The 263,423-nt window shown below is 41.4% G+C and overlaps 9 protein-coding genes across 12 annotated transcripts in view; 4 read left to right on the top strand and 5 right to left on the bottom strand.

The window, feature by feature from the left end:
• Positions 1–375, top strand: part of LOC133272400 (beta-microseminoprotein-like) — an 8,966-nt gene extending 8,591 nt beyond the window's left edge. The window contains exon 5 of the mRNA XM_061459563.1: positions 94–375. Coding sequence (XP_061315547.1) covers positions 94–223 — 130 coding nt within the window. The 3' untranslated portion in view covers positions 224–375. The remainder of the gene's footprint in view (positions 1–93) is intronic.
• Positions 376–12,184: 11,809 nt separating this feature from the next.
• LOC133272399 (beta-microseminoprotein-like) lies at positions 12,185–14,628 on the top strand. The gene is made up of 4 exons (XM_061459562.1): positions 12,185–12,202; positions 12,371–12,458; positions 13,159–13,261; positions 14,388–14,628. The coding sequence occupies exons 1-4, from the start codon at positions 12,185–12,187 to the stop codon at positions 14,515–14,517; spliced, it is 339 nt and encodes a 112-aa protein (XP_061315546.1). The 3' UTR covers positions 14,518–14,628.
• A 5,266-nt stretch (positions 14,629–19,894) lies between these two features.
• Positions 19,895–27,808, top strand: LOC133272277 (neuropeptide Y receptor type 4-2-like). Its single transcript, XM_061459275.1, has 2 exons — positions 19,895–20,045; positions 25,579–27,808. Exon 2 carries the CDS (start codon positions 25,697–25,699, stop codon positions 26,828–26,830), a length of 1,134 nt encoding a protein of 377 aa, XP_061315259.1. The 5' UTR covers positions 19,895–20,045; positions 25,579–25,696; the 3' UTR covers positions 26,831–27,808.
• Positions 27,809–51,654: 23,846 nt separating this feature from the next.
• On the bottom strand, positions 51,655–65,797 carry ANXA8L1 (annexin A8 like 1). 3 transcript variants are annotated; one of them, XM_061459272.1, is made up of 13 exons: positions 65,380–65,797; positions 65,236–65,268; positions 61,099–61,189; positions 60,740–60,834; positions 59,488–59,601; positions 58,580–58,670; positions 57,892–57,971; positions 57,219–57,278; positions 56,587–56,680; positions 54,685–54,780; positions 54,378–54,436; positions 53,397–53,519; positions 51,655–52,040 (listed from the first exon to the last, which is right to left on the bottom strand). In XM_061459272.1, exons 2-13 carry the CDS (start codon positions 65,254–65,256, stop codon positions 51,984–51,986), a joined length of 981 nt encoding a protein of 326 aa, XP_061315256.1. In that variant the 5' UTR covers positions 65,257–65,268; positions 65,380–65,797; the 3' UTR covers positions 51,655–51,983. The 3 variants fall into 3 exon arrangements, with proteins under 3 accessions (XP_061315256.1, XP_061315258.1, XP_061315255.1); XM_061459274.1 differs by having other exon boundaries at positions 65,236–65,277; positions 65,389–65,797; XM_061459271.1 differs by having other exon boundaries at positions 65,236–65,277; positions 65,386–65,793.
• A 12,077-nt stretch (positions 65,798–77,874) lies between these two features.
• On the bottom strand, positions 77,875–135,160 carry ANTXRL (ANTXR like). The gene is made up of 18 exons (XM_061459270.1): positions 134,900–135,160; positions 122,971–123,042; positions 122,774–122,845; positions 120,774–120,855; positions 120,637–120,670; positions 118,772–118,851; positions 118,586–118,654; positions 118,303–118,383; positions 118,137–118,197; positions 112,325–112,423; positions 109,974–110,043; positions 108,721–108,799; positions 104,794–104,889; positions 104,220–104,258; positions 101,032–101,130; positions 99,070–99,237; positions 97,786–97,866; positions 77,875–82,480 (listed from the first exon to the last, which is right to left on the bottom strand). Exons 1-18 carry the CDS (start codon positions 135,058–135,060, stop codon positions 82,250–82,252), a joined length of 1,674 nt encoding a protein of 557 aa, XP_061315254.1. The 5' UTR covers positions 135,061–135,160; the 3' UTR covers positions 77,875–82,249.
• A 4,279-nt stretch (positions 135,161–139,439) lies between these two features.
• ZNF488 (zinc finger protein 488) lies at positions 139,440–158,151 on the top strand. Of its 2 annotated transcripts, none has more exons than XM_061459598.1 (4): positions 139,440–139,634; positions 151,742–151,964; positions 156,106–156,334; positions 156,795–158,151. In XM_061459598.1, the coding sequence occupies exons 2-4, from the start codon at positions 151,746–151,748 to the stop codon at positions 157,958–157,960; spliced, it is 1,614 nt and encodes a 537-aa protein (XP_061315582.1). In that variant the 5' UTR covers positions 139,440–139,634; positions 151,742–151,745; the 3' UTR covers positions 157,961–158,151. The 2 variants fall into 2 exon arrangements, with proteins under 2 accessions (XP_061315582.1, XP_061315583.1); XM_061459599.1 differs by lacking the exon at positions 139,440–139,634 and adding an exon at positions 140,096–140,181.
• Positions 158,152–164,672: 6,521 nt separating this feature from the next.
• Positions 164,673–186,358, bottom strand: RBP3 (retinol binding protein 3). Its single transcript, XM_061459597.1, has 5 exons — positions 186,251–186,358; positions 177,185–180,237; positions 169,802–169,992; positions 166,898–167,040; positions 164,673–165,064 (listed from the first exon to the last, which is right to left on the bottom strand). Exons 1-5 carry the CDS (start codon positions 186,321–186,323, stop codon positions 164,736–164,738), a joined length of 3,789 nt encoding a protein of 1,262 aa, XP_061315581.1. The 5' UTR covers positions 186,324–186,358; the 3' UTR covers positions 164,673–164,735.
• A 4,900-nt stretch (positions 186,359–191,258) lies between these two features.
• On the bottom strand, positions 191,259–194,805 carry GDF2 (growth differentiation factor 2). The gene is made up of 2 exons (XM_061459596.1): positions 194,206–194,805; positions 191,259–192,518 (listed from the first exon to the last, which is right to left on the bottom strand). Exons 1-2 carry the CDS (start codon positions 194,549–194,551, stop codon positions 191,587–191,589), a joined length of 1,278 nt encoding a protein of 425 aa, XP_061315580.1. The 5' UTR covers positions 194,552–194,805; the 3' UTR covers positions 191,259–191,586.
• A 4,783-nt stretch (positions 194,806–199,588) lies between these two features.
• On the bottom strand, positions 199,589–212,950 carry GDF10 (growth differentiation factor 10). Its single transcript, XM_061459269.1, has 3 exons — positions 212,282–212,950; positions 205,886–206,793; positions 199,589–200,617 (listed from the first exon to the last, which is right to left on the bottom strand). The coding sequence occupies exons 1-3, from the start codon at positions 212,577–212,579 to the stop codon at positions 200,426–200,428; spliced, it is 1,398 nt and encodes a 465-aa protein (XP_061315253.1). The 5' UTR covers positions 212,580–212,950; the 3' UTR covers positions 199,589–200,425.
• Between the last annotated feature and the right edge of the window lie 50,473 nt (positions 212,951–263,423).

Genomic DNA, 263,423 nt, shown 5'->3' with positions numbered 1-263,423 from the left:
ACTCCTCCTACTAAAAGTGTAGATATCACCTGAAATGGAAGCTGTTTACTTCTTGGTCTCATCATCTCTTTGTCTTTCTTTTCCTGACCGCAGCTTCTCAACACCATCTGACTATGATGAAGAGAATTGTGTAAGCATTTTCAACAAGGAGACCTGCACTTATAAAGTAGTGGAGAAAGATGATCACTCAAAAGAATGCCCAGTACATGAGTGGGTGGGCTAATAAAGAAGGATTGTGGATTTGGGAATTATTTCCTTTTTTGTTTGTTTTAAGAGTTCTTTATCACAAATGAAAACAACCTGAAAAATGCAGCTGTAAAGTGAAATCTACTCATAAATCCTAATGCACAATAAAACTGAGTATCCACTCACAAAGGAGTCCCTTGCTTTCTCTGCCTTCTGCTTCCCCATGAAGAAAGAACTGACTTGTTCCTTCCTTAAGACCATAAATTAAACATTTTAAATTTTAAAGCATCCTCAGTAGATGTTAATTATAATTCTTCTGAATTCATAACTCAGTGCTAGGGAGTATATTCTGCTATCTCTGCACAGCTAAAAGAAAAACAGAGGAAGCATCAGAAATTCATGTGACATTTGCTTGTTTGAGGACAGAAACCTAAAGAATTAATATTAAAAAAAAAGAAAAGAAATGGAACATGGAACTGTTGGAACAAGTCCAGAGGAGGGCCACAAGGATGATCAGGGGACTGGAGCACTTTCCCGTAGGAAGATAGGCTGAGAAAGTTGGGGCTGTTCAGCCCCCAGAACAGAAGGCTGCGTGGAGACCTCATAGCAGCCTTCCAGTATCTGAAGGGGGCCTATAGGGATGCTGGGGAGGGACTCTTCATTAGGGACTGCAGTGATAGGACAAGGGGTAACGGGTTAAAACGTAAACAGGGGAAGTTTAGATTGGATATAAGGAGGAAATTCTTTCCTGTTAGGGTGGTGAGGCACTGGAATGGGTTGCCCAGGGAGGTTGTGAATGCTCCATCCCTGGCAGTGTTCAAGACCAGGTTGGACGAAGCCTTGGGTGAGATGGTTTAGTGTGAGGTGTCCCTGCCCACGGCAGGGGGGTTGGAACTAGATGATCTTAAGGTCCTTTCCAATCCTAACCATTCTATGATTCTATGATTCTATAAATGAAAAGCAGCTTAAGCCTTCTGAATACTCTCTTTTCTAAGAAAGTGTCTTATATGATCTTTTATCTTATATGGCTCCCTGGAGCCTGCCCAGCTTAAGGACTGAAAAAGCCACCAGCTACCTTGTCTAACCCAGCACTTTACTTACATAGCATCCACAGCACAGCAAACCGAGTCCTCAACCTGGGGTTTGAGTAAAAGAAAAGGTCCTTTATTCAGATCAGCCCTTAAGAAATTCAAGTTCTTAAATTGGCCAATAGGCAGGATTGCAGCTAGATGGAGATACTTCAAACAGGGAAGACACTAGATGATTCCACAAACAATAACTGAGATGGATACATTTTCCAGTATAAGCTCTCCAGCTCTCCCTCACAGTACTGCTTCATAATCTTTATGGGTACATTTGCTCAGTTGCACCAAGGTGCTTGGGAATTGTAGGGTTGCTATGTCTGGTTTCCACCAAAGGAGGTAACACAGGAAAGGTAGCAGCATGGATGGAGAGAGTTTTTTTACAAGAGCATGTAAGGATAGGGCAAAGGGTAAAGGTTTTAAACTAAAACATTCAGATTATATACAAGAAAGAAATTATTTACAGTGAGGGTGGTGAGGCACTGGAACAGTTGTGGCTGCTCCATCCCTGGCAGTGTTTAAGACCAGTTTGGACAGGGCTTTGAGCAACCAGATCTAATGGAAGGTGTACCTGCCTGTGGCAGGGGGCAGAGCTAGATGATCTTCAAAAAGGTCCCTTCCAACCTAAACCATTCTATAGATGTCTTTCTGTCTGCAAGAGACTTCCAGGTTCAGTTTTATGGCATGTCCATTGAGAAGGGCAAGTCTCAAGTAAGTCATAACCAAAGATTTATATTTTTTAAGGCCTACTAGATGTTTGCATCCAAAGTCCAGAAAAGCCAGCCTGTACCAGCATTCCTATATGACCCAGATCTATTTAACTACATTTTAAATCCACCCAAGCAGCTTTCTCTACCATCTGCTAGGTCTTGTTGCAATATGCGTATCTATCATGTCAGCTATGCAGAAGTAGGTAATTTCATGTCTAAACCAAAGAACCTCCAGGGAACAGTCTGCTCTCCTCTTGTCTGCTCCAAGTTTCAACATGGAAACAAATTATGTTACCTGTTGCATCTAGTTTTGGAACACCAGAAGCGCAGCAAGGACTTGGCTCTCTTCTGTCTGTAGGACTCTAGCTGTGGGAGGGTGACAAAACTCCTGAAAAATCAAGAAAGCAGAGACAGAGCATGTAAAGTTCTGCTTGTCAAAAGGAGGAAGAGTAAAGCAATGTTTTGTTTTGGCATTTCACTGCTTCAACACACACAGCTACAGTCTTACACAGAGAATACATTCCTCCACACTCGAAGCTTTAGATCATAACATTGCTTGCACGATGTAGTGGAAATGAAACACTCACAGAAGAGTTTCCTCAATTAACCTAACGTGTAAAAGGTTTAGGAGACTCTGCAGAGCCTTGGGAGACACCACAGCTCAGGCAAAGCAGAAGAGGTTGTGGGCTCTCTTCCTTCCAGTTTCCCTCTCCTTACCTGGTAGCCCACTGCTCTCCTGCTACCAAGAGAGGCAGTTTCAGATAGCTGGTCCTCTACTCACAGTGAGTACTGGAAAGGTGTTCTTGGCCTAAAAATGAAATCTAGTACTTAGCCTACCAAGGCTTTAAACCAAACACCAGAACACGCATAAATCTGATGGAAGTTTTCCTATTAAACAGTGCTCATCACCTAAAACTGAATGGTTTTGTAGCCATTCAATGTTCCATGAAGATTTTTTGCTCCAGTCTTAAAAATAAAATTCAATTTAACTATAAACAAGGAAAGTGCATTTCTCATTTACATTATGTATACCAAAGAAGCTAGAGGCTTGCAGTTCACATTCTGCTTCATGCCATTTAAAAAACCCACAAACTCTGATAAATTCGATTCATGACAATTTTTCTTGTTTGCTTTGCTCTTAGCTCTTCTATTGGTATGCAGAGAAGTTTGCATTGGTACCTTTTGAAAGCCTGAAAGTTTGTTCAAATCTATTGCTGCTCACATGTTTCCCTGGGCCAAGCTGTGGATTATTTTAGGGCAAACTGATTGGCTTTATAACAGGTATTTACATGGAACTCCAAAACACATAATTCACACAACCAGTTTAAAACACTCAGCAAGAGCTGTTACTTTAACCTTCCTCCCCACATCCCAGAATTCTGTTTTCACATTAACTACTTTCAGAATGTTTCAACCATTGGTCCATGATTTTTACAGTTCTTCAGAGCTTCAGCGCTTTTGCAGAATCAATACTTCAAGTAGATCTGCATTAAAAAGCAGTGATAAACTGCAGTCCTCTGCCACCACAAGATAACTTCTTTCAAAATAACGAGGCATGTTCTCCATTAATTCCAGAGACTTCTCCCATTACTGCCCTGGCCTGCCAAAGATGGGGCAAACCTACAGAGACCGAAACAAGCAGTTTTGTTTAACAGCTAACTATAATGACTCAGAGACTGTGAAAGAATTCATTCCCTAAGCTGTATAATACAGAAGTCATTCCAGTTTGCTCTATGAAAGACAGGGTAGCTGTACTGGGCTGAAATACCAGCTTGGAACCATCCCTGATGTGCTATCCTGAGCCAAGCCAAAGTCTAATGGCACAACAGCTTCCCAAAGAGCTTTGCCTCCACTTTTCAGTTCCTAGTTTGGGACTTGCTTGATCTCTCCTAACAGCAATATCCCATGTCCTGTGCATAGAGCAGGCTTCCCAGGGGTTGCAAGAGCTTATTTTATTTTGGTGCTCTCCTGCTTTCACCCTGCTCCTGAACAAAAAGGGCTGCTGTTCTGCACACCAGAGGTGATGGTCAAGCAGAGGCAAGCAAGGTTCTGGCTTGGTGTGGTATTCATTCAAAATTCTTTATACCCCTGAAGTCATAAACTGAATTATTTAACAATGTCTTTTTCCAGGTCAGTTGTTCGTTCCTGTTTGTAGGATTTGGCTGTTTAAGGCAGACTATTAATCAAGCTCGTTCAAAGCATAGAGCATTGTCTTCTAATATTAACAGCAAATTATACAAATGGGTTAGGTAAGAGATCAGCTCTGTAACATTATTATGAATCCTGTAGAGACATTTGAGAGCACCCTTAAGTTTGACATCTGGTTTAGCTACATGACTGGGCTAGGTTTTTCATATGTAACTGCTATTGAAGAGTTAGTATCCCTCATTAACATCTCCATCACTTTCTTTCGAGTCTCTCTTAAATGGGGGTACTCTCCCTTTTTTCTTCAGTAAGGAGGGGTTCAAAAGTTAGAATGACCAAAATTGTATCAGAAATGGAGAGTGGCAAACCAGTATTCTTTGCTTGGTGCTCACTGCCAAAGAATTTCAGAAAGGACCAGAGTTTTTCAGCAAGCCTAGTAGGAAAGTAACAGAAGCTTGATCAGGCATATTGCTGTAACTACAGCCCAGCTACTAAACAGTACAGTTTATTTATGTACAGATATGACATCTCTAGAACTTTATTTTTCTGGTGTTGTTGAGGTTTTTTTTGGTTCTCTTTTCTGTCCTATAAATCCACTAGTCACTAGATGACATCCTAGCTCTGTCACAAATCAGAACTGCAGGGAACACAAAACCTAGATCCTGATTCAGTTGGCAAATGAGCTCAATTTCTGTTTACTCCAGTAAGGTTTGAGAATGCAAGTGGCTTTTTAGGAGTGTCTTTGGTCTATATATTTAGCCTGTATCCAAAGAGGTATCATGGATGGGACTGAGTATTTCCAAGAGAGTTTTTGAACTTGAACGTAGAGTGGCCTGCCTGAATTACCCTTGATACAGGAGAAGTTTTACGACAGAAGAATTATGACAGTAATTTAGGAGAACAAAACACTTAGCAATAACACTACTTCAAAGTTTCATTCAGGGAATAGATGCATTAGCACCTCTGACTGTTAATAGAGGAAAAAGAGGAGTTTCTCCTTTCAACACAGCAGTGCAAGTTGAATCAAATGTGATAGCTTGTGAAAACATCACTAGGGATAAAATGGAAAGTCTAATATTAAATTCTGAAATAGGCTGGTTCATAGAAAAAATAGAGCTGGGATCAATTCTGTTTGGGAAGAGAAGCAACTTCATAAGCTTTGTTAACAGTGGAAGCATTGATAGGACCAATCATGCTTTAAGGATTTTGGTAACCAATTTCTTACAGAACTCTCAAACTGCAGTTTTATTATATCAGCGCCCCATTCCCTAAGATTTCCAGCCAAAACTTCCTCAAAGGTGCTACTGTCAGAACGTAAGAAGACAACAGAAAAACAAATGCCTGTATACCAAGTTAGTCTGTGCAACACTGCTTCCCTTCCCAAAGACCCCAGCAAATGAGAGCTGATAAGACTACAGGTATTAGCTGGAAGAAACAAGCAGCACAGTATTCCATGTACGGTTCAGGAAGTGCACATGTAACCAGCTGCTGCCACTCATCTCCTCCAGTACTAATTTGGGATAAGTATCCCAGGAAAGTTCCATTGTTTGCCTGGACCTTACAGCACAACTGACATCATGTAATTGAATTTCAGTGTTTTACTGGACAGATAGACATTTGGAAGGGTGTAGATGGACACAGGTTAGATAGGCAAGACCAGCACCCTGTCTGCAAGAAGCAAAACAGGACATGTTGGTTTAAACACAAGGCTTCCTCACTAGAGCTGCTACCAGACTCCTATAACTGCATAACAAGAAGTATCTCTGGGGTGTTTGAGAAGAGGTCAATATGCAATTGTTCAAAAGTGTCATTGCCAGGATTGAATAGAGCCAAGCTCACCACAGCAGGAACATGAGGATGGCAGCTTTGGCTGCTTAAGCTGCAGTCTAGCAAAGTCCTATAATCATCATCTAGAAGCTGGGCATCTTTGTAGAGCCACTGCTCCTTTGGTGGCTTCTTCAGTATTCCCTCTGCCACCTTTTTCAACTCATATACAGTTGTATCTTTAGCCACAGTAAAGACTGTTCTTGTGACAGCAAATCAACAAGCAGACATCCATCATCTGGTGCGAGACCATCTTAAGAACCTGAACGTGCACAAGTCCATGGGACCTGATGAAATCCATCTGCGGGTCCTGAAGGAGCTGGCGAATGAAGTTGCTCAGCCACTGTCCATCATATTTGAAAAATCATGGCAGTCAGGTGAAGTTCCCCAAAACTGGAAAATGGGTAATATAACCCCCATTTTCAAGAAGGGGAAAATGGATGACCCAGGGAACTACAGACCAGTCAGTCTCACCTCTGTGCCTGGAAACTCTTGGAGCAGATTCTCCTGGAAGGCATCTAAAGGCACATGAAAAACAACAAGGTGCTTGGTGACAGCCAGCATGGCTTCACTAAGGGGAAATCCTGCCTGACCAATTTGGTGCCCTTCTATGATGAGGCTACAGAGCTGATGGACAGGGGTAGAGCAGTTGATGTCATCTACCCGGACTTGTGCAAAGCGACTGACACTGTCCTGCATGACATCCTTGTCTCCAAATTGGAGAGACATCAATTTGATAGGTGGACCAGTCGGTGGATAAAGAACTGGCTGGATGGCCTCATGCAAAGAGTTGTGGTCAATGGCTCAATGTCCAGTTGGAGACCAGTAATGAGTGGTGTCCCTCAGGGATCAGTGTTGGGACCGGTCTTGTTCAACATCTTTGTTGCTGACATGGACAGTGGGATTGAGTGCACCCTCAGCAAGTTTGCCAATGACACCAAGCTGTGTGGTTCGGTTGATACACTGGAGGGAAGGAATGCCATCCAGAGGGACCTCAACACGCTTGTGAGGTGGGCTGATGCCAACCTTGTGAAGTTTAACCATGCCAAGTGCAAGGTCCTACAGCTGGGTTGGAGCAATCCCAGGCACAGCTACAGGTTGGGCAGAGAAGAGATTCAGAGCAGCCCTGCGAAGGAAGACTTGGGGATGTCAGTGGATGAGAAACTTAACATGAGCTGGCTTCTGTGTGCGCTCACAGCCCAGAAAGCCAACCGTATTCTGTGCTGCATCAAAAGGAGCGTGACCAACAGGTTGAAGGAGGTGATCCTGCCCCCATACCCTGCTCTCATGAGACCTCACTTGGAGTATTGTGTACAGTTTTGGAGTCCTCAACATAAAAAGGACATGGAACTGTTGGAACAAGTCCAGAGGAGGGCCACGAGGATGATCAGGGGACTGGAGCACTTCCCGTATGAAGATAGGCTGAGAAAGTTTGGGCTGTTCAGCCCCCAGAACAGAAGGCTGCGTGGAGACCTCATAGCAGCCTTCCAGTATCTGAAGATGACCTATAAGGATGCTTGGGAGGGACTCTTCATTAGGGACTGCAGTGACAGGACAAGGGGTAATGGGTTAAAACTTGAACAGGGGAAGTTTAGATTGGTTATAAGGAAGAAGTTCTTTACTGTTAGGGTGGTGAGGCACTGGAATGGGTTGCCCAAGGAAGTTGTGAATGCTTGCAGTGTTCAAGACCTGGTTGGACAGAGCCTTGAGTGATGTGGTTTAGTGTGAGGTGTCCCTGCCCACGGCAGGGGGGTTGGAACTAGATGATCTAAAGGTCCTTTCCAACCCTAACTATTCTGTGATTCTATGATGACTACCCTAAGGCTTCTTCCAGTCCTCTGTCGCTGGGAAACAAGTTTAAGTCTTAGTGAAAAACCTGTATTTTCAGGAACAGCTTAAATCAAGACAGAACTATCATCAGATGAATGGATCCAGTGGATGCATTGGAGGGGACAAGAAGGTGAAAAAAACTGAGAAACCTACTGGAAGATGCTCTACTACACAGACGAATAATCTCAAGTTCTACACAAGCAGAGCTATTAAGTACTTAATGACTTTTGCTTTCCTAGCTAGATATCCTCTAGAAGAGAGATTTTATCACTGTTACTGAGGATCTTTGTTATTTTAGCTTCTTACCCAAAAGTATTTCATTGTCAGTTTGCTTTGGGCCATGGTCCAAGGAGGAGCCAAGCATGCAACTCTGACTGCAGTCAGTACAGGAAAACATAGCACACAGAATGGTTGTGCTTTGTTGGTTTCTAGTCAGGCAAGAGACAAGGACTTCCCCAGCTCCTTCACATGTTCAGTAAAGATAGGAAAGTTGATAAATACAGAAGTGTTGAGAGTTGTCAATAGAGAGTGTTATGATATTTTAGCCATCTACTGAAGTTCTAGGAAGTTGTCAAAATAGCTCATTGCCTACAACCAACGCTGATAGTGGAAACTCAGCTTAGGAGTAACCCTTCTCCTTCAGAGTTTGGCTAGGATGGAAGAGACTAACACAAGAGCAGAGCAGGAGGCAAAATTAGGACTGGTAGGATTAACTTAACAGGGAGCTCTTCCAAGCCCAGCCAATTTAGGAATATCTAATGGTAGCACCAGTGTAGTCGCTTGTCACATGAGGAGCACGTCGCACCCAAGAAGCTAAAGGCTCATTTCAGCTCTGTAATGCTTAAGAGGGTCAAGGACATCTTCCCAGAGCTGCTATTACTAGCTCCCACAGAGAAGTTCAGGACCAGCATGGGGCTGACTCCATCTGCACCCACAGACATTAAGCCCGACTCCCAGCCCTCTGGAAGAATAGCTGCACTTTAGGAATTTGGGCTACTCTTGTCTTTGGGATGAGAAGGGTAAGGTCCAGATGTTCATGAGAAGTTATTGCTCCTCCCACCCCCTCAGCTGGACTCCCTCAAGAAGTAAAGCATTCTCTGGATGAAGGCAAGCAATGGCAGTGGTAAGCCATCTGCAGGCCTGCACTGCTGAAAGAAGTCAGAACTTTCACTGAGTAGGTCAAAGAGAGGAGGGGTGGCAGGGGAAGAAAAAAAATAGTAACCTTGTTTTTTTCTGCCATCTCTACTTTGCTATCACTGGCACATGCAACCTCTCCATGATAAGTGTAGGCTAGGTTTAATAATCCCTTGGATGGTTATTCAAGCTAGATTACACCAAAGATAGTAATGGATGCAATAGCGCTGCTATTCCAGTATTTATTTTTTTTACCGCATAACTGGAAAAAAGTCATTGCTATTCCAGCCTGGCAGAGCCCAGTTTGTCCATCATTGAGCAGCGACCCAGGGGCACTGTCATCCAAGTATGGCCATTACCTATCTCTTCATGTTATGCCAACTCAGACATGCACATGTGCCTGTTCCAGCTGAGGTTCCTTGTGCTTTGCAGTGTGTTCTCCAGGAGAGGGGAAGAAAGGAGCAGAGAGCTGTCACAAGTGCAGCACAGCCAACAAAACAAGAGGGAGCTGCTCTGAACTCACTTATGGTTTATACAGGGGTTAATTCCTGCTGGAGATAAGTGGGACCTTGGGACCTAAATAACTTTGCGGATTGACACCAAAATTGCCACCTCCATAATCCTACTACTGAAGAACAGAAAAAGCAACTTTTACCACTCTTCAAGGTAGTGGCGATGTTACACTGCCTTTATGTTATGTCATTTTGTTGAACAGTTTAAACAAAGAAGTCAAGCCTTCTGTACACGAGTAGCAGCTAGAGAACTCAATTTTTGCTTCAAAGGGAGAGTGTTCAGAAACACACCAACCTGGACAAAGGAGAGCATGCGCATAGGAGAAACAACTTGAAGTAATTAAACTTTAAAATAAACAAATGCACACACATGCAAAAAAAGACCGAACAGCAATCTGTCCCAGACTAGTAAAGGTGGGAACTGATGGGTAAGGAAAGGGAGAGTTAATAGAGAAATGCCTTTTTAAAACTTCCATTAGTGAGAAGATTCGGGCAGGGTGCATTTACATAACCTAAAAACATCAGGAAGTCGATCTTGAATCCTTCCTGCCAGAGGGAAGACAGTACCAGGGAAAACAGCAAGCTGCCATAGTCTCCATGTCTCAGAGCTATTCAACCTTCTCACCCATCACAGTCATCAGCTAGGCAAGCTAGGCTGGGAGAACTTAACCTTCCCAGAACTCCCAGAGGACACCTGCTTAATACTGTAGCCCCAAAAGATAACTTCAGTTACATCTGCTTTAATATAAACTTCAGGTTAAGAAGGTAGGGTTGTCAGGCATTTATGGCAGTAATAGCTTTGGTTTCACTACATTTCAGTTTCCTATTTTATACATTTTTCTATCTATCTGAGAATAAGCAAGTATTCTAAGAAAGTTATTAATACAGTTATTTTCTCCAAGGAAAAGAATTATAATTAACTAATTAATTAAAATAATCACCTTTAATAAAATAATAATTTAGAATCCATTGTGTTCTTCAAGACAGAAATTACTTGTTACATTTCCTTGAAACTACACCCTTATTAGAGAGATTATACGCTGTAACACCTTTCCTCAAGAAACAGCACAAGATTTGTCCAGAAGGGACATGGCAGAAGTAAATCTGGCCTCTAGTTACACCAGACTCTAATCAAATGGTTTCAATTAAAATAAAACCAAATTCATATTACATACTTTAAGGCTTAGTAGTGAAAAATCTATGCAACATTTTCATCTTGCTGCCTCTAATTGCTAACAAAGTAATTTTTAGCAACTCATTCCCTTCAAGTAGAAATCAATTCATTTAAGGGTTACCAGAAGAAGAGTATTTTCTCAAGGAACTTCATCAGATACCACAACTGTTTCCTGCAGCAGAGCCACACACAGAGAGCATGATCTAGTAAAATCGCAAGGTTAACACAAAATATGACAGATGCACTGCAAAGCTAAAAGCAAAGTACAACAGAAGCTCTAAAACCTCTTGCTAAGCACACAGAAATTAATAAACTAAAAGAACATACATAAATCAGATCTTCTGCCACAACAAAGAGCAGCTGCCTCCTCCACAACTGTCCCTTTACTCCAGATACCTCAAGAGACTATACTTATCCTGCCACTGCCCCTTTTATTCCAAAACCCCACTTCCAGTGCAGCTTTGCTTCCTTCAGTGGAAGCTAGCAAGTTCAGCCATACCAATCAAGGTGTCTAATTAAACTCAGGTGTGCTGAAAGAGCCAAATTAATGCAACTCATTATTCTGGGAATACTTTGGTAACTTCTAAAACTTGTTATGCCTGTGCTCCAATTCAGGCAAGCGTTGAATCCCTACAGCCCTTGATATACCCACTGGGATCTGTGCTAGTTTTCCTGGCTGGTTTTGAGTTGCAGCCTCACATACTGTGTGCTGCAGCAGTCTAATACCTGAACACCTATGGCAAGATTTGTATTGAAAGAAATGTCCTCATTTCAGCATTGCACGAAGAGCACTGCTATTTGTGTCAGAAGCTGCGTTAGAGGCAGGGCAAGCATACACTGAAAGAAAACTAGAACTTTTTCTTTCTTTGCCTCCCTCAACCCTTAGCATTACTGATGTTGCTTTCAGGAAAGGAGCCATGAGTCACAATCATCATGACTTTTATGTTCATTTCTGGGCTGAGACAATACACAGCTCATCTCACTTTTGCTGCCGAAAAAGTACTATCTGGTTGTGGTGATCTGCCTCTGTTTCCTGGGCGTGGGCCTTCAGCAACTGGAAGATACAAATTAACAACTAGTCCCTGCAGGTCACTAAATATGGACAAAGTAATATGTCTTATATAAAATAATTGAAATTAAAATAAATCAGACTGAGAACAGTGGACTTTCCACACTACTGCCCTGTATGAATAGCCTGCCCTATACCTGGGGGCGATCTCCCTGTAGCAGGTCAGCTGAACAATAGTGTCCTGCTGCCTTGCATAGCAGGTGCCCTTTCCCCATGTTCCTTGGTGGCCTGCCAGTTCTGGAGGCTTAGCTTTCTGGGAATCAGCCCCTTCCACTGACACCAATGCTGATGTGGAGTAACTAGTCTGTCTACTGGAGTTTTTTCAGATTTACACCAGCACAATGGAGATCAAGATGCCAATGCAAGACTTTTTTGAGGTGCCACCTTCTGATTGATGATTGGAACAGGTTAAAGTGTCCATTGGCACCCAGGGTGCTCACATTTACGTCACCTCCCTTTGCACCGATCATTGTTTCCTCACTGTATATAAAAGCACTACTCTTTGTTATGAAGAGTGAATGACCCATGCAAGTATGGTAAGTTAGCAGCTTATAGTGTGTGTTTGTGTATGTACCCTGGAAGTATTTTATATTCTCAGTTTCTTGGGAACAGTAGGATTCATCCTTAATTCTGTGCAAGCTAGTCTGCTAGACCTTTGAAAAAAGATATCTAATTTTAAAGAAAGATACTTGTTTCTCTTTTAGAAATTCTTGCTGCTTTTTTGCTCGATCCTTCTCTTCTCAGGGACTCTGTGTGATGCTCGCTGTTACTTCAGACCAGCCAGCAAATATGGTAAGAATAGCAAATCTACTAGACATCCTAAAAGCATTAATTCAGAGATTCAAAGCCCCCCCCCCCCCCTTTTTTTTCTTAGAAATGTTGGAATAGTATGATACAATCTTTGCTGAGAAATGTTCCAAACAGCTGCATACTCAGGAATCAACCTGGAAGCATCTCTGGACACACAGAAGCTTTATCTCAGTTCCTCTAGGCTGATGTGTAAATGAAATCGCCCATGTGGCAAAAACCATGTACTTTTGAGCAGCCTTGACTAACCTGAGGGGGGTACTTGACATTAAAATTAAATCAAAGACAACACAGCTGGTGTTTAAGTTCAGTTTAGAAGACCAAGTTGAAGTCTAATAAGAGGGAGAAGGGAGAAACTGAAGTCTAGACCTATGTGATCAGTGTGAGAAAGGGCAGAAAGATCCTACCATAGTCATAATCTAAGGCATTTGTCGTATCCATTGAAAGAGCAGAGCAATACTCTGTGGTATCTGGTTGCTACCACTTTATTATGCCATGCCATGCACTCATGCACGCTAGATATGGTATCTTTTCTGCAGAGTACTGGGTTAGATTCTTCCTTGGTGTGACTCTATGAAAATTAATGCTCTGATTGCTAGTCCACAAACATAAGACTGTGGTCTATGTCTACTGATAACTGTTCACATTGATCTACTGACTATAATTTTCTGGTGTGTACATGCAGGGTGCCTTTCAAACAGAAACCTCTATGTTTTTGGTGCGGTATGGAAGACTGATGATTGTTACCAATGCAAGTGTAAGATGACTGCAATGATTTGCTGCAGCTTGTAAGTTCACCCAAATTATTGTTTGCTTATTCAGGAACTGGTTGAAATGTTCAGACTTAAAAAGCCTCACAGAAAATGTGCATTGGAATTTCATACTTACATGAGCAAAATTCCTTTTCCTGTTTTCCAGTTAGCTCTGATCAGGACCAAGCAGAATAATCTGGCAAACTCATAGACTTCTTTGGGAAGAAACAAAATGAAACACAGTAAAGATCTTTCCAGCACACAGCTCTTCCTCATCACCTAGTCCTTCTTTTGATTCTGGTACAAACTGGGTGTATGTTTCCCTTTAGCCTCTGTTTTCTTCCTCCTATTCAGCAGATTGTCTCCAGATATCTAAAAATCCCGCAACATTCATACCTGTGGGATTCTGCTGCTCTGCACCAGCCCAGTGGCCTGCCTGCAAGCATCTAGTCAGGCCAGAGCTGATCCAAATTCTACCCATGCTGCCAAGAACCCACTCTTCATCAGGACACACATGCCCTGCTCTGATAATTTGCTTTCTAAATCTTCTCATGTGTTCCTGCCTGATGAATGGCAGGTGACACATCAAGGAGAGCTGTGTCTTCCTGACTATAGTGGTATGACCTGATTATACACCCAGAAGGCTGGAAAAATTCTTCGAGTGAGGGAGAAAGAGTTCTGTAAATGATCTGTGCGGAAGGGTACAATCCAAGGACCCCTTGGTGGGAAATAGTCCTGGCTGTCCTCAGCATAGGAGGGAGGGAGCTGTCCTGTGCTGAGAAGAGGCTTGGCTGGGAGGTATTCATGCTGGGGTGATTCAGCAGTCTTTAAATGGTTTGTTATTATCAGGAAAATTTTAGTTTGAATGAGGAAGACAGAATCAATTCCTATTTTGTCACTGCACGGACATCTAAACAGATCTCTAACAGACTGACCAGTGAGAACTGCATTTGAACCAGAACAAGCATTGGGAAATCATTTCATCTGTAAACAATTATGATCAGGGCTCTGTATTCCTCCTATGATAATCCATAGTGCTTGTATTAATGAAATCCATGAACCAAATCAAACCATGATTGCTTCAGGATGGCTGTGGCTCAGAGAACATCCTCCTCAGTCCATGTCTTGGCTGCTGATTTCTCTTTGCCTTTCTCAATTACAGGGTTTTAATCCCCAAGAACTATGACAGGGTGAACTGTATTGGCCTATTCCACAAGAAAAGCTGTTCCATTCGAGTGGTGAAGAAGACTAATCCTGACATAAGCTGCAAAGTCTATAATGGAATTGGTTAAGACCACGATGTGTTTTTCCTCTTCTGCACCTACCCCAGAAGTTGAATGTGCTCTGGATCTCTCCTTCAGAGGAAAGCAGCAAAGCAACATGACTTCAGGAGTTTGCCTTGTGCCTTTCACAGCTCTAATTGTGCCACATCTGTCTCATTTCTGACACTAGATGGTTTGTCTTATAACATACACATTTCTAACCAAGCTTTACCACAGATAACTTTATGACTTTTTTCCTATTGGGATCCAGAGTTAAATAAATTTTCACATATATCAAATCACTGCTTTTCCTTCTATGGAGTCACTGTTTGGTCTTCTTGAAAACAGAATAATTCATGGTGTCTGTAAATGTTTGTAAGTGTAATTATTGATTTAGAAATTATCTAGCTTTTAGAGTATATGTAAATTTTTGCCAGACAAACTGATTCATTATGCTATTACGCTCATTGACATTCCCCCACAGATGTGTATACTAGTAGAATAGGATAAAACAGAGCAGAAAACAGCCCTTTGAAAGCTCCCTCCTCCTCTGGTGCCTTGTGTAGATCAATCTATTAGTGCAAACAAGGGAACATTTTCTCCAGGAGATGACTGGTATATTACAAAAAACGTAAGCCCATGCCTGAGAGTCCAACCTACTGCAAAGTAATGCTATATAAATAGCTCTGTAGTCTTCCATATCGGGGTAGAGTTTCCTGTAATAATCTTATTTGGATCGAAGTCCACTGACAAACAACCCCATGAAAGCTGTTTGTACAGAAAACCTAGACTATTAAACATGTTTAGCCAATAGACCTTGGGTACTATACTGTGCCTGGTGCAAAGTCCATGAAAATGGTTTATATGAGAAATATCCTATAAACATATTTAGACAATATTAAGAGCAATTATAACAAGAGTACAGTACAGCTTAAAAGGCCCAAATAAATCATTTGAGTGCATTCAGTTTATTCAGCACTGGAATCACAGGTGTTCTCTTCTGTCTTTCCTCTATCTTGCTGAAGTGTATTACAACAAAATATTTCAGCTGATGGTAACAACTTTTCTTTAATATCTATTTTAGAAAAACCCAGTCAAATGGTCTATTTTCCAGTGTAGTGCTGAGAGTATACAAGTAGAAAACCTGCACATACTAGGGAAAACAGCTTACCAGTGGTTAAGGAAAAAGCATCCACAGCTCCAGGCACTACCAGAAAGTCATTAAGGTGATTCCAGGAAGCAGGTGAAGTTAGAAATACAGCTGTGGTTTCTTAAATTTTGGCCCTCAGGATTAGTTAGAACTAACTAACAGCAGCTCACTTTGACAATATTCCCCTGTAACTTCTTAAAAGTAATGGAGTGGGCATCACTGCAGTTGACTATAGCCCTTCCCACCTGTGAGTAGCAGACACTGGAGGGGCCCTCACTTTTCTGCTTGTTGAGGGTGGATCAGATGATTTCACCCAGTTATATGTATATATGAGGAGATTGATACAGATTAGATGTAGATATAGATATAAGGGATCATACTATCAGCTTCCTAGGTGCCAGAGGCATTTATAATGGCCTGCCTAGGGGACCCTGAGTATCACGGCTACTTTTCTGAAGGCTTGAACACCATTTAAGCAGTTCAGAAAAATCCCTGGGAAGATACCTCCATTTCATAGCTCACTCCATGGAAACAGGGTAATGAGAAAATTGGAGAAGGCTGAAAATGATTAAAATACTTATTGTAATTCAGAGAGAGTTAGAGATTCTCACAAAATAAAACCAAATCAAACTTGTGCAAAATGCTTACAGGGATGCCATGTAGACCTGATAAGCTTAGCACACACTTGGACTATGTACTCTTCCATGGTACATTTTATCCGTATGCTTTCAGCATTAAGTACCTAGTACTATTCTTTGTGGATGCTGTTTACTCACTGTTTAACGGTACCAGACAGAGCAGGACTCCAGATGCTAGAACACAATTAGATTTGCTAAGTGTACTGTAGGAGATCTGGCCCCTGAAATTCCATGTTCAAAGGAAAGAAGGAGACAGAGTGTCAAGGCTCCATCTGTGAAGGCTGATATGGTTGAAGTCTTGACAAGACACTGGAGGAGCCCCTCAAAGCATCCAGAGTGCAACTGTAATCCCACTGCTGTGACAATTCTGTCACTCCCAAGGAAATGCTTAATTGCCCCCAATGAATGTTTGTTAGTAGAGGCCTTACTGTCACCATAACAACTTGCAGGAAGGAGTTATTTGCCCAGAGCAGGGAAGACTATTTCCCCGTGCACCTGTGCCCCCTTGAAACACAGTCTCCATGGAGTCCACCTGTAATAAACATAGACATGCAATATGTAATAAATAGGTAATAAAAATAAAGACAGTTCCACTCTGCCTTCCCGTAAGAGTAGCACATGTTGCAGACAGAGTGGGAGCAAGTCTTCTCACTGCTCTGTGCATAGTAGGACAGCCGCATGTCAGCTACAGTTTCTTTACTTCATTCCGTATCAACAGCACACAGGAGATGGTTCTTTGGTTGGTAGAATCAATGCAAGACTACTGATATGAACAGAAACAGCATCTCCCTTATGAGGAAAGACTGAGGGAGCTGGGTCTCTATAGTTTGGAGAAGAGGAGACTGAGGGGTGACCTTATAAGTGTCTATAAATATATAAAGGGGGAGTGTCACGAGGATGGAGCCAGGCTCTACTCAGTGGCAAACAATGATAGGACAAGGGGTAATGGGTACAAACTGGAACACAAGAGGTTCCACTTAAACTTGAGAAGAAACTTCTTCTCAGTGAGGGTGACGGAACACTGGAACAGGCTGCCCAGGGAGGTTGTGGAGTCTCCTTCACTGGAGACATTCAAAACCCGCCTGGACACATTCCTGTGTAACATTATCTAGGTGTTCCTGCTCCGGCAGGGGGATTGGACTAGATGATCTTTCGAGGTCCCTTCCAATCTCTAACATACTGTGATACTGTGATACATACTGTGATACTGCTTGTGCGTTTTGCATGAGCCTTAATGGGTCAGGATCCTCACAGCTACTCTCCACAGATACATGCTCAGTACTCTCCATTGTATAGTGAAATTAAACATGGCCAGATTCAAACCAACCAGCTTGGTTGCCAGCATCCTTTTCAGCAAGGTGCTGCGCCAAGCCTAGAAGACCCACCTCTATGAGGAAACAGCATCTACATCTTTGTCTTGGTGCTGTTCTCACTCCAAACTAGCTACAGTTTTTTTCCCTCTATGCTACAGTCTAGACAACTACTGCATGGCAGCTCCAGCTCTGCAACATCTCCTAGCTTACACTCAGTGACTGCTGTGTGCATGCAAGTCCCAGGTACACCAACTAGGGAAGGGTTGGAATGACCCAGGTACTGTTCCCACGTTATCTTTTAATAGTGAGCATTTTCACCCTGCAGTTTGGACACGATGTGGAAAGAATTTGTGTGTAATAGGACTCTAATGCAGCCCCATTCACCTCATCAAAAAGTGGCCAGAACCTTACTACAGTTGCTCATCCTAAAAATCTGTCAAGAAGAAAGTCCCAGATGCCATAGCAAAATATTGGTGGTTAGGGATCATTTCTTCATCCGTGGGCAGCAGAGCCTTGAGCAGTCTTTCAGGAACAGTGCTACACCTATTCTCTGTTGACTTTAAGAAGAGAGCAGATGCTAATTTCCTAGTTTGCAGTCTCTGCTCACATGTCTGTATTGTCACAATAAAAGTGACATGGCGTATCTTTAGATGTTTGGAAGGTGTGGAGATAAGACTAGCTAAGGAATACTGCAAGCTGAGAGGGTCGAGAACAGCTTCACAAATCAAAATAGCCCTCAGTAAAAGAACTTTCTGTTTCCTAGCGGTCTTCCTCCCATTTCTTTAATGCTTTGAACAGCAGAACAAATAAACGTATGATAAATAAATTAAGGAAGAAACAGAAATGAACAGGCCAGCTAAGTAAATAATTTTAGCATTTCTGGCTCCAATAAGATAGGAAGTTTCTACTTCCTAAGGAACTGGCAAGAGTCTAAATACCTATGTGGGCTGATGCTTTCTCAGCTGGAGCACAAACTTCATGTTCTCTTCCCTAACCAGATCAGAAAAGTCATCTCCTTCTGAGTCGCCTGGCTGAAAGGGAAATGCTGGGATATGGGGTGCTGGTTCAAACCAGCTGGTAAATAAAGCTCGTGAAAAGGAGGCTGCAAAAAATAAGTAATACAAAATAAGAAGCAGCTCAAGCATTCCTGAAGAAAGAATCAGTCACTAAGGACAACACTCCAGCTTATACCATTCATTACACAGATTCTGTTTTATGCTTCTTGGCATCTTGAGACATAAAAAAATGCTAAAATAGGCTAGAAAGACCTTAAATAATCCTGCTTCTGCTTTGCTTATTTCTCTAATGACGAAAGATGTCAACTGAGATCTTGAAGTAGATGAGCAGAAAAAGAGCTGGTATCAGAAAAAATAAAAGAAAGAAAGAATACAGTACAAATGAAAAATTATTCCCACAGTTAGTTTAGTCGATAAGAGCTGGTAAGTTTAATTGATAAGAGCTAGTACTTATTTTGATATTGAAATGTTTGATTTCTGTTGACATACTACATGCCTACAAATGAAAACACCCATTTACTACAACTACTCATCATACCTTTAGAAGGGCCCCATAATAGCATTAGCCACTGGGCTAGATAAGCAGACCGCAGCTTAAACGCCACTTTAAGTAAAAACTGAAATTAGGTTATTCTATTACAGCCTTTGGAAATAGTCTGTTTGCGTATTTTCCCAATTCTTGAGAAAAATTTGCAATTCTGATTTCTGCCTTGTTTTTTTTTTTCACGAGGAAGACCTGGGAAAAAAGAAAGGCAAACTGGCATTTCTACAGTTCTTTCTTTTCCTCTTGCCTCAGTGCTCTTGCATTTCTGAGTTATTTGCCTGGATAACAGTGTACCTCTTCCACTTCACAATTTCAGGAATTGCAGCCTGGATCATTCTAAAATAAAACTTCAGTATCAGTCTGTGATGGAATGGAAAAATTGAGAAAACCAATACTGGCAACCTTTTCATACTTATGAGGCAAAATTCTCTTTGAGCCCTACAGAAATCTTGGCTCAGCATGGAGAACAGGATTAGGCTCTGTTCCTGTATGATGTCCCTTTGGTTCACAAGCTTCCAATCGAGTGCACACTTGTGTGCAGCACAAGTGCATGACGCGCTTCAGATAACTTCATAGATCTTTGCTGAAATCGCTATTCCTCTCAAGTGTCTGTAGAATTTCTACATTTATGTAACAGCAGAGGGAGCCAGAACTTCAAAGTCAGACCGTAATCATAAAGCAGAATTCATTGGCTAAACTGAAGGGAGGGAAGGAAGGAGGGCTGGAGAGAGAGGGAGGGAGAGAGATGCCATCCAAATTACCTACAGAAACAGTGAGGAGAGCTCTTCTGGATTGATAGGATACAGAAGATCTTACTTTGCTGCTACAACGCTCCTTCTTTCTTCCAAGATAGAAATATGCAGCAGCAGCAGCAGTGATTTTCTCAGTCAATAACAGGTAAGGATTCTCTAAATTGTCTACTTCAGACTGATAAATGTTCTGGTAACTTTACCAAAGTCATCACTTTTGATTGTAAAAAAAAAAAGCAGGAGACTATGTTTGACAAATGGATCCAGTCTGACTTGTTATGAAAGGTCCAACTCTTGTATCTACTAAGCTGAGCTTTGCAACCTTTCAGGGTGCAAGGAGGAGCTTCTTGGGGATCTTTGGGGTTCAGGTGTGCTCCTTGCCACCTTTCAGTGTGACAGAAAGCCTTCCTGGTTACCATGGGTCACTGGGAAACACTTCTTATCTCCTAGTTCCTGAGACTTCTTGTTCCTCACACAACCCATACAGTTTCTGGCAGTACACGCCATGTTGCTCTCTAGATATCCTAACTGGCTGTCTCCTAAGGCGCCCTTTACAATGATTTAAGGATTCACCACCTCCTTAATAAGGTCACCTTTATAAAAAGAATGTTTTTCTTTTGGGTACAGGATAAGTCATAATGGCCTTTACTCTTAAGGAATAAGGGACTAACTGCCATTCTCTAGTCTGCTGACCATTTTACCTTTGCCAGTCACATTTTACCCTTCTTAACTGGCTCTGTATCTTTAGTATGGTTATTAGGAATTTGACCAAGAAATAAAAAGTTGGAGTAGGTGCTCTTGTAAAGTTTCCCTGATTTCTGCAGTATCAAATCTGATAAGTTCATAACCTCTAAAAGGTTTCATTCTGAAAATATGAAGCTGTGAGAGGGTGGGAAAATATTCCCTTTCCTAGGCATATATACCATCTCCCAATATTATAGACTTGTAACATGTTAATACACACAAGTCATTCTATACCCTAAATTATGCAGGGTTTAGAAATTTTTAACATATATAGCTTTTTCAGTGACCTAAGGTAGCTGCTTACAATATTTTTGTAACACAGAGTTAAACAAAGATGGAGAGTCCACCATTAAACTTCATTGTACAAAATCCCTTACGCATTTTAAATTGTTGTAGGATGCCTGTGCATACTTGGTGGCAGGATTCCTCTTCTAGTTCAGTGTTGCCTTCCTGGAAACCTGTGATGATAGCCAGATGATTTATAACCTTTCTGTAGGATACAAGGCTAAACAGGGCAAATCTATTTTACTGACAGACCATCACTGCCAGTGAAAAGGGGATACCACTGTTATCACCATTTCCTCAATTAACACCTGCAATATGAATTTCAGAGTTCTGTTAAATCTTTCCACTGCTACTTTGTTTCTAGTTTCTAAGAGGAAGACAACAGCTGCTGTACTCCAGATAATTGCTATAACTGTTTAAATAAGTAACACAATCACTTCATGTCTTTAGGAATTACTTCTCTCAGGAATTCTTATGGTCTGAGGGCAGCAAACATGACTTGAGCGAACAGTCAAGTTCTAAGCCAGTTAAACAACTGCTTCTAAGTACCAGATAATGAAGCCAAAAATTGTGAACTTTTTTTTCTTAGACTTATATCTGATGTCGAAATTGATACATATTGACCACCACAGACAGGTGTGGAGACTGGTTTTGTTACAGGGAGGGGTTGATCGTGATTAGCTTTGCAAGAATGATACACCCTTTCCCAGTGAGTACATAGAGCACAGCATCAGTAGTAGTCTCTTGCTTTATCCTGCATTTTTATACAGAGGTTTTCGTAGGATGTCTTGAATCCAGAGGTCTTTCAAAAGGGCAGTCATGCATTAACTGCTTGGGGCTACATTGTTTAGAAATCTCTTTGAAACCCACTGGGTGTTTCATTTTCTTCACAGATCCATCTCTTCAAATTCCCTTTACTTCGAAGAATTTTCCTAGGAAATGCAGGATAAGCCCCTGGAACAAGGCTTTCAGGCTGCCTAGTGATTGTCCGTTTCCTTCTTTTTCAGACAACCTGTGTTATATTTGTTAGTTCAGAAGGCTGTGTTCTTCAGTAAGACGAACCCTTCACACCTTGCCTACTCTTCTTCCTTGTTTTTAACACAGACAGCAGAGTTATAAATGTGTATAAAGATGTGAGTGGGGAATTTAACTTACACTAAAAAGAAATCTGAAAGTTCCTTCCTTTTTACTTCTGTATCCTGTTAATTTGCTTCAGACTTTTGTGACACTTGCTTTTTAGATAAATGATCTCATCCTGCATCAGAGAAAAACACCCTTGTATTTTGATCATCTTAGCTTTTGTTACTGATCTCTTCCCTAAAGTTCATCAGGGGTTCTGAACAGGAGTACACTTTCCTCTTTAAAAAATAAACAAGCAATATCAAAAATAATCCAGCCTTTCCCTGCACTCAGCAAACTGATTTGGAAAGCATGCTTGTTACTCTTACAGGCCAAGAAAGTATTGCTTCACTTTCTGGACACAAAAGTCTGGGGTTTTTTAGCCAATAAAAGTTCTGCTATATTTTACTGGGTAATTGACAAGCCTTTGATACAGTGAGGTGACTAACACTTTTGTTCCCAGTGCATTGGTGATTCAGTATACAAGTTAACATTTGATTCAGATATCTAACCAGAGTATGTTTACACACTGCTTATTACTGGCTCTTAATTTAGACCAAACTGAATGGCCTCAAATACCTGGGGATAACACAGCTTTTGGCAGCGACTAACCTTGAGAATCTACAATCTGAGGAGACCATAGTAGGGTGCATAAGGTCATTGCAGCATTTATTTTTCTATAGCTACTTTTTATATTATGGTTGCTGGAATAAGAGACACAGAGAACTATGGACCTAAGTGACCTAGGCTCTGACTTTTCCCAAGACATCAAGTTGGCAGGCAGTTTTATGTACTGCATAGTGCACCACAGGTTCCCTTGAAACACTGGAAAACTCATACCTCACCTCTCTCTGTTCTCTTATTTGTGATAAGAGGGTGATCCTTACTTGCCTTAGGGCAGTACCAGCAGCATGAATGTCCAGGAAGTGCTTGACAGTTACCTCTTGGAGGACACCATGGAATGCAAGGTGCTAAAAGAGTGAGCTCTTAACCCAACAAAATGCATTGCTGAGCCTTCAGAGATGCTTTTTACCCCCACAGTGTTTGCCATTTCCCACAAACACATAGACATGCTCTGCCTTTGGCATTCTTCTTGGGAATGTGCCCCTTAATGCTCTGGGATCTGGATTCTGCTTTTCTGGTGGCTCCACTTCTTTTCTGTGTTGCTACAACTTTATAGTTCACCTCACCTCACTGACACCTCAGCATGTTCAAAAGTGACTGGGACCCTTGACAGGGTTTACTTTGTGTGGCACAGATGTTTGTAATAACTCAGCACACATTTTTCAAGCAACAAAGAGAACCATGTGTTTGTTGTTGAGGATACTGTAGCTAAGGACACCAGGATTAGACTGTAGTAAAAAGCTGGTGCGTTTATTTACAGTGGAGTCTGTTTGTCCTGTCCAAATGCCAAGACAGAGCTCCTTTGACTAGTACCAAACAATACTGGGGGATACGTATCCCTTTGCTCTGTTTTGTTTCCAGCATCTCCACTGGCCAGCAATCACTAAAAGCTAAGGGGCTGGCTGATGGTTTTTTATTCTATACCAATTTTCAAACCAAAACAGACCAACATACCCTCCTCATATGTAACAATGCAATCTATACATCATCGTTGTTGCTTCTTTTAGTTACATTAAAAAAATCAATCTGTTCACACAGTTTGAATAACAAGACAAAAGAGAGTGGACAGATTCATATCTACATCTACAATTTGGAAGTTTTCCTTTGCCTTCTTTAATTAAGATTTAAACTACCGAGGAAAGAAAAGACCGAGAGGAAGAAAGTTTATTATATTTTCCTCATGTGACTATCCTGACTGTCTCAGATAGAGGGATAGAGATAGATAAATCAAGAGGTCTAACAAACAACAAAAGAATTCACTGTTCTAATTTTTTGCTAATCAAGCAAGAACAGGAATCCCAAAATATCTTTTTATTTACTGTATACTATTGCCTTTGTTAGTCTCTAAGATGCAACACCTCTAGAAGCATACAGTAAAATTCATAACAAGAAAGTCGAACAAACAAAAAAGTGTAGGATGAGGGATGCTTTTTTGTACAGTACTGGTTACCTTTACACATGCAGTTGCTCAGCAATAAATGGTACTAAAACAAAGTGATAAGCTCACTATAGCATTTTATTTATGCATTCATATCTTGACCACTTGTTTTTATGAAGCTCAGAAGTTTTTCACAACCCCACAAACTTATTTGAGTGGCATTTTATTGCTGAGGAAAGAGTCATGCCATGGGTAAATCGTGTTGTGCCCAAAGTATTTATTTACTTTTCACATTACAAACCTTTGTACAGCACAAAACTGCCTCTGGTCTGAGGAGAACTCCCAGCAGAGTCAGACTGTTTTTTTCCCTTTGATTCCTGGAAATAGACCATTTGGACTTCAGGGTCAGGATTATAAAGCAGTCTATGGCAGATAATGAGAGCAGCCCAGGAGCTATTTGGCAGAGTCCAGCCATTCCTGTGGCTGAGGTTCTTAAAGTGTGCAGCCTCTGTTAACTCTATAGGTTTAGCTCCTTGACACCTCATTGAAAGTCCCAGCTCAGGGCTTGCAACAGTGGTTAAGAAGCAGACCCATCCACCTGCGCAAGAACAGGAGATGGCACATACTGTTACAACACATGAATTCTATTGGTTAAAAAAAAAAAACAAAACTATGCTGAGGGAGAATCAATAAGAAGCTTCTCACAAGGAACTAAGAGATGTTGTCAAAATCATCCACTCTTAGAGCCAAAATCAGGAAGCTGGATTATATTTCTGACAAACCTTGTGATGGCCATATTAGACACCCAGAGGGAGACATTAGTGCTTCATGGGCACTGGAGTTCATCCAGGATTAGAAAGCAGGAAATTTGGACTGCAGTTCCCATGACCTATCACAGCTGTGCAGAAGCTGAAGAATGCTGAAATGATTCTGAATTATTTTAGACTTCATCAAATTGTCCCACATTATCCTTCCTGAGGATATGAGCCTGAATTTTTGCATGGTGATTGTCTCAAGGAAATGTGTGTTCTGACTGCAGTCACAAATGCATTTTACAGATTAACTCACATAAGACGTTTTAGTGTTGGCTTTATGCACCTAATATGCCTTTTAACATTGATGTTTAACTCAGCTGAAGGTAAATGCAGCCCCACAATGTGTCTTCTGCTCAGTTCTGAATTGCCAACACCAGTTGCAATCACCAATTTTTTCCCCTAAATGTGTTTTAATCCAGGTTTCCTGAATCACCACTCTACTGCATGTAGATGTTCAAGGGACTGCACTGAATTAAATGATGAATTTAAGGTGTTTTTAAATCCATGGAACATCCTTACAAAGAGTAAAACCAGTCATAATCCAGTAGAGTTGCACTGAAGCAAAGGCTTCCATTTTATGATCTAATGAACTATATAAATGGAAGTAGCAGAATATACACAGAATCCCTGGTGTGTGTTTCCCTGTCTCCCCCCCGCTCCCTTTTAACTCGTGTCTAATTGCATAACTAAGCAATCTTTTTTCTTTTCCTTTGCAGATAAACCCAGATTTTCCACAGCTGAACAGAACACAGAAAACACTTTTTGGACTGGCTAGAGAAGACCCAGATTCTTTTTGATTATCATTTTTTTTGGATAAATATTTTGGGGTTCAAGATGAATAAGACAAAGGCTGTTAATGAGGGCTTTCCTTTCCTGAGCAGTAAGAACTCGAGCTCAAATCGAAGCTTCCCTGTGCACATTTCTAATCAGTGCAGGAACATCACTGACCTTACTGTCTTTCTGGCCACCTCTTACAGCCTGGAGACCGTCCTAGGCATTGTGGGAAACATCTGTCTGATTGCTGTCATTGCCAGACAGAAGGAAAAGGCCAATGTCACCAATATCCTAATTTCCAACTTAATAATTTCAGACTTGTTTATGTGTCTTGTCTGTCTGCCTTTCACCGTTGTTTACACCATGATGGACTATTGGATATTTGGGGAAGTCATGTGCAAAATGACCTCTTTCATTCAGTGCACATCTGTGACAGTGTCAATCCTTTCCCTTGTCCTTATTGCTCTGGAAAGGCACCAGCTCATCATAAACCCAACTGGCTGGAGGCCAAGTATCTCCCAAGCTTATTTAGGAATTGGAGTAATTTGGACTTTGGCATGTCTCATGTCTCTGCCCTTTCTGACCACGTCCATCTTGTCTAATGATTTGTATGAGCAGCTCTCACACATCCTGAATTTTTCCACTGACAAGGCTATCTGCATTGACTCGTGGCCTTCTGAGCAACAGAGACTTATCTATACTACCACTTTACTGCTCTTGCAATACTGCATACCACTGTTCTTCATTATACTTTGCTACCTGCGCATCTACTTACGTCTACAGAAGAGAAAGGACATGTTTGAGAAAAGTGAATATAGCAACCGAGCAGTTCAGCTGAGAAGGATAAATATTTTGTTAGGATCCATGGTTGCTGCATTTGCTGTTTGCTGGCTACCACTGCATGTTTTCAACACCATCATGGACTGGAATTACAAAATCATTTCACCTTGCCACCACAATCTGATTTTCTCATTGTGCCACCTGGTAGCTATGGCTTCCACCTGTGTCAACCCTGTTATCTATGGTTTCCTAAATAGCAACTTCAAAAAAGAAGTGAAGTCATTGATTTTGAGCTGCCAGCATAATTCAGTAACTGCATCAATAGAAGAATATGATCATTTACCTTTATCCACCATGCAGACTGAAATTTCCAAGGGCTCACTGACATTAAACTGCAGGCATAATTCTATCTAGCTACTAGTAAACATTTCAGAGGGGTGCCCTGATGCTACATACCAATTATTACCTGCAGGTATAAAAAGCAACTCGTGATACCATAGCTGAGATGTGAAGTGGAACCCATTACTGCCTGATTTTTGGAAGAACAGGCAAAGGAAGGTCATGAATGTATACAGTAGCTCCTATGGTACACAAGTTTTCATGTTGTTAAGATGGTAAAGACATTGAGGAGACTGGTCTGATGTATATGTGACTGCTCTAAGAGATCAGTGACTAAGCTGTGGCTGCATATAGTCTGACATGGGCTTCACCAGCTAAGATCACATCTCCACCATGGTTGCAGTAGAATTCCAGACTTCCAGTTTCAGCATTGCAGGCAGCCAAAAGCTGTATTAGAGAAGACTCTTCTGGTTTTTCAGTGTTAGATTTTTATGCACAGCTGACACCAGTGGAACAGAGACTTGTAAATATATGGATTTTTGTTCTTTACCAATTCTCACAGCCCATTCGTTAGGTAACAGTAATCTTTCAGCAGATCTAGTTCACATCAAACAACTAGATGTTCATAAGAAACTTCTCTCTCTGTCAAACTGGCTAGATAATACCCGTTTCCTTTTCAAGTAGGGGCACAGAACAATGACCCTGGTATGTAAAGACAACTTATTTTTTGAGGGATGATGAAAAATGAAAATGTTACTCAGTGGATTAAACTCTTAAAATGCATTTAGATGATGCTGAGTGCTATATTTAAGCAAATGAAAAACAGTTGTAAAACTACATAGAAATGAGTCTGCTTGACTTTGCAATTTCTGCTTCTTGTCAGTCACAAAACTCTGCTAAAACTGCGTATCATGACTGTGCAAGGCAGTTGGATTACTGGAGTTGTTCCAGGTCTTGGTAGCAAGATGTCACTTCTGCTTCAGTAGCTCTTTGATACCTTAATTGCAAAGTATCTCATTCACAAGGTGAAGATGGACATGAAAACATGTTTGTAGAAGCAGGTACACTTCCACAGAAATATGCATATGCCTGGAGGCTTTCGATTTCCTGTTGAAATAAAGCCAGATGTCAGATACCAGTCCCACTTGCTGGCATTGGCAATAGAGACGGAACTGAAATTCCAACTAATCAGTAGGAGATCAATGAAAATACACAAGTGGAATCCAGGTCAGGTTGAAGCCAAGCTACATGTAAATAGGTAGTATTGTCAGTTATTGTCACTAAAGTGAGAGTCATGTTTCTTCACGTGTGGTATTTTTACTCTTTGTCCACAAAACCTACAAACCATAAACTCAGTTTAACCTCTGGAGCCAGAGACTTTGCTCAGTGACTATTAAGAAACCAGGATGTTATGATAAGCAGTTGTTACTCCTTGTAATCAATAGGTCTGCATTGATTTGAAACTCTCCAATGTATAGTTATGCAGACAGATAGAAATCCCTTAGCTGAATGTTCTCCAATTAAACAAATCAGTAAATAGGAGAGGAAAAACTTCTTCCCATGCAATATGGGTGCAGGACAGAGTATCTGAAAACAAGCGCGTTACCTTGTGCTACAAGGTAGCAAGAGCTATCAACAGGTATGAGACCATACCCTCAGCTGGCAGAAACAGGACTTAATCCATTGCCACAAACCGAGTGCACAGGAATCAGTGGCAAAACTTCAAGTTTGGACTTGAATTCTTGTGTGCAGAGTTTTAAGGCAGAAGTGGTTTTGATTCAGCCGCCTTTCTAATTCTGTGCAGAACCTGTATCTCTCAGTAAGAGAATTCACATATGATTACATTTTGTATCTTCCTCAAACACCTGGCAAAATATTTCTGCTTCTTTCAAATGGACTTCTGCTTTCTTTTTTTCTTTGTTACTTGCAGAATGATGATAAGTAATTTCTTTTGATGTGTTGTTATGCAATGTTATTTCAAGGCTGGACATTAAGTCTTAGAAACAGAACAAAAGGACTCTTATTTTATATGCAGCTTGAAATTTGCTACTGTAGCTGAAATCAGAGCTGATACAAACCCGCAATGCTGAGTAGTACAGTAACTCCTCCTCATCAGCTTGATTTATACCAAAACTGTGTTGTATTATTTGAGGGCTCAAATACTGCTTAAACTTTGTACTGGTTTTGTATTTAAGATCTATTTCATGCAATCAGGCTTTAGTAATTCTGCCTATTTCCTGCATGTGTTACAATTCCAACATTTAAGATGTGTGGCAAGCTATTGTAAGAATGCTCTGCTAAACATGAACACAGAAGAGTATCTGATTGATGGTCTTAAATATATAGATTTTCAAGCACCAGTGTCTTAACTATAAACACAATAACCTTTGGAATCTGTACTTCACTTTCTAAGTGAAACCTTTTTGACAGAGCACTTACAGCATCTCAGAGACCTGCCACTAGAGCTATGTATTGGCATTGGTCCCAGTTCTTCCTGCAAAGTGTAGGAATATCAGAGGGATCTGACCTTATTTAACTGTAATTCATATGGCTATTTGTATCCATGATCACAAGTAAATATGTAAAGCAAGCAGATCCAACTTCACAGTACTTTAGGCAGACAGAAATGAATGTATCTTTCTCTAGTTATTAAGGGAAGTATCAGGTTTGGAGTCAAGTACTGTTTATTGGTAACAGACTTTGGACTGGATAAACTAAAGGATTTAAACAATAAAAGCCACCAAATCACACTCATACATCTAACTGCAAGAAAGCAGATTTTCAGAACTCCCAATCAGTTGCTGCCTAACCATCTGCTTATATACCATCCTGAGGTACCTCATTTTCAACCTCTAGAATTTCGTAGGTAACTAAATAAACTCTAGAGTAAACCCTGAATATATATATATATATATATATATATATATATAAAACTTCCAAAGGACTAAGTATCTGCCATGTGTAAACCCTATCTTTACACACTAAGCACCAGGCTGGCGTAAACAGCCGTAAAGGAAAGGTGCTTTACCACTTTTTCATTCTGTGTGGACATCAAGTCTTATGGAGCTGTGCAGAAATGCAGTAGAGGATGTTATGCTGCTAGCTTTTAAGGACTACTGTAGCAAAAGTTCCCTGTTCTCTTTGAAGGCAAAAGCATAAGGCTGGATGTAATTGTGCCTCCATGGTTGAAAGAGCCATTTTATTTGTCACTTTGAGGCTTAAATGCCACCAAGGGGAGCTATGTCTTTGGTCCCAGCAGGGAGAAACAGAACAGAAATAGCTTACATACATCTTATCAATTTGCAAATAACAAATAAGGCTTGTATTTAGGAAGGATCAAGCATTTTTTGTGTTTATTGTATGCAGTGATGCTTTTGAGTATGCTTTTTATGAAGGTCTGCTACAGAGTTAGAAAAGCAATATTGGGCAAATACACAGAAGTTGTGCAAATCATGAGTTTATACAAATCTAAGACTTTACCCTGACTTTTTTTTTTTTTAAAGCTTTTTATAATCCTGCTTCTTGCAACATGTTGCAAGACGACAACAAATTTTTCAGAGCAAGAAAATTTCTGATTGTTGTGGTAAGTGGAATGCTATAGAGAGTCTAACAATAAAATTATATATTACCTCTGTTACTTCATTTCTCTCTGCCCACTTCTCTAAAACAGCATAACACTTTTCACAGTATGAAGTACATAAGATTTATCACTCAACTAGTATTTGTCAAGAGAAAACAAGTTATACAGTATAAGAGCCATTGATATATCAAGGATTAATAGCTTGATGCATTGTTCCTAAGAACAGACAGAGGTGCAGCATAGCCAATCAAGGAGGAAAGGACAGGGTAAGTATCAAAAATTCAACATGGGATATTGGAATATTCTGATGCTAGGACCCAGCTCATCTTCACAGACTTTCCAGATACACAGCAAACGGGGTCCTACAAGGCATATTGTCCTGGAATCCCAACCAGAACATAACAGACACTACAGAGATGAAAACTGAAAATTAAAATTTTATTGAACCTCAGAAATACTTTGACTGAGTTAAAAGAATTGGTAAGTTTCTCTGACCTGGGTTACCTGCTTTGGCAAAAAGTAAACCAAGGTAGGAGAGATGACCACAGATTGTGCTATAAGAAGGTTATGTTTATTACATTTACATGCACAAGGAAGGAGTGCAATAGTGGTATCTGCTACCTGTCTGCCATGTTGTTGCATGTCATAAATGTGATTTAACCATCAACAGTGGTTCGTAATGATGTTGTGACAGCAGTCAGTCAGTGTCTGCAATACACTTTTGCTATTTGCAAATGCAGCATACACACATATATGAAGCATGACAGTCTAAGAGCTTATTGTAACTTAAAACATCATAAGCTAAGGACCTTTTAAGAAATTCTTTTACTTTGACCTGGGTGTCTTCTCACAAGAGCACCTGACATTGCTTTGTACAGGCCATTATCTTCAAATTTCTAAATTCATTCTGATTTTCAGACCAGTATTGAGTTTAAGCAGAAACTGTTGTTGCTTAGCACCCATGGGTGATCTGGGTTTGCATTTTGTGAGCTTCAACGTCCAAGTAGCTTTTATGACCTTCCCTCACTTTCTGAGTTTGCTTTACAAAGTCACTCCTTTGAACTCAGGAAGTCATAAGCAGACTAAGCCAGAGATTTATACTTTTGAATAATGCCTTTTCCTGCCAGCCAATGCTTGTTAGACCTAAGTCAGAATTGTTTTGTTGTCCTTCGAAGAAATGCTTAGTAAACATGAAGCCCAGTAGCAGCACAGAGATTATATGATAGAAATCTGGGATTAAATTAAATTCCAGAGAGGTTTGGGTTTTAATTTATAACTTAAACATACAAGACCCTACCACCCATTCAGTTAAATAGTTCTATAATATTCATCCCATATGCTAGAAATACGTTGTTTAGTAGCAACTATTATACAGATTATCAACCATATTACTAAAAGAACATTTAGCCATGGTACACAAAATATAACATTGCACATTTTTTTTCGTACTTACTGGCAAAATATGAATGGTTATGTTAAACATGGTGGCATCATAACATAAGTATTTTTTGTAGAGTATCACAAACACAGATGCAACTTGATTTTATTAGGCTCAAGATGCAACTTCTGACAATAGAAAGACAGATTTCATGAGTCAAAAGCTATGATGACATACAGAACATGAAACTTGTCCTTTAACTCTCAAAAATAGGGCTAAATTTTGTACTTAGAGTCCCAGATAAAAACAAACCAAACAAAACCAACAACAACTCTGTCCTTTGACAGAGGATAAAATAACAATTTTAGCTAACAATATTGAGACCATTATCCAGACTATAGGAATGCAAAATCTCCCTTTTGGCAGCTAGTGGGCAAATAGTACTTCATCATTCATAAATCTTTGTCTTGGTTCCATTTTATTACAAAGTGACAGCATGAAGAATGCACATGTCCCACTCTCTGCCTTTAATAAGGTAATGAGCATTGATTCCTATAGCTGATAGGCTGACTTAATGGCTAAAAGTAATTACATGTACCGTGCATTCCTCAAATTTCAAGACAGAATGTAGAAAACTTCCTGATGTTCTAAGGACCAACATGACTACTTTCTGAAACACACTGCATTCACAGCAGAGAGACAGCTGAAAAATACTGAGAAGTTCTGATCTTCTCAGCATATATATTAAGCTCATAGGAATTAATACAGTCAGAGAGTTTTGTTTAAACTAATGGCAAATATACAGACTGATTCAGGAACATTATGTACTTGTACCACCAGGCCTGAGTTTTAGGAAAACTCACAGGATTCAAAGAAAAGCAGAAGCTGGCTAGCACAGTGGTTAAGATTTTTAAAGCTGAAGTCATCTAACAACATCAGTTCCATTTAAAATTCAGTCTTTTCTCAAGTCCGTTAATCAGAAATACAGTCATACTCTTGCAAGTCGTGAAGTGTCCTTTCTTAATAACCCACATTTCCACAGCCAGTCATGGAAGTCCCACATGGCATAACACACAGGCATGCAACTTCACACCAAGCAAGCTCACCTTCACTAGCAGACCTAACAAAAGGTCTAATATTAAACCTACAAACTGCTAATATAGTTTATTTCCCTCAGAAATAGTCTATGAAACATAGGTCTTAGTAGAATTAATGTATTTCTCATGCACTGCAAGGGAGCTTTGTGCCAGTGTAGTTGCATTCTGTGTCTGGGTGAGCTGCTTACATATTTCCATCTGTAAGGACAGGGCAGAGAGGTCTTAAATCAGGAGTATCTTACTATTTGCAGTAAGGAAGCAGGGAATTATGAGCCTGAGACAAAAGAACCTGTTCTACCTGTACTCAGAGCAACAGGCAATATATTTTCAAACAAAACCCTGATCCAGCACATGCTCAGTTCTTTGCACTGCAAAATGAATGTATTGCATTCCAGATTTGCAAAGTTTAAGTGAGGACAGCATGAGGCTTTATTCTTCAAACATTTTCACTTACCAGTTTTCCACAAACCAAAATCAAGAAAACAATATGCAAAGTATACCAGAATTAAAATCACACACACACACATATATATGATGAATCATAAGGCTATATAATTTCCCAGGATTTGGGCCATGGAACAGTTGTACACTACAAATTTAAAAAAAAAAAATCATTAAGAAAATCCATTTTTTTTATTTTGGTAATTTCCAAGCAGCAACTTACAAGGATGAAAAACAACTCCTCATTCTGCAAATAGGCTGAATGCAGTAAAAAATCTGTTTACTTGAAACCATGTCAGCAATAGAAGTAGCTTGGTTTTGATCAGTACTTCCTAGGTTAACACATTAGCTTCACTAGAAAGAACATAAGGAAACAATACATTGATGGTAGAACTTGATAGCACACAAATGCACTGTTGTGACTGGACTGTAAGTAAATGGTATGATTTGATGCTGTACAGAACAGCTAATAGCTTCTCTTAAGTATAATAAGGAATGTGCCTTTATTTTAACCAGCTTAACTCAGTATCACTTTTTACAAATAGAATTCCCATGAAAGTAGTGTAGTAGCAGGCATCTGGGCATGCAGAGAGTGTATATGATCATAAGGAACAGATTTAAGACATTAACCTTAATCCTCTTGTATCCCAGAGACTGTGTAAAGTCTTTATTAGTTTCTTTTAGACCTGGAACTAAATCAATTAATGCTGTTCCTATGATTCAGCCATCAGCCAGACTGGCTGCATAAATATTTTGTCTCCATAGATTGTTACTAAAGTTAGGTAATGAAAATAACCACTGTGGTGCCTATTATAAAGTGTGCTTATCAATGGCAATCTCCCATTTTGTACTAAGAACAAAGACATTTAATATTTCCTTTCAGAACTAAATACAAGTTAATAAGAGGTAAGGGGCCAAAAAGTAGTACCAACTTCCAGAAATATCCATTCTTTATCAACTTATTTTTTTTTTTTTAATAATGTCTATAATATCTATTCAGGAAAATGCTGTCATGTATTTTGATAGAGGTTTACAAACCACTATAATGTCCAGAAACAACATTTTGTTGCAACCTGTGTTAACATGCATTAACTGTAACTACCAGCAGCATCTCCTACAATGATTTCCAGGCCTCCCAGTGCTATTGTGGTACACAGAAATTAAGTGTAGGCAGCTACAGAGAACTCAGCTACAGAGAACTTCAGGAACACTTTGACTTGGACGCCACTGGCTGTTTTCCTATATGCCATAAACACAGATACGCACATACAGTCAAGGCTACAGTCACACAGCCACAGAGCACCATGAGACAGCAATGGTGTGCATGAAATTAACTCCCAGAAAAAAGAATACACTAACAAATTAAAGAGGTTTATACCTTACCTTTCTCTTTTCAGGGGCCTGAAGACACAGGTAGATTATTCAGTTTCTCTAGCTGTGCTATAAATTAGGCTCCCCTCTACAGCAGAGGCTGTGCACAAAAGCAAGAAAGGGTCTCACACACATTGCACATACACATCAGTTACTCAGTAGTCACACAAGAGCAACGGGAAGGGTATTGCCTTGCCCAAGCTACTGATGTACATCTAACTGAGCAAGCCTTTGTGGAAGCACAGGCTGGGCAGCACCTGCTCTGCAGACAGAATCAGGGACTGGGAAGGTGACCTGCTCAGCATTGATGACAAGACCAAGGGGATTCTGGAGATGGCCACAGCAGGATTTCAGATGGACCAGGGAGGTGGCAAAAAGCAGAGGTCTAAGGTTAGGAAGCACTTTGAGGGTTCTGTTTTGGAGCAGAGGTACCTAAAATCCATCTAAACTTAGTAACACTTCAGAAATCTGAATTCATCTGTAAAGTGACATGTCAAAGTTACACAAGGAGTTTGAGCCCACTCCTTCACCAGCATACTAGTCAATAATGCACTTCAATCTTAACTAAATCTCCAAACTGCAGCCCCAGCATCTTCAATTCAGAAGAAACCCAGAGAGTAAGAACACTGAAAAGGAGATGGGGCTGTACAAGGTCACCTGAATAAGGACAGGCAGTCACACAATTAGAACAATTCCTCTTCTTGGGGAGTCACTTGATTTTATAATTAAGTTAGCTTGAATAGTTCATTTCTTGCGAGCTCTGTAGTACTAATGAACTCCCCATTCCCTGAGGAACATGTACCCATGCAAAACTTGCTGCGCGCACTTTCACGCAGTTTTAATTCTTATTTGGCTAACCATTAGACCTTCTCAACTGCACTTCAGGAAAGCATACTCCTTTTTTCATGTTCTGCCTATCCCCTTAAGAAGAGTACCCAAGAGATTCAGTTATCTGAAAAGAGATGCCTAATTTTTTTAATTAATTAACATCAGATAAAAGATACTCCTGCTTTCATCAAGAGACATTGTATAATTGCAAACTGACTTACACTATGTTGGATCCAGGCATACTGGTCTCTTTCCAGCTTTCTCCCCACCCACTTGCTCATCAACCCATGTGCTATGACAGTACATGCCAGCAGAGCTGGGAACTGCATAGCTGAACTGACATGCATTTAAAAATAACACTCAAAAAATAAACATTCTTAAAAAACAAGAGAAAACTTGTTATTTTTAACCTTGTCTTGTCATTGATCCAGTTAATGTTGTGCCCTATTAATAGTTGTATCACTGCCAGTAAAGAGAGAGTGACCTTGCAGTATGGAAAAAAGCAGAGGAGGAGGAACGTTGGGGATGGGATTTCTTAAGTCTGCTTCAGCAAAGTCAAGATTAATCCTAACTAAACCCTCAGTCTCTGGGATTATTCTTTACCCATATTCAGGGCAGTGAGGTCAGAACCCTGACAGAATGGCCAAGTGTGAAAGGGACCTCCTGAAGTCATCTTGTCCAAACCCTGAGCTCAAGCAGGGTCACCATGTCCAGATGGATTTTGAATATCTCCGTAGATGGAAATTCCACAGCCTCTCTGGGCAACTTTGTACCAGTGCTGCACAAGTAGATGTATCAATGCTTCATTTTTCTGTCTTAAGGTATAATCTTCTGCACCAACTGCAATGGGATGTCAAGGATTTACATCAACTGGGTTTCCATTCCCTACATCGTTTGCTTTCACTCCAAGTCTGCCACTATATTTGAAATTGCTAATTCAGCCCTAGTTCAGCTGCAGGTTCATATTGCCTGTGGTGATACAAGTTCACAGGCCAAGATAGAGTCTTGAGCTTTAGCAGAGAAGGTAGCGCCTTTGAAGTTCTTATTGAAGTTCAGGCCTAACTTGCAGGATTCCATGTCACCTAATAACAGCAGTTCTTGTTTGGTGGTGGTATCTCATTGGGCAGGGCTGAATATATAACCGCAATGACATTAACTTTAAAACCTAAGACAGAACAAATAAGTCATGAGCCTTAAGGTCCCTTTCAACCCAAACCATTCTATGATCCTATGAACTCCCCTTTTAAGACTTGTTACTTGTTCCTTTATTCCATATTTTTTTCAAATAGCTTTAAAACATGGTAGTATTTTTTGCTTTGCCATCTGTAATTTTGCGACTTTTTCCTGTAGGACACGGTATGAAGTTCACAGGTCTCATTTGCCAGGGTATTCTGGTTTAAGGACATGGCACCCAACAGCAGGAGCAAAGGTCATGTCTAGTACTTTCACAATAGAAGGATCATGCTTGTCTTCTGTTACTGTAAGGAAATCATCAATGCAGCTGCTTGAGCAGTGCTGCAGTCCAAACCTTTGGGGAATGTACTGGATGCATCAGACCAGCAAAATGTCAGCTTACCTTTTCCTCTGCTGGGGTCTTATTTTTTAAAAGCAATGTTTTTCCTAAGCTGCCCTGATTAGGTAGTACTAATAACATTAAATTAAATCAGTTCCTTGGGAGATGTCCCAATTAAATGGCTATCCTAATTAAGCACATCCTGATTAAGAAGAAGATCCTATAATTATTATAATAGCATGTAATAAAAACTGGCCCATAGTTTTGTTCAGACAGAAAGCATTTTGAAAACCTTATTTACAGGAACCACTTTATCCAGAATTGAAACACAACCAACTGTTGGGTGAAATGCTACATCTGTCTAACTAGTATTTGGTAGAACTAAACAGTCTTTCAGAGCAGGAAATGAAAAAATCCTGCACCATACTGACAGTGCAGATAATGTCACGATAAGGTAGAATGTACTTAACATGTAATTTGAAAGAAATATTTTGACTGCTCTTAGCAGAATTGCTGCAGTATTTATAATTGCTGCAAATGACCACAAGTGCACCCAAAAGGACTTTTAATAGAAGCTACTAACAGGAAGGTTCCATACTAAATGGAGAAAAAGTACCACATGTTGAACTTTTGCATTCCAAGTTCTGAAAAAATAACTCATTCCTTTATTAACACCATAGACTTTCCTCAGTTTACAATACTAAAGAGAGTGTAGCACAAGAAGCTGGGTACAGACTGGTAGAAGTACTAATGAGAATAAACCTGCGAGGCCACTTTCTCCAGTGAGCTGTAAAGCTGAGATCCTGACCCTTTGTAGTTATTGCAAATGTATGGCATGCATTTTTGAGTGCTACTGTGCCAGAGGGAATTCCTACTGTGTGTTCTGGATGCTGTTCATGCTCCAGCTTGCATAATTGTATTTGGCTGGCTCAGTTCCTCTCTGGATCACAGTGAAGTATGACAGCCTCTGTTTTTTAGTTTGTCCTACACTGTAGCAAAGATCTTAAGTAACTCTCAATAAGTAATGGATAAACAACTTGGATAAACAAATCTGAACAAACATTTAGTTATTAAAATTACTTTCCTTTTTTTTTTTTGTTTCTTAGTGACAAAAATCAACATGAAGTTCAAATGCTCAGAGTTGTCAGCTGATACTAAGGGAATACATATGTAAGCAGCCATCGAAGAGTTGTTAAAATCCACCATAAATCATTACTCCCAGGAGTATGTGTAATAACTCTCTACATCCCTTCTAATTGTCCTGTCATTGCAGTGTTTGAGCACCTGAGTGCTACAGAGATACTGAAATATCTGTTTATTCAACATTAGGTCAATACTGCGTGGATATGGCAGCTATGGGAAATGAAATTGCAACCTGAGAATGCAAAGGGCAGCATAATTGCAATACCTGACTAAAGTGTTGTTGTGCGAGGACCTCGTGCAGAACACATGGATCCACACTGAGGAAAGATCTACAGAAGCTAGGACAAGCTGCAAAGTAAAATTATTAGGATTAGAGAAACAGCCCATCTATATATAAAAATAATTAAAACAGCTTTGCTGTTCAGGCTGCAGTTGCCATTTGTACCTGCATCAGGCAAATTAAATCAGAGAAAAAGAAAAGGCAGTTCAGATAAAGGGTCAATGTTATTATGAAAGCAAATTCATGTAGGGCTTGAAACTGAAGAGGCTTTCATTGAGGTACCTCCTAACCATATTAGCCTTAAGGATAAAGCACAGTTAGTCAGTAAACAAGCTTGCCTGGTGCTGTAGCAGATGACAGCTGTGGACCAGCTCTTACAATCTTGTGCTCTGTTGCTAGGTAGTTGTGACATCAGACTGACCACTACAATCTCAGTGACATCTTTTCTTGAAGTTTCCTTCCTTTATCACAGACTGCTAAGTCACTAAAATCTCTGTACCTTAATATATCTCTCTGTGATGCAGAGGAAAAAACTAACAACTTTACACAGGCTACCTGTTGAGCAAACTTCTCAAAGATAACATTAGCTTAGATTACTTTCCTTTTTAAGTAACTAGCGTAAATCTTCTAGCAGTTCATAGCTGCACAACAATCACTCCCTGTTCCCTTCAGGAAGGGCAGGAAATACTTTTCTTTTTATAGAAATACACCTTGAAGTTCCTGATCACTAGAAGAACATTTCTGTAAGTAACAAGTATCTCAGAAGACACTTAATACCCCTCCCACAAACGTAAACCAACCAAAACAATAGAAAGCTGTTGGTTAGATCTCCATCAATACACTGTGCTGTAGTAGTAAAGGCTATACTAATTTCCTGCCTTTTTTCAGACTCAACTTCCCCATCAACTCACCTGACAGCCTGCTCTCCAGCCCCTTAAACAGCATAAATGAAGGGCAAGTCTTCTGGACCCCTCCCTAGCAACCCTCAATCAATTATCTTAGATTGGAATTACATGAAGTTTGATTTTCTCACCTCTTCATGCCCTGGTGTCTCTGGTGGTGCTTTCATACCCAGGTGTACATATTATAAAAAAAAAAAAAAAGCTAAAATAAAAAAGCTACTTCCTGCAGAACATGGGGCAATTCAATCTTTTTGCAAGCATTAATGAAGATTTTGAACAAGCTTTAAAGTAGAGTGAAGGTTATGATAGATGAAGTGGCAGTTACCCAAGTAGCGAAGGCTGGAAGAGTGTTTTAAACCAAAAAGACTATTTCCAGGCAGTCAGGAGTTTCCCAGCCTTTGGGAATTAACATCTGGTTGAATTAAAATCGGATTTTCAGCTGCCATAAAGCAGCAGGGCACCATTTGAGTTAGTGAAATAGGCTTCATTTGTGCAAATGCAAATGGCTTCTGCAACTCTACAAAATCATTATCATGGGGAGAGCTGGGCCAAAGCTCAGTCCCCATCCAGGTCTAGCCATTTTTGGATCATCCAGAAGTACACTAAGCTAGCAGGTTACTTCATTCTTTGTTTCGCTGAGGCGTCCTGAATTGGGAGCTCAGGCATGAACATGTTATTTTTTCTATATATGCATCATTAAGTGCACCTGTGTTACTGATTATCTTTGTTTTGTCAAAATAGTGACCCTTTCCCCCTACTTTAAGTTAAGATGTGCTCAGATTTCCATTCTTCGGTGATTCTATGACTGCTGACAATCTTGAGAAGACATTAACTGGACACCCCAGCAATCCAAGAGAAGTTCAACAAAATCCATGGTGCTCAGACCTAATGTTGATTCTGTCCAGACAAATCAGCTACCAGGATTGGAGTCCACACAAGCTGGCATGTTAATAAATCCTTTTAAAGTGAATTATTCCTAGGGTAAGGTTTCAATTTCCTTTGCACACAATATCGAGGTCTCACTGATAGCCGCATGATAAAACTAACAAGAAACATCAGTATGTTTTTTTAGTTGATTTATTCTAGAGGGAAATGGGAAATATTTTAAGAGCTATGTTGCAAGTTTAGTCTGAATATCTTGACCCCTGGGATTCTTTAGCCTTAAGCCTGAATGTAATAACTTCACTCTGCCCTCAAGACAGAAATGTTGTGCTTCGTAGGATGTCCATCTCAGCACAAACTTTTGAGGCTTCAGGCTATGTTTTCACTGATCATGAGGTAAGGGAAGTGTCAGAGCATATGTTATAACAATGATTAGTGGGACAACCTCCTTCATTAAACTGACTCACAAACAAGTATTTTCTTAGACAATTTTGACTCTTCCTTGCAAGAGTCAGACTGCTGCCTCTTGCAGAGTAGGACCTGTGGTGGTGTTAAACTCTCAAAGTTCCTTGGCTGGCAACACACACAATCTACAGCCTATATGCAGACATTCAGCTATTTAACTTGTGTGTGGGAGGGACATTTTGCAGGTTGTTACATTGCTACCACATCACGTAGCTTCACATGTCAAGCCCTTACAGGTCACCTTTGCACAGGAGGAAAAAGATAAGCATAATTAACTTTATTTATACATTATACACAAGTCCTTTAAAAGGGTTGGTTACAAGCACAGATAATTTGAGAGTTCCGTGAGACAGTCCAAGCATCAAAACTTGGTTCCCAGGGAGCACCAAGCCTCAAAAGCTGGTTCCAAGTAGACAGAAGGGCAAACTGTGCCACAGCTTTATAGGGTGACAGGTTCCTTTAGAGCTCAAACTCCATCACCTGATTCAGGGAGCATCAAAAACCAAAGCTGTACCACGTGATGAATCCTGCCCTGTAGGTTTTATCAAAATTACTTGCCTTTCAGCAGACTTGGTGACTGTCAAGACCTCCAATTCTAGGAAGCAAGGATTTCAGTGTATCCAGAATACAGAGAGGACTCAGATAATGACATACAAACCTCAGCTTCCCTGACATTGCTGCTGCTCTTACTGTGGGAGTGGGACACAGACCTACCTTTTATTGGTCCCTTTGACAGTCATGCCACCTTAGGATTGATACTGATGGAAGTTTTTTAGAGTCTGTAAATATTTACCTGGATGTACAAAAAAAAAGAGGGAGATGCAGTTCACAGAGTACCAACACTGGACTCAGGAAGATGCGATTTTGTTCCTTGCAGCATCATAGGTTTCCTGTATGACAAGCACAGCCAAGCCCTACTGTAAGGATTAGCAACAGTCCCATATTCATTCAGTTGTACACCCTAAAACAGAAGTTAAATGTAACAGGACTTTATACACAAAAAGAAGTATTCAGATACCAAAATATAGGTGTTGGGTAAATACCTCTGAGTAACAGCAAGATTCTGCATAATTATCATCATGACATCCAAAACTCACTATGCCAGATTTATTTATCAGCAAAATACAATCATAAATAGATGATGCTTTTCAAGCACTGTGACATTCCCTTCCTGCAGATGGCTGGAAATGTTCTTAGATACAGTATTTGCAATTAGCTTGCTGATGAAATTAGTGTTCTGAAATGGCTACTTTTAAGGATGTCCATGTTGCTCCCTCTGTAGCTATTACTGCTTTAACCTTTTTGAGACCTTACCTGAAAGCACTTTCTTAGGACTGCAATACTGAGAGTGCAAGACAGAAAGAAACAGCCCAGCAGAAGCAGAGAGAACAGGTGGAGTCCACAGGTGGGTGGTTTGCCTTGGGCTCTGACAAACTGTGTCCTAATCCCTGCTCCACTGCTGACCCCAGACTGGTCACTTACCTCTGCCTCAGCAAAATTAGGGCAGTGCTACCTACTGTCTTCCAGCCCTCCTGCCCCTTCAGAGGACATGACATGGGAGAGTTTAGAGCCATCAACATTCCCCTGGGGCAGTTCTGCCACCTTCTTTTTGCATGAGTAATCATAATTTCTGACATGTGCTGCTCTGCCCCTCTCATTTACCCAGCAGAAGGTTTTGGGACATGTGTTCAAAACATTCAGGAAAAATCCCTCCAACTACTGCTACTGACTTCCCCTGGGAGAATTTTCCTGGTGCACACGCTGCTGAGGACTCCTTGCCTGCAGGCTGGAAGCACATCAGTGATGGAATGCATCCATTAGGAATAGAAGGACTTCATAGGTTACATCAGGGATCTCGGGGGGGGGGGGGGGTCCAATACAGGCCACATTTGCTTCAACCTACTTTGCCACTGTCCACTGCTTTGTGCCACTGGGATGTGCAAGAGCAGAGTCTCTTCCACAGGAAGCAATCAGGAAACTGAGAGTTTAAGCTTGGATTCTTACTCTCTTTGCACCTAAGCCTGACAATGTCTTGGGCTGGTTTTCACCTTTCACTGACGCTAATTTGCTCACAACAAACAGCTTCTCATCTGAAAGAGGACTGGCATGAGTCATAGCAGAAGCATGAATCAAAGCGGACTGGCATGAAAAGCTCATGCTTATTTTTGAACACTGCATTATGCCCTGATTAACTGGAAGTGGCTAATGGCTCTATCAGCAGGACACACTCCCTGGAAGAATGACACATTTCTGAGAAATCCTCCACCGACCTAAGCATGCATTATTGATGAGCTAGGAGAAAATCATCATTTAAACCCAAAGTTTAAATCAGTTTCGCTGCAAGGTCTGCCAGTCTTTTTGATTATGGCTCTGAAATACACTAAATTTCCCCTGAAGCAAAGGATTTAATTATGGCACTAACCTACAGCTCGGGAGATCTGTACTCTCTCCTTGGTTCTGCTTCAGACACCATGGGTAATGCTGGACAAGACATCTTGAAAAGGTTTTCTATGCCTGCTGATCTGGAGTCCCTTTTTTAAAAGCACCTACATAGGTGCAGTGTCAAAATCTCATGAAGGCAGCCAGTGGGCTGACTGGCATGGCCCTACCCTCCGCTCTGTCCACTCCACTATCTCCCCTGTGGTGGTACCATCAGTCTGATGATCCAACCAGGACAGGACTCTGAGCCAATAGGAAAGGAAGAAGGCAGGTTTGTTATTACTGACCTGAAGTAAGAGCCTGCTGAAGGGGGTTTCTTCCTTGCCTTGGCTATGATCTCAGTCTAAACTGATGCAACTCCCTTCCTAGGTAAAGAAGCGCCAAGGTATTTTTTTGCTGGTAGGGCTGGCATGTGATCAGATAAAGCCTGCAAGCAGCAACAGGCAAGGGTACATGGTTGGGAGTGGAGCAGCTTGCTTGCACCATCAGTGAGCTGTTCAGTTGGTGCAGGCAAACCCTTGAAACAAATTTACAGCCTCAGGCTACAGATACTGATGTACGTTGTCTACTGCTAGGGCAGCAGGTAGCTAGTGCAGCAGCTAACCTGTATTATTAGACCACATCCTAAACCAGCTATTTTTCCTGGGGCTAGATCTACCACCTGTCCCATACACTGCATGGTTTTTTAAGTCTTGGAGCAGGAGCTTCTCCTTCACATGGGCTTGTGCAATGCCTATGACCATGGGGATCTGATCTCAGTTGTATGCTTACGGATCATAACTACTCTTTAGGAAGTCTCACAAAAGATGAAGAACATTCAAGTGCTGCCAACAAACCTGGCTATTCAGTAGCGCTCCCTCTTCACTGCAGTATTTGCAGACCTACTCTGGAGAGCTTTTCCATTCTCTCCTGTTTCCTGCAGGGATATTATCTGTGTTTGTGAGGATTCAATTAATGCCATTGATATGGAATGTTGTTCCATTCATCACTAGCCACTGCATCTAATGAATAGAGAAATCTAATTCTCTCTAAATAAATATGACACCAAATTAAAAGAGTTCATAAACAGCTTCCAAAATGGAGTGAGTTTGTTTCAATTTATTGCCTTTTAAATTGCACTGGATCCCTCAAGTACCAATCTAGCTATAAACAAGTCAGTGACTGAGTTTGAAAGTTTATTATCACTAATGTTTGCCTTTATTTGTACTAGAATTGAGTATTAGTATTTGCTGGAAGAACAGCAAAAGGAAGGTCATCCAAATGTCACAGTTTTTAACCACAATTTTCCTAAACTAGTGAGAGAGCTTTAAGCTACAATGTATTCCAGATTATTATTTTCTCTGTGTTTACTGTCACTGAAACATTTAACAAAGTGGTTATGGCCTATCATTAAAACCATGTGAAAAGTTCACCAGAAAAACAGAAAAAAGTACCAGAAAAAAAGCAGTACTGCCAACTGGGTACTTGGCTAGTTCAAGAAGAGACTTCTCTCCCTGTCTTCCACCAAAACCCAAAACAACAGTTAGCTTTTTGCCTGGTATCATTTTATTTGGGAATCAGCTGCCAGACAACTGATTATGTACATATAGACAGAAGATCCTGTCAAGCTCTTCTTTGAATTTAGTCTGGTTGTCAGAATCCTGTGTTGTTTAACCAGCCATTCCAAAATACTTGACAGGAAAAGAAAGAATTAGCATGGCTGTGGATTTCTTACAGGATGATCTAGATGAAAGAGGAAGAGAAAGGAAGTATAGACCTAGGGTGGTGCTTACAAACTACATCATATGAGTTTTCTGGTGCTTCAGCAGAAACTAATCTTGTGCTTTACTGCTTGAAAATCCTATTTATCTATCATGGAACCTGAACACTTTCCTGAAATTAAACATTTTAACCTCATTATAGACAGCCCCAGGAAGTAAAGATCTTTTACCTGGCTTTTATAGTTAGCACATTACATATGGTAACACAGCTCTGGCTTAGAAATTTAGAGCAGCCATGTCTGCAGAGCAGAAAACTCCCTTGTGTGGGGATTTTCTTTCAGTCCCAGAAGCATCACAAGCAGCGAGAAATAAGTGAATTTTTCATAGAATTATAGAATAGTTTGGAGTCTGGGTTGGAAAGGACCTTTAAAGGTTATCTAGTCCAATCCCCAGCAATAAACAGGGACATCTTCTTCTGGATCAGGTTGCTCAGAGCCCCATTCAGCATGGCCTTAAATGTTTCCAGGGATGGAGCATCTACCACCTCTTTGGGCAAACTGTTCCAATGTATCCCCACTTCTCAATAGCTAGTCTGAATCTCCCCTCTTTAGTTTAAAACCATTACCCCTTATCCTATCACAACAGGCCCTCTAAAGAAGGTCCCTTCCAACCCAAACTGTTCTATGATTCTATGATCCTCATTAGCCCCCCTGATTATCCTGGAGCCTTCTCATTTATATAATGATTTTGAAAGAATTCAGGACATTTTGTATTTCAGCCCTAGACTCAGCCTGAACTCTGAAACCTCTTTCTGCCTTGTGTGCGGGGAGAGAGCTAAGGCTGAGATGGTGACTGATGGGGATAATCATGAGATCTGTTACATTTAAGCAGTAATTTCTTGAACTAATATAAATGATTGACATGATCTTAAGAAAAGCAGTAGTTCTGTTTATTAGTAAGTCATCTTTTTATCTTTTTTTTTTTTTTTTTTAGTCTAGATACCAGAGTATTAAATGAATATTCTAGTATTTTAGTTTAGGGAAAAAGTGTTCTAAATAGCTAATAAACTTCAGAACAATAAGCTGTGTTTGAAATTGTTCAGCACAGAGTGTGAATTTATTTCTGCACTTTCCTTTTGCTCCTTTTCTGCTGCAAACTAGAAAGCTGACCATGTCTTAGCACTTGTTACAAAAATATTTCATATTCATGTATCATAGTTGCTTCCTAACAAAGTAATGAAGTGAAGGTGAAACCTAGGAAACTGTGGACAGGCAAGGCTAAGTGACTAACACAGGAAAGTAGGAAAGCTGTAGGATGATTCTGATGTGCTTTATAAGCTTTGATCAGGAAGTCCTGGCAAGGCTGGAAGTTGACATCAGCTATAAATATTCCTATTTTTTCTTGTCTAGACTTTTTGGGATGTTTCAACTCAGAACTTAGCCCCCTCAACACTGATCTTTTCTGTTGGAGAAAATTGCTAGTGACATTTAAAGCAATGACTCTTCCCTTGGTTTTGAAGAACATAAGTCTTTATTTTAAAATAAAAAGTGATTTTTCAGCTCAGTGGCTAACACAAGGAATTGACAGGGAATTCTTTGGCTTAAACTAAAATAGAAATTTAGGAGATACTTTGGAAAGTAAAACAAAAGTATTCTGAAGCAAACTGAAATGATAACTTTCTCTCCTCCAAAATGTCATGTTTCAGCTTCAGATTAAGAAAACCTTTTTAATAATTGTTTTTCAGCTTGAAACAGTTTTCAAAATGAAGTTGCCATTTTAAAATCAATACATGGAAAAGCTGACTTTCATATTTTTCCTATTCTTCTGCCTGACATTCTTTTATAAGCCCAGTTAAATTGCATTTCTGTCCACAAAATGTCATTTTTCAGTGAATATACCATTGTCAATAACATTTTGCCCAGTGTTGACTGTGATTCTATGCTTTCCTAGAACATTGCTACGCATGACTCAGTCCCTGCTTGGACTGCAACTCAATTTCAGACCTTGCTGTCATCTATAACTCCAAAGAGCAATTTCAGCTGAAATTCTAAATTGAATTGCAAATTTGTACTGCATTGCTCACTATTTATTAATAATATTGTGCCTACGACATATCCTGTTCCTCATTACCACAGAGAGAACAGTACTAGTTCTTCTGTGTAATCCAGAGCTATTTATTTCTCCAAATGTTAGATCCCTGAATGTACATAACCTACAGACAACTGCATTTCCTTTGTAATAAGTACTTTTATCCAGCCAGTAATGCAGAAAAAGTTTCTCGGGACTGTAAAACCACTTGGATATATCAATATGATCTATATGTCACAGAAAAATATCACCATATGCATTCTTCTGGTTTCAAAGAAATACTAAATATTATGGGATAAAGCCCCTGCAAGCTTTGAACTCTCATGCCAATAACACCCTTAACTGTCAGGTGTATGACTTTTGGTAAGAAATGTCAGTTCTAAGCCTCCAACAGACATGAGCAGTCCAAGGCATGATGCTGACACATCATGGTTAATTGAGATTTGGAACAGGAAAGGACATTGGGAAACCAGCAGCACAGCTTGAACAAATCACACTTTCCTCCAGACAGGAGCCCAGGTCCCCAGGGCTGACCGTTTCTGTCATATTCTGGGAGGACAGTCAAATATAAAATTTAAAGTACAAATTTTTCTTTTCCTGCACCCTAACATACGATTTTTAGTAAACAACAAATTCTGTACTGATAACTTCTTGGAAACTCAAGGATGAGCCTTTTGAGTTCAAATGGATGACACCAGAAGACTGAATGACTACTTAGAAGGCCAGTATTGTTTGCAGCTATGGGAGTGATGAAGAATTGGAGTGACCTTGTTTACATGTGGTCTGAGGAGGACAGCTCACTACAGTGCATCAAACAAAACATATCTCTGTTGCTGTGGTGTCCCAGGCACAGGGGTCTGTTGCATTTATTGACCCCAACCATGAAGGAAGTGAATAGTCTTTGGAGTCAGTTTGGGCATTCGGGTTCAAGGTAGAAGTTGAAGGAAAGTGTAACATAATGTCTTTGGCTCAGTCCCATCTTAGCATCTTACAGCCTGGTACCATGTTCCCTGCAAAATAGATACCATCCAATGGTCCCAAGGAAGGTCTACAATTGACCCCCTTGTCAGCAAAAAGGCTCCTTCAAGAAAGCTGCACAACACTAGGAGACTCCATTATTCAATCTGGATGCCTGTGAGAGGCAGTATTTCCTCTCCACAGCACATTACATTTATTAATCAACACTAATTTATCATTAATTTACTGATTGTTGATCACCTAAATATATTTTATAAATATAAAATATCTTTATTTTATCTAAAAATTACTCCAAAATGTTGCAGAATAGAAATGCAAGTGAAGCCAGACCCATCCGATCTTTTCTTCTCCCCAAAAGTCACAGTGATGAGATACCTCTTAAGCAGAGCCTTTGCTTGCTTGTGGCTGGTCACTGTCTGCAGTTCCTTTGGTCAGCCTTCTGTGTTTCAGGCCACATCTGCTCTGGGATGCTTGGAGAATTAAGCAACACTATAAGAAGTCACCTTTCTCTGGAATGGAAGCCTTGAAGAGTTAAACATGATTGTCCTGGGTTCAGCAGTAGCAGTCATGTTTCTCCTTTGTGGTAGCTGGTGCAGTGCTGTGTTTTGACTTCCAGCCTGAGAACAGTGTTGGTGAAGCCGATGTTTTCGGTTGTTGCCAAGTGATGTTTACCCTGACCAAGGACTTTGTGAGGCTCATGCTCTGCCAGGGAGGAGGGGAAGCTGTGAGGAAGCAGAGATGGGGCGCCTGACCTGGGCTAGCCAGGGAGGTATTCCATACCACAGCACGTCATGCCCGGGGTGGGGGGTAACTGGGAGTTACCCGGAAGGACAAGGGCTTCCGGGTGGGGCTCGTTTCTTGGCCAGTGGTATCGTATTCTCTTCCCTTGTTATTTTCCCTTATCATTGTTGTAGTTGGTAGTAGCGTTGGTGATTTGTGTTGTACATTGGCTGCTGGACTGTTCTTGTCTCAACCCGTAGGAGTTGCACTCTCTTGATCCTCATCCCCGTTCCTCCGGGAGCGGGGAAGGGGAGAGCCCGGGGTGGGGGGGGGGGGGCTCGACTGTTGTCAGCCCGGCACCACTCACTGGGAGTGAGTGAACAAGTTGCCTGACTGGGTTTAAACCATGACAATGATTTATGCACATTGGCATAATATCTGGAACAGCTTTTCATTAGCTTTCCCGGGCGTCAGGAACAGAGCTAATAGTTGCAGTCAGCTTTTCCTATGTACACCTGGGTGTGAGTTGAGCGGAACACTGAAGCACCTACACCCACCATGTTGCTAGTTCGCACAGCTCCTGCGGTGTGTGCTGCATCCGAGGACATGGGGCATCATACATCCCACCCAGGGGGGCACAGCAAGGTGGTATTAGTGCAGCCACTGGAGACTCCCCACACACAGGTCTTCCTGCAGCACAGGAAGTGAACCAGTCCTGGGCTCTGTTACCTTTTCTTTGCTGCGCTTTTATCTTTATTTTTGTGCAATAAAATCATGTTAATTTAACTGTGAATTAATAGAAAGGCCCTAAGTCAATATTTGCATTTGGATAAAAAATGGTTAGAATGGCTTAAGAATTGATTCTGCTTTATTAAGGCACCTGTTCACCCTGGGAACATTTTAGCAGCAAACAATATGTAACCAAATCTTTATTGATGTTTTACAATTGTTTTGTTTCCCAGCAATTATGGTGATAGAATCAGCTTCTCTTGACTGTTCCTCCTTCCCAGCTTTGCTATACTGATCTCCTGAGAGCCTATTGGCAACTCATCTTGCATCTCCCAAGTTGCTGTTAGTAAAATAGGACCACAGTGACACTGAAACAGCTGTAATCCTAACCCACAGTGCTAAGCACAGGCCACCAAGATAAATCAACCTCTGACCTGAATAACCTAACAACAACAAGAACTCTGAGATAAGTGCAAAAGTTTCAGTGAAATAAGCAGACAAGTCTGAACTAAAATATTTTGAAGAGCTGAGATTTCAGTAGATTTTTCTAGTTAGATTTTAAGTCCCTCAAAGCTGGGATTGCTTCTCGCACATTGCCTGTCCAACCTGGGGAAACACAAATGTCATGGGCACAACTGTATAAACCATCCACGCTCCCTGCGTAGGGCAGTTATATGTTCCCATTTGGCCTTTCTGAAGTAATACCCCAAACACAGAGGAAATGGCTCAGTCTTACTAAAACTTCATCACACAGATGTGGTCAGAGGAGTGCATTTCTGCAGAGCATCTTAGCTGTACCAGAGTTAAGGAGCTGCAGAGTGAGAGCCCCTAAGCAGGAGTCACGAAGGCAATAGCTGTCAGCAAATGCATCCCTCCATTGCAGACTTTAAAACGGCTGGGAGGGAAAGCATGTGCTGCTTGAAGAGGAGCAAACCTCACACACCCCTCCCCAGAGGTCGGTTCTGCACCTCTCCCGGGGGAGCCCCTCTCTGTGACCGAGGAGACCGGGCACTGCGCTGGGAGGCGAGGGGTTATGTGATGCTCCCTCACCCGCCCCCTCCAGCGGCTGGATCCCGGTGTCCCGCGGGCCCCCGCCGCGGCGCCGCAGGCGGGCTGCGCGTAGCCCGTCGCCCACGAGGTGGCGGTGTAAGCACGGGTTTCTCCGCAGCAGGCATCCTGCCCGCGGTCTGCTTCCTCTCGCTAGAAATCAACGCCTGAGCCTGCTCTTAGGAAAACAAGAGGAGAAGGCGGGTCATCAGTGACTATGGGAACAAGTGGCTCTCCGAAAAATGAAGTGGGCCCTCTGGCCAGCAGAATGGACGTGTAGATCTCTGTCCTTTGATGTCTGGAGCTGCCCCACATACCCCCAAAAAACTGAGCGAAAAACCTCCCCATGGTGATCAGTCTTGAGACACACCTATCTCCAGCTCATCCTCATCCAGGTGAGAAACTGGGATATCACTGAAAACACAAGCACTTAAAGAGCCAGAGATTGAAACCTCCTCCTCTTCATGTTCATCTGGGGAATGAAGATACCCTGACCTCAGGAATGGGTCCTGGAATCCCCGAGACTTTTTGAACCCTCCACTTGCCCTGCACTGGTTCCTGCTCATTTCAGCAGTAAAAGGAAGGAACCATCCCCACTGCCAGAAAATTAATTCACTTGATCAGAAAAGCTATTTCTCTGAACACAATGGCTTTGGGTAAATATGCATTTAAATGAGTTGCTTTAAATGTGGAGAATCACTGTCAAGGCAGACCTGAGCTTCTCAAAGCATTTCAAGCTGTTCTCTCTGTATCACTGTGCAAGTCTGGGCCCTTGATCAGCTACTGGTAGGTGCAGTCATGGAGGTGTGGGGAACAACCAAGCGAGTCCACTGACTTCCGTGAAGTTCCTGTGAAACCAGGAGCAGAAACAGGTCTGCTTCCAAGAGCAGGATATCCTATATTCACCAAAAACAAATTGTCTGCCCCAGTTTTGATTTTCCTATGGTCTGACATTGATGTCACACCCTGGACTTGTCAGTCTTGCCCTACAGATATTCACACAAAGATAGAGGAAATCAGTCACATAGTTTTTAGCTTTCAGCTTTCACATGCTTATGGTCAGTTTGGCTCTGCCATTCCCAGCTCCTGGGAAGCCCTCACTCAAGTTATGCAGATAAGACTGCTAAAACAGCCCCTGAGGACGGATTTCTCTACTCTGACCCGTGTCCTAAAGCCTCATTAATATCTGGCATTCCTTCCAGACCTGCCCTGCTAGCATCAAATGATCACTGCTCTAAGAGCTTGTCCTAGTGAAGTTATCAAGGCTACGGGGCAGCCCAAGCTTTGTAGGGTTGTTAAGACCTGCAGAATACCTACAGAGGTTTTAAAAAAGCCTTTAATTTTACATCCAAGTAGCAGCCTTTACAGTGTGCTAAAAGAGAAGGGAAATTGCATAGAACAAAATGGAAGCAAAAAAGAAACATTCCCACTTGGGTTTGAAAAATTGTTGGGGTAGCGAATAGCATTTAGTGTCTAATGAGCACCCACATCCTCCAGAGCCCTATGGAAACCTTGACAGTTTATTTGATCTTCTTTTTTTGCCCAGTTGGATGAATGGAAAGATTTTCTACAATGTACATTTTCAGATCCTTGTTCGCTGTTAATTTTCTCTCTGTATCCATTTCAGCATCTTCCTCCTAGATGTTGTCAGTCAGTGCCACAGAGATTCAGCAAGGCTGTCTTGTAATCGCCACTGGTGTCATCCTGACAGGAGAAAAAAAAAATGAAAAAAGGTGAGCATGGAAGTTCCTCTGCATGCTCCGAGTGCTGACTTTGTCAGTCCATGGAATATGCTGCACAGGAAAAGGATTTGGAAAGAGCAAGCCAGACTTCAGCAGTGTTTCTGCCAACTGACACACCATCAAAAGCAAATGGAGAAATGAGGCTTGTAGCTGCCACCTGAAATAACATTTATCAAATCCAATTCATTTCTTTGGAATCCAGGTGAGCAATTTATCAGGGCTACATCCTACAGAGCAGCACAGACAAAGCACAGACAAAGTCAGCATGAACAAGAGCAACCAAGTCTGCTGTGTTCAGATTTCATGTCCCCAAGTATTTGTGCAGCATCTCTCCCCTACAGGAAGGGAAAGGGCAATATCGCTAGCCCTGACACATGACATGTTATAAAAAGCCACAGTTGTGGTCATTTTGGTCTAGAGGAGCACTACAGAGAATATCGCAAGGTAAAAATTTACTCCCTTTGACTGTTTTGTGATGACAGGTGTAAAGCCCATTTCACTTCTCAGAAGGAATGAATATTCCATGCAGACCCTTGAAGACTGATCATTAATCAACATGACAGACACTGACAGTGTCAATTAGAAGAAAGGTCCTTCATTATAGAACCAGACTTCCCATGGGGACTGCTAAGGATAGGGCTTCTGTGCCATTTGCACTGAGGGAAAGGAATGCCCCTGAGTCCTTAGGACAAATGGTAAAACCCAACATTACAGCCCCAGTAGGGGAGGGACATTCACTCAGAGCTGAGACCCTAACCTCAAAAGCTACAATAAGCTTTGACAAGGTTCAGTTTCTAAACCTATCATCTCACCACAGTATAGACCAGGCCTTCGCCTAGGATAAGTCAGCTAAAGGATAAGTCAAACCAACCAATCAACACCAAAAAGAAAACAAAACAAAGAAAGAAAAACAGCACTGTTTTGATTTATATGGGACTGGCTTGAGGTAGTTAAGGACAGCACAGAGAGAGGACAAAATGACACAACAGTGTGGGAAAGGTGTAACAGAGAGAATTAAATGAATCTAGGTTCATCTAGAAAATCACAAAGTGCATGGATACAGAGTACAGTCCATGAAAAACCTGGAGCATCTCTCCATGGGTTTGGCTTTGCCCATGTCACTTCCAGAGCATACAATCTGACTCACCTTTCAGGTGTGTATGTCTCTCAAGGAAAAGATTGTTAATAGGCCTAATGAAGGAGAGCTTAGCAGAAAATGATATTTTTATAAAAAAAAACTGTGGAAGCATCCCACAGTGTTGGACAGGTTAGGAATGTGTATGATGCTTAAGAACCACCGTATCAAGATGCTGCTTACCATAATCATACTGGAGAGAGTCTTTCCTGCAATATGCTTGAATTCAGCCTTTATAAGATTTAAATCAACTTCACTTCGAGAAACGATCACCCTTATAAGAGTCCCATCATTGGTGCCAGCCCCCTGGAATAACAGATACATCAGTCTATGATGTCAGTGGATGTTCAAGGGATAAGCTGTGGCAAACTGGTCCAAGACAGGAGGAGTCATGTTTCAAACATTGGTTGGCGCATGTTCTGCAGCACGTCTGCTGCTCTTTCTGGAGGACCAATCCCTGGGGGACATTGTCAGTACCACAAGCCCATCGTGGAAGTGTGCTAATAAGTTTCTGCACACATCAAATTCAAAACCAAGCATGTTACAGAGTTGGATGTTAGCATTGAATACATATTGTACTTCTGCAGCATCACCCATGGGACACTTGGCTTCAACAAGTATTGATTAATCACTCACAGGAAATTAAGATCATGTTGATAACTAATATCAGTCATCTCAGCTTTCACAAGTTTGGGAGAGCTGTTGTCTTTTACACATCTGTTAAGAGTTACAGGGCCACAATCTGTAGATGCCTTGTGTGTCCCCATTTGGGACTCTTTCATTTTATACTGCCATTGAGAGAATTGTTTCCTAGAAAGAGAATATTGTGGTCCAGTCTATTATATTAACATTATGGACAAAAATTCCACCATGAACAACCTCCTAGAAAAGCCTCTTCCAGAAATTTTGTCCACGTTTCAAAAAGTGGGACTGGACTCCTTGCAGACTCCTAAATCAGAGAAGCTAGACTCCCTTGGGTATCTCACTTTTAAGAGGTATTTTTCTGCCTAAGGTAGATGAAGAGATCCTGCTATTACCTGCAACAATAGCCCTAAACTTGCTGGATTTCACCAAAACCTTGCCTCTTCTAACTTGACTTGGTGGAAGCCAGGTTACAAATTCAGTCCAGTATGAAAACAAGTATGTTACACTGAAGAGTCTTACCTTTAAAGCATGGTACAGCCTCTCTGCAAAGTAGCAATGGACACTCCTGGTACATTTCACTAGACATACAAAATGGCTGAGTAAGAATCAACTGCAATTCCAGTTCAGAGCAGCAGGTAACAAGAGATTCAACATGGTTTCCAATAATTCAATGTACCCCTGGGATCTGAGTTTATCCTACTTAAGAAGAACCCTTTAATTACCACCAGATACCCTTATAAAGTAGCTCCATCCCATAACAGTTACCTGCTGCAGGAGAAAATGTAGCAGACTCAGACAAAAGAAAGGGAAACATAGCCACTCTTACCAATAGCTAGCATGGCATCCTCAAGTGAACCACAAGTTTCACTCTTGATAGAATCTTCTATGTTCTTACCAGCCAGTTTCTGGTATTCTTCAAACACTGTTGGAAACAAAGAACTTCAATTTTTACCAAGCAACTGCTCAAGCTTTTTGTGCCCAATATTTACAGGTATTGCTTGTGTACTGACATGGAAACATAGATCCCACTGAAGGAATGGCCACATTTTCACCAACTTCAGAAAGCTTTAGTCAAGCCCAGAAATCAGCTACAAAAAAAAAAAGATGGCAACGTTCACAGAAACGCAACCCATCCAGGGTTCTTAATTCGATGCCTTAATTTGAACATGTGAGTTCAGTCACTTCATGTTAATTTGGAAATCTGCCCCTTCATCACTGTATTTAACCACAGAAATGAAGCAGACAGCAGAAGGTTAGGCACAACTCTACCATGTGGCCTTGTATTTGTTGATGCCACAAGCTTCAGGAACCAAAACAAAATCAAATTAAATCTAGGACTATGCTGCTCATGGCCCTTTTGAATGATGACAACGATTTGGGAAAACTTACTATTTCAAGCAGAAGGAAAAAACAAAATTCTCAGAAAAGATGAGCAAAACACAGTTGTAGATTCCAAGGTATTTGAGCTCCCACATTAACAAAAGCTCAGCAACAGAGCTGTTGTTCACCTTATACACTCTAGGTACTCCAGGGTTCAGATCTCAGTTTTGATTCCTAGCTTTCAGACTAACGAAGAAGGAAAACTACTATGTAATGCAGTGGGCATCTTTAAGAAGTTTGCTTGGCATTCAAGATCAGATACCTAAACACTAACACTAAGATAACTCTGGGGAAAGGTAATACCGCATAACAGATAGATGGATACAACGTCCCCAACTCAGACCTACTTTCCATAATTTTTATATATATATATACACACACATATATATATATATATATATATATATCTATCTCTGCAACAATCGCACTTAAGTCTCAAGTTTTAAAGACGAAGAGTTACAGGTTGCCTTAGCACAAAGGAAATTACTTGCTTGGTGATATGGCAGGTTCCACAGACTGATTTCATCCTGACAACTAGTTGAAACTCAGATCTAAAAGGCAAAGCCGAAGACAAGAGATCATTTTTTTTTTGGTTTTGTTTTCAAATTTAATCTCCCAGCAGCACTTAGAAACACAAGGGGGAGCTGGCCTCAGGGCCTAGAAAACAGTCTCAGAAGACCTCAGCTTGAAAAAGCTCAGACATAATTTATTTATCACTGGCTAAATTTATCACTTTAAGTTCACATAAAGTAACACATATGGATTTACACACTACATAACAGCTTATATTCAACCAATATAACAACATCTATCAAGCGGTTTTGGACTGCCTCAAAATTCTTGAGATGACAAGGCCAGGTCTCTGTTGCACTGGGCAGTGGGGAGCTGAAGGCTCCCTTACCTGGATCTGGGTTAGCATGTTTGCTTCCAGGAGCCTCTGATGCCCTCAGAAGAACCTGAAGCAGAAGTGCAGGGTGCACCCTGGGATTCTCCATCACTGAATAAACAGTTATGTTTCCAGTGATTTTTTTGCCACAGAGGAACCCATAACCCAGAGGTCATGGGTCTGTCCACTGCATGCTCCTACCTGGTTAGAAAGAGACTGTCTCTCTCCTTGGGTTTATGAAAAAAGCTATACCATCCAGCCACCACCATTGTATAAGGACTCTCAAGTAAGCCACTTGATTTTCAGCAGTCATAAGCCTTCGTAAGTTTTCCTGAAAGCTGCTGGCAGCTTTTGGTCACTAAGTGACCAAGAATAAGGAGACAGAATCAGGTACTTACTTCTGATGACCCATCTCTCCCACCTATATTCCTGACTCTGGCTAATGAGGCGAGTCCTCCATACCTTTCAGCAAGTGTATGGCGCTCCTCTTGCACAAGATGGTGACAAACTGTATCTCATCGGTGCCCCGTATCTTCTCTCCAGCAGCATAGAGAGCCTGTAATTTAACACACAATTTTTAGAGATGTTCTCTGCGTGTAGCTGGTAAAGAAACAGAGTTTGATTTAAGTTGAAGTTAGGGTGATTTTAAGTAACCTAAAACACTGTGTGAACTAGACTCTCATAGAATTAGTGATTATGAAACCTCTTGACTGTGTCTTCTAGTCAAACTGGAGCAAACAGTATCTCCAACCTTTCCATTCCTCCTCCAGCAGCTGGAGCAGCCAACAATACTCTTAGGTTTTCTTCTCTATTCTTTGCTGTTCCACTCCACCATACATATACTTTTGCATATTTAAAGCAGCTGAGCCCGAGCCCAAGCCCAGCTATCATCACTCTTTTTTGGAACAGCAAGGCTCAGCAATGCAGGCAAAATTGAAGAACCCCAAGTTGCTTCCGCTTGAAGACCACCCCTTCCCAAGCTATTGTGGCCACAAACCCTCTGCTGATCAGGACTCTGCTGCCTACTGAAGCACTTTGAAGCTCAAGACAGATGGGATGCAGGCATATCATCAATTACAAGCATTTGGTAGTACCTCTGCATCTTGGAGAGCCAGTGCTGGGTCCACATAGAAAGTAGCATTGTCCCTCTCACCCTATGAGAAGAAAAAGAAAGGTAACCATTTTATTTCACGAAGAATCTTCCATACATAAGGATCAAAGCATACATTCTGGGTGAAGATCAATTATCCTGATGAGCTATTCATTTCTGCAGAGTACTCAAGTAGTAATGTTTCAGACAGCATAAATACTATCTCCTTCACTGAAAGGCACTGAAATCAGCCATAGGAAGCAGAGTCAAAAACTTGCTAAGTTATTCTGCTGCTAGGCAGGAAAATTTGGAAAATGTGGCAAGATAAATGCATCCAAATGCACTCAGCATTGAGAACACAGCCCCTGGAAGGCTGGTGAATTAGAGCTGAGGAGCATTGTTTTCAAAGGCCCTTGTAGAGCGCAATAGCTTTATGTGTATGTAAAAGTGAGGTGTCTCCCTGCGGCAGAGCTATGTTCCCAGCTGCTAAGGGAGGAAGGAATCCCTGTTTCAGTCACATTGAAGTTGAAACACAGATCCGGTCCAAGTCACACATTTGTCTCCGCAGTTTATCTGGTGGTCATGACTGTATTGCCTCTTCTACTGCATGTCTTCTCAAAAGAAAAAAAAAAGAGAAAAATGTGAATAACTTCATACTGTCATTTCTCTAGCGTTACCTGAAGAAGGCAAACCAGAATCTGTTCCAAGTAGCCACTTGTTTCTGATTTTATGTCTTCTTCCAGGTCAGAACCGTATTCTACTCAAGGAAAAGAGGACAAGAGAAGGATTTGTTATTTGGATCACATAGTTGGGATATTGCCAGTCACTCAAGACGTACAAGACCTGACACTAGTCAAGAAGGTTGCTAGGGAAAAAGGACAGGACTGAGATCAACTCATACCCTTAGTGACACCCAGGTCAGCATTTGCAGCTGAATCAGTAGCTCCACTGATATCCAAGGCATAAACATAGATTTAACATTACAGATAGCAAAGAAATATAAAATATTTACAATACATATTTGATATACTGTAGATGGAAGTTTATTTGAAGGGGAGAAGCAGCCAAGTATATAGCTACAATTTTGTTTGCATTCTGACAGTAGCATGTGACCAAGTTGAACCAAACTTGTGATTTGCTGACCTTTTCCTTTAGCTGAGTGTAAATCTGGAAAGGGATTTTCAAATTCTGTCAGCATAGCCATGCTCTGTTTTGCTAGGCTGAAAGCAGAGTTAGGCTGCACCTCCCTGCTTTTAAAAACACCATCTACCTGCTGACAGTGCTAGTTGGTAACACCATTCCTGCTGTGCAATTAGGCAGCCATACATTGCTCTGACCACACAGATCAGGCCCCAGGCACTTTACCTTCTTTGTACGCCTTGATTATCTCTCTGATCTGTGCTTTTGTTCGGGATGCCAGGATCTCTATGATAACATCTTCACTTGTTCCCACACCCTTTAATATAAAACATAGGGGATAAATAAAAGTGGAGAAAGGCATCTAGTCATGGAGTGAAATTTATTGCTAAAGAAGTATGGTCAAGTGAGGAGTCAAAGCACATAGCCTAATGCAGCAGTGTTAGGCTGCGTCATGAGCTGTGAGAAACCATCATGATGAAAGCTGGAGACACAAAGCACGTTTGGTCTGAACATGGTTTCGTCTACTGATGTGCCTAACTCAGGAAGGATGATTTTATCTAACCTTTCACAATGCATTTCTGCAATGCATTTCTGGATTTGGATATTTGATGACAGTGTTAGAGGGATGCAGGGAGACAGACCAATACTTGTCTAGTTAGTCCATCTTTCTACCATTTTAATAGACCTCTCTGCATCTGAAACTTGAACTGTATTGGTAGGTAGGATCTCAGCCAAACCCAGCCTTGCCCTCACACCACCACTCCTTGATTTCTTAAGGGTTTCGTGGCTCAGTTGGGACATCAGGGCAATAGCTTTGTGTCACTGAGCTCTGTTCAGGAGAAGCACAGCACAGAGCAGCAAAGAAATGTTTAAATAAAGAAACAATCTGTGGAAGTTCATTCCTTGCCAAAACCGAGTTTAGTTTGCTTTTGCCTTCCCCAGGCTCTATGAGAAATGTATGTACAGAAACTCATTCAGCCCAGATATTAAAGCAGAATTTCCCCTCACAATATGCATTGACAGTATAATTATTTCTCAAAGGCTACTGCTAATAACAAACTTAGTCATGTAGCAGTCCAGTTATTGCACTGCTTCCATGCTACTACTGAAATATCAGCATGCAATTCACTTACTTTCATGGCATCATAGAGCTCCTTGGCATCGTACTTGAATGGGGAGTACATGAGAGCTACAATGAGCCGCTCAAAGTTGCCACTCAGTTCACACTTCAGGCTATCAATCAGATCCTGTTAAATATGCATCACACAGTTACACAAAAAGCCTCATGGGATCTTTTTACCACCTAATGCTGTTTCCATCCCCATGGCCTACAGTAATGAAGCTGAATGACAGTATTGTGTTGATAGTTTATTAGAAAAGGTCCTGGGACTGGAAAAGGTACCCATCTCGAAAATGAGATTTGTCTACATACATCCACATTCCCTGTTGTCCCACTACTTAAGCACCTCCCAAGCATTAATTAATTTTGCAGCAGGGTAGGGAAGAATAAAGTCTTCTTCCACCCTGTTTTACTCAGGGAACAAAACCAGGCAGCTGAAGGCCTTTAACTGAGTAAAGGATGTAGCTTCACACAGGGCTGGTTCCCAAAGCCTGCATGAACCGAGGGCTTCCACAGAATCAGGCATGCAGTCTTTCTGAAGATAAAATTCAAACTTTCTATCCCCACAATGCATTTTTGTTATGGTATGACTCACACTGTTTCAGTGGGATGTGAGCACTCTCTATTCATTGTCCTATACTTGCCACCCCCACGTTTTCTTCCCTTTCTGAGGCCCTTTCATGGCAGTCCCCTTTCCAGCAAGGGTCATTGGAGACTCCAGAGTAGGGCTGGTGGCAGAGCTTGCTGATGGAAAAGTTTTCCCAAATGACAGTAAGATTTTACCAAAGACAGAAAGATAATCACAGGAAAACATGGTTGTCAATAACTGCAGTTGGATTCCATTTTCAGAATTTCCAAAGAAATGTAATTAAATAAGTCTTTAAATTGAGCTTTCTCTGGCATTTAAAAGGACCCCAAACTAAACCAATATTTCACTCAAAATGCCACTTAGAAAAGTATCCATTTTTGTTACAGCTTCAAAAAGAAGTTAGACTTTAAGTTAAAATAGCAAATAAAAAAATAATTTTTAAGAAATATTTTTAGTAAAAAAATCTACAAACTTTGGGGGAAAACCAGGTTTTCCAACCAAAAATTAATTTCACACATTTATCCCAAACCTTATAAATAAATATCCATCCACTTATTTGCAGAAGACCTGCATATCATTTGCATCATGCTTCCAGGATGAATTGTATACCCATTTACCACATCCATTTATTGTATGCCGTGAAACAGTGACTGAATATGGTTTTGGTTTGGATAACCTTTCCAAACTGTGCTTTGAAGGATTTGGCAATCTCTTGACGCTGCGCATTACTCCTCTTGGTGAGGACATCAATTATAGCCTGTTCATCAGTCCCTGCAGAGAGCAACAATAAGCCATAAGTCACAGTGCACAGAATAAATTGAGACTAGCCCAAAAAATCTCAATTCAAATATTCAGACAACCTTTCCTACTCCATTGTCTTCATGGAGAATTTTAAGTGTGTACTGAAGAAAATTTAATTTTTAATTTTCCACATTAAAAGTGATATGTCTGGCTGCAATTTTCTTAAGGAATAGCTTTCAACTTGGCAATTAAAGGAGAACATAGAATTTACACACAAATTTGGAGTCAACTCACCAAGCCCTTTCATGGCCTTGTACAGAGTCTGAGCATCAGGTGTGGGGTCAAAGTTTAAAGCACCTGCCACAGACTTGCCCTCTGCTTCACTCTGAAAGAAGAAGAAAAACGTAGCACTTTTCACCACTGCTTTTCATCAGCTGAAGAAAAAGTATTTTGAACGTATGTTAATAATATTCATTGCTTGTGCAGGGCGAGGGGACAGTAAAGTAGAGGGATTGGTTCAAAATCTCTCAGCAGAGCAGAACTCCAAAAAGAACAAGTTTCCTTCCTCCATCTGCCTGTACCAGCCTTTGGCTCCTGGCAGAAACATGAAGCGCAAACCATTAATAGTGACACTGCTGTTACAGTCATTATGTGCAGGCAGTCTGCTGCTCACACACCATTTTCTAAGTAGCAGCTTTATTCTGCTGCACCTGCACAGCTGGTTTCAAGAAAGAAGCATTTCCTCTGAAAATATTTGGGCCAAGAGATTACTTTGAAGGAGAGATCCAACAGCAGGAGTGCAGGTTTTATGTTCTCACCTGAACCAAGGGCCAGCTACACAGGAATCCTCCAGACACTTAAGGTTCTGCCAGTGCCAGACTTCCAGGGCAGAAAGACCAGCTGAGACTTATTCCAGTCATTACAAGGTAGCAGGACCATCAAACAGAACTCAAGTTTAAGAGCTTTAATTTAACATCAGCTGTTAGTCAAGGGCCTGGCTTGAATATATTTACACATTTCTAACTGTATGGTCCTATCAACAGGGGAGTACGTGTGTGGTTAGATATAGAGTCATCACCACTTTATTCCAATAATGGACATGATTTTCTCTTTTTTAGCAGCAGATTTAAGTTGCTCTAGGAAACAACTGTATTCTCACAACCTTAGTTGCAGAGATAGGGTTAGTACTGTACTACTGATATCAGTATGACCTGATGGATTTTTTAGTCAGTGAAGTACCTTCAAATCGGAGCTTACAGACCAGAAGGAATCACTGTGGTTGTCCCATCTGACTTGCATAACACAAACCACCAAATGCCACCCAGCAGCCACCTGCTATGATGCAAATCCCTTCTGCTCTTATTTCCTGTGTGAAAGAGGGCTTTATTCCTATCTCCCAGAGCCCTTCCAGGTCATCCAAGCCCTCTCCAGAGATAAAAAGCCTCCCCAGGAGAAAAAGCCTTCAAGTAATCCTTGACAGAAATGCTTGCAGAAATTTCCTTCAGGACCTGCAGTTCTGGCTTTTAATGAGAGGCTGGAAGATTAATGGCTGTGTGCTCAGGAGTGTCTGTCAACAACTTCCAGGTTTAGCCTAGCTCTCAGCTGAAGCATGCCCACATTGTGCTGCACAGATGGTCAGGCTGGCTGAGGGCAAATTAGCTCAGGTGTCCTTGTCCAGTGCTTTGCCAGTAGATGTAGCTGGCACATGTTTGCATGCCGGTCTCTTTGCTGGCCAAGCTCTGGAGGCAGTGACGAAAAACCAAAGGGCAATGATGGTTGTTGAGACAGGCAGTATATTCATCAATCAGCAAGATAGGGAGAAGTTTGCTTTACAGCCAGCACATAGACAGACTCCTGTGCTACCATATCTTGCTCCCAGCTGAAAGAGCAACTGCGGAGGGTGTCAACAGAAAACTTTTCAATAGATGCAGCTTTGAATCCCAGTGATGACTGAGCAGCAAGTTTAAGGCTGTGATGAAGCTGTCACTGCAAAAGGGCGGTGACTAAAGCATTGCCACCCCCAACAGTTTGTCATCAGCCTGGAACAGAGTTTGGCTGAGCTAGCAAGTTCTCCTTCTCTAGTGCTCTGTGAAGTCAGCCAGCACCATCGCAACTACCCTCAAAAGCAGGTTGCGCTCATCCATGTGATTTTGTTCTGAAAGAGGTGGACAATCGTCTGTAGCTGCCTGTAAGGACCGTGTGAGAGAAACACTCTGGACACAACTCAGTGAAAGACGAGGTGCAAAGCTGAGCTTTCATTTGAAGGCAGCAGAACAAGCTGAACAATAGTCATCTTTGACACTAAGTCAAATAAACATTGACAGCCCATCAAGGCTCAAGTGGCACACTCACGATTCAATCATAAGACCTCATCCTCTGTCTACATAATTGTTTCAGCACAGGCTCAATCACAAAAGGTTTCCAGAGAAACCCTGTTCAGTTTGGTCTTGTTTCCCAGATGAACTGAACCTACAATTACCCAACTGAAATTACTCAAGCCATCTGTGCAACTCTCATGTGAAGATGAATAATTCACGTGAAAGCAATGGAATCACTGTACTTCAGACATGATGCCCTGAAATGTTTTACCTATAAATGAAGGAAAGAGGAATTAAGTTTTCCTACCAAAATATTTTCAAAACTAAACAGCAGTTTGTTGAAAAGCTGCAATTTGGGGACAAGTGGGGGCACTGTTGTTTGGGTTGTGTTTTTTTTTTTTTTCAGTAGAAAGCTTCTGAAAAAGTTTCACAGTTCTTCATTCTTTTTGCTTTTGAACAGTATTTTTTATGAAGGGGTTAGAAAATCAAAACAATTTAACATCCTTCCTTTGCCCTCTTATCTTTCTCTAATGCTTCTACCCCCTGCAACACTGAAAGGTAAGAGATCATTGGAACTTTCAAGAGCTTTTCTCCTTTTCTTACTCTGAGTTTTCAAATGATTTGCAGCTTTGGGCATAGTGGAGAACAGATCAGCAGAAAGGGGAAAATTGAAATGAGAGCTACTCCAAACTTTGGAATAAAGAGAGTACTACTATACTGAACTTCCAAAAGGAAATACGGAGGCAGAGGGAAATGAGCAGAAAGGAAGATTACAATTTTAATCTTTTTTTTTTTTTGGGGGGGGGGGGGGAAGGATGTTGAAAAATCAACATGTTTTGAGAGCAGGAAAGTTTCTCATCTGGAGCCTACTGTAGAAAAGTAGGAATTAGTTTGGTATTCCCCACCCCACAAGGTGTTTTGGTGTTGGATTAGTTTTTTCTTGAGTTCCCACCCCCTAGTTGCAAAAATTGTAACTGAGAAGATGAAAACGGTCATGCCCATGCAAAGTGGTTTCTCTCTCCTTGATGATGTACTGCACCTGAGGCAATACAATACACTGCAATGCAGCTCTCCTACACTTCATGGGTACCTTTGCTGGCAAGTGACAGCAGAGGCCCCTTGCCCCCTTCTCAAACACCAGTGCCAGGACTGGGAGAGGAGCAGTAGCACTGGAACCTCCGTGCAGGCTCACCCCTTGCACAGGCTTGTATTTTTGAATACAAAACCGTCTTCACAAGAAGCCAGGGGACTCTTGGACAAATCTTTCCACAAACAAGACAAAAACAGTCCAGAGAAAGCCTGTGCGCTACTGGCAGTGGTGCTGCACAGTATTCTTCCACTGCCTGTCTCCAGCAGATGTCTTCTAGGCTTTAGCTTATAGTTATCTGACAATAAAATCTGGGGGTAAACCTGGCCTTCCATGGGGGCTAATGGGAAAGCTGCCATAGCTGGGAGCAGAGCTGTGCACATCACCAGAGCTGCCTGGCACCTGGCCTGAGCTGTACCCTAGAAGTTGCCTCAGCATCCCCCATGAGCATCCCCCTGTCCTGCCACATTCCTCCCAAAGCCACAGGGGTTTAGAAGAGAACATACACAGCATTTCTGGCTCCTTGCAGACTGACAGGGTGTTCAAGTCCACATTGTCATTACAATATAAAAATCCTACCAAGGAAAAAGACACTGGCTTGACCACATCTCCTTCTGTGGCTACAGCCTGCCAGTGCAGCTGGGGGCAGGCCAGTGCCCTGATCTCGCTACCGCATGAGACAAGAAGCTTGCAACTTGCAGACCTCAGCTGTGAAACTTTGTTGTTTCCCAGTATCATCTCCCTATATACGCAGGCACACAAACACCCCCCTGCACCGCTCTTAGCCGAAGGATCACAGAGAGTCTGCTCCTCTTCTTAAGGCCACCCATCATGTTAACATCTTCCTTAATCAAGATTTTTGAAATGCTGAATACTATTTTATAGTCAGAAGCCCAGCAAATAGATCTTGCTGGGTTTTAAAGAGAAACATTTAAATCCCACACAGTGCCTGATACAACTTACAAGTTACCTTATTATGGTGCAAAAAAAATCAGGGTGTCTTACTTCAATATTTCCTCTACTTACCCAGGCCTTCCACCATGCCATTGCAGTCTAAGTCTGGGTTTGCTGATGAAGAAAAAACACACATATCACACCTCACAGTTAGGGAATCTGAGATTTGAAGGGGGTGGAGGGGGAAGAGGAAGAAACAAAAGCTCTTTTCTATACACTTACCACAAGCAAACTGGAATAACTGTACTCCTCAAGAGGCTTATTTCCTCTGGAAGCTGCAGAATGTAACTGGCCTCTCTGTGCTGGGAACACACAGGTATAAACCATCCTTATCTACAAATTCCATAAGGCAACGCCCTCAGACATGGCTCAACCTGTTTTTCACAGGGAGAGATCAAGTTGCTTAATATATGAGCCTTCCCTTGTGAGGAGCCAGCCCTATGTTCACCCAGTTGACTAAAACTCTTTGTAATTTTTCCACTGATCCCTATACACACCCTTCCCTCCTAACATTTTGGCCTCTGGCACAGATACAAGATGCAAATTACAACCAGGTAATTTCTCAGTATAAAACCCCACTGGGACCTGGTGAGTTCTGCTACAACAGACTAAGCCGCTTACTCATTATTATCAATCCTTGCTATCTCTACCAATCTGGAAAACCAAACCAGGATTCTAAGACTTAACAAGCCATCCTCTACCTTCCTTCCATCGAAAGAGCTTATTAAACACCCCCCTGCCCCCAAAACAAACCCCACACACCACAGACAGCCACGCCACACCCCACACCATACCATGTCCTTCCTACCTACACCTTACAGTAAAGCTCAGTAAAGCAGCAGACTATACAGAGATTGGGAGGTTCCCCCATCCCACACCTAGACTTGCGTGGCATGAGTCAAGAAGCATCTCTAGGCTAGTACAGGCCCAGCACATTTAAGGGTAATTTTCAGTAATGCCAACCCCAGCAAAGTTGTCATAGAGCTTGCTCTAGCTGCTGTGACATGTTCAGGCTCAGAAATGGAGTGTGAAATGTTTGGGTTTCTTTTCCCCCTTTTCGTGTTTGTTTTAAAGAGAGAGGGACAGCTCTCAATGCTTTAATTTGGAGAAATGTGTCTGTGAAAACAGCTGAAATACCTTATGGTTGTAGCCATATTTTCCTATCTAGACTTTTGTCAGAATCCACCCATGACAGCATTTATTTATTTATTTATTTTAAGTGGAAAGCTGCCCTGATAGAAATGTTCCCACCAACTTAACCCTTGCTATATAGGAGCCTTGTCCCCTCTCACATTTACAGACCCACATGGGATGCTGGGTAAACACCAAACTATGGACCTCTCTCATTCCTTCCCACACACTGCTATTTCACTTTACCAAGCAGGGTCCCTGATGGCCTGGGAAGCTGCCCTGGCTGTTCCCAAGAGAATGAGCTGTGTCAGCTGCTTCTGCCTCAAACACATCCATCATATGGTGAGGGCACATTGTGAAGGAGGAGGCCTTGCTTTTGGCATAATAAGCATGCTGCTAGGGTCTGCGCTAGTTTGGTTTCTAGCCACTTTTGAGAGGCAGGTTCAGCAGCAGCACACAGCAAGGAGAGCTCATGAGTGGTCCTTCATTCCTCCTCCTCCTCCTCGGGGTAAGGTGGATTCATAAGCAAGGTGGATTCATAAGCAGGGTGGATTGGCTTTTGCTAGATCCAAGGCTGTGTCTGGCTGACTATCCCTGTGCTGGGATTTAATTGGGTCAGCTTGCCATAGGGGTCAGCTTTCTTAAGGCCTCCAAGGACAAACAAGCCCTTCTAGACAGAAAATCAGAGTTACAGCAAACAGCTGTAGGTCACAGAGGGGAGCAAAGATCCGACCAGACAGAAAATGGGAAAAAAGCAATCATTCTTATCAGCATGAACTAAAAAGGCTGTGAAGGGGCACAACAGGGAATTTCAGTGCAGGAAAACGCTGGCCAGATTTTAATAAACCAGTATGTATGGGCTAGGAAAGGTCTAGAGAACCTGAACCCTGCAGCAAATCTCAGGCAGCGCTGTGGAGCCTTCATACATACCAGAGCAGTTGACACTTGCAGGCCAGTGGAGCAGGAGGCAGACACTACAGTTCAATATCTCTTTTTTTTTTTGTGGGATGCTGTTAAACTGAGCAGCTTTAAACATGAACAGATTCACTTTCACTACATTTCTTGTCACCCCCTTAATATACATGCTACTTATGTGAGTAAGCTTATCTGTGATTCATGCACTTTACTACTCTATACCAGAGACACACACATCTTTGACAGCACCAGTAAGCTCTGCGAGGCACAACCTCACATATAGCTCAGTGATACCCTCAAGAACATGTAAAACTTCATAAAAGGGGCAAAAGATGCTGCATGGGTTTCTCCCAAGCCTCACTGTCTCAAACCCCTGCCCCTCAAGAGGCCATTTTTGTATCTCAGGGAATACTTCTTTTTGGAAAGTAAACTCCAAATGCACAAAGACTGTCAATAGAAACTCCACCCATCATCATATTAAGGTGGCTAGTATTGGATATGGACCCTGATCCTGTTTGCTTGTATTGTAGGTACTGTGGTACCTCACAAAATACAGTCATCTCTCAGGCATCTCCAGGAGGAACACTGGGGCAGTGAGTCAGTCATGCTATGGGTACAGACATCTCCAGTGTCTGCACAGTGGACCTTTCTCGAGCCTCATTCATAGGCCTCGTCTAAGCTTCCGGAGAGTCCCTGTTCCCAATGATATGGCTGGCACAGCCATCATCCAGCAAGAGTGGGCAGAAATCTCTAGCAGAATACCATGTACTGTAATCAGGTTTGGTCTGTGCATTTCTAATCCATTTGGTCCAAATCAATTTTCAGCTAAGGCAAAATGAAGACACTATCAGCATACTCAGCTTTTTTGACTCTGCCTTTGGGACTTTCTAAGCTTGAATCCGTGACCTTGATACATACTCAACCAGTGTAAGGAAAGTTAGGGAAGAAATCACAAGCAGGTTTCTTTCTCAACCTTTTTCAAACTCCCAAAATACTTAATGCATGACAAAGAGCTGCTGGTAGCCTTAGACATACTTCAAGAAGCTTTTACCACCCATTAAGCTCTGGCAGTTCTGTCTTAGGCTGAATGAAGGCAGTCTAAACGATGCCTTAATTTAGATTGAGACTGACTCAAGTATTCCAGGGTACAGAGGCAGCCTCCTTTCCCATCTGTAGATTTGTAGTCTGGCCTTATGCCTGGAAAATATCAGACTGTGAACTGACTGCTTTGGAGAATGAAGGTTTATAGAATTCAGGCTCTCAACTGCTCAGCAATTTCACTTACTCCATGGCTTTTGCTCCTAATATAACTTTTCAAGCCTATAAAGAACAGCATAGCCCATTGGGAATTTTGCCCCAAAGTTTGTATTTGTTTTGTTGGGTTTTTTTTTTCCAGCCAGGAACTTGGACATCAAGTGGAATCATTGTGGAAACAACAGATCAAACATAGAGAGATACTTCTGTACACAGCGATAATCTGATAAATGTATGGTATAACTACTAAAATTTGGGGAAATTAGAGCATACCCTTAAGGCCAAACAGGAGAGAGGTGTTCTGCTATGAGGCTAAAAAATGGATAACTTTCTCCAATCTAGTCTGTAAGCAATACCATGTAGAGCTTTACCTTTGACAAGGACCCAGTTAAGCAAACTGCATTATTCTTTGTCTTTTTTTCAGTGCATAAAGGAAGCCATCAAACTCATGCAGCACTATGCAGACATTACCCCTTTACTTACAAGTCTTTTAGCTTTACGCTCGTTATTAACACTTTGCCCTGCTTTCCAGTGTCTTATACCAGTCTTTTGTCCCAGCATCTGCTATGTTTGCAGACAGGCTTTGCAAACTCATTGTGCAAACTACACTAGTTTCATCCTGAAGATTTTAAGCCACTATGCAAACAAGTCCAGAGACCAAACACTACCTCATGCTGCTGCTCCCTTTTCTTTTTCTTTCTCTTTGTCACTACTTACATGGATAGGAGCAGCTGAATGCCCTCACAATCTATTAAGCAAACACCCTTACATATACTAATCAACTCACCATCACCTGAAATCAGGTCATTATATGAGAGAGCTGTGTAAATTTGACAATAAGCCAAACCAAACAAAAGGTTATTGTCTGTTTGTGAAAGGGGGGGGGGGGAAGAGCAGACAAGGAAAGCAGAAGTCTGAGCAAACAGAGCATCTGTAATGCAAAAATGAAGTCACTAAAGCCTAAAAAACTTGTATCCATCTACCTAGCAGCTCACTGCTCACCCTGCCCTTTCTTCTTGTGCTTTTGAACCATGTTTGACAGTGAAAGCTATCTCAAAATAGGATTATTTCCATTTGAAAATCACTAGTTCAGCTCAATTTTCCATTTTTCCTTCATTACTGCAATGTATTTCTCCTGCAATGCTGTGCCAAGTATTAGAAAATTCCTGTCTATGTGTTTTGAGGAGTGTTCAATCACAGAAGCAACAACAGAGTAAAAACTCAGATCTTGAGTCCTCTGAGAACCTTTGTAGCTCAGCAGGATGAGCCCCAGGGATAGCCAGTGCTGCAGGGGACTGCACAGAGGTGTGCAGAGGTTGGTGAAGGGTGTGTGGGCTTCACCTTTCCAGAGCACTTCTGCTGCCCCGTGGGAGAGCCAGGGTGAGGAGCTAGCACAAGCACAGCAGCTCTGGCTGAGCATTTTTCTGCTCATTCCTTTCTTGTGCTAGTGCTGGTGCCAAGGAATTCCTCCCAGTCACCCTAACAACCGTTCCCCACACAAAGGAGGCAATCACTGCTCTTGTTTAACCCCAAAGGCTAACAAAGAAAGCACCCTCTGAATCAAAACGGGTGAAGGCAGCTCACTTGGGTCTGATGGGGACATGACAGATGCCAGGAGTTCACATGCCATCAGCCGGTGGTAGGCAGCTTTCAGGAAGCCTTTGGATGACAGTGTGTGAAGTATTTTGTGCATGTCCCTATCCACCTCTATGGGAATTGATTTTTTGTGTAGTCCTTGATGGAATGTACAGGTTTCTGCACGCAATTAAAGACAGTACTGTTGCTTGAAATGACTGTGTAATAGAGACAGATTTATACAAAGCAGCCTAAGGGAGAAGAGAAAAAGCCCAACATAGTGAAGTGCAAGGTCCTGCACCTAGGTCGAAGCAATGGCAGGCACAGAAACAGGTTGGGCAGAGAAGAGATTCAGAGCAGCCCTGCAGGGAAGGACTTGGGGGTGCTGGTTGATGGGAAAATGAACATGGGCCGGCTTCCTTGTGCACTCGCAGCCCAGAAAGCAAACCGTATCCTGGTCTGCATCAAAAGGAACATGACCAGCAGGTTGAAGGAGGTGATCCTGCCCCTTTACTCTGCTCTTGTGAGACCTCACTTGGAGTATTGTGTGCAGTTCTGGTGTCCTCAACATCAAAAGGACATGGAACTGTTGGAACAAGTCCAGAGGAGGGCCACGAGGATGATCAGGGGACTGGAGCACCTCCCGTATGAAGATAGGCTGAGAAAGTTGGGGCTGTTCAGCCTGGAGAAGAGAAGGCTGCGTGGAGACCTCATTGCAGCCTTCCAGTATCTGAAGGGGGCCTATAGGGATGCTGGGGAGGGACTCTTCATTTGGGACTGTAACAATAGGACAAGGGGTAACGGGTTAAAACTTGAACAGGGGAAGTTCAGGTTAGATATAAGGAAGAAGTTCTTTACTGTGAGGGTGGTGAGGCACTGGAATGGGTTGCCCAAAGAAGTGGTAAATGCTCCACACAATGGACGTTCACAACACACAGTGCAGTGTTCAAGGCCAGGTTGGATGACATGGTTTAGTGTGTGGTGTCCCTGCCCATAGCAAGTGGGTTGGAACTAGAGATTTTAAGGTCCTTTCCAACCCTGACCATTCTGTGTTTCTATGATTCTAAATACATAATCACTCTTTGCTGAAAGGCTCACTACTGGACTCAGCAGATCAGACTTCTCATGACATTATCATCAAAAGAAACAGGTATAGGATTATACACAAGGAAGAACGCTTTTCATCAGGTGCAGATGTTTCTTTGTGTTCCTTTTTCACTTGTAAAATTAGTGGAAAATTTCCAGTGATTTCAGTGAGTGCTGAGCCAGACACATGGCTTTCTGTTTGATTTTGGTTACCCTCCCACTGCTGCAGAATTACAGTGACACTACTGAAGTCAGTGTGGCCATGCTAATCACATTGGTAACACTGGAGCTGGTATCCAGACCTCCATATTTGTACATTCAGATGTCTTGGTGGACATAGCAAAGACATTTGAATGTCAAAACCTTGACAATGGGGAACACAGAAAAGGAGACATAAAGTATTGCTTTTCTTTCTTGGGGACATGGCATTAAGTCTTTACTCAGGTACCTATGATCTTCATCACCTAAGCAGATCACTGGAGACACTTTACATGAGCAGTTGCTTGAGCTCTCGGGCAGGAGCAAGGCTTTGACAAATGGACCTGCCTGCGTCAATTTGTCATTCAAGGTATAGACAGGTTACTGAGCCATATCTCACAACAATGTGGACACTTACACATCCTCCCCCTCACCTGGATGCCAGTTTCTAGGACCTGATGAAGAATTGATAGCTACTGGGAATGTGTGAGAGTGAATGGTTTGTTTTTTTTGTATTTTATTGTATGCTTACGCAATGGCTGTTTCTTCCTAAGAGAAACCAACATATTTCACAAATTGTTGTAAGAAAAACAGAAAACAGGGCAAGTAATCTTATATCAGAGAAGACTTTTGCATTACAGGCACTAAAAATAGCAATAGTGCTGCTAAAACAGCCAGCTCTCCTTAAGCTGAAGGCTGTGGTCTAGCTGTGTTGAAAATCTTCCAAGTATTTTCTTGGAGACCTCTGCCAGATATTGGTGGGTGATCTAAGACCAGACCCTCTATGACACTGAGGTGATTAGATTCCGCTGGGTCAAACCAGAAAGGATGTGTTCAGGGTCATGGAGAGAACAAGAAATCAAAACAACTTCTCTCAAGAGTCAGTCTCATAGCGCCACAGTGACTCAGTTGCAGAATGTCACGAAGTATTCATTCATGCCACAACAGACTACCTTGTGTCTCAACCTGTGCGTTATTTTCAGCACCAATTTTTGTCACAAAGCTGATAAATGATGGCTGTACATTTCAGACATGGAATCATTGCCATCAGTTCATAGATAAGCTCAGTTAAGTGCAAGAACAGAAGAGGAGTGATGGACAGCTTGTTCGCCTGAAGAATTTTACTCAGCCCATGTTTGCGGATTGATCTGTGTCTCTTTTCAGTGATGTAAAAATCAGGTCACAGCTCACCAGTGAGTGTGCCTGTATGAAATGCAGTGTAGAAAACACAGCACAGGCTTGTGCATACTGACGAATTACCGGCTTGGCTCTGAAGAGGCTGCAAGAGGCAGGGACATGGCCAAGGAAGTAGTAACTCTGAGGAGGGTGAAGGAAAGAGCCTGGGAAGGGAGACTGGTCATGGAAGGAGCTGAGGAGGGCCTGATTGTGGCACAGAACCTTAGTGGGAGCCTTTAGCCATCAGATCATTTTTATTTGCAGAGAGCTACAAGACGTATAATAATAGATGCTGTTGGCTTAGGAGACAATCATCTCCAGTGCTGGGGAGTAGGGAAAGCATCACGTTGCTGGAGAAGCTGTGTGATGTCTGGAGGATTGCTTTCATTAGGTCAGCATGTCTGGTTCTGGTCCTACGAGCTTTTGGGAATCTTAGCAGAAATTTGGGTAATACCTATATGAGCAGCAAAATGACTGCATTGCCTTCCAAGTCAATAGTTATCTAGGAAACAAGTGTAAACTCTTATCCCAGAGGATTTTACAATTCCTATTTCCATTTCCATAAAAAGTCAGTTCTCTCTTCTGATGTGAGTGTGCATGTATATGTGACTCGATGAAGTAGTTCAATCACATAGATACACATCTGCATAAACTCCCTTCTAAGACTACAGGCACACAGCACTATGGACAAAAGTAATCTGATCTACCAGGGCATTCCCAGCAGGAAGTTACTCCCTGCTTAGTGCAAATCCCAGCCGAGCATGTAGACCTCACGCTTGCAATGTCTCAGACCAATGCTTTTCAGTGGTGAAGATGAGGAAAACCAGAGAGACTGGTAGTGATGTGGCCTACAAATTATACAGCCAGGAGTTTCTCCTTGGCAGAGCAAACAGAAGGGCACCTGGAGAGCACGTGCAGTCTGTGTGCAGTAGAGAAGGGTGTTGCTGGAACTGCTGGTTTAAGCAGGGTTTCACAGCAAAATCAGCTTGAAATAAGTATTTATTTATTTTTTTTCTTTAAAGCAATGCCAGTTTCGCAGTCTGCTCTGCAGAATTCCAAGCAAGCTGCTCCACTGTGGGAAATAGGCTATCAAGTCCTGCCCTCTAGCTGGGCCTGCCTCCCCGACCACCATGGCTGTCATCCACTCCTCTGCCATGGTGAGCGCTGCCCTTACCAGAGCATGGAGTGCTGTCAGCGGCTGTAGTCCAAATGGCCACTCTGAGTCGGTACCATGTGCCATAATGTGCCTGTGCCTGTGTGCAGTGGCCTCCATTATGCAGGTGACAGCCCTGCCAAGGAAAATCTAGCTGGCGTTGATTCAGGTCTCACAGCATCCATGCAGGAAAAGGCGCTATCAGCTCTCACTGGACAAACCCTACAACAACAGGCTCTGGGGCTGACACTTGCCCTTAGCCAGCTGTCTGAGCAGCAGCAGGCTTGCAGAGGCAAGTGCTTCTCCACAGCTCATTCTCTATGTGCAGCTCTTCAAAAGCCAACTAGAAAAGGGGCTGCTGGGGCCAGATCTTGGCAGAGACATTGTTCAGTTTGCTTCACAGCAAACACACTGACAAGTTATTTTCATACTTATTTCCTGCTGTTGAGTTGGGGCTGCTCCTGAACTACCAAAAATAACAGAATGCCAGACATGAGTCATGTGCGTGGCCAGCACAAGGAGCCTCTCCTGCCTCTTCCCTCTGCCCTAGAGGGATCTGCAAAGGTACCCAGAGAGGAAAGCCTGGCGAGTAGAGCTGAGCTGTACAGTTCATACAGCCAGAGCTGGGCTCTGTCTTCACAGCAAAGGAAGCTGAGTCATAACAAAGGGCAGAGAAACAGCCATAGCCTCATTTGCCTGCAGTAGCATCACAAGAGGGAAGGAAAGGATTAATGCTGGCTGTGCCACCCCACAGAAACAAGTTTGCAGAGTCGGTGAACTCAGGGGTGCTCTGTCAACTCCTCAGTGCCCCTGTTAGCACCAGCAGCCTCCAGCTCAGGGCCCTGGCAGGCAGACAATCATCACCTATGCACAACTCAGGAAAATAACAGGATTCAGGAAGAACACTCACCCTCCTTATCTCCCTTTCAGGAGATCATGGTAGAGCTGCTGACTGGGGCCACCTGAGAAGCATCCTGCCTTTTCTTCTGGGGACAGTGCTGGGTTCAGATGGTTTGGGTTAGAGGCAGACTTGCTCCTTTGCTCCTGCATGTGGCTGGGAGGGAAATGAGCTATTTCCTATTTTGACCTGTGAGTCACTTCAGTGATGGAGACCATTAGTACTGGCAAAAATAGACATAGGACTGGGAAACTCAAGAGCCTGCAGAGTTACAGTCTTTCCCTGCTTACTTTTTCCCCTAGAGAGTGACAAGTGCTGCAAGGCACTGATAGTACCTGACTGAATCTGTTAGCCTTGGAGGCGACAGACCCCACCAGGGTCTCTATGACTGTCCTGGTGGACAGGCTGTCACTTGTGGTGTCTCAGATATGGGCTGTGTGCATTCCTGGAGCAGAAGACTCCTGGTGACACTCAGTAGACCCAAATCTACCGTCATGATGACTATAGCTTGTAAGAGCTATTAACTGCCTTCTAAAGGCACCTGCCTGCTGAGGACATGTCAGGATTTCCCAGTTGGAACCAGGCTTAACAGTCTCACTACTGCATTGGCATCCCCTTATCACCAAAGTACACAACAGACCTTACACAGGAGGACCAGAGATCCAGAAAACAATAGGAAAAAAAACCTAAAGATGACCAGGATTAACCCCTACCTCTAGGCATGTTCACTTTTAACTAAGCTGTTATTAATGCACAAGGGAAGAGAGGCACAAAGCAGCCACAGTTGTGTTTTTGAAGAGGTTGGGCTGCCACATATGCTTGCCATATTTTCCCACTGGCTTTGGTTGTCCAAATGTGCTTTTGATGACGAAAGGGTATCTTGGGACTCCTGTTTTCAGCTCAAAACATCTTCCTGTGTACCAAAAAACTAGAAACTAGAAAACATTTTAGGGCTTTTAGTATTTTAACCTGACAGTACATAAGCCATGATCAGTGAGGAAGGAGTAGCTTTATTCAGTCAAATGCATGCTTGTTTATTACATGTGGCTATGTCCTGGCTGCTATGTTTCCCTGCGCCCTCTGGGAAGACTCATGCTTTAAATCCCTATCCCTCTGCCACCGCAGGGAAAAGTGTTTATCTCCAATATGAGGTGTTCTAGGTCACAGACCCTAAGACATTTCTAAAGGACCCCTATTTCTATCATGAAGAAACAGACAGTCTGAACCCAAGAATCACGGACCAGAGGCAGGATGCAGGAGGACACCGGCACGGTGCTACATGGCAGTTGACAGGCTGGCATGAAGAGAGTTTACAACATTGAACTCTGTGGCAGACACAGATGGGGTTTTCTGAGGACCTGCAATGAAGTTTTATCCACGAACAACAATCCTGCACCTCTGAAAGCTTAAAAGGAAACATTTCTCTATCTATGTCACAAGCAAAACCACTCAGCAGGATGTTCCATTTCTGTCAGGGAATTCTTTCATCTCAATCTCATCATCTCACTATTCTCCTGGGCTGCAGTCAAGCAGGAATCAAAGTGATACTTAGCTAGGAAACTTCATGTAGCCTCCCTTGCAGTAGAAAGTGGGGTCCTCAATGTGCACGAGGGGGGGAACTTTGAGGCAGAACCCTGACATGAGTACTAAACCAAAGGGCAAAGCACATTCAGAGAGTAAAGATGAGACAACTTCCAGCACAGGCAACATGCTCTGCCTGTGGTTTCCTAAGGAATGGGAGGATAGGGGTAAAAGACATTTTTTCAGTTCCTAGCTCAGATTGCTGCAGCCAGTAATATTCTTGCTGCTGAGTTCCATGTAGCCAAATAGGGTATGCTGGTGTATGTCCACATGTAAATGCCACTCCTGAGACTGTAAAGTATGTTTGATGAAAAGATGCTACATCAGCGCTAGAGGTTATTTATAGACAAATCCGAAACCAAAATCCTGGATCTGCACATTCCCAATCTCCGGGGAAGTTCAGGTCAAATCTTAACTTTGTTGTCTTAGGCATGCATAAACCTAACCAACCACATCTGCAGCCAGTGTCAGGTTTTTGTTAATGCAGAACAAAAATGCCCAGAGCCTTGGCTCCAGGACCGCTTTTGTTTATCTGATCTCCTTCGAGAGCCTGGCCCTGCTTTTTGCGTAAGAAGCAGATGGAGGAACAAAAAAGAGCAAAGGCCACAAAACCATTTTGTGTGAGTATTGTCTTGCCAGTCTGGGGAGTAGAGTGAGAGAAAGGCAGGCTCTTTGTCTGAGCCCCTGACTCCACAAGGGAGGAGCACATCTCAAAGCAAAGGATTTTAGCTCCCATTAGCAGCACAGTCAGAGTTGGAGCTCCCAAGAAGGGAGGGCGATGCCTGCTTCAGCCACCATGCAGCTCCTACCTGACTTCATGTGGCTACCATACCCCCAAAAACCAGTGCCTGCCATTTTTGGAGATGAGGTTCACACGGGTTCAGAGGACTGCATGTGTGCAAGGACAAGCCTCCTTTCCGATTGCACGCAGGGCTGTGGCTGCCATGCTGGGCAGACTGAGTGCATAGCACAGCTCAGCAGCTCTGCAGCAGCCTTGATTACCCATAATTGCAGCCTGATAGGGTTGGAGATTTTTGTGGCCTACCACTGTTGATCTTCTTGCCTGTCTTATGTTTCCATGAGCCCCACTCCCCCCCCAGCCCCAATCTTCAATGGGGTTCAAAGAGATACAGAGGAAGCATTAGAAGCACAGAGGGAAGAGAAAACTAGTTTCAGAGGTAGTGAGGGAGAAGGTGATCTTAAGATCCAGTCCTGCATCCTTCGGGCAAGACTCCTAAAACAGTAGTTGTGTTTGATACCTGTTGACTCCAGGCTCCATAGGTATAGGATTTGCCATAGTATTTCTCTTTGCTAAAGTCTTAAGCTCTAACATCTTGTCTTGGGTGGCTTCTACTTTGCATTAGACAACTTTTCAAGACAGTCGCTGTAAATTCATACCCCGCCCCATGTGCTAATCTATGTTTGAGGACTGACTCCAGTAAAATTTACTCAGCATTTCTACCCTGCTTACCTGAGATCTGAAAGGGTTTCCAACAAACAATGGCTTACCTTTGAATTAATTAAGCAAACACTGAAATTCTCAGGCTAGAAACTGGAAACTGAAACACAGAACATAGCCTTGTCTCCAGTCAAATAATGAATGGGTAGCAACTTGACCATAGGAATTCTGACAGCCCAACCCTGCTTTCTCCACCTGACCATTAGGTGGCTGAGCTGATCACAAACGAAGTACAGACAAAGCTTGTCCCTTCTTAAAATAATCCTGCAATGGAATTCTCTGTAGTGTTTAACCAGTAAGCACTTTTATTGTTGATTTTGAATCCATTAAGACTACATTATGTTGGATTATAACATTTTGGCTACATCTCCCACATTTGCATGCAGGCATTACATTTGCAAAGTTTTCTCAGAAAAATGGAGCAGGTGCATAAAATCTATAAAGATTATAGGATTATGATGTGGAAGCAGCATGTCAGTTACAGAACTTTGTACCACATGTAACAGGAACAAACCCACACACCCATGTAAAACTTCTCTGTCCCCCCAAAATCCAACTGCTTCCTCTGTCCCTCACCTCCATGCCCCAGCTATCAGCCCACATCCCCACTGTTTCTGAAAACACTTATGTTCTTCTAAAAAAAGTTTAGTACAGTACATTTTTTTCCCCTTAAAAACTAGAACATTTTTCCTTCTCTACCCCCTCCCCCCAAAAACCCATAAAATCTATCATAATCTACACATCTGTTCAAGCACTGTTATATGTTAGGAGTCTATTGCATTATTCAAAAGTATCAGATTAGTAACAAACTTCTAAACAAACTAGGATGACCCAAAAATTCCCCTTCCCTAAAAACTACAGAGAACTGAAAATGCTATACTGCATTATCACACTTGCATGCATGTATCCTGAGCCACCTGTATTTATTCACCTTAACCCCTTTTAATAAATAACTGTCCAGCAGTAACATCCTGAAGTGTGCTGTCTCCTCCAAATTAAACTCTATATTTACAGAAGTAGGGCTGTTTTCTCAGTGAAATGTGTTTTTCTAAAAAAAAAAACCCAAAATGAAATAACAACAATAAAACCAACATACAAATAAAGAGAGAAAGCATATTACTGATCATGTTGTCTAAAGACCAACAGGAGTAAAAAGCATCAGGAGCACCAGGTGCACATGCATCTGAACTGGTACAGTTCAGGAAATATGTCATTCATTGTTATGCTCACTCATTCAGACGAGGAGCTGATTCTTTTCCTTTCTCCCCCCCCCCCCCCCCCTTTACATTTAGGACCGTCTGCTCTGCAGTCTACTCTCACAGATGGCAATACACGCACTGAGGTTGAAAGATGGCCATAAACACGCTTTGATCAACATGGTTCTGTATCAGCTTTAAACACATGGGGTTTCCATCACTGCTGCTTTGCGCTTTCTGCCATGTCACATCTGTGCTGTTAGCCAAAGATCCTCCTAATCCACATTTTTCTCTTGGATTTGGGGAAGCATTAGATATCCACTTTTTGCAAGTTTTGGTTGATGCTATATGCTGGAAAATACAGGACGATCATCCCACATGAGAACATTTCTTAGCATTTCTTAACATTTACTATAATCAAAACTGACATACAAGCATACTATAACAAATCTTGAAATATCAAGCCAGTTGGAGGGATTTTGTCCATTTATTTTGAGCCAGGTCTCAGCTGGTAGACACCAGTATTACTGCCTTGATTTCAGTTGGCTTATTCTGATTTGATTTGCCCCAAGTAAGTTTCAAGCTCAACAGACAATAAAGTAGCAACCATTCTCTCCTACTGCATTGTTATAGTGTCTGAGATCACTGCAAATGGGCACATTCCTAGACAACTAACAGGCCCTTCTGTAGCCAGTGTAGCGTATTCACTGCCCCCCACCTTTGCAAAGGCAATTCAGTTCAAGTTCACTTTTTCTTCTTCCCACTTCACTGGCAAACTAAACCTGCAGCGCTCCTATTGCAGAAGCTGCAGCCAAAACACAAGTTACACACCAAATGCTTGATTTTATACAGTGAAAATGCTGGAAACTCCATTTATGCTGAATCTAATTTTCAAATTGATGGTGCTTTATCATACAGAGATCTCATCACTGGAAGTGCAAACCACTCCTATTCTCGCTGCACTTGATAGGGATGCAGAAACTGTTAATATCTGTTATCTCTGCAAGACTGGCTATACCAGCAAAGAATATTACTCCTTTCACCTGCAAAAACCAGGCATGTTGGATATGTTACTGTGAGAAGCCCTCCCTAAGCCAACACCTCCATTCTTACTGGAAGTAAGTCAAGTTCTACCAACATTAACAAATACAAATCAGTACAAATCTGAAACAACTCTACTGACTGCCCTCAAGATCTGTACAGGTGCAAGACAATACAAAATCTGGCTTCCAGGCTTTTTCATTAGCTAAAGCTTACTCCTGTGACTGTGTGTCACGCTGGCTGCAAAAGGCCTTTCCATTCATAGCAGTGCTACTCTGAGCAATTTTTGTAAAGGAAGAAAAACCAAACAAAACCCAACACAGCTCCCCCACACAAACACAGACACACACACACACACTTCTTTCTCCTCCAAACAGAAATCCATTCTTATGAAACAAATTATGCAGACCCTATTCAAGTGACTAAAATGAATGAGGAGAAGGTTGAGTACCCCCCAGTTCTCCTTTCTGATTACAATGAAGTCACAGGTCAGCAAAGTACTGGGCATAAGGATGTTCCTCTCGACCTGCAGGACATTTTAATGCATGCAGAAATGCTTTGCTGGCTTAGACCTAAATTAGGAACAGCTCCAAGGCCAGCAGGCACCTATGACTATGATGCCACTACTTGCACCAATATATATGAGGTAAGAGTATAACTCAAGAGCAGAGCAGTGCAAGAGGAGAAAGAGGCTCTGTGGTTCTTCTGAGTTTATCTTTGACAGCCTCAGCTGCATACACACGGCATGTCACAGTGATCAGCATAGACTGATGAGAGCTTGGTATGGTGTTCTGCAAGTGGAACTTCCACTGGAAACAGTAAGCCTGATCTCTGTACCAGCGCAATTTTATATGTCTGTAACAACTGCATGAAGAGGCCTGAAATCTGGAGTAACTGCATGATACTGTCAGTGTTTTATCTTAGACTTATGTGCCAGTAACTACTGTGATGTGCTACACACCCCCACCTACACACAGATGGAGAGATAGGTATATGCTGTGTCATAATGCAACATAAACATTATTTCTACAACTATCCTAATAACACAGGCAGTGCCAAAGCAAACCAGCATGGGAATTGGCAGCCACCCTCTCCAATACCATAGGTAGTGGCAAAGAAAAAGCAAGCTCAGGTGTTATTTTGATTCACTAGGGAACGATCTGGGCACAACCCATTCACGTATTGCTCAGTGAACACTATTCATGGGCTGTCCCACAATCCCGCGTCATAAATTCCCACCTCTGTGTGGGTGCTCCCATCACTTTCTGGTGACACACAGAATGAAGGTCAGAGGTGAGCAGTCACACTGTTTTGGAAGTACTCTAGCCAAACAATATATAAAACAGGGACAAAAGCTCATGCTGACACTTCATGCCATGCCTCTCGACCACAGGTAGACTGCAAGGTTACATTTAGTGGGATCTGGGCTGTCTAAAGAAAGAGCTACTTATAGAGGAATACATATTTTAATCACAAGAGGATCTAGTTCCGCTTGGCAGTAAAATCAAAAGAAAATTTATCTAATTAAACAGTACTGGAATCCCTCAATGCTGCTGATAAAAATAATACATGCTGTTTGCATATTACAGCATTCATACTCAAATCGCATGAATGTTTGCTCCATTTTAGAACTTGTTTTCTGTAAATAAAAACTAAACACCTGGCCAAAATGTTGGGGTATTTTTTTCAATGTTCCTCTGAACTTTGGACAAATCTGAACCCTGGCCATCAGTGGCTATCCTATGCAACCGAGTCTAAACATATGCAGAGATGGCAGGTTCAAACCCAATTTTCTCAGCAAAAAAAGATACCCCTCTTCCACGCTACATTACTGTTGCTTGATTATTGGCACATAGTCTCATTTTACCTCATTATTGTTATAGCCTTCTTGTAAACTTCCATGGAAATTCCACCTGCAGAACCAAAGGCAGAAAGTTATCTTTGCAATTATTGTTCCATATTATCACCTGGATGCAGTACTGTTGGGGAAAAGAAAGCAAATTTCTCAATGAACTATGTTTAACCAACTTGCAGGTGGCAGCTATCAAAACAGCTGATGCACATGTACTGGCTAAAGTTATTAATAAATGATTTGACATACCAAGCCAGACAAATGTCATATGTAAATAGATCTTCAACTGTGTACATATAAAGCTGCTACTGTATCTAGATGATTCACTTTGGTTTGTTTCTATATCCCATAGCTCTGAATCTATCCACTGAATGTTTACTCAGCACGTGTGGTATAAATATATTCATACACTAAAATTGACACTTGGCAATTTTTCCTTTTTTTTTCATTTTTTCTTCTTTTTTTTTGCTGACCAGCAACAAATTCTGATATCTTTAACTGTAAACCGATACTCAATAAATATGCTGTGTTCAGCAGAGACATGTTTTGTCGATCAGGGTTTTGCTGCACTCTAAGCCATGGGCTGTGGTGGTGGGCGTGAAGGAGGAGGTCCAGGAGGCACTCGGGATGGGGGTGGTCCAGGAGGTGGCTGCCTGGAGGGAGGCTGCAGAGACACAGGAGAAGAATGATTCCTTGGAGCGTTGTTGAGAGGAACCTCCTCACGCCGCGGCAGCTTTGGTGGTGGGCTGTAAGGGGCAGAGGTTCCATCCGATTTCACTCGAGTGAAGTTCATGCATCTTCCCTGGAGGTAAAGAAAAATTCATTATTCATAAAACGCAGGTGTTTTGACTCAGCAGAAGCTAGCCAAAGGGACTACAAGCAGAGGGGCCAGGCTGCACATAGAGATCTTCATCCAGTTATCATTCACTGTGTCCTAAACATGACATTCAGACCATATTGTAATAAAGATCAGCACTAGAAACTAATGCTTCCAGGAACTGTGGTGGAACTGTGTATGACAATAGTCATACCTGCCTTGGTGAGATCTCTGACCAGCAAAGCTGTGCTTGACAATAACCTCATAGTAGACACAGGATTATACCAGAGGAACAACCTTAGCAAAGACACCATCTGTAGCTTTGCTTTTCACAGTGATGCTAGCCTAGCTGCTGTCTGTGCTTTGAACAGTGCACTGGGATAGTACATCTGTTTTCTGTGCTCCAGTGTAGATTTGGCTTCCCTCACTAAAACCAACAAGGTGTGGGACTTGCACAAACAGTTTTCCAACGAGTATGTTTTCAGAATATATGTGGAATGCAGGCAGGCAGAACGTGATGGGAGAACTGTGGATGGAGATTTTAAAACAGGAGTAGCTTGGGTTTGAAAAAACACCAAGAACTGGGAATGTTCTAGTCAACTAGCGGGTAAATGCAAACATGTCAGGGTTTCCTTTAGCCAAAGGAAAGCTTTGCATAGGAAAGCTTTGCATAGGTTACAACTAACTAAGTTCCAGACAGGAAGAAAGACGGATCCAAAAGACCACCTAAGCTTTTGCTGTGGCGAGCAGCCAAAGGCTCCCAGGCACTTCAAAACTTACATGGCAACCTCAGACACCAAGATCTCTACTGTCTGCTCTACTTACTCATCCCCATGACCCCTGACTTTTGTTACAAACTGCCCCACTATTTTTGTGGAGGCCACATGAAATCCTGCAGACAACCTTGTGTGAGGAAATGCAGCACTTGGCACCACTGTCTCCACCTCCTCACCTATGGAGGTGGGAGGAGATGCTTGTGCAAGAACCCAGCTGTCACAAGCTTGGCAGAAGCCTGCACCTTGAAGTCAAAAGGCCTCTCATTGTCATGTACAAAGACTGAAGATGAAAACTGCCTGAAATGCAGGAGTGACACAGCCAAAACCCCATTTACAGGAGCTGGGATGTGGTTTCCAAATAAGAACTGCGGGCTGGAAAGTACCCATCCCATCAGTGATGAACTCCATCTGCTAGCACCTTCTCCTTTGCGCAGCAAGCCCGTTTTGGTCCATGTAGCAATCATCTTAATGATGACAACCTCTACAGCTTAGCATAGAGGGGAATGTTACCTCTTTCTTTCATTTCAAGACAAACATTAACTGAGGGAAAAGGAGAAAAACTGGTTTGTTTAGAAAATATCTGTCCCAGAAGGCATCTTCCCTCCGTTGTTTTGAAAGACCTGCAGAGCCATGATGCGATGACACCAGAGGTTTAGGTTGCACACTGGAATAAACAAACCAAGTTCAGCTCAAGGTTATGCCAACATCTCCCAAGCAAAATTCAGGAGAAAGACTCCAGGTTTAGAAGAGCTTATCTAAGAGCTAAGCATCTGTAGATCAGGATCCCCAGAGCTACCAACGGCTGTGATAACAGGGGAGTACATCAGTGACAGATGGCTGCTAAATCAGTGCTGCCTGGCATGACAAAACTCTGAAAATGCTTAGGGAATAGGATGAGTTTCTGTGGCAACCCCACAAATCACAATTTCCCCTGGAATCCAGGCATAAGGCATCACAGGCGAACCACAACTATGTTTTGTTAAATGACTTGTTCATGAAAACTATTTCTTTAAAAAGAAGGGGATTGCTTAAGTTTGTGGCTTCTCTGAAGAAAGCCAAGTAGTGTATCAGGAGAAGCTTAAATAAGCTCCAGAGAGCTCAGAAAATGATTCAACAAATGTACTAATCTCCAAAGGGTACCACTGTCCCACTTACTTGGATCGGATGGCTCAGGGCTGCAAAAGCCCAGCTGCAGCCAAGAGTTGTTTAAATGGGCATCTTGTTGCCTGTATGTGAGACCTACTCAGTAGTTCTCCATCCTAGCTTTCACCATCACAATTCACCACTGCACTTAAACAACAGTATCAATAAGTAGGATAAAATCCTCTTTCTAAAAATCCAGGCTTGTTACAGTACATTTTAGTTATGAACCAGGTGCAAGACAACACTACACTGGGGCCAGAGCCTTGCATGGAAGCAAAAGGCAAGAAGTCAAGGTCTTGGTCACTTCTGTAACAAAGATAAACCATTGGATCAATAAAACCAAGTCAATACTTTGCTCCATCACATAACTTCAGTCCTCACCAGCACTGGAGTGAGCAGCCACCCTTGTTAGCTATTTGTCTTCTGTTGTGCTCCATTGTATTTAGAGCACACTTGGAAATTCAGCAGTATTTACTGCCATGCAATGAATGTCACAGATATATTTAATAGCTGTACTTCAAATACATTTAGAAGTATCAAGGCTGAGTTTTCTTAAAGATACGAATTTAGAACAGCTAAATAATCACCCAGAAGGAAAAAAGAGGAAGTCAGAGGTATTCAGATTAAATGCACCCTATGGGGAGAGAAAAAAATAAGGACAATCTCGCTCACAGTAAAAGCAAAGCTACAAACCCAACACTAGTGCTTTTGCTTACAAGCCTTTTCTGCCTCTCTGTTGTGTCTCTTTCCCAAACATGAATTCCAAATATATTCATAGTCTATAATCAAAGGGGATCCCATAAATCTGTTTGCATTACTTTCACTTCAGTTAAAGTGATAGGCGACGTCAAACTGCTGCCAGTTTCTGCCACACTCACTGATTTGTCAGACAGATGGGTAATTTAAAGGCCATGCGCCGCACTGTGTCATAAAAAATACGTTTGGGTTGGGAGAGTCTGACAGATAGAGGCTTGGATGATCGATGTATGTATTGTGACACTTCCTCACAAAAGATTATTGGCATTAGCCTACAATCTCATATATCAAAGACTTCTGGTGAACACTGGAGGAAATCCTCCTGAGTACTTCAAGCAGCCATTGATAAAATGAGGCCGAATCCTTAGCTAGTGTAAGTATTAACAGACTAAAGGGAAAGGGAGGAACAATTGGTAATAGACTGTAAATTGCAGTTTGGACTTATCAAGCATATTTCATCAAAGGATTTCTAGGTTGAAGAACTAAGTCCTCTGCTCATCACACTTCCCCAATAACACGGGTATTTTACCTAATATGCACACCCCTCTGTCATTAGTTTATATAAAAAAAAAATCCATGATGTTCTGCAAAGAAATATGCTAACCACAGGATTTTTAATATTCTGTGTTTGAAAGGACTAAGTAATTTCCTCGCCAAAGGCATATAAAGGCTTTTAAACCATAGGGAACATGGACAGAAATCAGGCATGCTCACCTATGCTCTCCTTGCACAGGAGATTAACAGGGATTAAGAGCAACCTCCATTTTAATAGTGGTAATAGCAGGTATTTTTTCCAGAAGCATGGTATACACTGTTTTAGGGAAGGTGTCAGAGTTGCAAGGTGTGCTAATACCAGGATGATCTCAGGCACAACAGCTGTCGGTAGCTGCTGTATTGTTTTCTAGGAAGCAGATGATCTGTGTAAATCCAGTTTTGTCTGGTTTCAGCCCCGCTCCCAGTACAGCAACCATCAGATGGTGCAACCCACACCGCGTACTGTCATTCACACACTAACTGAAGGTCAGCATTGTGCCATATGGAGTTACGCCCTTACTTCAGCTCACATCTGCACAGTATTCCTAATGCACAATTATTTTGCCTCCCCATATGTCCATCTACTTGTTAGGCTCTTGTTATGCTGCTTGCCAAATTGGCTTTCAAAAAGTACAAGTACTGAAGGAGCAGGATCTGCTCTTGTCCCGACTCCAGCCTTTATCCCAGTATAACAATCACATGTGCAATTCAGGCAATTTGTACTTCTAGGCAATGCCTCCTCGACCACCTAGGATGTGTTTTTGTGTGGTTTAAGCTGGGGGGAAGGAAGGGAGGAACCTCTTGAAAGCCACTGCATCGTGTTTCTGGGCTACTTTCGCCATAATTCTCAGTTCATCATCCCCCAGTGCTTGTTCCCCCAAATTTTTTGCTACTACTCAGCATGTTTTCAATGGAAAGGAACTACTGTTAAAAGAATCCAGGCAATTCAAAGAGCCCACTGGGAAAGTCTCTTCATCATGATACTAACAGCACTTCAGAAAAAAAGAACTTAAAAGATCACCCCATCCACCAGTAGCTGTCCCTTTTCTCTGTTCAATTTAATACATGAGTGTTTATTCAACAAAAAACAAATCCAGTTTGTTTGTGTACACAAAAGTATGTCTGTTTCTTATTTTTAGCTGCATTAGCTGACCTAATAAAAGATATCATTTCTTTACAAATGATTTTTGCTTGTTACAAATTTTGCTTGAGTTTTCATTCACTCCTGTTTTATTTATAGAGTCTCAGTACTGTAAGTCTGAGTAGCAGAGGGAGGTATCTGACTGAGGAGTTGGATTCTCTTAAATGTCCACTGAAATTTCTTTGTCTTTGACTTTGCAAGAATATGATACATAGCTTTACATTTTAGAATGGATTAAATAAAATCATTCATTTAAAGTTTGAGATTAGCAATCCAAAGCACCAGGCCACCAAATTAAAAAAATAAAGTAGCTCCCAGTCAAAAGTATTACATCTAGGACACTGGAATGTGAAGTGAACATAATTTCCTTGGGCCCAAATAAGTAGTCACTTTTGTCCCCAATTTTGTTTATGTATGTCACTGAGATGACGCTGCCAGCTTACAATGGATGTGGTTCATCAGCATGTAGCTTTACTTCCTAAATATCTATCAATAGTGCAGTGTAAAAGTGGAGCTCTAAAACTCAAGAGAATATATCCAGGTTTTTGCTCTTGTGGTTACAAAACCACAAGAGTGAGCATCTACAAAAAGTCAGAATTACTTTAGCTAAGTGAAGGTTTTGATCCACACACCCAGAAACCAACGGGATAAATACCTTTAAGATCAGTGACTTTTGCAAAAATTTAACCTTGGAAAAATTAGAGGATGGGGTAATCTCAGTCCTCTAACAAAGAACGAAAGTGTTGTAGCAGAAACACCTACACTGAGTATCCTAAACCAGCACCAGTGCGGGGAAGCTTGTTTAGCAAAGGTATTTATGAATGGCATAGATTGTGGATACATGAATTTTATAGAGAAAGAGCTGAATTGAGGTGGTACAGAGTTTCCACTATTCGAGTTCCCTGGGCAAGTGTCAGGATTAGCAGCTGGCTCCTCATGAACCAGTATCTATGTGCATCAGCCCTTGCCAAAAGCTTCCTCACACTGCCCTGCTTCATGCTGACTGTGCACTGAACATGTCACGGCTCATTAAAACCTTCATGGATTTCCTGGGAATTGCACTGATTACCCTGCAGCATACAGGCTAGAAATTAGTAAGCTGCTGAAACAGTTTGTCACATAAAACCTAAGACTGCCTGGTTTACAGGCATGTTCAAGTAACTTACCAACTCCTACTCTTGCATTTGGGACTCAGATATTGGTTTTGTGTTGAAAAAGAAAGTACTGGAAACATCAGAGATTCCTATATCAGCAGTTTAGAGGCTGATCATGATTCTGGGTCAATAAATATATAATCTATAATTAATTTATAGCTATATTGATCATATTAACTTGAATCATCACTGTTAATTATGTGGTTATTGCATTACTCATTATAAACAAATTTATTAGGTTGTAATTAATTTTTATATGTAGCCATTTAAAGTTATTAGGTCTCAAATCAAAACATTAAATATCAACATAAAAGATTTGCTTGCATGAGAATCTGACTCTTCAAGTATCTGCCAGTTTAATAAGTCCTTTCCTGTCAATAACAATTTTCTGGGGATCTATTTGGCAGCTCAGCACTGATGCCTAAAATTATGATAACTTGAAACTATGATGAGGTAAGGAAAAATGGGGTCAGCTGAAGCGTGGAGGATTTCAAAAATAAGGTCCTGTAAAGTGGCAGTGTCCCAACAATGAGAATATAATTATTATTTTCTTTAGTGCTGCTTTTAAAAAGGAGAAAAGGAGAATTAGTTCAGCTTCTTCTTTATCCAGTGGCCTCTTTCTAAGTAAACTCATATTACTTCTGCTCCCTCCATCTGTGATGGAGTTATTGGAGGGGAAGGAAATCACTGCATTGTGGATTGTGAATTACTCATATGGCAATAGCCAGGACCCTATAATGACCTTAGGTACATCAGATAAAAAATTACAAAATGATGAATACAAATGCACATGGATGACCCAAGCAGCAGCAGCAAACTCTGTTTACTGTGCAGCATGAGCGAGGTGATGCTGCAAGAGGTGTAACCTACTGAGCTCACTCAGTGTGCTTCACACTGCAAAGGAATTAAATTGAGCTTTAAGATGTGGGAGGTAACACAACTTTAAACAGGACACATGCCCTGAACCAGGAAGGAGTAGTGATATTTAAGAGGAGCTGAGGCACATGCAGATCCTTCACACAGCCCACAAAGACACTCTTATTAACAAATTGTATGCGTTTTCTCTTACATTTTAGCAACCAAACCAACCCACCCACAACCCAGTCACTGGCTCCCTGGTGCAGCACCAGGGAGAAACAGCACAGAAAGCTCTTCCCTGCTTCAGAAACTATGAGGCCCAAGTCACAAATGAGAAGATAGCATGTTCCCTGCATACAGGCTGGGAACAGATCACAGGGTGACAGCTAAGCAGTGGTTTGAGTTAAAATCTGTTGGCTTAGCCAAGGCATGGCCCATGCTGCTGCCCAGAAAGGTGAGGGATGCCCGAGACCCTCTCACAGAGGCAAAGGGGGACCAGCTTTGCTTTGTAAAGGGACTGGTAGAAGAAATACTTCAGAAGCCCATGTGCCCACAGCCATCTTGGCTATGGGAGCAAATACCTGAGAAAGTAGGATTTATGGAGTGGGGAAGGAAGGAGAGAGCACAGGAGTTCTTTTTACACGAAGTGTGTGATAAACCTCCAGTTTATCTCAGTCCTCCAGGGACTGAAGGAGCAAGGCTGCCAGGGCAAATTTGATCACAGGCCCATGGCATGCACCACACATAAAAGCAGCAATAAAAGTCATCTTTTGGTTCACTTGCTGGCCAAGGGAAAAGTCAACAACAACCAAAAATCTTTCAGGTAAAAGAAATATGTCAAAATAAGTTTCAATTAGGCTTGAAACATACGTTGTTCAATTCAAAACATCTTTTCTTTGAGTTTTGGACAGAAAAGGTGTTTCAAAACAAATATTGAAAACATTGAGGCTTTTTCAAGGGTATTATTTGTACTTCAGCTAACTCCACTAACATGCAAAAATATTTACAGACTATCTAAAAAAGCAGTTTTTAGTCAAAACAAAGAGAATCATGTGGAAAATATGATTTACTACGGAATTAAGATAGGAACTGTTTTACAGTAAGATTAATAGCTGCAGTATTCCAGCCTACTGTAGCTTCTTTAATCAGGATACAGATAGTTGAATACAATCCAGTACTGATAGGTTCTCAAGACACACATCAACAGACACTACTTCCCAGTTCACAGTCCCAGCTGTGCATGGCACTGCTTGAAACTAGGAACGAGCCCTTTGGGAGCAGTCTATTCAGTTTGAAAACTAGTGCAGGAAGACACTGAAGAGAAGTGGACTACTTCCAATTTACCCTTGGAGAAACAAGCCAACAATGACGAATGTGAGAGCAATAGCTTAGCCAGGGTAACTGGCCTTTTAAGCTAGGACCATGACTTTTCACCAAAATAAACTTTGTGCTGAACACATCCCCACCATCCAGCTCTCAGACACCTGACACCACTTTTCCACCTTAGTCACACAAAGCAAGTGACATGGACACATGGAGAACCCATCCCAGTATTGAAGACAGATCTATTCAAATAATTTGCATCACTCCATTCAGCAGGAGCTGCATATTGTTTCCAGCCCTGTCCTAGCAAGAAAATGCAGCAATGTGCTACAGACACCTCCTGAAAGAATGACCAGAATCACAAGATATCTTGCAGGAATGTACAAAACATCACATGTCTTGGACCTTGCTGAGGTTGTGGCTGAAGTAATGCACAGTGCAGAACCATACCAAAGCCTGTTGATCCTGAGCCCTAAAAATAATGAAGTGGCAAAGGAACAGAAATGGATAACACTGGACATCAAAGTTAAGATCTATCAGGTGTACTTTATACTCAATTACCAATCCTAAAGTACAGTCATGCCAGACCAAGTCCCACCCAAACTTGAGAGGAATGTCTTACCCTAAAACATGATTTACTGCATTCCTCTTTTTTGACAGCTTTTATGGATGAGGCTTCCAGAGTGGAGGAAGTGAGGAGTGCCACTGTCAGGTCATGTCATCTACCCAAGGTTATGCAGAAGCTTTGGGTCAAAAATCCCAATATTTACAAGTTCAAGACTTGTGACTCACATCCCTTGCTTTAACCACGGCACCACACACTTCCACACTTGAATGCTGACCAGACTAGAATGTGGTTCAAGAGAAAAAACAATGGTGGTTGGTTTGAAAAAGATTTTTCTCTTTCCTTTGGTGTTTTCAGGGAAAAGATCACCTAGAATGGGGATGGCTTTGGAGCATAGCAACAACAGCAACAAACGTTTAGTGGGTGCAACAGGCTCAGCCTTGAGGTATTGGTTACTTGCTGGTAGCAGCAAATTAGGTCACAGAGGACCATAACTGGTCTTAGTCAAACTATAATTAAGTGGCATCATGCTTTCCAAGGTGAATTATTTGATTGACTCTTCAGGAGCAAGCTGAGATTATAGCGAGCACAGAGGAAGGACACAATGCTCTTTACCCGCCTAGGGTGTAGGATAATGCTGGAGACTTGGAGAGATTTCTGGTGAAAATGGTTATTATTTTCTTTGCCTCTGCCAAAAAAGTAAGATTGTGGCCCACCTCACAGAGAGGCTGCCTCTTTGTTTGGAGTCTGGAAACAGATACAAGTATCCCCAACCCTTCTTTTGGTAACTGGTGCTTAAATAGCTCTGCTGCTGCCCAGAGCAAACAGGTGGTAAACCCAAAATTCCAGGTTCCTCTAGCTTCTCTCATAAGGACTTTCTTCTCCTGGGACGAGACTCCTACAGTTCGTTATCAGTGCTGACATACTCTGTACAAAGCACAGAAATCCTCTCCTCCTCCAAAACCTCTTACGTTGGATGGAATAGCTCCTTGGGACAGAACCACCTTATTCTTTCTAGGAACGAACACACCAGGGAAACAATTAAAGTACCAAAGTCCTGACGTGGAACTCTCCTTCACATTCCAGGTATGTTTCACCTATTGCAGCTTGACCTGTCCATCAAGTACCAGCTCTGCATCTTGAAGCCACTTTTTAATATGACTACCCCACTGCCACCTCTCTCACACAAACTGTTACACACCCTGGCATCAACATACCAGAGACAGTGGCCGGTCCCCTGCAGTAGAAAAAACCCAGGTACACCTCCTCTATTTTTCAAAGGTCTGCTCCACTCAGAGTGCCTGCCTGGCCTTTAGCATTACAAGAAAGGACGCTGCATATCCTAGTCTTTAAGTTGTCCAAACATCTTAAAACCACCAGTGTTGTTGCAAAGAGTGCAGGGTGTCATGTTATTCCAGAAGCAATTCCTATATGAGACTAAAAATGGCATATAAAACTGGAGGATATTATTATTAACCTGATGTTTATGTTCAAAACCAGATTAAATCAAGACAAAGACTTAACAGACATAGGTCATACACTCTTCAAGTTCTGCAGTATCTTTGTGTTACTTCTACAATGGCAGACTCAATTGCTCATTCTGCATATTGGGAAACAGATTCTTACATGGTTACTGGAAGTATGTAAGCAGACTGCTAAGGAATGTTGGGTAGGTTAATTTCTGGACTGTACCCAACTCAGGAGACAATGAGGGATGTACAGCTCACAGCAATCCAACTGAAACAAGGTAACATGAGGCTCAGCGTTGACCTATGGGTGCTGCCAAGAAACAAATACACATTGGCGGCAGCACATCTGTTCATTTGCACATGTAAATCAGATCTGAACACAGAGTCCTAGCCAGCAACTGCAAGTTTATGCACTTGTTTTCTCAAAACAGATATACCTTCACTTGTGGGCTTCCTCCTAAGGCCCAGAATAGTCACCCAACTTCAAGCCAGGACTGCATAGCTTAGACACACTATACTCTAAATATTATCATGGAGCATCAATGAAGTACTGCCTGGAAAATTTCAATAACAACACAAAAGAGCCTATTCCCCCAAGGCAGGCACGTCAGTGTTGCAGTTAGCCAAAGATTTATCCCAAAGTCATGCTCCCTATTAAAACAGGGAACAGAACAGGTTCATCAGGTCCTTTACCATAAATACTGAATTAAAATCAAAGTGGTACAGATGCTTAGAGACTAGAGAAGAGCCCTCTGGCTACCTAACAGAGTCCATCTATGAAATGTTCAAAGTGTTGTTAGGAACATGGTCTCACCATCCCAGAATTTACTGTTAATCTCACCATTACTGTGGAACTACAGTAAAACAGAAATTAAGTAACTTTCATCAACTACAGCCAGGGTCTCTGAATTCACATCTCAGTGTCTTAAACACAAGGCCAAACTTTCTTCATCCTGTTGTGTGCTAAGTGGCACCAGCCCGGGGGGTTTTACACTATCTTCAGAAGAGCCCCTTGTGGTTGTTGTTACTGAGCATGCTGAGCATTACTGAGCTCTGCTAATTACTACTTAGGCAATTACAACACATCTCCAAGCAAGTGGCATGGAAGCCTATTAAACACCATTACTTGGTCTTGAAAAGAAATAATAAGAATGAGCTCCAAATAATAGTGGTAACTGGGCAGCTAGTGTGGAGTGATAGGCTGTATTCAAACTGCTGGCCACTTGTAGCTAGCAGCCAGAACGTAATAACTAGTTGTTAGTAATCAATAGGCTTGGTGTCACACCATTCATCTGAGGAGTCCCAGGTGCCTGACAGGACTTAACTAAACCTCACAGCTGTAAGGAAGATAAATAAATATTCTCGTGATTATTTTGCAGTTGGGAAAACAAAACCACATAGTTGTTGTGGTCATCATTAAGAGGAATTGCTCAACATTTGAGGGTAATCAGACCTGAGCTTTAACTTCAGCTTAAGAGTGATCACTTTCCAAGGGACACACAGAATAAGGAACACAAGGAACTCCCGTTCTCATTTCAGAGGCAAGTGTTTATAATTCTAGCTGCTGTGCCTTGTTCAAAGTCCCACAGTAACTCAATAGTGAGAACTTGAACGGACCCAGAAGTCCCAGCTTCCAAAATGACCAGCAGCTCATAGTTTGTAAACTTTCTGATTGCACAACAGCCTTTTTACCTTCAGTTTTATGGAAGAAAGAAGGCAAAAAGGCTTTCAGATGTTTGTGCAACAGCCTGCTTCTACTGTCCTTCCCAAGGGAAAGATTTTGCATGTGCAAACCACAGGGTAGTACTGCTAAAGTATTGTTTTTTTCTAAGTGAAGTCCCATGAGTACAGAAAGGTGATGGTGACAGTAAAATCCAGGCTATGTTCTCTGTTGCAGGTAGTTTTCAGCGACAAATATGAGATCACTTTCTAAAGATTTAAAGTAAACAAGAGCAATTCTGCCTGTGGGGAAAAATGTCGTCTCTTTTTCAATGAGGTTTTCGGTAAACCAAGCCTCAGAAATTCCTGTGACAATATGTGCTGAAATGCAAAATGGAATAGATTTGCTGAAAACAGCAACTAAGGAGACCATTTGAAAGAAGCATCTCGCCTTCCTCTCTGCACATATTGGGGCTTTTAATGTTTACTTGCTGGTGTTCATAACACCACTGCTTTTGATCCATGAAGCCAAGGGGGAAAACTTGAAAGTTCTTTTTTTTTGCAGAGGCTACTGCAGAGACAACCTGTCCCACCAGCTACTGTGGTTTCTATGAGATACTTCAAGATAGCCAACCATTAATATTTCACAAACTCCAATCTTCATGGCAGCCCCCTGCAAGCTTAGAATCAAGCTCAGGAGGACACCAACACAGTGATGGGAAGTCCTCAAGGCAGCCTGAGCATCCCGAGCAACACACAGCTCACCACGCCACGTGGCCACTCTGACACTCTTCCTGTTGCTGGATGAGCAGTGTTCCTACCTCAGAGCTGTCAATCCTTTTCTTGGGCCAAAAAGTGACTGCCGGTCCTGTAAGCCCTGAATTTCTGGGGGAGGAAGGGAAGAATAGCAATCTTTCTCTAAGGGATCCATCACTGCAGCAGTAGCCCAAATGTCTGTGAAGTCTTCACCTTCATATATTACTGCAAGGAAGAAAGCCCATCACTCCAAAACAGAGCTGCTAGCCCTTTTTCAATTTTTTGCTCCTCTGCTGATGTTTTCTGACAGCTCAGCAAAAAGCCAACCCACAAATAGCAGCCTATCTGCTAATGATGGGGTAGAGCTAAGGGTGTTTATCCCTTGCTGTCCCATCCTAGTGCAACAAAAGCTTCTGCTAGGGGTGACCTGCAGAATTTGAGTGATAGGGTCCTGTGACTCTTTACTGAGGTACTTGTCAAACTAATAACCACTTTCAGCAGTGGTGCAGTGACATGATCTTGGATGGAGACCAAGAGGAGGAGCTGTTTGCAGAGCCAAGCCAAACACCGTGGGCATAGCTCCCAGGAGAAGGGGCATCAGAGCTTGTGCTTGGCTGATTTTCTTTAAATCACAGTTCCAAAAAGCGCCTGTGATTTTCACAGCCAGTCCTATTAGTACAATCCTGCCTAATACTGATGGGTCGTCCATCCCAAGATCATTTTCTTGGTAAGTCTGTAGAAGCATGAGGCAGGGCAGGAAAACTCTCGGTAGCCTCGGCCAGCTCTGCAGGGAGGCCATAACCCCTTGCTACCAGCAGCCCAGTTCCTGTGGTGTGAGAATATCAGAGGAAGGAGGCAATCACAATCCCTCTCTCCAAGATCACTGGCCTCTGGATGGTACAGTCTGAAAGAATGCCATGCACAGAGGCATGTCAAGCTGGACTTTCATGTCTACCCAACAGTAAACCAAAACCCTTTGACTGCAGTCACCACTCTGTGGAAAAGTGACCTTGTCCCTGCCTGGCCTGGATCAAATGGAGCAGTGGGCTTGCTCTTGGGACTGCCAGGCTCCTCCAGCTCTGCACAGCCATAGCTCCAGGCTCTCCACGCTGTTGGTTACTCATAACACTGGCTTGATCTCCCTATTTTTCAGACACAGTGTGTGCATGTGTGTATGTATACTCATATATACTTATGTGTACATAATGTATATTTATACACCCCTTCCCCCCAAAAAAAGCCTAACTTACAAGAATCCAATTCTCCACTGAGTTTTTTTTACTAGAAAAGTAAACCAAACAATAAATAATAATCTTGGTCTTTTCTGTGCTCACTTTCCCCATGAAATACAGACCTGTGATGTCTCTTTTTAAAACAGCAGAGAGATTTCCAGTCATTTTCTTTTTTCATGTTCAGTATTCTTCAGCTTTAGTTAATTTCACAGGCCAGGGAACAGAGATGATCCTATTCTTCCACTGAATCTGGCTCAATAGAATTCTTTCCACCCTATTTCCCAGATGTACATTTGATTTTTCTAATGTTCTCGCTGATACAATAATCCTTCGGCTCATTCTGTTTTACATTGACTCTTTTGAGCCCCTTCTCCTCCCCATAGAAAAGCTGGAAGGCAAGGAACTAAGGATCCCTGTTTGGAGCCAGCCCCCTGCATGTTTCTTGACTGCGCAGGCTAACAGAGGCACTGTTGTACTCTGCACTGACAGAAATGTACCAACCAAGGGAGTGAAAGGCAGAGGATAGATTCATACTATACAATGCTAGTGCTATCAAAATACAGCTGGGCCTAAAGAGCCTATTCAGAAGCTCCAGATCGTGCTTAAAAAGTAAATAAGGTGTTTTGAGCACAGCTGCTTTGAAAAATGCAGCTTAGTGAAACAGTTAAAACCATTTTAGAAAGTAGCACAGGAAGCTGAGTTTGGTCTCTTAGTTTCCTCACGCACCAAAAGAAAAATGAAAGAAACTAAATTTGAAATACTGAAGCTGTATGTTTGGTTAATAACCAGACAAGTGTCACAATGGTATTTTGCCATAAACCACAGCAGTACAACTTATTTGCCCTAGATGATGCAAATTCGGGATACTTTTAAAGTCCATTATTAGATGTGAAGGTCACCCAGGAAAACAACCCCACACAAGGGCCTCTGCACCACTCCTACCTCACAACAGCACTTAGTGGCCCCTGCTGTTAACTCTGTAGCCACTTCCCCTTGAGAGCAAAGGTGATGAAATATATGGACTCTGGCCAGAGAAGGGCCACAGTGGGGACAAAGGTGCTGTCATTCCTGTTCAGTCCTCACATTTCACGGTGGCACTGCGGAAAGCCAAATCACACCTTCAGGTGAAACAGCCCAAAGCAGCAGGGCTCAATTCTTAAGAGAGTTTTCGCCTCAGAGTAACAAGACAGATAGAACCATAATGGTGCTGGGCTCTCACAGGGAAATTGTGAGAGCTCTCAGCTAAGCTATCACAAGTGACCCAGGGGGAGCACACAGACATCTCCACATCTCCGAAAGGCACATACTTCTGGCTTCCTTCCAGGAAGAATCTACTTCTGATCAGTGTTTGGCTAATAGACTTTATCAAGGCAGGAGATACTCTCTGTCTACATACAGGATATGACCAAGAAATGTGTCTTTGCACAGAATTTTACAAAAAAATTTTTCTCCATTAACTTTGATGATTTGTTTCTACATCACCTGCACGTTTCCCCATGAATTCATGATTTCTTTTATTATTCACTTAACTCTATTATTAAATCTGAGAAGCATTTTAATGAAGTTGGGTAGGAAGGATAATTACTGTTGTAAAATGACTACTGCATATTAAATTCTAAATGAACAGTCTCAAAGAACGTATCTCCTTTGACTTCAACGTGTGTGCCCAGGAAAAAAAAAAAAGGCTAATAACTAACATGGCTGAAAAAGGTCTCATATACTACTGTGGCTGGCCGACTTCTTCCTCAGCCTGCTCAGCTCATCACAGTGAACACATTGCTGTTGACCTTTTGGGGCAATATTTTAAAATAGATGCCACAGCAAACATTTTAGCTCATTTTGAACCTAGAAAGGTGGCTGGAAGGGAAGAGCATTGCCGCTGCAAACAGAGAAGTGACATGCCAACGTGTTTGCAACACCTTACCTTGTCCCCTGGTTGCGGTCTCATAAGAGAGACTTGATCATAGCCTCGTCGAACCAAAGCCCACAGTGCATCAAGTTTGCCCTGGAATATATATATAAAAATAAAAGTAATGTGATCAAGAAATTTTGGAAAACAGCATGAGATTAAACTACAGGAAGTTGATTCAGCTTTTCTGTATAAAACTGTCTGCACAAACATTGCTCCTGTGCCCTTGCCCTCTGTATATTGCTTATCTGGACAGCCAGAAAAGAGACCTCAGTGGGGTAACGTGTACCCAATATGCAATGGGCCAAATTCAGCCTGCCTCAGTCCTCGGTGAGTCATACTCACTGAGGATGACTGTAGTTTAATGTGAACAACTCCTGTAAAATGCACAATTAGACAGGTGTTACGTTAACAAAAGGCAGAACCACAGAAGTACTGTGCTGATGGGAGGTGAGCTGCAGCATGGATAAACAGCCACTAAACTACCTACCTAGGCAGGCTTTAAAAGAAAAAATAAAATCACAGATACTTTCCAGACAATGAATTCAAGCACTGTTAAACTCATCTGTGAGCATGGTGGGGAGGGGAGACCTCATCTCACAAAGCACTGGTTTGGGACATAGCCACAGGTTTCTGGGATGAACATGGTATGCTGCTCCCTTGGCTTGTGCTAGCTCTCCAGCTTCCTTCTCTGTAAGTGGAGAGAATAGCTGTGCTCTGCTCTGCCATAAGGGTTGTGTGAGGATACATACATTAAAAGACAGGGAGATATCAGATACTATAATGATATGGGACAAATGGGTATGAAAGTGTGGGAAGACTGAGCGACTTGCCTAAAATCAGAAACTACATCTTGTGGCTGAACTAGAGGGAAACAGCTGAATCCCAACCAAAGGCCTTCGCCACAGTGCAGTCAAAAAAGGGACGGTGCACTTTATGTGATCCTCCTTGTATATTGCCTTGAGACAGCATTAAAAATCATCTGGCCTTCTTAAGAGTTGAGATGTCTGCTGTTATAATCAAGGCTATGCAAAAAATGCCTGAAAAGAAGAAATGAGCTGAGGGAGGGAAGATGTCTACTCATGCCTGCCAGTTTTCCTCAAAAAGCTATTGCACCACATTGCCAGGTGAAATGCATTTTCCAAAAAATGAGCAAGGGTACAAGGGTAATGGTTACAGGCCTTTTTTCTAAATAGGCTCTCCCCAGCTCCACTGTAAGAAGGGCTGCACTAAGGAAGCAGGATGTAGCAAAATACACAACAGAAGAGACTTGGTAAAACTGAGGGGCAGACGTGCTACCTTGATTGGAGTGTACCATTTCCGCTGGGAAGGTGGTTTTCTCACATGGGGCTTCTTCGGCTTGGGTTCCCATGGCTCATACTCCTGTTCTGGCAATTTAATAATAGCATTTTTGGGCTTCTCCAATTTTGCTCCTTCCTCTGTTGACCCCTTGTCTCCCCATCGCACCTGAAGTCAGGAGAACACACTGTAAGTCGATATTCTTCAGCAGTCCCCACCAGCAGGTGGCTTTCACAGACATTAGTTCCTATCAGATGACCCAATGCCACCAGATATGTAGCCCATTTTATGAAGGCACCGAGCTTTCACTGTAATCAGAAATGCACATTTAAGAGACAAATAGCCTCACTCAAAAACTGCTTGAACTATTATCTTTTGTACCATCCAGTAACCTAATTTGTTGTGGGAATTCACAGCACCCAGTGCAGATTAACCCATTTCCAAGAGCAATCTGAAGCACTCTGCCCAGCTCTGCTAGGACACAGGCGTACAATGCTTCCCATTGCCTCATGCAAAAAGCAGACAGCAGCTCCAGCTGAAAGCAGGCAGTCTTTACAGGCAGCATTAAACAGCTCTGTTGTTCAGTTCAAATAGTGAAAAAGAGTCAATTGAACAAGTATGTGAATGGTTTAACAGCATCAGCCCTCAAACCTGTATGGCTCTTCCAAAGATGACCTTGTACAGTCACAAAACAGGTCAGTAACCTTAACTTTACATGATGCACACTACTTATTTCAAGCTGAAATTCTGATTTTGCTGTCTGATTTACCTCAAACAGAAATGTGACCCTGCATTCAAGGGCAATATAGTGTTACTCAGCATCAATGATAAAATTCTAGGAAAATAGTCAAGCATATTAAGATGCAATACTTCAATGGCACACTTGCAGGGACTTGCTGTGAAGCCACTGCTTTCATTCTGTTAGTCCTAGCTTGGTCCAGATCCTTGGCTGACTTTTGTTAGACCACCTCCCTTAACTACCAATTAAATCTAGTGGAAGTTTCTGGTGTGACATCCCTAAAAGTCATTATCAGGCCCTCAGCTGATATTGGTGAGTGATAATTCCCTGCCTTATATTATTCATGGTTAGGAATATTGAGTTGATTTCACTAACATGGTTATTTACAGGAATTAGTAGCTGATCACAGCATTATCCACTGATTCCCTGAAACATACATGCCACAAAACAGGACACAAGGCAAATTCCTTTCAGAGTAACACCTCACTTTACACACTAAGACTGGCTTGTGCATGAATCCCAGGGCAGGATTTGATTCATTGGCCAATTTCAGCACATGTGGTTTTGTGCATTAGGAGTTAATACTTAACTAAAAAAACCCAACCAATCAACAAACCAAAAACCCCAAGACCAAACAAACAAACAAAAAACAAAACCAAAAAAAAAAAACCCCAAAACAACCAACCAGAAAAAAAAAAAACAACCAAAACACCCCCCCCCCAAAAAGGAAAAACAACAAACCCCACCCAAAAACAAACCCAAAAGAATAATATGGGTGGGCTGAAGAGAAAAAAAATACAACACCCTAGCTTAAATTCCCCAAGTTAACTGCCCCCAGCCAGTCAGGCACAGCATAGATTGTACCCTCAAATCCTCAAAACCAGTGTGTAACTCTGCCTGAAACAAAAGAATTGAACCCAACTGCACTGAAGGGTTGATTCATTAATTTAAAACTTCTTTTGGTGCTTATCTCACTTCTTAACCTGCAAATTTTCTCTAGCTCATAATGCTAGGTTCATTTAATTATTCAGGCAAATAACGGCAGCTTGGTCTCTATTACTAGGACAGCAGGTGCAATCAGCTGGACAAGCCCTAATTAAATCCCAGTCTCTAGCCCATCAAGGTAGCTTTAAAAAAAAAACAACAAAACACATAAAACCAGATTGTTATAATTTATAACTAAACATGCTGATTTTTACAACACTAAAGAACAAGCCAAATACCTCCATCCTCTTAATCCCACCAACACCTCGACCTCCATAATAAGATGCGTCCACGGTTGGCCACTTTTTCTTTGGCAATCCATCTTCATCGTCAGATTCCTATGGGAAAGCCAGGGAGCTATTACTTCTGTTCTCACACAAACAGCATAAACTATGGTAAACAACTGAACATCCTATGGTCCAGCCCTTGGATATCTGGCTTTGTGTGTTATACTTCTTATTTGCTGACAAAAAACAAGAGTTTTTTGTCTCTGCAGCTGCAATTTTAACCAGGGAAGCCAAAGAGGATCGCCTGTTCCTCTCTCCAGGCAGTTTTTATGCAGCCAAATATGCATTGAGCTTCAAAATCATAACTGATTTTTAAGGGAAGGCAAAGTGAAAATGAATCGTATGTTATACTGGCTTACCGCTATTGCTATGCAGAAAGTGCAGCAATCGGTTGGCCTAAAGAAATCATTTGTTAATTGCATTTTTAGAACTTAATGTCATCTAACAGGGAAAAAAGCTACTACTGTGAGTTTTCTAACATGGGCATCAGACCATTTTCTCATGGCAGCTGTAACTAGTTATTCTGTGCTGCTTTGTACAGTCTGGCTCAAGCTGTACAGTTTGGAACCAGGACTGGGACTGGAGAATCTCCAAACTATCAGGAAGCTCAGATCCAGAGTTTCTGACCTGCACTTATAAAGACTGCAGATTATTTTTCTGGAACGTGGGAGAGTCTGAATCAGGCATTTACTTCAGGTTCACTGTTCTGTTCTTGCTTAACTAAAAGCTGGCGAATGTTTCTGGTTCAACAACCCTGGGAACACTTCTGTTCCCATCATCAGCTGACAGAAGTCACTGGGATTTCTCAGACTCCCTATCATTACACTGAGTTGAGGCAGCTGAAAGTCACACCATGACACCTATAACCAAGGAAAGGGCTCAACAAGCCTCCTAAGGTACCATATTCCTTCCCTACATAAACACAAATAAATACATTTCATGCTGACATGCAGATGTGCACACTGCTCTTGGGCTGGCCCTGCAGTGCTTCTTGCTCATTTTCATCAGTACAAGCATGTTTCTAAGAAACTGTCTAGACATAGTTTTTTACTAAAAGAAATTTAAATTAAATTATCAAGTGAAATCCAGATACTAGAGAATGACACAAGTTATTGTCACATTACTAGGTGACATTTTCTCAGAATTGTCCCACATGATTCTATTGGAATGCAAAAGGAATTGAGAGTCCAAAAGCCAACAATTTTTTTTTTTAAACATGCTGTTATTTTTGTTTGTTCGTATTTAACTTTTAGGTTATGCCTCTGAGAAAGGTTATTTCCATCAGTTATTCAGTGACATCTGATCTCTCAGCTATGGTACATGAGTTAGTTCCTCCAACAAATGCTTTAGTATGGCCAGGCAAGACTAGAGTTGACATCTTCATTAACCAGTAAGAGGGGGTTGTTTTGGTTTCATTTGTGGGGTGGGGTGGAGGAATCAGTTGGTGGGGTCTTTGGTGCTGGTGTTTTTTTTTTTCTGGCTTTTTTTTTTGTTGCTGTTTGTTTGTTTTATCCTAAATCAGGGAAACAAACATACAAGGAAGGCACTGGGATTTGGTGTTGGGTTTTGTTGGTTTGGTTTTGTTGTGGTTTTTTTAACAAACAAATTTTATCCCACTTCGTGGACAACTAAACCAGTACCCAGTGAAATACATCAATAGTTTTAACTCATTGATATTTAATTTCATTGTGAACTTGAGTGTAATATAAAATACACTGGCTCTTACATGTGATGTAGCAGAGATTTCATGTGTTCATGTCTTAACAACCTTTGTTATACCAAATACCCCCTACACTGAACACATAGCAAAGCAACATAAACAGCTACCACATATATTTTGAATAGTAATGGGGATCTAATGCTTGTGGTTTAGAACAAGTTTTAGATAACTATATTCAGTTTAGCAGCAGCAATACTAGATGTATCAGCTAAAGGCAACTCACTATACCTAGGAAGACTAGTGCTAAGTATAACAAGCCCACACTCCACACTGGATATCAAGACAAGTAATCCCAAGTAAAGGAATGGATAACATCTGTATTCTGTGTTATTCCTGGACACCTAACATCAGCTCACAGTCTCTGATTACATCTAAAATCTCTGCAGATCAGAATAACCTCAAAGCATCTGGGAACTCTGCTGCAGGGGTGCAGTGCTCTCTAAAACCTGCTTCAAACACAGCTTAGCTGCAATTGCATGCTTCACAACAACACTAATCACCCTAGAACCAGCATGACTTCTGGTGTGTATTTTAAAGTTAAGTTGTCACAGTGCTGCTGCCCAGGACAAGCAACAGGATCACATACACAGTTATGGTGGCCTCTGCAACCTCAAAACAGCAGCTGTGGTTGCTTCCTCATATTCATGCCAAGTTACAGCAAGTTAGCAGCGAACTGTAAGCTTCTCTTGTGGGTTAGGCAAGTATTTTTCCATCATTTAACTGTCTATGCCTATGAAAGAAATAAAGGAAGGCATGAGTTTTCTCTGGAGGTACTTTTATTTATTACTATTATTTTAATGAAATTAGTACAGTGAAATTAAGCTAAGAGCCAGATGGGTCAGCATCAGTTATTGTCCCAAAAAGAGCCAACTACAACCATGCCTCAAATAGCTCACAGTCTAAATGGAGAAAGGCTAAACGTCCTTTAAAAGGTCACTGTGCAGCAAAACCACAGCTGGGGCAGGCTCTTGTCTCCCTCTCCTGTAAAAAAGCCACAAGAATGTGGCCTTCACTGTCCTTTCTTTCAGCTGCCAAACTTTGTTTCGTACTGCAAAGCTGGGCTAAACTCCCGCTCAGAGCAACAGCAGCTTTGCTGGAGGAGGGACAGCTTTCAGCACAGCTTTAGAAGCAAAGACTTGCTCACACACCTCTTTTATGTGCAGCAGAAGGAACAAAATACCATGGGAACTCTCAGTCTATGGACTTCTGAGTTATGCAGCTATTTTCTCTGTGGATGGAAATACCCTTACTGTATGTATATAAAGCAGCCAGAAAACAGAAATAGCTGTCCTGACCAAAGTGACTTCCTCTCACAGCCTTCAAGGTGTCATTAAGACACCTACAGGACTGACATTCCTGGGCAGCACACTACACTATAGTGGCTGCAGACAGCGCAATAGCTCAAAAGTAGCGTACTTACAGGCTCTGGAGGTGGTGGTGGTGGTGGCTCCTTGATCACCTAGAATATATAAACAATGGAAGAAATCTGAGATAATGATAGGGTTCATCATCGCAATGCTATGTCTTCTCTGCTCTTCTGCTGCTATCAAAGATGGGCTGCCCAGATCAATCAGCAGGCCCAAAATAAATGTAGATGAGAAGTTAATCCATCACATTGAACTGAGTAGTCAAGAAGTGCTCTATTAAGTAACTCATAATACAGCTTATTATTCTGGTAGTTCTGCCTTAAAAGCATTATACAACCACCAAACTAGTGCAAGATATTCATGCAGAATCTGCAGCTCTGACAAAAACTTTGGCTATGTCCACAAGCTCATTTAAACTTATTCAGTGTCAAAATCACATAGACTTTACAACATTCAAAACCCCAGACCAGAGTGACTTAACAAGCGCATTTAACAGCCTGCTGAATCAGCACTGTACAAGCCTGGCAGTATTTTTTCTTAAAGTTACCCATCCACTCCAACAACTTCCAATTCTGTGGTTTCAAAAAGAGATGAAACCAAGTCAAAAGAATAAAATCCTGTACTTACCACTGTGCAGCAAAGGGGCCAGAACCACCACAGAAGAGCCAGAGCCAGCAGCAGAAAGAGAACCAGGAGAACAATGAAAAGGATGGTTCCAGTCAGCTGCAAACAGATGATTACTTCCAAGTTATGTGGGCATGTCACAAACAAGGCAGGAGTCCTTAAGTTACACATTCAGACTGGGCAAAAGGAACCAAGTTTCCCTTACTGTGAGGTCTTGGGTAGATTGTGCACTCAGTTGCTATTATCATTAGGGTCACATCAACATTTGGTATGACAAATCTCTATTTGAAGTCATGATGCAGGGATGCACCTCCTGTTTGTGATGTGTATAGGTATCATGAATATATGAGTTTATGGTATACTTCTAGCCCACTGCATTAAAGTGTGTTAACTTGCATAAAAACCATTCCCGAATCTGTGCTGACAAGTCCCTTAGTACTCTCAAAGGGGGCATTGCAAACGACATGACCACAGACTTTCTCAGGTGTGCAGAGTCATCTTGCATCATCAGAGATGTACAGTATGTAAATGCTGATATTCAAAGAATAGGAATATTTGGTCTAAGACTTTATGGGTCAGCATCACAAACACAATTTACTCAGCCTCGTCAGCTCCCAAGCCTGCCTGTACTGCATCTTGACTCAAACCGCATACATAATCCCAACCTGAGTGATTATAGAACCATCAAATAGTTTGGGGTGGAAGGGACCTTCAAAGGTCATCTAGTCCAACACCCCTGCAATGAGCAGGGGCATCTTCAACTATATCAGGTTGCTCAGAACCACATCCAGCCTCGCCTTGAATGTCTGCAAACTAGTCCTTCATGCTGCTGGTTGTTGGTACACTTCCTATAGCTGGTTTAACTATTTTTAATGAGATTCTGTCATCATGATCTTAGGTATTTTTGATTCTTATATTCTATCTGTTTCTCTGCAGAGAATAGTGAGACTTTATGGCTGGATAGCCAAGGGTTTGCATTCAAAATCAAAGTTAATTTTCTTTAAAATTACTAGAATCTAAAATAAAGTCAAATGTTAACACTTGAAATTAGCTTTTCAGAGCAGTCAGGCAACCAAAGAGAATCACAGCTTCGATTTTCCTGAGGAAATCTTAATAGATCCTTTGCACTCAGAGCATTTCATGTCAGTGTGTTCAGAAGAGTTATTAACTCTGTGTATTACTGTGATGACAGAGAAGCAGGTCTTCATATGCTGCTTGGCCGCTGCAGAGTACACAGAGCACATGGCTTTTTGGAAATTAAACATTTGTTGCGGTGGCATGCTGGGACATGCTGTCTCCTTAGACTGCACTGGGCTCTTTGATGAGGTTAAGATTAGCTCTCATGCTCTAGCCTTTTCTTTTATACTGGGAAAAGAAACCTCTTCAATGGTAGATTTTCTGAGGTTGACAACAGGTTCAGTTCACTAGCAACAGAGGTAGCAGAGAATAATCAGAACTTGGCAGCAAACTAGAGGAGAGCCTGGGATTAAGAGGATGTGCAAAAAGCTTGAAAAAAGGTCTGTGAATCAGGCTGAGGGAATCAGAATTGGCTAAACAGGAAGCTGTAAGAGATCTTCAAAGAAGGGCAGATGGGAAGATAAATGGGAAAAAATGCAAATTCCAAAGAAGACTTATGGAGGATAAAGTCCATGAGATTCACTTGTTAGATAACACACTATCCAGCTGCAGTTCAGTGCTGCAGCCCCCCTCTCTGGCCCTCTTATGGACCCATGTGGCACTAAATACACTTGGAAAGCAGATTTGAAAGGCATGAATTCCCATCAAAGTCAGTTTGCTGAGAAAAAGATGAGTAAAAGCCAAATATGACTTCAAGAGGTATTGATGCACTCAAAATCAAATCCAAGCACAGCAGCAATGCAGTGCATGAGCAACAGATGCACATACCACTGCTACTGTTACTCCAAACACACCTCACCTGTTCTGTAGCCTTTCCTTCCAGGTTCACTTTTCCCATGCTAAGTGCTCATATAAATTGCTGAGACATTTGCCCGCTGCAGCTCTGAAGCTGCTGGCATCAAAGAGCTAAAGTGTCCTCTTTTAATGATTAAATATACAAAGCATCGTAGTGAAGTTGGACTTGGAAAAAGAAATAGCAGACTTCATGGAGCTGAACAGAAATAAGGATGGGGATCCCAGAGAGGCTTTAGGAGTAAAGTGAAGATACTTACTGTACAGAAAGGACAGAAGGGCCAGCAGGGGAGGAGAGCTGAGCAGGCCAGCTGACTGCCACTCACAGAAAAGGAAACAGGAGAGGAAAGGAAATGGAGGGAGTCTCTAAAACAAGAAGAGTTAAATGCATGAAATTAAGACAAAGTTGGAAACTGAACTGCCAACCTCCCTGTTTATGGGATGTAACTGGACTGAGACAGCCTTTTTGTACCAACTGAGAATCAGGCTTTCTGCCTCCTTCACATTCAATCTGCACGATGCTGGTCAAAAGCTGTCAGATTGACAGGACTGGAGATTGGATTCCTCTCTTTATCCTAAGGCTACTGAAAGGAACGCTTCCTCCAACCATGCTCTGGCCTGTGGGAATCCCAGCTATGGCTAAAACTTTGGTGCTCATCAGAAATAAGCTACATATGGGTGACTAATTGAACCAGTTAATACTTGTGTTTGACAAGGGGAATAAAATGTGAAAATATCAGTCTTTGGGGTAGAAAATTTGGGGGAAAGTTTCAGAAAAATAAAAATCAGGTGAAGCAGCAAACGTATCTCTGCTACGTTCTGAGTTCCTGCACCCCAGCCTGTCCCAGCAATGTGGTGTGAGATTTCCCAGCTTCATTGCTGAAAACATCAGAAAATTAAATTTGCAAGTTCCAGTCACTGCCTCTGTGCACATTCCTACCCTTGTTTTCTGCAGCTGTCAAAAAGACCAACAATGATTACAAACCAATATGACAGCATTTGGCCTAGGCTATGAAAGAACTTTTGACGCTAGTAACAATAAAGCTCAACTCTGATACAAAGTGCTTTCTATCAGGTATTTCAGCCAGCTTGGCTTATTCCACAAGTACAAGGCCACATCGTTCGCTACTGCTCTTGCTTGCATCAGCTACAGGTGCTGCATATTTTCACTCCAAAACCAGGAGGCCTACTGCTTATCTCGTAATTGATGTCTTCATTTTGATTGATTCTAAAGTCATATTTTTAATACAGGTAATCACTTCCAGCTGTTGGCCCCTAACACTCTGCCTGGTCTTTCTGACCAGGAGATGCTTATATCAAAGCCATTGCTGTCCTGCAGCAGCGCATTTGCCCTTGGCTGGGCTGAGCAGTGGCCTTTTATGAAGAAGCTCACCCAGCTCTGAAGCTGCCATATCTTTCTGGTCACCTCTCATGACATCAAGAGAATAGCAACCAGCCTCTGCCACTAAAATGGTAAAAACACCTTAGTAAATCGTGAACTAGCAAAGGCAAATTGTGGTGGTCTAGAAACAAATGCTGTAAGCTCCAACCAAAAATAACCACGTAAATTCAGAGCACCTTCAATGCTGGGTCCCTTCCAGATCCAAGTCCTGACAGTTGCACCTTTGACCCCAGATCCCATAATGGAGCCCAAAGTTCAGCATCTGGAAGCAACACCCTGTTCCTTCCCTCATTTTCTCAGATTCCCTTCTACTCAGTACCTAGTCTTGAGGATCCCTCTTTCCTGAGCTAGGAATGGGAAGGGTGCCTTTTGTTGTACTATTTTATTCAGTAAACCTATCATGATCTATCCATCAACAATAACAATTTAAACTTAACTATCCCTGGTTATTTTCCAAACAACTGCTGGGATCCAGTCAATAACTGTGATGCAGTAGCTGTAGAGAACTCATGCTCACTCAAGGAGGCTTTGCCTGAAGAACCACTGCCTCATTGCAAGTTCTCATGGTTTCTCTGTCAAGCCCCACTGCAATTACTTACACACTGTGTGCTGGTGATGCTGACAGAGCTGGAGATGAACGTTAGCCCGTTGTTCATGCTGACTTGTAAGAAAACCACCCTAAAACACAAAACAGATACATTTATTTTTAGTGTCATATTTATACCTACTGTTACCTTTATTCTGGCTGTGGTTTAACCACTGGTTCATGAGCACGCATGGACAGCATGTCCTGCTGAGTCAAAGCATTTTCATGGCTTCAGGTGCTCACCTGCATTTGTGTTTCTGCTTGCCCAGGAGCTATCCTTTTTATGTTGCCTTAACTAAGTTGGGGCATATGCTCTCCATTAAAAAACCTCCACCCCACCTGGGGCAAAGGGCAGTAGGACAACAGGTCATAACATGTCTCGGACATTTACAATGGTACCCCAGAGAGCACAAGAAACTAAGACTTTATTTTTTTTTTAAACTCTTTCTGCAGCTTTAAGAACCAGAATGTGTTTATTTTATATACAAACAAATCCAGAATACCCACACTGAGGTCTAGGGTAATAACACTGAAATGACAGTGAAATTAAAGAGAAATCTGGCCCTAGCCATTCTCCCATATCAAAGAAATGGTTTGAGAAAAAACAAAACAAGAAAACACAAAACAACACCAAAAAAACCCAAACAAATGAAAAAATACCCAACCTCAAACCACAAGACAAAAAAGCCCATAAAAACACCCCAAACCCTCAACAAACAACTTTCCCTCACCCATGAATAGGAAAAGGGAAGGAGGCATTCTCCCTCACCCCCAGTATGGTATTTAAGCACCCACAGGATCACTCAGGGGGAAGGTAGAGCCTTGTGCCATGTCTCCCAGGAGTCTGCACAATTAAAACAGCTGGAAAATACCAACACTAGACCGAGAAGGGCAAAATGCAGGAATCAACATCTACAACAGCATCAAGAGAAATCAAATCAAGCACCACTTTTCAATCAAATTCAATTACCTTTTGGTCTGAAAAAACAGGATATAGGAACAGAGGACAAAGCACTGTTCTATAATGTGTCCATGGTCCAACAAGGCCTTTGGTTAAGCTGTTCTAAAGACCCACTGTGTTGAATACAGCTATGCTTGCTCATCTTAGGAGAGGATTTTGCATAAAGGGGGTGGCTATAATTCTGTCATACACACCAAAATTTATTAGCTTAGCACTTTGGGCAAAATTCTGAGCCCCTGCCTCAGTAATGACACCCTCATCCAGAAGCCCACTCTCTCTTGACACGTGCTAGAAACAATACTTACTGTCCAGCATCTTCTATCACTGGGGCAGGACAAAGTAAGTAAGTATCATGAACAAGGGTTGGCTTTTCATCTGAAAAGAAATGAATACAATTGTCAGTGGTGAAAAAAGAAATTTTCCAAAGCAGGCCACCCCTTGGAGAAGTGTTGATATCAAATGAGAGTCATAGACAAATTCGGTATATCGGCAAGTACCAACAATCCCCAGTGGTACCAAATTACAAAGCAAAGTATGGAAATGACCATTCTTGTTGATGCCAACATAATGTTATTAGGCTGGAGATACTACATCAAAAGTATGGAAGTATATATCTATTCCCAACAGCAGAGATCAGCCATTTGGAAGCCAGCTTTGAGCAATCTTCATCTTGTCTTTCTGAAAAGTGTATGCAAACTCTACTTGAACAGAATGCTCTGACCCCACAAGTTACTCAAGGGGTCACAAGTATAGGGTTCAATTTTTGCCCACCCACTTCAAAACACACATACAGGAGAAGCCAAGTGTGCACTGTTTGAACTCCGAGAAATGGAAAGACAGGGGTTGGGTGAAGCTAATGTGTACAGACAGTAAAAAAAAATCCCAAACCCTATGATTGGGCATATATGAGAAACAGGCAGAAAGGGGCCATGACTGATGTTACTATGAGGACCTATCCTGCACTAGCTGCTGCTTCTCCCAGTTCCCAAACTCCCCTCTGAGGCAACATCATCCACAAATAGCCCATGTTTATAAGGATTTGGTGCAGAGATAGTGAAAAGCAAGTCCATGGGTGGCTCTCCACCTCCTTGAACTCTGCTGCTCCAAGAGTCATCAGTACTAATCCAGTTGCTTTCAAAACTCACATCCAGGAAGTTCCATGAACACAGAGAGGAGACCCAGCAGCAATTCTGCAACACCACTCCACTAAAAATGTGTAAGCTATGGCACAGGAGCAGAGGACTCACTGCTGTGACTGCAGCTTAGCTCTGACTAGCCAGCAAAGCAGCTACAGTGCTAGTCCAGGGAAAGACTAGTCACAAGACTCCAACCCAAGTGAATAAGGGGCCAGTAAAAGCTGCTAGCTTATTTATAATTTAGAGGCTTGATTACTGTTTCTACCTAGGAAAACAATAATAAAGAACAACAGAGAGTTGTTCCTTCATGCTTCACTCCAAGGCCACCCAAAGACAAAACTCATTTCCCTGCTTTGGCAGAGATGAGGCCATGGAAATCATAGTGAAATGCTTTAGGGCCAGCCTGAGGGCAAAAAGCCAGCCAGAATACATCAGTGTCTCATCACAGCATCTGCTGCAGATACAATGCAACGAAAACACAGCACGGAGGAGATGCGGAATGAGGGTAGTTTTCCTCCTGTGTGCTTCTAGGCCCAGGTCAGAACTCACTGTGTGAAGTCCAGTCAAGGTACTAGTGGATGAGGGACAAGGAGTAAAAAGTAAAAGTGTCTACCTGGTAAACCACAAGAAATGAATCTCTGGCAAAGGGCATCTGTAAGTGGAATGACAGTGAGACCACCAGAGTTTATTTAATGCAGCCTCCACACAGGCAACCAGGATAGGAAATGAAGGAGCGATTCATGTGCTCCCTCTTGTAAGTGAATGCTAGGGGAGGCACCAGTCTGACCACGACAGGATATGAAAGCCTCTACTGTGCTCAGCCAACAAGGGTAGCACATACAGAAAAGGAGGAAAGCTCCCCTCCCCACACCATGTTTTACCCTGCCAGACGTACACAGCTTCTCAGGAATAAGAAAAGACTGCTGAGAAATGGGACATTCGACCTTTTTTGGACATTCAGTCCTCTGCCTAGCTGCTGAGGTAATAAACAAAAGACTGTTTTGTACAATGATGACAGGGAGTTTCCGTGTTAAATGCTCACTGTGATGAGACCAGCAAATGGCATCAGAGAGGAACAGAGCAGGCCTGGGAGGACCCTGCTTTGTGGTGAATGTCTCCTGAACTGCTGAATAAAGACTCTGAAAACACCAGTGGCAGATCAAGACAGCATTATTTCTTTTTAGTGGTGATGAACAAGGTAATAGAGAGCAACTTTATTTCTCCCTTTTAAAACCTTATATCCAGTCCTCACTGGCTGTATGTTACCCACTTGCATCATTACAATGATGCTGAAGTTCATTGTGCAGCAGCATGCCCCATATAAGCAGTCGTAACACACTGCCCATAGGTCACAGGATTGAGTAAGGATGAATTTCAAGCTTCTGTTAGGTACAGATTCCTACCCAGCTCCTCCTACAGCCACTGCAAGGACTCCCCTCAACATGGATGACAGCTGGCCTGCGTCCCATGAGGTGACACAGCCACAGGGGACAGTAGGATCCACCAGCCTGCAAACTTACTGATAGTAAGGCTGTCATTGAGCTTGAAGCTGCAGAGTACCTGGTCGATATTTCTTGCGTGATAAAAGCCGTTGCCTCTTACCACAACTTGAAAGGATTCTGTAAGTAAAAATACCAGAGAGTTATGAAAAAAATTCAAACACAGCATTTCTATCCAGACTGATCTGAAGTACAACATGACAATGGCTATTCTCTGTGCTATGCCTGAAACCAAATACTGACACTGTTACTCTCTCTATTCAGCAGCAAAGGCCAAGAGTGCTACAGTGGCATTAGTGCTGCACAGAGTCTTCTCTTTGTCTCAAGTTTGTTCCCATAAGCATAGCACAGACCCTGGTGCCTTAATTAAGGGTGCCACAGTAATACTGTAAGTCTGACTTGGCTGATGTCATCTCATGGTTGCTCCATGGCTTTTGGGACAGACACCTTTGCTATCCATAAGCACCAGTCCTTCCCCCTGTCCCCACAGCAGATGGCACTTAGCTTTCAGCAGCAGCTCTGTTCTGGAGCATGCTGACAAACAGGATTCCTGTTCTAACCCTTCTGTGAATCAGAGAGGAAGCTTTGCGTCTGGTACAAGCCCTGGAAAAACACAATCCTTCTGCCCCTACAAGAGCTGTGCCTGTGCACAGCTCCACTAGCATCTGGTGCATGGGAACAACTAAGGATTCAGGCACTGCCATCTTCTTTGTGCTCATCCTCCACATCCCTGCCACAGCAGCACAAGAGACCTGCCACAATCAGACACACTCTCTGCTGGCCAGAGCAAGTGCTGCAAGCAACCTACTCTTCAGCTACTCTCACAACTTCTGTTCCTTCAGTCCTGATAGGGAGGGTTCCTGTGATTTTTTTTTCATTATCACAATAAGCATCTGTGATTTTTTCATTCAAGCAGAAGAAGCATTATCATTTTTTCCAGCAAACCTTTCAATAGTCTTTTTACTGATAAAGCAGTTTCACATTTGAGTAAAGCCAGTCTAGGAAATAATTCTGCTGTCAGAAATAAGGTTGCAACTGCACATGCCTTCCACTGTTGGCACCACTGATCATGTTGCAGTGCACTGAGCTTGCTCACGCACCTGAAAAATAACCCTCTGTTTGTTGCCAGAGAGATCAGTAAGGTAATCTGCCTGGCTGAGCATCTGCTGGGAAAAGAAGTGTGCAGGAGAAGGGAAGGGATGGAGACAAGTAGTGATAGCACTAGCTGAGTTTACATCCATCATGAAAGCACCTGGAGTCATTGTACCCAGCAGTTAGACGGGGAAATGAATTTGAGGGAGAAGGTATTAAGAAACCTGAGTTTGTTTCCTCAGCTTCTTCACAGCAAGCTTTTAAAATTATTTCTTAGTAACTATAAAGGAAACAATTCTGCTTGGAGCTCTAACAACAGCACAACACAACTGTTTGCTGCTCTTTCTTCTTAACTGTGCACAGCCCAACACTGTGCCACAGTCTCCTCCATACTCAAGATCAAGCACTCAAAACCCACACTCTGGTTTTCTTCATGGTAACTTTCCCTTAGAGCAGTGCTCTGAACTGACATAGGCTGCAGGAAACATGGGAATCAGAGAAGATATTTTGAGAGGGGGAAAAAAAATGTTTACTGGAGTGCATAGTAAAGTGGAACACATGCTTTGGCACTTTGCTGAAGAAAGATCATCAAATATGAGACTCATTGAGTACATCAAGAGTCAACATCAGAACTTGGCCTCTTCTTTAAGGGAGGGATTATACCTCCTGGTTCCCACTGGGGGTGGAGGGCACTTTAAACAAAAAAAAAAACCAACAAAAAGAAACAAAAAAAACCCCAACAAAATGAAACAAAAAAAAAAGGACTGTAGGGTAGATTCAGCTTCCCCCCCCCCCCCCAATTTTATATTATAAAAGCAGCTTGCTGAAAGAAAATTGCACATAGATTCTACACATCCCCATCTAATTGCCTTAAAATGTAGCAGCAGCCACAAAGGTTCAACTGATAGCTATTTCAGTGCCTTTAAAAAGATGCAGCAAGTAAGAGACTTTCAACTCAAAACATCAAAGGTAAAAGCTACATCTAGAAGTTTAGTCTTGACAAGACAATTTACCTTTCCTGCCCTTCTTTTCACAGTCACTGCCACTCTGCACAGTGAGTTGTGAACAGCAGCTTATCCACCAACACAAGCTGACAATATAGTTTCAATACCAGACTTGCATGGAAATATAAACAGCTGGTACTGGATTTGGTTGTCTGCCCCTTTGGATGCTCCAGAGCATTAACGTGTTCTGGATGATGGTCTGTTGAAATGGCTAATTCCATTTAATTTTGCATCCTGGCTCTGGCTGCGTCCTTTTCTTCCTTAGTTACTGTCAGATCGTAGATTGTAGCTTTTGACAAGACAGCGAAGGGAAAAAGGTCAGCACTGAAATAACCGGGCAGCGCTGGCAGCGAGATGGTAGGTTGAAGCTGGTGTGCGCTGGCTGCGCTGTCGGCTTCGTTTCTGTGACTCTGATGAGTAGCTGACGGCTTGCATCCACACCTGGTAGTTGATGTGGCCAGTAGGATGCCACATCCAACAAATCCTTTCAATCCCATCTGTGTACCGTAAGCATAATCAAAGCAATGATGCTGTCAAACAGGATATGAGGCACCTCCAATTCTGCACTGATAGCCTGTTTACAGGATGCATGTCGGTCACTTTAAATGAAAGAGTAGAGGAAAGACCCAACTACATTGCTCCACACTGGGGACAATGAATGTGCAGGGTCAAAAAGCATTAAGCATCAGATAGCTGTCAACTCAGTGAGATCAATTTGTAAGTAGACTTGCCAGATAGCTTCGTCACAGAGAGCCAGAGTCCCAACTGGAATTGTTGCCACATGGAAATTGTTCCATCGGCATTTTGCTAAACCTCTGGCAAGTCAAAAATGAAGCGGAGATCACCAGTAATCACCAACACAGTAGTAATTATGAGTTGCAAGAACAGTTACAAGGAGTGGGTCAGATCTATTGTGACTGGCTTCCATTGAACAACAGAAAGCCCTCGTGATCTCATACCAGATTCTAAAAATTAGTAACAATGCTAAAAAAAGCCAAACTGATTATCACCACCTCACTCAGGTAAGTCTTATACAAAAAGCACAGACAGAGCCACATTTCAAGGATGTAAACTTTCTTTGCTGGAGAATGCAATAATATATTGTACTTTTTCAGAAGGTCTACTGGTTTTCGACCAAAATTTTGGAAAGCAAATTTCAATTACATACTAAAAAAAAAAACTTAGAAAAAGGGGAAGCAATCTTGCATTTCTAGGAAATCTTATGTTCTACAAAATCTTATGTTCTTGTTTTCAGCTAGTTCTAAAAGCAGGTGCATATATATTTATATTTTTTTATTATTCTTATATATATTATTTATATTTGTTATTCAATAGTACCTATATATTTATCAGTAAACAATATTAGTAACTACCTAAATTTAAAAAATGCATTACAATTCTGAGATGAATTCATAGGCTTCAGTATTTTTTGCGTTGAAACCCAACTAAAGTACATTTTAAAAAAAATTAAAAAAACCCACATTACATGGAGTAGAAGTGTATCTGACCGTCCAGTGAACTGGATTCAGGATCTGGATTCACATTACCATGAAAAAAGTTGTTCAATCCCAGGAGATTCCTTCCAGCAGAGAGTGGTGCACACAGCTATAAAGATGAACCTCTGGCCATGTTGAAGTTAGTGGGATAATAAAGGATAATAAAGTCAAGTACAAGCATAAATATTTCCAGCCTCGTACTGTAAAACCTTTCCCAGGAGTTAATTTCAGCTTGCAAGACTTGACTCATAATAAAAGCCATTAGAAGCCTGATTCTTCATGCTAAAGACCATTTAACACAAGAGCATGTATCATTTGGAGCTGCACTTTCGGATTCCTCCTATTTTCAAGCCTCCTACTACTATAGGTAAACCTTCAAGCATGCAAGATCCACAACTTCATACTCTGGTGATTCAGCACCACACTTCACCGTGTGCCAGCCTTTACCGGATGGTTTTGTCAACAGGACGAACCTCAAAATTTAAGTGAAACAAGTGCTGGTATTTTGCTGAAACACGAACAATACATGGAAACTGGTTCTCCTCAGTTTATATTGGTCTTACTTAAAAGCCACAAACACAACAAAAAAACATTTTCAGATGCAAGTAATGCAGCAATATTTTATTTCAGTAGGAAGGGCAAACTATTTTGAAGTGCACTTGTGTATTTTTAATCATGCTTGTGATAAGCTAGTTACCTAGAAAGCTTGGCAAAAATCTGAACTCATCATTCCTTTTAAATAAAAGAAACTTTACTCTTTATGCTGAAATACATCCAGTTTTGAGAAGCCCGTGGCAGGGGGGTTGGAACTAGATGATCTTAAGATCCTTTCCAACCCTAACCATTCTATGATTCTATAAACATTTTCTTTAAAATTTATTTCCTCAAATGCTTCTGAAAAATATTTTCAAATTTCCATTCGAAAATATGGTTTCAAATTCATCTTTCCAACATTCTTAACATCTTCTGAACAGTTACAAGACTACTACTGAAATCTCTCCTTTTGGAACATTCACATTGCTAAATGCAATTTCTGTTGAATGGGAAAGCTTGCAATAAGCTGTTGCACAAAAAAACCTGTCTGGTATACAATAAACTGAAAGCAAATAAAGGAAGAATTTACCACTATGAAATAAAAAAAAAACAACTTTGAAAAGTCAAAGCTTTAAAATTGTTTCTGATCATCTCCACAAACTGATTTTTAAAAATAAAATCATTCCTTTTCACACTTTTTCTACTGACAGGATTTTTAACACAAACATCTAGTCCACAATTATATACTTAGGAAAAAGTTCAGAAGATACATAGATATTTCATTTTTAATTGAAATACTCATAGCAAGATTATACTGTGATTGACATGTGGAAATGAAAAATGAACCATTTCTCTTTTCTGTAATATTTACTAGATTTTTCCTGATTTTCCTAATTTTGTTTGTTTTCAAGGTCAGCTTTCATGCATCATTGCTATTTTAATGTGCTCATTTTTCAGCATAGAAGAAAATGAACACAAGACAGTAACATCAAATCTAAATAACCATGCTGTAAACTGTACCTTCCAGCAAACTTACGGTGTCACTCTTACTCTGCTGTAATAGCCTCTTCAGTAGACAAACACACAGCAAGTTAATTGCTAACACAAACCAGAACAAATCCAAGCTAAATATACTACACATGAAAAGCATGAAATTATCAGCAGCTCCTCTGGGGATTCTTCATGTTTACCACACACACTAACCGTTCTTTTATTGTAAGTAAAACATCAGCAGTTTGGAAAACACACCAGGTACCCTGGCCTATGCAGTTCATTATATTTGGTTCAATAAAGCTGAAATTTCTGTGCACGTTCTAACTGCTGACAAGCCTTAGCAGACCCAGGAATGCAGCCTTTCCAGAAATTTTTGAGATGCCATCTTTAGACCCTAAACCACTTCTGACAGACTGGCTTTACATCACTTTTGGTGTCTCTTGCTCTTGGATGTTTTAAAAGTGGTATCCCCAGTTACCAAGGTGCTACCTCAATCAACTCTCCGAGCAGGTTTTCAGGCACAGCAGCTAGATGTTTATTGGCACTATTTTTTTCTCAGGCTGAGAAGGAACACGCAAGGCTTTCTTTAGCCATGGCCTGAGGGGATCCTCTAACACATCCCCAGGCTTCAGCTCTGATACCACATTAGGCAGTTACTGACATTTCATCAGTGTCGATCATTTGCCTTATCGCACTGCTCTTGTGGAAACTTACCTCCTGCACAAACACTCGATGGTTCAGCTGCTAGGATCTCAATGCAAGATTTCTTGAGAATCTAAAAAATGTAGATAACAGCATTTTTTGTAATCATTTTTATTATCTATTCTTTATTAATACAGGAAAGGGTGTTCTTTTCTGGGTTTCAGAATACCCGACTTACTGAATCAATGGTGCCTCTTAGGGCATAAAAGCCTCCCGTAACTGGAAAAACATGATTGATGCTGTCAGCAATTGTTGACAGCTGCAAAGAAAGACAATCATAAATCATGAGGAAAACAAAATCACAGTGAACAAAACTGAGCCCTTTCATACTTGCTAAAAGACATCATACTGACACGAAATGATTTACGCCTCAAGTAATTAAATAAATGCCTTCCCCGATGCTGTTACTTGTGCAGTAATGTCACAGAAAAACAAAACTAGAAGAAAGCAAGCAAAGTTACCTGCGTTTCATTGAAATCTTTCACTCCAACACAATAAACTATAGCGCCAAAGCTTCTGGCTCGGTTGGCCTAAAAAAAAAAAATACAAAATTGCCATCAAGCGCAAAGCCATGTAATCAGTGGAGCCCGCAGCTAATGCCTACAGGTTTGACATAAGCGGTTTGGGTGAATGTGAAGGTGACTTACTTCTTGTTCTGCATAATAAAACTGAACATCTTGCAATTCTCCATCCGTCAGAGCAATAATCACACTAGCGGTCCGAACTCCTACATGAAAGATAGTTATCAGATTACCATTGTATGTATGACACAAAGATTCAACAATGAAATGAAAGTTTGAAGTGAGGCATTCCTTTTTTTTTTGACAAATAAATGCATCTACCAAGATTACATCTAGATCTTTTGTGTGGAAAAGTGGCAAAATGGATTTGCACAGGAGGATAGGTTTCCCCTTTTCTCTTTGCAAACTTGACTCTACACAAACCTTGCCCAGAGATGATGGTAAGAGATACCTGTGCAAAAGGAGCTTTGCTGCCATCCTACCTTCTCCTCCAGCAGACTTCCAAAGAGCAACCCAACTGAATATGGCACAAAATGTGCTTCTGTAAGGGGTTCAGTCCTACACTTCTCGAGCAACAAGAGCTGTCACTAAAAATCGTACGACTTCTGAGCATGTGAAAACCTTGAGATCAGGTTCATTACAGAAAATTCACACCTTGTGGAAAGATTTTATATCCCACCTTAGCTTAAGTGAAAAGGTTGCATAGACTTTGGATAGCTATATGCATAATGCAGTATAGGATAAAATACTACCTAAAAAAAATGTAACATGCTAACAAAATTAAACTTAATTAATGTGCAAACTATGGCTCAATCAACCATTCTGCATCCATGGTTCTTAAGCAAAGTAACTAATACACACACACACGTTACTTTCAGAGAAGTATTTCTTATTTTTCAAAATAATCTGTTACAATTTCAAGTGTCTTCCCCCATACTGTCTGAAATTAAACACTGATCAGTTCTGACAGGTTTCTTATGCCATGCAGTCCTTCCCATGTCATGTCAGACACAGACAAATCTTAAAAAAAAAAATGACCTGCAACTTAGGGGGAGGATAGCTTGGAATCCTGTATTCCTCTTTTTTTTTTTTTTTTTTTTTTCCTTTTTTCCTGGTCAGTATGCTTGAAAAGGGCTAGAAAAAAAATTGAACGCTTATTTTGTTTTCTTTTGAACACTTGTTTCTTCTCTGATATTTTAGTTTATAAATCCAGATGTCATCTACTTTTTCCTTACAGAATAGTTGGTCAGTTCTTAGCTATATATTATGGTGAGGTAAAAAAGCTTTCAGTTGCATTCTTCAGGACTCTCCTGACACAGGTGCCTGAGAAGCTATGCAGAGGTGCTGATGAAGACTCTACACTCACAGCCTATTTTATGAAAAGGCACTGACCCATTTCTCCATTTTCCAGAGCCCACCAGCTCACAAATGAGAACCAGCTCATACCATGGTACAAATCAGGCAAGAAGGGTTCAGTTTAACTAATTAGGCCTTCTTTTGGCAAAGATAAAAGCCACAAACACATTTCCCTCTTCAAATTTAGGGAAGATTTACATTTTAGGAACTCAGAATCTGATCCTGAATCTGTCACGCTGATGCAAAAATCTCAGCTGATTGCATTCACCCCTATACCAATGAGAACAAGGACTTGGGTGCACAAGGCAGGCAGTGCTGAGTGTACCAGGACAAAAGGGTGCAGGAAAATCTGGGTATTCCTGTCCCCTGGGAACAGGACAAGCAGTTCTAGCTTTAATGCTTTGGTCTGTATTCTGCAATGGGGCAGATCTGTGATCATACCGGTCTCCTCTGGTCTTAATAAACCATGAATCATTCATTTAAAAGTAGGGCCGTAGTCAAAATGGAATGCAGTGATTGTGTAACACCAATTCCTTCTCCAACACTTTTCAGTGGGTTTACTGCAGGTCATATATGAACTATCATCACTGTCTCTTCAATGAAGATACTTAACAGGAGCAAAATACAACACATACCTCCATAGGTTTCGTGGTAAATCTGCTCATTTGCCTGCAACGAAGTGCAGAACTTTGTTAGCTCTTAAGTACACCGGAAGCAAGCAAAGCAAAGTTTATATGTATAAATCAAAGGAAGAAGGTACTGTGATATGTACCCTTTTAAATCCTTCATGCATGAATGTGTCTCCTCCAGGCACTTCAGACTGAAGAATGTTGAGCCCTCGTCTTATGGCTTCCCTTTGGATAGAAAACAAAACCAAACAAAACACTGTTAAAAATCAATTTTATTTTATTTTTTCAAACCCCACAATTTTTCAGCCAAACACCCATAGGAGCACAAAACTGGATATAAGATACAGTGTTAGGGTTAATACATTTTAAGGGTGCAATTCCATCCCTCATTCTGGTACACTGTCAGTCAGGATAAGATTGAATTAAAGCAAATACCAGATATTAAACTCTGACAAACTGCAGACGGAATGAGAATTTAAAAGCTTATGACCCTGTCATGAAAATGGGACAAATATAACCCCTGTATTCAATCAATCACCAGGACAGCTGGAATTAGGACTTTTCCATTATAAAGACAGAGGCCAAAAGATAAGAGAACAGGATGGGAATGATGTGTATTTCCTATCCTAGACCAGGGACTGATCAACCCTCCTGGGGCAGCTGCTGCCTAATAAGAGAGGGAATTTGATCCTACGACACCTTCTTGCACAGCTTCTTACTCCACAAATACCTGTTAACGAAAGGATCGCTCAGTGAAATTAATAATTTAATCAACCACTGACCACTAAAAGACCTTGACCCTCAGCAAAGTTTTCATTATATTAATGGAACACAAATAAAGCAAACAAGGCACAAATATTCAACAGACAAGATGGAGGCAGTCCAACATCATCCCCAGATGCCATGGCGCATCATTTTTTAAAGGACAGTGAGAGCCCCATTTTACAACTGGGTATTTTAGGTGGTACAACCCCAGCTACAGAGGAAACAGGAGTCTATGTGGGATGAAGGTAAAATTAGAAGCTGGAAATTCAGGATTTGTCCTTAGGGCAAAAAGCACATTTTTATCCTTTCAAAGTATAGAATGAGCTGAAAAAGCACACATGGTGATCCATACAGAGAACAGGAGTTCAGGAGAGGGAACATTCTAATATGTTCAACATATTGCCACAGGGCTCCTGCCTACTTTTCACCTTGAAAAGAATAAATCCACCTGGGAGAAGTAAGCAAGTTTGGGCTCCACCACCAAGGTACATGATGGAGACCTAAGCCAAAATTCAGTGGAGCCAGCAGAAACACAAGACCCCTGTGGGGTTTCTGGCTTTGGGTGAGGCCCTGGAGTACAAAATGGAGGACAGCTGTTGTTTCAAGACTGCTTCAGAGCCGCCTTTTTTTACAGGTGCACTGTACTGCTGGGACCTTCTCACACAGACAGAAGCAGCAGCAAAAGCAAGGGCTTTAAGCTGAAAGAAATTTCTTAGAAACACCTCCATAACTGGGATTTGGGTACATGAGGCAAATTAAACCCAAAATTATTTGGGTTGGTTTTGTCTGTTTGGTTGGTGGTTTTTTTGCTTTTGAGGTTTTGGGTTCTTTTTGGTTTTTTTTTGTTTTTGTTTTTTGTTTGGGGGGGGTGGGGTCTGAGGGCAGGGGAGGTGGGGGGGTTTGGTTTTTTTTTTTTGGGGGGGGGTGGGGCTGGGTACAACTAGCTGCTGACATGAAGTTCAGGACTTTGGGTCACTCTGAAAAGCACTGTGGGACTTCCATACAGTCCTTTTGCTCATCAGCTCAGGGTATGAGATAGCTGATGCAAAAACTGCCCTTATCTGGACACCTAGGGATAGTGAGGATGTACATGATTCCTTGACTGGAAATGTAGTTTCTCCTCAAAATACTGCAATAAAGAACATACAAGCCCAGTGCCGCCTTACTCTTACACGGCTGAAAAAAAAATGGTAATGGGAGACTCAAAGTCCTTCTAAGCCTCTTCCAGCTTGGAAGGGTGGAATGGATTTCAGTTGCTGCCTGAGTTGGTGCCACAGCGAGACCAAGACCGACCTCTGGATTCTGGTTTGGGTGCCACTTGCTGCTTGAGAGGAGGGATGGAGGGTATTTCTGGATGAAAGCTGTAGGGAATACTTGCCTATTTTCTGTTAGCTTCATGATTGTAGTACCTCGTGAAGAAAAAACGATGAAAGACATCCGCAGCATTGGACTGAAACAGAACAAGCCAGATCCACATCAAACACAGACCACTTCAGATTTCCATTTGCTAAGAAGCAGTGAATGAAAGAAATTAAGTATATAGCAGATTAAAATATCAACTTAAGAGAACTTTACCTTATGAACTTCTCAGCTAGGCTTTCCACAAAAGAATATATCTCAGTCCAATGATTTCTAACACTTCCAGACCTGTACACAAAACATAATTGATTACATTAATCTATTTCACATTGAAATTCCTTGTTCCACTCTCATTCTTAAGCCTGGGCTACTCCAAAGGTGATTCAGGACACAAATTACATAGATGTCTATGGAGATGAGGCAGCTAGCTCTGTTGAGGTTTGTACAGCAGTTGTGTTGGAACCTGTAACAGAAACCATCCTGGCAAAACCTACTGACTCAAAGAGAAGTAGGTCTGAAATGGCTTGCCATACAATTTGAAAAGAATTCAGTAACTCTTCCATCTGCTTTTGTTCCTTTTATAACATAACATAACATATAAGTATTTTCTTCTAGTTTAATTAATTTTATTTGACTGTGAGCTGCAAGCAGATTATTTACTTTCCTAGAGCACAGCTCTCCCCTTGCAGCCACAGAGAAAGTCCTGACTGATCTTCTATTCTCCCAAAACGTGTGGGAGAATGCTTCCATGAATTACTGTTTGTTTCAGAAGAGAAAGCTTCTGAAGTAATTCAGAAGGGAAAGGCAGTACTTGTAGCTCATTTGCTGGACTAACATTCTGGCCAGTCAATCCCTGGCTGCTTTATAGATTTCTTGTGAAAACTTGGGCAGCTTGGTTACATGCACAAACTTACATTCATGCTGCCATTCCCAATAAATAAAATGGAATCACTGGCACTCCCTGTCTTTTTTCTGCTTAGTCTTACATTCCCAGGGACCCCCACACTCAGACCTCAAACAGACCCTTGCATGCAGCAACTCTGTAGTAAATGACAGGCTGTTCCTATTTTGTAGATATAGGCCATACACGTTTAGGCCATTAAATAGGCTACAAAGTATGAGAAGTCAATGGTTTTAAAAGCCCTCTCTAGCACCGTGGTGTTTATGAAAGAATGACTTATTTGCTTTCCTTGCTAGGCAAACTCACATTATCAGGTGCCTAGGCATAAAGATCAATAAAACAACAGCACATACAGAAGGATCACAGGGACTTAGGCAGAAAATTAAAAAGTTTCTGAAATTTAACTACTGTATAACAGTAGGTTTTCTCTAACTTGTTAGATATTTTTCTGTGCAAATATATATGAAAAAGTGAGAAAATGACCTGTATTACAATTCTCAGTTCTACTACGGACTTCCCAAGTGACTTTATGCCAGTCGCTCCTGCCCCTGTATGTCAGGTACAGGTCAGCATACAGAAGCCCACGTGTGCTACTGTTCTGGAGAACTGGTGATTCATTCACAGACTGCACTGGTTATCACAGAATTAAAAAATTGCCAGGCACTGAGAGAGGGCAACAAAGCACAAGGAACTGCTCAAACCAAGGGTCTGGACCCTCTGTGGTCTCCAATCTGTATGTGCTATGCAATGACAAGTTTACATAGTCATACACAGCACCAATGAAAGTTTCTGGCACTGCTAGCACTTTTATCATTAAAAAACAATCCATGCTGATGTGAGGTATGTACTTTAAAGACAGCTTTTCCAAAAAGGGATTTGAGGCAGTTCAATGCCCATAATTCTCCAGGATTTTTCTCAGCGTCCCAGTCTAACTCTCTAAACATGATGAACTCAAAGAGATTTTCTTGAATCTCTGCAAGATGCATTTACAGCTCCCAGATTATTTTTTTTTAATCCTTTCCCCCCTGTAGTTGACATCCACAGTTTCATTCTGAGTTTTAGACCCCACTTAAATCAAACTCCTGCAATTTCTGATGGAGTCACTTCACAGATTAGCTGCAGTTCTTTACTTGGAAAAGACTGACCTATTTTGGATGAGGGATCAAATTTCTACTGCTGGCACCAGAGGCACTGATGCAATCCAAAAAAGAAAGTAGCAATGAGTTTTCTTTGTAACAGCCACAAACCATCATTTCCAGTACCTTCTTAGGACAGTCAGAATTACCTCTCCTACCTCCCCCTCCCCTTTTTTTTCTTAATCTACCCCTCAGGCAAAGAGCAGTTTGTTAAAACAGCCTCAACACTGGAAATTCCAGAAAATCATAAACCACTTATGGTGGAAAAACATGAAGACTTTTAAAGTAAAAATATACAGATAACCTTAATACTGTGCACTTCCATACACTCTGACTATAATGAAACACCCCTTCATGGAAATGGTACAGCCAGTGAGACTAATAATTGGCTGCAATCAACCTGTAGATGCCCACTTCTGAAAAGCTATGGGGGTCTGGGGAGTGTACAGTGCTCTCAGAGTGTCTGCCTCCACATTATCAGGTTACAACCCTGCTGAGCAGAGGTATTTCAGCATGGCAGTGGGTCTCCTTGTCCTCTAGGAGAGATTCTACTCCACAGTGAAAGTGGTCATTTCACTCTCAATCTTAAGACTGATACTCTTAATATGAACCCACATGGTGCTTACCAGCTGGGAAGTGCCAAAGTATTCCAATCTATCAACTGGGAAGTGTCAAAACCAGACAGAAACGCTAGCAAGAAAACATTCCCGTTTCAAAATCCCATATAAAGAGTACCAGTGAAGTGGTCAGCGCTTAATCACTTCCACACCACACTCCTCCAAGCCCATGTATGTCATGTCCCACTGCAAATGATGCCCAAATGCCACCAATGCCCATCATGTCAAACCTCTCATGAACACCAGTAGGGGTAGCCTAGGTTATAGAAAAACCTGATTTCCCCACCCGGCCACTGAAGCTCACCTCTATATATCCCCACTTGTATTTTTATTTGCTGATTTATATATATATATGTTTCAGAGGCTGCTGGGGTTTGTCCTGATAGTTTCATCTGCTGCCCTGAGGCATGACCATACACCACCACCACCAGTTTTAATGGCAGATTAAACAAAGAATTACAACAATAAAACGTTTGCTAAACTATATACTATGTTGCCAGATGCTGTCAAAGACGGACAAACCAGAGCTGCCCAATGCTATTGAAGATACTGATGCATTTCATTGCTTTTGGGATCTTATCTTTCACACTTCAGAATCACTTCTGCTGGCAGCATAAACTAACCTGCTGCCCTTCTTGGCTGCATCAGGCTAGGAGGTTTCTTGCCTTGGTTTCCCATGACAAGTGGGAGGCTCCAAGCACACTCTGAGCTCCTATCTGAATATAGCCAATGCTTGAAAGCCATACTCGTTTTTAACTCCACAGTTACCAAGCCCAGAGAAAGCACAGGGTCTTTCAGTGATTTTCTGCCCTACAGGTTATTGTTGGTCATCCACACAGCATGGCTTTTACAGTAGTTTTGTTGCTTTTGTTGTTTCCCTTAGAACCTTTCAGTAACTCATGTTAATCAGTGTACCCATGCTAACAGGGGCCTCAGAGTAGATGTGTTGTCCCAAAGTGTCATCAGTAAATGACCACAAACAGATTCCTTGCTTGGCCTGTTTGGCCATCAAATTATATATTCCTGTAAGATTTCAGAGGAGCTGTGAAAACTTCTGAATAAAGAGAAAAGAATAAAGGAAGCATGGAAAAGGTCAGTGCTGTGCAGAAAAAGCACACGGTCATCCTCCCTCACCAGTAATTAGGAGAAGCCATAGGGAAGTGATGCAGCCAGGGAACCCTATGTATCCTGCTGTGGAGATTTGTACCAGTGGATCCACCAAGCTGTCAGCAAAGAAAGGCTACGCTACAGACAGACCTATCTTGTTGGCTCACACCTTTGAGATTTCCTGCTTTCAGTCATCAGCTACCTGGTTCAACTCCTCACATCATTCAAAACAGCCACTGTCACTCAGCTGATCACCAGGCTTCCTCCTTGCACACTCCCCACTGAAGATGCCCAGTGAGCCCCATGCTCTCTGCAAAGTACTGGGCCCCACATGCCAAAGACCTCTGTGGATGGTGACCTCACTGCTTATGAGCAGTGAGGGTGCCTTTCAGAGGCAAGCTGGATGATGAGGCTCCAGCCCTCAGAGGTTACATAATTCTCATGGCAAAGGAAAATGCAAAGCAATAAACAGCTGCTGTGGGTAGCTGGAGAGCCGCCGAAAGTATTTCAGGCCCTGTTTCTGCTGGGGTGAGCCTGGAACAGGTCCAGAGAAATAGCAGAATTTCCCCAAGTTCATACCGGCACAACTGGGATTAGACTTAAGCCCAAGCAAAGTGAAAAACCCACAGAAGCCATTTGTTGTGAGGGTGCTCCCCACTCCATGAGCTCTGTTCCCATTACACACAAGACAAAGAGGAGAGTCAGCAAACCACAACACAGGAAAGAATGTCCTCCTGGCCTCACTGGGACTTGCTCGGAGGAGCAGCTGCTGCTGTTTTCCTGAATTTCTTATTGCTACTGCTTGAAGGGAGGGGAAAAGAGGAGGTCCGTGAGTATTTCTGGGGGTGGAAGGAAGTGATGTGATTGCAAGGCTTCATTCTGCTCCTGCTTACTTTGGAGCGACTCCTTCTAGTTTAGCACTTTTACTCTGTGTCAGTATTAAAAAAAAGCATGTTAAAGTCATGCCTACCCCAATCTGAGGTACTTCACTGCTGCTTGTGAAGACAACAAAACGTGAGATGGGTTGGAAAACTCCACTTACAGGCTCCCAGAGGCAGTGGAAGCTGGAGCTCTGCGAAATTAAACAGCAAAATGCTGGCAAATGGGGTGCTACTCTCAGCCCAGTTACTTCAGCAGGCAAAAGATAGGAAGGTCAGTTGTAAGGTGTCTGTCCTAGGGCACCTGTGATTCACAGTTACAGCTTAACTCACCATCAGGAGCCTATGTAGTGCAACATACATCAGTCCTGCACCTTAGCAGTGAAAGTTAAAACCCCAGTGTTACCTAAACAGTGAATATATTTTATTATTTCATGTATACAGAGGAGAGGCGGCAGGACCCACAGCCTTCCCTCCCTGCTGAAAGTGAGAAACTCCATGAAGATACAGGGCTGCTTCTTGTCCTATTCATTGCACATGAACATTTGCCTCTGTTACAGATTAGCTGAAGGCAGCAATTCCGGGAATCCCGGAGCACGAAACAGACTCATTATTAATGATGCCACATTCAGTTTGAGTATGGTGTCAGGAGAGGACAATACTCATTAAGTTTGCAGGTCCCTATAAGTCTCTATCTCCTAAAGCTAATGGTGATCCTGTATAAAGCCCATTGCTCAGAAATGTGGCGCTTTGTTGTTGTTGTTATTTGGAGTACTCTTTATGGTCACAACCATGCTGTAGACAACAGAATTCTTGCACATGGCCAGTAACAGCTCTGCAATAAAAGCAAACCCTGAGGCACCTACTTTGTTGTGGTTTCAGACATGCACACGCGCTTGTTCATCCACCCCTCTGCTCCCTTCTGAACCAGCACAGCATTCAAAGTGACAACAGTCCTCCTCTCCCAAACAATGCTTCTTGCAAGCATATAAGGGACTGGGTGATTCATCTAGGCAAGGACAGACTAGTTTATATTATGTGCTCCAGAGGCAATTAGAAACACTGGTGGAGACAGCTATTCTGAGACAGTGCTTCCTTCAGAGTACTTGTAACACTAATTGACAAGACAAAGGCTGGAATGGGGAGGGGAAGATGCAAAGGAGTAACTGGTAAATGGATTTTAGTCCTAGGCCAGCACCCTGAGCACAGGACTCAAAGTATTTGAATACAAAGGGTCTCACAAACAAAACCATTAATTTTATACATGGCTTTTCTCTAGTAAAATTATCAACAAAATCTGCAGAAACATTACAGACTTCTCTAAATCACACCTCAAACACTGCTCTTTGCTCCTATGTAATCCATCTAATCCGAAAGTCATGTCCACCCGCTGCTATAGCTCTTACTACATCCCCAGCCAACAAAAGAGCACGAAGTGAAATTCAGAAGCCATGATTAGGCTGCTGCATGTATCCACTTCAGATCTCCCTTTAAGGCTCCAGAGCTGCTCTGAGGAGCATCGAGGCTGGAAGACCCATTCTCAGCATCCCTGTTCTCTTCAGCACAAAGTGAGCAATGCTCAATCCTAATCACTCTGCAACACTCTTGACAAAAGTGCAAATGATAGCCAGGAGCAGGGAAATACAACTCGTGAGCCCTGAAAAACTCCTAGGAGTCAATTCTGAGTCGCATTTGAAATGAAAAGGTTCCGTCCTACAATGCCTTATACAAACTCACACCAGCGTTTGGCCTGCAAGATCAGACAAAAGTAATGAAATTCTCAGTCACTGAGTGCACACAAACAAAAATCCTGGGTCACTGGGAATCTTACGGTTTACTTCCTTGGCTCAAGACCCAAATAAATCAGATTTAGTTACATGCATAAATAGACGGCAAATGACAAGCTGCCATGGTTTTTTCTTCCCGTTAACTGTACATGGTTTATGTCAAATAACCACTGCCCATTAACTTTGCCTTGCGTTTTATAAAGAATTTTTTTCTTAGGGCAGAAGGGAAGAGAATTGGTTTTCCTGAATATTTTTTCCTGCCAAAAGACAAAGCTGGCAGAATAATACCAGACAAAATACAAATAAAACCTGGTTCCAATAACATAGGTATGTCTGAAGCCGAATAAAAATTTGGTTTGGAACATTCCAAGCAATTATACCTGTTGTAAGAAAATCACAGTGCTGTCTGAGATATAACCACAACAAAGAAAGATTATGTTTTGAAAACAATAAAGAATATTGCTTAGGGGCAGCTGGGGAATATGAGAGGTAGATGATGTGGTTACATATAAAGGGGGGAAGAAAGTCGGACAGCAAAAGTGGAAGACCATTTTTAAATATACATGCATAGGAATCAATGCCACCTAAGGAACAAAACTGATACTTCTGTTCAGAAAGCAACTCCTCTCAATCTCAATAGACGGCTGACTTGCATCAAGTCCTATATTTTACAATGAATTGAAATCTGCCTGCAGTAGGTAGATATTCTTATGAAAAAGGAAAAAAAAAGGAGTTCAGCAGTGGTTTTAGTCAGTCAACACAGATTTTCAAATGCAATTAAGTTAGGTGACAGCATATGTGTTCAGGCACCTATCTTTGCCAGCAGTCTGATTTCCAACCACAACAACGTTCTTAGCCACACTTTTCCCCACCTCACGTGCTGTGTAAAACCAGCACAAAGAATGGCATCAGACCAAGACAGTACAGAGAGAGAAGCTGCAGAAGTTCCCACAGGTCCTGCTCCATCCTAACATTGTTGGGCTGGGTTTACATGAGTATGGGAAAAGAGGCAGAGTGAGAGCCTAAGGCAAAAAATACTTGCTCTCACTAGTACTTGTAATTCATGAGTGCTAAATTCATTCAAATCATTGGCAAGGAAAGAGGGATAGGGAGGGACACAAAATGTGTTTACCAAACTCTCCTTCTTTGCTTTAAATACGGCATATTGTGAAAAAGAAAAAAAAAAACAACCAAACCCAAGGTGAATCAACAACTCATTATAGTTGGTTTAAAACGATAAAAGCTGGCCCAGAATAGCAGCTCCTGAAATGCCTTTTGTTCCAGTAGCTTTTTTGACTCACCTGCAGTGACTTAGGAAGCATCAACCTGTTTCCCTCCCTCTTCCACAAAACTGGCTTTTCAAAGGGAAGTTGGGTAAGCTGACACAGACCCAAAACTCAAAACCAGGAAGCAGTTGAGACACAGTAGCTAATTTCCCATATAATTAGAGGTTGTACTCTTCCCCACCAGCTCCCAACCAGTAACATTCACCTCTGGAGTGAAGCTTACCAAGTTTAAAGAGAGGAAGCTGGTAAATGGATTACAAGTGAGAAGCTAGCCATATTTTACTGATGTCTTTACCAAAGTTGCTGTTGACAGGGATTCTCTCAGGAGCACAGGAGACAAAGCAAAACTGCTGTGAAAGGCAATATTGTTGTGGGCCTAAGAGATGGGAATACCATGAAGAGTTACTATCCAGAAGTTCAGGGGGAAGATGAGGAGTGGATAAATAATAGTTAGGCCAGCATCTCCCCCCAAAAAAACATTATAATCACTGCTCTAAAAGAAAATCAGCCAGGGCCTTACTAAAGACATTTGTGCTGCCATGGTGTCTGCTGTGGAAAAAGAAAACATTTTCCCAAGGCTGTGCAGATCATTTTTCCTCAAAATAAAGACAATTTCTTAGCAAACATCCCAGCAGGAAAATGAGAAAATAATTCCCTCTATCTTGCATTCTTCCCCCACCCCCAATTTTCCATTCTGTCCTAAAGTGAAAACAATAATCAAAGACATTTCTTCATATTGGGTAAATACAAAATACAGACAGCTCTGCAGCTCAGATCTGTCATGTCAAGCATTGCCAGCAGCAGATATTTATGGCAGTTGTAAGTCCTTACTTTAAAAGGATTTCTATTTGTTGCACTAATAAACAATCATAATGATGCTACCAGGCACTGTTATAATTAGAAAACACTAGAGGTCAGTCATCCTTTCTGCTGTGCAAGTGCATTTCAATATAATTACAAACAACAGCCAGATGTCAACAGCGAGGCAGGCATGAAAGGAAGTTATTTACATACTCAAGCACAAGGATGTCACTATAAGACCTGATAGTCAAGCACTCAAATCCCTAAAAGGACCTGTCCTCGGGCAGTTTGGGATGGGACTGAAACAATATCTTCATGCACCTGGGTAACCAAGGCAAATGAAACAACCAAAGCAAGTGAGAAATACAGAACTATTCATTATGCTGGGCTTCAGAGCTATGTTTGTTTAAAGGTAAGATCTTTGAGATCTTAGGTACCATATGTGACTTGATCTTACCGCATGCCATAGGAGAGGTGGGTATGCCAGCTGCACTGTATACTGCCTTACCTCATGCAGAGGGAATGACTGCTAAAAAAAGAAAAATTTCTGCTGCTTCAGTATGGTACACTGAAGTCTTGCACTACATCTCCCAACAAGCTCAAGCCTCATAACTCAAACTATGACATGCAAACACCACAAGATTGCAGATTACAGGCAACCACCTTTGTGGCCAGCTAATGTCCAGTTTAGCTTCAAGAGAAGCATCCCCAGAGACCAGGCAGTCCTAATGTGGCTCTGGCACAGTCAGACAATCCTAAGGAGGATGGTGGCACATCTCCCTCCCATACATGCTGCTTCTCCCTTTCACCATGCCAGCTTCTTGCTCATCCAAGGCTTAGTTCCACTGCTCTGATCTTGCCTATCCTATGGAGTTAACATAAAGGGCTGCAATCAACTTCAAGCTAAGAAAAATGGTAAGAAATCAGTGAGTTTCTTTCACTAATTGGCACCGTATATATTATATCAATAACTTCACCAGCAGATGATCTTTTCCATCTGATGGTTGTTGCCTGCAGGATTAAATCCCCAGAGACTTTGCCTGGCAGAATGAAAAAGAAAAATCATGTCCCAGTAAAGTCATTGTAGTAACACACAATGCTTACATGCATAAGGAGAAAGGCTTGCTGTCTTCTTCCAATTTGCCTCCTATTGATGTAAGATTACATCTTTCTATGGGGAAGCAAAGCAAAGCAAATTTAAAGTCATTTAGGTTCACACCCAGGCTGACTTCAGACAGGGCCTGTCATTCAGCTAAAGAGCACACCACAGGGTCACAGGATTAAAGCCTGGAGTTTTCACAGAGCCAGTGCTTCAATCCCATTGTTAGCTAATTAAAACTGAATGCATCTAACTCCTGACTGGCAAAGCACCAATGAAGGGAGGCAATACCCAACCCATGTGGGGATACTCTGTGGTGTAGAGGGCTTGGTTTTTCTGGGGATTCTCCCACTAGAAATTAGACCCAGTATTCTTCCCATATATGTGGCAGCACAGAACCAATTCTAAAGAAAAAAATAAAATATGTCCACTGCATTTTCAAATTTGACCAGCTGCTTCTGACTAGCTTCCTGCCTTCTCTCTACCAGGAATATTCTGACTCTTCTCAACACTAATGGATTACCTGGTTCCTTCCTGATGAAGGAACTGGATTCTGCTTCAAGATCCAGTGTCTATCCACTCAGTCAATCCTCCCTGCCTCTATAAAGCTCCCAGTGCTATGCCAGATGTCACAGAATACAGCTGGGACTAAATACACTCTCGGCTATCATGGGACTTACAGCTTCTAAGGTCTGGCATTCTAATAGTACCCATATAGATAGTAATGTGATCTCACTGAGGCCAAAAGCAGCTTTGCCACCATGTTGCCACAGACTTGATAGGAGCAGGGATGGATTCTAAAACCACTCAGGTGCCTGAGGAACTTCTACTACCACTTTTTAACAAAGTGGAACTGTTTGATATAACTTCAGATTCAGTTTGCAACTGAAGCCAAAGAGAATTTTCACACTGGAACTGAAGTGCATGACTTTTCCTTCAACCACATTCAGGTCGAGTCTCCAATGGACCACTGTACAGAGTGGACAGCACCGAAGCCAATATACAAGACCTATAGCCTACTAAAAGAAAACACACCATTTCACATCCAAAGTACTGAAAATGCACTTGCTTATACAATCAATTTCCTATTACTTGACATATCAGTTACTGAGCAAATTACTCTCTTCTCTGCCTTGATTTCCCCAAATACAAAATGAGTGATAACAGCCATCACTCAAGTAAAGTGCTTTCTGATCACAGTGCGGCGATTGCCAGAGGTACACAATGCCAATATAAACAAGGAAACTGCACTGTAGAATCATGTCACAGAGAGAATCACATCGCAATCACCAACATTTATTGTTGCAGCGAATTCAATATGGGAAGTGAGCATAACAACAGTACGAGTCACTTCGGAAAAGCCTGGCAAGAATTCAGTTAAGAACACTAACCCCCCACAGAGCTCTTTCTAGACATGAAGGTTACTTCAGGAACATGTTCTTAGTGAAAGAAAACAAAACAATGACCTCATGGTGTGTTAGTGCCTTTTAGAAAGGCAGAACGCCTTTGGTCTTCAGATGCCTTTGCTCTAAGAACAGAACCACTACTTAATGATACTTTTTTCCCTTCTTTCTGAATATGGGAATATACTGACTCCACAGCGATGGTGCTTTTTTTGCCTTGTGCGAGCTGTGCAAAGGGCCCAATGGACTGAACAGTTCTCCCAACCGGGAAACAGCACAAAGCAGACTTCACACCTGGCTTGCGGGCAGGAATCGCAAAGAAAAGGCTTCAGTCTTTCGTAATACCACATATTATACATAACCCAGGATGTATTAGATAACTCAGTCATCACACTCCTTGAGTTTTACCCTTGGCTGTCAAGGCAGAGCAATGCACCAGGAATAACAGAAATGTGTGCCTTCCAAAGAACACCTGTGGGCGAACCAGTTTACCTCACTTTGCTACAACTTGCTATAACATGCCTATGAACGTGAGCCTAACCATACCCTCTGGCCATGCCTAAATTGGGCTAACACAGTACTAAAGTATTTGCCAACCTATTTTAATAGATGTAACCCAAACACAGGTTTAGACAATTCCAAAGAAGCTGCGCAGAAACAAGCTTTATAAAACCTTATCGTGAGTCTGTAAAAAAGCAACCACCACATAGAGGCAGTCCAGCCTTAACTTTAGGTAGGTCTGCACAGACCTGCACTGCCCAACAGGCAACAACTCGGCATTTAGCTTGAGTCTTGGCAACAAACTCCAGGAGTGCTGGGGCCACTAACCAACATCCCCTCAAACCTAACGCTCACAGCTCATGCACCACACCTACAACCTGAAGGTGGCCCGGTTTCCTGGGTCTATATGTGCAACTACCCTAGGACAAAGCACAGTGCTCTCCTAAACGCTCTGCTTGAAAAACATGCAAATTTGGGGGAGCAAAAATAAGAACCCTGCCCTACACATCACGTCTGGCACCAGGAGAGGTGGGGGAAGGCACTCGGGGAGACGGAGGAAAGACCATCCTCGCTGTTGCAAGGAGGCACTGAAGGGTAAATAAACGTTTTTAAATGCGACTGTCACTTACTTATCCAGGATGAAGTAGAGATCAAAAGCACCGTGACAGGAGCGCTGCTCTTCTTGCTCTTCCTCCTCCTCCGGCCGGGCGCAGGAGGTTAGGATCCCCATTACCAGCAAGAAGCAGCACAAAAATGCTGCTTTCTCCACGCTGTTCCTGCAACTCGCCATTTTTTCCCTTACTTAATTCTTCCTCCTCCCCCAGTCTCTCTCTCTGCAAACCTCACTGGCTCTTTGTAAGCACCGAGGACAGAGAGGAAGAAACTAAAAGAAACAAAACAAACAAAGAAACCTCTAACTTCAGGATCTCAGCTCAGCCCTGGGGGCTCACGGCAGCCGTGCCCTCCGGGTAGCGGACTGCTGGCTCAGGGCTGGAGACCGAGCCAGCCAGACGATCCCCAGAGCCCCGTCCCCATACCTCCGCCACCTCGGCGGCTCAGACCCGTCCTGCACGGAGAGAAGCGGCTTCTCTCGCAAGGGCCAGAGGCAGGAAGGGGCAGAGGGAGGGGAGTGGAGGGGAGGGAGACAGGATCTTATGGGGGCAAGCTGAACAGGGACTTTCCTGTTCCGGGATACCGAGGGGGGAAAGGCTGCTGCGACTGCAAACGCAAAGTTAGGGAGCGCTGCGCCCCAGTCCCGTCACCGCCCGCGGGCGCCTGGCGGGCGTCCTCCCTCTTTTCCCCTTCGGTTGCTGGCGGGACGCTTGGCAGCCGCAGCGAGAGCAGGAGAGCAGCACCTCCCCGCCAGGGCGCGTTGCTCGGCAGCGGCCCCCGGGGCACGGGGGCAGCCAGAGGCGGGAAGGGGGGGCTGGCCTCACGTCTCTTTCTGCCTCTCACCCGTGGACTCAGGGAGCAGCGGGGGTCCCGGGGTGACAGGGGATGGGAGGCGTCAGCCAGGGAGGAGGAAAGAAGTTTCTGTAGCTGGGCGTCATTGCAAAAAGCTGTGACAGATCGGGCGTGGGGGCCGACGCGAGGGGGATCTTGCGAAAAATTTAGTTGCAGGAGATAAGTGTAATTAAAAAGGTCATTGGCTGGGGGCGGGGGCAAGGGCAGGTTTTCACGACCCTCTCACGCCACGGAAAATTGTTTTTCTTCCGTGGCAAGAAAAAAAGCCCTTAACGCTGTAGTCTGCACTACTCTGTAGGCAGTGAGTGATGATGAAAAGGAATCTCTTAATGGAGGCTTTGCACAGTAGCATTATCATTCCCCGCCTGATACACGCAGGATACAATGCACTGCCTTGAAGAGCTGACCCAGCTCATCTGGATGCTGTCTCCAAAGTTTGAATAATTAGTGGCTTCCAGCCGCTTCCCTCTCCCCCACAGCCTCTGCAGGCCCTAATTAATGAAAAGAGCCACGGGGAGGGATGCGACCAGAGTCACTTCGCATGACAGAGTTGGGACTAGACGTTTCTCTTTCTTGGGGGGAGCAGGCTTTTGAACACGAGTCAAGATCTAGGGAATCCATTCCCCGTGGGGCGCTGGCACGCTGCCCCACCAGGCAGTAGCCGCCCCCCAACACCCATCGGCTTCGCTGGGGGCCTCTTCTCCCGGGAAGCCGAGCGCTAACGCTCTGGCCAGGAGCCGTTTCTACCTGCCAACAACAAAAAGTGACACCTCCACCTCCAGGCACAGTGGTACTGGGGGGAGCACGGCCCACCCGGGCGGGGCTCAATCCACTGCCCTGCAGGATGGAACTGGACGGGCTGCTGCGGGAGAGGGTGTGTGCTGGGTATCCCCTCCTGTCCGGCGGTAGGGCTGCGGCCCCGCTGGGAGGCTGTGGGATGCTCTTTCTCTCGACGTCCGACAATGACACGCGTGGACACGGGGCGCCTGCCTCTGCCCCGCAGCACTCTTCCCCGTCGGAGCCGGTGCCCCCTCCAGCAGCACTCGGCATGTTTTGTGCAGTGTAGTTTGCAATCCTCAAGTCTGAAATAAAGTTTGGCACTGCGGGGAAGGCATCTCGGTTTCATTCCCTTGTTTCTGTGCTGGACTGAGTTCAGACACATCCAACCGCGGCGGCGGTTGGGGACTTACCAAGAAAAGATTGGAGGGCCCACCGGTTTTCAGCCTCTCTCCCGGTTTTAACTATGCACAGCTAGAAGCTGAATGTACTGCTTGAGCTGACCACTTTAAAGGTTTTTGTGCACTGGCCAGCTGAGACCCAGCGATTACTTAGATCATGGAGAAATACAGAAAACCCACATCCTCACTGGTGACATTCACGAAAAATGAGCAAGCGGCTGCTGGGCAGCAGGAATTCTCCGTCCGCCCGGCTTCGGCCTCGACGGTGCCCGCTAACGTTGGGAGCCCGCAGGGGCTCCCGGAGTCGCCTCAGGGGCCCGGCCGCCCTCGCTAGCGCCGCCCGGAGCAGCCGCGTTCCCCTCCTGCGGCCGTTCAGAGCGAAGTAGAAGTCCTAATAGCTTCAGATTCCCTAGGTGCTCCGTGAAGATCAGGTTGTTTCATAAAATGACGCGGCAGACCTCAAGGGACTGTCCAAAGCAGAGTACGACACTACAAAGAAAAATTTGGCTGAACTATTTTCTGATAACGTGTGTTGCCCTTCTTCGATCACGGATAAATCATCTTACTCTGCTAAGGGACCAGGCTGCCCGGTCTGCCTTCTCCAAAGGATGTGTGTCCCCGGAGAAGGGGGCATGCTTTAATTCTCGTTGGGATAAGCGAAAGACTAACGAGGGGTGAATGGCACAAATTACTCCCGGAGAGATTCCCGTTAGAAGAGGAAAATTTTTCCCAATGAGAACAATCGGCTATTGGAATAATCTCCTCAGGGAGGTGGTGGACTCCCCAGCGTTGGAGCTTTCAATAATCAGCTGGACAGGACGCTGGGACATCTTGTCTAGACTGCGTTTTTGCCAAGAAAGGTTGGACCAGCTGATCCTTTAGGTCCCTTCTGACCTGGTATTTTATGATTCCATGATTCAATGAAAAGCGATGATACCGCTGGGAGAAGCAACTGCCACGGCTAGTGCTGAGCAGGAATCCCACGGAGGGTGTGGGGCTTGCCTCTATGCTAGTGACCCTTCCCTGCTGGCCTGGCCCCGAGGGCAGAGCCGAGCAGGGCCGGGCTGGGTGGGGAGTGCGGGTCTCCCTGCAGAGCCACCTCCGGCGCCGCAGCCTCCGATGTTCAACAAAACAGTTTTTCCCATCTGCCTGAGCCCGTCCGGTAGCTGTCACAAGCACCGCGCAAGAGGGACAGGTCCAGAACCGGAGAGGGAGGGGAGGGTGGGGTGGTGCTGGTGGTGGTGTCAGTGCTCTTGCCCAGGGGAGGGGTGGCGGAGAGCCGGGCCGGGCCCCCAGCCCTGGGGCTGCCCGTGAATGGGGCGCCCGAGCTCTTTGTGCAGGTATTGCTCGAAGGAAGATCAAACCAACCCTGAGCTGAGCGCAAGATGGGGATCTCGCCCTCAAACAGGTTACTTCTGCGCACTGCCTTACAGTGATTCGAGCTCCGTGGGGTGACACGGGCGCGTGACAACGTCCAGTTACCCCTTCCCACGCCTTGTCTGCATAAAGGCTGAAGAAATTTGAGTCCGAGCTATACCAAGTGCAGTGAAAATTGTCCATTTCGGTTTCTTTCCATATGTCTGCACCCCAAAGCAGAAAGTGTTTCCAAAGAGGCGTTAGGAGGTTCCCCTGGCATCCCGGGAAAAATGCCAACCTTCCCACAGCAGTGAGTTGCCCCCAGCTCCCACCCCCTGGTGCTTTGTAACTGTTCTTTTGCCTGAGCTGAAGAAAATAGAAACTCTTTACTTCATCCTCTTTAATTTCTGTAGCACAGAACACATAGAGAGTGATCCATCCTCTTTATTGGTATGAGATTACCCTTTAATTGCAGCTAAAATCCGGCCTTTCAAAAGCATTAAAGACTTGACGTTTCTTTTCCCAGTACAAACCGATATTCAGATTACATGGACACTAATCAAATAACCCGAGTTATTTCATTTGTCAACATGTTCATAAAAATTTTCTACCAGGCGTTAAAGGCATTTATATGGTACGACATCTTTCAAAAGCAATGTTGCTAGTCCGCATTTAGGGAATATTTGATTATGACAAGACGTTTGATGGTTTTATTTTACGTATCAGCTGTGCAACAGATCGTCTCATACCTCAAACAAATCCCTAATTTTGCTAGCCCTTTCTCTGAAACAGTAATTTTCATTTTAAGCCATTGTTGTCCACACCTGCAGCTCCGAGAACAGCCTTGTATTCAAAAGTGCTGTCAGATGCTCTAAAGGACAATCGGCAAGAAGACTTTGGAGGTGGTTTCGGTTTGTTTGGGTTTTTTTTTTTGTCCCAACTTTGAAAGAAACTCTTTTTACAGCGCCGTTACGCGGGGGAATCCCTCCCGCTCACTTAAGTCCTCCTCCCCGCGTTCGCAGACCTCCCGGGATGGATTCTGCGGGGCCCAGTGGAGGGGGACGGTCCTGGTCGGGGGGCGGGGGTGGGGGGGTCAGGGGCAGGCGCTGCGGAAGGCGTTTCCCGGGGTCCGCTCTGGGCAGGGAACCGGCGCGGGGCAGAAGAGGGAGGGTGCTGGGGCGCTGCGGCGGCGGGGGCTGCTGGCGCTGCTGCTGGGGGCCTGCCTGCCCCGGCGGTGGGGTGAGCGCTCCTCGCGGTCTCGGACGTAGCGGGATCCTGGCAGCGGCTGCGCGCCGGGAACGGGTCACGGCGGGGACCCCGGTGCCGCGGAGCCACTGCGTGCACAGAGCCTGCAGAGGGACCCCAGGTGAGAGGGGCCCGTCGGGGTATCCAGGGCAGCGCCCCGCAGTCCCTTCCGCCCAGCTTGCGCGGCCGCGGAGCGCTCCGGTATGCTGTCCGCCCGGAGCGGCCGGTGCGCACCCAGGGGGCGGCCCGAGGGGTCCCCGAGCAGCCAGGGGCTGACGTCGCACAAGGACCTGCCGTGCCCGGGGCTGGGCTGTTCCGGCGGGGAAATTGGGGTTTTCCGGGGAGCCGGCGAAGGCACGGGGGTGCCCCGCGGGGACTAGTGCTTAACCCCGACCCTTCAGCGCCCGCTTCACTGCAGCAGCGAGAAGCCCGAGGAGGGTTCTCCTGGCGGCCAGTACCAGTCCCGGGGCTGCTGGGGGCGATGAGGAGGAGGCGGCTCAGGGCGGGGCGAGACGGCCCCCGGCAGCCCCGAAGGCAGCGGCCCTTTCCCACCCTCTCAGATCCTCTTCTCTCGGCGAGACGTTTCGAGCATGAGTTGTTTTTACTGGGTACAGCTCTCCCCATCCTTCCGGCTTCGACAGGTGATCAGAGCATCGTGGCGGTTTTAGGTACTTACTCAGGGTCTAATCGCTTTTAAGAAATTAATGAACTTTCTTTGGAATAGCTCACGTTGTTATTCTCTATTTATATCCAATATAATATGTTAGTAGAAATTTCCTACTGGTTAAGTAAGTTAGTGAGCTGCTATTGTCGTCACTTTAAAACATCACATTGATCTTTACATTTGCGAATTCTTCCGTGAAAAGGTTTCTGTAGGAATTCAGTCCACTAGAAATGTTTGAATAGGTTTAGATTTTTAATGTAGTTGCTCTTAAATAAAAAGCAGTTGCATTCATACTTGAAATTCAGAATTTAATAATAAATTATTGCTCAGAAGTTATCCCTTATTTTTGCTTTTAAAAATGCAGAATTTAGTGCTTAACAGCTCTATTTACCATTTATTAAATATACTTGGTACTAGAGAGATGGATTTATGAAGGGAATAGGTAGACTGTGAGAGAAATTTAAGATTTACTTATTTTAATGTGTAAAACTACACCAAAGCATAAGCTGCTTCTTGAGAAATCAAATTGATTTGGTATTTAAGCACCTTTCAGTATTGCAAAGCAAAGTAGAGCTGCCTTACAGAACTCTACAGAGATACTGTCTTACAAAAACCAAAAAGCTTTCTCGCCATAGAAATATTGATGCAAAGTCAAAATATTACTTTAGCTTCTATTGTCTGAACATAATATAGCCCAGTGAGAAAGTATAAAAACAATTTTTGCATAAAGACTTGTAGATTCTAGGAAGATTTTGCAAAGGAAATTACTTGGCTAAATCCTAGTATGTGATATATGAGTATTTCTAGGTCTGTCATGCTGTGAATCAGCTAGTACAATTTTTCTACAACACAATCATATGTTACTTGGAAATGGTATCTGTAGGCATCAGTCAAAGAACAAAGTACTTTGTTGGGAAACAAATTATTTTAGGTCAAAAAATTTCAGGTCAATTTTAATTTACAAAACTTGTTTGCCATTAAAGGGTTTCTTTGCTTCGTTGTAGAGTAAAAGTTGTTTACGTTGTTCCCCACAATTTCACATTACATAGTGCTCTTCAGCTCAGTTACTTGCCGTTATTGAAGGTGACATTATGTAGTAAGTTTGGCATTAATATAAATAAGATTAATGTTACTCAGTACTGTTGAAGAAATCTCCAGTATTAACCATATGAAAATGACTGCTAATCGTTTAAAAATATTTCTATTCAAATACAGATGTTGAACATGCACAGTCACAAAAGATTATATAGCTGTATGCATAGCTAAATGTAGTTGTGAATGCATGTATGTGTGTATATATATACGTGTACATGTACATATGTATATGCTACACAAAATACATTAGTTTCTTGTCAGAAAGAAACATTTGAACAGATACAACATTATTTTTTTTTTAAATTAAGAGCTACCAAACGTAAATAGCAGGACTATTAAACAAGAATGTACTCTATGTATCTTGAACATCAATCAGATAATGTAATTTCTTTTGATTTGTGAAGACAGGAATGTGAACTGTATGAAGAGAGAGGAAGAATGATTTGTGACTGTTGACACAAGATACACATTTTGGTTCAGTCTGGTTGTGTTTGGATCATGTTGGTTAGTTGGTTGGTTGGCTGGTTCTTTCTCGGTTTTGTCTGCATGAATGCCTGGGTGAAGGAACAAATGCATAAGTCTGTGTGAAAACAAATGTGTTAGCATGAAGTGCTGTGGTCAGGACTCCTGTTCGTGTGAATCAAACAAGGATTTTGCTGAAAGTGGATACACACATCTATGTGACACGTAAGTTTCTTATATTATGTTGACAGACAAGTAGTTGCCTTCTCTGTTCCTCTGTCACGGAATAGCTTTGCTGCTTTAAAACGTGTTTGTTATATGCTTTTATATGCCTTTTTTTTTTTTTTTGAAAAGCAGAGGCATTTTTACATCTGCTTTCTCTCACTTCCTGGTTGTCCCCTGTAAAATTCAAAACTCCTATGACATTTTGGGGCATTGTGTCTGTTGCTGAAAGGTGAACAATGCCAGAGCTGCAGAAGCAGAACCCATATGAAGTCTCTGAGGTGACCAGTAGCACAATTCAGGTCTGGAATCTGAAATGCTGTGTGCTCTGAACTGAAATACATCCGTACAGTGCACTTTATGTACTATGCTGCTGAAATAATGTTAATTCATAACATTTACAGCCTGATAATCCTCAATACTGGCTAAAGAGTTAAAACATGCTCCCTTTATCCTACAAGGCCTCTAGTTTTTAGGTCTTAGGCCTTGAAACTACAAAAGCCAAGTGGTGGATAAAGGTAATGCTTCTATTAGACAGAACAGCTGTAGTCCAGTGAAGAATCAGCTCCTCAGTACAGTGCCCTGCACATAAAAATTAAGTCTTTGAAAGCCAGCAGACTACACAGCTGTATTCAAGTCCTCTTTACCCACAGGTGGATTGTCTGACTATGAATGTCTTGTACAAGCCAGTACCATCCACCAGGGTCCATTAGATGAGACACTGCCAGGCAAAAGCACTAATTCTGCCTCTGGAGCCAGCCCAATTGGAAAGGAGTATTGATATTTCATGTGTCATGGAGCCAAACTCCTAAACCCAGTCTGTCTGAACCACTGGGACAGCAGAAAATAACTGTATTTTATCCTTTATAATTAGGGAAGCATGGTATTACTATTGCTTATTGTCCAGCTTGACACATCAAGAGCTCTCCCAGTGTCTGCACTGCATTTCTTACATTCAAGCACTGGGAGGTGTTGAACAGAAACCTCAGTGACTCTGTCGCTCATGTTCCACCATATAGAAAACCTCCATTTAGGTCTGCTAAATCAAAGGCTTCACATCGACCTATGCAGGTACTGTTGCACCACATGTCCCAGCATATACATATTACCCAGGTTTTCCTGCTGTATGGGATAGTCCATTCCTTTCTTCCCCAACATGTTTCCTGTCATGGAAGATGGTGACAGTAGAAATAGGTGTTCACTGTGGAAATTTCCTAAGGACACAGGGAAGTCTGGGGTAGAGCTACTATTTGAAAGACAGTGGAGCTAGGGTACATGATTCTATTGGGACTTGTTCACATCTCAGTTATTTTCTCATTGGATTAGACTTGATGCTCAATGTCAAGCATTTTGTTTCTTGGCTTCAGGTAAAAAGTGGGAATTACATCCTTGTGGTGGTCTTGAAGAAGCAAATCAATCTGCATCTGTTTTGGAAAGGCATCCCTGAATGTCTGTGGGGCAGCTACCATGTAGCAGGAGAGAGCCCACTTCAATCTTCCCTATTCTCAGAGAAAATGAGAAGAAACTTCGAAGCTTTTCTTTTGATCTGTGTTTACAAATGGCTCCTGTATTTCACAAGACTTACTTAAGGCAAGTGTGGTGCTTGAGGTATTTACTCATTTCCAAGCAGGGATTTTAGGTCTGTCTTCTTCATTATTCCCACTGAAGTTTGAGAGATTGTTCATTATAAAAAGATTTGGCAGCTTCATGATTCACTAGGCTGGGTATCCAGCCAAGATATAATGATGGTTTATCAAGAGCTGTCAAATTAAATTGTATGTACTGGGGATTTCAGGTGATGGGAGACAGTCTGAAGACCATAGAGCCTTAAAATAGGAAGAGCTGGAGAACTGTTCCCTGAAGATATCATGATAGTATAACAACAAAATTGTGAGTACCTCACAAGGTCTTTGATTCACAATAAAACATCCAGAAGGAGCAAGTTTCTGGAATTTCAAAGCAGACACCATACTCTTCATGCCTTGCTGCCTCATGATCTTTTTCCAGGGATGCTAGGCAGTGAGTTTCCCCGTTTCTACATGCTATTTTTAGGGGCTTGTCAAGTCAGAATTGTGCAGCTGCTGTACAGGAAAGTATGGTGAAACAAAGCTGGGGATGCCTGGAATGACAAGGGAGAACTATTTTTATGAATTAGGCCAGGTCAGTCCCAATTTTATTCCACGTTTTTTAGATTCAGCTGATCTCGGCAGTCAGCAAATTCCTCTTGGTGCATAGTTGTATTTCCTTCTGCTTGTTCCCAGATGCCTAGCTCAGGCAAGCTTCAGGGATGGAGTCATTGCAGGAATACAGGGCAGATGTTCAGCAGTACCTCAAGGACTATAAGGAACAGAGAAGAGAGGTACTCACAGTATGCCCCAAGCATAGCCCTGGACATCAAAGCATTCCAGACTCTGTAGGTTTTATTATCATTATCTCAGTTAATTTATCAGTGCTAATTTGGCTGTTCTTAACACATAGATGGGAAGGGGCTCAGTGGCAGGAAAGGGCCCTCTTTGGACCAGTGGCCCTCTTGCTTCTGTGCAGAATCATTGCTGAAATCCAAATTTGCTCAGTGAAAAAGGGAGCGTACTCAAAGATCAGAACAGCTGATCATACCAAACAGGCTAGGAATGGCAGCACATAGCTGTTATCTGCCTGTACTCTCCAAGGACATTTGTACAATTTTCTTCATGTATGCAAGATTTTCAGCAGTAAAGATATGAAGGACCCACTTCATGTCCAAAAGGAAACAGCTCCCAGACCTGCACCCAGGCTGAAGCACAGAAGCTTTTCTTGCAGTGGCAATGAGCTAAGAGCAATCACTTTCATCTTTGGACTTTTCATGCTTTAAAAGGACCTTCTCAGGTTGTAATACAATAGATTTAAGTTGCAGCTTCTTTCAGGTTTATTTTGTGGGTTATAGAATGACTTATTTTGTCTTTTAAAACAAGAATTCTCTATTCCTTTGTTTGTTTTTGTGCCAGTTTCCTTCAGTTTTAGTTTTGATTCTTCCCCTTTACAGTTCACATCTTGAATAAAAGGAGAATTAAATCTTGCACAGAAGGAAAGCACATTTTTAAAACCCAGTAAGTGGATTTTCTCACTTTTCCATCTCTGATTCCCTTGGAATTCCCTTCATGTATTAAGAATCCTCAGTTCCTTATAACAACAGAGAATAATAAATGTTTCAGACAGAAGCATTCTGTCTGCATCAGCTCAATTCCTTTAATATCTGTAGTTTATTGTGCATGACACTGCATGTCTGATCATGGATTCCTCAGACCGACAGACCTCCTATTGAAACCAAAGGCAGTTTTGGCAGTGGCCACAGGAGTGTATTGGCATGAAGTCACAGGTTGTGTGCTCCAGGGAAAACACCGTCACACTTTACAGTAGAGAGGATTAAGCTAAAAAGTGAAGGAAAGGATGGTTCCAGTATTTAATTTTTTCCTTTCAGCATTGTTGATATGGCAAATACTGAGCTATACTGTTTATATTAATCACTGCTCTGGAGAGAAAGTCTGGAGTAGATATAAAAATGGTTGGGGAAACTGTGGGATGATGTTTTCCAGGATCAAATACTTTCATTAGTTTTTATGAGTAATTTCTCTGCTGGGTTGTTTGTTTTTTTTTTTTCCAATTAGGGCAGTTGCTTTGAAAGTAATATCACTATGTGCAAATTAATCCACAGTTAAAAAGGAATTTAAAGGTAAAATAGAAGAAGTAACTGAAATTTAAAAAAATCAGATTAATTTGAGAGAAACAATTTTTATTATCTCCTTCCATTTATGATTATGGAGAGCTGAACTAGTTAATTAAGTTCCGGGTGAAAGGGTTCCCCTCTTTCAAAGGTGATTCATTGGTTCCCTTCATGCTTCCAAAGCCTATCATAATATTAAGTTAGGCTACCAGCGCTTTTATGACCACCAGGAAACTCCGAGTGATGCCACAGTTCAGCATTGTCTGTGTGCTCTGGTGAGGAGAATTAGGCCAAGTTCTATGAAAATAGGAGGCAGGAAGTCCTTGCTCAAATTGGTCTTTCTACATCTGGGCATTGCCAGATATTTCTTAGAAGAGCTTGCAGTGACATCTGAAGGACATGCAGTAGAAAATCAGGGATCTGAAAGAGCTCGGAACTGTTCCTATGCCCTCCTCTTACTCCCCCTCTAGAAACACATTTTTTTCAAGCTGCAAGGGAGCTACATAAAAATTTTTCAGGGTGGCAGAAGTAACCTTAATTAATTAATGGGATGATATGCAAATGGAAATGGGGAGAGAGGAGGGGAATGCTACCTGCAGGGTTCCAGCTTGAAAGAGCATTTAGGAAACCAAAAGGTGATTAGCAATTTGTGTGCTGCTCCTGGAAGCAAGCAGGCTGGGAGCAGTTGCTGTGAGTATTATCTGTTTCATGTACTTTTTGATGGACCATCCACAATTGCATAATCTATAGGGAGTTGCCTGCCCATAGGTACTTGTTGTTTGACAGATCTGTCACACTTCTCAGAAATCAAGATGCAAAATCCATCACTCAGGGACATGGTATATGTGTATCAGACACTCTCTTGGGGATGAAGAGTCTATTAAACAAGAAGTCCCTAAACTCATCCATATGAAGAATTTGCATCTGTGACAGATAGAATATGGAGAATACCCATCGTCTAACAGGTGATCTGACTCTAATGTGCTACTAAAGCACTATAAATATTCATTTTTTTTCACCCTCTCAGAGACAAGTGTGTGGGTGAGCCTAGAGGGATAGGAACTGCTTATGCAGAACATGAGCAAGAACAGCAGGATTATGTTGCATTTGGGGGGATCGTGTCTCTGGCAGGCAGTGGCACTCCCAGCACTGGCAGTTTGAGGCAAGCATATCATTGCCTGCACGATACAGAGCTGAAGATACAACCTTCACAAAGAAGCCTAAGACAGAGGTCTTCAAACTTTGCTACATAGTAGGAGAAGAATGAAGAGTGAATTAGTCAGATGTGTGACAGCTAGTGAATCTGTAAGAAATGAGAGCAGAGAATCATTGCTCCTTAAAAGAGGCAGCCAAAAGGTAGAAATCAATAACATACGACAGGAGCAATCAGTTAGGTGAAGTCTTAGAGAATTCTCTGTTATAATAATTTTCTCTGTCCTTTGCTCTCTATGAAGAATGTGAACAATTCGCCTACTTCAGCCTATCAAAGAAAAATGCCAGGCATTCTAGTATACCTTCTCAATTTCTCATTATGACTACGTTCATAGATTCTTAATATGTATGACTTTCCATAGACTATGAAGACTGTTGGCAAAGATGTGACATTTGCACTGAGACCAGACTTACAATTAAACAAGAGCTGAAGTACTGGGTTCATGGGTTAGTGTAGAATTCTCATTCAGGTTCAAGTCTGACATTCATGAAGACTAAGAGAAGTTTTGCAAAAAATCCCATTCTTGGTTGTGGCTGAAGTTCTGGCTTTAGATTATAAGCAAGTGAAAAACATGGAGAGGTTAGTCTAGATCCAAATCAAACTCCCATCCAAATTGAGAGGCATTTCAGATTTATATTCTGGCCTACTTACATGTGATCTTACCTTGTCCTACCTCATTTCTGTAACCTGTTTTAAGTGCTGCAGGTGGTGCTGCTGTATTTCAGCAACACTGAGCTATCTGCAGTGCTCTCAAGCTATGAGGCTGCACAGGGCATTACGCAGTAAGCCTTCTGCACTGTGTGCTGCCATAGTGCAGTCACACACCCCTAGGAGAATCCAGCAGATGCCCTTCTGGCAGCAGTTGGACCTGACCTTGCACACAGCCGTTCCTGGCCTATATCTAGGTTTGCAATGAGTGGTGGCAGAATTGGGCAGAGCTGATTAGGGGCCCTGGGCAATCTCATGCCCATACCCTGTTGAGATTTACTCCTGTAAAGTGTCAGTGAGTATTTTATTGGACTTACTAGGGAAAGAGCACGGAGTAGATTTAGGCTTGGGGCACTTCCCTGAGCTTAGCTGAAAAGGCATCTCCATGTGGATTTTCCAGACACTACCATCATCAAACTCATGGGACAAAGTTAAAATCTAAAAACTTTCTTTAGAAGTGCCATGCAGCCTGATAAGTTTCTTTAGTAGCAACAACCAATAAAAAGTGATTTTGGAAAGTCTGCAATGTAGAAATAAACTGCCTAGCTTGTCTCTGTGTGTGTGTGCCCTTTTTTATGCTGCAGTTGCTGACTTGCCCAATCCAGCCACAATATTGCAGTGATGCCTGTAAAACTTTAAGATAGTTTCCCTTCACCTCTTACTCCTGTTGTCCATGGTCCTTTTATCTCCCTTCAGCTCATCTGTTGTGTTTCCTTTGCTCCAGTCTCTTCAGAAAGTAAATAAATCCAATTTCTCCTCTCAAGTCATGTTTCAAGAGTCAATCTTTAGTTTTGAGAAGGTCAGTATTTCAGTTCTCCAAGATAAGGGCTGCAGCCCCCAGAGAACCCCTTACTATCCCTCCCCTGTGCTGGAGGCAGGACTTGTTCCAGTAGTGTCCCATGGATGGATCTGCATTCTGCAGTGGAGACCTCTGAGTGAGTGCTGGTCCAGGTCAGAAAGCCCACAGGATGCAGCACATCTCTTTGCAGAAGTAACAGCTCATTTTTGAAAGCAGTACAGTCATGCTTGCCGTTACCCCTCAGCTGATGAACTTGACTCTCTAACACTATCTGAAAGCTTGTCCATGCAAAGGGAAGAGCTTTCTCATGCTATTTGGAGACTGGAAGAAAAAGTTCACCCTTTTTCTTCTGAAGATGCTGCAGAGTATCACCACTCCACTCTGAGTACCGGATGCACATCTTCAGCCTATCTTCTCTGTTTCAAAGAGAATGTTGAAAATTGAAATTAAACTCCCTACCTGGCATAATGCTGACCAGACCCTTTGGAGGGACCTTTGGGTAGAGGGAGGCAGAGAGAACGACCCACTTATGAGAGAAGGGTGACAGGGTGTTCAGAAGCTGCAGTGGTATAACACACTAACAATATCAGGGACTCGGTTTGTCCTGCTGTCACTTTGTTTTGGGACACTGTTTTATAGTGAGACGTCACACTAGATGGTGCATTCGGCAAGTTATTTGAAGAGATTGATCTTCCCAAGCTGAAAGCCTTCCGCACAAGGCTGACGGTAACAAACCCATTTGCTGTGTACACACAGTACAGCCTTTTCATAACTTTTCACAAATTTGACCCTTCTGTGCAATTATGCATATGGCCAGATGTATTTGCCATAGGGCAGAGCTTCCTATAAGCCGTCCAGTGAGAAGTGATGGCTTTCTTTCCCCTCTCCAGAATGGAGAACTAGCCTTCTGGCAGGCCTGTGGGACAGTGCGTATAGGCAGAGACCCCGCACTCCCCTTGGGTGTGTGAAAGCCCTTCCTTGTTCGGGCTTTGGGACAGGAGGAAGCTCCAAATGAGGAGCAGGCAGCACAGCAAGGAGCACACATGTTGCTAGGAACTGCTGACACCTTCACAAGGAGCTTAGAAGAGCTCTCCGGGTTGGAGGTGTGTGATCTGGGTTTGCTCTGGGAGCCGAAACCTTTCTTTGTGACGCATATTATGTCAAGAATCACTAGGTGGTGCTGTTACACATAAATCTCACAGTTTTTCTTGGTATTCACACTTGCTATTTTCAGCCTTCCCAGAAACGGTTCATGTTAGGGTTGGGTTTATGGCACTTCATTGAAAAGCTGCTGAGATAGAGAAAAGTAGCAGGCAGCAGTAGCTAGCTGGAAGGGATTGTAGCTTCTTCAGATCCTCATATCTCTGCTTGGGCTGCGATTTCTGGAGGAAGAAACTGGCTGTATGCCTGTAGCACCCACCCTCTTCCTTGGAGAAGTGTGTATGCTCAAATCCAGCATCCTTCCTCATTGAAAACCCAGCTTTGAGGGCCCTGGATTTCTGTTTCCACAGCACTCTGTTAGTTCACATGGAGAAATTCACATGAAGTTCACAGAAAGGGAAATTTTAATAAAGAAGAGTTGCCTTCTAGGGTCATAGGTGGATAAGTAGAATAAATGTCAGAAGAGATTAGGAATATCCTGAATGTGAATTCCTTAGAAAAGGAACTGGCTCAGGTTAAAGTACATTTCTAACAGTTTTTCCTCATTTGGAGAGACTTCTAAGCATTTTTAGATTTCAATTTTTTTTTTCCTGATGGATTTAAAATTTTACTTTTGGTATTATCTAAAAAACATTTACCTTGATGATTTTAATTTATTAAAAATTGGTATATTTTAAATGGAAACACACCCAAACATACAAATATGTTGTAATTATTTAGATTCTATATATTGTAAAAATGTACACATAAATCCCATCATTCTGTTCTCACATCAATAGTAACTTAAGGAAATTATTAGGAAACCAGGCAATGAAACTCATAATGAAGAAAAAGGAGAAACTCAGTCTATTCTTCTCTTAATAACTAATTTCTTGCAAGCCATCTGACCTTTTCCTTAATCTTTTATGTCCCAGTCTTTGCCTTGATTGTCTGGTTCAGGCCTTCATCCTTCAGATGTTTACTACGTACTGCATGTGTAACCATGTATTTTAATGTTTTCAGGGTAGGGCCTTAGACCTTGCTTACCAGAAAGAAATTATAATGAATTAAATGTACTGATTTAGTTAAATCAGTGCAACTCTTAGGCACTTCACACCACTTCAGTTTAAGTCATGAGTCAGTGAGTAGCAAATTCTGTTGAGTGAGAAAGATTAGACTGGATCTTCAGCTCTTCTATCTCAGTATTTGATAGGCTAAAGCCTCTTCAGGGCTTGTTGCTGTTCTCTTTAATTTTCTCTGCCTAATGGACCTGATCCAGCTGTTGATGGCATAAATGAGGGTTTTTCCATGACCTCCAGCTGGGAGCTGGAGACGGCAATATCTTTATTAAAAACGTAGAGAAGTTATGAATGACAAATAGCTGAAACTTACCTCCTCACAGCATACAGAGTTTTCAAATTGTGGCTCATATTGCAGAAATCGCCTCTGCTCTGAATAATGTAATAGTCTACATTCAGGGCAGGAAAATTCAACCTTTAAAGTCATCAATTTCTACTAACTAAGAATATCACCATACAAAGAGTCATAATCTGATTTAATTTTCCTAAAACAGCAGATAAATAAGATCTCTCATATATTTTGATATGGCATAACAGTAATCTTTTTGTCAATTTCCACAGATTTTGTTCATTCACGTTGAATGGACTCAGGACTCAGATTAATCCTGGTTTTGTACCAGCATAATCAGAAACTATACTGATGTTGCACTTCCAAATCAAAGAGCACAGCTTTTTCAAAATGTGTTTAAAAAAAGTGCTTGCTCTTTGTTGTTGCTGTTGTTGTTCTCCTTCTCTATCTTTCTTCACACTTCTACAAACTACTACTGATAAATAGGAAGGATATGTGAGAATATGCTGAATGAGCATATGCTGAGTTCCACTCACTGAAACTGTTGCTTACTGTTCCCAAAGCTTCTTATTCCTGGCTCTAGAGAATAGCAGTGAAGCAGGACTTGAACTCCTGAAAGAATTTGCCTATTCCAGAAAAGAGGAACTTCTTTACAAACCTAAGATTTTGGTTTAGTGTGAAGTAACTTTTCTCTTTCTAAACTGGATGTTGACAAAGCTGCAGACTCTGTAACTAACATTGTCCTAGCACATTCTTGCAATTTACCTACAGCTCCTGGAAGTCCTTGTATTGGAAGTAGTGATACCCCCTTCTATTTCCATCTCTATTCCAATTACGATTTCTTACTCATTTTGCAGGTTTATGATGGAACTTACATCTTTGCCTAAATTCTTTTGGACAAGTGACAACAAACTTCTGCATCACCATTTTCCGGACATACTGGCTACTGTTCATACCACACAAGACATTGCCGAAGAAGTTGTTTTTGGACCATGCATGCTTCAGAACACCCTGCTGGACACTGTAGCTTTTATTGCTCTTAAGTGTTCCGATAGAAGGAACATTCACTATGTATTTAAGGTAGGAGAAAGCATCGTTTAATTTTAGTCATATAAAAAAGGGTTACCCCACACCTGGGAAGGTAACTTTGTCAAGGGGTAGATTTTTGTTTCATTCAGCACAAGTGACAGCTCCTTCAAAGGGGAGAAGTAGCCAGTGCATTTCTGATTTATGAGCTGTAGACTGGAGGGACCTCAGTGAAAACTCTTTCCTTTGAAGGAAGAATACGAAGTCCCACTTCTATGCTGGTGATTGATGACCTGCTTCAGCATTGACCAGGAATAGGAGGAAAGAGTTTAGAAACTTCATGCTCAGGTTTCATCCTTACAAAGGATAAAGGAAGCTTATCAGGAGGTGACAAACCTGTGAGAGCAGAGAGGGAAGACTCTGTGTGACCTTGCGCTCATTCATGCAGGTAGTAGATTCACAGTATTTATTGACAGATCTGAGAAAGTGTTAACTCTGTTTGCTCAATTGCCTATAAAATAAAATCACAATGGCTGTGATCTCAGCACAGGTTGTATGCGCTATAGAAGGTATCAATCAGGCAACCAGTCCACGCAGTCTTCAGGCAGCCACAATTTATTGCTATTAGTACATGTATCCCCTAAAGTTAGCTTAGATATATCTGTCTGTGTTACAGCTGCACTTTTCAATCTTAGAGAAGCCAGAGTGTGAAACAAAAGGAACGGTCATGTAGGGAAATTAAAAAACCCCAGGATTCTGATGGAAGGTTAACTTTCCAGCTTTACTTCCCCGATTTTTTGTTCCCTAGCCACTGTTTATCATAACATTTTTATCTGGACAATGCATATTTCTCTTACTGGCCTGTTACCTTGGCTCTCTGGCTCCTGGAGTGTACTGCAGTTGTCATTGGTCTTGATGAAGACAGAGAAGTAGTGTTTTACAATGTCGGGCAAGCAAATTTCCCACATGCTACGGCATGGATGTATCTGGGAGAAACTCAGGTTCTCCTAAGATTTCTGTGCTCTGGACAAGAGAAATCCCACAGACTTTTTGTAATATGGAAGATGCAGCTGTTGGGAGATACCTGTTTTACACTTTTGCTTTAAAAAAATTAAGAAAGAAGAGGCTTCAGGGTTTTTCTGTTTTGTTGAATGTCTGGCACACGTTTGCTTGCTTGGACAATGTTATTAGTACTCCAGGAGAACCACAAGCTCTTTGGAGAAAGATCTGCTCTGAAACAAAGCTTTATCTATGGGATGTTTCTGTATTTCTCCTGGGAGTTTTGGAATTGCTGTAGACTCAAGAAAGAGCCTCAAAGGGTTTTTTTTACATTGGAAGTGCCCTCCAGAGGGATGGCTTTAGTGTTTTGCTATACTTGAGCTATGTAATTGTTATGCAGCCATGAAACTAGATGTCTGAGTTGGCCCAGATCTCTGTCTTTTGGCAGTAAATACATCAAATTCTGTGCAAGTAGCTGTTCCAGATGCAGTTGCAAGTCCCATATCCTGCTAGCTACTTACAATTAAACCTTCCAGAAATCACGAACTATTGTTACGGTCCTAACTCTGTGTAGAGACAACCAGCAATTCAATCAGGATACTATGTTATCATGGCACTAAGGTGCAATGCAAGAACTGGGTTTTCATATGTTGTCTATGGTACAAAAAAAATACATGCAGGAATAATTTGGCAAGGTGGATTCTTCACAGCTGAGGTTCACATTCGTCATAGTTCAGCAGCACTCCTGCAAGACTGGGGAGAATATAATTTCTAAGAAGGGTTTTTTCGTCTTGGGCTTTTATGTTTAATCCAAAAGGGAGTTCTATGTTTCTACTCTCATCCTCACAAAGACCCTAATTTGAGCTCCTTGTGCCAATTTGTACACTTGGGCAAACAAAATGCCTTGGCAACTGTTGGCATAGGTGGTTCTTTCTAGCCAGTCATTCACCTCAGCAAAGCAAACCAGCCCCTTACAAAGCTCTCTGTCCCACTGGGTTCTTCTGCTCCTTACAGCTTTTTGTGAGTTTCAAGAAACAGTCTTATTCTCTCCCTTCTCCTCCATCCTCAAGGAAGCCACTTTGCCTCCTTAGCCCAGCTGTCATTGAGCCTGTGGAGCTGTGAGGCCCTTACCTCGTATATAGATGTAAAGGATTCATTTGAGGTGTTGCCGTCTCCAGAAGAGGGTGGCCTTACAGGGTTTATAGTGTCTCTAAACACATGGGGAAACTAAAACTGGAGCATGCTTCTAATTGACAGCACCCAGATCTTAATTTTCTGTGCTTTATTCCTCCCCACCTTCTTTAATCTGTCGCAGCTCTTTCCCTGGGGTCCTGGTTACTGGAGGAGCTGTGTTCCCTTTGACTTTGCTTAGAGGGCCAGGTGGATGCTTAGTATTTCTGAAACACAGAAACTAATATATGACAGCCTCTGTCATAGTTATTAGTTACAACCACTGTGTGTGGGTGGGTGTGCTTCTGTTACTGTCAGACTTCCCTATTTCTCAATCACTGTTAATTATCATGGTGTTTAAAGAGCCTGTTACAGGGCATGCTAAATTATTTTCTCTTTTATACTAATTAACTCTTATCCTAATGGCCCCTTAATGTTTCATTCTTTTATTCAAGCTACTAAATGTGGTCATACTTTTTCATGGGAGGTAATAGAGAGAGGAAGAATAGCCAGTGGAGGGGGAAAAACAGCCACCATACTGTTTCTGATACCAACCACCAATTAATGGCTACCCTGCAATTAGTAGAAAACAAAGAGCTATGCATTGCTTGGGGTAAAACTTAAATCATACCTGTCATTAGACATTTTTCATTTCCCATTTCCCAACTTCTTCCTTTCTGAACAATGACTTAGTGATTACAAATTAGTTGAGGCTTTTTATGCATGTAAATGTTGCCATTGATCGCCCTACATTTCAGCCTCCAAGCTATGAAAATCTTCCCCGTCTTTCAAATACTACAGAGGACATAGCTCTGCTGTGGTAAACACCAAGGAAAAGCCTATAAGTAAATAAATCAATCATTCCTTATTCAGAACAAATGCAGTAAAGTAACTAAGAAGGGAGCCACACACTAAATGAGGACAAAGCCAAATGTTTTATATTATTTCTAGAGCATGGTCAACCTGTGACTGTATGACTCAGGAGCCCTGTGGAGAAAAGCGTATATGTGACTGAGGACTATGCTGTAATATACAAGCAGAAGGGAAATTTAATTTGAGCAGTAGACTTAATATTATTTTTTAACTTCTGAGTGCCTGACCTTGCAACCTAAGCAACATTTTTTAACTTAATTTGTTTGGTATTTCTGAATGCACACATCTGAAAGCAAATCAACCCCTCGCACCTCTCAGAAATAATGTAATAAAAAAATTAATCTGATGAGTTTTCATCTGTTTAAGTACAATGAAATTCATTTAATCAATCTATCAAAGGCAGAAATAGGAATATATAATTTTATATCTGAAAAAAAAGAAAGACATCATTTAAGATCTTATTTATATTTATTAAAAATTAATTTTTATATTATCTAGCCAGTTATATATGCATATTTTGTCTCCTTGGGGTATTGAATTAAATAACCAGGATTATTCTGACACCTCCTGATCCATACCCTCTTATACCAGTGAAAAACTCCACATGCAAGTGCCTTGAGTGTGTGTTCATTTTCAGGCTCTCACTGCTCTGATCCAGGGGCTGCACATCTCACACCCCCCACCCCCCAACCACAGCACTCATGGTCTCCTGACTCATATCCCATTTTCCCATTGGATTGAAACCTCTTCTTACAGAGGAGCTCAACTTCTGTAGCTCTGTGATCCACCCCTGATACTGTCCCTTGGGACAACCTGCACTGGATGGAGGACACCATGCTTGCCATGAGTGTGCTAGAGTGCGAGAAACTGATTGGCATACCAGCCCTGTCACTGCTATGGGAGGTTACATGTGAACACTGGTGTCTCATTCTTCCCATGCATCTGTATTTCCAGAGCTCTCAGCACTCATACCAGGGAAGCCTTTTGCCAATGATGATTTTTGGATTTGGTGACACAGTCTGTGAACTGGGCTCACAGCTTTGGCATACTGGCTCTGTGTGAGGCAGGAAACAGGCTTTGCTCTTGAATTTGATGGAAATCTATTTTGGGTCCCAAAACCTAAACCCTGCCTTTTTTGTATCCTGTCTCACAGGTAGATGTTACATCTGTGCACAGTCCCACGGGTTTGCCTTGGATGAGACTTGTACAAGCAGCTGCCAATAGTAATGAGCAGAACTTGGAAGCTTACTTAGAAAACAGTCAGTTATATTATCGCTCTACCAGGAAAATTAGCAAAAATGAGGAGCTGCTTGTCTGGTATGATGAGGAGCTTTCCAGCCTCTTGGGTTTCAATGAGATAAAAGCTCAGAGTCCCCAGAATGGTAAGTACCAAGTTGCTGACTGCAGAGGTCACTGAGGACTGAAGTGAGTCTGCAACTTCTTTAGCATGTGGTGATCTTGTAATACAGGAAGTAAAACCTGTCTAAATCCTTAGCCGGTCAGCTAAGGGAAAAGATTTCTGGTTCAAACGTCAAATCGTCATAAAGTCTGTATGGTTTATCTAGATCACTGTGTATTGCCCAATTTACATAATACAAATTTGTCTTCAAACTCAAGATGAAAGTGATTTTGCAAGTAGCATGTGGAGGCAAATATGAGTGAACCATTTTCCATAGCAGCAAGGGACCTGATCTTACACTGGCATTAGCTTTGCCATGTGTAATCTAGCATGACATAAGAGATGTTTCTGTATTTTCTTTTTTGCCAATGGCAGGGTCAGGATCTGCATCCATCCGTGATTCTACCTTTGCAAAACTCATCATCTGTTGTCTGTTTCTGCAGAGCTGAGATGCCAAGAATGTGACCGAGTCTTTAAATGTGAACATTCCTATCTCTCTCATGTCCGCTTCCTATGTGTCCCAGAGAAGCGTGCCCTGCTATGGAAAAACTTCCAGAACCCAAAGACTGAAAACAGCAACTTAGCTGAGCAGACCACAAATTTCCACAGCTTGGCAAGGGATCTAGAGGTCAAAATGACAGCTTGTAAAGATGATGCCCATGGTCTCACAGGAGAAAGGAGAGCAAAATCTGAAGAGGCTGAGAACAACAGGAGCAGGAAAACAGTGTTGTTGGAGAAAACCAATAACTTGAGTGAGGAACATAATTGTGGGAGCAAGGAAGGGGTTGGGGGAGAGCATGCATTGGCTGGTTCTTTCTGGAAGCTTAGTTCAGGGAGGCAGTCAGCTATGAAGGATGGTTTAGAGCAGAAGCAGAGTGCTTTCACTGAAGTCAGGAGAATGAAGGAGAGGCTGAGGAATGAGAGAATGAAGGAGCCAGAAGAGGAGGATGGCATAGTCCCACCTGGTGAAGAGCAGGTACCAAAGGAAGTGTGGTTGAACTCCTGTGGTAGTGCATTCTCCTTTGTGTGGCCCAGCAGAACCCGAGGAGAACAGAAGAGTGCTTTCAGCAAACCCAGTAAATGTCTAATAGAAAGACCTGCGATAAATCCTTCTCATCCCATGAGTGAGTCACCAAAGAGCTTGGGAGAGCTGTCTGGCTTCAATGCCACCACAGACATCATGTGCTGCAGCACCCTTCTCAATTCCAAGTTCTTTGTCAGTGATTTGTGTAGTGCCCAGATGCTGCAGACAAGCATCGCTCAGAGCAATGTTTTCCCATATACCTCAGAACCGTGGCCCAAACAAGCAGGAAGACAGTTGCAAAACACAACCACCACTTCTTCCTCCTCGTCCTCTTCCTTGACTCTTCTTCCCCCCACTTTCACGTCCTTTGGAGTGGCTGCCCAGAACTGGTGTGCCAAATGCAACCTGTCCTTTCGCATGACATCCGATTTAGTCTTCCACATGCGGTCACATCACAAAAAAGAATACTCCTCAACTGAGTCCCAGTGTAAGAGAAGACGAGAGGAGAAGCTAACATGTCCCATTTGTCATGAGTACTTCCGAGAACGCCATCATTTATCCCGGCATATGACTTCTCATAATTAGAGCTGCGCAGATAAATCTCACCAAGGGACTGGGCAGGTTGGGTAAAGAAGGGAAGCACAGTACATTTGCATCCATTTCTTTTTGAGTTTACACTTTACTTTTTAATTTTTAAAATTCTTTTAATTAATAATTTTAATTAAAATCTGTTTTTTTAATTATTTTTAGTTTACTTTTTAATTTCTTGCAGAAAATCACTGTTTACAGTAATTTATAATAGATGCTTTGCAAAAAAGAAAAAAAGTAAAATGTTTACATGAGTCTGGGTTGCAAGTTTTGAAATCTCAGCCTAGCCCTTGTCAATCTATTTTTGAGGAAATAAAATAGTGAAATCAATGCGTATGCTGTATTAATTTGCAAGGAGTTGGGGATAAAATTACTGTTTTGCAAATAGTTTTCTTTCTTGGCATTTCTTTTGCTTGTGTTAGTGCAGTACAATGTAAATACAGAAGTAACAACCAACACTTTGACTGAGGACTATTTAAGCACTAATAATATCAAAGCTTATATGCTAAAAGAAAGAAGATGCTGTTTCTTGCAGCTTTGGTGGACACTTGCTCCTTCATGGTAACTGAGTCAGCTCTCTTACCAGATTTGTGAGCCTAAGTAAAAACCATGTATCTCACTGTCACCTTGGCTGGGACTTGAAGTTACGACTCTGTCTGATATATGTGATTGTCAACAGCTGAACAATCGACTGCCAAAGATGTGTCTTGTAAATCAGAATATCTGAGTTCTGTTCTAGGCTCTGCCACTTTTGAAATACCTTTTATAAACTCAAATCAACATTCTGGCCTGATGTGTGCTTGCAAGATCTGTGTGACTTTAGCAGGTGTACAGATCTGATGGAGGTAGAGTTTGGCCTGTGGTTTTCAGGTTTTTGATATGCTGAAGAAAACAACTAGGGTATTTAAGTTGCTATTAACTACTGATAGATAGAATCTACACACCTTAGTTGTGGATGATAGGCTCTGTTCTGCTATCAGTGAGAAGAATGTCCTTCACAAAATATGAATAAATGACTTTGCAATATGCTCACTATTTCCACCATATGGATGATATAGTCCTGTGTTTGTCTACAGCACAGTAGAGAGAATTTTTCTTTGATGATGCCTAGGCTGATAACATGTGTATCTGCAGATAAACACGTTTGAGTGATAAAAGACAACACGAGAGTCTTAGGCTGTCAGTTGGGGTCAACATGTTACTTATTGTCATCTCTTGGGAGATTTCTGTAAGTCAGGAGACTATATTTTTTCCCAATATATTGCTGTTGAACATTAATATGTGGCTGTTTCCTATTGACATAAACATTGTTTTATATATAAACATTGACTTACTGCAGGCCAACCACAGGCAGTGCACCCCAGCTTTATTTTCCCAACATAAAGTGAATAAACTGTTAGACTATGCCTTTGAGTTCAGAAGACATAAATTGAGACTGCAGGTCTGGTTGGATTGTAATACAGTTTTCCAAGGTCAGTGGTGGAAGCTCTTTCACTGAAGTCATTAAAAAACAAATGAACAAAAGCTTTGAAACATGGAGTGAAGGGAACAACCTTGCATTGAGTAGGGCATGATGTGGTTTCCTTCTAATCTTTCCATCTCTGTTTTCTGTCCAATAACATTAACTGTGTAAGGAATATATTTATGGCAAGGTTTAATGGGCCCAGTTTCACTCCATCTGGTTTTATCTGGGTGCCAGCCAGTTTACTGTGAAGTCAGTGTCCATAAAGTGTAATGAAGGACTCCATGGTGTAACTGCATTCATATGCGGTTAGGGTTATAGTTCCCATTAGTAGTTTAGGCCAGATTGTGATCTCATTTATTCCAGTGCAAATCCAGAATAATTCCAAGTTGCTACTCCTGATTTACATTAATTATATTAAGATCAGCCTGGCCCAGTATAAATAAGACTACAGATCTCTTGGTACCATTGCTGCAAAGTGTTCTCTTCTGTACTTCTGAAAGATGCCATGTTTTCTTAATAGTTTTACAGTTAGAAACCTAGCTTCAGATTTCTTCTGGAAAAAGACAAGACCAGCTCTGTAATGCTGCCCAGTATTATGTTGGCACATCACTTCAACATTACCCTGCTCCAAAGGCCTATTTTTCCAGTGTGCTACACCCAGCATATCATATAGATGAGAGTGAAGCAGTACCAAAACTAACTGTGTTGGTGTAAGTGATCTTGAGAAAGTGTGGAGAATCAGCCACTGCTGAATCTCAGAACATCCTCCAATGGTGTTTTAAATCTACATCCTTAAAGGTCTCACCAGTAAATCAGACTTCTTCATTCTGCTTATAGTATGAAGCTTAAGCAATCAGCAAGACTATAGAGAGATATAGCCTTCCTTTATCTTGTGAAGTAGTTTTCTCAGGGGAAAAAAAAGAGGGTAAGAATTCTTTTCCAATATTTTAGTGGACATATCTCAGCCACAGCAACTTATATATTGTGATGACAAGCAATGTATAAATGCCTTCTGTGCACAGAAAGGCAAGAGAACCAGTTACGAAAAGTGTCAGAGCTGATTCAGAGCGCAAAAATGAAGAGGAGAGGTTTTAATCAACTTTATTTCTGGTACTGTCCTCCCCTTCTTGAGCTGCAGGAGCAGTGCAGTTTAGTCATACCATGTAAAGACTGGGGATTTGCCTCTTGCAACATGGAAATCACACTGCAGGCAAATGTGTACAATACTGCCCTTGCTCCTTTGTAGGAGGCCACTGTCATAAAAAATGGTGAACAAATTGCTTCCTATACTCGACTAAAGTGTTTTGTGAACTAAGACTTGTTTACACACACAGCTGACCAATATGATGTTTCATTGCCTACTACACCTGTGCTGACATCAGAGCAAAGCAGCATAGCTGCCAACAGAATGAGAACTTGATTGCTGATGTATAAAACCAGCCCTTGTGTAAAGCTCCTTGCGCAGGCAGAGGGAATGTCTTTTATGTGTCTCAAGTTTAACTGAGTGTCTCATCTAAGCTGGGTTACATAAACTAAAATTATCCAAATTATCCAAAATTTTTGCAAATTTTATTTCTTCAAATGAAAATACTCATACTAAAGCTGAGCAACCCAACTATTGCAGAGGCAGAAGGAAGCCTAACGAGACAAATAAAAACAGACTTCCCATAACTGAGTCATGCTGGAAGCTTTTTTCCCCTTATGTCTAGAAGTCTGAACATTTAAATTGGTGCATATGAAAGGAAATCCTGCTGGAGGAAAGGTGCTCCAGTAAGGCAGGGGGTTCTTGAAGAGATGAAAGGGCTTAAGGAATTCATGAAGGACTGCATTCTGTCCCAGTGCAATACAGTGGTTTTACAGCAGGGATCTCTGTCTTTTCTATAAGTAGAAATGCTTGGAATAAAAAATAGGAGACAATTTGAAGTCATCTGACTGGTTCTCTTCCTCTCTTTGCTAGCAATTGCCTGTGTCATTTGATCAAACTCTGTCTCTCGTGACATCTGTTTCTGGATCAGTAAACACAATGTTGTCAAACTTAGCTGTTCAGGCTGTGTTTCTGCAGTGGGTTGTGCGTTTACTGATAGGAAATGACAGAGTAGGATATTTGTTCACTCACTGAACCCTGAACTCTCTCCAATGAAGCTGGAGAAAGGGCAGCCATTGAAAAGGCACTCAAATATGCTTTTGAAGAATATTTATTTACTTGCTTTTGGGAGGCTAATTTTTCACTAGTTGATGCAGTCTGTGGGCTCCTATTGGTGTACAGTACAGTTTGAAAGTCACTGGACTAAGGCAGCTTTTTTTTGGTATGATCAGAGAAGGCTATACTAGAAGGACTCTCCAGAGAGAAAGAATGCATCATTTTGTCACAAAAAAAAAGAGAGAATAATCTAGCCGCTATTTCTTGGTCAGAATTCTGTGAATGTTAAAAGGAGAAAGATCATACTGTTAGGAGGCCTGATAAACCAAATCTTTTCTTCCTTCCTCTAAAAGGAACATGATTAGGATTAAACTTCAGGAAGCTGTTCTAAGTGGGATGGTAAGGAAATGGTGCTATAAATTGTTGAATGTCCATATCAGCTCTGGAACCAGCATAGAGAAGGGTGGCAGTTTCAGTGTATTTCATGTTGTGGAAAGGCACTTCTGAAATTGCTTGTCCCTCTGTAAGAAAACTACTGTCCAACTTCATCATTTAAACCACAAACCATGGATTTTCCATAACTAATTTTCATTCGTAGTTTTGTGATGTTCGAACCTTTCAGTGCAATGTAATTTTCTGCATAATTACTGCCTGTAGTTTTGTGAGGTCTGTTGATCACACTGTGTGTGTGGTCATGGTTTAGGTTGAGCTCAAAGTTATAGTGGTCACTAGAAACAAAAATCACCAGATGGAGCCAAACCTGGGGGACATACATACAAAGTGGGACATACACCTCAGGATCTATGTTGTCCTTTACACTATAGAAGATGGAAGATCCATGCAGAAAGCAGCTGTCGGAAAAAAAGAAAGTCCTTGACCACACAGATGATAGAGATCTGCTTTAGTTCACAAAGTGCAGGTTTAGGTTTCAGGGAAAGTTCTGCTACCTATCATAGCTCCAGATGTTCTAGAAGAGTTTGGAACCTCTAAACAGCACAGACTCACTAGCTTCAGTGCCACTTTGCTCAGTAAGTCCTGTGGGCTCTGCCTTTACATGTATTTCCTTTTTGTCAGTTCTGAATTTACCTCCTTTCAATTTCACTGTATTAAAATGAGATAGGATAAGATGTAGTTTATCTATACTGCTTGTTATCTCTCCACTCTGAGACAAGCAATCTGGTCTTTTCAGTGTCTTCAAACAAGACATGGTCCTACCTTGAGCAAAAAGTACAATCATACAGAATTTACACTACACTGTATGCAGGTTCTAAGCTCATTGAGATGGGAATAAATATGACATAGCAGTTTCTAAAGACAGGAACAAATTGCTAGTAGATTATCTATGGAATAATACATAATATTTTGTTGATTAATAAACTTTGTCAAGGTTGCACACTAATTTTCCTGTGAAATTGATCACTTCAGTGAACTAACAGCACTATTGATTTCAAATCAACTCACCAGCAAATGCATCTTCATTGTTTGTTTTCTCAGCTGGATTCCAATTTCTGGACATAGTTACTATTCATAAGTACTTACCATATTACTGCTGGAAGAAATTATTTGCTATTTGTGCCCATATAATATAGCTTTTGGTCCTTGAATGAATAGCTAAATTTTTTAAATGCTGACTTTTGCAACTACTATTGTTTGTACATGACAGCACAACTGATTGTATTTAAGAAAACAAAGCAGTCTATCTGGACCATTTAGATATTAAAGAGGCTTAAAAGACAGCAGAAGAAATACATTAATGTTGTTTACTCATTTATTGACTACTCCAGTCTTTTCCATATTAAGACTCTTTAACATACTTCATACATATATCACTTCACACAAAATTCTGTATGAGTTTTAGTTAACTGAAATATTTTCCACAACACTGAGAAGTTCAGCAACTAGCTAGTGCATAAAAATCAGAACACAAAAATAGCTCAAAAGAGTCCAGGTCAGTGATCTCACTGAGTGTAGTTGATAAGACAAACAAGTAGTAAAAAAATGGAAAGTTTATTTTGTTTAAATTATTTTCCTTTAAATACTGAAAGAGATTCTCTGCAGTTAGATGTTCGAACATGATTTATAAAAACAAACCCAACTCTGCAATAACTTACAAATGACCAAGGAAACATCAATGTGTAGCTACTCAGACCTTAAGTGACTAAATTTTGGGGGAATATTTTCCTAACTTAATTACTTTACAGCTGGAATTTTACAGAGATGAGAAATTTTGAGATCTAGATTGCAGTTACATGTATTGCTAAATAATTATGATTTATTTATTTATTAAATAATTAAAGACAGATAGATAAGAATTGTAAGAAAGACAACTAATGTTGTGCATTAATTAAGCTCATGTCAGTATTCTGTTAGTTGCCCTGGAATACACCATTACCTAATAAGTAGTTTGCTAGCAGAGTGCAAAGGATATTTCTCTGCTTTCTGTCTTTGTGGTAGGACATACAGCAGTCTGCTTTTAGCCTTAAGTAAAAAAATACGATGCTTTTTCATGAGTCTGTTGATCTGGGCACTAGGTGAAAGAGTCAGTGTTTTGCCCTTCTCTTGCTCATTCCCCCTCCCTCTGCCAGACAGTAGGGGAGAAGCAGCCACGTACCTAGAAATACCAGGAGTCTGGGCAACTTTGAAATACTGTGGCTATTTTTGGTACATCTGGATGATAAAATGGTGAAGAGATCAATTTAGCTGTTCAAGTTTGGAAAACAGACTCTACCAACTAATGTTAATTCTTCTTTAATATGTATAAATAGGAATTGTACGCAACTTCCAAGGAGCAGAGGTGCCTTCACTATTATTTGCAAAAAATGCTTTGAGATGGCTTACATGCCTTCAGTGAGTTGGATGTAAATTTAAAAAACAGACACTGCAACAATGAAAATTTCTATATGACCAGAAAAGGAATCCGCAAAACCTAGTGCATTATCCAAGTATCTCAACCATGCACAGAGAGAACTGGGTTCCACAGAATGGGGTAAGAAAGTCAGTGTGTTGAAAGAGAGTCACTTTGAGCTGCATACAGGGAACCAATCACTGACCATACAGATTGAAATTAAGTTCCCACTTCATTCTAGTGTCTACATTTGGGGTGTGTGTGTGTGGGTGTGTGTGTAGCATACGTTGCCTAAGAACTAGGGGCATGTTCCCTTACTGGGCTATCTAGAGCTGTGCAGGTGAGCACTGAGCATCTCCTTTGCTTTAATGAGTGCTGTTTCAGCTGGTGTTTCCATGTGAGGAAGGACCCCCTTCCCTTCCCAAGAAGTGCTCTCTGCAGAGGTGACTGATCTGGAGGTGGGGATGATGATGTAGAAGTTCGTATCATTTACTTGATACGTCTGTGGGGAATGGCAGCCACCGCTGGTCTGTTCCCCAATGATGAGAGCTCTGCCCAGTCTCTTCATTATGTATACAAACTCTTCAGCAGCCCCAGCTGTCACAGCACTGGTAAGGATTATTAGTCCCTTCTGAGAGCCATACCTCTCTCCTGCCAGACAAGACAAAAATAATCAGAAATGCAACCATTTTCAGAGATTTATTTGCAAGAAAAGTCTTAATTTCCTACTTGTTATTACCAAAGAAGTTTGGAAATATACTTTGTATCTACAATGGTATTAAAACACATTTTACACTAGCCCAGCCTCTATACTGTAAAGACTATTGTCCTATGTGGTGCTCTTGTTCTACATTTCTGGTTATAAGCTCCAGCAGCTGGGAGGCCAGCTCATGGTTACTACTGCTGGCTCTTCTGTGGCTTTGACTTACACGGGAGCTCTAGATCTCATCAGAGGACTGGTATAGGCGGGTGAGGAAAGCAACATTTTCCGCTCCTTCAGCAGAAATACTCAAAGCTGAGCCAGCAACATCTTCAGTTTCATCCCTGCTCTAGGAACATGGCTGTCAGAGAGCTGGCCTGAAAACTATGCAGGCGGCATTTTATGAAATTATAATTATAGTGGTTTCCCACAGGCTCTTTATAGTCTATAAATGGAAGCTGTTGCATGGCCTTTGTCCCAATCCCTTCAACAAATACCCCTTATTAGGATCTGAGCCAAGTTATCTCATTTTCTTACATAAACCAGCTGACAGGAGTAGGACGTGTTTTGTACCTATTTTCAATGTATTGGAACAGCCTAGATAGTTTTTGAGGTTTAGTTCCTTTGAAAAAGTGGCCAAAGCATCATAACTGGGACCTAATAACTTGAAAACTACTATAAACAAAGTAATTCTTTAAGTGAGTTGCAGTATGACATATAATTCTTATACTAAACTGTAAGAGAGGGGCCTATAGCATGGTAATTAATTTCCACACCATCTTTGCCCTTCACATTTCACTATAGATGTAGTATCCGTTAGAAGACCTTTTTCACAGTAGGTATGTATATACAATACAGGATCCAATCCAACTCCTTTGAAGTTAATATGAGTCTGCCTGTTCTCTTTGGTGGGAACTGGAATGTGTCTGTAGTAATTATATCCCTTAGCACAGCCCACCTCTGACTGCCTGGGAAAATAGATGGACCCTGCAGCCTGTGATAAAGTTTAAACATTTCAGTATGGTCCAAGCCAGTAATTTCAGACACTATTGTGACACCATTTTTTTGTTTTTTTTGGTACTGTCTTAGCTTTAAAAGGGAAAAAGAATTAAAACTAATGTTTAAGGCTTCTTAGCACTCTAGCTGCACTCTATGAGCACTCAAGAGCTCCATTTCTGCATGTTACTGCATCCTTTCAATTTCCACAAACAGCAGCCAGGGTGTGTGTGTTGAGGGGTGTGTGTGATACATTGCCAAATAATCTAAACTCACTCACATGTGAATGTGCCAAATAATCTAAACTCACTCACTTTTCTTTCTCTCTAACATTCTGTGAGCAAACTGGGCTATTGTGAGTGTTTTCATCTACTGAAATTGTGAATTACACAGGTAGAAAGTGAGGGGATACATATAACACTGTGAGTATTGGAAGAAATACTACAAGAGGTCTAGGCAACACAGATTTATTTTTAATTTTGGCAACTTCTAAAAAAACAAGTTGCAACCAGTATAAGCAGTATTCAGCTAAACTTCTGGGAACCAGTTTACAAACCTCTGTGCTTAACATACCCCATTCCTAGGAGCAATAAACTGTTATTTGTAGATAGCATTGGGGAACATGGCTGAAATGCACATTTTTGTTTTTATATTCTCTGCACAGCTTGAATTAATAGTGGTCATGTGCTTTCACCAAATGAGTTATGGTTTCTAATGGCTGACTTTAAAATACCCAAGGAGGGACAGCTGAAATGAAAAGCTACTCTAAAAAGAAATTGACATTTTACCTTTCAGCTGTGGCTCAGTCCATATTTCCTTTACTGAGTCAGTGGGTCTGTCATAAACTTTGTCCAAGAGAATTTTATGTCCTTCATCAAAGAAGTATGAGCATAGGATTGCTATGGAAGTGGTGGAGCCTCCAACATTGTACCTTTTCAGAAATTAAAAATATTAAGGAAACAATTGAAAATTTGAAGCAGACAGTAAATCTCCTTTCCAAGTATTGTTCCTTAACATCAGTACTGAAAGGGGTTACGGCTATAATTTTTTACATTTACATTCATTCTCCCCTATCAGCATGTGTACATTTGTCAGAGAAACAAAATCCCATCTAAGAGTCTTGGACTGTTATTGCCCACAACTGACTTCAAAAGCAAACATAAAACTGAATAGTCTCTTTTTTTTCTTGATTCAACTTGGAAAAAATTCAGAAAGTAAGCAAAGACTCTGAATCTGCAGAGAAACATCAGATTCTTGTTATTCTTCTACTCTGAATAACCCATGCTGTTACTGACATATGCAGCAGGAGTAAATGCCTAAACCCCATTTAAGAAACATGTTTGTAGAATGTTGTGTTCTTATTTCCTGCTGCACACAATGGGAATACTCAGTGTTTGGCACTTTATAATATCACGCCATTTCTTTTTGTGCCTAAAGACTGTGTTAGCTGCTTCATTTAGGACAGTCACGTTTGCATACTTTGGTTGCAGTTTGATTTCATACCAGTCTCTGAAGAATAAATTCACTGAGGAGCCTAACTGTCATTGGAGAACCCCTGCTATGAATACAAAGAATGGAATATCAAAGTATTTTTATCTGTCCCTCTTCACTAATACTACAGCATATACAGCACTGGAGATGTTTGTACTTTGATCACGACTAGTAGGAGATCGATATAGTGCTTTCCTATAGGTGATATTCAGAGTGCCTGATGCAGAAATTCCTTCAAAAACCTGCTAGGAAATGAGTTTTGCTCAGTCCAGTCCATAACTAAGTTTTTTCACCTCCAGAAAAGGATTAGAATACCCAGAAAGCCTCTGTCCAAAAGAGTGAAGTTACCCTTTTACTCTGCAGTATTTGGGAGCTGTATGCTGGCTTCACACCGTGACTGGCTAGAACTGAAATAAGACTTTTCAGTGTGTCCCAGATAGCGGTATGGTGTCATGAGGTCCCACTGCTGCTCCTGCACAGCTCAGGAGGCAGCTAGATCCAGCAGAGCCGTGATTCCCACAGCTACCATCATAGCTGAAATGAGTGGCAGGCAGCTAGAGCAATGCTGGAGAGCTTTTCCTGGGAGTCTCTTGCAGAGAGTGAAACTGCAAAAATTTTAGTCAGTAATAATGGCTGAGCAGTTGCTAAAGGTTTAGTTTAACTTCATTACAGACTTCATGTGTGACATAAAGAAAGCTGTTTAGTTTACCAGTGTCTCAGTGCTGTGAAAGTTAAAAACCAGAAGTTCATGAGTGGCACAGCTGTTCCAGGGAGGAAAACTTGTAAGATGAGAAACATTATTTGTTATGGCTAATCCATGCAAAAGGGAAATTATCAGTCTTGCCTTAAAATCATAAGATGGTTTAGGGAGAATTTCAGAAGGTAAAATGTTTGGAGTTCTTTTTTATATGCCTTCAGAGACTGGGTCTTTTGTGTACACTCAAAGGACTAGAAATACATTAAATATAAAAAAATCAAAAAAAACCCAAACCAAAATCAAAGTAACGCAAGAAAAGAACTACAGTCATACCAGTTGGTACCTGGTACATGATTTCATCTTTGCTGTTTTATTACCCCTGGCCCTGATACAAGTTTTAGCCTGGGAGAAAACTGGGGCAAGAGTGAGTAGTCCCAGTCCTATCTCAAGTCTATGGGAAGATGATGGTGGTGCCTTCGATGAATCTGAATTCAATTATGGGTGCGTTTTGTTGGTTGCTGCCCTGCCTCCTCTGCTCAAACAGTAAGATATTTCTCTCTGCTCTCACTGCCATGCTCATCTTTTCCTGCATATGCTGCAAATCCCAGAAGAATATTAAGAAGACTACTAAATATCAAAAGCCCCATGGTGGCATTGGACATTAATGGTTCTAGCATTAAAAATGAAATCTTACAAAGGCCTTTTTTAATTGATAATGGCAATGTTCTGGGCTCACAAACATCAGGTCTGGACCAAAATAAGGGAATTATTTACCTAAATGTTGCATGGATTATTTACCTAAATGTTGTATGGAAATGTGTATTTGTGATATTCATCTGCTTTTATAGCTGGCAGCAAATGGATCTCATCTTCTGGTTCACAAGATTTGGAGCATTGTTGACACACTGGAGTGTCCAACAGAATCCTTAGCTGAGAGCAGGCATATGAAGCTGTATCTTGCAGCAGCACCTAGGAGTGCTACAGTACCTTTATGTCACCTTTGCCTCTGTGCATAAGGGTCATTCCGTACAGGACTGATTACTCAGGATAATTTAGCATTGCAGATACGGCAAACTAGATGTTGTAACACAGCCTTACTCATGGTCTGTTTTTTTGACTGTTCAATCACTTGACCACTGCCTGCAGTGAAAGATTTATTTAAGCCGCATATATAGATATTTTATATATAACTAATATAAGGCACGTACAGCCTTTGATTAGGAAGAAATCAGAGAAAGAAAATATTTGGGACATCCAGGATTGCGTTCTGCAACATATTTCCTAAATTTTGCTATTTAGTTCTAAACATCTCAAGTGATGGTGCAATTTGTCTTGAGATATACTTCCAGACTGTTACTGTTTTCCTTGGCTGCTTTCCTTTTCTCATTTAATCCCAGCAATTTTAGCCTGTAAACAGGACAGTAAGCCATGTAAAGCTAATTCACTATTACAAATAAAATGCTGTTTGGAAAGTGTTTTGGTTATTTGCCATGCAAAGGTTTACCTCATGTCTATGATTAATGCATCTGTGTGAACAATTTTCTTCCAAACATGCTCTACCAGTAGGTCGGACACCTGGGTTAGAAGTTCACAGTCTCCAAACATATCAAATCTCAGATAGCCGATGTTGTTTTCAAATACATTTGTGTGGAATGAAAATTTAATCAGATCTTCAAATACTTCCGGGGAAGGGATCTGAAAGAGTTTGGGAAAACAAAACAAATCATTTGCTGGCACTGATAGCTTGGCACAAGATTTAAAAATAATTATGTGGGTCAAGTTTAGTTCAGGTGGGATATATGTGAGGAATATGACCAAGTTAGAGGAATATAACAAATAATATTCATACTTTTGCATATTAAACATAGGTTAGCATTGGCTGCTGCATTGCTTTCCCAGCATAGGGTGCATCAATAACATGCCCAGAACCTGGATCAGGCACCTATTTGTCAGGGCTCAGTTTATTTTTCAAAAATACAGGAATTTCCTTGGATCAAACAAGCTGAGAAGGCTACAAGAACCATCCCCCAGCCTGCAGCATAGGCCATTATCCCAGGCCTGCTACCCAAACCCACTTGCTTCCTTCAGCAGTTTTTTCTAAATAAGGCTCCACTCTAAATAAGGACTTTTATAATCTCTTGATTAGCCTCAGCTGACAAACAGCTGCTGGTTACAGGTGAGGTTGGCCCCAGCCCCTTTTGATTATCCAGTGCCTCTGACAGTGAGAAACCCGATGTGTTGGGCATGTGCTAGGATACTCAGGAGGTAGACGTGTTAAATCTCTCTTACGGTGGACATGTGCTCAGAGTCTCACGTGTTAGTCTGTGATTAGTTTAATTTTGTTTAGCTTATGTTATTAAACAGCAGAATTTTTTAGTAGCAATGTGTAGCCAAGTAATAAAGTTATCCTAGTAACCCCTGCATGTATCGGGACTTAGCCTGCTCCTATTGCCAAACTTCTGTTTTGCATACATGTGTCTGAAAACTCTCCTTCAGCTTAAGAAGAAAAGTCTTTGGGATATATATGACTTATGTGACCTTCAGCAGTTTGGCCTCTTCCCTTCAGGCTGGCTGTGAAAACTATTTTATACTTGTTTTTAAATCAATTGCCCTCTGCCATAGCTCAGCTCCAGACAACCCACACTTTTACATCCCAAAGAACAAGGAGTCAGCAGTGAGCCATGTGCCAAAAGGTGTTCTCCCAATCTGCAACATACCCTACAATTTGGAAGGCACTTGGGCTTTTTCTGCAGCTGTAGAGGAGTCAGGCAATCTGCTGCCCTACGTGTAGTGCTCTGGTCTGGGGATGTGCTCCTACCAAAAGCAGGTCTGCCACAGCAGAAAGAGGGTTTCCAAGGTGTGTGAATGCAGCTGTATTTGACATAGCTCAAGCACTTTACCTTTACCTGGGGGAAAATTGCCCACCAAATCACGCTTCCAGCTGCCCTGAGATTCTTCATGATTCAGTGCCTTCTGTATGCCAAAATTTCAAGCATTAATTTAAAAGCCCTATTGGCCAGTAGCTGACCTGATGCTAACAGCAAACTTTACTGACTCCTTTTCTGTATGCTTCTTTCTCGCTGTACCTTGTGGAAATAACCATTATATCTGGACTGTAAACATATCAGTCCAGCACTACTGAGTTTGTCATTTCCAATCCACTTCCCAGTGACAGCAGTGCTACTTGATCTGTCCACTGTACTTTGATTAACAAATCAGTTTTGAAGAATATATCCAGCATGCATTGCATTGTTCTGACAGAGCTTATATCTAGTTCAGAGGTACTGGTCCCCCCAGGAGAAAAAAATCATCACTCATTGGTAACATCTATAAATAAAACTGTTGTGTTACTTTCAGCCATTTAATAATGATATTTTAACTGAACACACATTTCTTAGTTCTATCTCCAACAATAATTGCTAGATGCATACCCATTAGCATGTTGATTAAGAATAACCTCTTTGTCTATGTCTGGTAATTTTTTTTCCAACTTGTTCTTTTACTATGCTGCATCACATGTTCACTGAGGACTTTAGTACTTGTTAGCAGTGTTGCTAATTTTTGAAAATTCATTACAGATTTCAAGATGGGCAGGTTGCTTTTAAAGACTTGGGACTCATGGGGTAAAATTAATATACAAGGATCCCAAAGAAACTCTTCGTCTTCATGTTTGAAGGGAAGGTATGGAAATATATCAATTCTAAAGGCTTTAGGAGCAGAAGTTATGAAAATGTAATTTTGGGGCAATGGGGAAAGCCTCCTAATTTTTAAGCAAAAGAGGTGAGTAGGCTGGACCGACAGTAGAGCATTACTATCCTCAAAAACCACAGTTTCATGACACTGGCACATAGGCCATGTGCTGCCAGTACTTAAGGAGGTAAGCCTAGCTTCAGAGAGCAGTAGCACACTCTTCTTTGGAAGGCAAGACTGTTCGCTGGAGAAGGACAAGCTGGGACAGGATGCAGCTGAAGGTAAGATCTTGCTGCTCAGTCAAGCGATGTTTACATACAAATTACTTGATGTTAAATACAAACCCTTAGGTGCCTTAGTAAAAATACTATAAGCAATGTGGCTAGACTAAAGCATCTCCAAGCTAACACCACTTAAGCCAAGGAAAAATTGGTTTTTCTTAACTATATAGGGCCTCTAGCCCTATTCTTCAGTCTCCTTCCACAGGTGAGTGGCCTAACCGGAATAAGTGATGTGACACAAAATAGGAGCTAGAATGTTGCCTTAGGACTCATACATGGAGTTTCATCCCTGAATCTACTACTGACACATACCCCAACCATAGGCAAACTACTTTCCCAACTCTGTATCTCTTAGCTCTTTTCTTCCTTTTCACCTCTCCCCTAACTTGTTCTATCTATTTAGATAGAGACTGTATTTTCATACCTAGTTTTCTGCTGAGCACTGCTACATAATGCTGTTTTACGTTAAGGTTGCTAGTGCTGTCAGCTGTCAGCTGTTAAAACGTTATCAGCCAACATCCTTGTGCCATTGCAAACTCTGAGATTGGTTTAAGAACCATGAGATCTTGGGGACTGAGTGGCAGAGTTGTGCCGTTCTTTCTTGGAATAGCATTTGGGTTTTGCACAGGCTGGAATGGAACTGTCCATCCTTGTAGGTCTCCCAGTACAAGGACTGAGCAGGATCAGCTATATCGCTGACAGCCAATTCTCACTTGCTCTTAAAAACACCCATATCACTGGGTGATTTCTGGGCAATTCAGTCTAGTACGTCACCAGTCTTACTATTACAAAGATGTTTTTAACATCTAGTGTAAACAGTCTAAGTTCACTACTTTCCACAGTTTAAATGCATTCCTTCTTGGCCTGTTTACCATGGATAAGGGAACAGATTATTCTCTTCATGTTTGAAACAGCCTGATACGTATCTGAGGACCATTCTAATGTCTTCTCTCAGTTTTCTTCTTTCTGGAATAAACAACTCAAAACTTTTAAACTTTTTCAAGATTACTCTTATTCAGTCTTCTCTTTACTCCTGTTCCCCTTTTCTGCTGTCTCCCCACTTGAGGAACATCTTTCCAGAAAAGCATTGCCCAAGACTGCACATTATATACTCTAGCTGAATTTTCTTTAGAGCTGAGTGTAGCAGACTTCACATATTTTACTGATTATATTCCTCCTTATCCATTCCAGTTTGAGGATTATTATTTTTTACTGCAACAACTTGACTCTATTAACTTGTGTTCAGCTTATGAACTCTGAAGAACCCATATACTTTTTTAACACGACTCCCCACAAACAAGCTGTTTTCCTCCCAGAGCTACGCAGTCAATTACTATCACCCTAGAAACTGTGTGAGAACCCTGCATGTGTTCTTATTTAACCTCATCCGTCTTTTCAGAGATCATTTCTCCAGTTTTTTCCAGAAATATAGCTCTGAATTCTAATCCTGCCCTCCATTGTACCAAGACAGCCAGGACTGGGGGGGAGGTTACCACAAGCAAAAGCTGAAACCCGCTGGGACAGTGCTCTGGAAAGGATTAAAAGAGGTTATTCAAGGCTTTCAGCCTCCATTGAGGGAGTACAGGGCAGAGTGAGAGCTGTACTTTCACCCTGCAAAGGATGGCACTACAAAGCGGTGTGTAAGCCTGCTCTGACAATACACATACTCATTGCAAACCACTGAACTATCATGAACATGAACTTAAAAAGGTGAAGAGTCAGTGACAGTTAAACATGAGTCATCATTTTGGCTTGCATGAACTTGTACAGTTCCACTGACTTTACTGTGGTTATGTTGACATATATCAGCATCATATGGGCCCACAACAATTTTGTTCCACCTGTTAGCAACAGGTGTAGAAATTTTATTATCCATCTTGACACTTTGAGGCTGAGTATTTTGATTTCACTCATTTATGAAGGGACATAATCAAACTATGCTACTTTCTGGTGAAACATCTGTAACTATTTTCTCCTTCAGCAAGTACAATACTCTGCTATAGATACGTATTTTTTTATCTGAGAAAAGGACTTCAAATGGAGGAACAATTTCTCTTTCTAAATAATTTTCGTCTTCTACTCTGATCATAATTTAGAACTTCTTATCTAAAATATTAATACAAAAATTCTCTTCAGTATGAAGACTGCAATCAAAGTATTTGGACAGTATCAAGGAGTCAAAAGAGTCATTCAGGGAGAGTATTGTCACTTAAAATTAACATAACCACATTTGCTAAAATCAGGCAGCAGTTCTTCTATATGTAGCCAACATTACTCAGATATTCATGAACACAAATGTTTCAGTATGGGAATTAAGGTATGACTGGAGAGAGGCAAACAGAGGAATAAGAAGTATGAATTATTGAACTGCACATCAGCAAGTTTACAGAGTTCTGCCTTATAGGCAAAATGCTATTTTCTGAATCACAAACAATGTATAAAATATTTGCCTCTGGGAAGTTTGACTTTGGAAATGGCATTCATGCAGCAGACAACTCCAGCTAGCATTGACCTTGCTGCTATCATAAAGGAGACATATTCAGTACCCATATTATGCTTCAGCAACTATTCCAGTGTAGCAGATGCACAGGTCTGCATACATTTCACTTGTCTGTCTGCTATGTCCCATCTCATCCTTCTTGCAGTTATTCACCATCACTTTCATTTAATTGTGTTGGATCTGCTTCATTGTCAAGGTCATTATAAAGAAAATCCCACTGTCAAGGGAAAGGGTGGCTTGGAAGGTAGGTAGCACAAGAGAAAAACTAGCTTTTAGGTGTTGGAGGAATAAATGTGATACAGATTAAAAAAGCCACCTTGTCCATTATAGAACTGTAAAAAAACCCAACCAAAAACTCAAATGCGATTAGTGTCATCATATAAGCTTCAGTGTAATCTTACGGCATTTGCTCTCTGGGTTATTGGAAGGGGGTATTCCTGAAATATTCCACAGAAAGCACCCCTCTTGGCCATGCAAAAGCAAGGCAGGAAATGAAAATACTTTTGCTGCCCAGTGGTGAATATGTGGAATAGGTGAATTTTCTTTTACCTCTATCAAAAGGAAAAGCCTTTACTTCAGTAACTTCAGTGTCTTCGTTCACTCACTCTCTTTCACCTTAAAATGTTTTAACACAGCTCTCTTGTCCCTGTCTCTCAATTTCCTCAAGCACTGGAGGGAATGCATAGATCTTTGGAAACTATTTTAGCCTCATAAGAGACCCATGCTTCTCCTCTGCTATTTGTACATTACTCCCCTTGAAGAAATCTCACATTTGTCCTGATTTTCATGTACACTGATGTGATCTCTTTCTTACATATGTATTCCCAATATCTTCCAATCATTTTGCTTGACAAAGAACTGAGGTAAACATAGGCATTAATCAGTATAGTAGCTTTTTCTCACTAGCTCTATTAGGATCAGAATTTCACGTCATTTGACAAATAAGGTATTTGTCCTGTATATCCTGTTCTCAACATTCAAGGTCTGAATAAGGGTTTGAAATGGCCTACAATATCCATTAACAGCCTTTCAGTGAAAGCAGTGACTAATTTGCAAGATTGGCCTACACTGTAAAATGGGAAGAAATTATGATCTATCACTACTGATATGTTGGTAATAATTTAGCAGGGAGATCTGTCAAAAACATTCTTAGAGTGAAGCTTTCTACAGCTGAGAAATGTAGGCAGGAAAAAGAATGATGAAATAGAAAAAACATTTAATTAATTAATTATTTCAATTTAAGCCTAGAGGCAAGAATGGGGCCAGCATCTCTTGGTTAACAAACTTGAAAAGCATGCCTTCCCCGGCAATGTTTAGACTTTGTCCTTGAACTTAATGTTGGAGATAACACCACAAAGGTCATGCTCACTTTAAATCATGCATACCAAGAACTTCAGAGGGTGGAAGCCCACAGATTTCCCTCCCCGGAAAACATTTAAGCTACCTGACACTTGGTATACTCTGGTTCATTGCAAAGGCAAATGCATTCTCTTCAAAAAGCAATTTTATAAATCCCTAGAGAAAAGACGTCTCTGATAGCCATATTAGAGCAGCAGGCAGAAAGAGGTTACTCCATCCAAGAAAGGGATCAGGTTATCCTAACCCTCCTTTAATTTGAAGATGGGATTTTAGCAAGTGCTCCTGGGAGCTCTCGCCAGCAGAACAATGGACAAGAAAGATTGCCAAGGCAGACCAGTGCATAAATACCCAGGCTCAGAACAAAGCACAGACTGTTATGCAAACCACACAGCATGGGCAAAAGTAGGTTATTAAAAATCAATTTCTCCCTGGGGTCACATAACTTCACACAGATACTTCTCCTAAAGTATTTCTAGGTCACTGGGAAACTGTCTGATGCTGAGACTGAGATACAATCAGAAAAACTTTCCACTATCACTACCAAAGAAGCTGCTTGTTATTCTTGTATAATACAAGTCAGGTACAATAATTTTATATAGAAAAATCCATTGAAAAGTACGTGGCTGAATGTTTTGTGGTGTATGCATGTACCCTGGTCCAACCAAATTTTTCTTAAATTACAAACTTGATTTGTAATCAGTGGGATTCTGCATTAATTTGTTATAGCTTGAAAAGCCATAGCACTGAAAGAGACAGGATTACAAAGACAATGAGGTATCTTCCCTTTAACCATGAAGCCCAGCATATTTGCTTGTGCAGATGGCAACTGAAAGAAATTTACAGCTTGAATGTTGTTCCCAAAATAAATGCATCCAGAACTATCATCTACTACCACAATATACTACCCTGACTTTCCTCCAAAATACACTCAGTCACTCGCTTTTCTTCTGGGTACAGGTAAATCATGGTGGGTTTATGATATGGCCTAGAAACAAGATGTCTGACACAGTGCTCCCATTAGTTGGCATCAGCATAGCTGGATTCAAGAGAACTGTACCTGTTTTGGCGTGATCCCTGGGGTGCTGTCCTTGGCATGTTGAGGGATGTAGAGTAATTTCAGGTGCTCATCATCAGAAAGCGCTTGCAAGTTGGCAGTCACCTTCCTGGCCAGCTCCTCTTCTGTATTAACCCTTCTAAAGCTGTCTTTGTTGATGTTCTTGGTGAGGTTTAATGCTATAACAGCCCCAGCATTCACAAAGGCATAATTATCTGCTACAAGCTTGCCTACAGTTTGCAATGTCTGTGGCACCTGGGCACGCAGGCTGGCAATTTGCTGAGCTACAGACACAGCTTCATTGGCCTGGACGGTGATATGTGGCTCCACCCCAGACACACTCCACACTTTGCCGGTGACTGGGCTGAGCACTACTTGGCTGGGGATGGAGGCATATAGGGAACTGTTACCAACACGATAAATGCCCACTGAGAGAGAACCACCTACTGTAGGCTCACCAATAACTGTGGCGCGGTATAGATCCTTCATAGAGCGAGTGAAAGCTTCAGCTGCTGACCCACTCATATGGCTTGTTAGGATGTAGATGTCCTTGAGAGAGCCATACCTCTTGCCTGTGACTTGTGGGAGAGTCCATACCTCTGTGCTGTGTGAGGTACTACGATCAAAGATGGTGTAGAGGTGTTGCTGAGGCTCAGACTCAAAGAAGTAGGAACAAAGTATTGGAATGGCAGTGGAATAACCACCTGTGTTGTACCTCATGTCAATAATCATAGCATCTGTGTCCACCAGCTTGTTCCACACCATTTGCAACAGCTGGGGCCCAATGGCCTTCACTGTTTCTGCCTCAGCCATCATATCAAAGCGAAGGTAGCCCAGGTTGCCTGGCAATACCTCAATTTTGAAGAGTGCCTCAATGATGTAGCTCAGCTCCTCAGGGCTGGGACTCATGCTGGGAAGCTGTTCTTCTGGTGTTGGTTCCACATGGCTGTGGAAGACATGAAGCCGATGGTCCCCTGAGGCCTCCTGCAAGTCACTGGTAAGCTGGGAAGCCAATGTCTCAAAGTCTACAGCTGATCGATAACCTCCTTGGGCTTGTTTAGTGCTCAGCATATCACTGGCCTTACCAGCCACTTCTGGGATGGCATAGTGAGCCTCTAGGAGTTGTCCGGCACTTTCCAAAAGTACTCGCATACTCTTGTGGAAAGCTAGCACCTCTACAGCCTTCTCCAGTGCATCCTCAGCCAACACTATGGCATCAGGCACAACTCCTCCACCCATCCAGCTTTCGCCATGGTTGTCAATGAAGGTAATGACAGGAACTGTGATAGTCAGGCCACAGGTTATTCCCTGCTCAGGCTGCAGAAGAGGGAAGGTACGGGTGTGTGAGAGGCTTCCTGCTGTGATCTCACCAATCAGTGTGGCACGGCCCAGAGACTGCATGAGGTAAGCAAACTCCTCAGCAGCTGTAGCAGTGTGGCGGCTGGTGAGCAGGTAGATGCCACGCTGAGCCCCATAGGGCTGGCCCAGAAGTTCTGCCTGACTGTTGTGCTCCTGTGTGTGGTTGGTGCGCCTGTCATAGGTTGTGAAGAGATGGACAGGACCAGCAGCAGGATCTTGGAAATAGGAGAGTAGCACAGGCACAGCAGAGGAGGAAGGGCCCCCTGGGTTGTAACGTAGGTCCATGATCAAGTTTTCTGTATTTTGGAGGGGCTCCCACACTTTGTGGACAATGTAAGGTCCCAGCTTAGCAAGCACAGAGGCATCTGCAAACTCATCAAAGCGCATGTAGCCAACATTGCCTGGCAACACTGACACCTTGAAGACAGTATCCACTAATGCATGCAGCAGCTGCTCATTGTCAGGTAAGTTGGCTGCCAGTGCAATTGGCTTCTCAGCAGGGGGGACAGCAGCTTCACCTGGCATCAAGACTCGGACCAACAGGCGGGGGTCTTCAGATAAGGTCTGCATCTCAGAGTTGAGCTTGGTGGCCAGGTCCTCTGCTGACTGCACAGAAGAGAAGTCAGAGGTGCTGAGGTGCTGCAGCAGCGCTGGCACTCGGTCCACTAAGCTGTAATAGTCATTTAGTATGTTTGTGAGGTGGCTTAGGGTGCCAGGCACTGCTCTGCGTACTGCCAGGATGTCCAGGGATTTCTGTAAGGCTTGCTCTGCCTCAGTAGCCACACATGGCATCACCCCACTCACCTCCCAGCTCTGTCCACCCCTACTCAAGGGGCTCACAGATCGTGACACAGGAACCATTATGTAGAAATTGGAGGGGCCAATACGCAGCTTCTGGATATCCAGTGAGCCCCCAGCTGTCTTCTCCCCAACAGTGATAGCCCTGTTCATGTGCTTGAGAATGTAAGCCACATCTTCAGCCACTCCTGTGGTGTGGTGGCTGATCAAAACAATGACATCCTTGTCTTTGCTGTACCTCTCTCCCAACACCTTTGGAAGTGTCCATATCTCTGTGGTGGTGTTGGAGGGCCGATTGTATACAGTCTCAACATGTAGCATCTTGTCTGCTTCATGCAAGTATGAAATGATGAAGGGGAGGCCAGAAATCTGTCCCCCGGTGCTGTGACGAAGATCTATCACCAAGGCAGATGTCTCTATCAGTGTCTTCCACACCTTGTCCACCAGAAAAGCTCCAACTTTCTGCACAACTTCCTGTCCTATGATATAATCAATCCTCAGGTATCCAACATTGCCCTCTAGCTTGTCATACATGACCACATGCTCAATAAGACTAAGGAGTTGCTCACGAGTGGGGGAAGCTTCAGCTTCTTGGCTGGGATCTGCATGTGGTGATGGCTCATAGGAAATCACCAGTCTTGGGTCATTCAGAGCACCCTGCACACCAGCTGTCAAAACACTGGCCAGCATTTTTGGATCTGATATGTCCAGGATCTCCCCACTCTTGATTGCTTGTTCAATGGCTTCTTGCATGCCCACTAGGTTTTCAGGATAGCAGTAGTTATCCAGAAGGACTTTAGCCATGTCCAGCACAAGAGTTGGCTGAAAGATTTCCTCGGCAGGTATGCTGAATATGATCAGTGCTGAATACAGAAATAAATGTGCCCGGATCATTTTGTCTTTGAATGGAATAGAAATGAAGGAAAGAAGTCAGAAGCTCTTATTGATCAAGATGAATGTAACTCTCCAATGACTCTCTGTTCATGGATCACGCTGAAATCCCTGTGTTGAATCCAGGCACACTGAACAGATAAAAACCTTTTAACCGCATTAAACCTTTAATCTCATTAAAATGGAGTGCATCATCTGAAGTGCACCAATAGATGAAGTTCAGCTAGCTTGTTACTACTTCACAGCTCTCTTATGAAACAGTAATAAACTTCAGTCATCAAGGATAATCTTTCTGCATCAGTTAATTATTTCCAAAAGGTACTACATTGCCTGTTATCAATGTCCTGGCTTATCCTGACAGTGGATTTCTTAAATGCAAATCTTGGATTTCAACCACAATTAGAACAGCAGTCATCCAGTCTTTTACCATTATTTATGGAAAGCTTATACCAGGAGATTCTTCAGTGAGTTCGTTGTATCAATATTCAATTTTTTTTCAAAAGTTGTTGACAATATATTGTCTTTGGTGTTTTTCAGTCTGAGCTGCAAAGGATTGTTCTTGCATTCTATGACTAAGGGCTCCAAACAAGGAACTCCAGACATTTAAAACAGCTTATAAAATCCAAGGTAATGACAGCTTGTTAATTTCTGTGCTGAGAATTGCCAGCATGTTAAGCAGAACTTTGAAATACATTTGCCTCAACATAATACAGCTAAATCTGAGGTGACTTTAATCTTCATAATTTGCACTCAATTAGGATTTACTTGTAATGCCATTGAGTAACATATGGTCATGTCTGATGACAGCTTCCAGCCAATAGACTTTAGGCTCAACACACCAAAATAGAATGTGGGGGATTGCTTTCTTCTGTTCACAGTGTATTCAAGACCCTATTGTATTAAGAGTTTGAAAGAGGATCAGAATATGCAGGATGAAGCTGCAGGCTGTACCCATGTGAGCTGTCAACATTCAGAGCTCCAGTATGACACACCAAAGATGCACAAGAACAGATTCTTGGCTTTAAGTCTGAAATGAGCTGCCACCCCCGTCATTCTGCTTGCTGGAGGTAGCTGCAAGAACAGACTAGGGAATTTGTGAGAAGCATGTTTTTGTATTGTTTTCAAAATGTCACTTATTCCTACATATGAATACATGTGGAAGGAAGAGCCTAAAGATGGTCTATCCTGGCTGGGTGCAGTGTGGCTGTCCTGTGTAAGTATCATGTGTGAAGCTTGCCACTTACTTGAGCAAAGCTTAGGCAATTTCCTCTTTCTAGGTTACTCAGTTGTCGTAATAAAGGAGCTTTGTGAAGTTCCTTCCTTTAATATTTCTGTGTTGCAATGGCCTTTTCTAAATATGCCGGTACATTTCATCCCATGGTTGATTTGTATGTTTGTAAATGTATAAATGTAAATCCATCAAAGGGAACAATTAAATTGTTCGAAGAGTCCATCAGAGAAAGGACTGCTCTATGGCAAAAGCTGTAAAACCTGATGTAATCACAGGGATTTCTGGCAACCAGGATGTGCCATCACCTGTAAGAAACAGTAGTTTAAAAAATATTCCCAATTCCCTTGTCAAAGGAGAGGCCTAGAATATACTTTAAACTGTTGATAATGGATAAATAAGTAATTAAGCTCCAAGTTCTGTTGAATCTTCTTAATTCTGGGGGATGGTTCTATATTGTGATAATGTGTGACATCCATCACAACCTAATTCAAGGGCAATATCACCAGTTTGTATTGATCTTCTTGCTTTTTTTCAGCAAAGAATAATCCAGCAATCCAGGTCAAAGGCAGCTGGAATAAAAACTCTCCAGCATAACCCCACTTTGTCTAGAAATGGTCTTTTGAGTCCCAAGATTTACTGCCAGAGTTGCACCAAATCCTCATGTGGCAAATACAGTGGACAGGACCCTGGTCAAATTGATCTCTATTGTTTTTCTTACCCATGGCTCTTCTGTCTGTCTAGCTTGAAAAGGTTTGGGGGCAAGGAATCTCTTTTGCTACTTTAATGTCTGCTACATTCTCTGCATTTACTTCCAACCTCTGGTAGTGTCTCTAAATGCCATTACCACAGGAATAATTGCACACACCATAATGTATGTTAAGACAATCAATTCAACGGATGAGACATGCTTTATGAATCCTCAGCTTACTTCTCTGTGCACTGACTAAGGCAGGAGACGTCTGAAATAAAAAACATGAGCTGTGACAACTAGATGATCTTAAGGTCCTTTCCAACCCTAACTATTCTATGATTCTATGATTCTATGACCAAGAGTGGGATGATGAATAGATCATCTTAATTCTGACATTTCTCACTTTGGAGTGCTTAACATTTTGAGGTCACTTGTATTTTTTGTGTGTTCCAATGCCTTTCCATTAACTTGGAAGGGAAGATACAGTTTCATTTTGTTATGATGAAGAAAAAATTGTAATTATAAAGAAAACATATGTATGATCTAAAACAACAAAGTAAAAATGTGTAAACATGGAAGGGTTAGATATTTCATCTGCTCAGCTAGGGGGCTGGGTTGTTCAATGGGTCCCCTTTTTGTTTCTTATTTCTTTCTTCCTTTTACTCCTGCTGGGTGCTGGAGGAGGGCATGCCCAGGGGCCAAGGAGCAGGGTTACAAAATGGACCCATTGTGACAGAAACTGGGAAAAGTAGTACAATAATCCACGTTCCTAAGAATATGTCAGGATGGATCACTATTTCTGTCTGCCTCTTCAGTAACTTTAAGAATGCAGCTTTCCATCCCAGAAAAAAGAATAACACTGCATGTTTATGGAGTATACATTTTACTTTCTTTTTTAATTCTTCAGTACACAGTACATAATGGATACTTCTATTTATATGAAACTATTTACCAAGTATGGGATAATGGTAGAAATAAGGTAAAATTATTTACCATAAAAATTAGAGAAATTAATATTTTCTGTAATTATTGAAAGTAATTCCATTATGCTGTTTAAATCACTGCAAGTCTTCATTTTTTTAGAAGGACCTTCTTTTTCACTGTATTGTTCTCTGTCCTTTTCTGCTTTTGGAACAGAAAATAATGAAACAACAGGCATTTTTCAAATTACTTCAGTTTCAACTTGCTGTGCAAAGGGTATTATAGGGTGTTACAGATGTTATACATGAGGTATCAACAATAACCTCATCTTACTCTGAATGTACCAAGCACAGATGAATTTCCATGAAGATCATACTCAGAAAGAAGACAGTAACAGACAATTATTAGCGTTTTTATTCAGGGCATGTGCCAGCTAATTACCTTCCATATCTAAAATAGTTCTATATATCCACTGCTAAAGTATTGTGTGATAATTTCATTTTCTAGCATCTAAGAAAGTATTTCCACGGATTCACAATACTCTTCTCCAGTGAGGCCTTATCTAAACGTTAAAACTCATGACATGTTAAAAATCATGAAATGTCCCTTTCCTGCATGTGATCGCAAAATCATAAGACTACAAAAAGATTTTTTTTTCTGTTTTTCTAACATTTATTGTGCATTTTATCATGTTCTAAATATTTTCATATCAGGACTAGAAGCTGTAGCTGAGGTTTTTACGAAGCTAGGGTTTTGAGAAATACATACATGATTTTGATTAGTTATACTCAGTAAAAGCCAAGATATGGCAACACTCCACAGGTCAATTTATTCCTCAAGTTCAGATACATATTCTTCCTCATGCACTTTATCATTAGCACACAGAAACAAATCTAGCTTCACAATGAAAATGTAAAACAAATGTTTTTTCACCATTATAGAATCATAGAATCATACAATCACAGTATAGTTAGAGTTGGAAAGGACCTTAAGATCACCTACTTCCAACCCCCCCTGCCATGGGAAGGGACACCTCACACTAAACCATGTCGCCCAAGGCTCTGTCCAACCTGGCCTTGAACACCACCAGGGATGGAGCACTCACAACTTCCCTGGGCAACCCATTCCAGTGCCTCACCACCCTTACAATAAAGAACTTCCTCCTTATATCCAATCTAAACTTCCCCTGTTTAAGTTTTAACCCGTTACCCCTTGTCCTGTCACTAGAGTCCCTAATGAAGAATCTCTCCCCAGCATCCTTACAGCCCCCCTTCAGATACTGGAAGGCTTCTATGAGGTCTCCAAGCAGCCTTCTCTTCTCCAGGCTGAACAGCCCCAACTTTCTCAGCCTGTCTTCATACGGGAGGTGCTCCAGTCCCCTGATCATCCTCGTGGCCCTCCTCTGGACTTGTTCCAACAGTTCCATGTCCTTTTTATGTTGAGGACACCAGAACTGCATAGATGCATAGCTTAGAAAGCTAGTACAGTGGAAACCAGTATTTTTTCACACTGGATCTGTTCAGTGATCTATTTCTCTTGCCCTGAATTCAATATGACATGTATCACTCACTACTACCATGGTAATTCTTTACAGATGGTTTCCCTGTGTGGTGTGGATTCTTCACACTTTGGAGAATGACTATTTACTTACTCATTTCTTGATACATATAGTTTAAATTTTTATCAAACATATTGTTTAATGCAAGTCTGTTCATTGAACTCTGAGTACCTAAATCCAAAAAGTGACTGTACCATCATTTCTAATTTTTATGTAACCCAAGCCAAATTCCTATTTTGATTTTAGTTTTGAGCTAAACTCAATAGCTCAGGCCTAGCTCTAGCCTTTATAACTCATAAAAATTTATTAACCTTTAAAATTTGTCCACAAGTATTTCATTTTCTGACTTCCTGTGGGTATGAACTTCCACACACTGTGATATTTTCTTTTATCTGCCCCAGACTAGTCTGTATGCATGGACTGCATCATTCAGATCACATGCTAAATAGTTTCCACAAGAGTGAGATTAAATGTTTTGCTATATGCTTTTTGCTTTATAGATCTTGTTCCAGTTCTCCATGGTTCTCATCTGCGGCTGATCTCATCGTTCCCCGTATAGACCATTTGGACACCAATAAGCTACAGTAGCAGGAGGCTCAGATTCTGAAGGTGGCAGCAAGAGTAGTTTTTTCACTTGCAGAAATGCCAAGAGGATGAAGATGAAATTTGGAAATAAGCTACTTTTGGTTTTAGTAGAGCTCTCTAATACAGGCATATTTAAATTATATGTATGAATTAAAATTAATGTAAAGGTGATATGTGGCTCCTAAATACTGAGAGGCAGGGTTTATTAGCTCAAGCACAGGACTAAGCTAATGAAATGTTTAATGCTTCCAGGACTCTGGTAAGTATTTCTAGAAAAACCTTCACTGCATTTTATAGATGTACAAGTCTGGGTCAGTGCTACTTCATGGCTGTCTGTGACAGGCATTACTGGATTGCATAGGTATGCCCTAGGACTGTCTTTTCTGTTCTGTTCTTGTACTGTTTGGTACAAAGGAAAACTTGTCCCTGAGTGGGCTTTCTTGGCCCCGTCATAATGCAAATAATGAATAATAGCACCCTTATATGCCTTTATAATTCCCATGTCAAAAGAAGTAATGTTAAGTTTCTGTGCCTAAGTTTTTCAGTTCTTATGCTGTACAAACACAGAATCACAGAATCATAGAATAGTTAGTTAGGTTTGGAAAGGACCTTAAGATCATCTAGTTCCAACCCCCCTGCCATGGGCAGGGACACCTCACACTAAACCATGCCACCCAAGGCTCTGTCCAACATGTATAGGTTAAAATTGTAGCTGTTGGAAATTTTCACTTCAAGTGAGTTATTTAATGATTACATTTGTACTAAAAAATATTTAAATCCCAAATGTGCTGGATTTTTATTTTCTTCCCTTCCCTCCCCTTCACTTCTCTTTCCTTTCTTTCCCTTCCCTTCTGTTTTACAACAACCAACAAAGAGAAAAGGTAAAAAAAGAACAAGAAGAAAATTTATAATTTTATTGAAAGACTGGGGAAGAGTAGGAAATATATATTCCCATTTTGAAGCCTTTCTAATTTCAGCCAGGAGCAGGTGGAGCTCCCAGCTCACAGAGCACAGATGTGGTAAGCTTGCACTGACCAACTCTGCAGAACCAATGAACTGACATACTGTAGGTAAGCAGAAGATTCAGGAGAGCTTCAGGAAAATGCATTGCAGTGATCCAACCTGAACTGATTCAGGAACATAGTTTTGAATTTTGGTCAGTTTTTTTTTGTTGTTGTTTTTGGTTTTTTTTTGTTGTTGTTTTTTTTTTGTTTTTAAAGGGAAACTGATGTGCAGTCCTTTGAGAATTGGTATATTATGCATTTGTATTGTATAGTCTGTATCCACTAGATCCTACATTTCTGATAGATTTACATGTGTGTTCAGCTTGGTGCACCCGAGTTAGTCCAAAATAAATAGTGAATATTAAATACTGCATCAAGAGCTCTCCTATCCTGAAGTTAGCATCTGAAACAGTGAGAACTGCTGCCATCTATGTCAGAGGATGTACAAACATCCCTTTGTTTAGAGGCCAGGCATCATGTACAGCTGCCACCAAACTGATCTGATTCCTACAGGCTGCGCTGCTGAGGGCCTGACACCTCTGATGACTGGTCAAACGCACGCTGGCGCTGTTGGACCATGCTGACTTTGGATGTAAGTGCCCAGCAGGTCCTGGCAGACCAGTTGTTGGCATCTTAAACTATGTAGGTTGTAAAGAACTAGGTTTCCCCCATTGCTGGATCAGAAATTTTGATTGCCAGCCCAGTACCAAGGCTGTTGGGATATGGCTTGCTCTTGCTGTGCCAGCATCAAGGCTTTTGTGAGGGTTAACAGTGGATCCACTGGGCTCCAGCTAAACCATGCGCCTCAGTGAGGGGACTGACTCAGGGCGCCCCATTTTCCAAAGCTAACACTTAAGTCATTCTCCTGTGAAGCTTTAGGCTGAATTATCACTCATGGTCCAGCAGGAGGTCTAAGAGAGAGGACAAAAAAGAAACAGGAGCAGCTCTGAGGCAGCTTGGAGAGATGACACGTTCCAGAGGCAGCCTGGGGGCAGCAGCCAGTGCAGACATGTCAGTGGGGCACTCTGGAGACGCGGTGAGGGCAAAAAAGACAGCCCAGAGAGAGACGGCAAGAGGCACCTATAAACTGAGAGATTTCAAGCTACCATGTAAGGAAGAGTAAGAAAATGTGCGTCGACCCCTCGCGAGTGACGAGCAGAGCGGGAGCAGAAGCACCACACAGCCTGCAGATGGCGCCGAGGCAGCACGGAGCCCCCTCGGGGCCCAGAGGTTGTGCGGCGCGGGCAACCGGCCGGCCCTCACAGCCGCGGCATCGTGGAGGCAGGGCCTAGGGTAAGCACTGAAGGCTGATGAGTGGCCAGAGATGGCTCTGAGGTGGTTTCTAAGCCTCAGTCAGACCAGGGAGGCATGGAGAGGTCTGCAAGTCGGACACCTGCACTTACAACGTTCAGCCTTGCAGGCGGACGGGCAGAGCTCGCCCCTCGTTCTCTGGAGGCTGCGGAGGACCTGCCTTGTTTTTGTCTCTGCTAAACACACAACAACTCGTAGGCTGGGGAGTTAACACAGGGAAAACGGGGGTGGTTATTAGGCAGATGCAATGTCCTGTTAGCTGGCATGTGGAGCTGTTACACTATTAAGGGCAGGGTCTTGCCTCATAGGCATTGTTCATTTACTACTTGTTGGCTTTGCCAGCTTGTTCTCTGTTCCCACCTGTATCTTTCAGTTCTTCTTTGCAGTAATAAAATTCAATCTGGTGCTGCCTATGAGGAGTTATAGCAGGATACTGATATCTCCTGAATCTCACAGTGTGTTCTTGTGTGGACCTACCTGGTGCATGGCCATGCACCTATGTCCATTACCTGTGTGGCAATGGCCAGGCTCTGAGGAGGCTGAAGACAAGAATCAGATGTGGTCTGGGAGCAGCCTAAATTGTTAAAGCACAACTGAAATTAAAGTCTTCTTGAGAGGCAGTCTAAAACCTATTAGCCTGAATATCAGGAACTGGCAATTCTAGGTTAACTTTTTCCATATTGTCAGGATCTTTCCAGTCTGAGCAGATACCAGCCGAACACCTCTAGATTCCCTTGAGGCCATTGCTTCTTACCTGTGGAGAAGAATAGTGAACATGGAGATCTTTCTGACTTTTAGTGATCACTGGTGCTGTGTTGTTAAGTGGTAAATTGCACTAGCTGTTCTTCTGTGTTAGGACTTAACCCAGAGCAGTGGATGAGATCAGAGAACTCTGTGCTTGCTGTTTACACAGACAGGGTGGGAAGCTACGAATAGTAACAGCTATACCTCCTGACCAACTTCCACCAACTTACCATGTTTATCTGTTAAGACTGAAGTGCTATAAGGCAGCCTTAAAATTGTCAGAGGAAGATGGTGATTCTGATGTTACAGGGCTGTTACAGCGATAGCTAATGGACCTGAGAAGGAGGGCATGCTCCAGCCATGTTTTTGTGTTAAAACATGCGAGTTTTATTTTAACTGTGCATCTGCTGGACTGTGCACAAGCCTCAACCTGCTCCTCAGTAGCAGCAAGCTGCTGGTTGATGTTCAGAATCCAATTATGTGAGAGTTTATTTTTCCAGTGTCTGATGGGGCCCATCTTGAAGCAGGGGGCAAGTTGTTTTCCTGCTCTTTGCAACCTATATACTCTCTAGCATATTGGCAACCTGGCTGATTTGTTGCACCCCAAAGCATCTGAAACATGAGGGAGCTTTAGCAATTTTTTTAAAATTGAATGTTCAAAACTACATAAATCAAGCTGCTAAATTTACAATGTGAAACCAAACATCAGTTTGACATGCACTCCAGACATGCTGTAGGTAGCATCTGTAGTCAGTACTGGGTTCTTATTTCTTCTTGACCTTGAGCTACACCCTATGGAAAAATTCATGTTTCATTTTAGTATTGTACCAACCAAAATGTTAAGCCTATGGAAATGTGATCATTAAAGCTGGCTGGAAGAGCAATCAATTTCTTTTGGTTGAAATACAAAAGTGACTTGTAGTCCAGTTTTGGGGCAAGATCTGAAAAGCTTATCTGGCATTCTTATAGCCTAGCTAGGATCTGAGTTTTTGAGCCAAAAAATGGCTTTGGTTTTGTGTTGTTTGTTTTGGTTTGTTTGTTTGTCTTTTTCTTTCTCCTCCAAGTAGGCTTGGGAAGCAAAGACCAACGTTTGACTTCAGATTGTAAAAGCAAAACAAAGCAAAAAAAAAATTTGATTATTCAGAATTTCTCTCCCTGAGGATGTGGGAACTGTTCTGTCTCCTTCCCCACTTTTTCATTTAAGTATGAACAAAGTCCTGTATTCAGTGAAGTCAAAATATGACTAGGACCTTATGTTTAGATGACTTAAGGACACACAGCTGCAATTACCTTGAGACGTGGGTGAATAACTTTTCTCATGTGATCACACCAAGTGCTTGTTTGGTAGTTTCTTTTACTTGATTAAGAGAAGTTGAGAGTATCATGGGTTTAGGAGACAGGAACAAAACAGGATGAGAATACAGGGGGTTCCAAGAGAAGTAAGACATAACAGTGGTTGTAAAATGACAGAAGCCGCTGGGGAGTAGTAAAATGAGAGGATTGCCTTGAGAAGCTTAAGAGGTTAATGACATACAGCTATGAGTGGGTGGAGTTTGCATGGACCCCTTTACTGATCTCAGATCTGATCCAGTTGCAGCCCAGTTCTAAAGGAAAAGCCTGTAAATCAGTACAAGAATTCTGGTGAATCGTGCTATGTGCTCATGGTTTGTGATGTAACCAGCAGTTCTTGATGGAATTACAACTGCCCTGCTCACACTCACCTGCTATTTGCTCTGTATTAAGTTATCAATAGTAAATAAACTGTATTAGATTTCAAGCTGACCTGTTCATGCCAAATGAATTTGCCTTGCCCACAGGCTGCCCTAATTTAAAACATGTGGATCGATTTAAATCCTGTTGCTTCCATACATTAAGCTACTGTTTAGATTTTTGCCTCATCAATATTCTTTGCCATTTTTAAATGGATATTTAGTTTGCTGTGGGCTTGGATCAAAAGTGTTCTCCGATAGTGGTTTCTTTGTTTTTGTTTTTGGTTGGTTGGTTGGTTTGGGGTTTTTGGTGTGGAAGGTGATGGAGGAGTAGAAATGAGGTGGATTATGGTGTCGTTATACCGCACGTACACCCATCACCTGAAACCAAGAGAAGACATTATGTTTGTTCTTTAACATGCAAACCCTTCATTATAATCAAAGGAAGTTTAATTGCCAGAAAGATGGGCTCCTTGTTCAGTGAAAATGCAACTGAAGTCATGAGAGCTGTTGTATGATAGTATATTTCCCATACAGCAGTATAAGTCTCATAGAACACAGAAGTTTTCAGGTTTTCCCAGGTTTCTAAGGGGTGAATTTATATGTAAAATAGAATTTCCCAGAAGAATAAATTTTAAAAAATCAGAGACTTATGTCAGACTCCAAAGAACATATTTAGGCTTCTGAATAAGTAGCCTGGGCTTTTCAAAAGTGTTGAGCTTTGCCAGCCCCCACTACTGTTAGGATACAGCTTCTAAGATATAGGCTGATCGTCATTAGACTGCATGTTCTTGCAAAGAAATACTAAGAATATGCAGTAGGTCAAAGTGTCTTCTTATCTTTGTACAGAGATAAGGGTTGCTGTTCCTTGTAGGAAACAGTGTCTTAGAAGCGGAAGGCTGCACTTCTTATCATTCAAGTATGTGCCATAAGGGGGTAAAAATAGGGACATTGAGGATAAGAAAGTTGAAACCAAGGCACCTGCTACCCACAGAAGGAAACTTGGGAATGAAATATGGCTGAGAATCTCTTCTCTTTTGAATACTTCAGATCTTCACTTATAGGAGTAAATATTTGCCTGTAAAAGCCTGTGAGATTATTGATGTGAGAAAAGGCTTGCAGGATTTAGACTTCTGACTTTATCACGCCGACTAAATTCCATTTACTGAGTTTTACAGAAGTTGAAAATGTCAGAGTTGGCTGAACAAATTCGGTTTCAATACCTATTAGACATTTACAGGACATCGTAAATCCCCGGTGAGAATCCTTTTGTTTGTGACCTAAACAGAACTGCTCAAACAGAAAAGTTGAAATAAGGTATTCAAATTGTATCACTGTTGCCAAATAATGCACAATTCATTCAATCTCACAATACTTTAATCCAGTATTCACTTTGCCGTGATATATATAATGCAGGCTATTTACAATGATTGCCATTCTTTAAATGCCAGTTTTCCTTTGAAACAAGCAGCAACAGCAACAACCAGGCCCATACCCTGCTCCAAGCATTGTTTGCAAGGATTTTCATTTGTATCACTAATGTACAGATTTACACATAACAGAAAAAGTGAGTATCTTATTCTTAGAGATTCTGCTTTGTATACTACCTGCAGCCACATTCTGCCACTTTCATCCCTTCATAGTTGTATATCAAAGTGGGCACACCAGCATCATCCTTATAAAGAATGGAGATTGAATCCAGTTTGGTTGGAACACAACAGGCCTTGGAAGCTTTCTTTGGGTTTTGGAGGTGCACCAGCGTTTGGACAATAGCATGTTTCGTTGGGGTAACATTATCTGTCAGAGGGAAGAAACAACCTCCTTTACACTCAAAAGCCTCATAATCTTTCGGTGCAATGATCCAGGAATCCCAGCCAATCTCCTCAAAATTGACATGGAGGGAAGTTCTCCGGCAGTGGTTGGCTCCGATGCTTCTCTTGGTTCTGGAGGAATGCTGGTGGTGCCCAGTGATGGCCTTTTCCTCTCCCTGTTCTAGCTCTTCAGATGAAGTGTTGTTCTTCCCTAGTTTCTTCAGCACACTTTCTTGTTCATGAACAATCATCTCCCGGAGCTCCACTTTGGTCTCTTTTGTCCCATTGTTACGGTCATTGGAGAACACTATTAACAGGGGCAGATTTTTTGTATCACTGATAGCTGGCTTTCCACAAGTGAAACCACCCAGAGCCTTATTCTCTATAACAACCTCTAGCTTGTTTTTAGTTTTCAGTTTGTCTGCCCTGACCCATCTTTTCACAGCGCTGGACACTTCAAATATCTTCCAACCACATTCCTGAATATTGTGGGAGACAAGGAAAGATTTGGTACTTTCTTTGTTTTCCCAGTGGTCACCACCTAGAACATCATAAATGACCATGTTGCCTTCCAGCTTAGAGAGAGAGACAAATTCCCTGTGACAGGAGATATATATTCTCAGTTCAGCTCTGGTGATTTCCTCATATCGTGGAATAGAGATGTTGAAGAGCAAGATGTGCTTCTGAAATGGATTTTCTTTTGGTGAAGCTAAAGAAATAACATCTGCAATAGGAAATGAAAATGTGGTTACAGTGCTTTTCTGACTGTCTAACTAACTTGCTTTTAGAAGACTCAGGATGTATTTTGGAGTTGCAAAAAGAGCTTGGCTATCCAGTGCTAAAAAAGCAAAATAAAATACCATCCTCTGTCTGTGTTTCAAGGGCAGAGAATGGAAAGAAGAAATGGAGGTCCCTGGTGTTGGTAATGTTTTCACCAAAATTGCATGGTCAGATGAGTATGAGGAGAGGAGCATAAGAGTCTGCCTAATGATGCTCATTAATATTAAGTACATAAATAAGGCATCTGGGGAGTGTTCAGATTTAGCGATTTCCTAAGAGATTTTTACAGAAAGAATTCCTGAAAAACCCTATGAATTTCCTTATCATCCTGCAATGGGATATACTGCCCTCCTGATACAGAGAAGTATTCTATGTATTTATGTGTCTCTAAGAACTAGCTGTGCTGAGGCTTTTGTTGTCTTCAGATAACTTTGAAAGCATATCGGATTACTGGGAGTTTGGGGATATAAAAAAGGTTTTGAAAATTCTGAATTGAAGCTTCAGGGTGTGTCTAAGTTGGGACTTGGTGAGAAACAGCTTTTCTTGTTCAGGTCCCAGTCCGTTCCAGGCTGGACACACTGAGCTAGTGTGGTTTTGTTTGTGGTTGTTTTTTTCCTGCAAAATTGTATGCAGTACCATCAACTCTGCCTTGGGAGGGGCAGATACTTGGGTGGACGATCAGTAGTGTTTAAAAGTCATCACTGACTGATGTCTATTTGATGGTCAATGTAAAATAAGTACTCAGTCATGACTGGGCTTTAGAGCAGTTTTAATTGGCTAATGTTGATATTTCTTCACAGTGTTTACCTACTAAAACAGTCAGAGAAGAGAGTGAGATATGGAGCCTATAATCTAGCTCATTCTGTTAAGTCTTCTTTCCATTTCAGAGCTAGGGGCACTAATTTAGGAATTTGAAGTTCTCCCTAGTTCTGTTACTTCTGTATGTCTGTTTTCATATAAACAGAAGCTTTATTTCTCCCTATCTCATTTTTATCCCAAGAATTGCATTTATTTCTTTTTTTACTTCTTCCTTTGATGGAGCTTTTAAAAAGTCTATTTAATGTTACACAGATAGAGATCTTGATTTTTTTTTCTTTTTGATTAACACAAGCTTGACTACCCATTTCCATACAAATCTTTCCCTCTAACTCAAAATTTTGGGGGAGCACTGCTGTTCCCTGTTTGGATCCCTGGACACATTTCTTGGTTGGCTGCTGTGTTTTTTAAAGAAGGGCCCACCTGAGAGAAGAGCTCTCTAGCATGGATATCTCAAATATAGATGATAAAAAATTTGCATTCTAACATTAAAACTCAGCTCCAACTATCTAGTTTTGAGAAACATTATTCATGTAAACCCTCTTACTCAGTACATCATCTCAGTTGATGCATTTGAGAAAAGAGTATTGCACAGTAAAAATATCAAAGAAGAAAATGAAAGGTAATTGTATTTTTTAAAGACTGAAAAAACCCTACAGATCAAGAGTACAATCCAAAATTTTAATCTATTTTATTTCTAAATAATCGGTGGAAGTTTGGCACTCAGTTCCCTCTGAATATCAAAAGAATCTGAGTGCCTCCTGTCCATGTAATTCTTTAAAAATTCTAGTCCACATATTTAGGGCTTTTCCTACCTTCAGTACTGAAGCTCCTCACAATATTGGATGCAGGGATGGAGGACTTGTCTGCAGTATATCTGTTGTATAAATCAATCATGAACTGTGGTGGTTCTTCTTTGGTCTTCACTTGTGAGGGGACTTTTGACAAATTCAAACTCCTTAGTAAATCCATCTTCATATTCTCCAGGAAAGATTTAAAGTCGAAATGAGTCTCACCTTCGACTTCCTCAGGATCATGAAAGTGTGCATCAGACTTTCCCATAACTGGTAACTTGTTCCAGTCTTCCAAAGGCTTACCTCTTGTCAAACAGGCAATGATGTTGAAAACAGACAGTGCAGCTAATACCCCCAAATAATGCATTTCTTCTATATTTACTTTCTTGTGGAGAGACAAAAGGATAAGGGTATTTTAGCTGTTTAAAAGTCTTGTTTCATTACAGACAGAGGAAAGGAGATGGAAGGCAAACAACTGGAATACCCTTTGCAAATCACTTTCTTGTGTTCTTTTTGCAGTCTGCTTCAAACCGCAGCCTCTTGTCAGTTGTCAAGCAGATTGGTTGTACACTTGCCCTTATCAGAGTCATTGATGCCATGCTTCAGCTTCTGTTATCTAGCAAAGCTCTTAGTTAATGAAGATTCTGTAAACATCTGACAAACACATGTGGCTGGTGGGAAGGACATTGTATATTGTAAAGAATCCACATTTCACTTTAGGGTCATCATTGCTTAATTACACTCTTCTATCACTTCCTTGCCAAACAGAGAGAATATTTGTTAGGGACGTGGAAAATTATACTGTTTTCATCACTACTAGAAAATAGTGATCTAGAAAAAACCCACTCTATTAGCTATTAGTAAATGACATCTCACAAATCTTTATTACAATCCCTTCACATGCTATCAGAGAATCCTTGATCATTTGATGGAGATTTGTGATTCTGCAAGACGTGATCTCATGACAGTACAAACAACCTTAAAACTTCTTCCCGTTTATCAGCCAAGAGCAATTATCTGTACACAGTGAAATATCTGTTTTGTGTCAAGTTCTCTTCATGGTGTTTGCAGGCTTGTCCATTTTCAGTTTGATTCCTTTGGAGTATGGGAATTTAGTCTTGTTTTTATAGTATCTTATGTAATATATTTCTTAGATTCTTGATGGTCAATCCAGTCCAAGAACAACCAGTCATTATTTTAGTGACTTTCTCAGGCCACATGGAAAGTAAAAGGTCTCTGTGAAGATACAGATTATCTAGGAAGATACTGTTATCCATGATAAGGATGGGCCAAGGCAAAAATACGAGACTTATGATAGAATTTTTCATTATACAGAAGAAAAAACTCTAGCTTATTTGTAAACAAAAATGTCACTTGCTGTTTACCTTAATGAATGCATTAGGATTCAATCTAATGATACGTGTGTTATCTGTACTATTAATGTATCATTTTTCCTAAGCACAACTCAATCTATGCTGTTACATGTGTCATAAAGTCTAAATAGTATTATGAGCTTTTACATTACAAAAATCTCATTGCAAAGATTTTGTCCTTTCTGCCATTGTTCTGTAGCTTTCTAGCAGTGCATACGCAGCATTTAAAGTGATCCCAGACTTCTCAATTACTCGCTTTATGTGTCTGTTCAAGTGTCACCTTCCAGTATCTGAAGGGGTCCTTTAAGGATGCTGGGGAGGGACTCTTCATTAGGGTCTATAGTGATAGGACAAGGGGTAATGAGTTAAAACTTAAACAGGGGAAGTTTAAATTGGATATAAGGAGAAAGTTCTTTACTGTAAGGGAGGTGAGGCACTGGAATGGGTGGCCCAAGGAAGTTGTGAATGCTCCATCCCTGGTGGTGTTCAAGGCCAGGTTGGACAAAGCCTTGGGCGACATGGTTTAGTGTGAGGTGTCCCTGCCCATGGCAGGGGGGTTTGAACTAGATGATCTTAAGGTCCTTTCCAACCCTAGCTATTCTATGATTGTATGATTTAGCATTGATCCTGGTCTCCTGTATATTTTGCTCAAGGCCTTTGTGTTTCCTACCTGTGTGCAGAGCACAATTTCTTGTGTTTGGTTAAAACATAACTTCTTATGCATCTCCAGAATTTATCTGAAGATGTCAAAGAATCAAAGATTTTTTCAATTTTTGTAGCACTTACTCTAAAAGGTTATCACTTGTACTTAAAACCCCCCCAGTGCTCCATTTATTATTTCATTGTGCCTGGTTTCACCTTCTAGACATGAGTTCATGTAGCTTTCTGGCTGGCTTAAGGAGTCCCACAGCACTGGAATTTTTTCTCCGTCAGAGTACTTGTACAGTGTAATCAAGCTCCTTCTCAGTTTGCTTTCTGATAAAATAAACAGATTGCGTTTTTTAGACACATTATAAGACATTTGCTCTAACTGTTTTTGTTTCCTTTCTGTGTCTCTTTCAGAGTTTGAATGTCTTTTTGAAATGGTGGACACTGGGGCTCTACATATTTTCCTAGTGGCAGTCCACCAGTGCCACATGCAGAAATAAAATCTCCATTCCTTATGTGGTTCACTGCTCCAGTGTGTATCTTTTCAAAGCTTTTATTAGCTCTCTTTACATAGCATCACCCTGGATGCTTATAAGCTGCCATAAATCCATGATATCCACAAAAAATGTTTGAAGACTTATGGCTTTCAAGGATGCAGTCTTTTATGCAGCAGGCGAAGCTTCCACTCCTTGTGCTTAGGTACCAAGTTCTGCATCTGTCTACCTTAAAACGAGTTTTGATTACATAAAGTGCAGCTAGATCAGCTTTGCAGAAACTTTACAATGAAGAGTTTCATTCAGTGGCAATTCCTTTTGAAAGCTGCTCTTTGAGGTTGGTCAGTGAGACAGTTGTTAAGTCATGTGATACAAATATATTAATATCGTCCAATGGTTTCTTTTAATTATGCAGCCTTGTGCAAGTGAGTTGGACTACTCCACAAAACCCTAGGTACATTCTAGCTGTTGCTATTACCTCTGGCAATTAAACTGTGCTGGGTAGTATCAGCTGTTCTCTGCTTTTAGCTGTCTTTAACCATCTCATATTAATATATCCTCAATTCTTCTAAGTTTAGTTAGTGGAATTATCTTGACCTGCTATCTTAAGTGTTTGTCAATAGTGATGTTCTCTAGAAATTTACATGTTCTTTGGAATGGTTTATAGGATGTTCATAGAAATCAAAAGATCTGTTGGAACCAAGAAAGTAAAGGGATCAGTGTCTTCCAGTAGCACCTGACTGCATTTGTGCTGTTCAAACGCAAAGTTTCCTTCTCTAGAGGAAGATCAGATGCACAGATGCCAAAACCCCAGAAACCAGTGTCTTAAACCACTAAATGAATAGCTATTTAAGAACTTGTTCACATTAGACAATTAACTGGTACAGGTGAACCTCAAATGAAATAAACTTTACTAATAAGAGAATTGTATTGCTTGTGTAGTAATGGTATGCCTTGAGAGCTATGCCACTTACAGGTATCATTTTGTTTTGCCAATCCTAAATTACATAGTTTTGTGAACAAACCTTTAAATGCAGACTAAACCTGTCAGGGTGTTACAGGCATCCTGATAAGTATAGGAGTAGCATTTTCTCTTATGTCCCATAGACCTTATAACAGATCATAGGATGGTATCTCTTTCCTAATTGCTTATATCAGTACTCCTTAGAAAGAAAGTTTGTACCCAAGGAGTAGTTGAAGATGTAGAAAAGATTCCTTAAGGAAAACAAAATGCAATAGATAAGAACATAAACACAACAGGCTAGTATGTTATGCTGTTCAGAGTTGGTGCTAAATGGGAGCAAGTCTAGACCTACAAAAAAGAGTAGATTTTCATAGAGAACAGGAATGACAATGACTTAAGATATTTTGAAAAGTTTTATGCTTATGGCTGTTCGTAGGGATAAATGATGGATTTCTCAGAACTTTTCAATATTTCTTTATGCCTTAGGATTAGTTTGTCAGCTGTAGTTGATTTTCTCATGATTTATAGAAACACAAGATCCTACATTTTTAAGGGAGATTTCTAACAGCAACAGTTTACAAATGTTTTCCCAGTAGTTTCAGTGTAAATCACTCTAGTACTCTGGAAGAAGAAGAAATGCCTAGCTGGATCCATGATCTTCTGTCAGTCATAACTGGCAGTCACTACAAGGTGCCTTAGAACTATCTACTTCTTATTGAGAGCTGTTTAGGAGGAACTAGCAAGAACCGCTGTTGAGTGTAACCTTGCAGAGACTTCCATACACACTAAATCTTGCTTTTATGTAAGTTAGCAGGCAGTACCACATTTACACACTCCTGTTGTCTTGGGAGTCTGTACCACATGAGTATGGAATACTGGTGGCAGAAGTCACCTAGCATCTTAGCAGCTTTCCATTTAGGCAGTCATCAGAAGTTAGTGTGTGTAGTATCCTTCCCTAAAAATATACAGCTCTTAATGGGATAAGAATTGCAGAAGGTTAGGCTGTCTCTTGAGGAGGAAACACTCTGTATCTTAAACTCTGCTACCTCACAGACTTCAGAAGTTTCTTCTGCTCCTGGTCTGCCTGTGCTACTGTACAGCAGCTGGGTGAAAATGGAGTATGCGGCAAGTGTGTCCTGGCATGCAGGGACACTGAGAAATAGGATTGACAGGCACAGTAGTGGAATGTCAGCTCTTAAAGGAGTGCTGCAGTTAAAAGGGCTACCATAAATCTATCAACAGAGTATTGTACAGGAGTTAGAGGGATGCAGAGACTTTATTTCTACAAAGACTTCTAACAGAACCACTGCCAAATATTGTGTCCTATTTTGATGTGCATTGTTGGAAAGGAAGGTTAATGAAAGTTCTGGAAAGAGTTCAGAAAAGAGCTGTGAGAAATTGTTTTGAGGCTTAGAATAAGAAATCAAAGTATCTGTTTAAAATCCTAGCCAAAATGTAATTTGATTCTGCCCTATATACTAAAAATACACAGTGAAAGTGTTTTGGATAATAGATAAAAGGGATCTAATAAAATAGGTTACAGTAAGATCCAGTGAAGTAAAGCTGAAGCTCAGCAAATTCAGGATTAAGCCACTGCATATGAACAAAGAGCACTAACTTTTGGAACAACTACTTGTAGTCCAGTAGATATATTCTGTCACATGAAATCTTTAAAGCCAAATTTATGCATGTTTTTCAAAGATATTCCCAAGCTCCAAACAGAAGTTCCATAATGCGTGGTGCAGAAACTACTGAGCAAGGTTCTTTGATCTATTCTGTGCAGGAGGTCATTTTAAATGATCATAGTATTCCCTTCTGTCTTTAATCTATTGAGGTGCATTATGATGAGCTTAACATGTATTTACATGTTTCCATCTAATTAAGAGAACATAACAGAGTGCATTTAGAGAAAGAAAATTCAACTATTTTTAGATACTACTGTACCTTTAATTTATTAGCTTTTGTTAAAAGCATGTAACAATCTAGAGGATATAAAGTATAATTTACAAAAATATAAATCTTGGTTATTTTTTTTTAGTATTTCAACATATTACTATATAGTATGTGTTACTTAGGGAATACGTTTAACAACCCAAAATGATCCAACAAACCAAAAGTGTGGGATATCACATGTCTTTTGTAGACCAAATTATGTATTAGGGAAGGGTAACCAAAAGTGGCTATATTAACATACTGTTTATATGAAAGCTTATGCAGTGCACTGTACTTGAATCCTGAAGAAACTATACATTTTAAGCCCTTTATTACAGCATTTTCAGTATAAATATGCACATTAAGAGCATGAGTGTTTTAGGCAAAAGGTTTTGATTTGTGTACAATAGTGATAGTCTAAAAGAAGCCTGACTTTGCAAGTTCACTTCCCATCTTCTTGGTTAACTGAAAAGATAAAATAGTAAAAAAAGAAAAAGAAAGCATATAAAATGTATTTTAGTCCTTTGATTATAGAAAACTTTACACTTAAATTTCTTGCTAAACTCCAGGTTTCTTGGCTAGGTGGGTTAGGAAAATACGTGTGAAAGTACTGAGTACCTGGAAAATGAATATGAAAGAAAAATGATGACAGTAAAACATATCCTTCCAGGTGAGCATGTGGATCATTTTAGTATCTCTGCATGCTCTGTGTAGAGAACTGTAGGCTTGCATTCATTCAACAGCACAAGTGTATTCTTTTCCTGTTTACAACGTTCCCACTCTAGTCGGGCAGGATGTCCAGGTCTTCTTAAAGATGTGTTTGTATGAACTTATCGGCAGGCGCAAGTTTCAACTGACATATTGGGATACACCTTTAAAACAACATTTTTGTTCTCATCTAAGAACAGGACACTGAGTGAGCTCATTTTGTCAGGGACACAGCAGGGTTCTGGGATGCCAGGAATGATTCCTACTGCTTTTACGATGCTCTGTATTGTAGCATGATTTGATGGCCGGACAATCTGGAACAGAGAAAGAAATAGTTATCATTTCATTTATGAACAGTCACTTTCAGAGGTAGACTTGGAATATGACACCAATTATGCTGTTTTGTTTCTCAAGAAAAGTGAATATATGTGACTGAGTCACAGGGCCATGAAGCAAAGTCAGTCTTACACTTCCAGCTTTCTTGTGGAGAGTGTATTCAAGAGATAATTTGTGTCCCTTATGCTGCCTTCCACAAATACCAGAGGAGGGCACTGGTGGCACAGCTAGCCTCAGTAGCCTGAAGCAAGAATGTCCTTGACTGCACCTACAGGATGCTGGAGGCAGGCACGCAGCAGAAAAGGACTAAGATGGGAATGCTTCTCAGTCATAAGATGTTATCTGTTTTCTTAACCTCTTGTCAGACTTGGAAAATTGGCTACTGTAAGTATTTCCAAAATAACCATGCCTATGTTCCAGTATTTCTTCTCATCTACACTAACCTGGAATTAGTTACTTTTTCCGAGAGTAATTACTGTCTTTTAAAGAGTGCTCCAGAAGTAGTGTCCACAGGGAGGAGTTAGTCTAAATAGTCGAACGACCTGACAGGGCCAGAAGATCATAACCCCACGACAAACTAGTACTTCGTCCCTGTAGTCTTTGCTTCCCTCTGCCTTCCTCACCAGGCTTCCCCACTCCCCTGAGCTATCCTCAAAGTGGAGAAGAAAACAAAAGGCTGGGAAGGTAGGAAATGTTTGAAGTGAGTTTTCATGACAGCTTTACATCTACATATTTTTCAGGGTACTGAGCCACAATTTTATATAATAATTTTATATACTAAACCGTATACTGTTTAGTAGTTAAAAATAAATTTTAATTTTAATTTTTTTTTTGCTTTTATTCACAAGCTATACTTGACCCTTATAGTCTGAGGAACAGAGGAGTACTGGACAGTTTTCACCACTTCTGTTGCTTCAGGGACATACAGTCAAGCGGAGGTTTACTAGTGACAGAGTGACAGCCTTCCTTTGCCACTTTCTCAGCATAACATGGAATGCATATGCTCCAGTTATATGAGGTGATGGTATGGCATGCAACCCATCACTGAGGCTGAAGCTTCAGTGACTCCTGTTCAACTGTCATGTTTGAATACAGTCCCAGCAAATGCGAACAGTAAGAGTAGGAAAAACGTGTTAGTACTATCAGGCTTTTGCTACAGTTTCACAGGTTTTCTGCACAGATCTGGTATATGTGGTACATGAAATCTTTCATCATCCTCGTCATAGCTGAATATTGGGTGGAAAATGACATCTGTGGGAAAACAAGTAGGGACTTTGCACACCTCCACGTGGAAGCAGATGCTTCAAGTGAGAATAATTAATGTCTCCCATATCTTCTTTATTTTTCAAATAATAATTGGGTATATGCAAAATGTGATTTTTCATTTCAACATGAAAAGTTATGTAGACCATGGGTGTAACAAATTATGATATATTATGATAATTCAGTTTTGATACATTTGCTTTAAGTGTAACATATCAGATCATAGAATCATAGAATCATATTAATTGCTATTAAGGGTTTTAGATTTTCCTTGACTAAAGCAACCTCATTTGAGCCATTACAAGGAAGAACTGTGAAATTTATCCTTGATCCTTCAGGGCTTCAAGACAGCATCCTTATAACCAAGTCCCAACAAGTGACCACTCCTGGAAAGTGCCTTTCTGTAATTAGCATATGTTGGCATAATTAGCAACAACTTGCTCTCTCATGCTGCCCTTCATCTTTAGATTTCAAAGCTGTCTGCAGACAAGCAGCGGTGAATTAGTCTCCTAGATGCTTTTGTGAAGTAGAAGTAAGCTTCTACCCACATTGGCCATGTCAGAAAATCTGGATAGCAAGAGAGAGACAGATGTAGCTTTCTTGTGTTTAAGCAGCTGCAGTTTAGAAATTCAAAGAACTAGAGTTTCTAGAATTCAGTTCTTACTTTACCCTTTATGAATAACCTCCTGAAGTATTCCTAGCACCTTTATTATTTCATATTGTTTCTTGAAATTGTCACAGATGTGCTACTGAAACAGAATTTGTTGACCCCATACAGCAGATAGCAATCATTGCCTGTAGTGCCAGTTACTGACTCACAGGATCCTACTAGGATCTTCTCCAGCTATGCAGTCTCTAATATCTACAAGGAACAAATAGATGTGAGCAGTCTAGTGTGAACAGCTGCCCACCAAGACAACAGCAGGTGTATACACTATGCACAAAAATTCTTACAGAGAAAAATACTTACTATGGACTATTACTCCATGCAGAATATGGCTGCCTGAGCCCTACATCCACAGAACCAGCAGAGCCAGACAGCACACCAATCCCACAGCCAGCCAGGCTCTGAATTTTCCAGCCATTCTGGAAACCTGGCAGGACTGTTCAGTGATCGTGGGCTAGGCTTCACATTTATCCTTTGTACTGATGTGCTAACATGGAAAGCTTGAAATAATGAGTTAAATGCCCAGTAGCAGTGGCACTGGGGAAATGCTACTGCTTTAAATGCTGGCTGCTAAGTTATGTACAGCAGGCCAGGTTCTGCTCATGCTTAACCTCTAGGACATTTCCAGCTCAGGAACATTTTGAGCCTGAGAAAGTTGAATGATGGTGATGAGGCCAAAAAGCAATTGAACAGCAGGTTTGAAATACTTTAGACCCTCCCCTTCTGCCTGGCTTACACACCTTTTAAAGTCTGTTTTATCATGAATTTGCCCCTCAACACCCTTTTCCCCCCACTATCTTAATAAGCAGTACTTAGCTTCAGGAAAGTTTTGTTTTCAGGTTTGAATTCAATTCTTAAAATGAAACTCATGAACTGATACAGCTACAAGAATGAAATCAAGAGAATTCTAGTTACTGTACACCAGAGAAAGGATATGTTCCCATCTACGTCTACCACACGAAAGACTAGCATTTGATTTGGCAAATGCAACAGTGCAATCAGTCATGATTAACCATATAAACCAGTCTTCCCTCTCACAGTTCAGGGAGTAAGAACTTCAGCAGTAAAGTAGGTGAACTTGCTATGACAAGATTTGTACCAGAGCTGTTTTGTATCTAGATCAAGAATTGTGGTTATTAAAGTAGATGTGCAGAGTAATGCACTGATACTTTAAAGAAATAATTAAACCATGTGATGATTCTCAATATACCAGGTATATTTCTATCTCCACAGTTCTAAAAGAGTATCTTGGAAGCCTGTTGTCCATCACAGGTTGACCATGCAGACCAACTGAATAGCCTTAATCTTTGGATTAGGATCCTAAATCAAAGCCTTTGATTTAGGAGTGCCAATATCATATGTATACTTTCCTTGCTTAGGGATTATATGCAAGAACAAAAACTATTTTGTCCTCTATAGTACTTAGCAATTCTTATGTTCTGACCTGGAGTTTGAATCATGCTGATGTCCTAGTTATTTCTGTTCATTTGAAAACAGTCATTTTACAGGTTACAACTATGAATCTGCCTCTTCTTTTTTTTTAACCTCCACTTATTAATATAAAGCTAACAAAAAGTAGACCTCTTCCAAATTAAACCCAATCAAAGAGTGTGTCAAACCAAAAAATCCCCCAATCTATGTATCTGTGATTTGGTTTTAAATTTCTGGTTGGTTTTGTCTTTTTTTTTTTTTTTTGGCACCAAGATGTTAGTGCACTCATATCCATTTACCTAGAAAACAAGCATCAAAATGAAAATGAAACTGTTTTTTTTACAAGGGAATCTTTATTCTATAGCAAGTATACTATTTCTAGATAAGATGTCAAACCTATTTATCTATTTCAGCTAGGAATGGATCCACTGTCTTTTGCTTCTTTCACTTTTTGTGTCATGCCGCTTTGCTCAAAGGAAGCCAGATGCATTAAGTGTAGGTTTTGGGGTTTGTTTTGCTTTGGTATGTATGAATGGTGCATTAGACTGTGGTTCTGTGGCAGAGGACCCATATTCCCAGGCTGTATTTTGTTCTGGATAAGTTGAATGGTGATTGTGTTGCACGATCTCTTCATATTATAACAAAAAAGTGAAGTTGCACGTGAGCCTGTGCATGCTTTAATTTTTACCAGACCATGTATCAATTTATGTGTACATGGTTCAGCATTGGCCAGCTACACAAGAACATGTGATCAGATTTGTACACCCTTACAGTGATGTCTGGATTTCCACTGTTCCTGGACTTAAAATAGCCTGAATATCTACTCTTCCTGAAATCATACTACCTATTTCAACAAGAACACACGTCAGTCTCCCTGTATGTAAAGTAGGGTAGAGTCCAGTCTCAAAGCTCTGAAATTCTCTCCTGTAAAGTACTATACATTATTTATGTTCTGAGTGACGGCATGCAAAAATGTTAGTAAAATAAATAACGAAGCCACTTGTAGGTAGAACTGCAAAATATTTACAGTTTCTAAACATGCAGGTTATGCAGTACTTTAAATCCTCCCCTCCCCCAGTACTTGAAAGCACTATCAAATGCCAGTAATTCTTGTGCTACATAGGATTGCCAGGATTTCTACTTCATGCCATAGAGCAAGTGAGTGGGAGTGGGCCAAACTGAAATTCCATTGGAGCAGGAGTTCATGTTTGCCTCTCTATTAACAAATTTCACACTGCTTCTATAAGAGGAATTCAGTATGCTAATTTTAGAGTGTTACAGACAGCTATGTGGCATTTCCTGACACGTAAAATAAATCGATGTTTTTGTTCCAGGAGGATTGTCTTGAAAATTTAGTAAAATAAAGAAACACCAGAGAATTCTGAGACACTATCAGCTTAACCACTATTACTATTTTCAAAGTGACAAGCAGTTTCTTAAAAATACCTCAGTGTCACTACTCTGCATTTTTCTCCTGAGGTACTACCAGGGGAATTCAGAAACACTCTGACAGAGTAGTTTGTTTATTATTAGCATTTAATACTTTATACTTATGCTACCACAACAGAGTAGTTTGATGGTTTACTGTGTGTAACTATATTGTAATAAGATGCATAAATCTTCATGTTATGGTTTCAAGATACAAGATGAGGAATCATGAGATAAACCTGAGACATTTTTCTTATTCTTCAGATAACTTGGGATCTTTTTGCACTCATAAATACATCAATGAAAATGATACTGTTTAAATTATTTAGGCTCAACAAGGCAACAGAAAGAATAAAAGAGATAAAATCTAAAGGAAAATCTAACTAAAGGAGTAGTTGGATAAGCAGTACAGTAGATCTACTGTTTGTAAGCTGACAGAAACAAAAAAGCATACTACCTTGGGCATTGGAAATTCACATGCCCCTGCACAGTAGTAGGCATCAAATGATTTGGGAGATATGATCCATTCATTCCAGCCAATGTCAGCAAAGTCAACTTTCATGTATCTTCTTGAACAAATCCTTGGCTCATTCCATTGTTTTCGCCTTGCTTTCTTCATTGTTTTCTCATCAAAATTTAGCACCTGAGACTTTGTAAGTGTTTCTGTATTTTCTTGCCCTTTTCTCCTTCGGTCTTTGCGTGAAGCTTTTGGTTTCAAGGATTTGTAAGCATTCTCCCATATGTCATGTTTGTTATATTTATTGTTGTTATAATCTACTTCTGGCAACTCATTGTTCTGAATAGAGCTAGAGAGGTATGTATCCCTCCTCACTCGAGTATCAGTAGAAGCATTAGGGGATAGATTTGGGTCCCCATCATTGGAAGGGGATGGATCATAACGCTGTAGGGTGACTGCCACACTGTTAGGTTCAGAGATTGCAAGATCATTGGCATAAACTAGTATATAAGGTAAATGACTGGCAACCTGTTCGGGGAAGTCCTTGTGTTTCTCTCCAGAATCAAGCTCAGCGCAGAGAATGAGCTCTCCAGCCCGTTTTGATTCTTTTATGATCTGTGAAATGTCCTTTGCATGCCAAGCTCCTCGCCTTTGAAGAAACATGGTGATGTTCCCTTTCACTAGTCCATAGGCAGAATTCTGGTGAATGCTTTGGAAGATGAGGTTGAGCCGCAGGATCGAAGGCAGGTGAAAAAGGCGGCAGGATGAGTTCTTGGATCTCTTACAAAACACTTCCTGGTGCCGAGGGCGCTTGTCAGCATAGAAGTGAAAGGTGGCAGCAAGGATCATCTCTGAATCCTGCATGGATGACAGATTGAAGCAGTACGAGGGCTTCTGGGCCAAGAATTCTACAAAAAATCAAGGAAAACATGGATAAATACCTGAGAGCAAAAAACACAGGGAAACATTTATTACTTATAAGTGAATTAACAAATTTTGCTTTTCACTTACCCACTTCAAATCAGTTCATATAGTGAGCTTGTCACTTCAGCTTAAAACCATGGTGAATAAGTGGAGGAAAAAACCCTAAAAATATTTAATAGCAATATTACAATAACATCTGGACTGTCCAAGACACCAGCCACCTGTTGTTTACATTAGGGATAAAAGTCTTCACAGAGATTTCCAGTTTTAGACTTCCTCTCATTCAGCCAGTCAGGAAAAGCAATCCTTGATTCTGTTTCTTTTATAACAAAGTCAAGCTCAGAGAAGCTTTCAGATTTGTTAGTGGCAGAGCTCAGAATGGTACCCTACTCAGTACACTAGTTGAAAACAAGTTCTACAGTTAATAGTCAAGATGAGCCAATCTAAAGATGACTGCAAAGATTCCTGAAAGATCTCTGGGTGCTTACTGTGTGGTAATATGAAGTTCATCATCTGTAAATAGTGCACAAGAGACGTTTCACAAGGAGGCTGGAAGTAAGCAGTACAACACATTTTGAAGGCTATTACTCTTAGGAGCAATCCTCCTTTTCAGAGTGTGTCATGAAGGAGCTTTGTTTTCAAGCACTGTGAAACCTACTTGGTTCCTAAGACTTGTGTTTTGATCTGCTTGGCAACTACTGTTGAATAGGAGGTGACTCTTAAAATTCAAACTCCATTTGGCGTAACTTCTTTATCTAGTTGAACAAGTTCTGCTCAGGTTACATCTCTACCCTCCTCTCAAGGAAGATGAGCAATTGTTTACACCACATTTATTTAAACAGTAGAAACCTAAGAGATAACATGTGTTAACATGCAATCCCAGGATCAAAAGACCATGCCTCCACAGTCTATCATGGTGAAAAGTTGCCTTTCTTTATTTTATTTTATTTTTTTCCTTAAACTAGCTCAAGAATATACAGAAAAGTGATGGCAGAACCAAGAAGTGATGCTTCTTCTTCCAAGCTCAGACTGGTACTTGGAATGCATCAAAGGACTACAGTAGGTAAGTTCGCATCTTTACTTAACCCAAGAGGGCAAACCTTCTGGCATCTCTTTTTGATATACCTGGAAATTCTCTGGCAGTAGGGAGAAAAAAGGGACAAACCCAACAAACACAGCAGACAGTCTTCACAGAAACACTTAGGTTTGTTTTTTGATGCACTGGGCATGATGAGCCACAGAAATTCTGGCAAGAACAGAAAGGCAGTACTATTAATTTCCACCTGTCAGAATGTTCTTCCTTTTAAGAAAGGTTTCATTTAAAAGGTAGAAATTGATACTGCTATGTCTCACTAAATTGGTGCTTGCTATCTTCCAGTTCATGCTGCACAGAACCATCATTTGAACTAAATCACAGCAGGTTAGGATGCTCATTAATCCCAGGCCCACATAGTCTGAAAGTACGCATGTTCAAGTATGCAGTTTCTGTCTACACCATGTGTAATTTTTTCCTGATGCAATAAAGTGAAAAAGTATTCTGTGATGAGAAACTCTTTGTTTCTGTCAATTCAGGACAGGATTCCTATCAGTAAACTTCTAATCAACGCTAGTCTTATGTACAGATGCTCATACTATGAAAAAACTTAAAAGTTTAGATTCTTTTAAAGTCTTTGAAGCATAGAAACTTCACAAAGCTGCTAGCCTATTTTTCAGACCAAGGAAGTAGTAGAATTGTAGTAATTCCTGTACAACAACACATGGTTATCAAAGTTTGCTCATCTCAGAAGGCATATTTTTCTAAAATGGAAGTCCATCCACTGCCTCTCGCCACCTGAGCTGTGTACAGTTTAATTTTTTAATACTTTCTTTTAGTAGTGGAATGATCCTAGCACCATCAGTTCTATAGTTATGACTGTGAAGCATATGCATTGCTGGGCTAAAGGCATTTCAAATGCCAGTTTCCCAGGGTTTCAGATCAGAATGTAAACTTGCAGTGATAGCTCAGAGAAAGTGCATTTTAATTCTTCTAAATTAATTCTGCATTCTGGAGTGAACAAATCCTTTCAAAAGTCAAAATTACTTGTAGAATAGGACAAGAATCTGAATCTGCAGCTACTGAAGCCTGGAAGTACAGGCTGTTCAGGAATTGGGAATCAAATTTGGGGTGGAGCATAGTCATATTTATCATACTGCATCAGATGTCTCAGGCTTTTACCAGCCTGTCAACCAAGCATTGTTACATTTTCCAGCTCTACTCTGGGTTGAACTGTGCTAGCTGTGTACATTAAGTTTAATAATATTTTACTGATTGTATCAGTAAAATCACTGATCACTGTAGATAGCTTCAAGTTAGGAATACAGGCAAGATGTGTGGAGCATACACACAAGAGACTGGTAGAGGAAAAAAACAAGGCAAGTGGCCAAGGAAAGAAAATATTAGCCTTTAGTATGTGATCCACATAGGAGAATGTTGCATTGCAGTAAGCCAAGATTGGCAAAACAGATTTACATGATATTTATGGTAATACATTTGTGAGAAAGATATATGCAGAGAACCTAATTTAATGTGATGTGTATTAAGCTATGAAATTATGTTAAAGTAAGGCTCTAGAGGCCAGAATTACAGTTTCCTGGATAATCTTGATTTGGTTTTCTTGCACATATGCATTATGATATAGACTTAATTAAACATCTGCTATTTTCTGTTATTCACCACAGCCTTTGCTTCATTTAGCACAGAGGATGGATACAAACTCTGTGCTAAATGAAACAAAGGCTTTGGTTGGGGAAATGAGCCTGAGCTGCGAAAGTCCATTTATGGGGAATTTTCATGGCCTAGGCAGCAGATTACTGCCATGAACACAAACACCCTCCAGTAGCAGCAACCTAAGTGAGGTAGGACAATCATGGAATCATAGACTGGTTAGAGTTGGAAAAGACCTTAAAAATCATTTGGTTTCAACCCCCCTGCCTCAGGAAGGGACACCTTCTACTACCTTCATATTCCACCTTTGCTCACAAAGCACTTACGACTTGACTGTGTAGCTACCTTCAGCCAGTTGGTGCTGTTTTCTAAAGCTACAAATTTCCCTGGAAACTGGAAAGCACCTACTGAAAAAAAAGGGGCTGAGAAATTATTTCACAGACTGTCTCTCAGTTCTTTGTCAGAGACATAATAAACTCTTGCAAACACGCATAGAGGTGAGCTAAGAGAAGGTGATCAGATGTTTGTGAAGCACCCTTTCTGAAGTGATAAATACTGCTAAAGAAACGTGAAGAAGTTGTATCTGGAACATGTGCAAATAACACATGCATATATATAGCAGGTGCCTCACATAGAATATGGAGAAATATCACATATTCAGTAACCCAGTCAACACCATCTACACACTGCAAGGCATATATAGGATGGCAATATAACTTTGTAGTTGAGGAGACCTCAATAATGCATAAGACAAAGGAGCAAACTAAGTCTGGGCTGACATTTTGTGCCTCTGGAGCCCTCCTGTTCACAGTTGTAACTAACACTGGTGCTTGTGTGTCCCCGAACAAAGACCTTCAAGCTGTGGGGTAGGAATAGAAGGTTACAGACTTTCTGAAAGGTACATGTGTAAAAAAAAAAAAGAAAAAGAAGTAAGTCCATTGCTTAGAATAAGGAAAAGGAAACTATTGTAGGTGTAGTCTGTTCTGCTTATCTCAGTGGTATTAGAATTCTCATCTGTATTTTATAAAGAACAGACCCTCTGCATGTCTTGTTAGATAAAACATGACAATTTGTTCTTTCAGAAGAAAGCACTAGAACTTCTTGGGGGAGATAAATTAAGACATTCTGCCAGATACGGCTCTTCTCCCCTCCCTCTCTTGTCATTCTATAGTTCATTTCAGACTGTTCATCACTAGGTTGATGAATTACAAAGAAATACAATTTATTGTTATAACAAAGGAACATTGCAGAGGAGCTTCTGCTTTCATGCCATGTCACTGGGGAGGGGTGGGATCCAGTAGATAAAATACACAGATGGGACACTAGGGCTTTGGACATGTGTGTGCTTTATTTCCATTATGTGGAAAGACAAGTTACTTCCAGGCATCTCTGGCTTGGTTTCATGATCTGACAGATGAGCAAAATAATACTGGTTTGTAATTGATCAGTACAGTCTATTTTAGTGTTTTAAACCAGAATTTAAACCGCTTGGATGCAAGTAACTTGTTCAGCAGATCAACTGAAAAATTAAGAAGGAATATAGTGCAATTCTTGCGTTCGTCCCAAATCACTCTTGTGGTCCAGGTCCTTACTTGGGTAGCAGCCAGTATCAGCAGCTCAGTACACAGAGAAATAAGAGTGGTAGCAGGAGGTCATGCAATAACCACCCACAATGGAAGTTCCTTCCCAACCCCTCTTAGCAGCTGCTAGCTAATGAGCTAGAGCATGACTATATATTTCTCTCCCAAATGTCTGCAGTTGTTGTTTTCTAAACATTTTCATTACCCTTCAATGGGATCTCCCCCTTCCTGAATATGATTATTTTTAATGTTACATTTAACATAGGGTAGAAATTAAGTTGGGGGTGCTCTAGAGAATATGATTTATTTTGCAATGGCATAGTAGCATCAACCACTGAATGCTGCATTGTATTCTATGTATGAAACAAATGTAGGCAAACTAGACTGAAACTCACAAAAGCGAATTTTGAATGCATCTATCAGATATGCCTATTACAAAATACATATTTCTGGCAGTGTAAAAAAAATTATATTCTAGAAATTGATATAATTCTTTAAAGAGTGAAGTTGTCAGCTGTATTCTGTAAGAGTTAATCAAAGAAAGAAGAGGTTTTCCAGAAAAGATAGTTTGGGTTTCCTTAGCACAGGATAACCACGCAAAACTCTTCTTTATTACTTTGAAGGAAGACTGGGATAAGGAAAGTGAAGTTTTGACAGAGCGTGTGTGCTCTTCCACCTTCCCCATCAACTTAAGCAAAGCTGGGGAAAGGGAGATCAGACATGCGTCTTTCCAGGTCTGGGCAGTGCCTCGGACGCAGAGACCTGAGTAGTTCTGGGCGGCCCCGCAGGCGGCACTCTTCGACAGAGCCGGCGAGCCTGCGGGAGGAGCGGACCTGCCGCTGGAGCACTCGCGGCTACGTGGGTGCTCAGTACTTCTGAAGAGGTCTTGAGACCCACGCGATCTGCGCTGGGAACAGCCCTTCTTTTGCCGATGGTCTGCATCCACAGCAACCGCAGCTCTGAAGGGACATAATTCTTGCAGATTCTCTTGGGAAAGGGAAGGGAGGCGGGGAGGTGGGAAGCAGCCCGCAGAGCAGAGAGCAGATACCAGGTCCGAGTAGTTAGCAAGGATCCCCCCAGCGTGACACCCCGTGCAGTCAGTGACAACCTCGGCGCAAATCCGTCACTGTAACGCGAAAGAGGAGCGAGGGCTCCAGCGGTGCCCCCCCCGCGCCCGGCCCGTCTTACCCGGCTTGGCTTTGAAGCTCCGCACAGTGTTGCCATCGCCGGGCCGGCTCCCTTCGCGGTTGTACTTCTCGTAGAGTTTAAGCATGTGGACAGCTACCACGTCCTGAGCGATGCCTCCCAGCGCAGGGGGCGGCGAGGAGCCCCAAGGGGGGTCACTGCCGCGGGAGGGCCAGTCCCGGGGGGCTGGCGGCGAGACGGGGCAGGCGGGCTGGCTGCTGGCGCCCTCCCTCGCAGGCGAGTGGCAGCCCACATGGACCAGGGCCCACAGCAGGAGGCAGCAGGTCAGGCGGCTGGCCATCGGCGGGGCGGATGCTGCTGGGCGCCGGGCACGGAGCGGCGGCGGCTCGGGCGCTGACTGCGTCTGGGTCTCCCGGTTGGCCCTGCCGCACCGGGGCGAGGGGGCGGCGGGGACAGGCAGAAAGGGAGGAGAGAGGGTGAGGGCGGCTCCCCCCCCCTCCCTGCCGGTGATGCCGCCTCCGCCGGGCCAATCCCCGGGCCCGGGGGTGAGGAGGTGCGGGCCGGGGGTGCCGGTGCGGGGAGACTCGCAGGAAGGGACGCTGCGTTACTCCAGTGTAGGGCTTCACTGCTCTTTAAAGCGTAGCGGGGAAAGCATCTAAATTAATCAGCGCACAGTCGCTGATTGGAGACATATGTCACCGTCGCCGCTGTGGCAGAGAGCGCTGCGGCAGGACGGTTACCTTGGCTGCCTGCTCCAGCAGGGGTTGCGGGGGGGGGTGGGCATGTCTTGAAAATTACTTCTAAGATACAGAAACAGATAAGAAGCGGGCAGGCAGGCGGTGGGAAAGGGCGGGTGGGTGGCGGGACATCATGAGAAGGGAAGGGTGTGCACGTAAGTGCGAAAAGAAGTGTAAGAGTCTTTTTCTGTTCCGATCGGCAGAGGTGAAGGTGGTGTCTTGGAAAGGCAACGCTGTAAATAGTGTTTGTTTCAATGATCCCGGAGAAAATAGAAGTACCCGGTGCGTCCAGACTCTGGAAGACCCGGTGTGAACTAGGCAGTAGTGTAACAAGGGTCACTGATAATTCCAAGCAGATACTTTAATAGTAGGGGTTAAAGGGGCTGTGCAGGGGTAAACTTTCGTCATTGGGCTGTTTCTATGCGTGACCTGAAGGAGGAGAAAACTGGTGTGAATTTCTGAAGGATTTACATGGCTTAGGTCGGAGGGGGTTGATTTAAAAGTGAATGGTGCATGTTGCGCTTATTCACCATGTGACACAGGTAGTTCTGACTCATAGTTTATAGTCACCCAGCGGGTATAAATGCTGCTATAATGAATAGCAGTTTTAAAGACAACTTATAAGGAGAGTGGTATATTTTAAGGGAATTTGTTCCTTCTGCCTCCTTTTTTTAAAGCTTGTCCTCCAGTAGCCAAGACAGTTACTTTTCTTGGAGAGTATACAATGCAATAAGTGAAAAATTGTTGGAAAAAGCTACTGTTGCTGTGTATAACACAACTCTTTTGTGATTTTTTAACCTTGGAGTGTCAAATCTGAGCAGATACTATTGAAAGCCTCTGAACCACAAGACTGTAGTTTTGAATCACGGCAAAGAAAAGTTTGATTCATTTTTAAAGTTAGCACCAGGCCACATTGCTCTCTGCTCTTGAATGTATGAAACAAACAATTTGCAAATACTAATTTGCCCAAATGTACGTTGCAAAAGCATCAAACCTCTTATTAATTAATCTTTGCCTATAAATAAGCCAAACCATCCTTTGGTGCGGGGTTGTTTTTTTTTTTTTCTCCATGGTAGCACGCTCATGACCTCCACTGGGGGTGTGAGCAAACCTTTTGTTGTTTGTGGTTTTTGTCTGTACTGTTTCTATACAATCAAGGTCCTGTGAAAAGGAGGAAGAGGCAGCAGGAGGTAGGAACAAGCTGGGCTATTTTGGACCAATGTCCCATTAAAATGTTCTCTCTCTCCTTAACTCACTCCAAACTCCTATTCAGGCATACACTTTGTATCCGTCTTTAACCTGCACTAAAACCTGTAGGACACTGATACTTTGACATTGTTGGAAAGAATTAAAGAATCAACCAGGGATGACTAATATTTCTTGCCTTATTTTATTGCAGAACAGCAGGAATTCAAAGTCTTTAAAGCTCTGGTACTTTGACTCTTTTATGCAGCTGAGATGATGAAATAAAAATGTGTTTGGTAAAGGAATTCAAATTAGCACTGGGTCACATAATTCCCCTGTTCTGAATATGGCCAATCAATGGCATCTCTAAGGCATCTAGAGGCAAGAGCTATGCAATTTCTGCTCATGCAGAATAATATTCCTAGCGTGGAAATTTCTGCTAATTAAAGCTCTTGCCAAGTAGAGTCTTTTTTTTTTTTTTTCTTTGCAAGCCAGGATTTGGAGACAGTCTCCCCTACAGTCAAAGCAATGCAGTCAAGATTTTAAACTGCAGATACAAGCTTCCTGCTAAAATTATTGTGATGTAAGTAGTGTTAGACACCTTAAGTAACAGCTTATACATGAAAAAAAAACCAACCCCAACCCCAGATAACGTTTACTTATGGAATTAGAGACATCTACAAAAGAACTGTTGTGACCTGTGTTTGTGTTTTGTTGTAGGACGCAATGTGGGAAATACGTAGCAAATGTATAAGAGGGGCCACCAGGGCACCAGGATTAGTATCTGTTCTTTTTGTTCTACTGTAAAATAACTTACTAACTCCCTTTAGGGTTAGAGCTATCTATATTAAAACAGTGTTGACTGATTTTATTTTTAATAATAAAGTCAGTAACTGGAATAATAAAGTTACAACTCCAGGGAAGTTAATGAAACAAATTATTATTGAATTTGGGCTTAAGTCCAAATTTCTGGTTACTACTTACTGTAGGACAGCTCATTCGTTTTTTCACTCACAAAAATACCTAGCTATGCATCACGCTACATAATTACCTAGGATCATACAAGACCATTCCTTAAGTATATAACTTATTAATTAGAAATGAACCGAATTAAATGCATTGGGCTGCAGGTTCTCATAGAAACTGTTGCCAGAACTCTAAAAACCCTTTTCACATTCAATCCAAAATCACATGGTGTGACAAGAATATATGGTTAGTAAAAAGGCTTTTGTTTTTTGTTCAGTATTCCTGAACAATAGTGAAATTATCTTAATACCCCAAAAAGAACAAAGAATCATAGCAGCATTTAGGTGTTAGAGCAAGCAGAGTGCTCAGAGCTGATCCAAGGGTCCTGGAAGGCTCTTAAGAGTTTGGCATGTCAGGCAGTGCTTGTTTTTTTTTTTTTGCAGGAAAACCTTTTCCTCTTAAGAAGCAGCACCCACAGTCCCAGTCCATTCCCTCATCTCAAGAACAAGCTCTTGCCTTGGATTTCCATTCTGGATCCAAACTCCCTCACATTCCAGTCTGTTGCAAGAATAGTCTTTCCCCCTGCCAAGTACCCCATCCTTCATCTTTAGTGGCAAAAGTGTGTTTTTATTTCCCATCTTGATTTGCCTCTATTCACATCCTACCACACTATCAATGATGCATAATTACAGAAAGTAACAAACTAAAAACCAAGATGCACGGACTCCAGTTAGCATGATTTGTTCTGCTCTATTGTAGATATCCTGTCATTGTTTAAGAGATGTCTCCTCACTGGGAGAGGATGTGCCTGGCCATGGCACTTCCTGGGATACATACCCTCTTCTTCCATGGGAGAGAGAAGCCACAAACCATGCAGGGGAATGAGAGCACAATGCAATCAAACCTCTCAGGTTGTGGCTGAAGCAAAAGTAGACAGATTTAGGCAGGAAAAGGGGTAGGGGTTTTAAATCCAATTTCTTGTTCAAAAGCATTTTTAAAGAAGTATTTCAAGCAGCCCTAGGCACCAGTCTTGTTCCAGCCAGCAGCCTATAGGGATTTGAATTCCCTGTCCTTTTGCTCAGTTTATTTCCTAGGCAGCAAAGACTCTTACTGAGGTTGGTGTTCAGTACAAGTTCAGAGCTCAGCCTGATGCACTTAACAGGCAAGATCAATACCCACAGAGCGACGGTTGCCAGTGTAAACACTAGTGCTTTTCAAGAGAACAAGTGGGAATGGAGATGAGTTAGATAGGCTTGGTGAGACTGCAGCATGCCATTACAGATCCTGCATCAGTGCTAAGGTAGCCAGCTGTAATATGCATCTTCTGACTTCTGTTTACAAGTGGAATTTGAAGGCTGTGGAAAGAGAGTGGGGGAAAGGCGGCAGCAGCTGGGAACCATCCATGACCACAGCTGGTTCTTCAAAGATCGTCTTGCAAATTGGGTTGGGATCTCTCCAGGATTTTCTTCGTCTGAGTAATGCTGCAGACAGAAGGATGTATTGTGCTGATAGCACAGAAAGGTTTCTGCACATGGTGAACTAGATTAGACAAATATTGGGGATTTAGAAGCATGATGAGCGGCTGCTGACCAGTAGGTGGCAAGCATGCCCCTAAGTCAAGGCACCCATTGCCCTCCTGTTTTGAATGGAACGCTATCGTGTCTTAGGGTGACGGTTGGGATCACTTACGATCCTGTAGCATTTTCCCAAAGAGTAGATCTGCCAGGTAGCCTCAGTGTTTCCAGCTTGCATAGTCATAGCTTTCTAATCCTTTTGATACCTTTAGCTGGCTTCCTGCACAGGGCTTGTGGGTGAGCCTGTCCCAGTGAAGTATGCTAGGTTCTCACAGGTCTCTCCCCAGGCTATGACAGTTGCTTTCTTAGAATCATAGGATCATAGTAGGATTTGGGTTAGATCATCTAGTTCCAACCCCCTTGAATGGGCAGGATCACCTTCCACTAGACCAGCTTACGTGAAGCCCCGTCCAACCTGGCCTTGATCACTGCCAGGGAGCCACAACTTCTCTGGGCAACCCATTCTTAATTGCAAGTGACAGAGAACTCCGAACAAGAATTATATTTTCATTAATATTTAAGACTTCTATGCTATTTTTATCTCAAAATAAAAGAAATTGTTGTGCTTTGGTTTCCTACAGACTTGGATACAGATTTTTTTTTTGTTTGTTTGAAATGTGGTATGGTTTCTCTGCAAGAATAAGTGGTTCTCATGTTTCCTGAAGGGGCAGCAATGCAGTTATGAGTAAAGGCAACTATGTAGTAAAGACTGACTCAGATCAGTGATGTCTCTTCCAGAGATGTAATTGGGTGTTGTTTTTGGTTCAGAGTGTTTTAAATACTGTGGGATGAAAGATGCTGCAGATATTTAAGCAGAGCTGATCCTACTCTGAGGTAGGGTGAAGAATGAAATGATCTCCTGTAAAGATTTTAGTTCCTAAAAATTCTGTAGTTCTATTAGTGGAAAGGATGATAATTTATACTAATAAAAAGAAATTGAATAGTAAATATGGCAGATATGTTAGGGCATTTCCCCTCTGTAAAAACTTACCAAGCATCTGTGTTTGACACTAAATCTGTATTAGATCTCTAAGCTTCTCTTAGTCTGTATGAGATGCAGGAGTATTTTCTTAGGTCTATTTGTCATCTTTCTAGAGCATGTGCTCTTTGTTCCACCACCACAGAAGTGAGAGTGTGTGGTCTTACTATTGTAATTGTCTGGATCCATGCTGACAGTCTTCCCTCGATCCTGCAAATACTGCAAAATACATACTTTCAGATTTATTCTTCCTCTGAGCAGGTGTTCTGAATGTGGAGTTACTCAGGATAGATGAAAGCAAAGAGATTGAGAGGTTTTGACAAAAGGTTTCCAAGCTTTTTGCTTTTTGGTTTTTTTTTTGTTGTTTGTTTGGTTTTGCTTTTTTGTTTATTTGTTCGTTTTTCTTAATAAAATGAAACTTCTACAGCAAATATGTAGTTCCAGGCAAAAGAGTAAATGCACATACATGTTATTTTGACCATGATTCCATACCTCTGTATTGGTATTCTTGTTTGTTTGGTTTGGGTTTGGTTTTTTTTAGTAGATCAGGATGCTGTTAGGAGTACAGGATCCATTTGTAACTTTGTTCGCTGTGGTAATCATATAATGGTCATGATGATCAGAGTCAAGGCAAGATTTGAGGGTAGATGTAATATTTTGCATTAGATAACTAGCATAGGAAAGCTGAAAGTTTTTCTGAATTTTGCAGCCATACTTGTTGGTCTAATGAGAGCTATTGCCTCTATCTGTCTTGCTTCGGAATCCGTTAATCCTTTTCTTGTTTCTTACTCTGTGTAAGCACTTAGCTTTCTCTTCAGGCATTTCAACAATTCAGCAGAATTTATATCTCCAGATACATCTTTTCCATATGTCCTCAATCTATATGTCTCTTCCTCATTTTCTCAGATTCAGCATTTTTGAAGGGAGATGCCAACACCTCTCGCCTTTTTCTGAGTAAATCCTATTCTGTCCTCCAGGCTTCAGCAGTAATGTGCATGAGTGAGTAAGTGCGTAACACTGGCTTTCCGGAGGATTTTACCATTCAGCTTATTTGAAAGAGTCATTCAGGTTATCATTTTATATTATTTTCAATATGCTTTAAAAAACAAACATTCAACACAGGAAGTGACCAGAGCTCAAAGTAGTGTTTTTATTCTGATTTCCACAGACAGAATGCAGAGTAGTAAACAGAATTCACACATTGTGTATAAACTGACTCCACAGATCACTGCTGTGTCATTTGGGTGCATGTGGGTATTTTGCTTTTTGTCAAAGAATACTAAGGGAATGTTTTCTGTTTTTCTTTATACTAAGTTGTGGGCCAAAATGTAACGTCACTACATTAACTTTGGAGTTGCACCCAAGATGAATTTGGCCTTGTCAGTTGTTAAATTCTTGCTATGATTGATCTCAGCTTGCTCAGAGAGGAATCGTGCCAGACAAGCAACCACAGAAATCATCGGTTGAAACTCCACCAGAATTCTCATTCCCTGTAAATTGAAAAATAAAGCTTTGAAATAAAATGCTTTGTTCTTCAATCTCACACTAACTTTTCATTAACATTATAGAAGTCTTAAGCTATTAAGAATGGCTTGAAGTACTTAAGTGGAGAGAAATACAATAATGATCAAGGAGAACCTGTGGATGAAGCACTCTATAGACAGATAGGAAAAGCCTCACGCTCACAGGCCCTTGTTCTTATGGGTGACTTCAACCACGCTGACATCTGTTGGAACGATTGTACGGCCCGGCACAAGAAACCCAGGCAGTTCCTTGATTGTGTGGAAGACAAATTCCTTCTGCAAGTAATAGAGGAGCCAACAAGGAGAGGTGCCATGCTTGACCTCGTGCTCACCAACAGGGAAGGGCTTGTTGGAAACGTGAAGCTCCAGGGCAGCCTTGGATGCAGTGATCAGAGGTGGTCGAATTTGAGATCCTCAGGACAGTGAGAAGAGCATGCAGCAAGCTCACTGCCCTGGACTTCAAGAGAGCAGACTTTGGCCTCTTTAGGAACCTGCTTAGTAAGGTTCCATGGCATATAGTCCTAGAGGGCAGGGGGACCCAAGACTCTTGGTTGATATTCAAGGATCACCTGCTACAAGCTCAGAAGTGTTGCATCCCAACTAGAAGGAAGTGCAGCAGGAGGGCCAGGAGACCTCCTTGGATGGATAAGGAGCTGCTGAGGAAACTTCAAGGGAAAAAAGAGGCTTATAAAAGGTGGAAGCAAGGACAGGCAGACTGGGAAGAGTACAGGGATGTTGTCTGGGAAGCTAGGGACCAGGTTAGGAAAGCTAAGGCCCAGTTAGAATTTAACTTGGTTAGGGATGTTAAGAATAACAGGAAGGGATTCTATGGGTACATAGCAAATAAAAAACAGACTAGGGACAACGTAGGCCCCCTCAGAAAGGTCTCAGGAGAACCGGCTACACAGGATTTGGAGAAGGCTGAGGTTCTGAATGACTTCTTTGCCTCGGTCTTCACTGGCAAAGGCTCTGACCACACCACCCAAGTCTCGGAAGGTAGACACAGGGACTGTGAGAATGAAGATCTTGGGCCCACTGTAGGAGAGGATCTGGTTCGAGACCATCTTAAAAATCTGAATGTGCACAAGTCCGTGGGTCCTGATGAAATCCATCCACGGGTCCTGAAGGAGCTGGTGAATGAAGTTGCTAAGACACTGTCCATCATATTTGAAAAATTATGGAAGTCAGGTGAAGTTCCCAATGACTGGAAAAAGGGAAATATAACCCCCATTTTCAAGAAGGGGAAAATGGATGACCCAGGGAATTAGAGACCTGTCTCACCTCTATGCCTGGCAAAATCTTGGAGCAGATTCTCCTGGAAGGCATGCTAAGGCACATGAAAATCAACAAGGTGCTTGGTGACAGCCAGCATGGCTTCACTAAGGGGAAATCCTGCCTGACCAATTTGGTGGCCTTCTATGATGGGGCTATGGAACTGAAGGACTGGGGTAGAGCAGTTGATGTCATCTACCTGGACTTGTGCAAAGCGTTCGACACTGTCTCACATGACATCCTTGTGTCTAAATTGGAGAGACATCAATTTGATGGATGGACCACTCGGTGGATAAAGAACTGGCTGGATGGCTGCACACAAAGAGTTGTGGTCAATGGATCAGTGTCCAGCTGGAGACCACTAACAAGTGGTGTCCCTCAGGGATCAGTGTTGGGACCGGTCTTGTTTAACATCTTCATCGCTGACATGGACAGTGGGATTGAGTGCGTCCTCGCCAGGTTTGCCGATGACACCAAGCTGTGTGATTCGGTTGGTACGCTGGAGGGAAGGAATGCCATCCAGAGGGACCTCAACACGCTTGTGAGGTGGGCTGATGCCAACCTTATGAAGTTTAACCATGCCAAGTGCAAGGTCCTACACCTGGGTCGGAGCAATCCCAAGCACAGCTACAGGTTGGGCAGAGAAGAGATTCAGAGCAGCCCTGCAGAGAAGGACTTGGGGGTGCTGGTCGATGAGAAACTTAACATGAGCTAGCTGTACTACATTCCTGTTGGGTATGAGTAGGACAGGAAAATTCAGAAATATGGGTAATCAACTTGTTATTAGAATCCAATAAATTGCCATACTGATTCTCAGATAGGCATAAACTCTACATTCCTAACGTATATAAGCATAAAAATAGTAAGTGGTTTTTTTTTAGCCCTAATACCAGCAAATAAGAAGTACAGGGAGATAATTATTTTACTTGAAATTCCTACTTTTTAGATGGGAAAGTTAGGTTGAAACTATTTATATGCATTAATAATGTTCGGCATTGGTTTTATATTCTATTTGTTCCCATATTCCAAGGTTTATTACATTCCAAAGAAGATCATGCAATTTCATAAATACAATGTTTGCAGAAGCAGCATGAAATAGCTGTGTCAAATCTGCCAGATATCCTGTCATTGAGAAAGCTAAGAGAACCTTCTTACTGAAAGACCCTGAAGCACTTGGAGAGATGTACTCTTAGAGCTGGAGCTTTTTATGGACATGAAAGACAAACATCTATGATGAATCGTTAGGTGGAATTGAACCTGCTGTTGGACAGGAGAATTGAATGGATGACCTTCTCATGTTCTTACCAACCCTGTGTATCATTTGCAAATGGAAAAAATGAGTCGTATCCAGCTTTGTATTTATAAAGCGATGGGGTGATATTTACCAGTCTGGGTAGTGAATTTGGCAAAGCTGTATGCAAAGAAGTGAATCTGCAAAGTGAATTCCTATTTCAGCATTTATTGTTATAATAAGGTGGTAGCAGTCACAAGCATAGGCACTAAATGTATGGTGTGATTGTGCCCAACAGAGACACATTAAATGCTTTGTAAACTCTAGATCTTCAGTGAGATTAACTTCAGTAAGATTAAGATAACTCTGTTGCAGAGTTATTAGCGTTTTTGTTCAAGAAATATCTCAGCAGCTGTGCAGATCAAATAAAATGATAAATCTGATTTCAGTTCTTCATCTGCCTTGATCTGTCATCATGACCTTCTTTAGAAAGATTCTGAAGTGCAGAACCAGTTGCTTATGGCTTGCATGAAAGAAAGGGATCTCAAAACTTCTAAATTTATTAGCGGTTCCAAAGTAAATTAAGTAGCTTATTTTAAATCTTAGTGATTGTTAGTGATAGTCTTATAGACACTTTCCTTACAGCTTCTCATCAGGTGGATATCTGACTTGCCTGTTTAGTTCAAATCAGTTCAATAAAGCATTCAGTTGCAATTCTTTGGCAGCATATCACCTTCTAGGGGTTTCAGGAGTTGGAGGTTTGTTCAAGGATATTTGAAACAGTAGGAAGAACTCTGCATAATTTGGGGCTACAGAAATCCCACCCAGCTTTTGGTGTAAATGCAAGATTCGTTTCCAAGGCATAGTGCACTTTCGTTTACATAAATAAAAGACCACATGTATTGTCTTGTTTTTTATATATATAAACTCCAAGCAAATAAGAAACTTGCACACCCAGAGAAATAATTAAATTTCTTCATTCATGCTTCTTTGCTTGAGGAAATATTGTAAAACCAAACAGAAGACATATCTGATCTCTGTTGCTTAGTATACCGTGGGATCACACTCTGATATTAAAGTGATGTAGCACAACCTGCATAGGTTAGAATAAATATTCTAGACCTTTGTTTCCAGCATCTTAGTATCACCCAGTGACCCACTAAAGACATAGGCATGATCTAATTAAGTAGTCCAAGTGAGATGGGCAAAGATTGCATAGTAGACTCCAGGTTATGGCAAGGTCTAACCTCTATGGCTCTGCTCAGTTAGACATTTTTGAAGCAATGAAGCAAAGTGTTCCGAAATTGGAAAGGGCTGCAAAAGGCAGTAAAAGTTTGTAGTCAAACAAAGCCCTGAGCCTTTACTTTGTGTTTTCGGTGGGTCAGGCTCCTTCCATAGCAGCTGAAAGCAGCTGCGGTGCCGCCATGTCCCAGAGCTGGGAGTCAGAGAGCTAGTAAAGGGGCTCAGCAGGGTTATGCTGGAGCAGAGGCTGCTTCCAGCAGCCCTGTCTTTAGTGAGGAGTGTCAGGTTTTTATGACCATCGTTACGTTTTTATAGTTTAATGAGTTTGACTATTAAAGAATAACAAAGCGCATTAAAAACTTGCCGTGGCTCATTTCCGCACTCAGTAGCAAGTCTTTGCTATTTGCAGCACGGGTCCCTAGGAAATACTAAATAACAAAGGCCAGTTTAATATAGGGTTTTTCACATCTTCCTTATCCACTTTAATCATCTCGGTCCCTTTCTATTTAAAAACAGTCTTGATCTGAGGTGTGTTTTGTTTAGCTTCAAAGTTCTCAGCACAGTGGCTAGTCTGGAATTCACACATATGGGTTGATTTCTCCAGGAAAGGAAATAAGATGGTAGTTTGTATAAAGGCTGCAGATGACAAGAGAGATCATTAGAAAAAGTAGTTAAAAAGACATTGTCATAGAAACTAAGAAGCACTGGATTAAAGAATAGGGTAAGAACTTTTGTAAAGAAGCAGTAAAGAATACTGTAAAGAAAGCAACTATGATTAGTTGCCAACACTGAAAGTTTGACAGAGTGGAGAGTGGTCTGTTAGTTTTAAAAAGTGGTGTTGGCATCTTCAGTTACAAGAACTTGGAGGTCGATCCAGGCTGCAGTCCAAGGGAAATTGGAAAGTGTAGCAGCAATTCAGAGTTCACTCTGGATACAGCCTATGAGATCTGTGAATCACTAAATGGTGTTAAATTTAGAAGACACTACTACCAAGGATGGCAGTGTTGAAAAGAACATGGTAGGGCACTTAGGTGCTCAAAGGTAGTATGAGGTGTGTCCGTGCTCATCGCAGCAGGGGGTTGGAACTAGGTGATCTTACGGTCCTTTCCAGCCCTAATCATTCTATGATTCTATGAAAGCTGACAGGGACTTCAATACTAGCTAGAGGAACAAGTTCATCGAGGACGATGGAAAATACGGTGCAGAATATGAAGAGCAGTTCCTTAGGGTAGGCAAGGAGCAGCACTGACTTTTGAAGCTTGTGGGTGTAAGATGGAATGCTCTGTGGGAACGTTTAATGCATCTCTTTCTACCTTTATAAAGAAAAGTTAGAAAGTATAATTCAGATAAAGTCTCATAGGGGGGATTTTAGATGTCTTTTATTTCTAACAGGTAGCTTCAGTAAATGGATGAACAGAATACTTAGAGCTTACATTTGATTTTGGTTTGCTATTTCAATAAGGTCTTTGCAAAATAGTTTTAAGGTTTCTATTAAAATGAAATCTGAAAGACAACTTACATGTAGTGGAGCACCTGGGTACTTGTATTGTTTTTAAAAAAAAGTGTTTAGGTGTCTTAAGAGGCAGGTATGTATGTTCCTAATGGCATTTTCAGAAGGAAGCTGGTATCTATATTAGGAATTTTGGAAAATCCTACTAGGTGCTAATTGACATTTTTTTTCATGCCTAAATATGATTATAATTGGATTTCTTGTGAGCTTTAGGATCAAAGTGCTTTGGAAATGTAAAATATTTTATTATTATTTACTGCCTTCACTTAATTTGCTCATATGTTTTATAAGCTCTTGAAAGCCATTGCAGATTTATGGCAACATGATCCAGATCTGGAATAAATCCATGGGTGATGATGCATTCAGAAGGCATGTATTTACCACAAGGCGTTCCAGTGCTTCTCAGTGGTGCCTAGTCTCCAAAGATGGTTTGTTATTACATTCATCTTCCTCATAACAGCCTGCATTTAATACCACTTGCACTCATGAATCAGAGAATGCAAGTTCATTATGGGGTTACTTATCATTGCCAAAGAAACTTCACTCATTCTTTTCTCCATATTCCCAGGAAAGAAATGAGGATTCTAGCAAACTATTCTGAAGGTAACTGATAAGTTCAGGGATTCTGCTTCATGACCCATGTGTTATAGGATCTTTTACAGCAGAAGAGTTATAATAAATGTCACTGAAAACATATTGCAGATCACTGTTAAATAATTCCTGGTTTATTTCAGTGAAAAGTGCTACAACAGTGTAATGATGTGTAATGAAATCCTTCTAATGATAGGGTATATGGCCTTTTTAAAGTTCTTGAATGGTAGCTGACCTTACATGGGAAGACAAGTAACCACAGATGACAAGGATCCCAGCTGGCAGATTTTAAAACCTTCCAGCTTGGGAAGGAAAGAGAAGGACCAGTTATGCAGCAGGTTTGTCAAAGGAAGGTGTCCCTGTCTGATGGGAACGAGGAGAAAGTAGACTATTCTTTTATTTGACAGCAGACAAAAGATTGATTCTGAGATTCCACACCAGAGTAACAATACTACTTTGTCATCCCCAGTAAGAGTTATGATCTATTTAAGTGTGTGTGTGTTGGTCAAGTGGCAACAATTGAATAGACATCACAAAAAGTAAAGAAAAATCTTACAGAAACATGTTATCTGTTCACTTGGTTTATTCAGTGCTCCTGAACAGTTATGTCTTCTCTCTTCCCTTCTCCACATAGTAAGTACTGTTAGCTGCTGTAAATATGAACTGTGGTTTTACCAAGAAATGTAGAAAGTAATTCCAGTTTTACTATATATCTTGATATGAGGAGTCTTCATGTGTAAGTGGATGAGGTGTGGACAGAAAAAATGTGAAGTTGCCCTTTCTCATGTCAGCAAAAGCTGATTTTTCAATGCAAACATGTTCCAGGAATAGGAGCTGAAATGAGGGGTAGGAAGAGCTGAGACAACGAATGCCATGGGACTGAATGACAAAAGGGATGATGCAATATGAGATTGGTGCAATGCAGGGAGAGAAGCTGCTTAGAATTAATATGGTAATTATATCTAACTGTTAAAAGAAGGGTGAAAAAGTATATATATCATGATGTAACAAGTGAAGCAAAAGAAATATGACAGTGCTGATGTTATAGACCCACCGAAACGGTAGTCATCTAAATAGTGAATAGCTGCGAAGGGTCATCTGCTAACAGTGGTGTTTTTGTTGAGCTCTCAGCTCAACAAAATATTTCAAAGTCCCATTGAAAATATCTGAATTGTCACAATGAAAAGAGATTTGAAGTTCCACTGAGATCTAGTTCCCCAGATATTCCAGCTTTTAGGGCACAGGAATCTGAAGGAGCAAGATTTGGTGGCTTCTGTTAGATATGGGCAAAGTTTTTTGGTTAAGCTGAGTTATCTAATGCTTCTGCTTATTTTTAGCATGAAAAGTTTTCATCTTTTCCTTTTGTTCCTACAACCAGTGTAAAATTGCCTTTGCAATATAATCTACTTTTATCCCAGTCAAATTGTTAAGGTTTACTTTAGATGCCTAGCAACAAAGGGCTAATGTGAACAAGCATTCATCCCTCTTATTGTTATACTGCACATGCCAAGGAATTATTTTAGTAAGACTGATTTCCGCAGAGTCTGTGGATGGTGGCTGGATGTGGATGGTGGTGACCCCCACAGATAAAAACTGCAGTGGTCTGGAAAGATGAGGCATTTGGCTTTTGCGTATCCAGAATTATGTGAGGTGGATTCCACCACACAGATAGCTGAGTTATCTGATTGAAACTGGATCCTGTGAATATCCCTGAGTGCTGGGAGCTACATATGCCTTAAACTTAACGTATTAGTGACCATTCCATTTCCCTATACACTGGCTAAATGGCAGCACTGAAAATGAAATCAAAGCTGAACAAGATGAAACTCATATGCTAACAGCAAATACCATCAATGTATCAGGTATTGTAATCTTCGCATGAAATGTAATGCACGATTTGGTGTGCATTACATCCATGAGCTACCTACAGTCTTGTATCACTTGCCAGGCATCTAGCACATCGATATTCCTTACTGGTTGTGCCGTCTATTAAGACACTATCACAGAATTACCATACAACACAAAATTACTGACAGTTCATTCACTTGTAAAATAAAACAGTGAATCATTTTCAGTGTCTATTTCCACCCCTCAGACAGGAAATACTTTCTGTGCTATCTGCATATATGCAAAGGGTTTCCCATCTTTCCTGTATCAAAACCTGTTTGAGTACAGAAAATACCAGCATACATATATACAAACATACTTTCATACCTGTTTCAGATATTTAACATAGGGATGTTTGTTAAAAAAAAGTCTCTGTATGTGTTTCTTTTCATATTCACTTTAAAATGAAATGGAAAAAGCTGCCTTTGCAAGGAATTTTTATTGGCGAAGCATATAATTTACTTTGGCTCCATAAATCAAAGGGCAGTCATTTTGCAAAATATGGGTAGCCCATTTAGAAATATTCCATCAGGAGGTATAGAGGTACGGTATATTATACCTGCTGTTTCAAATAAATTGCATTCTCAATTCCTGTTCATCTGTATATAATATCTTTTATTGCGATGTGGTGCTTTCCATCAAGTTAGTTAATTTTGTTCCTGCAATTCAAGATGTAATCGATCACTGCAGTACTAGCCCTTGGGACAAAGTATCTTTTTATTCAGTATGTTCTTTCAACTTTTCGCCATTCTTTTAAAAATATTCTATATGAAATATCATAGCCTCTGCAATAAATTTTGTAGTTCTTTTTTTAATTATTTTTTCTATCTTCAGCGTATGTATATAGTCTGTAGTATGTACTACATGCATCCTTCTGTTCTCTACTTACATTCTGTTTTGCAAAAAGACGCTTTTCAACATCATTTGCCTGAAGCTTGTGGATTATTTCAGTTAGCTTTAGGTTGCAGGCTTCAGTTTAACAAATTACTTGGGTTTGGGCTTTATCTCTTGTGTTTATAGAGCTACTCAGAAAGCAACACAAAGCTGGGGTTTAAATTTTGAGCTATTATAGTTTTAGTTATAAGCTATTACTTTGAAATAATTGCAGTGTTCTAGTGGACTTTTAAAATCTTGTAAATGTTTTATATATTAAAATTATTTTTGTTTTGAAAGTAATTCAGAAAGAAAAAATCATGAGAAGCCTGTGTCAGACTTTGCAAATGAGTCTGTATAAGCTAGGAAATAGTTCAGGAGGATTAAAGGTGTCTATCTTTTGATGAGTTGCTAAAGGAAGTATTGAGTCACTTACTCAAGCGATATAAGTCAGAATGCCTAAAGAGTGATGATGTATTTCAGACAAAACCATAATGGATCAGAAGTGTAGGTATCTTACATTTCAAATGTAAGCTTTTTGGGGCAAGGACTGTACATATAATGGGTCCCCCAAGGTACTATTTCAGTACAAGTAAATCATCATCATAATAAATATCATAATTAATCCTGTGGCATTAGAGAGGACAGCAAGTAGTCAAAGGAGACTGAATGCTCGGCACTCGGCTTTAGGGGATATGCCTGTAAAACAGCAGTTGATGTGCTGGGAAGATCTGAATGAGAGCAACTTCTGTGTTTAGGTGTCTTCTGTGGATTGAAAATTTTAGCTCTATTTCTAAATTTCTAGATTGATTAGAAATTTAAAAAAAATGTTTTCTAGGAAATCTATTGAAATTTTAAACAGTCATGAAAAAAATAGAACAATGAAATTTTTTTGCCACTTTTGAATTTATTTTTGGCCAACTAGTTGAAGTAAAGTAGCTGGAGGGATTTATATGGCTATATGTTAAAATTTTCCTGCACAATTCATTTTGATTTGGAGAGAATCCAAATTTTTGCTGCTGTACCAAGCTGGAGAGAAGGGCTTTCTTCCTTCTTTTTTTCTTCTCTTTAAAAAGAAAATGCTATAAAAATATTTCAGTCCTAAGCTCATAAATTACTTCAGAAATACAAGTTAACTAACCTTTCTAATGCACATATGCATCACTATTACAGCCAACATGTTAAAAATTAAAGAAACAGGTTTTAAGTATTAGAATTGAGCTTTAATTAAGGCATAGTCTATGTAATTTTGTTTGTCTTTTGTTAGGATTTCTAGCAATTGAGGTATTGGAAAGAATATTAATAAATCAAGGAGGCAGTTGAAAAATAGTTGCTTTATATGCATCCAGCTTCTAATTTTGAATTGATAGCATTTCTGATTGGGGTGGTCAGTCATATTTCTGATTCTCCAAATGTGTGTTTTTAAGCAACTGGAACATAATTAGTGCAGCATGAATTACAATAACAGATCTTCAGAATAAAGGGAAATCTATTGTTAACAGTAGTGAAAACAAAATGATACTATATTCTGAACAATTCTTTTTCTAGTATACTTTCAAGGGTAAAGAAAAATGGCTATGTAGTAATAGGAGAACTTGTACGGTTTAGTAGTAGTATATGAGCAGGAAAAGTTTCTAAAAAATGTTCCAGAGTAAACATAAGTAATTTCCCTTTTGAAAAATCCTGGTAGAATAGCCTGAATGTTTCTTTAAATATCATTGGTGCAGCTTAGCCAGTAACACTTTCTCCATTGAACCACATACTTAGCACTGGAGGTTTTGCTGATATAACTGTGCTGGCTGGCTATAATTGTCTTGTGAGCCACAATGCATTGCATACATCCCCATTCCTTCATTGAGACTGACAAGTGGAAGACTTCTAGAAAAGACTTCTTGTTATCAGGTGACCACAAGTGTGTACTCAGAGCACTGAGCTCTAGGCTTGGCAGACTCAAAACGGACATTAATTTTGAAAAGTTCCTAGTTATTCAAATAGTACTGAAGTCTCAGACCAGCCCATGGAACTGCATTCATTAATCCAGCACATTTAAGACTCTTTGGGAGTATTTTAATTCATTTTCAACAAATCCTGGATTGGTCTATACACTTACAGTCCCTGAGAGAACTTGGATGTCATCACCCAGCTATGTGTGTATGATAAGCTATGGACTGTATTTAAGTATTCTTACTTTGGCATTTGATTTTGCTTCGGTAGATAAGATTCCCAGGCTACTTTTCTATTACCTGTTGTGGTTTTCTGTCTTTTCACTATGTTTGCAAGGTGAAGCTCTCATGGTCTTTTCAGGATGATTTCCTGTTTATTCTGGATGGGGTTGCAGAGCAATGGATTTCTTTTCCTCTTTTGTTTTCCTCTCATCAGGTAATACACAGTATGTATCTGTAAGCATTGCCTTGTGACTGATATCACCATTTTACCAGTGCCCCATATGTGTATGTGTGTATATATATATATATGTAAAATATTGATCATTCAGTGAAAATATGTTGCCAGCAACAATTAGAGAATTTAGGGCTTGTAAAATAATACTTCACTTTGGAACAAAATGTGTCAGGAATATACCTTGCTGTTATGCGTCCTATACCACTTCATAAACATTCATTACTGTTTCAATATACCATCAAATATTTAGGTCATTGCTGCTGTCATACTCTCTTGAGTCATTTTTACTTCTTCTGAGCTTCTAAAACAAAGACATTCTGTCTGTCCTTCAGATGTTACAGGAATCTTGAACTGCTTGTAATAAGAATAGTAGAAATCTACTTTTATGCTTATCTTCTTGACAATTGACTGTTGTTAGGGTTGTCAAACATTGCACACTGTAAGTATGTTTTGCACGTTAACAATGAAGGCAGAAGTTACATGAATTTAAAATAGATATTTTTGGGTAAAGAAGGGAATAGGTAGTGTGGGTGTGTAACTGAAGGATGCTAGAGGCAGAAGGAACTTGCATTAACAGGTCTGGTGCCGACGCTGTGGCTAGTTTGAAGAGAGAAGAGATGGACAGCTAGTGAAAGCTGGAAATGGCTGGAAAATGAGTTTGAGATAAGGATAAAGAACTAGGCAAGGTGTCTATGTCTAGGATATAGAGAGACTGCAAAGGGAAGTCTGGAGGGATGAGACATGCTGGATCAAGGATCCAGAGGACCTTTGTTTTGTAATCATCTGCTTCATTCTCTAAAAAGCAACCAGCTTTTGCGATAAATTATGTGGGAGACTCCTTTGCCATGCAGCCTTTGTGGAGCAGGCTGTCCTTGAGCGTCAAATTAATTAGAAATCTATAAATATGATTTTAGATTATCTCAGCAGATATACATACATAGAGTCAGAATCCATGATAAGCAAGCATATTGAATTATAGTATTTTCACGTATCTTCTGTTTGACTTTGCTACTTTCATAATACTTCTGAAATATTTTTTTCTGTATATACCTAGAATGCATATCTATTCACATTGAGAAATATGCCTATTCCGGTATACACAGGCTATACAAATGGCCACACCAATGGAAATATATACACATAGGCACAGACATGCAACTGAAGCAGATGAAAATCAGAAGGGCATAGGACCATACATGCACATGTGCACATAGAGAAGCAAATTCACATATAAGAATGGGAGGCAGATAGCCGTGAACAGTATTGCATGAATACACATACAGATACCTACACACCACAGTTCCTTTTACAGCTGTGTAAAATGACAAAAAGGCCTGGAGCTGTGAAAACATCATTAAAAGACACCCACACATCCATGGCTGTCTCAGGCTGGAAAAAAGGGAGTACTGAAAAATACCGTCTGGGAGAACAAAACAGGAGAGTCAACCCATCAACTGTCTGGAACTAAAGTAGTGCCAGAGAGTATACCCCAGCCAAAAGCACTGCCAGCAACTAAGTCAGTCACACAGCAAGAGCAGTCATCTGCACATACATATGCTGCAAGAAAAATATCCACCACCTGCCAACTGGCTACTGGCAACCATGATGTGTGTGTGTGTGGCCAGTGTGCTGGCACCAGTGTTGGAAGAGGAAGAGGAGTGGAAAGAAAGAAAACAGCAATAGGAAGTCAGAAACAACAGAGGTGAAAAGGAATCAGTGCTCCCAGTCAAAACATTTGTTTAATAGAAACAGAGGTCTGGAATGTGTACAATATATGTTTTACATGATGAAAGGTCCTGGTCATGTGTGAAGCTTCAGCCTTTTTGAGTAGCAGGAGGTCCTGTATGGGTGAAACACATAGCTACACTTAGCACATATTGCATGCCTGGAAAATGCCAAGCAATGAAACAGGTGGCTAATTGGCTTCCGTCCTTTCACTTCCTATAGCAAGAAGAGATTTCGTCAAGTGGTGAGAATAGGATGCTCAGTCAGGTCTGTCTGGTGTTCTAGGCTCTCTCTCCTTTTGAAATGCTGCGTGACCTTGGGTAACTCTTTGCTCTTTGTGTCTAACTCTGCTAGGAATAAAAGAAGGATAATAAAGTTTCTTTACCTCTTTAGGGGTGCAGGAAGATTGGAAGAATGGAAGTAAAACTTAAGATTCATGAACAATAACAAGTAGAGGAGAGCTGAATTGCAAATGAAATTACTGCATTCTGTTTCTGAGTCAGACACAGTGTTTCAGGGTAGATTTGAGTGACACTAGCATTTAATGGCAGTCAAATTCCATTTTCATGCTGGTTCCATATTGATATCTCTTACATTTTGTCAGGATAGCTTTTTAGTATGATATAATGATTGTTTTTTCCCCCAGTATCATGCTATCACTGTACAGCATCTCTCCACCTAAACTTTACTTTGAAAAAGCCTAAGTAATTGAGAAAAGCGTATTTGACCTTGTTAATTTCAGTATTTTCATACTTGCTCTCAATAGCTAATCATCTTTTTTGCTCTATTGTTCTTACCTATTGCTTTCTGAACACTTTTCTTTACATGCCTAAATCCTGAAGAAAAATCATCCCATTAAGTTGACTGCTTTTGCGTTTCACCCCAAGGAATAAGTTATAAATGGGGAGCTCATCTACTCATCTTTTCTTATTTAAGGTAGTATGAATCTTTTGCGTTGATTTAATGCTGTGCTGCCTTCACTCTCAGCTCAGGAGGAACTATTAACAAATCACCATAGTAAGAATCCTTTGAGCCATGCCAGGCTGCATGCCTTGGCTTCCCCTCTGTCATGAGACTTAACTTTAAGTTGTTCAAGTCACTTATCCATCCAGACACCCATCCGGAAGAATGTGGTTATGGCCAGAAATTCAATCCAAAATCTAAGCACACAGATAAATTTCTGTTGAAATGGTAAGCACAGTCAGTTTTGTTTCCACGATAGTTAGGTATTTTTAACAAAAAAAAACCAGCATTTTATAAAAATGTTCCAGACCCGCAATATACAATTTTTTTTTTACCATGGGAATTGACCTCATGGACTAAATGTAGAACTATTGAACATTTTTCCATGAGACTTTTTCTCATCAATGAGTGTTGTTCCAGAAAACCAAATATAAGCAGGTTGTTGTTGATTTTGACAACATGAGTTTAAGAAAATTAGAGGATGAGGCACTTTAGTAGGATGGAATGTTGTTTGGTATAAATGAATTTTGTACTGAAATGTATTTTATCTTGATTTTTTTGTCTTCACATGGTATTTCATCATAGTGCAACACAGCCCATTTGGAAACTGCATGAGAATGATTTTTTTTGAGGAAGTGCTTTACTGGGTGAGTGAAGGCAGTTGTAAATCTGGAGGGAAGTTGGAGGGAAGGAATGCCATCCAGAGGGACCTTGACATGCTTGTGAGGTGGGCTGATGCCAACCTCATGAAGTTTAACCATGCCAGCTGCAAGGTCCTACACCTGGGTCGGATCGATCTCAGGCACAGCTACAGGTTGGGCAGAGAAGAGATTCAGAGCAGCCCTGTGGAGAAGGACTTGGGGGTGCTGGTCAATGAGGAACTTAACATGAGCTGGCAGTATGCGCTTGCAGCCCAGAAAGCCAACCGTATCCTGGTCTGCATCAAAAGGAGTGTGACCAGCAGGTCGAAGGAGGTGATCCTGCCCCTCTACTCTGCTCTTGTGAGACCTCACTTGGAGTATTGTGTGCAGTTCTGGTGTCCTCAACATCAAAAGGACATGGAACTGTTGGAACAAGTCCAGAGAAGGGCCACGAGGATGATCAGGGGACTGGAGCACCTCCCGTATGAAGACAGGCTGAGGAAGTTGGGGCTGTTCAGCCTGGAGAAGAGAAGGCTGTGTGGACACCTCCTAGCAGCCTTCCAGTATCTGAAGGGGGGCTATAGGGATGCTGGAGAGGGACTCTTCATTAGGGACTGTAGTGACAGGACAAGGGGTAACGGGTTAAAACTTAAACAGGGGAAGTTTAGATTGGATATAAGGAGGAAATTCTTTCCTGTTAGGGTGATGAGGCACTGGAATGGGATACCCGGGGAGGTTGTGAATGCTCCATCCCTGGCAGTGTTCAAGACCAGGTTGGACGAAGCCTTGGGTGATATGGTTTAGTGTGAGGTGTCCCTGCCCATGGCAGATGAGTTGGAACTAGATGATCTTAAGATCCTTTCCAACCCTAACTATTCTATGATTCTATAAAGTAAATAAAATACCCAAAGGAAAAAAAATCCTCTAAATTGTTGTTGGTCAAAACGAGATCAGTATAATAACTATATTGGACATAAAATGCTTGGAGAAGTTGCAGAGTATTATGAAATTAAATATTTTGTCTCTTAGTTTATAATATTTGGGTCTCTTTAGGGAGAATGTGTAAAGCTGGACTGAAGTTAAGCATTGTAAATTGCTTTAAGTCAAGAGAATCTACATGGCTATTAAGGCATTTGAGCCTGGAAGAAAGTATACTGGTTAAGGCTTAGATTTTGCTATGCTTTAGCAATGATTTGCTTTTGTTCTTTGGTTAGAAAATTGTCAGTATATTCATCAGTTTTTCAAGCAAGCCTGGTACGATGATCTGAGATTCTTATACTTCTGTTTATCAAAAGATATTTACTCTGTTTTACCAAGCCCAAGATCAGGGCTGAAGATCCCTCTGAAGTAAAAACATTTTCTTACAGATAAGGTGGCCTCTCACAAAGAACTTTTTGCAGGAGGAGATTTCAGACTCTCTTTGGACATAACTATGTTCTATTTCTACAGTTAAAGAACTTAGTATCTATGCAAGTAAAAGGCAAATGGTCCTAGAAGCACAGTGTATAGGAATAAGGCTGTATCGCTGGTGGTTGTAATACATTACCATACAAAACTGTGTGCTGCTGAGGAGCCAAAACCTATTATCTAAAGGTTCCAGGTCCCTGCCCTGCCAGGTGGTAAAGGCAGTTCCAATCAGTCATCAAAGCTGCTTCCTTCAGAAAATGCTAGAAGTAATTGTATTTGAGTGGAACTGACAGCAGGAGATTTGCCAGTTTCTCTTTGGAAGTAAATGTCTTGAGCTCAGTTCTGCCTCTGACTTTCAGACGTGGTGGCTTCCCAGCTGGAGACATCTCCCATCAATCTTACTGGCTATAAGGTACAAGATGGCATTTTAAAAGGCCAATTCAGTGTGTCCTATCTTCTTTCCAAGTGGGCAAGGCAGGAGCTGGAGCAGAAATACAGTACTTAGCACAGGCAAGTCACTGGGGCCCTTGCATACTGCTACAGTACAATTACTGTCTTTGTGCCAGCATAGTTAGTTCAGTAGTATGTATGGGGGAATTTTGACTCAGTTATCTACAGTTCATCTTGAACCTTCTTCCTGCTCCTTATGAGGATTGTGCTAAAGACAGAATACTGATGTGGTATCACACGGTGACAGAAGGCTGAAAGACTTCGCTCTCTAAGGGTCCAATCAGTTCCAGTCCATTCAATTCCAGGTATTTCTAGGCTGTTGTAACCATAATGGTGGTGGATTTGAAAGGCAGAAAGGGCTGAGCATCCTGCTTGGAGCTCCCCAGAAGTTTCGAAAGAAATCATCTTGAATCATAAATTCTAGGATTTTACAGGATTATGGCTTCTCCTGTTCATAGAACAGGCTCAGATAAATACTTGGTGATAGTTATGGTGGACAGCCTGTTTACAATGAAATAAAGAGCCATTCTCTGGTATGAAAAGCTGTTTCCTGAGCTCTGAACTGAGTCCTAACTCCGAGAGTGTTCATGCTGAAAAAGCATTGAAAAAAAAATATGTCTATTTCTCACTGTTGTTCTTTTTCTTTGTGGGAAGAGGTATCATTGGTTCCTGCAGCAGCTACATTTCCATGCTGTTGTTAAAATGCAGACAATGTCTTTACATTGTTGTAGATAGTATCTTTAAGGAATGAGCAACTGAAGCTGAGCTAAAAAAGTCTGATAAAACAGTACATAAACTAGCCAAGCCCAGGGAGAAAGCTTACTCTGAAGTCCATATTTTAGACCATTATACCAACAGATCTAAATTCTGAGAAGCAGGTGAATATTCAAAGCATAAAATCCCATTTTCCTGTGTCCTTTCCTGCAAGCGAAAGGAAGATACAGAACTATTAATACTTCTGTGAAGCATTGTGATTGCCTTGATCTGTGAAGTTCAGGATTTGTTTAAATAGTCTTAAGGCACCAAGCATACTGGTTAACAAACTAAAGCTGAAGTGATTATTTCTATTCCTTGAACGAATTGGAAAAAATCAAAAGAATCTGATTTAATTCAGAGCAGATGTCTCTTCCTCACACCTAGGAAAAACACATCATGCAACCAAATATGAGTGAATGGAGTTTCATTGGGAACACTCTTCAGTCTCTTCCTTGTTCATGATATGCTGCATCCAGCCCTCATAAGGATGTAAGACCAGACTGTATTGTTTCAAGTTCTGCCGTATACTCAATGTGTAATCTCTGGGTAGTAATTTAATCCCCATCCTTCTGTTCTCCAGACATTGAATCTTTCGTTTGCTCACTGAGACTACAAATTTTGGAGAGTAACAATAGTTTCTATTTACCACCAAATGCAGCATGAATTTCTGGGTGCAAGAGTAATAAAATTGTAATCTGTTCTTCTGAACAGCTTGTTCAGGATAGTGTTTCAATGGGTGCTCTAACTTAAAGTGATGATTTTCCTCTGTAGGGAGCTTTCTTCTTCCATTGGCTATAAAGAGCCTGAGAATGAGAGTCAGCTAACTTAGTCTGAAATTTGGCTTTGTTCATACCTCTTGGAGTTCTTATGAATTCTGAAAAGTCAATTGTACTCAGTGTATTCTAGTCAGTGTTGCAAAGACTTGCCTCTCCACCTATGCTCATTTTTTGTTCATATGCTCATTGCACTTGATCAGTGGCCACCCGCCTCTGAATTTTCAAGCTGAATGGCTGAATTGAATCTTGGTGTATAGTCTTTCAAACAGTGGACCACCCTGGGTCCTTTAAAACAGACAGACAAAACATCTAAGTTCTTTGTTCACCCTCAACGTTGCTGGTATTGTTTTACAGCACAATCTTGTTTAATACCTGATAATTAGTGGTAATAGCCTTCTTAACTTCTGCAGCTGTCAAAACCACTCATCTCTAGCAAAAGCATAAAAAATATTATGTATCCAGGCAGTAGGCTACATTATCCCTCCAGTTTGTCCTAGCTAAGAAAAACATCTCCATGATGTAACTCACATAACTTTGGTTCTTGTTACTGATCAAATTCAAGTTGCTGGTCTTCTTTTTTTTTTCTTTTTTTTTTTTTTTTTAAAGTATCTGAGTCCTAGAAGCATCTGACAAAGGCATCAAGGCAGACAGCTTCATAAAGGAAAAGGACACTTCTCCACACTGTGACTTTTCTTTTAAAGAGGATCCAAGGAGGGCAGAGGAAACTATACAGCAGTCCCCACTACAAACATGACACATAACCTTTATTGTACTGTCCTGTTTGTCACATGCCAATACTCAAAATGTGCAGTTATGAAGATCTGTGAAACAGGCTGCAAACCCCACATGGTTTGCAAGCTATTGTACCGTTTTAAATCTCTGCCCCCACAGCTGGACTCCAGATCATAATAGAACAAAAGCCCTTTCGACATATTTACTATGTGTCTGCAAAATAGTTATGTTCTCACTAATGAGTCTGGAAGTGGCATTGTCCATGCTTTGTACATTGGTATGGGGATTCTGGGGGTTGGTATGGATGCTAGTCTCAGTCCTGCAGCTAATGTATGTTATAACTTCAGCTATGTCATTTGTCCAAGTGTTGGACCTTAACAGAGTATAGCATAAGAAGGAAATGTGAATAAAACCAGCATTTCTAATGTTTTAGGGTGTTTGTCAAACATAATTTTGTGATGCTGGGTTACACAGGAATAATTAAAGAAACCTGTCTTGACAGCAAAGAAGTAATGATCCACCAACTATTATGAGCCAAGTTTACACAAGCCCAGGAAAATACAGGTTGCATGAAGATAGACCTATTTTTGTCCATGTTGTCAGACAGACCCATTTTAGCTACACTGTTTATGGACATGGAACATGCTTAGCACAAAGGTAGATGGAAACTGGGCTATTAGTGTTCGCAAAGCCAGAAACAAAGGAAAGTTAGGGTGGGTCAAGATATGATATTAAACATGATTTAATATAAAATGTTTTATAATTAGTATGGCTGACTACTATGTATGGATGTGTTTCATTCTCTTGATTAAAGTTTATTACCAACTTTGTGAAAAATTTTAGGTTGTAGAGAGACCACATGATGGCAAACCAAGTAAGCACCAAAAAGAAGGGGCCAGCAGTGTGTTTTCTTATTCAGTGTCCTAAAGCATAGACAAGAATGGGATTTTCTGTGGGCAAAAAACATAGAACATATCTCAGTAGATATCGTCATGCGAAAATTATGTTTGCTTCAAGAAGAGTGGAGGTGACAGATGGTATGTTGTGCAGCCTCTTGCTATTGGATCATGATTGAATATTACTGGCAAAGGAATATCAAGTTGGGCACTCAGTGACAGTATGTTTACCTGTGTGGCTTTTAATTTACCTTTGACTTACCTTAAGGGTCCCATTTCCATTTTTCTTGGGTGTTTCTTGTACAGCTTGTTGTGTGCAGCTCAATAGACTTTATTGGCTGCAAAAGGGGTTGAATCACACGGCTTCCCTTAAAGAAGTAAATGTGTGTGTTTGCCAGTAGTCCAGTTTGTGGATGAAACTTGGTGGGCTAGACTCCAGATAACTTTCCCACCATTTCTAGTGAGCACATTGCAATTACAGCTGGCATTTCTGATAGTGTCAGTTGTATTCATGGTTTAGATTTGATACTTTCTAGACAACTTTTAATAGCTCAGAACTTGAATGCCTAAAATTTTTGGCGTTCACATGAAGTAGTCATAGGAACACCATAGGAACTTTTGATTGTTCTTGTGTCAAAGAGTTTATTCTGATTCATCGGTCCAGAATTGAGTTCATCCAAGTTAAGGCTATTTCATGGGAAGACTCCATTCTGAATCTAAGAGTAAGTTGAGAAACAAATAAGTTTGTGATGTCCTAATTTCCATGTCTACATAAGAGTGGTTTCTATTTTCAGAATCACACAAAGAGTAACATCCCTATACAGAGCAGATGTGGATTAGATGCTTTTTGGTGTTGGTATGTGACATAAACTATGAGGGGCTTTTAGGCAATTATTACCAAAATTTGTGAATGTATTGTTACCTAGGGATCTCAAAGTTTCTCACAAATATTAAACTTATCTTACTCCAGGTTGTAGTGTCAGGTATGTAATGAAAAGGTTGGCACAAATAAGTAAATAACTAAAGTAAATAAACAACTAAAATATATGAAGTGTTATTAAGTGAATAAATGAGGGCACATATAAATAACTCATCTCTGAACTGTGACAAAATATAGTGGTGGAAGATACAGTTGGAAGTACCGTCTTTTCCGACATTGGTAAATTTATGTCTAACTACTGTGAGTCTTTAAAAGATTTAAGCTAACTGCACAGAAAATGAAGGACTACATCTGTCCCTGCTCCTCTTACCTCTGGCACAACACAGAGCGTCCATCAAGCAGGAGTTCCTACTGGCACAAAATGTGTGAAGGCCACCCACAAAAGAGCAAAAGCCCAAAGACTGACTCTCCCTAGTGAAATCTTTCGTGTCAGTTGTAGAACTAGGACTCTGAATCTCACAGCTTGGTATTGTCAGCTCTTTCAGTGACAACCCATACTTAGATTGCCTAAGAATTTGGCAGAATTTTTCAGTTGAATATCAAGCAGATTTGTGTTCTGAAAAAAAAAAAAATTCCTTCAGATTCATCTCTCTGCTAACTTGTGAAGCTGCAGTCTTGCTTTAAAAAAAAATTAGTATTTTTCATTTCCCTAAAATTGTTTTTATTTTTTCTGAATGCAATTTCTTTTAACTTTGGAATTTCCCTCAATTTTATTTTTACATGGATGAAACAATTATTATTTGTCAAATCTTAGCTACAACATTTGGTTTTGGATCAAAGATGGCGCTGTTTGGCTTGAAGTCATGCTTCCTTTCAGCTTTACAATGACTGGAAATGTTGGTTCATGGTTGACCTGAGACTAAATTCTTGATATTTTAGAAATACGACCGCCGCCAAAATATTACTGCAGCCTTAGTTCTAATCTCCTGTCTTCTCCTATACACACTATCCCATACTTTTTCTCTTGTATTTCAAATGAACAATTCTCTGATAGTCACTGGGTTTCACAGTAGCCCTCAATTAGAAAAATGTGCTTTCCAGGAGCAAAAAGAACGCATGTACCATGGAATGTGAAAGCTGCTTTGAAATGTCAGAGTTTGAGACCTGTGATTAAGAATTTGATTTTGAATCATTCATCTTTAGGGAAGTTTCCTTTTTGCTCAGATCCTGGAAATTCTCGGTCTAATGCCATACTAGAGACCATGTGTGCAGCAGCAAGTTGACAGCACAGTAGGAGGATTAAACTTTTGAAAAATGATTTTCTAATGAAAACCCTCTTAGGAAATGATGTCCATTGCTGCCAATATAAACATTCACCTTGTGTCCATGCCAGCAAGAAAATTATTTTTTTCCAGAAAAAACAAGACACTGAAACACATGTAAGCAGCATGGTGTGTGGTGAAAACATGAAGGGCACGTAAGCAAACTCCAGTTACGCAAGAAACTGGAAAAACTTAGAAAAACTTGTTATCAAGGAGTGATATATGGTCACTTCTATTTATATTGCAGCAGTTTTTAGAGAACCCATCTTAAATCACTATCCCATATGATAAAAAATATTAAATTCATCTCAAGAAACAGTCTTAGCGCTCTGGACTTCACAGTAGCAACAGGATAGACAAGCAGACTAGGAGTATGAGAGGAATTAAAAAAGAGAATATACACACTGTCATAAGGGAGAGAGTAGCAAATTATAATCCAGGACAGCGCATGGACCTCACTGAATGTGGTGCAATTTTGTCATCTGACATAAAGCATTAAGAATTATTTCTGTTCTCTGCCTTGCTGTTCAGTGGCCTATTCAGTCAGTTGTTTTTTTGACAAATTCCTAGCACTGGTTAATTCCTGTGAGTGAAAATGAGTAAATCTTCCTTTCATGAGAGTGGAGGCTTAGAGTATCAATATTATGTTACAGGTTGCTGGACTGCTCTTCCAGGCAGCTTGTCTCTGGCTGATACACGTTGTTATAAATACTGAGAAAATGGTGATACAGTCTGCTGAAAAGAAACATTTTTCAATTCATATTTTTATGTAAAGTTAATATATTTTTCCATCAAACTGTTCAGCTGAAAATATTTTTATTGAAAAAAATGTTTTATGAAATGTGTCATTCATCTCTTGCAACATTCTAAATATAGAAGCATCAGCTTCAAAGTGATTTAATATCAATACTGGCCTCCTACATGGTTGATGCTAATAGGCCTTTCTAAAGGTAACACAGCTGGCTGCCCTGCTGTTCCCATTCATGTCTTTCTGAGTGTGTCTCTCAGCTGCTAGTTCATGAATTTATACCTTTCCCAGTTGAATCTTTGAGAGGTCTTTTTTTCCTTCTTGCACATAAACTACTTTACCCTGAATAGCAGCCAGCACATTGTATAGAGTTTGATCTATGTAGTTCAATGCCTGTCATTTTTAGCTCTGGAACTGTGTCAGTGCAGAAACTGGCAAAGCAGCCTGCGTAAAACAGCTCATTTAATAATAGGAACAATTCATTAGAGGGAAGGAATTTTAAAACACCAAGCAGTTGGCACCCAAATTGCTGTACTTGCCTTGTGCTGACACTTGTGCTTATGTGGCTGCACAGAGAGCTGAATCAGGGAACTGGATGAAAACTTCCTTTTGCAGAAGAAGGGGGTTGGTCTTTCAGTTGGATTAGTTCCCTGACCCAAATTACTGTGCAACCACACAAGCATCCCTCTCAGTAGCAGCCTGCACATGTATCAACTTAATTTACTCATTTCACCTCAGCTTAAGTGGTTGGTGAACATTAGAAGATAGCTTTTCTGCACATCTGTATTTCTGGAAGATGTGATTTTTGTTGTTTTTTTTCTATGCTAAGTTTGCGTGTCCATTCACATGTGCGAGAGGGCACTTTCTGGCCTTCTCAACCTCCCGACTGGGAGATCAAGCCTAGGTACTTGTATTAGATTTTATGCACTGTGCAGGTAACTAATCACAACTTTTAAAGTTTTTTAAGTGTAAATTATTGAGATGAATTCAGGATCTGGATAAGTAAGGTATGACCAGCTGATGGCTGTGTTAGTGCATCCTGATGAGCTTAAGTATCACTGCCCATCATCTGGTGTGGAATGGCAGAAAACTTGCTTTTTTTTTTTTTTTTTTTAATCAGAAGTGCTTTGAACACATCTCTGCAGAGACCTATCACCTATCAGCAACACCTCCTTCACTTACACTGAAGTTTCTGTGTTAAGTCATTAATAAGGCTAAACTCCAGCAAGAATCTATGTTCAGACAAAATACTGAACTCAGTATCTAAATATTGATCCTTTCATTTGCATTTAATCACTTAAACAGCAGGACATGCAGTTTCTATTCAGAGTTGGAGAAAACTTCAACTCTAGGTACTTCCTAATGAAAAGCATTCTATAAGATGTCACTTTTATTCATAACAGTTGAATTGCAAATTGTGCATTGCAGTGAAAAACTTTGCAGTAAATCACTGATGTGGAAAGTTGTGAAGGTCTCCATTAAATTTCAGTAATGAAATGCAGAGCATGGGGTTGAGCAAGAACTGTTCTGTAGATGCAGGCAGGGCAGACCACTCCTTGTTTTGCTAAGAAACCGATAGAACTCCTGTCACCTGTGAGAAAGAAGAAAAACAGGAATGAAGGAAAAAAAAAAATAATTGCAATCAGTTGGATACAATGTCATCTTGACTTGTCTTAGTGTAATAGATCTTGTCCTTTTCCACATTGTGACTACACATTTTGATAGAGAAATGCATAGTTTATGAATCCAGAGTGTTCAAAGGAGTGCGGGAATTTTATCACTACATTGCAGGAGTTGACAAGAATAATCCATGGTCATCCTACAGGCAGTTAGCTGATTGAAAATAAAAAGGAGTCGTGGTCCCAGTCCATTGTTGAAGTCATAAGGCCACATTGACTATCTCTTTCACTCTCTCCCCACAGCCAAAATTCCAAAAATAACAGTTTCAGCACTTTCTCTCATTTGCCATAAAGAAAGAAAGAATTGTTTTGACTTCTGAGAGCCTTTTAATGACTCTGCTGGAGTTCCGTTATCTTGCAGAACTCAACTCAGTCTCAATAACCATTTCTCAGTTTCAATATAAATTTTCAGTGACCACACACTGTCAGGGCTGGAATTTCACTTGTGCGTGTGTATCAATTTTTACTGTTGTGACTCAGTAAGTACTCAGCTATCATAGCTTCCAGGGTTTCTTTTCCTGCAGCCGCTGATTACTGCTTGGAGGGATATCATCCAGATATATCACAAACCAAACCTGGCGTCACTGGAGCTGTTAAAGGATACTTGTTTGGTCATTCTGCTTTGATATTTTGCCAAATAAATAATGATGAAGACATGCTCAGTGAAAAAGGAAAAAATATTGGTAATGCCTGAGAAGCAGGATTTGACAAATCATTATCTGTATGATATCCCCTGCTTCCAAATACAGTTGAGGCCTCATTTTGTTTGATGCTGGGCATGGGAATCTGTCTTCACAGCATAATAAAGTGCTATGCAGATATATCCAGACTCTGTTTTAATAACATGAGGCTCTCAGGTGGGTTTGTCTGGCAGTGTGCTACATGTCGTATCTGGGCTAGCTTGCGTATGTTTTGCCTTGAGGATTTGCATAGGAAAAATCATCCTCCAAACCACATGATATTCGCAGTTGTCAAGGAGCGCTTCCTCTGCTAAATCATAGAGTAAGCTAGGTTGGAAAAGACCTTTAAGATCATCAAGTCCAACCATTACACCAGGATTGCCAAGACTACCACTAAACCATATCACTGATCTTGTTTCTATTAAAACATAAGAACACAGTCAACTTCTCTACATGTTTTACACTATCATTTCCATTTAATTCCTTAATAGAAAATAAAAGCATGACCTCTTTTTGCTCTTAGTTTCAGCTTGTTCCATCTGTAACAATTGTAGAATCAAAAGATGTAAGCATCTGTGAAAATTAAAAGCCACTCAGAAAATATGTGTTTTCTATTGGTCATCACATTTTGTTTAAAAATCTCAATTTTTAGATGAAAGCATTTCTGGCCATAGCCATGCTATGATAGGCCATCAATATTTATTTAAAAGTGGCATGAACAAGACAAGGAAAATCTAATGTCACAACATATTTGCCACAAAATGCTTGAAACTGAAGTGAAATTCATAATTTTTCTCTTTTAAATGAATGCCTGTAAGAGCAAATAATAAAAGACTTTTGTGAGCAAATGAACCCAACTGCCGTTACTCAAAGGAACAAAGCCTAACAAATTAGTATTAGCTAGAGATTCAGATTTTCTGTTGTGAAATAGGTTTTGTTCAGGTTTTTTTCCTTTTACTTTTATATGCACTTGGATAAATTACTGGGCTGAATAGAATTGTAGACACAAAGTGATTAAAAGTCACTTGTTATATGGTGATGTTTAATGGTCAGTCATGTGGGTTCTCAGAATTTCTTTTGCTTAGTATTAGCAACGTGTGAACATGAAGGTACCTGAAAGAACCTGAGTCTTTACTTGGTAGGTTCTGTACAGCTGTGATCTTACCTAGAGGAGCAGCTCACTATTAAACTGCTGCATAAGGATGGGAGCTGAAGAGTTTAGACTAATGACATATTTGGACAATTTCCAGCCATGCTGTGGCCCATATGGTCATTTAGCAGTTTTAGGAAGAAAAATTCTTTCCGTTCTATGATTTTATGGTTCTTTTATTTCTTACAGTGAGAGGGTGAAACACACAAAATCATTAGCTAGCAAAGAGCAGATCTAGTTGTTGGGATCATGAGCAGGAGGATATTTGTGACAGTAATAGGCTTCTTAAGTTAGCAGATGAAGCCAAACCAGCGCACACAGATCTAAGACATACATTTTTTTACATATGGAGGTAGTTCATAAACATAAATCCTTAACTGGTGTTCTGAAAGATTTTCTGTATTCTAGGGTAAGCAATGTAAGTGAATACTAGATTCTGTTTTGAAAGGTACAGTCTAGTTCATCTAGAAATGACAGTCATCAAGCAGCAATGAGTGGTATGAATCTATTGACTGTGTTATGCAGAGGATCAGATGAGCTAAACAAGTGAACCTTTGTGCTTCCAAGAAGCTAGTGTATGTTTTTTGGTGCTATACAAATGTACAGAACAGATAGTCCTTTCTGAAAAATGTAGAGTTTAATCAAGATATTCAAAAGTAAACAAGTGGGGAGTGAATCTTTCAGTATTTATTTTACATCATTATCAAATACAAACTACTTTTCTTTGGATTACAGTATTGTGATTTATAGGATGAGAGAACTGAAACTGTGGGCTAGAAAGGAATTTAGGAAACTTTCCAACTTAATTATATTTGCATGAGAAATGTGTTTTATCTCTATAAAATTACCAGAGCCACTGCTGAGAGAATGGAGATGTCTCTTACAGACCATGCTTCCAAATAGTTCCCCTCAAAGTATACCCAGGCTTACTGACTGAGGAAAATATTTGTGGAAGAACTCCTCTGCATGTTTCCAGAATTGTATTTGTTGTGCACTTGTACAGTGTTGCAATATAAACACAGCAGTTTCAGCTAGTATGACAAAGAATTGCAATTAGTTCAAAACCTTTGTAAGCAGCATGTTGCTTTGCATAACTTTTCAGAATTGCTAAGTCCACCAAATCCTTCTCTTTGTTTATCAGCATATCTGGGAGGCTATGTGAGGTATGCATATGCTTTTCTGCCAGTCCTCAATAATGCCTCCCCTTCTACCTTAGCTCTGTGGCGTACTTCTTAGAAGTTGTATTGCATCTTCCAGGGTGTACCAAGGTATCCCCTCAGGATGTGAGAAAGTAGCTCTGATGAGGAATACTTAGTTAGGGACTAGATCCAGAGAGGAAAATGGGCACCTGTCCAGAGGCTGACGTGGAGGGGGGCGTTCCCACGGTGACGGCGACCACTCCCCTGCTGCTTGCCTTGAAAAAGCCTTTGAGAGGGCAGCGACAGGTCGCTGCCCACCGGGCACAGGGAGGAACAAGCAGGTCGTGTTGCTGGTGTCCCAGACTGCGCACCAATATGGTTGCTTCCAGAAAGAGAGCTTGCAGTAAGGTGACTACAGCAACTCAGACAGAGACCCTGTCCCAAACCGTGGCTGTTCAGGTCTCTGGGTGCAGGGAGTGCCAGAGCCTGCTGCTGCCGGGGGAGGGAGGACAGCATTCCACCTGCGTGAGGTGTGAGCAGGTAGAAGATCTGCTTAGCCTGGTGGCAAGACTTAAGGAGGAGGTTGAGACACTGAGGACCATCAGGGAGTGTGAAAGGGAGATCGACTGGTGGAGTAACTCCCTGGCGGGCCAGTCAAAACGGTTCCAGGGAGATACCCCCCAAAAGGGGAAGGACCCCCTGCCTTCTCACACAGAGGGGGATGGCCTGAGGCAGCCCCTGCCCTGTAGCTGTTGCGCAGAGGTAGGGGACCAAAAAGACGACGAGGGTTGGAAGCGAGTTCCGGGTCGACGTCGTGGGAAACCCTCCCCCCTTCCTGCCCTGCTTCCCCAGGTGTCCCTCCATAATAGGTTCGAGGCCCTGGATCTTGAAGGAGAGGTAGGTGAGAATGTGGGGCAAGGCCAGCCCACAAGGCCACATAGGAAAAGGGAGTCGACTTTGCACCTCAAGACTGCCTCTGTTAAGAAAGAAAGAAGGGTCATTGTAGTAGGGGATTCCCTTCTGAGAGGAACAGAGGGCCCGATATGCAGAGCTGACCCTCATCATAGGGAAGTGTGTAGTCTGCCTGGAGCCCGGATCAGGGATATCACCAGGGCGCTCCCCAACCTGGTGCACCCGACAGACTATTACCCGCTGCTGGTCTTCCAGACAGGTGGGGAGGAAGCTGCTTCCCGCAATCTGAGGGGGATGAAGAAAGACTACAGGGCCTTGGGGCGGATGGTGAAAGAGTCTGGGGCTCAAGTGATCTTCTCCTCACTCCTTCCATCTTCCACTGATGATGTGGGAAGGAATGGGAAGATTCAGTTCATGAACAATTGGCTTCGAGACTGGTGCTACAGGCAGGGCTTTGGATTCTTTGATAACGGCTGGTTTTATAGGGCACCAGTCTGGACAATGACAAGTGAGAAAGGTTTGTCTCACAGAGGGAAAAGGATGCTGGGGCACGAATTAGCAGGGCTCATTTGGAGAGCTTTAAACTAGATTCGAAGGGGGATGGGGTTGTAGCTGGGCTTGCCCCAGTGGGGCAGCGCTCCAGAATTAATGAAGACTGGGAGGCCTCCTACAATCCTAGGGTGAAATCGGTGTGCTCAGCTCGCTCCCTGAAATGCCTGTACACCAATGCGCGCAGCATGGGAAATAAGCAGGAGGAGTTGGAAACCTGTGTTAAGTCAGGAGATTATGATCTGGTGGCAATTACAGAGACGTGGTGGGACAGCTCACATGACTGGAATATAGTCATGGAGGGCTATGTCCTTTTCAGGAAGGACAGGCCAGCCAGGCGGGGTGGTGGGGTTGCTCTTTATGTGCGGGAGGAACTACAGTGCACCGAGTTCTGTCCAGGGACAGATGATGAGCGAGTTGAGAGTCTGTGGGTGAGAATTAAGGGGCAGGCTGGCAGGGGGGATACTGTTGTGGGTGTCTGTTACAGACCACCGGATCAGGGTGAGGAAGTTGACGAGGCCTTCTACAGGCAGCTGAGAGCGGCCTCACAGTCACAGGCCGTGGTCGTCGTGGGGGATTTTAACTTCCCTGATGTTTGCTGGAGGGACCACTCGGCAACCCAGCCACAGTCCAGGAGGTTCCTCCAGTATATGGATGATAACTTCCTCCTGCAAATGGTGGATGAGCCGACCAGGAGAGGAGCGCTGCTGGATCTCATCCTCACTAACAAGGAGGATCTGGTTGAAGCAGTAAGGGTTGAGGGCTGCCTTGGTTGCAGCGACCACGAGATGGTGGAGTTCAGGATCTTGTGTGGCAGGACTAGTAGAATACCAAGTAGAATTGCAACCCTGGACTTTAGCAGGGCAAACTTTGGCCTTTTCAAGCAATTGCTAGGGGAAATCCCATGGGCAGGGCTGCTTGAAGGTAAAGGGGCCCAAGATAGTTGGTTGACATTCAAGGATTGCTTTTTCCGTGCTCAAGATCGGAGCATCCCGACACGTAGGAAGTCAAGGAAGAGGGCCAAGAGACCTGCGTGGCTAAATAGGGAATTGCTGGGTATGCTCAAGTGGAAGAGGAGAGTTTACAGGTCATGGAAGGAGGGGCTGGCCACTTGGGAGGAATATAAGGCTGCTGCTAGAGGATGTAGGAAGGCAGCTAGGAGGACTAAGGCATCCTTAGAATTAAACCTGGCAAGAAGGGTCAAGGACAGCAAAAAGAGCTTTTTTAAATACATGGCAGACAAAACTAACACCAGAGGCAATATAGGCCCACTGATGAACGGGATGGGTGCCCTGGTGACAGAAGATAAAGAGATGGCAGAGTTACTGAATGCCTTCTTTGTCTCTGTCTACTCTGCTGCGGGCAGTCCTGAAGAGCCCTGTACCCCTGAGACCTTAGATGAAGTCAGGTCGACGGAGCGGTTTGCCTTAGTCGATGAGGAATGGGTTAGAGACCAGTTGAGCAATCTGGACATCCATAAATCCATGGGTCCAGATGGGATGCACCCGCGGGTGCTGAGGGAACTGGCGGAAGTCATTGCTAGACCACTCTCCATCATCTTTACCAAGTCTTGGGAAACGGGAGAGGTGCCTGAGGACTGGAGGAAAGCAAATGTCACTCCAGTCTTCAAAAAGGGCAAGAAGGAGGACCCGGGTAACTATAGGCCGGTCAGCCTCACCTCCATCCCTGGGAAAGTGATGGAACACCTTATCCTTGGTACCATCTTAAGGCATATCAAGGATAAGAAGGTTATGAGGGGCAGTCAACATGGCTTCACCAGGGGGAAATCATGTTTGACCAATCTCTTAGCCTTTTATGAGGAAATAACACGGTGGATGGATGATGGCAGAGCGGTGGATGTGGTCTACCTTGACTTCAGCAAAGCATTTGACACAGTCTCCCACAGCATCCTCACGGCTAAAATGAGGAAGTGTGGACTGGATGATCAGGTAGTGAGGTGGACTGCGAACTGGCTGAAGGAGAGAAGCCAGAGAGTTGTAGTCTATGGGGCTGAGTCTAGTTGGAGGCCTGTAACTAGTGGAGTGCCTCAAGGGTCAGTACTGGGACCGGTATTATTTAATATATTCATCAATGATTTAGATGAGGGAATTGAGTGTACTATCAGCAAGTTTGCTGATGACGCTAAGCTGGGAGGAGTGGCTGACACGCCAGAAGGCTGTGCTGCCATCCAGCGAGACCTGGATAGGCTGGAGAGTTGGGCAGGGAGTAACTTGATGAAATATAACAAGGGAAAGTGTAGAGTCCTGCATCTGGGCAGGAACAACCCCAGGTTCCAGTATAGGTTGGGGAATGACCTGTTAGAGAGCAGTGTAGGGGAGAGGGACCTGGGGGTCCTAGTGGACGACAGGATGACCATGAGCCAACACTGTGCCCTTGTGGCTAAGAAGGCCAATGGCATCCTGGGGTGTATTAGAAGGGGGGTGGTTAGTAGGTCGAGAGAGGTCCTCCTTCCCCTCTACTCTGCCCTGGTGAGACCGCATCTGGAGTATTGTGTCCAGTTCTGGGCCCCTCAGTTCAAGAAGGACAGGGAGCTGCTGGAGAGAGTCCAGCGCAGGGCAACTAAGATGATTAAGGGAGTGGAGCATCTCCCTTATGAGGAAAGACTGAGGGAGCTGGGTCTCTATAGTTTGGAGAAGAGGAGACTGAGGGGTGACCTTATCAGTGTCTATAAATATATAAAGGGGGAGTGTCACGAGGACGGAGCCAGGCTCTACTCAGTGGCAAACAATGATAGGACAAGGGGTAATGGGTACAAACTGGAACACAAGAGGTTCCACTTAAACTTGAGAAGAAACTTCTTCTCAGTGAGGGTGACGGAACACTGGAACAGGCTGCCCAGGGAGGTTGTGGAGTCTCCTTCCCTGGAGACATTCAAAACTCGCCTGGACGCATTCCTGTGTAACATTATCTAGGTGTTCCTGCTCCGGCAGGGGGATTGGACTAGATGATCTTTCGAGGTCCCTTCCAATCTCTAACATACTGTGATACTGTGAATGAGGCAACTACAATCGAGAATCTGCGTAGCTCCACATGTCCGAAACTCTTGGGATTATACTACATTGAGTAAAAAGCTTAGGGTTCTAAAAAATAAAATAAATTCTCATTTATAGTAGGAGACTTTCCCTGAAAATAAAACAATGAAATAAAAAAGAAAGTGTAGTTAACACTTTTATGCTAGATAGAAAGTACAGGAGTACTTCACTTGCCAAATTCTGAAATCAGCATTATCTGACAAAACTACTATTATTTGCTCTTCATCAGCTTTTAGAGATTTAAAAAGGGAAACCTACTCTTCTTTTGATATGAAACTAGGTACAGAATGATAATAGGACAGGATTTATTATCTGTGATGTAAAAAAATGTGGTTGGCTCACAAACCTGCAGCAAACAGTCAACAGTCTGATGGAAAAATGAGACCTTGATGGACAATTTTATACTTAGGAAATGAAAACCATCATAAATGCCTAGCAGGGATGCTGCTTAAAGCAGACTTTCAAAGGGAGTATAGGTGATGCCAATAATTACTTGTTACAGTCAAACAGAATTGTCTCAAAAAACTTAACAAAACACACAACTGAGGTGAGTGTCAAAAGCAGCTCAGCCAGTAAACTGTCAGCTGGTATAGAGACTTTGGTTCATAGGAACAAGGCATTCCTGCTGTTACAGAAAATATAGGCTGTATCTTTATATATGGAAGATAAGGTATGTATTTATGTGCAGCTTAACACATGCATCTTGATAAACTAGATAGAAAACAGCATTACGCACAAGCATTCTATGCACTCAGCCTCGCTGGGGTACAGTGAAAACAAATTGGTAAGTACTTACAAATTGGTAAGTACTCAGGACAGAATATAAACTGTTTCCCTGCATCTGGCCAATAAGCACCACATCTGTATCTAATAACTCTAATCACCCTGTATGTAACTAAGATAAATCTGCATTACCATGTAAATGAATTACCATTAAAACATGACCTGACCATTAATCTTCTATAAAAGAGGAAGTTTGCTATGGTGAATTTTAGTAATTCTTAATAATTCAATTGAATTGCTCTCTGAAATAATAATTAGTATCTTCTGTTTTGCTTTAACCTGGTGGTTATCAAATTACTAGCAATATTTAACTGCTTCCTAAGTGCGCAGTTGTTCTAGATAAGGAGAATATTGTGTTGGGAGCTTTTCTAACCTACTAGCCTGAGACTCCATACTTGGGTGAAGTGATAATGGTTTTGTGGCTTTTGCTAAAATGGTGGCTGTCAAAATTTGAGCAAGGAAAAAACAACTGCCAATTATATGGATTAGTACAAGAAAGCATAAGGGGAAATTTAGTAGGCTGTGCTGCACAGGAGCTCAAGATTAAAATCCATCTGAAGCATCTCTACATTGCATTGGGTTTTGCAGCCAGACACTGAAAATCAAGTCAGCTATGTATTAAGGTGGATCTTTACAGATAAGCAGAACACCATCAGTCCCACAGAAGTCACTGAAAGCTCAAAGCAGTCATTATCACCTGTGATAATTCATTGCAAACTTAAAAATAATGTGAGTAACAAGAGTTGGAGTATGCATCTCCACAACTTAACACTCATTGAGATACTGGCAGCTAACAGGAGGAGTAAGCCTCCATAGAAAGCTACATAGTTAAGCTCACATTTATGGTGTGAGAAGCACTTGAATCATGCTCTGCCAAAACCTGTTTCCCCTTTCATGTTTTCTAACACTGGTCTCAGGCTATTCCATGTAAACAAAGTAGCAAAGCACCATTCTCTGGTCCTCTTTTCATCAAAAGGCATGGTACAGCTGATGCCCATACTGTTTTAGCCTCTTCCACCCAAAGCAAAGTATCCTCCTTCAAATTGTCAGCTGGAGACAGTCCCTGACTTGAAGAATTTCCATAGCATGCCCAGGCATTGCCTGAGATAGTGTCAAATGACATGAGCCAAAATTATGCCAGGAAGTATACTAATAATTCAGTGGTAGGAATGGTTGTATGCTTGAGCCTATGCATTAACCATGAGTAGTTTACCAGCACAGAGGTAGTTTCATTAAGTACATGTGTTAATCAGGTAAATATGTTCTAACAATATCTTGAGGGTGTCAAAACCATCTGTCTTCATTTTTACTCCTCTAAAGCTATATGTAGTCCAGCTTGCTATAAAGGTAAAGTAAAAGGTTTAGGTAAGTTTATGAAGGCGATAGAATAAAATCATATATATTTGGAAGCACACACAGGCATAGCAGAGGGCACTAGGAAAGTGCTGCATTATCAGTGTTCAAATATTAAGCTGGATTTGCAAGGAATGTAAAAAAGTATGTCTACTAATTCAATGATTCAGAGGTTTAAGTATAGTCTAATGGCAGGGAAAGCTCCCAGTCCAACTTGAGCCTGATTATCTGTGCTTAGTTCAGAAGATATCCATGGGCAATTCAGTTCACCTCTCAGCTGGTAAAGCAGAGTTGATGACATTTGGAAACCACTTTAAATCTTGCCAGTGAGAAGCCTGTAAAGTGCTAGCCAGTGTTAGCTGCTGTGAATGTCTGCAGAGTACTTCCTTTGCCTCTGTAATCACTGATTTGAGTTGCAAAAGAAGGAACTGGCAGCTGGATAAAGATACAAACAGTACGGAGAAAGAAAGAGTCATTTCGGCTGCAGGCATTTGTAAAACGTTAAGGAGCACAATTTCAATGGATTGCAGAGTGCTTTTCACCACATAACTCCCTTTGATTGCAATGGGAACTGACTACTTTTGAAGGCTAAGTTGTGTCAGCATAGCACAATGATGAGGTTTTCATTTCACAGTCATTTGCATGGCAATGATTTGTTCCTTCCAACAAGTCTTATAAATAATGCAAAAACTGAATAATAGATTGCAATAAAAAATATATCCAGGGACACAATACATACTTTTTCAGTAAGCAGGCAATGAAAAGAGGCGTGTGCATTAACTGCAGACAAAAATCACTTCTCAACAGCCTGACTCTCAAGGATGGGAACCTAACGAAATGTCAAGTTACAGATCACAGTTCTGTAAATCCTCCTGCTGCCTGATCTTTGAGAAGAAAATATTATTACATTGACAATCAGCTCTAACTTTAGACTGCAGAGAAACTAGAAGTTAATTGTATTTTCAGATCTTTTCTTCTTAAGCATAAAAAATCAGTTTGTCAATTTCTAATGCAAAGGAAGATGAAGAAAAGCTTGTCTGAGTAAGATACTGTGGAATAGCTGACATGTCAGAAGTTCAATACAAGTCAAAGCCCCAGAACCACAAGACCATACGCGTGCTCCTCAAAATGATCCACCCCCAGTATGTCTTAGGAATGAGGGTTTGGCTGCAGTGCTGTAACGTAACTCAGTGCCATTGAGTGCTCAGTCCCTTTGGATTCATATGCAGCAGGTGCACACAGCACATTAGTTTATCAAAAGAACTTTGGCCTTCTGTGAAAACATAGGCTTTAAACAGCTAAAATAAGGGTGCTGGTGGTCAGTCTGACCTTATATAGAAAATCCCACAGGTCTGCATCACTGCTCTTCAAAGAGCACTCTGGTCTTGCTCTGGGGGTAGGTGGGGCCTGGCTGCTGATTGGATTTATATTCCTGTGTGTGTGGTAGAGTCAGTGCACAATTGCAGTCAAATTACTTCCCTTCAATTTTAATTTGAGCATATTTCTCTCTGATGATATTTCTTTTGTCTGCCATGTGTTTAGGCAGTAATCACTGGGCAAAAACTCTTCTTAGTATCTGTACAGTGCTCTGACTAATAGAGCTCTCTGATCAAAGATCATCTTTAGTACTGAGGCCATAGAAATATAGATAGACCCCTCTCTTTAACAGAGGTAAAGTGACAGTGCCATAAAAATAGTATGAATAATGGAGAATCCAGTTTTTTTTCCTTCAAGAATTTAAAATTCTCACAGGAATTCTAGATGATGATTCAGAGTGACTTTGTCAGCAGTTGCAGATTTGAGGAAGGCACAAGCTGGAAATAACTAATTCCTGAGCAAAAGTTTTCATGGCATTATTTACTGCTGAACATTTGTTTTGGACTATTCTGATGGGTTTGGTCCCTCCTTTCCACAGGCGTTGATCATTATCACAACAGATACCAGCTATTATCTGCATTATTACAACAAAAAAGTCAGGGATGATTCCAAAAAGACAAATCAGGAAGTTGGGAGCAAATTCAGAGGGAAAACTATAACATGAATGAAGAGATAGTCTGCCTTTTCCACATTTTCAGATTTGGACCCCACTTATTTTTTATTTTTTTTTTCCTCTTTATTTATGTATAATTTTTCTCCTGACAGAATGGACAAATATATCACTTTTATTATATAAACCATCAGAGACTGCTTATATAGCTTGCTGCCTGAATGTTCCATGTCATCTTGTGCAAGGGAATGGCCTTTACAGAGTTCATTACATTAATTATTTTCTCATCAGTATAATAGATTCCTTACAGATTTGTGATTTCTGCATGAAAGCTAGTTTATTATTTTATTTGTAATTATGTTTCGAAATAATTTATATTGTGGCTCAGGATAACAGCTGGCAGTCAGTCTCCTGCTGGTCACTTCCATTTTTATTGTTTCAGTCCTTTGATCAGAATTCATTTATACTGTGTTTTAAAATCTGCATTTAGTTACTTTTCTGTTAGGAAAAAGAAGGCTGATAATGTTAAAAGATATTGTCTTGTTTTTAAAAATTCTCCATTTTTTACCATTGTCTTTGCTGTACTTAAAGTGTTGTTGAAAGCAATATTCCAAACTCTTCAGCATTCACTTAAAATTGGAAACTCGTTTTTGCTGGCATGTTCTCTTCCATGCTATGGAGCTCCTCCAGCAGTCTTTCAGAATATGTAATGTATCTATTCTCAGCTTAGTGGATTTACAGCATGGTCTGACTCCAGTCTGGTGTGATTGTTTACTAGAGGCCGTAGATAGAATTCAGTGACTTTATTAGTGACAGTGATGGTGAAGTCAGTGGAATGTATTCCTCGTCTATAGGCATTGTCTTAATTTTACTGAAGATGGTGTTGTGCTGATTTTCACCAGATGACCAGATACAATGGGTTTCCACTGATGTGAAACTGTTTTGTGATCATAATCAGGCTCGTAGCCTGTTTAAAGACAGACCCAGGTCTTCAGGTATGAAACCTGTAGATTACATGATACTGTGGGAGTGCCCCATGAATTTGAAGTATATACGAAGAGAAACATATTTCCATCAAATTTGTTTGCCTTTGAGTGGACCTGACAGCACTGTTTATCCATAGAAGATGTGCAGCAAGGCAGTGGGAAGGCAAACTCTTTCTTTCAACATGTGCACACTGTGCCTTTTCAATCTATCTTCACGTCTACCAATATATTTTCCAAAGAATGAATTCTGACTGGAAGCCTGATAGAAAGAAGAGATCAGGTGCCAGCAACTCCATGATTCTCTCCTGCTTCTTAATCTTGAGGTCTTCATCTGTGCCTTTTCTAAAGTGGAGCTCATTGTTAAGAAAATCTCTTCATTCCTTGTTAATCCAAATTAATAGCACTAAGTGCAACATAAGGAACTGTAGACCTGACCATTACAGTTCTATTCCTAGCTATCTAGACATTGAGAAATCCATCTGTTAATTTGTCACTTCAATCCTTGCTGCTCCAAGCCCTCACTCTTAATCCAAACTAGACTGTCATCAAATGACCGAAATCTTCTATGTGAAATATTAAGAACCATTCCTCCTGGCAGCACTAGTATTCATCTTTTCAACCTTTCAGGCCCAGTGACTGGCTCTTATGCCTTTGTTGTCCGTAACCCTAACATAAGGGGGGAATGGATGAACCGGGGAACTAGAGACCAGTCAGTCTTACCTCTGTGCCTGGCAAAATCTTGGAGCAGATTCTCCTGGAAGGCATGCTAAGGCACATGAAAATCAACAAGGTGCTTGGTGACAGCCAGCATGGCTTCACTAAGGGGAAATCCTGCCTGACCAATTTGGTGGCCTTCTATGATGGGGCTATGGAATTGATGGACAGGGGCAGAGCAGTTGATGTCATCTACCTGGACTTGTGCAAAGCGTTCGACACTGTCTCACATGACATCCTTGTGTCTAAATTGGAGAGACATCAATTTGATGGATGGACCACTCGGTGGATAAAGAACTGGCTGGATGGACTCATGTGGTCAATGGCTCAGTGTCTAGCCGGAGACCAGTAACGAGTGGTGTCCCTCAGGGATTGGTGTTGGGACCGGTCCTGTTCAACATCTTTGTCGCTGACATGGACAGTGGGATTGAGTGAGCCCTCAGCAAGTTTGCTGATGACACCAAGCTCTGTGGTTCGGTTGATACGCTGGAGGGAAGGAATGCCATCCAGAGGGACCTCAACATGCTTGTGAGGTGGGCTGATGCCAACCTTATGAAGTTTAACCATGCCAAGTGCAAGGTCCTACACCTGGGTCGGAGCAATCCCAAGCACAGCTACAGGTTGGGCAGAGAAGAGATTCAGAGCAGCCCTGCGGAGAAGGACTTGGGGGTGCTGGTCGATGAGAAACTTAACATGAGCTGGCTTCAGTGTGTGCTCACAGCCCAGAAAGCCAACCTTATCCTGGGCTGCATCAAAAGGAGCGTGACCAGCAGGTCGAAGGAGGTGATCCTGCCCCTCTACTCTGCTCTTGTGAGACCTCACTTGGAGTATTGTGTGCAGTTCTGGTGTCCTCAACATAAAAAGGACATGGAACTGTTGGAACAAGTCCAGAGGAGGGCCACGAGGATGATCAGGGGACTGGAGCACCTCCCGTATGAAGACAGGGTGAGAAAGTTGAGGTTGTTCAGCCTGGAGAAGAGAAGGCTGCGTGGAGACCTCATAGCAGCCTTCCAGTATCTGAAGGGGGCTTATAGGGATGCTGGGGCAGGACTCTTCATTAGGTACTCTAGTGACAGGACAAGGTGTAACTGATTAAAACTTAAACAGGGGAAGTTTAGATTGGATATAAGGAGGAAATTCTTTCCTGTTAGGGTGGTGAGGCAATGGAATGGGTTGCCCAGGGCGGTTGTGAATGCTCCATCCCTGGCGGTGTTTAAGGCCAGGTTGGACAGAGCCTTGGGTGATATGGTTTAGTGTGAGGTGTCCCTGCCCATGGCAGGGGGGTTGGAAGTAGATGATCTTAAGGTCCTTTGCAACCCTAACTATTCTATAATTCTATGATTCTATAACCTCAGACCTAACCCTATCTTTAAGAATAGCCCAAAAGCTCATAGTCACTTTGAGTCATTTGTTTCACAGACGCTAGCATGTCAATCTTGTTTCCTTAGCAATCTGAGCAGAAGTGGTTGTTCTTTTTGTGCCTATAATCTGAAACTGTAAGTCTAGCTCTAGCCCTAACCTTAGAACCAGTGGCGATAACCTCTTTGATGTTTAGTGACAAATGTATTTTAAAAATGTTTTAGTGCATGTTAAACACTTAGCTCATTGTTAAGAGCCTTAATTTCCACTCATGGTAAACTTAGTATCTGTGCTAATGATTAATCACTGCTCATCTAAAAAGACCAGAGGTGGTAGGAAACAGAGCTGAAAAAATGCAGGGTATAAGTAACAGGACTAGAAACTGTCTCCTGTCATCCCTACTCTGAGACACAATCTCAGAGCCCATCACTGCTGATCAGAACATATAACTGCAGCTCAGGTTGGACAGCATTTTCAGAGAGTAATTGCCTTCTGGACCTGAGCAATATTCATTTGGACAGTTACATTTCAAGTGATATTATCTAGGGTAAGTCAAAGAGATTCAAGGAATATCGTATCTCCCCCTCCAATGTGCATACTGATCCTCAGAAATCAATGGAGCCCTTCCCACATTCCCAGTCTTGTACAACTGGCTATGACAAAGGCTTTTTACTTTTTCTGAAGCATTTGGCATAGGCCGCAGCTGAATGTGGAGTTTGGGGCCAGATGGTTCAGCGACCTCCCTCACTGTGGCCAACTGCAGTTTATAGGAGGCAAGTGGCAGTAATGGCAGGGGGCAGCCTGTCAGTGCTGAGATGTGGCTGTCCTGTTCTGGTGGTACACTCTCGAGCCCGGGGACTGCAGTGTAAATCACCATTGGAAGAATGCTGAGGTTTTGATGTCAGTGTTAGGAAGGGCTGATCCAAGATAAAATGTTACTAGAATATTGACATCTGGAAGTTTCCAATCCACCATTTAAAAAAGAACAAAACAAGGCAAAATCAAAAGCCAGCCAGTTTAGCTTGGAGGGAAGCGTTCAAAGCAGAAATTAAAGAAACCACAAGACAGAGAATTGCCAGTATTCAAAAAGAGAAAAAGGGAGAGAGAAATGAGATACTGCATTAGCGAAAGAATGTGTCCAAATGTTGTATAGCAGAGAGTACTATTATTTTTCAACTCTTTTCAAGACTAATATGGTCAGATCTAATGGCTTGCTTTACCAAATTTGGATTATTTGGATTCTACTACTAAAATTAGTTATAGTTAGGATTCTTTTTTACCAGTATGTAGGATACACGCTGAACAACTGAAGAGAAATAAGAGCATGTATTTTAACAGATAGTATACATTATTTGCAGAAAGATACTTCTTTAGATGCTATTACTGCTGTTGCTTTGAACTTCCAAAGGCCACTAAAAGTGCAGATGTCTCTGGATCTCTCTTATTTGGCATATGTTTTAGAATGTGCCTGTCATGCTATCCAACCATTAAGGGCAAATTATGTTTCCTTAAAGTAAATGAGGGATATGCTATGAATTCAGTGTTTCATGGCTCTACTCTGAACAGTGAAGTAGCTGCAGAATTTAATGGAATAGTTAACTTTCCACTGTGAAGAAGGGGGAGATTTCACACATCTCTCTGAGCTGTTTTTTATGAATTCTGAGACAGACACCTATTTTCAGGGTATCTTTTTAGAGTATATATGCAGCTGTGAAAGATAAGGTCTTTTAAAAATGAAACCATAGGAAAATATCTTGTCACTTGTTATCATGTAGAACATGTTGTTGCTTTAGTGTAGTCTCAGTCAGTTGCCAGTTGGAGAGTCTACAGCCACCTCAAAACCTGTGTCTGTTCATGAAGGACCAGTGCTTTTATAGGCAACCATAGCCACAGTGCTAAAGTATTTCACAACTGCAGTCCTATGTGCTGCAATTACTTATTCTTAAGTAATTGCAGTGTACACTGAGGTCCCAGTCTCAGGAACTAGCATAATTCAAAGTGACTCCCATAAAAACAGAGAGATGACTGTCTGGGTACAAAATATAGTCACTGAATGGGGAACAATCATTTAATTCCGGTTAAGGGAGTCTTGATTTTTAACCCAAGAGTTTCCCTTGCTAGGTTTTTGATCTTGAAGTTCTATCCTCAGGCCAGTATTCTTTACAGTGGTCAGTTCTAGAGATTATGCTACTAATAGCCACAGTATGCCTGTCAATGTAATTGTGATTATTTTATGTTTCTTGGAATCACAATAAAATTGCCAAATTAAAATGAGAGGACACAAAGGAACACAAATTAATTTCATATTTTCCTCATTTGTTTTGGAAAAAAAAAGCTTTTCAAGGTTGCCCCAAAACTAGAAGGGATTTCACTGTTTCACACTTTACAATGTTAATAAGTGTGCTAAATAGCCGTTCCATTTTGTGTCTCAGTAGCTCTTCCAAGTTGAAAACAGAATGCAGACAAGACACTTCTGGTTTTAGCACAAGGTACTCATAAAAGTCAGACTTTGAAGGAACTAATGTTCTATTTTTTCATGGTGCTGTTAGAGCAGATAGCTGATGGTTATTAATTAACTCTAGTTTTATCACCTAATTCAATAAAGGGAAGCCAAAACAACCCTCATCCTTGCTCAGTACTTAGTACAGCTAAAAGGAAAGGAGAAAACACAATTCTTTCTACCAAAAGGTAGAAAAGGGACTGTAATTCAAAAATGGAAACAGGGAACTAGTCTGTGCAAACTGTAGATAGCCAGTTTGGATTTTTTCTCAGTTTTGTGTAAGCTGGGTGTAGAACTGAGTGTCCTTGTAGCTTAGTCATTTGTTCAAGTACCTAGATGACTCTAGTTGCCTGTATCTGATTTATGTGTTTTCAATAAAACATGCTATGATTTAGATCTTTCTTAGTTTTACAGATGTTAGGAAGCAGAAATAGGAGTAAATTTTTAAAGTAACTGGAATTTTAGCTATGTTCCTGGGTAGCTCTGATTAGAGATGTCTTTATAGGATCAATGCTAGTTGCCTTTTGGAAAGAGTATTTTAAGGCACTTCTAGACAATTTTCCCACAGAACTGAGGGTTGGTTCTTCAGAACATGTAGGCCTAAGTGACTTCCCAAGGTCATGTGGGGTTTGCAGCAGAAGTAAACGAATATGCTTCACAGGCCCCCAGACCAATCTTTCCCTCTTCGTCATTTTGTAAAGCAGGATAATAATTCCTGCCCATGTGAAGTCTCAGAACTCTAACAGTATGTCTTTAAACCAGATCAAATGGACCTAAAGAGCAGCAAAGCAATATTTTTCAAGCTCATGTGTGCAGGAGCACCAGAAAAACTTTGGCTTAAGTTTGGGTATAAATTTATTATGAGTGGCTTCAAATTCCAGCAAAAGATATCTGTCAAAACCATGGTATTAATGTCAAAAGTAAAAAAGACACTTCTGTCACAGACTTCTGGAATAGGACCGTTAGCTTACAGGTTTCAAAGAGTCTTGGAAAAAACATATAAAATGTAGTTTCCTCAGCTGGCTGTATGAAGCTTCATGGAATTGGACAATTTATACTGTGGACGTGAGACAGTTTCTGGGAAGTGCCAGAAGCATGCCATTTGGGCACTGTAAAAGACCATCACTGAGCCTGAGCTGTAGAAGAAGAGGTTCCTTTCTATTTATGCTTTTTGATTCCATAATCTAAATATAGTATTAAATATGAAATAACAAAATTCTGTTTTGCTGAGTACTGGTGCTCATTAGAGCCCCTAATGGTGTGGATGCTTCTTTTGGTCTTTGAAAAAATACCTTTCATGCCAGACCTTCTCAAGTCCCTGAGTCTTTGTTTATAATGTACTTTACCCGTAAAGTCTGTTTCCACCAGTTTCAGGCTATTAGTACCTACCTTTTGAAAAGCATTTCTAAACTTCTTGCTTGAGAAATATTTGGTGATATCTGAAACTTTTACTGAACTGTAAAAGTTCATTTTAGTGAACTGATTTGGTCTTGCTTAGCTGTATTTCAGGAAATTAAGTAATTAAATGTAAGTGTGCATGGGTGCTGTCTGTATCGTATCATTTACTTTCTAGGGCTTCTAAAGATCCATTCTCTTTTTCCTGCCTCTGTGACAGGAAGTGCCAGAAGAATAGCAAGCTATGAAATGCCATCTGGGAAATTTTAACTATAAACAATTGTGCATATTTTCCCCCAAACTGGAAAGAAGTTAATGTTGCTGTTTATATTTCATGTAGAATTTCCAGTCTTCTGTTATTGTTTTGTTTTAATAAACATTTTGAGGGATGGTCCTTCCACATTCCCCCCCCCCAAAAAAAAAAAAAAAACCTCACAGGAAGCAAAGGACTGGGAAAAAAAAATTGGAAAAAGAAAGAAAAATAGAAATAAAAAAGTGAAATTTTCTGTTAAGCTAACAAAATATTTTAAAGCTCACAGCATAATTCTTCTACCTTCACTTTGTTGGCAATGAGTGGTCCTTCACAGTGCTATATTGACAGATATGAGCTTGACAGGAACATCACATTCTCCCAGAAGCACTGAGCCTGAAATTATGATGCCTTGTTGATGTTAGTAGATTGTTTAGGAAGCTTTCATCTGTTAAGGTGCATTAAGTTAGACTTGTTGTGATGCACTGAAATGGAATGGGTGCCGGGTAAGTCTAGACAGTGACAGTGCAGGTCTTTTACAAAATAACAACTTCATTTCTATTTTCAGTGTGCCTAAAGGGCTTCATGTGCTGATGTAGCTAATCTGTGCATCAGGTTTTCAAAGGCCACTGGGAACCAGTGTGCACCCATGGCACAGGAAGAATAAACAAAGTTCTGTGACTGCAGCTTTTTTGTTGTTATTTATTTATAATGGGTAGAGCTTTAGATGCATCCGGGCAAGCCAGGGATGGGTTTGTGAAAGTCTCGGAGGAAAAAAACAGAGAGGTCTCCACACCGAGTTGTGCATTGCTTATGTAGTATTGGTGGAAAAGAGTGGCAGCATTCAGAAGTAGCGTGGCAGGATAAGAGGAGAAAACATACATGCACTGACTGGGAGTTTTCTGGAATGGATAGTTGCATGTGTATTTCATTTTCCTTCTCTTTGTACAGATTAGCTGTATGCCAAATCCAGGCTCTTTGGACTGTATAAAGTGGAGGAGACTGTTATTTTTTAGCTGGAGCAATCAGGTTTCATCTTCTGTTCTTGCAGCCACAATGGGCTTCCATGGCCAACTGTGTATCTTTCATCACTTTCTTTTATTGGTTTGGGTCCAGTAGAGATGAACCCAGACCAAAACCAAAGAGGCACAACCTCTGCAGCAAGCTTGGAACCCAGGGACCTGGCCCAGCTGTTGCTCCAGGGTCAGCCCTAAGGCTGGAACTGTGATGAGGCTTAGATCCCTGGCCAGTTCCAAACCCAGGACTGTATGGTTTTACCTCAGCTACCCTTTTAAAACAAGAATGTCTTCTGAACTAGCTGTTCCCAGTAGCTGACTATCTGACAAACACAGAGTCTCTTGTGCTGTCATCCCCAACAGTCCTGGAGGACAGAATCACGCTATTATCTCAATTTCATTACTGGGGAAAC

This window comes from Pezoporus flaviventris, unplaced genomic scaffold, assembly GCF_033815535.1.
Source record: "Pezoporus flaviventris isolate CSIRO_AGI_PZ_B2104156 unplaced genomic scaffold, CSIRO_AGI_Pfla_v1 ptg000029l, whole genome shotgun sequence".
NCBI lineage: Eukaryota > Metazoa > Chordata > Aves > Psittaciformes > Psittacidae > Pezoporus > Pezoporus flaviventris.
The sequence above is the reverse complement of the archived record's forward strand: the minus strand, read 5'-3'. Positions and strand labels throughout refer to the sequence as shown.

Bases quoted from the DNA above. Each gene is read 5' to 3' on its own strand.
- LOC133272399 (XM_061459562.1), top strand. The intron at 12,459-13,158 runs GTAAGAATAGCA...GTGTACATGCAG, and splicing joins CAGACCAGCCAGCAAATATG to GGTGCCTTTCAAACAGAAAC. The intron at 13,262-14,387 runs GTAAGTTCACCC...TCTCAATTACAG, and splicing joins GCAATGATTTGCTGCAGCTT to GGTTTTAATCCCCAAGAACT.
- LOC133272277 (XM_061459275.1), top strand. From the start codon at position 25,697: ATGAATAAGACAAAGGCTGTTAATGAGGGCTTTCCTTTCCTGAGCAGT.
- ANXA8L1 (XM_061459272.1), bottom strand. From the start codon at position 65,256: ATGGCATGGTGGAAGGCCTGG. The intron at 61,190-65,235 runs GTAAGTAGAGGA...TTCTTCTTTCAG, and splicing joins TGGCATGGTGGAAGGCCTGG to AGTGAAGCAGAGGGCAAGTC. The intron at 59,602-60,739 runs GTTATCCAAACC...CATATTTAACAG, and splicing joins TCAAAGCACAGTTTGGAAAG to GATCTGATTGATAGCCTGAA.
- ANTXRL (XM_061459270.1), bottom strand. From the start codon at position 135,060: ATGGCGAGTTGCAGGAACAGCGTGGAGAAAGCAGCATTTTTGTGCTGC. The intron at 120,856-122,773 runs GCAAGTATTCCC...TTCTATCCAAAG, and splicing joins ATGAAGCTAACAGAAAATAG to GGAAGCCATAAGACGAGGGC. The intron at 118,852-120,636 runs GTATGTGTTGTA...TCTTTCATGTAG, and splicing joins TTACCACGAAACCTATGGAG to GAGTTCGGACCGCTAGTGTG.
- ZNF488 (XM_061459598.1), top strand. From the start codon at position 151,746: ATGATGGAACTTACATCTTTGCCTAAATTCTTTTGGACAAGTGACAAC. The intron at 151,965-156,105 runs GTAGGAGAAAGC...CCTGTCTCACAG, and splicing joins ACATTCACTATGTATTTAAG to GTAGATGTTACATCTGTGCA. The intron at 156,335-156,794 runs GTAAGTACCAAG...CTGTTTCTGCAG, and splicing joins AGCTCAGAGTCCCCAGAATG to AGCTGAGATGCCAAGAATGT.
- RBP3 (XM_061459597.1), bottom strand. From the start codon at position 186,323: ATGCATTTTCCTGAAGCTCTCCTGAATCTTCTGCTTACCTACAGTATG. The intron at 180,238-186,250 runs GTCAGTGCAAGC...TTCCATTCAAAG, and splicing joins TCATTGGTTCTGCAGAGTTG to ACAAAATGATCCGGGCACAT. The intron at 169,993-177,184 runs GTACAGTTCTCT...AAACTCTTTCAG, and splicing joins CAGGGATCACGCCAAAACAG to ATCCCTTCCCCGGAAGTATT.
- GDF2 (XM_061459596.1), bottom strand. From the start codon at position 194,551: ATGCATTATTTGGGGGTATTAGCTGCACTGTCTGTTTTCAACATCATT. The intron at 192,519-194,205 runs GTAGGAAAAGCC...TTCCTATTGCAG, and splicing joins GAGGAGCTTCAGTACTGAAG to ATGTTATTTCTTTAGCTTCA.
- GDF10 (XM_061459269.1), bottom strand. From the start codon at position 212,579: ATGGCCAGCCGCCTGACCTGCTGCCTCCTGCTGTGGGCCCTGGTCCAT. The intron at 206,794-212,281 runs GTAAGACGGGCC...GATTTTTTGTAG, and splicing joins GAGCTTCAAAGCCAAGCCGG to AATTCTTGGCCCAGAAGCCC. The intron at 200,618-205,885 runs GTAGTATGCTTT...TCTCTGTTCCAG, and splicing joins GTGAATTTCCAATGCCCAAG to ATTGTCCGGCCATCAAATCA.